Source organism: Pagrus pagrus (genome assembly GCF_965226575.1).
Source record: "Pagrus pagrus genome assembly, chromosome: 1".
NCBI classification, from domain to species: Eukaryota; Metazoa; Chordata; class Actinopteri; order Spariformes; family Sparidae; genus Pagrus; species Pagrus pagrus.
In genome coordinates, this window is record NC_140185.1 from 29921546 (window position 1) to 30165338 (window position 243793).

At 41.1% G+C, this 243793-nt stretch overlaps 8 protein-coding genes across 11 annotated transcripts; 5 read left to right on the top strand and 3 right to left on the bottom strand.

Moving 5' to 3' along the window:
- The first annotated feature begins 117239 nt into the window (after positions 1–117239).
- styx (serine/threonine/tyrosine interacting protein) lies at positions 117240–123024 on the top strand. The gene is made up of 11 exons (XM_084358868.1): positions 117240–117336; positions 117744–117776; positions 119455–119508; positions 119591–119688; positions 119791–119851; positions 119965–120001; positions 120083–120122; positions 120277–120327; positions 120920–120992; positions 121808–121901; positions 122453–123024. Exons 1-11 carry the CDS (start codon positions 117277–117279, stop codon positions 122524–122526), a joined length of 675 nt encoding a protein of 224 aa, XP_084214994.1. The 5' UTR covers positions 117240–117276; the 3' UTR covers positions 122527–123024.
- A 590-nt stretch (positions 123025–123614) lies between these two features.
- Positions 123615–127370, bottom strand: gnpnat1 (glucosamine-phosphate N-acetyltransferase 1). Its single transcript, XM_084358857.1, has 6 exons — positions 127191–127370; positions 126072–126235; positions 125881–125943; positions 125578–125705; positions 124937–124998; positions 123615–124777 (listed from the first exon to the last, which is right to left on the bottom strand). Exons 2-6 carry the CDS (start codon positions 126223–126225, stop codon positions 124630–124632), a joined length of 555 nt encoding a protein of 184 aa, XP_084214983.1. The 5' UTR covers positions 126226–126235; positions 127191–127370; the 3' UTR covers positions 123615–124629.
- Positions 127371–127792: 422 nt separating this feature from the next.
- LOC311262713 (E3 ubiquitin-protein ligase AMFR-like) lies at positions 127793–138186 on the bottom strand. Its single transcript, XM_084362341.1, has 14 exons — positions 138026–138186; positions 137146–137455; positions 136963–137055; positions 136645–136809; positions 134312–134464; positions 133274–133314; positions 132002–132134; positions 131765–131898; positions 131573–131683; positions 131007–131203; positions 130795–130898; positions 130480–130614; positions 130065–130255; positions 127793–129849 (listed from the first exon to the last, which is right to left on the bottom strand). The coding sequence occupies exons 2-14, from the start codon at positions 137398–137400 to the stop codon at positions 129693–129695; spliced, it is 1869 nt and encodes a 622-aa protein (XP_084218467.1). The 5' UTR covers positions 137401–137455; positions 138026–138186; the 3' UTR covers positions 127793–129692.
- Positions 138187–140664: 2478 nt separating this feature from the next.
- LOC311269658 (leukotriene B4 receptor 1-like) lies at positions 140665–141647 on the top strand (the record flags this gene model as incomplete). The annotated part of the gene is made up of 1 exon (XM_084373974.1): positions 140665–141647. The coding sequence occupies exon 1, from the start codon at positions 140673–140675 to the stop codon at positions 141645–141647; it is 975 nt and encodes a 324-aa protein (XP_084230100.1). The 5' UTR covers positions 140665–140672.
- A 673-nt stretch (positions 141648–142320) lies between these two features.
- On the top strand, positions 142321–144673 carry LOC311255997 (leukotriene B4 receptor 1). Its single transcript, XM_084350723.1, has one exon. It carries the CDS (start codon positions 142336–142338, stop codon positions 143407–143409), a length of 1074 nt encoding a protein of 357 aa, XP_084206849.1. The 5' UTR covers positions 142321–142335; the 3' UTR covers positions 143410–144673.
- A 3332-nt stretch (positions 144674–148005) lies between these two features.
- On the top strand, positions 148006–169430 carry esrp2 (epithelial splicing regulatory protein 2). Of its 2 annotated transcripts, XM_084355999.1 has the most exons (17): positions 148033–148116; positions 148300–148452; positions 148958–149086; positions 155786–155899; positions 156358–156472; positions 156714–156809; positions 157472–157526; positions 158032–158142; positions 158658–158790; positions 158982–159024; positions 160718–161019; positions 161860–162093; positions 162302–162500; positions 164097–164301; positions 164410–164608; positions 166400–166500; positions 167961–168096. In XM_084355999.1, exons 2-16 carry the CDS (start codon positions 148321–148323, stop codon positions 166484–166486), a joined length of 2154 nt encoding a protein of 717 aa, XP_084212125.1. In that variant the 5' UTR covers positions 148033–148116; positions 148300–148320; the 3' UTR covers positions 166487–166500; positions 167961–168096. The 2 variants fall into 2 exon arrangements, with proteins under 2 accessions (XP_084212126.1, XP_084212125.1); XM_084356000.1 differs by lacking the exon at positions 166400–166500 and having other exon boundaries at positions 148006–148116; positions 167961–169430.
- A 936-nt stretch (positions 169431–170366) lies between these two features.
- nfatc3a (nuclear factor of activated T cells 3a) lies at positions 170367–235406 on the bottom strand. Of its 3 annotated transcripts, none has more exons than XM_084359608.1 (10): positions 234833–235406; positions 214049–215231; positions 208011–208173; positions 194210–194409; positions 193519–193691; positions 192959–193099; positions 188814–188869; positions 188519–188645; positions 185415–186506; positions 170367–173409 (listed from the first exon to the last, which is right to left on the bottom strand). In XM_084359608.1, exons 1-10 carry the CDS (start codon positions 234921–234923, stop codon positions 173333–173335), a joined length of 3303 nt encoding a protein of 1100 aa, XP_084215734.1. In that variant the 5' UTR covers positions 234924–235406; the 3' UTR covers positions 170367–173332. The 3 variants fall into 3 exon arrangements, with proteins under 3 accessions (XP_084215734.1, XP_084215733.1, XP_084215732.1); XM_084359607.1 differs by having other exon boundaries at positions 193519–193694; XM_084359606.1 differs by lacking the exon at positions 234833–235406 and adding an exon at positions 227303–227533 and having other exon boundaries at positions 193519–193694.
- A 5652-nt stretch (positions 235407–241058) lies between these two features.
- ddx28 (DEAD (Asp-Glu-Ala-Asp) box polypeptide 28) lies at positions 241059–243436 on the top strand. Its single transcript, XM_084347876.1, has one exon. The coding sequence runs from the start codon at positions 241243–241245 to the stop codon at positions 242932–242934; it is 1692 nt and encodes a 563-aa protein (XP_084204002.1). The 5' UTR covers positions 241059–241242; the 3' UTR covers positions 242935–243436.
- Positions 243437–243793: the final 357 nt, after the last annotated feature.

A 243793-nucleotide genomic window follows, 5' to 3' on the forward strand; every position in this document is an offset into this window, starting at 1 on the left:
GCTGAACGAGACACAGCAGTCGCCATTCGATTTGGGTGGAATTTGTATTTTTGGTGAATATTTTAGTGAAATGGAGCCATTTTTCACGAAAACCTCGGCCGATTTTTTCAATAGCTTCCAGGTCTTTGGACCGATTGACTCGAAATTTCTCCCAAACGTGGTCTTGTACTGGCTGAACGAGACACAGCAGTCCCCATTCGATTCGGGTGGAATTTGTATTTTTGGTGAATATTTTAGTGAAATGGAGCCATTTTTCACGAAAACCTCGGCCAATTTTTTTAATAGCTTCCAGGTCTTTGGACCGATTTAAAACCTCGGCCGATTTTTTCAATAGCTTCCAGGTCTTTGGACCGATTGACTCGAAATTTCTCCCAAACGTGGTCCTGTACTGGCTGAACGAGACAAAGGAGTCCCCATTCGATTCGGGTGGAATTTGTATTTTTGGTGAATATTGTGAAGAAAAGCAGCAATTTTTCATGAAAACCTCTGCCGATTTTTTCAATAGCTTCCAGGTCTTTGGACCGATTGAAAACCTTGGCCGATTTTTTCAATAGCTTCCAGGTCTTTGGACCGATTGACCCGAAATTTCTCCCAAACGTGGTCCTGTACTGGCTGAACGAGACACAGCAGTGCCCATTCGATTCGGGTGGAATTTGTATTTTTGGTGAATATTTTAGTGAAATGGAGCCATTTTTCACGAAAACCTCGGCCGATTTTTTCAATCGCTTCCAGGTCTTTGGACCGATTTAAAACCTCGGCCGATTTTTTCAATAGCTTCCAGGTCTTTGGACCGATTGACTCGAAATTTCTCCCAAACGTGGTCCTGTACTGGCTGAACGAGACACAGCAGTCGCCATTCGATTTGGGTGGAATTTGTATTTTTGGTGAATATTTTAGTGAAATGGAGCCATTTTTCACGAAAACCTCGGCCGATTTTTTCAATAGCTTCCAGGTCTTTGGACCGATTGACTCGAAATTTCTCCCAAACGTGGTCCTGTACTGGCTGAACGAGACACAGCAGTCCCCATTCGATTCGGGTGGAATTTGTATTTTTGGTGAATATTTTAGTGAAATGGAGCCATTTTTCACGAAAACCTCGGCCGATTTTTTTAATAGCTTCCAGGTCTTTGGACCGATTTAAAACCTCGGCCGATTTTTTCAATAGCTTCCAGGTCTTTGGACCGATTGACTCGAAATTTCTCCCAAACGTGGTCCTGTACTGGCTGAACGAGACACAGCAGTCCCCATTCGATTCGGGTGGAATTTGTATTTTTGGTGAATATTGTAAAGAAAAGCAGCAATTTTTCATGAAAACCTCTGCCGATTTTTTCAATAGCTTCCAGGTCTTTGGACCGATTGACTCGAAATTTCTCCCAAACGTGGTCCTGTACTGGCTGAACGAGACACAGCAGTGCCCATTCGATTCGGGTGGAATTTGTATTTTTGGTGAATATTTTAGTGAAATGGAGCCATTTTTCACGAAAACCTCGGCCGATTTTTTGAATAGCTTCCAGGTCTTTGGACCGATTGACTCGAAATTTCTCCCAAACGTGGTCCTGTACTGGCTGAACGAGACACAGCAGTGCCCATTCGATTCGGGTGGAATTTGTATTTTTGGTGAATATTTTAGTGAAATGGAGCCATTTTTCACGAAAACCTCGGCCGATTTTTTCAATAGCTTCCAGGTCTTTGGACCGATTGACTCGAAATTTCTCCCAAACGTGGTCTTGTACTGGCTGAACGAGACACAGCAGTCCCCATTCGATTCGGGTGGAATTTGTATTTTTGGTGAATATTTTAGTGAAATGGAGCCATTTTTCACGAAAACCTCGGCTGATTTTTTCAATAGCTTCCAGGTCTTTGGACCGATTTAAAACCTCGGCCGATTTTTTCAATAGCTTCCAGGTCTTTGGACCGATTGACTCGAAATTTCTCCCAAACGTGGTCCTGTACTGGCTGAACGAGACACAGCAGTCGCCATTCGATTTGGGTGGAATTTGTATTTTTGGTGAATATTTTAGTGAAATGGAGCCATTTTTCACGAAAACCTCGGCCGATTTTTTCAATAGCTTCCAGGTCTTTGGACCGATTGACTCGAAATTTCTCCCAAACGTGGTCTTGTACTGGCTGAACGAGACACAGCAGTCCCCATTCGATTCGGGTGGAATTTGTATTTTTGGTGAATATTGTAAAGAAAAGCAGCAATTTTTCATTAAAACCTCTGCCGATTTTTTCAATAGCTTCCAGGTCTTTGGACCGATTGAAAACCTTGGCCGATTTTTTCAATAGCTTCCAGGTCTTTGGACCGATTGACCCGAAATTTCTCCCAAACGTGGTCCTGTACTGGCTGAACGAGACACAGCAGTCCCCATTCGATTCGGGTGGAATTTGTATTTTTGGTGAATATTTTAGTGAAATGGAGCCATTTTTCATGAAAACCTCTGCCGATTTTTTCAATAGCTTCCAGGTCTTTGGACCGATTGAAAACCTCGGCCGATTTTTTTAATAGCTTCCAGGTCTTTGGACCGATTTAAAACCTCGGCCGATTTTTTCAATAGCTTCCAGGTCTTTGGAGCGATTGACTCGAAATTTCTCCCAAACGTGGTCCTGTACTGGCTGAACGAGACACAGCAGTCCCCATTCGATTCGGGTGGAATTTGTATTTTTGGTGAATATTGTAAAGAAAAGCAGCAATTTTTCATTAAAACCTCTGCCGATTTTTTCAATAGCTTCCAGGTCTTTGGACCGATTGAAAACCTTGGCCGATTTTTTCAATAGCTTCCAGGTCTTTGGACCGATTGACCCGAAATTTCTCCCAAACGTGGTCCTGTACTGGCTGAACGAGACACAGCAGTCCCCATTCGATTCGGGTGGAATTTGTATTTTTGGTGAATATTTTAGTGAAATGGAGCCATTTTTCATGAAAACCTCTGCCGATTTTTTCAATAGCTTCCAGGTCTTTGGACCGATTGAAAACCTCGGCCGATTTTTTTAATAGCTTCCAGGTCTTTGGACCGATTTAAAACCTCGGCCGATTTTTTCAATAGCTTCCAGGTCTTTGGAGCGATTGACTCGAAATTTCTCCCAAACGTGGTCCTGTACTGGCTGAACGAGACACAGCAGTCCCCATTCGATTCGGGTGGAATTTGTATTTTTGGTGAATATTGTAAAGAAAAGCAGCAATTTTTCATGAAAACCTCTGCCGATTTTTTCAATAGCTTCCAGGTCTTTGGACCGATTGAAAACCTTGGCCGATTTTTTCAATAGCTTCCAGGTCTTTGGACCGATTGACCCGAAATTTCTCCCAAACGTGGTCCTGTACTGGCTGAACGAGACACAGCAGTCCCCATTCGATTCGGGTGGAATTTGTATTTTTGGTGAATATTTTAGTGAAATGGAGCCATTTTTCACGAAAACCTCGGCCGATTTTTTCAATAGCTTCCAGGTCTATGGACCGATTTAAGACCTCGGCCGATTTTTTCAATAGCTTCCAGGTCTTTGGACCGATTGACTCGAAATTTCTCCCAAACGTGGTCCTGTACTGGCTGAACGAGACACAGCAGTCGCCATTCGATTCGGGTGGAATTTGTATTTTTGGTGAATATTTTAGTGAAATGGAGCCATTTTTCACGAAAACCTCGGCCGATTTTTTCAATAGCTTCCAGGTCTTTGGACCCATTGACTCGAAATTTCTCCCAAACGTGGTCCTGTACTGGCTGAACGAGACACAGCAGTCCCCATTCGATTCGGGTGGAATTTGTATTTTTGGTGAATATTTTAGTGAAATGGAGCCATTTTTCACGAAAACCTCGGCCGATTTTTTTAATAGCTTCCAGGTCTTTGGACCGATTTAAAACCTCGGCCAATTTTTTCAATAGCTTCCAGGTCTTTGGACCGATTGACTCGAAATTTCTCCCAAACGTGGTCCTGTACTGGCTGAACGAGACACAGCAGTCCCCATTCGATTCGGGTGGAATTTGTATTTTTGGTGAATATTGGAAAGAAAAGCAGCAATTTTTCATGAAAACCTCTGCCGATTTTTTCAATAGCTTCCAGGTCTTTGGACCGATTGAAAACCTTGGCCGATTTTTTCAATAGCTTCCAGGTCTTTGGACCGATTGACCCGAAATTTCTCCCAAACGTGGTCCTGTACTGGCTGAACGAGACACAGCAGTGCCCATTCGATTCGGGTGGAATTTGTATTTTTGGTGAATATTTTAGTGAAATGGAGCCATTTTTCACGAAAACCTCGGCCGATTTTTTCAATAGCTTCCAGGTCTTTGGACCGATTGACTCGAAATTTCTCCCAAACGTGGTCCTGTACTGGCTGAACGAGACACAGCAGTCCCCATTCGATTCGGGTGGAATTTGTATTTTTGGTGAATATTGTAAAGAAAAGCAGCAATTTTTCATGAAAACCTCTGCCGATTTTTTCAATAGCTTCCAGGTCTTTGGACCGATTGAAAACCTTGGCCGATTTTTTCAATAGCTTCCAGGTCTTTGGACCGATTGACCCGAAATTTCTCCCAAACGTGGTCCTGTACTGGCTGAACGAGACACAGCAGTGCCCATTCGATTCGGGTGGAATTTGTATTTTTGGTGAATATTTTAGTGAAATGGAGCCATTTTTCACGAAAACCTCGGCCGATTTTTTCAATAGCTTCCAGGTCTTTGGACCGATTTAAAACCTCTGCCGATTTTTTCAATAGCTTCCAGGTCTTTGGACCGATTGACCCGAAATTTCTCCCAAACGTGGTCCTGTACTGGCTGAACGAGACACAGCAGTGCCCATTCGATTCGGGTGGAATTTGTATTTTTGGTGAATATTTTAGTGAAATGGAGCCATTTTTCACGAAAATCTTGGCCGGTTTTTTCAATAGCTTCCAGGTCTTTGGACCGATTGACTCGAAATTTCTCCCAAACGTGGTCCTGTACTGGCTGAACGAGACACAGCAGTGCCCATTCGATTCGGGTGGAATTTGTATTTTTGGTGAATATTTTAGTGAAATGGAGCCATTTTTCACGAAAACCTCGGCCGATTTTTTCAATAGCTTCCAGGTCTTTGGACCGATTGACTCGAAATTTCTCCCAAACGTGGTCTTGTACTGGCTGAACGAGACACAGCAGTCCCCATTCGATTCGGGTGGAATTTGTATTTTTGGTGAATATTTTAGTGAAATGGAGCCATTTTTCACGAAAACCTCGGCCGATTTTTTCAATAGCTTCCAGGTCTTTGGACCGATTTAAAACCTCGGCCGATTTTTTCAATAGCTTCCAGGTCTTTGGACCAATTGACTCGAAATTTCTCCCAAACGTGGTCCTGTACTGGCTGAACGAGACACAGCAGTCCCCATTCAATTCGGGTGGAATTTGTATTTTTGGTGAATATTTTAGTGAAATGGAGCCATTTTTCACGAAAACCTCGGCCGATTTTTTCAATAGCGTCCAGGTCTTTGGACCCATTGACTCGGAATTTCTACCAAACGTGGTCCTGTACTGGCTGAACGAGACACAGCAGTCCCCATTCGATTCGGGTGGAATTTGTATTTTTGGTGAATATTTTAGTGAAATGGAGCCATTTTTCACGAAAACCTCGGCCGATTTTTTCAATAGCTTCCAGGTCTTTGGACCGATTGACTCGAAATTTCTCCCAAACGTGGTCTTGTACTGGCTGAACGAGACACAGCAGTCCCCATTCGATTCGGGTGGAATTTGTATTTTTGGTGAATATTTTAGTGAAATGGAGCCATTTTTCACGAAAACCTCGGCCGATTTTTTCAATAGCTTCCAGGTCTTTGGACCGATTTAAAACCTCGGCCGATTTTTTCAATAGCTTCCAGGTCTTTGGACCGATTGACTCGAAATTTCTCCCAAACGTGGTCCTGTACTGGCTGAACGAGACACAGCAGTCGCCATTCGATTTGGGTGGAATTTGTATTTTTGGTGAATATTTTAGTGAAATGGAGCCATTTTTCACGAAAACCTCGGCCGATTTTTTCAATAGCTTCCAGGTCTTTGGACCCATTGACTCGAAATTTCTCCCAAACGTGGTCCTGTACTGGCTGAACGAGACACAGCAGTCCCCATTCGATTCGGGTGGAATTTGTATTTTTGGTGAAAATTTAAAGAAAAGAACCATTTTTCACGAAAACCTCGGCCAATTTTTTCAATAGCTTCCTGGTCTTTGGACCGATTGACTCGAAATTTCTCCCAAACGTGGTCCTGTAGTGGCTGAACGAGACACAGCAGTCCCCATTCGATTTGGGTGGAATTTGTATTTTTGGTGAATATTTTAGTGAAATGGAGCCATTTTTCACGAAAACCTCGGCCGATTTTTTTAATAGCTTCCAGGTCTTTGGACCGATTTAAAACCTCGGCCGATTTTTTCAATAGCTTCCAGGTCTTTGGACCGATTGACTCGAAATTTCTCCCAAACGTGGTCCTGTACTGGCTGAACGAGACACAGCAGTCCCCATTCGATTCGGGTGGAATTTGTATTTTTGGTGAATATTGTAAAGAAAAGCAGCAATTTTTCATGAAAACCTCTGCCGATTTTTTCAATAGCTTCCAGGTCTTTGGACCGATTGAAAACCTTGGCCGATTTTTTCAATAGCTTCCAGGTCTTTGGACCGATTGACCCGAAATTTCTCCCAAACGTGGTCCTGTACTGGCTGAACGAGACACAGCAGTGCCCATTCGATTCGGGTGGAATTTGTATTTTTGGTGAATATTTTAGTGAAATGGAGCCATTTTTCACGAAAACCTCGGCCGATTTTTTCAATAGCTTCCAGGTCTTTGGACCGATTGACTCGAAATTTCTCCCAAACGTGGTCCTGTACTGGCTGAACGAGACACAGCAGTCCCCATTCGATTCGGGTGGAATTTGTATTTTTGGTGAATATTTTAGTGAAATGGAGCCATTTTTCACGAAAACCTCGGCCGATTTTTTCAATAGCTTCCAGGTCTTTGGACCGATTGACTCGAAATTTCTCCCAAACGTGGTCCTGTACTGGCTGAACGAGACACAGCAGTCGCCATTCGATTTGGGTGGAATTTGTATTTTTGGTGAATATTTTAGTGAAATGGAGCCATTTTTCACGAAAACCTCGGCCGATTTTTTCAATAGCTTCCAGGTCTTTCGACCGATTGACTCGAAATTTCTCCCAAACGTGGTCTTGTACTGGCTGAACGAGACACAGCAGTCCCCATTCGATTCGGGTGGAATTTGTATTTTTGGTGAATATTTTAGTGAAATGGAGCCATTTTTCACGAAAACCTCGGCCGATTTTTTTAATAGCTTCCAGGTCTTTGGACCGATTTAAAACCTCGGCCGATTTTTTCAATAGCTTCCAGGTCTTTGGACCGATTGACTCGAAATTTCTCCCAAACGTGGTCCTGTACTGGCTGAACGAGACACAGCAGTCGCCATTCGATTTGGGTGGAATTTGTATTTTTGGTGAATATTTTAGTGAAATGGAGCCATTTTTCACGAAAACCTCGGCCGATTTTTTTAATAGCTTCCAGGTCTTTGGACCGATTTAAAACCTCGGCCGATTTTTTCAATAGCTTCCAGGTCTTTGGACCGATTGACTCGAAATTTCTCCCAAACGTGGTCCTGTACTGGCTGAACGAGACACAGCAGTCCCCATTCGATTCGGGTGGAATTTGTATTTTGGGTGAATATTGTAAAGAAAAGCAGCAATTTTTCATGAAAACCTCTGCCGATTTTTTCAATAGCTTCCAGGTCTTTGGACCGATTGAAAACCTTGGCCGATTTTTTCAATAGCTTCCAGGTCTTTGGACCGATTGACCCGAAATTTCTCCCAAACGTGGTCCTGTACTGGCTGAACGAGACACAGCAGTGCCCATTCGATTCGGGTGGAATTTGTATTTTTGGTGAATATTTTAGTGAAATGGAGCCATTTTTCACGAAAACCTCGGCCGATTTTTTCAATAGCTTCCAGGTCTTTGGACCGATTGACTCGAAATTTCTCCCAAACGTGGTCCTGTACTGGCTGAACGAGACACAGCAGTCCCCATTCGATTCGGGTGGAATTTGTATTTTTGGTGAATATTTTAGTGAAATGGAGCCATTTTTCACGAAAACCTCGGCCGATTTTTTCAATAGCTTCCAGGTCTTTGGACCGATTGACTCGAAATTTCTCCCAAACGTGGTCCTGTACTGGCTGAACGAGACACAGCAGTCGCCATTCGATTTGGGTGGAATTTGTATTTTTGGTGAATATTTTAGTGAAATGGAGCCATTTTTCACGAAAACCTCGGCCGATTTTTTCAATAGCTTCCAGGTCTTTGGACCGATTGACTCGAAATTTCTCCCAAACGTGGTCTTGTACTGGCTGAACGAGACACAGCAGTCCCCATTCGATTCGGGTGGAATTTGTATTTTTGGTGAATATTTTAGTGAAATGGAGCCATTTTTCACGAAAACCTCGGCCGATTTTTTTAATAGCTTCAAGGTCTTTGGACCGATTTAAAACCTCGGCCGATTTTTTCAATAGCTTCCAGGTCTTTGGACCGATTGACTCGAAATTTCTCCCAAACGTGGTCCTGTACTGGCTGAACGAGACACAGCAGTCGCCATTCGATTTGGGTGGAATTTGTATTTTTGGTGAATATTTTAGTGAAATGGAGCCATTTTTCACGAAAACCTCGGCCGATTTTTTTAATAGCTTCCAGGTCTTTGGACCGATTTAAAACCTCGGCCGATTTTTTCAATAGCTTCCAGGTCTTTGGACCGATTGACTCGAAATTTCTCCCAAACGTGGTCCTGTACTGGCTGAACGAGACACAGCAGTCCCCATTCGATTCGGGTGGAATTTGTATTTTTGGTGAATATTGTAAAGAAAAGCAGCAATTTTTCATGAAAACCTCTGCCGATTTTTTCAATAGCTTCCAGGTCTTTGGACCGATTGAAAACCTTGGCCGATTTTTTCAATAGCTTCCAGGTCTTTGGACCGATCGACCCGAAATTTCTCCCAAACGTGGTCCTGTACTGGCTGAACGAGACACAGCAGTGCCCATTCAATTCGGGTGGAATTTGTATTTTTGGTGAATATTTTAGTGAAATGGAGCCATTTTTCACGAAAACCTCGGCCGATTTTTTCAATAGCTTCCAGGTCTTTGGACCGATTGACTCGAAATTTCTCCCAAACGTGGTCCTGTACTGGCTGAACGAGACACAGCAGTGCCCATTCGATTCGGGTGGAATTTGTATTTTTGCTGAATATTTTAGTGAAATGGAGCCATTTTTCACGAAAACCTCGGCCGATTTTTTCAATAGCTTCCAGGTCTTTGGACCGATTGACTCGAAATTTCTCCCAAACGTGGTCCTGTACTGGCTGAACGAGACACAGCAGTCCCCATTCGATTCGGGTGGAATTTGTATTTTTGGTGAATATTTTAGTGAAATGGAGCCATTTTTCACGAAAACCTCGGCTGATTTTTTCAATAGCTTCCAGGTCTTTGGACCGATTGACTCGAAATTTCTCCCAAACGTGGTCCTGTACTGGCTGAACGAGACACAGCAGTCCCCATTCGATTCGGGTGGAATTTGTATTTTTGGTGAATATTGTAAAGAAAAGCAGCAATTTTTCATGAAAACCTCTGCCGATTTTTTCAATAGCTTCCAGGTCTTTGGACCGATTGAAAACCTTGGCCGATTTTTTCAATAGCTTCCAGGTCTTTGGACCGATTGACCCGAAATTTCTCCCACACGTGGTCCTATACTGGCTGTACGAGACACAGCAGTGCCCATTCGATTCGGGTGGAATTTGTATTTCTGGTGAATATTTTAGTGAAATGGAGCCATTTTTCACGAAAACCTCGGCCGATTTTTTCAATAGCTTCCAGGTCTTTGGACCGATTGACTCGAAATTTCTCCCAAACGTGGTCCTGTACTGGCTGAACGAGACACAGCAGTGCCCATTCGATTCGGGTGGAATTTGTATTTTTGCTGAATATTTTAGTGAAATGGAGCCATTTTTCACGAAAACCTCGGCCGATTTTTTCAATAGCTTCCAGGTCTTTGGACCGATTGACTCGAAATTTCTCCCAAACGTGGTCCTGTACTGGCTGAACGAGACACAGCAGTCCCCATTCGATTCGGGTGGAATTTGTATTTTTGGTGAATATTTTAGTGAAATGGAGCCATTTTTCACGAAAACCTCGGCCGATTTTTTCAATAGCTTCCAGGTCTTTGGACCGATTGACTCGAAATTTCTCCCAAACGTGGTCCTGTACTGGCTGAACGAGACACAGCAGTCCCCATTCGATTCGGGTGGAATTTGTATTTTTGGTGAATATTGTAAAGAAAAGCAGCAATTTTTCATGAAAACCTCTGCCGATTTTTTCAATAGCTTCCAGGTCTTTGGACCGATTGAAAACCTTGGCCGATTTTTTCAATAGCTTCCAGGTCTTTGGACCGATTGACCCGAAATTTCTCCCACACGTGGTCCTATACTGGCTGTACGAGACACAGCAGTGCCCATTCGATTCGGGTGGAATTTGTATTTTTGGTGAATATTTTAGTGAAATGGAGCCATTTTTCACGAAAACCTCGGCCGATTTTTTCAATAGCTTCCAGGTCTTTGGACCGATTTAAGACCTCGGCCGATTTTTTCAATAGCTTCCAGGTCTTTGGACCGATTGACTCGAAATTTCTCCCAAACGTGGTCCTGTACTGGCTGAACGAGACACAGCAGTCCCCATTCGATTCGGGTGGAATTTGTATTTTTGGTGAATATTTTAGTGAAATGGAGCCATTTTTCACGAAAACCTCGGCCGATTTTTTCAATAGCTTCCAGGTCTTTGGACCGATTGACTCGAAATTTCTCCCAAACGTGGTCCTGTACTGGCTGAACGAGACACAGCAGTCCCCATTCGATTCGGGTGGAATTTGTATTTTTGGTGAATATTGTAAAGAAAAGCAGCAATTTTTCATGAAAACCTCTGCCGATTTTTTCAATAGCTTCCAGGTCTTTGGACCGATTGAAAACCTTGGCCGATTTTTTCAATAGCTTCCAGGTCTTTGGACCGATTGACCCGAAATTTCTCCCACACGTGGTCCTATACTGGCTGTACGAGACACAGCAGTGCCCATTCGATTCGGGTGGAATTTGTATTTTTGGTGAATATTTTAGTGAAATGGAGCCATTTTTCACGAAAACCTCGGCCGATTTTTTCAATAGCTTCCAGGTCTTTGGACCGATTTAAGACCTCGGCCGATTTTTTCAATAGCTTCCAGGTCTTTGGACCGATTGACTCGAAATTTCTCCCAAACGTGGTCCTGTACTGGCTGAACGAGACACAGCAGTCGCCATTCGATTTGGGTGGAATTTGTATTTTTGGTGAATATTTTAGTGAAATGGAGCCATTTTTCACGAAAACCTCGGCCGATTTTTTCAATAGCTTCCAGGTCTTTGGACCGATTTAAAACCTCGGCCGATTTTTTCAATAGCTTCCAGGTCTTTGGACCGATTGACTCGAAATTTCTCCCAAACGTGGTCCTGTACTGGCTGAACGAGACACAGCAGTCCCCATTCGATTCGGGTGGAATTTGTATTTTTGGTGAATATTGTAAAGAAAAGCAGCAATTTTTCATGAAAACCTCTGCCGATTTTTTCAATAGCTTCCAGGTCTTTGGACCGATTGAAAACCTTGGCCGATTTTTTCAATAGCTTCCAGGTCTTTGGACCGATTGACCCGAAATTTCTCCCAAACGTGGTCCTGTACTGGCTGAACGAGACACAGCAGTGCCCATTCGATTCGGGTGGAATTTGTATTTTTGGTGAATATTTTAGTGAAATGGAGCCATTTTTCACGAAAACCTCGGCCGATTTTTTCAATAGCTTCCAGGTCTATGGACCGATTTAAGACCTCGGCCGATTTTTTCAATAGCTTCCAGGTCTTTGGACCGATTGACTCGAAATTTCTCCCAAACGTGGTCCTGTACTGGCTGAACGAGACACAGCAGTCGCCATTCGATTTGGGTGGAATTTGTATTTTTGGTGAATATTTTAGTGAAATGGAGCCATTTTTCACGAAAACCTCGGCCGATTTTTTCAATAGCTTCCAGGTCTTTGGACCCATTGACTCGAAATTTCTCCCAAACGTGGTCCTGTACTGGCTGAACGAGACACAGCAGTCCCCATTCGATTCGGGTGGAATTTGTATTTTTGGTGAATATTTTAGTGAAATGGAGCCATTTTTCACGAAAACCTCGGCCGATTTTTTTAATAGCTTCCAGGTCTTTGGACCGATTTAAAACCTCGGCCGATTTTTTCAATAGCTTCCAGGTCTTTGGACCGATTGACTCGAAATTTCTCCCAAACGTGGTCCTGTACTGGCTGAACGAGACACAGCAGTCCCCATTCGATTCGGGTGGAATTTGTATTTTTGGTGAATATTGTAAAGAAAAGCAGCAATTTTTCATGAAAACCTCTGCCGATTTTTTCAATAGCTTCCAGGTCTTTGGACCGATTGAAAACCTTGGCCGATTTTTTCAATAGCTTCCAGGTCTTTGGACCGATTGACCCGAAATTTCTCCCAAACGTGGTCCTGTACTGGCTGAACGAGACACAGCAGTGCCCATTCGATTCGGGTGGAATTTGTATTTTTGGTGAATATTTTAGTGAAATGGAGCCATTTTTCACGAAAACCTCGGCCGATTTTTTCAATAGCTTCCAGGTCTTTGGACCGATTGACTCGAAATTTCTCCCAAACGTGGTCCTGTACTGGCTGAACGAGACACAGCAGTGCCCATTCGATTCGGGTGGAATTTGTATTTTTGGTGAATATTTTAGTGAAATGGAGCCATTTTTCACGAAAACCTCGGCCGATTTTTTCAATAGCTTCCAGGTCTTTGGACCGATTGACTCGAAATTTCTCCCAAACGTGGTCTTGTACTGGCTGAACGAGACACAGCAGTCCCCATTCGATTCGGGTGGAATTTGTATTTTTGGTGAATATTTTAGTGAAATGGAGCCATTTTTCACGAAAACCTCGGCCGATTTTTTCAATAGCTTCCAGGTCTTTGGACCGATTGACTCGAAATTCCTCCCAAACGTGGTCCTGTACTGGCTGAACGAGACACAGCAGTCCCCATTCGATTCGGGTGGAATTTGTATTTTTGGTGAATATTGTAAAGAAAAGCAGCAATTTTTCATGAAAACCTCTGCCGATTTTTTCAATAGCTTCCAGGTCTTTGGACCGATTTAAAACCTCGGCCGATTTTTTCAATAGCTTCCAGGTCTTTGGACCGATTGACCCGAAATTTCTCCCAAACGTGGTCCTGTACTGGCTGAACGAGACACAGCAGTGCCCATTCGATTCGGGTGGAATTTGTATTTTTGGTGAATATTTTAGTGAAATGGAGCCATTTTTCACGAAAACCTCGGCCGATTTTTTCAATCGCTTCCAGGTCTTTGGACCGATTTAAAACCTCGGCCGATTTTTTCAATAGCTTCCAGGTCTTTGGACCGATTGACTCGAAATTTCTCCCAAACGTGGTCCTGTACTGGCTGAACGAGACACAGCAGTCGCCATTCGATTTGGGTGGAATTTGTATTTTTGGTGAATATTTTAGTGAAATGGAGCCATTTTTCACGAAAACCTCGGCCGATTTTTTCAATAGCTTCCAGGTCTTTGGACCGATTGACTCGAAATTTCTCCCAAACGTGGTCCTGTACTGGCTGAACGAGACACAGCAGTCCCCATTCGATTCGGGTGGAATTTGTATTTTTGGTGAATATTTTAGTGAAATGGAGCCATTTTTCACGAAAACCTCGGCCGATTTTTTTAATAGCTTCCAGGTCTTTGGACCGATTTAAAACCTCGGCCGATTTTTTCAATAGCTTCCAGGTCTTTGGACCGATTGACTCGAAATTTCTCCCAAACGTGGTCCTGTACTGGCTGAACGAGACACAGCAGTCCCCATTCGATTCGGGTGGAATTTGTATTTTTGGTGAATATTGTAAAGAAAAGCAGCAATTTTTCATGAAAACCTCTGCCGATTTTTTCAATAGCTTCCAGGTCTTTGGACCGATTGAAAACCTTGGCCGATTTTTTCAATAGCTTCCAGGTCTTTGGACCGATTGACCCGAAATTTCTCCCAAACGTGGTCCTGTACTGGCTGAACGAGACACAGCAGTGCCCATTCGATTCGGGTGGAATTTGTATTTTTGGTGAATATTTTAGTGAAATGGAGCCATTTTTCACGAAAACCTCGGCCGATTTTTTCAATAGCTTCCAGGTCTTTGGACCGATTGACTCGAAATTTCTCCCAAACGTGGTCCTGTACTGGCTGAACGAGACACAGCAGTGCCCATTCGATTCGGGTGGAATTTGTATTTTTGGTGAATATTTTAGTGAAATGGAGCCATTTTTCACGAAAACCTCGGCCGATTTTTTCAATAGCTTCCAGGTCTTTGGACCGATTGACTCGAAATTTCTCCCAAACGTGGTCTTGTACTGGCTGAACGAGACACAGCAGTCCCCATTCGATTCGGGTGGAATTTGTATTTTTGGTGAATATTTTAGTGAAATGGAGCCATTTTTCACGAAAACCTCGGCTGATTTTTTCAATAGCTTCCAGGTCTTTGGACCGATTTAAAACCTCGGCCGATTTTTTCAATAGCTTCCAGGTCTTTGGACCGATTGACTCGAAATTTCTCCCAAACGTGGTCCTGTACTGGCTGAACGAGACACAGCAGTCGCCATTCGATTTGGGTGGAATTTGTATTTTTGGTGAATATTTTAGTGAAATGGAGCCATTTTTCACGAAAACCTCGGCCGATTTTTTCAATAGCTTCCAGGTCTTTGGACCCATTGACTCGAAATTTCTCCCAAACGTGGTCCTGTACTGGCTGAACGAGACACAGCAGTCCCCATTCGATTCGGGTGGAATTTGTATTTTTGGTGAATATTTTAGTGAAATGGAGCCATTTTTCACGAAAACCTCGGCCGATTTTTTTAATAGCTTCCAGGTCTTTGGACCGATTTAAAACCTCGGCCGATTTTTTCAATAGCTTCCAGGTCTTTGGACCGATTGACTCGAAATTTCTCCCAAACGTGGTCCTGTACTGGCTGAACGAGACACAGCAGTCCCCATTCGATTCGGGTGGAATTTGTATTTTTGGTGAATATTGTAAAGAAAAGCAGCAATTTTTCATGAAAACCTCTGCCGATTTTTTCAATAGCTTCCAGGTCTTTGGACCGATTGAAAACCTTGGCCGATTTTTTCAATAGCTTCCAGGTCTTTGGACCGATTGACCCGAAATTTCTCCCAAACGTGGTCCTGTACTGGCTGAACGAGACACAGCAGTGCCCATTCGATTCGGGTGGAATTTGTATTTTTGGTGAATATTTTAGTGAAATGGAGCCATTTTTCACGAAAACCTCGGCCGATTTTTTCAATAGCTTCCAGGTCTTTGGACCGATTGACTCGAAATTTCTCCCAAACGTGGTCTTGTACTGGCTGAACGAGACACAGCAGTCCCCATTCGATTCGGGTGGAATTTGTATTTTTGGTGAATATTTTAGTGAAATGGAGCCATTTTTCACGAAAACCTCGGCCGATTTTTTCAATAGCTTCCAGGTCTTTGGACCGATTTAAAACCTCGGCCGATTTTTTCAATAGCTTCCAGGTCTTTGGACCGATTGACTCGAAATTTCTCCCAAACGTGGTCCTGTACTGGCTGAACGAGACACAGCAGTCCCCATTCGATTCGGGTGGAATTTGTATTTTTGGTGAATATTTTAGTGAAATGGAGCCATTTTTCACGAAAACCTCGGCCGATTTTTTCAATAGCTTCCAGGTCTTTGGACCGATTGACTCGAAATTTCTCCCAAACGTGGTCTTGTACTGGCTGAACGAGACACAGCAGTCCCCATTCGATTCGGGTGGAATTTGTATTTTTGGTGAATATTTTAGTGAAATGGAGCCATTTTTCACGAAAACCTCGGCCGATTTTTTCAATAGCTTCCAGGTCTTTGGACCGATTTAAAACCTCGGCCGATTTTTTCAATAGCTTCCAGGTCTTTGGACCGATTGACTCGAAATTTCTCCCAAACGTGGTCCTGTACTGGCTGAACGAGACACAGCAGTCGCCATTCGATTTGGGTGGAATTTGTATTTTTGGTGAATATTTTAGTGAAATGGAGCCATTTTTCACGAAAACCTCGGCCGATTTTTTCAATAGCTTCCAGGTCTTTGGACCGATTGACTCGAAATTTCTCCCAAACGTGGTCTTGTACTGGCTGAACGAGACACAGCAGTCCCCATTCGATTCGGGTGGAATTTGTATTTTTGGTGAATATTTTAGTGAAATGGAGCCATTTTTCACGAAAACCTCGGCCGATTTTTTCAATAGCTTCCATGTCTTTGGACCGATTTAAAACCTCGGCCGATTTTTTCAATAGCTTCCAGGTCTTTGGACCGATTGACTCGAAATTTCTCCCAAACGTGGTCCTGTACTGGCTGAACGAGACACAGCAGTCGCCATTCGATTTGGGTGGAATTTGTATTTTTGGTGAATATTTTAGTGAAATGGAGCCATTTTTCACGAAAACCTCGGCCGATTTTTTCAATAGCTTCCAGGTCTTTGGACCGATTGACTCGAAATTTCTCCCAAACGTGGTCTTGTACTGGCTGAACGAGACACAGCAGTCCCCATTCGATTCGGGTGGAATTTGTATTTTTGGTGAATATTTTAGTGAAATGGAGCCATTTTTCACGAAAACCTCGGCCGATTTTTTTAATAGCTTCCAGGTCTTTGGACCGATTTAAAACCTCGGCCGATTTTTTCAATAGCTTCCAGGTCTTTGGACCGATTGACTCGAAATTTCTCCCAAACGTGGTCCTGTACTGGCTGAACGAGACAAAGGAGTCCCCATTCGATTCGGGTGGAATTTGTATTTTTGGTGAATATTGTGAAGAAAAGCAGCAATTTTTCATGAAAACCTCTGCCGATTTTTTCAATAGCTTCCAGGTCTTTGGACCGATTGACCCGAAATTTCTCCCAAACGTGGTCCTGTACTCGCTGAACGAGACACAGCAGTGCCCATTCGATTCGGGTGGAATTTGTATTTTTGGTGAATATTTTAGTGAAATGGAGCCATTTTTCACGAAAACCTCGGCCGATTTTTTCAATCGCTTCCAGGTCTTTGGACCGATTTAAAACCTCGGCCGATTTTTTCAATAGCTTCCAGGTCTTTGGACCGATTGACTCGAAATTTCTCCCAAACGTGGTCCTGTACTGGCTGAACGAGACACAGCAGTCGCCATTCGATTTGGGTGGAATTTGTATTTTTGGTGAATATTTTAGTGAAATGGAGCCATTTTTCACGAAAACCTCGGCCGATTTTTTCAATAGCTTCCAGGTCTTTGGACCGATTGACTCGAAATTTCTCCCAAACGTGGTCCTGTACTGGCTGAACGAGACACAGCAGTCCCCATTCGATTCGGGTGGAATTTGTATTTTTGGTGAATATTTTAGTGAAATGGAGCCATTTTTCACGAAAACCTCGGCCGATTTTTTTAATAGCTTCCAGGTCTTTGGACCGATTTAAAACCTCGGCCGATTTTTTCAATAGCTTCCAGGTCTTTGGACCGATTGACTCGAAATTTCTCCCAAACGTGGTCCTGTACTGGCTGAACGAGACACAGCAGTCCCCATTCGATTCGGGTGGAATTTGTATTTTTGGTGAATATTGTAAAGAAAAGCAGCAATTTTTCATGAAAACCTCTGCCGATTTTTTCAATAGCTTCCAGGTCTTTGGACCGATTGAAAACCTTGGCCGATTTTTTCAATAGCTTCCAGGTCTTTGGACCGATTGACCCGAAATTTCTCCCAAACGTGGTCCTGTACTGGCTGAACGAGACACAGCAGTGCCCATTCGATTCGGGTGGAATTTGTATTTTTGGTGAATATTTTAGTGAAATGGAGCCATTTTTCACGAAAACCTCGGCCGATTTTTTCAATAGCTTCCAGGTCTTTGGACCGATTGACTCGAAATTTCTCCCAAACGTGGTCCTGTACTGGCTGAACGAGACACAGCAGTGCCCATTCGATTCGGGTGGAATTTGTATTTTTGGTGAATATTTTAGTGAAATGGAGCCATTTTTCACGAAAACCTCGGCCGATTTTTTCAATAGCTTCCAGGTCTTTGGACCGATTGACTCGAAATTTCTCCCAAACGTGGTCTTGTACTGGCTGAACGAGACACAGCAGTCCCCATTCGATTCGGGTGGAATTTGTATTTTTGGTGAATATTTTAGTGAAATGGAGCCATTTTTCACGAAAACCTCGGCTGATTTTTTCAATAGCTTCCAGGTCTTTGGACCGATTTAAAACCTCGGCCGATTTTTTCAATAGCTTCCAGGTCTTTGGACCGATTGACTCGAAATTTCTCCCAAACGTGGTCCTGTACTGGCTGAACGAGACACAGCAGTCGCCATTCGATTTGGGTGGAATTTGTATTTTTGGTGAATATTTTAGTGAAATGGAGCCATTTTTCACGAAAACCTCGGCCGATTTTTTCAATAGCTTCCAGGTCTTTGGACCGATTGACTCGAAATTTCTCCCAAACGTGGTCTTGTACTGGCTGAACGAGACACAGCAGTCCCCTTTCGATTCGGGTGGAATTTGTATTTTTGGTGAATATTTTAGTGAAATGGAGCCATTTTTCACGAAAACCTCGGCCGATTTTTTTAATAGCTTCCAGGTCTTTGGACCGATTTAAAACCTCGGCCGATTTTTTCAATAGCTTCCAGGTCTTTGGACCGATTGACTCGAAATTTCTCCCAAACGTGGTCCTGTACTGGCTGAACGAGACAAAGCAGTCCCCATTCGATTCGGGTGGAATTTGTATTTTTGGTGAATATTGTAAAGAAAAGCAGCAATTTTTCATGAAAACCTCTGCCGATTTTTTCAATAGCTTCCAGGTCTTTGGACCGATTTAAAACCTCGGCCGATTTTTTCAATAGCTTCCAGGTCTTTGGACCGATTGACTCGAAATTTCTCCCAAACGTGGTCCTGTACTGGCTGAACGAGACACAGCAGTCGCCATTCGATTTGGGTGGAATTTGTATTTTTGGTGAATATTTTAGTGAAATGGAGCCATTTTTCACGAAAACCTCGGCCGATTTTTTCAATAGCTTCCAGGTCTTTGGACCGATTGACTCGAAATTTCTCCCAAACGTGGTCTTGTACTGGCTGAACGAGACACAGCAGTCCCCATTCGATTCGGGTGGAATTTGTATTTTTGGTGAATATTTTAGTGAAATGGAGCCATTTTTCACGAAAACCTCGGCCGATTTTTTCAATAGCTTCCAGGTCTTTGGACCGATTGACTCGAAATTTCTCCCAAACGTGGTCCTGTACTGGCTGAACGAGACAAAGCAGTCCCCATTCGATTCGGGTGGAATTTGTATTTTTGGTGAATATTGTAAAGAAAAGCAGCAATTTTTCAGGAAAACCTCTGCCGATTTTTTCAATAGCTTCCAGGTCTTTGGACCGATTTAAAACCTCGGCCGATTTTTTCAATAGCTTCCAGGTCTTTGGACCGATTGACTCGAAATTTCTCCCAAACGTGGTCCTGTACTGGCTGAACGAGACACAGCAGTCGCCATTCGATTTGGGTGGAATTTGTATTTTTGGTGAATATTTTAGTGAAATGGAGCCATTTTTCACGAAAACCTCGGCCGATTTTTTCAATAGCTTCCAGGTCTTTGGACCGATTGACTCGAAATTTCTCCCAAACGTGGTGTTGTACTGGCTGAACGAGACACAGCAGTCCCCATTCGATTCGGGTGGAATTTGTATTTTTGGTGAATATTTTAGTGAAATGGAGCCATTTTTCACGAAAACCTCGGCCGATTTTTTCAATAGCTTCCAGGTCTTTAGACCGATTGACTCGAAATTTCTCCCAAACGTGGTCTTGTACTGGCTGAACGAGACACAGCAGTCCCCATTCGATTCGGGTGGAATTTGTATTTTTGGTGAATATTTTAGTGAAATGGAGCCATTTTTCACGAAAACCTCGGCCGATTTTTTCAATAGCTTCCAGGTCTTTGGACCATTTTAAAACCTCGGCCGATTTTTTCAATAGCTTCCAGGTCTTTGGACCGATTGACTCGAAATTTCTCCCAAACGTGGTCCTGTACTGGCTGAACGAGACACAGCAGTCGCCATTCGATTTGGGTGGAATTTGTATTTTTGGTGAATATTTTAGTGAAATGGAGCCATTTTTCACGAAAACCTCGGCCGATTTTTTCAATAGCTTCCAGGTCTTTGGACCGATTGACTCGAAATTTCTCCCAAACGTGGTCTTGTACTGGCTGAACGAGACACAGCAGTCCCCATTCGATTCGGGTGGAATTTGTATTTTTGGTGAATATTTTAGTGAAATGGAGCCATTTTTCACGAAAACCTCGGCCGATTTTTTCAATAGCTTCCATGTCTTTGGACCGATTTAAAACCTCGGCCGATTTTTTCAATAGCTTCCAGGTCTTTGGACCGATTGACTCGAAATTTCTCCCAAACGTGGTCCTTTACTGGCTGAACGAGACACAGCAGTCGCCATTCGATTTGGGTGGAATTTGTATTTTTGGTGAATATTTTAGTGAAATGGAGCCATTTTTCACGAAAACCTCGGCCGATTTTTTCAATAGCTTCCAGGTCTTTGGACCGATTGACTCGAAATTTCTCCCAAACGTGGTCTTGTACTGGCTGAACGAGACACAGCAGTCCCCATTCGATTCGGGTGGAATTTGTATTTTTGGTGAATATTGTAAAGAAAAGCAGCAATTTTTCATTAAAACCTCTGCCGATTTTTTCAATAGCTTCCAGGTCTTTGGACCGATTGAAAACCTTGGCCGATTTTTTCAATAGCTTCCAGGTCTTTGGACCGATTGACCCGAAATTTCTCCCAAACGTGGTCCTGTACTGGCTGAACGAGACACAGCAGTCCCCATTCGATTCGGGTGGAATTTGTATTTTTGGTGAATATTTTAGTGAAATGGAGCCATTTTTCATGAAAACCTCTGCCGATTTTTTCAATAGCTTCCAGGTCTTTGGACCGATTGAAAACCTCGGCCGATTTTTTAAATAGCTTCCAGGTCTTTGGACCGATTTAAAACCTCGGCCGATTTTTTCAATAGCTTCCAGGTCTTTGGAGCGATTGACTCGAAATTTCTCCCAAACGTGGTCCTGTACTGGCTGAACGAGACACAGCAGTCCCCATTCGATTCGGGTGGAATTTGTATTTTTGGTGAATATTGTAAAGAAAAGCAGCAATTTTTCATGAAAACCTCTGCCGATTTTTTCAATAGCTTCCAGGTCTTTGGACCGATTGAAAACCTTGGCCGATTTTTTCAATAGCTTCCAGGTCTTTGGACCGATTGACCCGAAATTTCTCCCAAACGTGGTCCTGTACTGGCTGAACGAGACACAGCAGTCCCCATTCGATTCGGGTGGAATTTGTATTTTTGGTGAATATTTTAGTGAAATGGAGCCATTTTTCACGAAAACCTCGGCCGATTTTTTCAATAGCTTCCAGGTCTATGGACCGATTTAAGACCTCGGCCGATTTTTTCAATAGCTTCCAGGTCTTTGGACCGATTGACTCGAAATTTCTCCCAAACGTGGTCCTGTACTGGCTGAACGAGACACAGCAGTCGCCATTCGATTTGGGTGGAATTTGTATTTTTGGTGAATATTTTAGTGAAATGGAGCCATTTTTCACGAAAACCTCGGCCGATTTTTTCAATAGCTTCCAGGTCTTTGGACCCATTGACTCGAAATTTCTCCCAAACGTGGTCCTGTACTGGCTGAACGAGACACAGCAGTCCCCATTCGATTCGGGTGGAATTTGTATTTTTGGTGAATATTTTAGTGAAATGGAGCCATTTTTCACGAAAACCTCGGCCGATTTTTTTAATAGCTTCCAGGTCTTTGGACCGATTTAAAACCTCGGCCGATTTTTTCAATAGCTTCCAGGTCTTTGGACCGATTGACTCGAAATTTCTCCCAAACGTGGTCCTGTACTGGCTGAACGAGACACAGCAGTCCCCATTCGATTCGGGTGGAATTTGTATTTTTGGTGAATATTGTAAAGAAAAGCAGCAATTTTTCATGAAAACCTCTGCCGATTTTTTCAATAGCTTCCAGGTCTTTGGACCGATTGAAAACCTTGGCCGATTTTTTCAATAGCTTCCAGGTCTTTGGACCGATTGACCCGAAATTTCTCCCAAACGTGGTCCTGTACTGGCTGAACGAGACACAGCAGTGCCCATTCGATTCGGGTGGAATTTGTATTTTTGGTGAATATTTTAGTGAAATGGAGCCATTTTTCACGAAAACCTCGGCCGATTTTTTCAATAGCTTCCAGGTCTTTGGACCGATTGACTCGAAATTTCTCCCAAACGTGGTCCTGTACTGGCTGAACGAGACACAGCAGTCCCCATTCGATTCGGGTGGAATTTGTATTTTTGGTGAATATTGTAAAGAAAAGCAGCAATTTTTCATGAAAACCTCTGCCGATTTTTTCAATAGCTTCCAGGTCTTTGGACCGATTTAAAACCTCGGCCGATTTTTTCAATAGCTTCCAGGTCTTTGGACCAATTGACTCGAAATTTCTCCCAAACGTGGTCCTGTACTGGCTGAACGAGACACAGCAGTCGCCATTCGATTTGGGTGGAATTTGTATTTTTGGTGAATATTTTAGTGAAATGGAGCCATTTTTCACGAAAACCTCGGCCGATTTTTTCAATAGCTTCCAGGTCTTTGGACCGATTTAAAACCTCGGCCGATTTTTTCAATAGCTTCCAGGTCTTTGGACCAATTGACTCGAAATTTCTCCCAAACGTGGTCCTGTACTGGCTGAACGAGACACAGCAGTCCCCATTCAATTCGGGTGGAATTTGTATTTTTGGTGAATATTTTAGTGAAATGGAGCCATTTTTCACGAAAACCTCGGCCGATTTTTTCAATAGCGTCCAGGTCTCTGGACCCATTGACTCGAAATTTCTACCAAACGTGGTCCTGTACTGGCTGAACGAGACACAGCAGTCCCCATTCGATTCGGGTGGAATTTGTATTTTTGGTGAATATTTTAGTGAAATGGAGCCATTTTTCACGAAAACCTCGGCCGATTTTTTCAATAGCTTCCAGGTCTTTGGACCGATTGACTCGAAATTTCTCCCAAACGTGGTCTTGTACTGGCTGAACGAGACACAGCAGTCCCCATTCGATTCGGGTGGAATTTGTATTTTTGGTGAATATTTTAGTGAAATGGAGACATTTTTCACGAAAACCTCGGCCGATTTTTTCAATAGCTTCCAGGTCTTTGGACCGATTTAAAACCTCGGCCGATTTTTTCAATAGCTTCCAGGTCTTTGGACCGATTGACTCGAAATTTCTCCCAAACGTGGTCCTGTACTGGCTGAACGAGACACAGCAGTCGCCATTCGATTTGGGTGGAATTTGTATTTTTGGTGAATATTTTAGTGAAATGGGGCCATTTTTCACGAAAACCTCGGCCGATTTTTTCAATAGCTTCCAGGTCTTTGGACCGATTGACTCGAAATTTCTCCCAAACGTGGTCTTGTACTGGCTGAACGAGACACAGCAGTCCCCATTCGATTCGGGTGGAATTTGTATTTTTGGTGAATATTTTAGTGAAATGGAGCCATTTTTCACGAAAACCTCGGCCGATTTTTTCAATAGCTTCCAGGTCTTTGGACCGATTTAAAACCTCGGCCGATTTTTTCAATAGCTTCCAGGTCTTTGGACCGATTGACTCGAAATTTCTCCCAAACGTGGTCCTGTACTGGCTGAACGAGACACAGCAGTCGCCATTCGATTTGGGTGGAATTTGTATTTTTGGTGAATATTTTAGTGAAATGGAGCCATTTTTCACGAAAACCTCGGCCGATTTTTTCAATAGCTTCCAGGTCTTTGGACCCATTGACTCGAAATTTCTCCCAAACGTGGTCCTGTACTGGCTGAACGAGACACAGCAGTCCCCATTCGATTCGGGTGGAATTTGTATTTTTGGTGAATATTTTAGTGAAATGGAGCCATTTTTCACGAAAACCTCGGCCGATTTTTTTAATAGCTTCCAGGTCTTTGGACCGATTTAAAACCTCGGCCGATTTTTTCAATAGCTTCCAGGTCTTTGGACCGATTGACTCGAAATTTCTCCCAAACGTGGTCCTGTACTGGCTGAACGGGACACAGCAGTCCCCATTCGATTCGGGTGGAATTTGTATTTTTGGTGAATATTTTAAAGAAAAGCAACCATTTTTCACGAAAACCTCAGCCAATTTTTTCAATAGCTTCCTGGTCTTTGGACCGATTTAAAACCTCGGCCGATTTTTTCAATGGCTTCCAGGTCTTTGGACCGATTGACTCGGAATTTCTCCCAAACGTGGTCCTGTACTGGCTGAACGAGACACAGCAGTGCCCATTCGATTCGGGTGGAATTTGTATTTTTGGTGAATATTTTAGTGAAATGGAGCCATTTTTCACGAAAATCTTGGCCGGTTTTTTCAATAGCTTCCAGGTCTTTGGACCGATTGACTCGAAATTTCTCCCAAACGTGGTCCTGTACTGGCTGAACGAGACACAGCAGTGCCCATTCGATTCGGGTGGAATTTGTATTTTTGGTGAATATTTTAGTGAAATGGAGCCATTTTTCACGAAAACCTCGGCCGATTTTTTCAATAGCTTCCAGGTCTTTGGACCGATTGACTCGAAATTTCTCCCAAACGTGGTCTTGTACTGGCTGAACGAGACACAGCAGTCCCCATTCGATTCGGGTGGAATTTGTATTTTTGGTGAATATTTTAGTGAAATGGAGCCATTTTTCACGAAAACCTCGGCCGATTTTTTCAATAGCTTCCAGGTCTTTGGACCGATTTAAAACCTCGGCCGATTTTTTCAATAGCTTCCAGGTCTTTGGACCAATTGACTCGAAATTTCTCCCAAACGTGGTCCTGTACTGGCTGAACGAGACACAGCAGTCCCCATTCAATTCGGGTGGAATTTGTATTTTTGGTGAATATTTTAAAGAAAAGCAACCATTTTTCACGAAAACCTCAGCCAATTTTTTCAATAGCTTCCTGGTCTTTGGACCGATTTAAAACCTCGGCCGATTTTTTCAATAGCTTCCAGGTCTTTGGACCAATTGACTCGAAATTTCTCCCAAACGTGGTCCTGTACTGGCTGAACGAGACACAGCAGTCCCCATTCAATTCGGGTGGAATTTGTATTTTTGGTGAATATTTTAGTGAAATGGAGCCATTTTTCACGAAAACCTCGGCCGATTTTTTCAATAGCGTCCAGGTCTCTGGACCCATTGACTCGAAATTTCTACCAAACGTGGTCCTGTACTGGCTGAACGAGACACAGCAGTCCCCATTCGATTCGGGTGGAATTTGTATTTTTGGTGAATATTTTAGTGAAATGGAGCCATTTTTCACGAAAACCTCGGCCGATTTTTTCAATAGCTTCCAGGTCTTTGGACCGATTGACTCGAAATTTCTCCCAAACGTGGTCTTGTACTGGCTGAACGAGACACAGCAGTCCCCATTCGATTCGGGTGGAATTTGTATTTTTGGTGAATATTTTAGTGAAATGGAGACATTTTTCACGAAAACCTCGGCCGATTTTTTCAATAGCTTCCAGGTCTTTGGACCGATTTAAAACCTCGGCCGATTTTTTCAATAGCTTCCAGGTCTTTGGACCGATTGACTCGAAATTTCTCCCAAACGTGGTCCTGTACTGGCTGAACGAGACACAGCAGTCGCCATTCGATTTGGGTGGAATTTGTATTTTTGGTGAATATTTTAGTGAAATGGGGCCATTTTTCACGAAAACCTCGGCCGATTTTTTCAATAGCTTCCAGGTCTTTGGACCGATTGACTCGAAATTTCTCCCAAACGTGGTCTTGTACTGGCTGAACGAGACACAGCAGTCCCCATTCGATTCGGGTGGAATTTGTATTTTTGGTGAATATTTTAGTGAAATGGAGCCATTTTTCACGAAAACCTCGGCCGATTTTTTCAATAGCTTCCAGGTCTTTGGACCGATTTAAAACCTCGGCCGATTTTTTCAATAGCTTCCAGGTCTTTGGACCGATTGACTCGAAATTTCTCCCAAACGTGGTCCTGTACTGGCTGAACGAGACACAGCAGTCGCCATTCGATTTGGGTGGAATTTGTATTTTTGGTGAATATTTTAGTGAAATGGAGCCATTTTTCACGAAAACCTCGGCCGATTTTTTCAATAGCTTCCAGGTCTTTGGACCCATTGACTCGAAATTTCTCCCAAACGTGGTCCTGTACTGGCTGAACGAGACACAGCAGTCCCCATTCGATTCGGGTGGAATTTGTATTTTTGGTGAATATTTTAGTGAAATGGAGCCATTTTTCACGAAAACCTCGGCCGATTTTTTTAATAGCTTCCAGGTCTTTGGACCGATTTAAAACCTCGGCCGATTTTTTCAATAGCTTCCAGGTCTTTGGACCGATTGACTCGAAATTTCTCCCAAACGTGGTCCTGTACTGGCTGAACGGGACACAGCAGTCCCCATTCGATTCGGGTGGAATTTGTATTTTTGGTGAATATTTTAAAGAAAAGCAACCATTTTTCACGAAAACCTCAGCCAATTTTTTCAATAGCTTCCTGGTCTTTGGACCGATTTAAAACCTCGGCCGATTTTTTCAATGGCTTCCAGGTCTTTGGACCGATTGACTCGAAATTTCTCCCAAACGTGGTCCTGTACTGGCTGAACGAGACACAGCAGTGCCCATTCGATTCGGGTGGAATTTGTATTTTTGGTGAATATTTTAGTGAAATGGAGCCATTTTTCACGAAAATCTTGGCCGGTTTTTTCAATAGCTTCCAGGTCTTTGGACCGATTGACTCGAAATTTCTCCCAAACGTGGTCCTGTACTGGCTGAACGAGACACAGCAGTGCCCATTCGATTCGGGTGGAATTTGTATTTTTGGTGAATATTTTAGTGAAATGGAGCCATTTTTCACGAAAACCTCGGCCGATTTTTTCAATAGCTTCCAGGTCTTTGGACCGATTGACTCGAAATTTCTCCCAAACGTGGTCTTGTACTGGCTGAACGAGACACAGCAGTCCCCATTCGATTCGGGTGGAATTTGTATTTTTGGTGAATATTTTAGTGAAATGGAGCCATTTTTCACGAAAACCTCGGCCGATTTTTTCAATAGCTTCCAGGTCTTTGGACCGATTTAAAACCTCGGCCGATTTTTTCAATAGCTTCCAGGTCTTTGGACCAATTGACTCGAAATTTCTCCCAAACGTGGTCCTGTACTGGCTGAACGAGACACAGCAGTCCCCATTCAATTCGGGTGGAATTTGTATTTTTGGTGAATATTTTAAAGAAAAGCAACCATTTTTCACGAAAACCTCAGCCAATTTTTTCAATAGCTTCCTGGTCTTTGGACCGATTTAAAACCTCGGCCGATTTTTTCAATGGCTTCCAGGTCTTTGGACCGATTGACTCGAAATTTCTCCCAAACGTGGTCCTGTACTGGCTGAACGAGACACAGCAGTGCCCATTCGATTCGGGTGGAATTTGTATTTTTGGTGAATATTTTAGTGAAATGGAGCCATTTTTCACGAAAATCTTGGCCGGTTTTTTCAATAGCTTCCAGGTCTTTGGACCGATTGACTCGAAATTTCTCCCAAACGTGGTCCTGTACTGGCTGAACGAGACACAGCAGTGCCCATTCGATTCGGGTGGAATTTGTATTTTTGGTGAATATTTTAGTGAAATGGAGCCATTTTTCACGAAAACCTCGGCCGATTTTTTCAATAGCTTCCAGGTCTTTGGACCGATTGACTCGAAATTTCTCCCAAACGTGGTCTTGTACTGGCTGAACGAGACACAGCAGTCCCCATTCGATTCGGGTGGAATTTGTATTTTTGGTGAATATTTTAGTGAAATGGAGCCATTTTTCACGAAAACCTCGGCCGATTTTTTCAATAGCTTCCAGGTCTTTGGACCGATTTAAAACCTCGGCCGATTTTTTCAATAGCTTCCAGGTCTTTGGACCAATTGACTCGAAATTTCTCCCAAACGTGGTCCTGTACTGGCTGAACGAGACACAGCAGTCCCCATTCAATTCGGGTGGAATTTGTATTTTTGGTGAATATTTTAGTGAAATGGAGCCATTTTTCACGAAAACCTCGGCCGATTTTTTCGATAGCGTCCAGGTCTTTGGACCCATTGACTCGAAATTTCTACCAAACGTAGTCCTGTACTGGCTGAACGAGACACAGCAGTCCCCATTCGATTCGGGTGGAATTTGTATTTTTGGTGAATATTTTAGTGAAATGGAGCCATTTTTCACGAAAACCTCGGCCGATTTTTTCAATAGCTTCCAGGTCTTTGGACCGATTGACTCGAAATTTCTCCCAAACGTGGTCTTGTACTGGCTGAACGAGACACAGCAGTCCCCATTCGATTCGGGTGGAATTTGTATTTTTGGTGAATATTTTAGTGAAATGGAGACATTTTTCACGAAAACCTCGGCCGATTTTTTCAATAGCTTCCAGGTCTTTGGACCGATTTAAAACCTCGGCCGATTTTTTCAATAGCTTCCAGGTCTTTGGACCGATTGACTCGAAATTTCTCCCAAACGTGGTCCTGTACTGGCTGAACGAGACACAGCAGTCGCCATTCGATTTGGGTGGAATTTGTATTTTTGGTGAATATTTTAGTGAAATGGGGCCATTTTTCACGAAAACCTCGGCCGATTTTTTCAATAGCTTCCAGGTCTTTGGACCGATTGACTCGAAATTTCTCCCAAACGTGGTCTTGTACTGGCTGAACGAGACACAGCAGTCCCCATTCGATTCGGGTGGAATTTGTATTTTTGGTGAATATTTTAGTGAAATGGAGCCATTTTTCACGAAAACCTCGGCCGATTTTTTCAATAGCTTCCAGGTCTTTGGACCGATTTAAAACCTCGGCCGATTTTTTCAATAGCTTCCAGGTCTTTGGACCGATTGACTCGAAATTTCTCCCAAACGTGGTCCTGTACTGGCTGAACGAGACACAGCAGTCGCCATTCGATTTGGGTGGAATTTGTATTTTTGGTGAATATTTTAGTGAAATGGAGCCATTTTTCACGAAAACCTCGGCCGATTTTTTCAATAGCTTCCAGGTCTTTGGACCCATTGACTCGAAATTTCTCCCAAACGTGGTCCTGTACTGGCTGAACGAGACACAGCAGTCCCCATTCGATTCGGGTGGAATTTGTATTTTTGGTGAATATTTTAGTGAAATGGAGCCATTTTTCACGAAAACCTCGGCCGATTTTTTTAATAGCTTCCAGGTCTTTGGACCGATTTAAAACCTCGGCCGATTTTTTCAATAGCTTCCAGGTCTTTGGACCGATTGACTCGAAATTTCTCCCAAACGTGGTCCTGTACTGGCTGAACGGGACACAGCAGTCCCCATTCGATTCGGGTGGAATTTGTATTTTTGGTGAATATTTTAAAGAAAAGCAACCATTTTTCACGAAAACCTCAGCCAATTTTTTCAATAGCTTCCTGGTCTTTGGACCGATTTAAAACCTCGGCCGATTTTTTCAATGGCTTCCAGGTCTTTGGACCGATTGACTCGAAATTTCTCCCAAACGTGGTCCTGTACTGGCTGAACGAGACACAGCAGTCCCCATTCGATTCGGGTGGAATTTGTATTTTTGGTGAATATTTTAGTGAAATGGAGCCATTTTTCACGAAAACCTCGGCCGATTTTTTCAATAGCCTCCAGGTCTTTGGACCCATTGACTCGAAATTTCTCCCAAACGTGGTCCTGTACTGGCTGAACGAGACACAGCAGTCCCCATTCGATTCGGGTGGAATTTGTATTTTTGGTGAATATTTTAAAGAAAAGCAACCATTTTTCACGAAAACCTCAGCCAATTTTTTCAATAGCTTCCTGGTCTTTGGACCGATTTAAAACCTCGGCCGATTTTTTCAATAGCTTCCAGGTCTTTGGACCGATTGACTCGAAATTTCTCCCAAACGTGGTCCTGTACTGGCTGAACGAGACACAGCAGTCCCCATTCGATTCGGGTGGAATTTGTATTTTTGGTGAATATTTTAAAGAAAAGCAACCATTTTTCACGAAAACCTCTGCCAATTTTTTCAATACCTTCCAGGTCTTTGGACCGATTGAAAACCTCGGCCGATTTTTTCAATAGCTTCCAGGTCTTTGGACCCATTGACTCGAAATTTCTCCCAAACGTGGTCCTGTACTGGCTGAACGAGACACAGCAGTCGCCATTCGATTTGGGTGGAATTTGTATTTTTGGTGAATATTTTAGTGAAATGGGGCCATTTTTCACGAAAACCTCGGCCGATTTTTTCAATAGCTTCCAGGTCTTTGGACCGATTGACTCGAAATTTCTCCCAAACGTGGTCTTGTACTGGCTGAACGAGACACAGCAGTCCCCATTCGATTCGGGTGGAATTTGTATTTTTGGTGAATATTTTAGTGAAATGGAGCCATTTTTCACGAAAACCTCGGCCGATTTTTTCAATAGCTTCCAGGTCTTTGGACCGATTTAAAACCTCGGCCGATTTTTTCAATAGCTTCCAGGTCTTTGGACCGATTGACTCGAAATTTCTCCCAAACGTGGTCCTGTACTGGCTGAACGAGACACAGCAGTCGCCATTCGATTTGGGTGGAATTTGTATTTTTGGTGAATATTTTAGTGAAATGGAGCCATTTTTCACGAAAACCTCGGCCGATTTTTTCAATAGCTTCCAGGTCTTTGGACCCATTGACTCGAAATTTCTCCCAAACGTGGTCCTGTACTGGCTGAACGAGACACAGCAGTCCCCATTCGATTCGGGTGGAATTTGTATTTTTGGTGAATATTTTAGTGAAATGGAGCCATTTTTCACGAAAACCTCGGCCGATTTTTTTAATAGCTTCCAGGTCTTTGGACCGATTTAAAACCTCGGCCGATTTTTTCAATAGCTTCCAGGTCTTTGGACCGATTGACTCGAAATTTCTCCCAAACGTGGTCCTGTACTGGCTGAACGGGACACAGCAGTCCCCATTCGATTCGGGTGGAATTTGTATTTTTGGTGAATATTTTAAAGAAAAGCAACCATTTTTCACGAAAACCTCAGCCAATTTTTTCAATAGCTTCCTGGTCTTTGGACCGATTTAAAACCTCGGCCGATTTTTTCAATGGCTTCCAGGTCTTTGGACCGATTGACTCGAAATTTCTCCCAAACGTGGTCCTGTACTGGCTGAACGAGACACAGCAGTCCCCATTCGATTCGGGTGGAATTTGTATTTTTGGTGAATATTTTAGTGAAATGGAGCCATTTTTCACGAAAACCTCGGCCGATTTTTTCAATAGCCTCCAGGTCTTTGGACCCATTGACTCGAAATTTCTCCCAAACGTGGTCCTGTACTGGCTGAACGAGACACAGCAGTCCCCATTCGATTCGGGTGGAATTTGTATTTTTGGTGAATATTTTAAAGAAAAGCAACCATTTTTCACGAAAACCTCAGCCAATTTTTTCAATAGCTTCCTGGTCTTTGGACCGATTTAAAACCTCGGCCGATTTTTTCAATAGCTTCCAGGTCTTTGGACCGATTGACTCGAAATTTCTCCCAAACGTGGTCCTGTACTGGCTGAACGAGACACAGCAGTCCCCATTCGATTCGGGTGGAATTTGTATTTTTGGTGAATATTTTAAAGAAAAGCAACCATTTTTCACGAAAACCTCTGCCAATTTTTTCAATACCTTCCAGGTCTTTGGACCGATTGAAAACCTCGGCCGATTTTTTCAATAGCTTCCAGGTCTTTGGACCCATTGACTCGAAATTTCTCCCAAACGTGGTCCTGTACTGGCTGAACGAGACACAGCAGTCCCCATTCGATTCGGGTGGAATTTGTATTTTTGGTGAATATTTTAGTGAAATGGAGCCATTTTTCACGAAAACCTCAGCCGATTTTTTCAATAGCTTCCAGGTCTTTGGACCGATTGACTCGAAATTTCTCCCAAAGGTGGTCCTGTACTGGCTGAACGAGACACAGCCGTCCCCATTCGATTCGGGTGGAATTTGTATTTTTGGTCAATATTTTAGTGAAATGGAGCCATTTTTCACGAAAACCTCGGCCGATTTTTTCAATAGCTTCCAGGTCTTTGGACCGATTGACTCGAAATTTCTCCCAAACGTGGTCCTGTACTGGCTGAACGAGACACAGTAGTCCCCATTCGATTCGGGTGGAATTTGTATTTTTGGTGAATATTTTAAAGAACAGCAACCATTTTTCACGAAAACCTCAGCCAATTTTTTCAATAGCTTCCTGGTCTTTGGACCGATTTAAAACCTCGGCCGATTTTTTCAATAGCTTCCAGGTCTTTGGACCCATTGACTCGAAATTTCTCCCAAACGTGGTCCTGTACTGGCTGAACGAGACACAGCAGTCCCCATTCGATTCGGGTGGAATTTGTATTTTTGGTGAAAATTTAAAGAAAAGAACCATTTTTCACGAAAACCTCGGCCAATTTTTTCAATAGCTTCCTGGTCTTTGGACCGATTGACTCGAAATTTCTCCCAAACGTGGTCCTGTAGTGGCTGAACGAGACACAGCAGTCCCCATTCGATTCGGGTGGAATTTGTATTTTTGGTGAATATTTTAGTGAAATGGAGCCATTTTTCACGAAAACCTTGGCCGATTTTTTCAATAACTTCCAGGTCTTTGGACCGATTGACTCGACATTTCTCCCAAACGTGGTCCTGTACTGGCTGAACGAGACACAGCAGTCCCCATTCGATTCGGGTGGAATTTGTATTTTTGGTGAATATTTTAGTGAAATGGAGCCATTTTTCACGAAAACCTCGGCCAATTTTTTCAATAGCTTCCTGGTCTTTGGACCGATTTAAAACCTCGGCCGATTTTTTCAATAGCTTCCAGGTCTTTTGACCGATTGACTCGAAATTTCTCCCAAACGTGGTCCTGTACTGGCTGAACGAGACACAGCAGTCCCCATTCGATTCGGGTGGAATTTGTATTTTTGGTGAATATTTTAGTGAAATGGGGCCATTTTTCACGAAAACCTCGGCCGATTTGTTCAGTAGCTTCCAGGTCTTTGGACCGATTGACTCAAAATTTCTCCCAAACGTGGTCCTGTACTGGCTGAACGAGACACAGCAGTCCCCATTCGATTCGGGTGGAATTTGTATTTTTGGTGAATATTTTAGTGAAATGGAGCCATTTTTCACGAAAACCTTGGCCGATTTTTTCAATAACTTCCAGGTCTTTGGACCGATTGACTCGACATTTCTCCCAAACGTGGTCCTGTACTGGCTGAACGAGACACAGCAGTCCCCATTCGATTCGGGTGGAATTTGTATTTTTGGTGAATATTTTAGTGAAATGGAGCCATTTTTCACGAAAACCTCGGCCAATTTTTTCAATAGCTTCCTGGTCTTTGGACCGATTTAAAACCTCGGCCGATTTTTTCAATAGCTTCCAGGTCTTTTGACCGATTGACTCGAAATTTCTCCCAAACGTGGTCCTGTACTGGCTGAACGAGACACAGCAGTCCCCATTCGATTCGGGTGGAATTTGTATTTTTGGTGAATATTTTAGTGAAATGGGGCCATTTTTCACGAAAACCTCGGCCGATTTGTTCAGTAGCTTCCAGGTCTTTGGACCGATTGACTCAAAATTTCTCCCAAACGTGGTCCTGTACTGGCTGAACGAGACACAGCAGTCCCCATTCGATTCGGGTGGAATTTGTATTTTTGGTGAATATTTTAAAGAAAAGCAACCATTTTTCATGAAAACCTCGGCCAATTTTTTCAATAGCTCCCTGGTCTTTGGACCGATTTAAAACCTCGGCCGATTTTTTCAATAGCTTCCAGGTCTTTGGACCGATTGACTCGAAATTTCTCCCAAACGTGGTCCTGTACTGGCTGAACGAGACACAGCAGTCCCCATTCGATTCGGGTGGAATTTGTATTTTTGGTGAATATTTTAGTGAAATGGAGCCATTTTTCAGGAAAACCTCGGCCGATTTTTTCAATAGCTTCCAGGTCTTTGGACCGATTGACTCGAAATTTCTCCCAAACGTGGTCCTGTACTGGCTGAACGAGACACAGCAGTCCCCATTCGATTCGGGTGGAATTTGTATTTTTGGTGAATATTTTAGTGAAATGGGGCCATTTTTCAGGAAAAGCTCGGCCGATTTTTTCAATAGCTTCCAGGTCTTTGGACCGATTGAAAACCTTGGCCGATTTTTTCAATAGCTTCCAGGTCTTTGGACCGATTGACTCGAAATTTCTCCCAAACGTGGTCCTGTACTGGCTGAACGAGACACAGCAGTCCCCATTCGATTCGGGTGGAATTTGTATTTTTGGTGAATATTTTAGTGAAATGGGGCCATTTTTCAGGAAAACCTTGGCAGATTTTTTCAATAGCTTCCAGGTCTTTGGACCGATTGACTGGAAATTTCTCCCAAACGTGGTCCTGTACTGGCTGAACGAGACACGGCAGTCCCCATTCGATTTGGGTGGAATTTGTATTTTTGGTGAATATTTTAGTGAAATGGGGCCATTTTTCAGGAAAACCTCGGCCGATTTTTTTCAATAGCTTCCAGGTCTTTGGACCGATTGACTCGAAATTTCTCCCAAACGTGGTCCTGTACTGGCTGAACGAGACACAGCAGTCCCCATTCGATTCGGGTGGAATTTGTATTTTTGGTGAATATTTTAGTAAAATGGGGCCATTTTTCAGGAAAACCTTGGCTGATTTTTTCAATAGCTTCCAGGTCTTTGGACCGATTGACTCGAAATTTCTCCCAAACGTGGTCCTGTACTGGCTGAACGAGACACAGCAGTCCCCATTCGATTCGGGTGGAATTTGTATTTTTGGTGAACATTTTAGTGAAATGGGGCCATTTTTCACGAAAACCGCGGCCGATTTTTTTCAATAGCTTCCAGGTCTTTGGACCGATTGACTCGAAATTTCTCCCAATCATGGTCCTCTACTGGCTGAATGAGACACAGCAGTCCCCCTTTGATTCGGGTGGAATTTGTATTTTTGGTGAATATTTTAGTGAAATGAGGCCATTTTTCACAAAAACCTCAGCCAATTTTTTCAATAGCTTCCTGGTCTTTGGACCGATTGAAAACCTCGGCCGATTTTTTCAATAGCTTCCAGGTCTTTGGACCGATTGACTCGAAATTTCTCCCAAACGTGGTCCAGTACTGGCTGAACGAGACACAGCAGTCCCCATTCGATTCGGGTGGAATTTGTATTTTTGGTGAATATTTTAGTGAAATGGGGCCATTTTTCAGGAAAAGCTCGGCCGATTTTTTCAATAGCTTCCAGGTCTTTGGACCGATTGAAAACCTTGGCCGATTTTTTCAATAGCTTCCAGGTCTTTGGACCGATTGACTCGAAATTTCTCCCAAACGTGGTCCTGTACTGGCTGAACGAGACACAGCAGTCCCCATTCGATTCGGGTGGAATTTGTATTTTTGGTGAATATTTTAGTGAAATGGGGCCTTTTTTCAGGAAAACCTTGGCCGATTTTTTCAATAGCTTCCAGGTCTTTGGACCGATTGACTGGAAATTTCTCCCAAACGTGGTCCTGTACTGGCTGAACGAGACACGGCAGTCCCCATTCGATTTGGGTGGAATTTGTATTTTTGGTGAATATTTTAGTGAAATGGGGCCATTTTTCAGGAAAACCTCGGCCGATTTTTTTCAATAGCTTCCAGGTCTTTGGACCGATTGACTCGAAATTTCTCCCAAACGTGGTCCTGTACTGGCTGAACGAGACACAGCAGTCCCCATTCGATTTGGATGGAATTTGTATTTTTAGTGAATATTTTAGTAAAATGGGGCCATTTTTCAGGAAAACCTTGGCCGATTTTTTCAATAGCTTCCAGGTCTTTGGACCGATTGACTCGAAATTTCTCCCAATCGTGGTCCTGTACTGGCTGAACGAGACACAGCAGTCCCCATTCGATTCGGGTGGAATTTGTATTTTTGGTGAATATTTTAGTGAAATGGGGCCATTTTTCACGAAAACCGCGGCCGATTTTTTTCAATAGCTTCCAGGTCTTTGGACCGATTGACTCAAAATTTCTCCCAATCATGGTCCTCTACTGGCTGAACGAGACACAGCAGTCCCCCTTTGATTCGGGTGGAATTTGTATTTTTGGTGAATATTTTAGTGAAATGGGGTCATTTTTCATGAAAACCTCGGCCGATTTTTTCAATAGCTTCCAGGTCTTTGGACCGATTGACTCGAAATCGCTCCCAAATGCATTTACTGGTAGAATGAGACACCAGTTTTTATTGGATTTTAGTGGAATTTTTATTTTCATGAATATTTTCAGGAAAAAGAAATCACCATTTTTTTGTGAATATACCAGACAGTTTCTTCAATAGTGTCCTGGTCATTTGAGCCATTAACTTAAAATCAAAATCGAAATGTCTTGTTATACTGGTAGAATGAGACACTGCAGTTTTTTTTAAATTGGATTTTAGTCGAATTTCTTTTTTTCATGAATATTTTTACGAAAAATTACCACTTTTAGCAAATATACCACCCGATTTTTTCAATAGCTCCCATTTAATTTGAGCCATCGACTTGAAATCAACATCTAAACGTCTTGTTATACTGGTAGAATGAGACACAGCAGTTTTTATTGGATTTCAGATTTTTCATGAATATTTTGATGAAATAAAAAAAAAACTTTTTTCAATGAATACACCTGCCGTTTTTTTATTTTTTCTTTCAATAGTTTTCAGGTCATTTGAGCCATCGACTCAAAATCAGTGGCAAAATCTTTTGCCATGCTTGTCACAGTAATAAGTTGGTGAGAAAGTGTCCTTTGTCAAATTCAGTGTATTTCTATCTGCTTTAGGAGTGCAGTGACAGCATGCTGTGTCAGACGTCTAAAATGTCCACAGCAGGAGACAATTTCTCTGCACTTCAGTCAGATGATTGATGATGTATTGACACCATATCTAACAAAACTTCTACAGTTCTGTCATAGTCAGCTGCATCATGCTGTCATACTCAGCTCACTATGCATTTTAAACAGCTTTGGCTGCATGGTTTCTTTTTTTTAACTTTGGGTTAAAAAACTGCATAACAACAATCAAGCAGCTTATAGTCAATTACCATAAATTTTCATTTGATATTTATTTGGATCATATCCCATTACTGTCTTCACAATCTCTTTGTCAAAAACCTCTGAAATTTGTAATTATTGTAGCCATGGTCTGGGCACCCATGGTGAATAGCTTTGAGCCCCAGTTTAGTATGGTATTATTGCGTAATTTACTTGTCAGTGGCGTCTCACATGGTGCGCAGTGAGTCAGAGTGGCAATTACAGTGCTAGCGGGAGTCTGGAGTGGCATTTATATGACATTAGTGAAGCACATTTAGCTTTCATTGTCAAACTGAAGACACTCAGGCCAGAGAGACACACTCTGCCCCTGAGGTTAACAAGTCATTATTCAAAAGCAGACCTGGAAATTCAAAGATGCAGTATAAAACAGATATTGTTTCCATGATTAAAAAAATAGAATTACTTTGATTTATTTTCAAAGAGGCTACCCTTACAGCGACAATCTACTGGGTTCTCTCTCTCTCTCTGGATATTCTGCAGTCCCAACTGTTTTGTTTTTTCAATTCTTTGTTCTGGGCTAAGGGCCAGACTGGTTTAACCTTATTTTTTTTGTGTAGAATATATGACCAGTTAGAGAAGACTGATACCAAGCTCATGTATCTGTGTTAAGCAATTAGCGTAGGAAATGCTATCCTGGCCCTGTTTAATGTTTTAAGATTTAATGTTAACAGCGCAGTGACAACTTCCCATAAAACCACAACTTGCCGTTTTTACATCCACATAATAGCACCGTAACCAGCTAGCCCTGGTCCTTAATGACTCAAAATTGTTACCTCATGGAGGTGATAGTCCTTTAGTATAGCCCCCGTAGTTTCAACTAGGTTAATTGCCTTGTTAGCTCAGTGTAAAACACTTAATTCAAATTTGACAAAATAATACAACTGACCTATATCTTGGTTTGTCTTCAATGATCAGCCTGATATGGTTGAGAAAATCTTCAAGTAACCAAGGGAGAGTTTTTTCACACCTGGAGTTTGATTCTTTTGGTCCGAGCCAAAGAAACAACACACATTATTGAATTTTAGTTCATGTCCAGTTCCTGATCACACATTATTATTTGTATAATTAGACTGTAAATCAGCCACATGTTATGAACAACAACTAGCGGGTAGAGACAGGATGAAAAGGAGGCGTCTTGTACAGTAATGATTTGGGGCTTATTAGTGCGGGATTGCTGTTACACACTTGTTAGTGGACTTAATGAACTGACAAAATAAATGAAGTAGGATACAGCATAGCCGTCTTAACAGCTTTTGACCTATTAATCTCTAATATTCCCACGCTGGCCTGCATACATGTTACCATTAAATGATTTTTCATAAATAGACAGCTTACAGGCTCGAGATCAATTATAAAGATCACTTCCTAATAGTTAACAATTAGCAGATGGATTTATTAGTGATTAAGCTTCTGAAAACACGCTATCACATGTCTAGTATCAGAAATCCCTTGGTTGGTTGGTTCGCTTGCTGTTATACCACAAATTAATGGCACCACAGACCGCAGCCCATCTTTACAAGTCATCACGGTCAGATTGTTTGGTCCACACCAGGGTTCTGCTTTTGGCAAAAACACACCAAGGTCTGTTGTAACCGAACCAAACAGGTTAGGTGTGAAAGCAACCTAAGATGTGAATATATTTCTGGCTCTAATTTTCACCAGCAGCTGATGCCCAACTCATTCTTTGCGCTGAAGCTGCTTTCAATCGCCTCAGTACCACATCCCCTGTCTTCAAACTGCCATCCATTCATCTCAGAGCTACAGCGAAGAATATCAGAGCAGTAGTAAGCGGTTATGCTGCCCCCTGTATTTCTGAAACTATCTTCGAATTCTGGCCTTACGTTACAATTTATTTAACACACTGACATGTGAATGAGATGAGAACTAATCTTCTCATATAACTGACAGCAGTAAAGCAAAAAAGCCTTTTACTCAAAGAAGGTGAACACATCTTTTTCTCCAAGGATCAACCCAGAGAATCACAGTGAAGGGTGAACATTTTTTCTGATCTTCAAGCCACATTATTTTTTTAACATCTGACATATTCTTGATCTGATAGCTATAGCTATAGTTATATGCAGGCATAGAGAAAGGATGGAGCAGGCATTTTAAAACTGATTTTATTAGAAAATCATCCACTGAAGCACACCAGACCAACTCTGGTTACAAGAACCTGCACTCTGCTATCATTCATCTAAGTTTATCTATCCAGGGAGGGTTTGCTGACCACACTCGCCCTTTTCCTTCAACCACCTGCTTCACATTCATTGGATCACTTACACATATTCACGCCTGGGAGATAACCACTGCAACCACATAATATCTCGCTGTCTCTCTTACACTTGACAGCTCGGCTGGAGCAGCTGGGGGTTAAACACATTGCTCAACAGCACCTTGACATAAATCACTACAGAAGGATCCGTGGATATTTAGTCTACCCACCCGGACCCTCTGAGCCCCTGTGGAGCTTCTGGTCTATTACATGTAAAGCGTTGTAGTACGTAATATATAACAAGTTTAAAAAAAAAAAAAAAAAAAAAAAAACCTCAGGTAAGAGATGTATCTCTTTATATATTCTGCAACCTATTCACCTGAGGATAAACTACTTACAAACTAGGCAAAGCATTGGCAGGATATATTGTTAACTTGAGCAACTTTTTGACATTCATTCGTATCAAATATGAAAAAACGGAAGACCCTGAAGACTCTGGTTCAAGGGTATTGCTAATGACCACAACATTTAAATGAGAGAAATTCAAATCGTCTTATGTTGGCCATGATGTTGACCTCTCCCTCAACCTCTATTCACTTAATTCCGATGAAGGTCATTAAAGCCACACAGTCTGATTTAAATGTGAGCTCTATTCAATACTGAGCCCCACACTTGGGAGCTATCTACCCCCTGACATTTAAGCCGGGTTTATGAAAGCCTAGACATATATACCTAGTGACTGGTGTTAAGTGGAGTGAAGCCCACAGGATCTATGCAGGTTTTGGCCCTTTGAAGCTGACAGGCCTGCTCCCTCCTGGCACGCCGTGACTCCACTTTCTGCTTTATAGGTAATTTATTCAGCTGAATAATTAAGGGGCCAGTCGGCAGCAGGAAGCATGAATAGCAATAAGCACGAAGAAAGAGTTAGCTTCCTTCAGCTGTCAAAGCCCGGCTGCCCAGAGCATACCTGTATCCGAAATATTATTTGAAATGGATTGTGCTGCTTTCTTAGGATGATTGATCCTGCATGGTGCAATAGAGCAACCAACATTGCTGCCGAATGTGAAAACTGTACACTGCCTTTATTAGACGCACTGTGAATATGCACAAAGTAATCAATACATTTTCAGTCAAATGAAACAAGAAAACATGATATGAGGAGTTGATGTATTCTGCCAACACTGAGATTTTTAGACCCTGGTCTTTTAAGGAATTTGACATCTTCCCCATTGAATAGAGGTACAAGTTTCCAAAAATTTGGTGCAGAAGCTTTAAGTTCTCATTTATCTTGTGTGCAACAAACTCTAAACAGTTAATTAAAGAGGAGACATATTATGCTAATGTTCAGGTTCATAATTTTATTTTGGGCTACTACTAGAATAAGGTTAGGGTGAAACACTTTTGTCCCTGTCTCTTTAAGGCCCCCCTCCTGAACACCTAGTCTCCTCTGATTGGTCAGCTCACACATACCTGACCCAGCACCACTCACAACAACAGAGCAGCTGTGCTAAATCAGTTCTTACATGCAAAACCAGCTACTAGGCATAGATTTTGCAAATGTATTACACTGTGATGTCACAATGTCACATAATTGAAGGCGAGACTACTGACGAGGCCTTTCAGGGGCAGTGTTTTCTGTGGGAAGAGCTGCTGACTTTGACCTTTTGAACTTTTAAGATCTTCTAGATTCACATGAACATAAAAACACTGAAGAAAAAAGAAAAGAAAAAGCATGATGGGTCTCCATTAAATAATGTACCATATACTCCTTGGTTTCCCACACAGCTTGAAACTTTCTTATTGTTGCAGTTTTCATTTTACTTCCATCACGTTAACCTTTTATTATATTATATTAAGTATAGTACCAACATGTTTAATGACTTCAATTGCCTTATCTTTATTATGGTTTTTGTAATGGGTTTTTGCATTTGCAGCTCAGCACAGCAAACTGCTAATAACCGTGGCTGAATTTCACTGAACTTTTAAAACCTCCATGTTTTCTTTCAGCGTGGCCAGAGAGGTGAAGAACAGCAACACAATTTAAAGTGGCTGACCTTCACAAGCCATGTTTTCTTTTTTTTCAATGACATTTGACACTTGGGTTTCCAATGTTTCAGCCAAATATGTTGGGACATTGGGTCAGTCTCTTGCTATATTGTTGGTCAGCCGGACTTATGTGATAAATGGGTAGAGTTTTGCATGCAGTGTGTGTAGTCTGTCATTTCATACCATAGTTCATTACCTAAGGAGTTGATGTCAATGTCAGTGAGCCAATAAGCATGCAGCACGCCATAATCTAATATTAGTGGTGATTGTCTGTCGTGAGGTATGCAGGAAAAACACTAGGTTACAGACAGATATGGGTATAAAAATGGTATCGAAAAAAGTATCGTTCTGGAAACGTTAAAGTCAAGGTATTGTATGAGTGAAGGCGATACTCAGCCCTAACTATGACCAATGTAAGAAAATATTAACAAAATGCATCAAACAGAGGAAAGTAATATCTATCTAACCTTGATTGTAGTGCTGTTTGATATTGGACAAATTGAAATTTTGACCCTCTGTTGGCGCTAGAAGAAAAGTCAGAGGATCATGAAAGTCAGAAAGGATTTATCCTGGCGACCATGAATGTGTGTGTATCCATCAGGTGTGTGGTGGTACTGGCAGTAAAATGCTTACAAACCAGCCCCAACGTACATAGAAATATAAACAAAAAAGATGTATATTAACAAGGAATGCCCATCAACAGGGAATGCCCAGTGTCAACTACTTGGATAATCAAAAAATACCTCTTCAGGGGATAATCAAACTGAAATGTGCTTTTACAAGCTCTCAAGTCCCCAATGAAATAAAATTGTAAAAACTGAAGGCGTATAGGGGTTTCAGGAGGTTCAGTTAAGATAAACCAAATATAAACAAACAAAAGAAAACCTGCAGGCGTCCGGCTATTTGCAAGGCAAGTAACACTTTTGTGGTCACTCAATTTGGCAGAAGAATAAACACAATTTCCCTCAACTAGAATGAAATGGGGCAGCAAAGAAATCTCAATAGGGGCCTAAACAGACCAGAGTTTCTGCTTGGCAATCTATCAAGATGAGGTCTGCAGTGTGTCAGGGACAGATTCAGAATGAGAGTGAGTCCAACCTGGGTGCCATTCCCCACCTCTCTCAAGCCTTCATCAAAGGGTGTCGTCACACCCTGATTGGCTGGGAGGGGAATGCCCCAAACTGCTTCCACTCATTAATTAGGAGTCAGTATCCCCACCCTGCCTGAAATTCAGCCCAAAAGAAAAAAAGATAGCAGGCCTTACACAATGGGGACTGCTACAGGTGGTTGTGAAGACATTTTAGTCTAGACTACAGCAGTGAACTAACAGAGCAACACTGCCATCCCTCGCGCCACAGCTGGCTAAAAACCATGCAAAGCAGGTATTGTCCAAATAGAATTATGTATTAATTTTGTGCACTTCACGTCTACTTGACAACCTGACGCAAAATTAACAGTAACCCCCTCCTATTTGTAATCCAGATGATTTCAAATAAATGCTATTGCTGTGTGGCAGTACTATTTCACCATCGTCTGACAAACGCAGACAGACACACACACATGCTCTCATGCCCCCTGGCTCTGTTTTTTGTAATTGAGGCCTCTGTGATAATCCAGGGTCAGCAAAATAATGGAGCACAGAGTCCATTAAAACATGAGCACAATTAGGTGGGAGGCAAACACTGCCGATGGCTTCTGACCCCACTTCATTATTGTGCAAATGGAATGATTGTACTCTGTCTCAAACACACAGCCACTTGTTCCGTCTGTGCTGCACACACTTGCTACCAATTGGATATGCCAGATAACCCACTTGCAGTAGCTGCTGAGTCAATATAATGATTTCAATGGCTCTCACACAAATAAACACATACTCAGACTTACAGTCGCACACACCGAGCCGAATACCAGGTAACTGCTTTTACAGAACGAGGATAAACTGTCTCAGGAATCCTCTCATTAGCTGCTTTCACAGAGCAACTGAGACTTGCACTGATCATCAAAAGGCAGTTTAACTCCACTAAATTGCCAAATTGAAAGGATCACAGCGGTCCAGGATACGCAATTACGGCACAATGGCTTTGTTCCTTAATGTCTTAATGCACAGACGCAAGAGCGCTGTCTCGTTTTCTCCTCTCTTCCTCCGGATTTCTTTATTCTTTGTCTCTCCCTACTTAAAACAGCTGTGGAACCTGTAATTCTGAAGATCTCCTGCATGAGTAACGAGGCAGCTCTCTCCTCTGACTGACCGCTGATTGACTTGTCAGCTCAAGTGGGCCTTTTTTGCGTGTTTGTTTATATGTGGACATGTTGATCCAATGATGAGTCTAATCTACTGTCAGTACAGATCAGCAACAGAGACAGCATTAGACATAAACAGCTATGCATGTGTAGAAAGCATTGAATATTGATTTTCGATGTATAGTTTGGAGTGTGTAACTGGAAACCCACAGTATAATTCAGAAGCAGAAGAATCGTGCCAATTCATCAGGTTGTACATGTGAACGAGAGCCACACGTACAGCCATTCATCTTTATCATTCAGCTTTATCTTCAGCTTCTTACACGTTGGTTTGCTTCTTGAAGACTGCTCATTGTCCCCCAGACATGTCGTTACTGACAAACCAACGAAACCTCAGAATTTCACCGCACCGCTGCAAGATTCAAAGACAGCCGTGACAGTAAAGTTATTTGGCTCTCAGGTCTCAAACAGTGTGACACTTTGGCATTTTGAGACTAATGAGTTTCAGTGTCATTTATAGATATTAAATATATATTGCATTTTTCAGAGAATAGTAATATTCTCACGTGATTTACATTTGGCATTTTTCTCTTTCTGTTTCTGTAATAACATTGTCTTGGTGTGAAGGGTTTGTTATATCCTGTTTGTCCTACTCGCTGACAACCTGGCTAACCATATTTTTTTTCTTCTGTTTGTCTGTTTTTCTCTCTTCCTGTGTTACTGTCTCATTGGCTGCCTGTCTTGCCCTCTTTCTCTCCCTGTTTATTCTAGTTGCCTGCCTGTGTATATATTTGCATGTTTCCTTATTTTCCTATGTTTTCAAATGCATGTCCCCCCCTGTGCCTCTAATACTGAGTATCTCTACATAAATTACATATAGCTGCTATACTTTTTCCCATCCACTTAAGAAACTGTTAATAATCACTGTACGTACATGGAAAAACTGAATGATTTCTAAAAAATGATATCATTCTATCTCAGATTTGGTATTCTGTGGCATTGACATGATGATTCCTAATTGTCTTTGTGGAAACATGAACCACAAATTGCTAAAAAAATAGATATAATATGTTTTCTGTGACTCATCTTACTGTCTTTCTGTACCAGTTAGTCATATTTCCAGTGTGCATTCTTGTGAGTATCTGCACCAGTGTGTGTATGAGACCGTTCAGAATACCAACCCAAATCCGTGTTTCGGTAGGTCCAGATCATATCCAGATTCATTTTAAGGAAGTCTGGACAGCAACCACATGGAATCCGATTTTTGCCAATTGGCTCTAATCTACATTTGGAGCTGGTTTGAAATGCGATTCAAATCAAATTCCTACAAATGCATATCAGTCGGGACGTTTGGCCACTCATATCAAGCCCAGAGAGACGGAGGTGCATCAGAACGGTATGGAAGACAACACAGAGAAGTCTGTGGGCTGTCGAGCTGAAATTAACTGTCTGCTCCACGACTTGACAGCATGATTGTTTTGAGGGCGGGGTGATGGATCTATATTTGCTTTTGTGTTTGGAAAGCTGCGTCGCCAACATGCGTAGGGACTGACGCCTATGTCGTTACCACAGCCGCATTCAGATAGGTTGGTGATGTCTGGACACAAAGTTCCGATCCGATAACTTACATATAACAGTGCAGACTTTCTGTGACCTAGATCAAGCCCCAGATGACTAAACAGGTGCAACTGTAGAGTAACCCATACAGCACTTAGGGTGACCCAGTATGCATCCCTCATTCTGCACTGCACTAAGTCCAACATGGACTTAAACCTTTGCACTTTTGGACATTAAGTCCCTGTAAACTGTGAAATAGACTGTAACCCTTCACATCCACATCTTAATTGCACCGAGCTGCATTTAAAGTGATCATTACGTTTCTGTTAGAGGAAATACATCAATCATTTCTTTGAAAAAAGCCATTTAGTTACCTTTTTTTTTATTAGCACAATAGATAAATTGCATAATTTTTATAATATTTCATTTTGTGTAAGCATATGTGTTAATTGGAAACGTATCTGTGGCATATAAAGCTCAAACTGCTAAGTTCGACAGATAGGAAGAAGTGAATCTGAACATTCAAGGGCATCCGGCATGGCTTTGATGCTCGTTGTAGGGGTGGAACATTATTCTAGTCAAATATGGTAGAGACTTGCAGTGTCCCTGCAATCTTTATCTCACATAATTTGCTATATAATATACAGCATTGATTTGATATGGGATAGCAACACATCCAATAATAGAGTTAGGGCTCTCTCAGTGTCAAAACAATAGTCCCGTTGGAGCAAACAATTAGACTGTGTAGCGATAGCAGAGCCCTGTTTTATAGTGAATATAATGTGTTTTGCCAGACTGGGAATCATTCACGAAATATGTCGGACTTCCTGCAGTCAAATGGTAATATGGTTAGACTAATGGCTGCACTCTTAAAGGCTTCATACTGCTGTGGATGATAAGTATAATAGGTTTACATAAATAAACAAGCAGGGAGCAGTATAACACCCCTCTTGTGTACACTGTACATGAGTGGAATTGATGTTGCTGGAGGCTGCGGTGGTCTGGTGGAGACGCTGCGGCACCATATGCCACATGCGACGATAGTAGTCGTGGCATTTTAAGAAAGGCTCTGTGATCGTGGCATAAAGGTCAGACAAGCTAATGAAGTCCAGGGTGCTGGTGAAAACGCCAAACCAGCTGGGATAACTTAAGGAAGGAAAGCGGGAGAATCGGCTATGATCCGGAGCCATCTCACATGGGAAAATTCAAAACTCCAGTGCTCACGGAGAAACGATTCAAAGACATGAAGCATATCACTAGAGAAACGAAAAAAAACAGCAACAATCTTTTGGGAAAATTAGATCTTAAAAGTCTACTGACACTTTTTTCCAGGATTGCCTTGACAAGGTTATTAGCCAACCAGAGGGAGCGGCCGCAGCACTCCTCTGACACCTCCTTTTGCTTGATTTTCTATCCCTCTCTGTTGCTCCTAACCAAAGGCCCTTAACAATCACAAGAGCGATATTAGGAAATAAATGTGCTAATAGATAAAAATGTGTGACTCTTAAATCAATGGTAAAATGTGTGCTTGCAAACAAATAAGGAAGGCTGTGCTCCACTCTGGCTCAATACATCTCTAAATGAATGGGCGATTAAGTGTTTGTAAAAGTGTCTCTATCTGTAATCCAGCAAACAGATCAGGCTTATAAGAACGATGTGGCAGGTGTTCTTGTAGTTTGTAACTTATATCCCAAACAGAAGACATTAAGAGGAAGACTTAAGTGATACGTAGTGAAAAGTAACCTTGATTCTTCTCAGTATAACACACAGACATTTAAAGAGGAAGTGATGATTTACCTTATAATTCCTCTTTCTCCTCTGCCACCCTATGTGCCTCTTTGACATCTACAGTAATCTGACTCTGGTCAATCAGAATATCATGACCCAATGCTTTATTTCCCGAAAGTTAAACTAAGGTATTTGGAGAAGCCTTACAGTTATGTAAGTCAAAGCACTTGGTTAAGGCTACTATAATAAATATGTTTACATTAACATTGGATCAAATGGCAATGTGTAATGTGAAAAGGGTCATTTGTTGTGATACACCAATGAGGAGTTATCACCCGGCTCTATAGCTCCCTTCAGTTCCACAGAGTGTCTTTCAGCTCATTGTTCGAGTTTTAAGGCTTGCAATTTTAATGCTTTGGTTTGATCTCACTGTTCTCAACAGTGTTGTCTGGAGTAACAGAGGGATGCTTTTTAAGGTTAAAAAAAGCAAGAAAAACTCACTTTATGCTACCTGCCAAGCAGACAGGCAAAATGAGCTGGTAAACACAGCTGTGCATTTAGCATTTTAAGTGTCAAATATTTGCAGAGAAGATGGTTGAGACCAAAACAGAGCTTAAAGGAGATTAAATCTTGAATTTATGTTTATTAAGTGGTCAGAATCGCCAATATATAATTTCAAACAAATACAGATGTTGCTGTGTATCTTCTGGATGTGTCTGGATCACATTTGTTTTCTTCAAATTATAAAAAAGGTTGTTATGTATCTATATGTAAAACTAGTATCTAGTACCTTCATTTAGTGAGAAAATATTGCACTAAATCTCTATACGATTTTTTTTTTACAGCACGTTTTGTGATTACAGCTTCTTTCTGCTGCTGCCTCATAGCCACAGAAATCAGTTGAAGGCTATGAAAAGAGCTCCTTCTTGGTTAAAACATGAACACTAGCATACGACAGAACGAAAAATGATCTTAAACCTAACACTAACTCCAAAGTAAGTGTTTTTGTAGCCTGTGGAACACAGAATAGGAAGACCAGTCCTGGTGTTGAATGTATTTGGTATAAATGGAAATCACATCAATACAATCAGAAGACAAGAAGCCAATGGCCAATATTGTGGTCATAAGAACCAGTAAGAGATGATGAAAGATATGGGAAACACAAAACACATTCACATGTAATTGTAAATCAAATAAAGCAAATTTCAGCCTTTTAAAGTAAAAAATTCAGGCGCGCAGGCTCTAAGAGTGTAAGTATTTCCTTCTGTTCTACCCTCCCTTTGAAGATCCTGTGGAGCCGAGACATAATTCAAACATTCGACCGTGAGAAGAATCACAGATGATGACCTGTGAAAAATGATGAAACATGTAGGGCCATGTGTTGGTTTTGATCCTGCAGCAGCAGAGCTATTGAGCCACTGTCGCTGCTCACACAGAGATCAGTGACTAACATGGCGTTTTGTCGGTGAGTTGTAACTGATATTGAATCTGAGCGTGCCAGTGTGTGTTTAGGTGTGTGTGCTGAAGAGAGCGAGACACCAGTGAATGATATAAATTTTTTAGCTACATCCAAGACTGCATTGATTTTTAAATATGTCCTTGCGGGCACAGTTCACTTTGATGTGGGGCTGGTTATGCATACAATGCAACAGTGGGAAAATAATTGAAACAGACACATGGATAGACACACACACATATGCACATACTACTCTACTCTACTACGCATGAATAGGCACAGTAACACAACTTCATTTGTTCACTCACTGTTGCTTTCTGAAAACCTTTTTCCATGTTAATAGTCTTCTCTTCGTCCCTGGCACTATGTTGCTACAGTGTGAACAACAAACACAAGTCGTCGAGTTATGATCTGAAATTGGATGTACTCCTACACACACACAAACACAAACACACCAACACAGACATACATTTAAGTCATCTTATCACGACATGAGTTGCCGCTACCTTGTTCCTGCCCACGTATCTGCAAACACTCACACACACACACATCCTTGAAGCAGTTGGTGCTGATGTTCCTGTTTCAGCCCACTCACTTTTTTTAGTTATTATATCAGCCCTCAAAGCCTACGATGCCTCATGCCACATTTTCAAAAAGGTAACTTTGAATGAATTAACCCACTGAGGACTTCATGTGTTGCCAGGTGATCTCATAGATGAGGTGGAAAGATGAAAATGTGGGTTTGGGGCTTTGGAGAAGTACGAAAACACCTATCGGAAAAATAGGCTACGGGGAATGCAGCTCAACATTAGCAAGATATACCCAATGTTTCACTGTGAATATATTTCCGTGCAACTCAGACACTAACTAACTGAATATGTCTGGTATGTGTTGGGGGGAAAGGGCTCAGAAAGTAATGACACCACATCGTAATCAGCGATCATTATTTTCTGCTTGTTAACTGATTGCATCTGCACACATGAGGTGCCTAGTGCCTACATTACCCACAATGCAGCGACGTCACTGGAGGCAAATACATGTAGCTTCCTGTGGAGCCAGAAAAGTCTTTATAATACTTGTTTCGTATATGTAATAGCGCTCCCAAAGATCTGTAAACACACTTTAACGTGTAAAAATGGTGCAGTTACCATTTAACTATGACAATAAGCAAGCCCTGAGATGCACCATAGTTCACATTAGAAAACTCTGATGCAGTGTTACTATAGGAAACAAACTAAGACATTAACCATGGAAGAGCCATGCCGGGGGCACCAAATTGATTTCGCAGTCAATCCATACAGTGTCCTATGGTTTCAAAGCAGCACTGAGACCCAGCAATAGAAGCACTGAGGTGGAATCTGAATCCATAGTTGATCATTCACCACTCTAGTAAGTGCAGTTTCAGTAGAGTGACAGGAAAGCAGACAGTAAAATGTACTTGTCCAAATGTTTCTGAGACTCTTTCTAGAACTTTTGGAAAGAACTGGAGGTCATAGAGTGCTCGATATCCTGGAAAGGAAAGACCCTTGGATCAGGTTGTGGTGATTTAACCACAGTAGTCTTACAGCTAGTGGGGACTGTCACAAGTTGTAAGTGACATATTAACAATAATCTAAATTGTAGGTCTCAGACACAGGCCAATCTGTAAGACTATTGGTGAATGATGTATTAATAAGAACAACATACTGGACCTTATTCAGTATAATTAGGTGAAAATGTTGGTGACCTGCGCTTGCAACAGTGTGGGGATACAATTGTGATTACCCTAGATATTTTGTTTTGTGGGACTTAAGCTGCTTTGTAGGAGACTTCACAACCACCAGTGTTGGAGGGAGACAGTCTCAATGTTGTCTGATCAGTCTGCACTGTAAGCTAGAAGCCTCCAAATCAGTCATCAAACTGGACATCAACGCTTTTCTTTATTCCTGGATAAAATCAAGATGCCAGTTCCAGTAGGATAAAGCCTGACCATCTTCAGCAGGTCGAAGGCCATTTATAAAGATAAAAAATCCCTGCTCACTATAGTAATGAGCCAGTGGTTCGCCGTCCTTTCTTGCTCCCATTTTCCTTCTTCCCACTAACCCAAGGTGTGTCCTTTGACATCGTAACAGGCAGCTCACTCGATTCATTAATTAGTCTGTTCAGGTATAATAAATCCAGTGACGCTGGCAGGCGTGAACAGATACAATCTGTTCTTTAGCATGTAAAGAACCTCCTGTCCGGTCCAATAATATAGTCACCAAGTTCCAGAAAGTCATTGTCACACACACACACACACACACACACACACACACACACTTCTTTACACTCTCATTCACTCACAAACACACATGCAACCAGCATACATTGTGACTATGTACTGGTGTGTGTCTCTATTGGTGCTTTACAATTCTGCCCCCTGTTGGTAGCTGGCATTATTGTAGCCAAGGGCTGTGTGCACTTTACATGACAACCACAGCTGTCTCTAGCCTTTACCAGGGGACACTCCACGGTAGAGTCACAGGTGGACTGCACGTAGCTCAACACCATCTTTTCACTGTAATAATGTAGTGTAAATTAATAAAAACACTTAATTTAATTTAATCACTTCCTGTGAAATGCCAATTTACACTTCCAGAGGTGTGGAAAATGTGTCCAAACCATAATTTAAAGAAATGTAAGGCAGGGCCAGGAACATAAAGTTTCTCATATTAAACCTCTGGAAAATTGCTAATCAGTTATTACCAATTAAATGTTGATATCGTCGATATCTTAATCAGAACACTGGACACATTGATCAAGGAAGTTATTGACTGTGCTCAACTAAACTCAACTGACTCAATTAAATCACAGAAGGCTTAAGTTGTAGACACTAAAATGATCCAAGACACATTGATTTTGTCTAAAGCTGCCACAAGACACTGCAAAAACTACCAATGTCTAATTAGCTCTCCAGAATGCACCGTCCCCCACGGCATTGTGCCTGTTTTTGGGTTAATCCTTACTCAAACACGCTACAATATATCTCATATGATGCTACAGTATCAAAGAGATATTAAAGTTGCACATTTTAGACTTTAAGGGAAACCTGAGACTTAACTGAATCCAAGTTGGAAAGTGGAAAATTAGTGATAATGGAAGTAACAAAACAATTGTTTTTAGTTTGGAACAAAAAAAAGTGACAAATACCTGTAAATATAATCTCAATCAGGTTACAGGGTAAACCAAGTACACATAAAAGGTATTTGCCTTGGCATTTTGATGCATACCAATAAACGCAGACAGGAAAAAGAAAAGAAAAAAACATTAGAAAAGTGAGAAATATTAACTGCTAACAAGATTGAAAACATAAACAGGCCAAGAAACTTGTCAATTGTTGATTACTGTTATTATCTGGCACATATACACAGATATTTACATTCTAAATCTTATCTGGATCATGTTACTGGTGACAAAGTTAGAGCTGGGAGATCAGAAGTTGAAAAAGGAAGAAAGAAAAGAGAGAGAGAGAGGAAGTGAGAGAGCAGGATGTGCAGGAATCAATGTTGAGCAGCTATATTTACCATGGTCCAATTAGACAGGAGGAGACTGGAGCACACTAATGACCTGACATTTACACACACTGAACCCCTGATTTGTTTTGATTACACTGTGTGTCTGAGTACGTGTGTGTGTGTGTCTTACTCTCTGCACTCTTACTCAGGAGCATGCATGTCAGAATTAAAGACCGGAAGGAGGAACAGAGAGGAGAATATGAGAGAGAGAGGTTTTGTACCACATGTGCCCTCTCTGTGTGTGGACTCATCAAAGAAAGGTTGCATGTCAGCATTAAAGCGTGGAGCAGATAGGAAGACTTTTGAGCCAACATGGAGATAAATCCACAGAAATGCCATCCAATGGAGCCCTGCAGTTGGTCTAGGTACTTTACCGTGCGATGCCAAAATGCAGTCACTCACTTTGGTCAAACATCAAGATTGCCAGAACATTGCCAGACTCACACTTCCTGGCATCTGTTTATGAAAAAATAATAATTTCCTCCCAAACAACGTTCCATGTCCATGCACTCGACATCTAAATCTAGAGAGAAGAAGAAGAAGAAGAAGAAGAAGAAGAAGAAATCAAAAACTCTACTTAAAGGTGCTTATAGCCTTCAATATAACCATATTGAGCTTAACCATCAACATGGTGTTATCAAAGATTATCACTTCTCCTTCCTTTAAATTGGACTTTTATCCAGAACATATGGTCATCAAGAGGCCCAACCTGCCACCACCTCAATCCTCCACCTATAAAAAGCTCCCTCCTCTCATATCTCAGAATGCCTCGGCTGGCCATCTCCAAATCCGTGTCCTCAGGCCTACACCTCGAGTAATATCTCCCCTTCTTTCACCTCATGCCCCATCCTGATATTCCTCATATAGCCTCTGCCCATTTCCCCACCCCTGTCCTCATTTCTCGCCCGAGCTCTAGTGAACCATTGTCCTTGCCTAGCTCATTGACGGTGCTACTAAATCACATCGGATTCCTCCTTGCACAGAGCATTAGCTTCCCTAGCTCTGTTATTGCTAGCTTTTGCCCACCGGCGTCTGGGGTTCTGCATGGTTGTGTTTACGACTGTCCTCCTGCCACCACGCACACATACGCAGGCACACACCAATTCACATGCACACACACATCCCAGATTATTCTCAGCAAGGTGCAGAGGAGATAAATGGCTCCTCTGTTGCCTGGCCACAGGTTGGCAGGGCCTGGAGGGAAAAAGATCCATTTGAGAGCCCTGTGACGCGGGGCAGGGTTTGAGGGGATAACTGACAAAGGTAGAGGCGACCTACAGTAAAAATTGAATCGTGATGATTTCTAGCAGGCCCATACATGCTTCAGGATGATTAGGAGGTTGGGAGAGTTATAGGTTGCGAGAACAATATGATGTCGTCGCACCCAAAGAAGGGTTCTGTATTTTTGTTGTTAAAGTTGTGTCATTTTAAAGTTTAAATGTTCCAGATTGGATAACACTGATTATTATTTTATCCCTTAAAAAATGTCCAGCAAAACAGAACATATTTGCTCCATTCAACATTCGTGATATATATGAGTGTGGAGGCTTATTATCGTTCATAAATATCTGATTAGCAAGCTGACAAGAGAATGGAGACAGCGACAGTATGTCCTGGTTAGAGCCATCTGCTTCACAACAGGAGGAGGATCTATCTGTCTGGGAATTACCTGCTGATGGGCAACACCTGGAGGGAGACGTGTGAGTCCGTCTGAGAAGTTTGAGAAGACTTGTCATAAATTGTTCAGATATAAAGGATGCACCAACGCATTTAGTTGAATGATGTGAACCAACTAAACACAGTTGTTTGTACCACCAAAGCAAATAGCTTGGAAAGATCCAATTTTATTTCTCTTTGTAAATTCTTGACACTCTTGTTCAACATGGATTAGCCTCTTATCAACTCAATATATAAGACTTATTTTTTAATGTAATAGGTACTGATTTTATGTGTTTAGTTGTCAGTTGAAAAACAGGAGTCAATCTGTATGTTATAATTAGACAATATAAGACGATAAGAGAGTTTGTCTCTCCTGTCTGCCTGTCTCTCTTTAGCCCCTGTTTTCAGTCAACTGATGATGTCACTTGACTGATGACTCACAATCATACTGTATGTTAAATAGGGTGGGTGGGTGGGTGGATGTGGACAATACTGCTATTGTATCTTAAATAGCTGACAGTTATGGAAATTTTTAAATGTCAAGGTACAGCTTTTACAGAGGTTAAATCATGCTGTTGGGATATATTTAAAGAGTAATGAGTGGAGACATCAATGGACATTTCCAGCTCAGTAACTTATAGAAAAGTGGCTACTTAGGCAGTCACTTTTCAGCAGTTATGATTATTATCATTTTTATGAGATTGAAACTGTGCATAAAGGATGTTCATTGATAAAACTTTATAATTTTTTGCCCATTTTCTTTGCATTTAACAGTGTGGTTGATGCAGTTCTTCCATGTGTTTTTAGAGCAAACTGGAAATTAAGCAAAACTATCACATTTAAAGAAAACATAAGAATCCCGAGGTTTAAATGTAGATGCTCTTAAATAAGAAATATGAGAAGAACAGAGAGGAACATTTTTTATTATGTCAGAAGCACGGTTTGGCAGTTTTAAAGCTGTGTTTTTCAATAGACTACATTTGTTTTTGTTCAGTTTATTTTTGCAGGTTTATTATTCCAATGAGCCTCAGTATCTTCTGCTCACACATTTTGTAAAAGGCAGAATCAGGCAGGAAAACTGAAAAAGCAATAAAGGGAAATTATGAGAGAATTTATTAATACTACCATATCAAATGAATAGAAAAAAAAACAGAAAAAATACAGGCTGTTTCAAAAGCTTTCATTAACTCGTGCGGAACTTTTAATTCAGAGATATAAGAATTTACAGATATATACAGATATATACAGATTTTTTTTTCATTGTGCTCAATGCACTTAAAAAGGAATAGACAAAAACAGCAATCAGGATAACTAAGAACAAGGCTAAGAATGGTAAAGAATAAAGAATGGTCAGGATTGTATATTGTACAGGATTGTGTATATATATAGAATCACCAATGATAAATAGAGTCCATATACAACTGTATATCTACCATAACGGCTTTAAAACTTATGAAGCCCTTATCATCATTATAATGTTTGCTATAGAATGAAAGCAATAACAATAATACAGAAAAGTCACATTCAGGATCAGGACTCCTGGTTTTTAATGTGACCAATCAGGTCAAACTCAGAAGCAGTGATGGAGAGAAACACCACAATGTTCCAGACAGATGACACTCAACATGGAGACTTCTGCACAGCTGCACCTTCATTTTACACTGATCCTGTTGAACGTGTTGACAGTATATGTAGATGCCTTTATTCTTTACTTGCAACTGGATGTTAATGTCCTATTTCCATGTGATTTGGTGATTTGGCCACTGTGATTTGGTTTGATTTGGCCACTGTGATAGTCTAATTTTCAAACTATCAAGGATAGACTGGGAAAGCTTTTTGGCTTGAGATTTGCTCTCTAAAGACTTAAGACTTTCCCTCTAAAGATATAAGACTGGACTTCTACAGATTTGAGACTTGACTTGGACTTGGTTCAAAAGACTGAAAAACAGTTCTGGCTCAGAAATCCTTTGTCTTGTAAATAACAACTGACCTCATGCAGATAGTCATCTCTCTCATATTCAGTTCCAAATCAAAACCAAATCTCCAGGACCTGAGCAGTTATTTGAATTATCTACAGTAAGTGACTCGGCATCGTTTCTCTTTTCCAAAGGCATGGCCCCGAAGAGCAGATTTAAATGTATACCAGACAATATGTGTATGTTTCACCTAAAATACTCTTTTTTAACAATCAGCTAATAGTCAGTGTGAAATTTTCCAGAAACAGCCATTAAATGGTTACTCCAAATAAACCAAGTATATCTAATTTGTTCTTGTTTTGTAAATCTCCAGACATCAGTTAAACCCAAAGCAGCATCCCATTCGTAATTATGGTTACCAAGGCAATTTTTGTTTGAATACAGGGAGGAATTAAAATCCCCAGTCCAGCCTATTTGTTAGTCACGATACTGCAATGTTAGAAAATAAAGCAGAATCAACACTGGAGCGTGTATTTTTACCACAGATTTTATTTAACATGAACGCTCAAAACAATCTCAATCACTCAAATTCTGTACACTCAGAGCTTTTGCACATCTATTTTTATCTCTTTTTTTGACTTCTTTGTGCCTTTTGACATTTCAGAATGTATTTCCAAATTACATCGCCGGTCCATGGGGTCACGAAAGCGTTTGTTTTGGGGTTTTTTTACATCTGCAAGACAACGTCAGCAGTGAATTACCATAAACAAAGCTGCAATCGGAGATAGTGGTACATGGCCAAAATGTTAGTTGTTATTAATATTCTGCTCGAGTGTTTCTGCGTCTGCAAGGAGGCCATACTCCCTCTCTCCCTCTCACCAACTGTCTGTTCACTTAATTGGAGCTGGGAGTCTAGGACCACTTCTCTGACCGCCGCACACACCCCTGGGAGCCGCGTAGGTACAGCAGCCAACACAACTGTGTGTCAGTGAATGTGTGTGTGAGAGAAAGGGGGGAGACGTGAGCTGCAGAGAGGAAAAAGAGCTATAAAGAAAGTGAAAAGGACTCGTAAAACCCATATTCTGCAAGAGAGCTCTGCTGTGAGCGTTTGAACGAAGACCTGCTATCACAGAAATACAATGAAAGAAAGGGAATGATGGGTAATTTGTCTATCTTAAGCATTTATAAGCAATTTAAAAAACACTTCTGGATGTTCACATTGTGGATATTATTGACAGCATTTTCTTTAAATGCAGCAAGTCATCCATGTCAAAGTTAAGAGGGCATTTTGGTAAAATGCAAGAATTTATAGAGACTGTATCATTTTGCATCACGGTTATTATAATAACCATCCAGACACACATATGTATATATACATACAATTCAACATTAGACTAAATCATCAAACTGAAATTAAGTGCATGGCGTTCTCTATACCAGCAGCAGTACAGAGCGATCCAAGCAACGAAAGAAATGGCTTGTTAGTAATCAGGACTTCACAAATCATAAAGGCTTGTTGGATGTGGTTGTTGTTGGTTTATATCTGCTGGAGTCTGTCACGGTGTGGACAAATTTTGTGGAGAACAATTTTCTTGGCTTCTAATTTGTTTGTGGGACTGCAATGTGAATTGTTTTTCTATGCTTTTGGTAAAGTGTTTTCAACGCCTATCATGCCTAATGATGTGGTACAGTGTTTAGCAAAACAGCTGAATGATTCGGGAATGTGGTCCGGGTGACTAACGAGGTCTTAATGAAGGATTTTTATCTTCACTTTTGTTGCATGACGTTATTTGAAATGTTTTGTCTTAGAATTTTTTTTCCTTTTTGAAAATGTCCCAGGAACAGGAAGCGAGCTAGATATTATTTGGCAACGCACTCAAAGGATCGAAACTGACTGCAGGTATTCACATCTGCTGAATAAAGCAATTCTGAGTAGTAGCCAAAACAAAGGGAGTTATATACTACAGTACTTGGCATAGGAAGTGTGCTTAAAAGATAAGTTCACCCAACAATGAAAATTCAGTCATTGACTACTCACCCTCACGCCGATGGAACGTCGTGTGACGTTTCATAGTGCGCAAATGATTTCCGGAGTTTCAAAGCAAAACAGAGCATTCTCCCAAACAACTGAAGCAGATGGGGAGTTGTTTTAAAACGTAAAAATACAGCTCGACAAGTTTAATCCAAGTCTCCGACGCGCAGTGGAGCTCTTGCCCCACAGAAGATGGGGGTGTGCGAACACTTTAAACAGTGAAGATTTCAGCTTTAAAAAAGGGCATGTATAACGTCTTTTCAATTCATTTTGGGATCTCAGGGCTTCTGGGGACCTGGATTACACATGATGAGCTGTTTAGGAGAATGCTGCAACGCTGTTTTGCTGTGAAGCTCCAGAAATGTTTTGTTGGCTATAAAACTTCCCCCGACTTTCCATCGGCATGGCGGTGAGCAAATAATGACTGAATTTTATATTTTGGGGGGGAGGACTTATCCTTTAATCGTTTTATTGTTCAGTTGTTTTACATCATTGTCTGTAATGTATATCTGTGTCTGCCAAGAATGTATTATAATCAATCACTTAATAAATAATAAGTTAAAAGCTTGGTGCAGTCTAGCTGGTATGAGCAGAAAAGTCCTTGAACGTGTTTTTTCTGTAATTAATGTGACTGGCGTCCAGTGTGCACCCTGCTTTTCTCCGTACATACTGCGATTGAATTGACCATGCCGGTATAAAAAATGGGTGGTTGGACAGATGTTATACAATGAATGAGTTAAAATAGAAAGAAAATCAATTTAACTCAGACGACAACAATTGATTGGAAGCTCGTAGAGTTTTTAAACCTCTTTGTCTGGTATTTGATGACAGTCGTCTTATTTTGTCTATTTCTTTATTCAGTTATGCTTTATTGATTATTCGGAGTGCAGATGTGTAATGTGACTCCCTGAGGACTATAAAACAAAGCAAGATTTGACTTCCTCTCTGAGAAATATTAATTTGCTGATGTATGTTGGAGCGAAAAAAGACTTATCTACTCAGGAGAAATCAACTTGTCTTTTCTACATTGATTAACTGCAACTTGTGAGTGCATTAGCTCTGCTGAACAATAGCTGGATTAAATCATGCTAAGCGTTCAGGCTGATGCTCTGTACAATTGGAACAAATGAGTTTTCTGAATTTTGTGTTAAATGAGCTCAGTGTGCTGTGCAGCTGTGGTTGTGTGTGAACCACCAGTCAGTTCCTATGAGGATTTTTACTGACTCTCTGTCAGTCAACCTTTTCCTCGATGACTGAGCTGTTTTGTGTCTGTCCTCCATCCCATCATCCCCTGTCTGTCTGTCTCTCTCTCCTCATACGACACGCCAGCTCAGCTCCAATTAAATCGGGACCAAATCTCGAGCATAAAGCAAATGTTCTCTGTTCATGTAGTGAATGTGAGCGTGTGTGACAGTGAGACAGACACACTGAAAGTAGATTTAAGTTGGAAATGTCACCATTTTGTCAGCGCACTGTACCAGTGCCATCAGATGACAGTGACGATGGTGTGAAAGCGCAAAGCGTGTAGAAGAGAGCCAAGAGAGTCTTGAATTTGTTTTTCAATGTGCACCAAATGTAAAATTCTTTATTAAAAGTAAGAGTAATTTAACTGCCAGGGACGCCCATTAAAACTGAGGTCTTCATAAGTCAGAAATGTTGTAAGAAAACCCAAAGGAGTCATGACTATCTAATATTAACTGTGGATGGATAATTCAACCCAATCCTGCAGAGACGCTGAGAAAATTGGTCCAGATGAGACTGATTCTGGGAGAAGCTGTGGTTGATTAGACCACAGGTAGTTAGAAAAACATCTGCTTGTTTTAAAACACACCATGTGTTGTTGCTTCAGACTGTTTTGAGTTCCTCTCGGGACCTGTTGGATCCAATCATTACTTTTTCAAATGCTCAAGAAATTAAATCAAGTTTATTGTGGTGTATCAGATGATTTAGATGATTTTTAAAGATTATATTCAAAACTAAGAGGAAGTATTTTTGTTTCTCTGAAGATACAAACTCTTTGCAAAGGTGCAGGGTGAAGATGTGGTCAGTGCTTATTCTTTGAGCATTTAAAGTTGTGACTTACTGGACACACATCAGCTTGAACAAACACTTAACTTTCACAACAGCTTGACAGATTTATCAGTTTGCTGATACACTAAGGTGCTAAAGCCTAAATGTAGAAGTCCTGAGCTCTGGTACTGTAGGTTTTAGGATTACACAACACCGAATATTGACAAGTTTGTGTGTACATGCAGTGGACAAACATGTGAGGGAGCATATCGCACAAGTGCTCATATACTTGAGTGAGTCTGACTCTTCTTTATCAAAAACATGCGAGCTACTGTTATGTGTCGCCTAATCCAAAGCAAGAAAACCGGCAAAGAGGTCGGAGAGTTATAAAGTGGAAAATTCAGCAGGATGAACAAAATAAACAAGCAAACTGAGTAACTGTTTTGGTTTTGATTTTGTTTGTCTGCATGCTGGTGTTTGGTCCTGTGGTGATAGATTTGGCTGTGCGCTGTAACCAATAATGAGACACACACTCAAAACTTGAGTGGATTTTGAAGATTGCTTGTTCAATAAGACAGGCAGAGTCAGACAGAAGACGCATGTGAACAATTATTGCATGACTGGTTGAGAACTTTTTGCAGACTACAAAAAAAAAACTTGCTGCAAAGGTGGAATAAGTATTCAGACCTCTTACTTACTTATTGAAGACCACGGGGTCTCAAATTAATTCAGAGAGATGTAAAAAGAATGAAGTTAATCTTTTTTTCATGTTTGGGGTTTTGTTCTAATCATCTGGTTCTGCTGAAATATTGGATAGTTTTACCTCTCTAGTCTCAAAAAGCCATTATAACAACTTATAGACATCTGAAATGTGGCGAGAGGCTACAACAAGGCTTTTTTTTTGTAAGTGACCCCTCACAAAAAGGTTTTTTATGCAATAAGTTGAACCTACTGTTTTCAAATAGTGGAATAACAAGTGCAATATTTTCCTCTGAAATGCAGTGGATCAGAAGCACTGTATGCATATATTCAAGTACATATAAGAACAAGACACAACTGAAATGTGTGCTTACATACAGTACTTGAGTAAATGTAATCACTAACTAAATATACTAAACTAAATACACTACAGATGAACTACATCTGAACTTGAGAGGGTAGCGGTAACACTAACAGTCTGTGATACGACCCAACAATGCTCCTGTCTCAAGATAATCGAGAGCTACAAACTGCTGACTGGGTCTTTTATGTCCCAGCTAAAGCATTCACAGGAAATAGCGCAGATGTTATATAGAGTGGCACACAGGTCTTTCTATAGGGTAGTACACAGTTGCATTAGATAAGACTAATAGCTGAGACATTGGTTGAAATGATCAGCAGGATTTCCAATGAAGGATAGCGGACAGCTCCTGTGACGACGCTCCAGAAGTGTGTCGGACTTTGGTACACTGTGAAATATGTCTCATTATTGTGATGCATTTGTAATCTTCATATCATCGAGGCATTTTAATATTGAGGTTAGCAAAAAAGGCACGTTTTACTCGGATGGATATATCATGGAGTGTCCAAGTCTCTCTGCTGTAAAGCACACTGACTCTGACGGTAAATACAGCTATCATTATAAACTGTTTGAACAGAACCATTCTCTCTATGCTCCTGCTTAGCATTACCACAGCTACCTGTGCGTCATACTGTAGAGAAGCTAATCATTCAAAAGCTAATCATTAAACTACTGTTCACTGTCTTGGTTTAGCTTGAGAAGAGAAGCTAAAAGGTCTGATAACAGGGTGGAATTTCCTCAGCAAACATCCAGAGGAAGATTAAGATGTTTGACCACCCCATCATTAATCCTGGGACTCCAAAGAAAGACGACTGAAAGAAACATTAACATATATATGTATATTAACGGGTACAGTAGTTCAACAAGAAAAACACGTAGAAAAATGTAAAACAACATTTTCCATCCTAGTTTCTTCAACAAAATGAACACAGTCATCAGCGTCTACTCTCTGGTTGAGGTTTTTGCTGTGTTATCAGACTTCTTAGCCTCTCAGCCCAAGGCTCCTTCAGTGTTTGACATCCACCAATACCACTCACACAACAAACTCTCGCTCCTTCAGCCAAGGAGCATGTGCCTTCTGTCTTTATATCCATCCCTCTTGCTCACTCACCGACACACACACACACACACATCAGGGTTATTCAAAGTTTCTTTTTGTGTTCATTTTCTTTTTGTCATGAGCTCAGATAGAGGAGGTCGTTGAGTGTCTTTTTCTTGTGCAGTGGCCTTTTCTGTTTAATTCCACATCCTCCTGTGAGAAACAGACAAATGGCTCACACAGGGCTGACACCTGGAGCAGAGGAACAAGGAGGCCTACTTTTTGTGGATCGGTACTGTAGCATTTGGTTTCATGGACTGACTGACTTTTCGTGACAGAGACAAATATTATACTTGGAGGGTGAACTGTTGTTTGTTGTGGGAATCCTCACTATTCATTTCCCTCCATCAGGACAATTTCTAGTGCATTATCACCTCCAAACCACCTTTTTCACAATAAAATTCTCATTATTACCAAGACTGATGCTCTAAATAATATCCTTAATACAAGAGAAGCGTGAAAAATACAGTAAAGCGCACTGTAGTGTCAAATTAAAATGATTTTAGACCGTCTATACTTATACGGTTAGGGGAGAAATCAAATGCTCCCCGCTAAAAAGAGACACATAAAACAGCTGGCAAGAAAGCAATGTGAGATCAGATTATGGATTGGTAGCAAAGTGGCTGGTCAGATTGATCAGCCGTGGATCGGTGGGCATTTTACTGAATGTGTGCAGCTTTGTAAAGCCTAACGGCTAAAAACTGTGTGAGTGAGCAGGTCACATTTCTTCCACTGGACCTGCATTAGTTGTATTTTTATTCTACTTTTTTATTTTACTTGTTTAAGGTTTACATCCTTATTGTTTGCTGTTATTTTACATCTTCCATTCCATTTTATATTTTATAGAGTTTATTTTGATGAAGTTCCTGCCAAAGACCACATTCTGACTTTGACATCTGCATGATTTTGCCTTCGGGGAGATATTGTGTACAATCCTGTCAGGCTGTTGACTGAATAATGTTAGACACGTACTGTATATATGATGCCCCCCAGTATCCTCAGACCTTTGGCATACAGGGCTGTTAGCGTAGATTTAGCAAGCACACGCATGAGTACACACACACACACACACACATTCTCCTTCTCATTCCCTCACCTCACGTCTTCATTTAGTGCAGGAGGCTGGATGCAGCACAGTCTGCTGTAATCTGCCTCCTCCTGACAACGTTCAATTCAGATGTATCTGAGAGGCAACACCAATCTGTTCTGTCATACATCAATTTCACAACCAGCCCTCTGCAGCAACCTCTCTCTCTCTCTCTCTCTCTCTCTCTCTCTATGTGTGTCTCTCTCCCTCTCACCATTGAATTTTATTCTCCCAATATCTCGCTCTCTTTCCCCTTGTCTCTATCATTATTTTACTTCTCTCTGCCTGTGTCTTTGTCAATCTTGAGGTCAGAATTTCATGCACAGATATCTTCCCAAGGGTAGGTAAAAACATGCTAGAAAGACAGAAACAACAATATCACAGTGCCTCTGTCCTGTGGGAGCCGGTTTGAGTATTTGATTGTGTGTGTGTGTGTGTGTATGTGTGCTTGCTAATATACCGATCAGACGCAACATTTGAACCACTGACAGGTGGAGTGAATAACACTGATCATCTCTTTACTATGCAATGCTGTGAAACCTTGTCTCCTGTCATTCTTCCGGATGTTACTTTGACACGTATCAACCATATAAACACTACTATGGACCAAGTTAGCAGTAAAACAGTGCTCCCTGATGGCATTGGCCCCTGCATTAGGACAAAGCGCCCAGCCACACTGAAAAAAAACGGGAAAGTCCCAATGAAACGGCAAGTGGAGCGCTATTTGCCTCAGGACCGGCAGGAAGGACAGGCACCTAGGGAGGGACATTTGTTGCAGACACTGATTGGCTTTTCCAGCAGCTGAAAGCTGGCGCTATGATATGTATCTCTGATGCGGGTATGGAACTAACGGTCCGCAGACTCTACTTGGGCTGGCAGCTCCCATACAGCTGGACCGGGACGGAAACAACTTCCCTTCGACCATTGCGAACCAAGTATTGGTTCTGGTCACATCATTCAGTCACTGTATAGATCTCCAATTTCCCAGCAGGAACAACTATGGTGGACTACATCGACTCCTTACACCTGTTGCTCCTGGCTTTGCATGTCCACATAACTAGACGCCTGTTGCTTCGGGTCTGGCTTCCATTGTGAAAATCTTTTGTTAATTCTCCCATGTATAAATCAGAACACTAAACTAGCTCTGTTTTTTTAAAAATGGGGGTCATAAGCAGTTTTAATTCGTCCTTGGTTACAGTAATCTTGCACTCTGCCCCTGATGTAAGTGGTTGTACACAGGTGTTGGTGCCGCTGTGGAACCAGTTTTCCAGAGCCAGTTCTTGGGCCTTCAAAATGCAAAGAAATGGTTTCCAGAGTAGGCACTGGCTCCGAACCAGCCTCCCTGAAGATGGAGGCCTGTTTGACGACAGGGAATACAGTATGGAGGGAGATTTATTGCCGGGTTTGGCCCCTGGCACACTTGCCCGAGTTGACAAATAGGACCGCTAGCTGCCTGGCTACGAGCTAACTACCTAACAGCAGCTACATTAGCAGCAGTGACCAGTTACTTTAGCAACATAGCTACTAGAATCTGTCCATCAGGAAGCTCCATAAATCACCTCAGTAGTATGACTAGCCTCTATTGTTCTTGGAGCCTGTGTTGGAGCTGGAGGTGTTCATTGGGGAGCTGCGGGTCAATGTAGTCAGCAGTTACTTAGGCAACAAGTAAAACCATCTGTCCAGAGTTAAGGCAGAGCAGCTGGAGGACATCAACAAATACTTCCTCCATCTTCCGTCTGGAAGATAAGAAGAACATCACTGACTTTGGAAAGTGTTTGGCAGTAATAAAGTGAAAATTATAGCTACATAAGTCTTTAAACAAAAACAAGACAATAAACTATTGCTACGTTTTCATGTCTAAATATAAATAATACTGTTATCATTTCCAAAGAACAAATGTATGAACATCTAGAACACACAAACTTAGCAGAAATGAGTCCCACTGCAGTCCTTGGTTGTTGGTATTGGTTTATTGATAGCAGCAGTGCTCTGGCTACAGCTGTTAATGGAGTTTCTGTACCTGAGGAATAACACCTATGAGAGAGTACATGGGTGAGCAAATGAGACAAAAAACAGTTTGCAAAACAGAGTATGGCAGGGTGAGGAGAGGAGAGGAGAGGAGAGGAGAGGAGAGGGTTAGAGATTCATTAGTGTTTTCTACTCGTTCCATTAGCATCAAGCTACTGATGCTTTTACTTTGTCCCAGATTTGGTGTCAGCTTCCACACACCAAAGCTTCAGGACTGCTTTTCTATCTTTAGTTAACCACTTGTGAGAGCCTAATGAGGAGAGGAGGTGAGCGAGGTATCAGAAAAACAAAAAGACACAAAGGAAGGAATGAGCAAGCAAGGCAGTACCTTGTTCTATGTGAGTGGCCCTAATGGGTTTATCGACTGTGACCGATAATGTCCCTGCTTCACCCGGCTTACACTCTGGTTTAGCTGCTGAGCTGAAACACAGGATGAGGAGAGTGGTTTTTAGGACTTCTCTTAATGCTTTTCTCTGGAAATCACCACTCAGTTTTAAACCTGGTGGGTTGGTTTTAGCAGTATTGTAGTATTAAACTGCTCAAAGAGTTTTGTCGCCGTTATTTTTCATTGATCTCCAGTGTGTTTAATACCTTTTACAAACTGAAACCAGTAAAAAAAATAGGATCAAATCTGTATATCATATTATAGTCAAAAAGACTGAAATATGGCCATTTGATTTGTATTGCTGTGTTTGGTCTGGCCATTTCTCCATCCTTACCTCACTCAGCTGAGAGCTAAAAAGGAAGATTGGCTTAATTTCCTGGTCTATAATTCAGTTAGTCTGTCAAAAAATGAATAAAATAATAACAACAATTGCCTCATATTGTATCAATATTTTCTATAAAAGCTGCTTGGATGCAAAAAATCACAAAAGAAGTGAATGAGAACCTGTAGGAAAATATATTGTAGCTTCAAAGTACCGTGGTGAATTTACTTTACAAGAAAAGTCACAAAACTTTTCCAATAAATCCACCCTGTCAAATGTTTTACTGGCAGCTTAAGGCCATAACAGAGAAATCAGGTGTCAAAATATTCACTTAAACAGATCAGACACCAGTACTCCAGTGCTACCTGCTCCTATTTCTCCTCCTTCTTCAGTTCTCACTGTTTCCTTCAGGTCCTTATTATCTCATGCCCTGCCTGTCCACTCTCAGGCCTTTGCCTCCACGCAGCAGTATGTCTGCTCTGTGTGGCTCAGAGTATTTGTAGTCCACCGCGCTGCCTCCTCATCCAAAGGAAATCCATCCCCTCTATGGTTCACTCATTTCCTTTAATGGCGAGTGAGATGCTGGCCAGTTCTCTTTCCACGGTCATCACATCACGCTGTGGCATTTTTTCCCTGGAGGTATGTGACCTTTATCAGGGAGCAGAGCCCAGTGTTGCTTTGGCTAACTACTGACCCTCTCCCAGGGAGCTCATTAGCCAGCCACACTCTCAACGGCCACTTTCTAGACACTTGGGCAATTAGGCTCTTTACAAATACCACCGATACCTGAGGACAGCCAGCAGCCGGGAACAGGCCAGGATGGCAGAACTGATGAAGGTGGCGTGTGTGTGTGTGTGTGTGTGTGTGTGTGTGTGTGTGTGTGTGTGTGTGTGTGTGTGTGTGTGTGCTCTTTGGTTACTACGTGTTATTTGTGCTGCACCTGTCTGACATCACAGAGGTTAGAAACATGACTTTTTTAATCGTTTATTTAAAAAAAAATAAGATTATGTGGAGACAACAGAGAATGTTTTGACAGAAAACTAATAGTACCAATAAACAAAAACAAAAAGATGGGCATGTTTTTCTGGAAAGAGTTAATGGTCATTAGGTGGAGTGAAAAGCCTGCCCCCACAGGGCAGGAAGTGATAATCCCTAAAATGAGGATAACAGCGCACGCTCTCATAGATTTGCATTGATAGCGTTGCACTCATTTGTACATACATGAGCAATTAATGAACAAACAGAGCTGGAGAGAGAAGTGTAAACCAGGCGTGGCGGCAGTTTCCAGTCTCACTAATCATGCTGTGGAGGCAGGGTTGATTGTGACTCTTTTTCTAAAACATGTTCAATGCTGCGACAGTTTAAATATAACCGGGACATATTTATAACGAGCGGCACATGAGGGTTTATTGCCGGAATCGTGTGAAAATGAAAAAGTACCATATCTATCATGTTTAATTTTTCGCTGTGAATTGTGTAGACGATACATTCATTCACTGATTAAGAACACTGAACAGAACAATAGAACAGCACAATTCTAGTTCAGGAAATACCCCTTTGTTTGAATGATCTGACTGGATAATCATTTGTTTAAGTTGATTGCAGGGAGAAAGAGAGATTGACTGCTGGAGAGAGCTTTCAATTGCAATTTCAGTGCATTAGCTTGTCTCAACAGAAACGCCTAAATTCTTTCAATACAATAAAGAGACAATCAGGTCTGCAGGGATCTTCAACTCTACCTCCCGTCTTTCCAACGTTGTAGCTTCTTGTAGTCTCGATAGGAAATGCATTCGCAACATAAACATAAAATGGCCTGTTGTGACTTCAGCATGATACTGAATGTTGTCTTTATTCTTATTTTTATCTTTTTTTAAGAAATTATTTATTATTTATTATTTATAGTATTTTAATGTTTTATTATTTAAAAATAAACATATTTATATACTGTATGTTCTACTGGTCATTTGGGATGGGCCACTTGTCAAGTGGATGGACCCAGGCCCGTTAGGGTTTAACAGAAAGAAATAACCTGAAAAAAGATTTTTTAAAAAAAGCTATTTCGTAATTATGCAGGTTCCTCTTCATGTTGTCGAACTGTGTTATTACTTTTGATAACCAAACGATGAAATCTTGAGCTCTTCCGTGATATCATACAAACTCTTATTTTAGGGTACAACTCTAACTATAATAAGTATGAATTTTAAATGTGAGCAACAACTAAAACTAGACAATAGACAAGTACAATCTGCAACCATGTCCTGATGGAAAGTCAAATCAAACATTATTACAGTGTTGTTGTCTAATATCCTCCACTGTTATTATGTGTCTTCCCTGATAAACAGAAATGCTTTTCATTCCTTCGCTGAAAGCACTAAAAATAATCGATGTTTGAAAAAGATTAAATTGAGTACTTACCCTGTGCTTGGTTGGTATTTGATTGCATCACTGAAGTACAGAAAAGCTCAAGTCACTTGACCTTTGAATTGCTTTCTCAACATCTTATCATCTCCCGGCTGTGTTGACCTTGCTGCTGGTTACATAATCTTCAGTAACAGCTCCAATCTGAGCGTGAACGAAAGTAATTACCTCTCATTAACCGGCAACTTCAGAGGATAATGTCAACTGTTGTTGTTATGTTATGTGTTACTGCCCACTGTTCTGATCTGTAGGATTCACAATGAAAAATATGTACATCAGCTGCATACATTTAAATCATATTTACCGAAAAACTACTTATTTGTGTTCAATATACTGAATTAGTATTATTATTTGTTAAACAAACATGACTTTTTAATGTCAACAACTTGTATTATGTTCAGTATAAACTAACATGACTCCTTTTAGTATTCTATATGCATGTTTTAAAGCTATGTTAACATCATCTGCTGACGTAGGTCTCACAGTAATGAGTTATAAAGCTCTGACGTGTTTTGTTTATCAATTCCATGATCATTTCTTGAATGTGATTCCTGATTAAGGTATTTTGTACATCATTACAGCTGGAGCCTGCATTGCAAACCTCCTCCCTGGAGGGTTTGAAAGGTGTACTTGAGTTCATGAGGGTAGTTTAGGCTCAAACAAAGAGGCGGTCGCTAATGCTGTTGTCTGCAATCTTACAACACCATCTCGCCCTTGAGGAAACCAGAGTAGAACCAGCAGACATGGAGTTTCCATGTCTGTTGTTGTATTAAATGTGAAACACCAGTAAAGCTGCTGTTAAAGTAAGTAAGCTGAAGATAAGTTGATGGTATTGTTTGGCTCAGCAGCCAAATACTTTCGGAACTGATTGTCTCTTGTCTTAACTAGTTTATGAGTAGTTTTTTCTTTTCTTAGCTGAATACTTCATTTTTTATATACATTTGCGTTTGTTTTAAGTGCTATTACTCCCACTCTTAACTTCATCCTGTTTATTATTCCAACTTCCATCACCTATGTAAATCTGATGCAGCCCACCCAAATGTTAATTCAACCATTGTTGCAGGAATGGTAAAAACATAACGGTCGTGGCTGAATGAACACCAATTACTGTATCGACTATATCAAAATTATCTGTTATTTTTGAATTAATTTTGTTTTCCCGACTGCTCGGTGAAGCTTTCAAGAAAAAAAGATTTCCCAGCAAGGGAAGGCCCATCTGAGCGGTTATTCAACCACCTTAAATTGCAGTTAAAAATAAAATTGAATATTTTCATATGAATAATACTCACAATTACCATGAAGACTCTGGAGCATCACTTGAAGCAGAGAAGTCAATCAATGTCCTTGGATGAGGAAGCACTAGATATTGATTTTAATTGATTGATATTCATTCAAATGTAAACATTGGAAAAAGTTAGTCTAATATGAAGTGCTGCTCTCCTCAGCTGTCACCTGAGATGAAACATTCGATTGTCCTCACACATCTCCAATTGATCGTGACTGACAGAGCAATTTACCTTTACCAGTGAAAAACTTGTCAGACGAGAGAAACAAAGCTGACCCCCGTCACCCTGAACAGAGACTGTTACGTAAACTCCAACATCACATCATTTGCACACATTTCATGAAACATTACTGTTAACAGGTAAGGGTTTAAAAGCTATTTTATATCTAATCTTAGCACAACGAGCGACTGGTAGAAAACATTTGTATTAACATTACGTAGCTCAAGTTGCTTACTTGCAGATAACAACACAGTACGTGTGATCCATCTGAAGAGACCATCTCCAACCTAAAAGCAACATTATGTAGAAATTGGCATTTTGTGCAATCCCAGGTCTGGAACAATTGTCAGACGTAATGTAGGTGCTAACTACAAACAAAACTCACTACGTCATAACGATGTTGTGTGTTGAAAACTTGTATCTTGAAGTACAGTATGTGACGCTGTGATCGAACCCTCTCACTAAAGTTACATAGTGCAGGGGGGCGGAGTGGCTGAGACACCATTCATCCTATTACAAGACACTGTACCATCATCAGGACTTTGACGCTGTTATTTTACGGGAAAAAGGTTACATAATGTTTCTTTAACTGATTAACTATGGCAGTTTATTATCTAACTTGATTAGCATGTTCCCTGAAGGTGAGGCTTTCATTTACGAAAAAAAACGTAGGCTAACTGTATTCATTCATCTCAACATGATTGAGGCTATTGAGACTTCTCTCAAGATTAAAAGAAGTCTACAAGATTGAAATATGTCTGAAAAAGAAATACAGCCTTTCCTTTTTTACAGTAAATGGTCAAAAAAAAAAAAAAAAAAAAGACATGAATCTTCACATCCTGCTCATGTGAAACCAGATCTGATGGTGACTTTAGCAACAGTAAGCAATTCAGAAGCTCCATTTGAAGGCCCCTAAAATGATACGAGCAGAGGTTTGGAGGAGTGACCACAGAACAGCAAATTGTCCTGTCCGCCTCCGAGCCATTTGGAGAAATTGATGTCTCAGTGGGCTGTGGCACTTGATATGTACTTTCAATGTCTTTGAACTCAACTGACAGTCATTGTGGGATGCCTTTCACCGTCTGTCTAACTCCAATCTCCACTGTCACTCACACTGACCATTTCTAGACTGCCAATTAATACCAAAGAAAATATAAAAAATTTGGAAAATTTTCTGACAGTGTGTTCTTTTGATCATCAGACTGGCTGCGCTGTCAGATTTGTGGACTTGGACATGCTTTTCTTAAAGCTAAAACCTCAGTAACAGGGCTGTTAATGAAAGCACAAAAAGGCAAATAAGCCAAGATGCCAAACTGTATGAAATTTAAAAATTACTCCACAAAAAATAAACAGCATTATATCTCCTCGGTTGCCTGTTGCTCCGTCAGAGACCGACTCTGTGGGCACTGATGAGATGGTGTGAAGGCTGAGATGGAAAGGGAAGGATGGATGGTGAGAGAGGAGCTCCTTCGAGCAACGCCACACTCCAAGGTGAACCCGATCTGCGACTGTGGCATCCTTCATTAGACAAGCATCTCAGCCTGTAAATATTTGCAATTCAAAAGCATTCATTTGTGTACTGTAGTGACGCTGATAAGCCGGCTGACCCTCGCAGACGTGGAGATATGCGACTGTGCATTCTTGCAGTCACCCTCTCCATCTCTCTCTCTCTTTCTCTCTCTCTCTCTCGATCACTGAAGCCCCTCTCGAAACACTGTGTGGCCATCTCCTCAGCAAACAATCCTTAATCCTTTCACCTCATCTCCAGCCTGCTAATCCCCGACAAACAGAAAGGTTAGAGAACAAGGGGAACATGGAGATGATGACAAATCCTTGTTTGCTCACACTGAAAGCAGCTCGGCTGATGGCTTGTTCCACGCTGATACGATTTGCGTTAGAGACTTTGTTAAAAACTGAATGCAATGGTCTAATTAAGTTACAAAGATTTAAAAGATTCTTAAATCTGCTTTGCTTTGGAGTTTAAGTTTTTTTTAATAATAAGAGAGGAATTGTGATCAAAGTAGAAGAGGGAGGTCAGAGCATTTATTAATCAAAACACTATCATAGCCTTTCATTGCTGCTAATGATCAAAAGACGACGTACCTGAGACAAAAACTAAACCAGCATTTTATGTCAGAAACGTCTCCAGAACTGCAATATTTAACACTGCGGGGAGGCTAATCAAGATAGCCATCTTTTAATCTGAAGGGTTCAGTATCTCTCGTCCACAGACCCCCACATGTGAGTGTTAGGAGAAGAAGAGAAAGAAGTGAAGAATGTCAATTTCCAAACTTCTCTGAAGCAAAAGGATGGGTGCTGCTAGTCATCTGTTGAGGGTCTCTCCTGCCCCCTGCTGGGTGAAAGGTAATTTTTAACTTGAATTCAGTGGCACCCCGGGGTTGAGAGCACCCAGGCCTGACAGCCAGAAACTCTACATGTGTTTTTCATGGTTTGACTTTAAAGGCTTCCCCTGTAACCATACATCCACAATCCCTTCTTTTAGAAAGGTTGTCTGAAATTATAGAGAGAGTTGATGCCCAGCGAAAGAGGAAACACTTGAACTGAGAGAGCTCTAATGCTGAATATCATACCGAATGCACTCGTCTGTCCACCTGTTTGATCTGCTTAAAGTGTTTTCTCAAAGTCCAACTCCCCTCCTCGCAGTCCAGCTCTTTTGATTAAAAGAATGAATTTGATAAGGAATATAAACAGCCTCTCTCTTTCTCCGTGTGTTTCTGCTATCCTCTCTCTTTCGCGCTCTCTCTCCTCCTGCCTCTTGCTTTGTCTTCATAGCCACGGGCGATGACTGAATAATTCTGTTTGAGATTTGTAAAAGTGAGGGAGAGAAAGACATCTTGACGTGCTGAATGTGAAAACAGTGATCGTTGAGAGGTGAGAAATATATCTTGTCTGCCAGAGGTTGTGCCACAGATTCACAGCTGCTGTGTTGAGACGTTATTTTGGCAGAATTTAAATGACAGATAGGGGAGCGCGCTGTGACATCTGTATTATGAGATTTGTGCTGTTAACAAAGCTTGAGTTGGGCATGTAGTAATCGGCATATTAGCCCAACTAAAGCCTTAAACATCTACATATTGAATATTATTACAATATTTTAAATAATAATCCAGCCACAGTTATCTGACAACGGAAAACTTCAGCAAAAAAAGAACTAGTGTTGAGTGGAACATTTTCAATCCAGCTAAAACTGCAAGAGCGCAAGACATAAAATGACCTTAAGTTTGTAAGTGCTTGAAGACCGCATCACCTAATATATTCAAAGACACGTAAGAGTCAGGAAGCAGTCAAGAGGTGGGATGATGCAGTGAAGAGAAGAGAAAAGTACAAGAGATAGTGGAGACACATCCTCATACCTAAATGACGAATAGGTTAATTGCCAGCAACTCCCAAAACGACATAGGTATATCATGGTTCACAATACTGCATGACTGTTGCAGCATACCAGTGACAGGCATATCAGACATGCATCATACAATCGCAGTTTGGTTGGGTTTAGGTAAGAAAACTTAATGGTTTCTGCCTTTATGCTCTTTAAACTACTTCACCTGGCTTCTTCCTTTGCTGCCGTAATAATTACAGCTGCCACTAGAGGTCGCCCCCTAACAAGAAACGTTGCTCCATTGTATTTACACCAAGCATCCTAATACCTAACATAACAACTGACTATGGCCTTTGCCAATAACTCCTATAACAACATATATTAGTATTCACAAAATGACTTGGCCTACGGTATATGACCATTAGCGTGTGCCATCGACAGGCATACTTGACCTCTGACTCACACTGTCATTGTCATAAATTGTGAAACTGTACTAGTTTGGTCAGGATTAGGCACCAAAACTACTTTGATACATTTAGGAAAAGATCATGCATACAATAAGTATGTAAGTAACCTACATGACATACATTAGATATGTTATTTAAATAATGACTTTTGGTTTCACACAGGACACAATAAGCTATGTCTGGGGTGACTGACCAAACCATGAGTGTGATTGACCAAACCATCGTCCCCATTGCCCTCCAAATGTGGACTTTGTTGCTCTTTACACCCTCCCTCATGATTTCAATAACCATGTTTCCATAAAGCATTTTTTAGGAAACGGCAAATTTGAAAAAGCTTCCTCTAATTCACAAAAGTTTGTACGCTTGCTTGTGATTTGCTGTTACTAACCAGAGCCACAACTTTAAAAAGCATCTTAACATCATAAAATTTTTATTTTGCCGACCTTCCAGTGATTTCACTTCTCAAATTGCTGCAGTAATGTACAGATGTTTCCAGGCATCACTGTTGGGCATGGTTAACGGTGCAACAGAGCCCACAGGACAGCAAAACACTGCTTTTCAGCCTGCTGTCAAGTTGTCCTTTCAATCTGGACTCTTTCCAGAGTACCTTTCACTGTACTAGATAGAATTACTGGCAATAGGCTACTCTGGTACGATGTGGTCATATTTATTGTGCAATAATGAGCTACTTTATTGCCTGGACCATTTGAGAAGGAATTGAGCCCGCGAGAGTCCCTGCATTGACTTATTAATGTGAAATGGCCTAACTGTAATTGACTTTACAGACGAACATGTGTGGGTGCTATTGCTAGTGGGGAATATGCAAGTGCATGCTAATATCTTTCCCTGCGGTTTTCCCGCTCACAGATGATTTCACAGCAACACCAGTTTGTCTGCACGGAAGTGAAAAGTGCAACTTTAACCACATCATTCCACTGTTATTAAGAGTTTCGGCATTTTTGAGATTCTGAGACTTTCTCAACCCTTCGACAAAGTAGCAAGTACTCCTATAAGATATCAGTGTCAGCAGAGTGGAAAGTAAAAATGGAGACAGGAACGGAAATGAGCAGGTGGAGGGGATTTTGGCCAGAGCTGAGAGAGAATTCAAGTTTGTGGATGGACGGGGGAAAATCAAGAATGAGCCTCAAGACCCGTGTTAGCTTACATTCGCATTGCTGAGGTGTTCAACAACAAGACTTGTTCCCTTTAAGCAGCGGGGTGCTGTTCTGTTGCTGATTGCACTGTGGCCTCCTGGCAAGGGTCAAGAGAAAAACAAGAATTTCCTGAGGGGAACGCTGAAGAAGCGAGACATTTTTATTCATAGCCGTAGTCGTATGGGAAGTTGAAGCAACATTAGCAGTTCTACTGGCTGTATAAACGGATGGAGGGGTGAGGTGGAGAATCAGGGCAGATCCTCATTATTCCTCCAATCGCCTCTGATCCCTTGTTATCCCGAACACTCATCGCTCATATGTAACCCTGGGGAAAGAAAGGAATATCTTTCACATTTGCCTAATTCCCTCAAGGTGCTTCCCAGTGCACCTCAAGGCAATTCCATTTTTTGTTGTTACTTTAACACGTGGTCATGTGGTCCCGTATAGCTCAGGGGAAAGACTACGGTATAAATATTGTCAGGGTAAGGGGGCTTGATTCCCACTAGGGCCAACCATGCTAAAAATGTCAAGTCTCGTGTCACTTGAAAGGCACTATACAGCATGTGTGAATTACAAGTTTGGTGGCCGGGCCAGTGCATCGTTTACACATTCAATCAGAGTTTCTGTCCACTTCCATTTCAACAAGAAAATAAAACACAAGAGTAAACAGGGTGACGTGTTCAGACACCTCAGTTCAGAGATAAGCATTGTTTTCTTGTCTCTGGCTGTTGGCAATACCTGCCAGATGTAGTGTTTCACAGCAGGACATACGACTGTAACCAACCGATGAACAAAATGCTAAAACCGTATCCACAGCCGAGATGCAAGGTTTTCCTCCGTCAGCAACTGAATCATAATCACCAGTGTTGCATCTCAAAACGGGAGCACTAAATGCTGCAATTATGGGGAACATCTGTTGGCTAAACCATCTTTGGTGTAATAGTAGAGGTTTGAGATGCTGCCAGATCTAGCTATAAAAATGTTGTCAAACACCTGCTGAAGGATTTGTTTATGTAATATCGTGTTTTTTTTCTTCACTGCTGATATCATTTGTGTGCACACCAGGATAAAAAAACACATGAGCAGTTTTATTAGTCACCTAACACAGCTTAGCGACAAGGTATAGTCCTGCTGAGCTTTTCCCAAAATGTAAAAGCGGTGCGCATGTTGCTGTTGTGAGAACAATACTCTGTGTATGAAACAAAATAGATTAAAAATGGATTAAACAGCGTGTTCATCATTCTTCATTCTTGTGGTCTGCACGTAAGCTGCAAATGTTAGCATCCCCGGCTAACTAGCGTACATCCGGAGGTAACCTTACCCAGCTTGGTTCCATGATTACATTAGCTACCTGTAATTTGTAGGGTTGCATGTTATGTTTGCCCTGTTCATGACAGCACAACCTGGATGCTAACATTATTATATTACAGTGTGGGTTTGGCTCCTGCTCTTTTAGCAGATTTTATTAGATTTTCGGGAAGTTACAATTACCTGCTCATCACGTTTGTGAAAATGTAAGCTTGCATTCATTGTAGGGTAGCAGGACTAAAAAATGTTTGTTTTGTTCAGCTTCAGTCTTTAAGTGTTACGCTAAAGTGCATAATATGACACTTTTTAAATGAGTCAGCTGAGAACTGCTTTTGAGGCTATTGTTAGCTTAGTTTATATTAACCAGCTAGCTAGATATTGCTAGCTCATTAAAATCTGCACACTACATTTGTCATATTAACCAGCAAAATTTAAAGTTGCAGCTACAAATGAGAAGCCTGCTTTTGTTTACTTCTGTCAGAAATTAAAGAGCCATGGTTTAAAAAAATTACTCGGAATACGGAGTGGTTAATTTGCCAACATTTTCACTGTAAACTCCAATATGTGTCATGAGAGTTTGCCAACTGTATAAACAGGAGCAGGGCTTAGCAAATGGTTAATTGCACATTGGTGTACAATGACATATCAGGTTAAAGAAACTGCAATTCAATGTATTTTTCTTTCTCTCTCACAAAATGATCAGATAAATGCAACAAAACAACAACAAACGTACGACTAAAGTTGCAATAAATCTCCTTTCAGTTTTGTTCAATTTCATCCCAATTGTATAATGTCCACCTCTCCTCAGGCCTGAGGAGGAAGAAGACAGACACGTGCAACCTCTGTGACACACAGTAACATCTTTCATATTTTTCACACTACTGTGAAAACCTTGAACAGGAGGTTGTGGAGGATTCCCACTCTCCCCACTGTTCAACCACCCACTGTGTAGTCACCCTGACCAAGTAGTAGGAGTTGCTGGTCATCAGAATATAAATGTGTGAAACAAACAACGGCCTGTGGACAACAGAAATGTGTCCAGAAAGTACTTTCCATAGCTCATTCTAGCATTTGAGAAGTGCACTAAACAAAGTCTGAAAGTGTTCAAGGCCTGTTGGTAATTACAAGCAGGACCGTCTGTAAAGGTGAAAGCACAAGGACTTCATTCATACAGTAGAGCTGGATGGTCAGAGTCACTAGTCGTGTTTCTATTTTTTTTTTAAAACATTTTTTCATGCACATTTGGAAGTATCGCATTAGAAAAGGTTGATGGAAACCGCACGAAGAAGAAAAAACTTCTAACTTACGAATAAGTTCTGAGGTAGCAAACACATGACTCATCAGCTGTTTCAACTCCGACTGAGTCTTGTGGTTCTGCTGAAAAGATGAAAAACTGCAGCAGATTAAGGCCCCGATCACACAGAGACTTGTTGCTACAGGTGCAGTTTGTTTGGACAAAACAGTGTGACGCGCCTGTGGAGCACAACTGGCCATCCTACGTAACTAAGAGGAAAAGCGGTGTGACTCCAAGACGCAGCGCACAGGCCCTCTCATAATGATTTTTCTTTTGCAGATTTTCGAATAGCGGTTAAACTTTTGTGATGTGTTTGGCTGGAAACAAACTATTTCAAAGGTTACTTAAGAGAACCAGCACGCCGACAGATGGGCAGGTGCAGGGACGGACATTCAGGCAGAACGACAGACAAAGTGAGCTTGGCTGTGAAATGAGCATGATGTCCTTAAATGCAAATATGTGGTGTCTGCAAGAAATGGAAGATAAATACATTTTAAAAGCATGTCATTATGCATTTATTTTCACATTATTATGCAATAATGTCACTGCATGATTTCAGTGTTATATCATAAAAATACATTAAAAAAAAAAACATTTTAAAAAAGTCTGACGAAGAACTACTGAAGCAAAACTTATTTTACCTCCGCCACCTTAGCGTTTAATCTGACGGCAAATATTTAATAATACATTAGAAAACTGCGGGGTTCAATGGTTGTTTTTGCTGTCAGTCGCTGTCATCTGATTGACGGATTTAATCTTCACCTTATTCTCGTCTACAGCCTGGAAGCTGCTTTCTGCTCGCTTCAACAAAAAATTTCCAGGAGTGTTGGAGCAGCAGACTGGAGACTGGTCGTGTTTTTGAAGCAGAGCCTTTTTCCTCTGAGGTTCTGGCGCTGGATGCAGCTTTGTGTCACAGTCACAGTCAATACGCACTGCTCTCCATCTCCATCATCACAGCTCCACGGAGACTCGGAGGGGAGACAAGAGAGAGTTATACACTGCTTGCGCCTGCATGTGTATGTGTTTGCAGTGTCGCTTCCTTTGTGGCAAAGAAAGCGAAAAAAGAAAATGTGGCTGCGTGCACGTTGTTTGTGTGTGACAGAATACATGTTTGTGTGTGTGTGTGTGTGTGTGTGTGTGTGTGTGTGTGTGTGTGTGTGTGTGCTCAAGCATCTTTTGCATGTGGAGGAATGTGTGTGTGTGTGCGTGCATGTGCGTGTTGGTCTGAGCCTCCCAACCCTCTGCGGTATTCTCCTCCTCTCTAACCGTCATCCCTCTGTCTGCTATCTGTCCAAGCTTAAAGCGCCAGTTGTTTTCTGAGGGGCCTCTGGGAGAAAAAAGAAACAACTGGGCGATTACACTTCTTCTTTTATCCTCACAAAGATGTTCCGCTCCTCCCTGTCTTGCCTTTCTTCCAGGAGGTCTTTGCTGTGAGGCTTTTCCCTTTCTGCCTCTCTGAGATTTTATTTATCCGTGTGCCGTCGTCTCTCTCTCGCACTTCCCCTCTCTCTCTCTCTCTGTCAACTGATGATGTTGACTTTGCTTCGCTTTGCCTCTCAGTAAAGACACTCTTTTTTTTTTTTCCTTTTGTCTTCCCCCTCCGCTTCTCATCTCTGATTCTCCCTTTTTAATTTCTTTCAAGCCAGCTGAAAAGGTTCAAATTTGTTTCTGGGAGATTCTGTCTGCGAGGCTGCCTCGCCTTATTTGCTATATCTGGAGATTGAGGCAGGCTTTAAGGGGCCTTCAGAGCTGCTTGCTGCAGGAATCCCCAACGTGCTCAGAAAAAGATATCTAACTGTTTGTCTTACTGGAAAGCAGGGTAGACGTACAGAAAAACCCAAGCGGGATATTTTAGTTTACTGGAATCAGCAGATTTGTTTCATCCACGTGTTTTTGAGTGTAGCGTCGTCTCGTGTATGTAGCTATCCGGATCAACTCGTGATCCCGTCACTACATAATTTAGCACGAGTTTCCAATCACACATGCATATGTATGTGCAATCACATGTATTAATTCAATTGAGAGAGCGTGTGTGTACAAGTGAGTACCGGCATAGAATATGCATGTGTTGATCTCTCTCCTGCTCCTTCCTGCTCACCCCTGCTCATCAGTCAAGTTTACATTTCAACCCCTCGCTCTCTCTTTCTCTCTCTCTCTCTCTCTCTCTTTCTCTCTCTCACACACACACACACGCACACACACACGCTACCTTCAGAGTTTTGCATTCTTCCTCCCTCTCCTGATTTACTCTGCTCATTATTATTCCCCTCAGATTCTCCAACTGATGGCCTGCTGCGTTTTACATTTGGCTCAGATCATTCTGATTGTGAGTAAACAACACGACCAATCACAGCACATGCATTTACATCAGAGTTTAATCACACACACACACACACACACACACACACACACACACACACACACACACACATAAAGCCAGCCTCCATCCCTCTTCTGCATCATGTTTAGGCCACACATGAATTCAAGAATGTTTATGTACTGATCTTATTGCACTGATTATCTTTTGAGCGGAGTATACTGAATCGCTTTATGCCTGCAACAAATACAAGTATTGAGATTCTACTTGTATCTGAGTTCTCTAAACTATACACTTTGTCACGCACTGAATAAACAGATCAATGAAAGGAAACAGGCCTAGAGCAACATCACAATCAAAGTTTGATGATCCGATATGGCCCAATAAACAACGTTTTTGGATATTAAAGTGTTATTTTACACATTTAAGTGTGTTTACAGATCTTGGGAAGTACTACTGCGTATGTGAAAAAAGTAGTATAAAGCCTTTTGTGGCTCCAGAGGAAGCTGCAGTCTGGTAAATCGCCTCCAGTGGTGTCACTGAGCAGCTGAATTGCTTTGTGGGTAATGTAGGCACCAGGTTTTGAAAAGCAGCATTGTACTCCTAAAACACTTACGGACAAATTATCAAAACGATACAGCAGAACCAGAGATGTCAACTTTTATCCCCCATCTCATTCCTTTTCAATCCTAGTGCCTACATTACCCACAATGCAATTTAGCCACTGAGTGACATAACTCGAGGCACTTTAGAGGCAACATTAGATTATATGCAGCTCCCTCTGGAGTTGAAAAACATGCACTCTCCAAGACATGTCGACATACTTTAATATGTAAAATTTGTGGATTTACCCTTTAAGCAACAATCCTTGCCAGTTCCTTCACTTGGCCATGTGATCAGATTACAGTGGGCGGACAGCAGCAGCCTGTGTTATATGGTTCAGACGCCCTGCTGTTGCTTATTCATAAAACAGAACATAAACACTTCATCACAGAGAAATAAGGAGAACGAATGACATCAGGAACTGTCTCAGGGTGCAGAGCAAAAACAAAGTCCAGCTTGTCCAGGTTTCAATGCAGAGCCACAACTCAGCTGAAGTGCAGCTCGCTCTTCTAAAGTTCACTCACCTCCACCTCCTCTCTACAGACAGCGAGAGACAAGAGTTCTTCTCCTCCCACTGCTTCTCCTAAATGTTACTTTTTAATGTGTTTCTTTGCCTTTATGCCTTTTTTCGCCTTAAACTGCAGGGTAAATTAGTTTTCACACTCACGTCCACAGATGGAGGTCTTTTTTATGATTTGGTACAGTCACACATGCAATTTCACAAATTCAATTGTAGTCTAGCTGTTTTCTGAAATATCTTTTAAAGGATAACTTTACCCAAAAAGTCTACAAATCATTTCTGAAGCTGTTCTTAAAACCCCTTCGACATAATCCAAGTCTCCAGACGTTATTTACACGCTCTACGTGCAGTCATACCTGTGCACCCACTTCATGCTCAGTGCATGCTAGCGCTTTTAGCTTAGCCACTACAGTGAAGATTTTGGCTTACAAAAGGGTGTTCATGTCTTTTCAAGCCATTTTATGTTCTTGTTTGGTTCTACTTCAGTTGTTTAGGAGGACGCTCTGAAGCTCCAGAAATGTTTTGTGGACTCTTTTGGACTCAACTTTCCGTCTGCATGGGTGCCGGCATCAGCAGTTCTGTTGGGGTCTGCAGTCTTAATCGGTTTCATTCTTCATTTCTCTTGTCTCTCACTTGTTGTTTTATCTTCTTGAGCTGCTGGTGTCTTGAAGGTCAGCGATGAGTGGACCAATGCTGAGGATCAAGAGGTGCAGTTTCATAGCACATCTTGTACCCTCTTCTTCAAATGAATAGCTTAAAAAACAGTTGAGTGGAGTGCTTTGGCACAAACAAAAAGCAGAGCAGTGTGACCGAGGCTCTGCACCACGTACAGCAAACGTCACAGTACCTGAAGCAGATCAGAGAAACTACTCTGACCTTTAAAGCCAGCAGTGTCACCAGGAAGAGTAACAACCAACAGACCATCTAATGGTGTGTGACTTGATTTATTTGTTTTTGTGCTTGCAGGGGTACAGTTAAAGATGTCCAGCCAAGTGCCGTATTGTATGCAAGTGACCTGGACCGAACCACTATAAGCTCATCACGCTAATTAAAATGAATAGCTTGAGGAATAAAAGTGAAATTACAGGAAACAGTCGCAGCTGCTGCAGGTGTAAGGTGACACGGCGTCCGGGAGAAAACAAATCCTGGATCGGTTCCACGAACAGTTAGTGGGAGGCTGATTTTGTGGCTCCCTTGGCAGCGATAATGTACCCGTGAATTCACACCACAAAATAAGACGACCCACAAAACAAATGACTTATGATTAGTGACAGGTGTTTTTTCGCTTGCTGTCCAGGGATCCGCTGCTGGCGACAGACTGTTTGGGCAACATTATTGAGGTCGTTTCACACTCAAGGAAAAACAGCGAGCGTGCGTCTGGGGAAATGAGTCGGAATGGAGGAAATCTTGTAAATGAGAAAATAGCTGAATACACGGATGCAGAGATGGATGGAGAGACTGTGTAACATTGAAAACAAGACAGTTTAAGAGCTTTTCAAAAGGCTTCAGTTTCTCGCTGTGTCAGTCAGCAGGTTTGGCCTTTTCCTCTCTTCACTCATTCCCTTTCTCAAAATCCATTTCTCTGTCTCAGCCTCTCATGTTTACTCCTCTTTCTTTTCCAGTCAGACACACTCTCAGCCTCCTACCTCGTCCTCTTTCACAGATATGATGTCTGTCTTTCTCCTCTCTCTTTCCCTCCACGTCTTTCTCACCCCTCTTTTTGTAAATTCAGTATTCTCACCCTGTGTCAAGTGGAAGGTAGGGGACACCCGGGTGTAAATTGCTCAGCTTGCAATGGCTGGAGAAAAGCAGAAAGCAATTTCCACACCGTTTCTTAGCAGGGACCATCGCCACTGTTGCCAAGCCCTGTAGGGACCTCAAAAGAAAAGAGAAACCGCCACTTAACCGCCAGCCAGTCAGCAAGGAGGAGATTAGGGGAGAGAAGAGCAGCGAGAGGGAAGGAGAGAGACGTTATCGCGGCTCACACTCGACTAGCAGTCAGAGCCACCCAGATTACTGCTATTACCACCGATTTTAAACAGCTGCATCCACACTGTGGACGACAATAAAGAGTGTAAACCCCGCTGTTTGAGGGTGGTTCCACATCCCGGAGCAAATAATATGATTCCAGACACAGATGTGATTGTATCCACCCATCCTAAACAAGGTGTCTGAGGCTGCCTTTATGTGTTATATACTCTCATGGTGTTATCAATGAGGTTTCATAGCTACAGGCCAATGTGGTACACAGCACCAAGAACATGAGAAGGACAAAACAGTAAAAATCTTGAGTGTCATGAGTGCCTGAGCATGATACTAAAGATGAATACATACCTTTTGAATTGAATTTCACAGATGTCCTTCATGTTTAACTCCGCAAGAATCAAGATTATACTCACCAGTCAAAGCAAAACTTCATTCAACTGTTCATTCAACCACAGATATGTTGAAACTTTACATTTCTTTATGTTTCTTTAGGTTCAATTTTATATTTTATTAATTGTGATGACGCTGTTCTTATGATCTGGTAGATTTGACATTAATTTACCTGTTTTTGTCACCACAAACATGGCCTGAAATTGTCCCAAGGTTTTACACATGTTGAGACCCCATGGCCCCTTGTCAAAATTTTCCTGAGGTTTCACACACGATGAAACGCAGTCTCGAACTGGGGTCACTGGCTTGAGTAAGAAACATGTAATGTGGGCGTGATATGACACTTTTTGTACAAACATTATCTGCCAACGTCTTTTGGCAACTGGGCTGAGAGAGCCTACCGCTTGTTTGCAGTCAAGTGATCCCGATGACGCACAAAAGTCAGATCAGGGGCAGGAAGTGAAGAACACCAGTTGGGAATTGTTGGGAATGGAGGGAAGTGAATACGCTAAAGCCTTAAATGGACCCGCAGCAGGTATGATCAGAACATTTCTAGATACATTGGATCTGATTCCTACACTTCCACAGGGGTTGATCAATTTGCTTGCGGTCGGTCCTCTGTTCACAAGAAATTACTGCAACACCTGGCATGGAGGTGATCGATATCACAAATTACCAAGTCCTGCAGACCTCCTACTACACGGCTACTACACAGGAGTCTTGAGGTACATAACTATTTTGTGTGTGGCTGGGTGAACGACATCGGATCAAAAGCAGCATTGAATGACTGCAGTCTTGTTTTTGCCCAGGCCAGTATGTTTGCTTGAGAATTACTGTTTTTTATATTGCTATTTCATCTCTAAAGTAAGTTTACATGGATGGATGCAGTGTAAGCGGTCACTGCATACACAAGCGTTGTCTGACTCGGCTCCTCCAGCCGTAAACAGCACAAACGTTGTTATTTTCATAGCACTTCTCCATGCAGAAATCACTTCCTGCCCCCCTATTTACATGACGTCATGTGCAAACAACCTATAGTTAGGGAAGGTCATGGTTATGGATAGTAACACAAATGTCCTGGTTGATTTTTCAAACCTGTTCAAATGACATCTTAATTTGGATGATGTTTAATTCATAAGGAAACATTTATTTTGAAAATCTGCATACTGTTAACTAACATGGCACAATATTCAGTGTAGACCTTTTTCATTAGTGTTTTTTACAATATCTACTCCTGGCAACTAAAGTAAAACGGAGTATTCATGAATACATGGCAAGAAGTAATAGTACATATATAAGTTATAGTACATATATACTAGATATGAGTCGTGCTCCTGGCTGTCACTAAAGATGCACCTTTTGGCTTTATGTGTAGGCATTTCCTTCATGTTCTGTCTATGAAGCTTTTTCATCAGGTAGTAGTTAACTTGTTATTCTGTGTAAAATAGGTTGTTGTCGTAAAGCAACTTCTGCATCTGCTTGCCTTCTGTCTGCACTGAGGTCCAATCTAACAGTCCTGTGAGAACACTGATTATTACTGTAATTGCTAGTACTTGTGAGTCCATAAAAGGGGCTGCAATAGACATGTGATATTTAAAAAACACTTTCAAATGCCACACAGCCGCACATAGTCTTGGGTATTCATTCATTTACAGCCTGTGCCACAAATGACGAATTCGGCCCCCACCGAGCCCCCGCAAGAAGAAATCAGAAATCAAAACAGCAATTACGTTTTGTCCCAAAACATATTTTTGAAAGCAAAATAAACATATTTTGTTGGAAACAGGGTTGCCCAGTTTTTTATTCTGTTTAGGCTTAGAGGGATTTAATCAGCTTTCTTCTATAGATGCTTTGTAGTTGCCTCACAAATCTCTCAGTAACCAGAACTGTCAGCATCACAGAGCTCTACTGGAGGATAACAGGACACACACAAAGGCCATTACACTGGATAGCAGTTCCTGAAGAGTAATATGGGGTCCTGGTTTAACCTTCCAGCGGTCCACCTTTTCTTTTGATATAATCTTTAAGAAATACCGTTTTGACAGCGAAGAAACATTTACACTATATCACTCTGAAGGCTTTTAAATAAGGACAACGGGTCTGAAAAAGAGACAATATTGTTTATTTATGGGAGGAACCTTCCAGCAGCGCTGCAGCGTGGTTCAACAGACTAATAACTTCCCGTGGAGGCTCAGTTAGTCCATTAGGCTACCGCACCTATTTAAAAACATCCAGGCAGGCAGTATTTGGCTATAATTCAGTAGCAGCCGAGCTGATGTATTAAGATGTATTACACACACCAGAGACCTACGGAGGGATGGCGGGGTCAGGGAAAAGTGAAGGCCTCACCTCAAGCTGCTGCCCGACATCCAAATCAGCATTTCAAAATCACTCAGTGAGATTAAAAAGGCAGGGGATGGAAGGGATGAGCGGGAGTAGGGAGGAAGGTAGCCACGCTCCTCTCAGGAGAAGCAATCTAGGTGCTCCTGCTCGACTGTTGGCGTGATTAGAGACATCTTGTTCCATTATGCATTTTCCTTTTTCTATTGCATTTTCTCCAAGGAGATTTGAAACGTTTCTAATAGCTTTTTAAATGACTTGCTGTCTGGATCAGTTACTGTAAGGCCACTCATAGTCACTGAGACCGCAGCGCACGAAGACGAATGCGTTCTCCGTCTCCTTCTCTTTGTCTTTTGATTTATTTTTTTTCCCTCACCATTCTTTTATTTTACGTATCTCACTCTTTATACCTCTTCTCTCTCTTTTATAACATTCTCTCTTTGTGGCTGCCTGTGTTTTTTTGTATGTGACTGAGTTATGCAGGTGTTTGACATTTAGAAAGAACACGGCACTGGGTAATTGAGGAAGGAATAAACGTTTATATTTATAAATGTGTGACCGCACTGGCTCAGGGAAGTGCAGCTCTCTGTGCTGCTCTACCTGACACATTATCACATTATCCGGCACACTGAAGGTATGGCGAGGTGTTACAGGAGAGGCGGTGTAGAGAATGATGGATGGTGAGATGAAGTATAAAGTACATGAGCTACGTGAAGAGAACTGGACGACTGTTATGCGTCTATTGTCCGTCTCTACAGCTTATTTTAATGATATTAACATTTATTTAACTGGTGGTTAAAAAAAAAATTAATTAAAGTGGAAAATATTTCACATTATATCATATTTCCAAGTAAAAATGCAATGTTTGTGCTCATGTTGAGGACTGTCTCCTGGAGGCACTTAGTGGTAGATTCGGCGCTCACTTCTGTTGCTTGTTTACAGTGTTATTTTCGAGGTTATCAAGGTGAGAGCCACAATCCCAGATGGGTCAGATAACAACACTGATTGATTTCTTTATCAAAACGCTGGAAACTAGAGACCGATTTATGGTATCCTGTCAGAGCGTAAAATATCTGGGCAAAACAGCGATAACTGTTCTGGCAGGAACGGAGGCAGGTGGGAAAGGTATCATGTTTTTGAACGGTAATACGTCCCAGGTAACAGAGAGCGCATCTTTTAACCCCGAGAAGGGCACAGGATGGATGAACTGAAACTAGCGTCTCTGTTAAACAAACCTGAGATTTCAGATTCCAGATGAAGCCTGACGAGGTGAGATGTGGCGGTGTGAATGCATAAATCCCTTAATGATTTGAAATGTAAACCGGAGTAATGGTGCATTTTGGAATGAGTGTGCAGTTGACCATGCAAAGGGTGTTGGCTTTATTTATAGCGTGAATACACAGTCACTGGCAAAATTGCTCATGTGGTTATCTAAATACCTTATCATGGTCCTGTTCTTTAGCATTGTAGTTTAATCGGTGAAAGATTACTGTGATGAAGGAACTTGCCACACCAGCGGTGGTCCAACACAGATACAGACTTTTATTTAATCTAGCACTTTGGTTTAAGACCAAATACCTGCAGAATTGATAACAGTACCAACAGACTCTGATTCTGTGTTTACTGATTTAGCAAACGTAGGCATGCATACATTAACAGTTTTACAGTGTACCCAGTAGCACCCGCTGTACCATGTTGAGCAGAAGAAAAGATGTTTTCCATCAAGAGAAGCCCTCAGTGGTCCAAACCACTGTGGTTCAGACACAAGTGTATAGCCTGATGTCTGGCAAGATGCATTCACAAGATCATCTGATCACATGATCTCGCGAATGGTGGCCAGAAACAACTGTATATTGGCAACATGTTCAACAACTTGTGATATCAAGTAATATGTGCTATGTCAGTGTTGCTTTCAAACAAACATACATAACATATATGGACTATACATTTACACACATGCGACTGAACACAAACACACACCATGAAATGGTCAAATGCAAACACTCCTGCACTTATACAAATACACAAATGCAGCAATATGCTTGAGCGAAGGTGACATAACGCATCCAAGTCTGGGCCCACAGTGATGGATGAGTCCAGGCATCCCAAAGCGAGTCGAGGCGTTCCACAACATTGACAGAGAGAGACAGAGATGGACATTCTGTGTGTGAGAGGGAGGGAGAATGACTGCAAGAGAAAGAGAAGAATGATTTTTGGGCGTGCGCGTGAATACTAGAAAGGCGTGTGCGTGCATATGTGTGTGTGCGCACGCGCATGTGTGTGTGCGCGGTGTTGATGGCTGTTGTCCAGCGAAGTAGAGCGCCGGGTGACAGTGATGGAGAGGTTCAGGGGAGGAGGGGAGATGGAGATGAGTGGGGAGAGAAGAGTGGTGAGGAGGACAACTTAGTGCAGACGGTGGTTGATGACTTGAGGAAAAAAACGGGAGAAGAGAGAGACATCATCAGACAACAGAGGGGGAGAGAGCGAGAGAGGGGTCGTGACTGGCGAGAGAGGGAGAACGATTCCATTACTAGACAGAAGGAGTCGGTTGTCTTCTGCGTCCTCGAGGAACGTTTCACAGCAGACGCGGAGTCACAAGCTCACGGGCTGGAAAATTTGAGTCCTGCGAGAAATAAATTAGATTTCAAAAAGAGAGCGCGGTCCGGTGTGTCAACACACACGTGGAGACAGGGCAGAAAGGCTATTTCGATCAACAAATGTCACTTTTGTCATTATGTCCGTCTACGTCATTGACGCCCTGCTACTCAGCTGGCCTGTCTTTGAAATCAAATAGAGGATTCACACTTTATACGTACACTTTCTAGCCTTGCTGAGAAAAAACGTGAGTTTTTTCAATGCAGTTAGAGAGAAGAAAAGATCAGTGAGGAGTCCTTGTGTTCACAAAAAATAAATCAGATTTAGATGTAGATTTTCTAACCTTATTTCCAGATGGAGCATTGGGTGTGGTTTTGCACATCCTGTTTTGAACATTCAGTGCCAATGGGTGTTTTAATACCTTTATAGGCTACCTTAATACAAGGCTGGATTCCCAAGATCACAGGTGAGCTCACAAATCCATCTTGCCAGACTTTAAGCTGTGCGCTTGTGGCTGAACACACAGTTTTTGACCAATCAGTGTCATTGAAGATCCACTGCCAGCTAGAGCTGGACTACGGCTGTGGTTTAGGTGTGACAAACAACAAGAGAAGCGCCTGTGCATTTGAAAACAACAATGGCAGCTCCTCAAGGGGTTAGCATAGCTGCTATAGCATCAGTTATCTGATGGCTGAGGTTACTGTTGGTCTGATTGGCTGAAGTTAGCCTATTTACAGACAGTGATAGACAGATGATTCATCCAATCACCTGCCAAGTATTTTTTGAAAGTGCCTGCCCTCTTCCAAACAGTTTGTAGCAGCTCCTTTAGCAGTGGTTTTGTGAAACAAACCATCTGGCACGTCGTTTTTTTCTTTAATATTTAGTTCTACGGTAAAGATGAAAGTGCAGTACAGTATAAAGGGCAAAGTCTGAGGCATTTTTTAGATCGTCAACCTGTGCCAGGCAGCAGGAAAAGGCCAGAGAATTTGAAAGGCAAAACAACAAGCCTAGCAAAGACTGTTTGAGAATTATTGTGTTGTATTTTGCAATGAAGCAAGGCATTCGTTATCTTCCAAAGAACAGGACAGGTAAGAACCTGAGGCTCAAAAAGGCTTTGAGTGCATGAAACGTTTTGTCCTTTCTGTAAATAATTGGTCAGGTTACATCACAGCGCCTCATGTCGTTGTTTGTGGATGTCACTTCTCACTTTTTTCAGCGAGCTTTATGGAACGGACCTCTGGTCATTTGCAATTTACTCCAAATGCCCTTACTCACAATTGTCTGTCCCTGTCTCTTCCTGTCTTTTAGCAAACAGCCAGTTAAAGCAGTCAACCCTCACTGACAGTTGTGGCCTTTTATTGAAGCCCGTGTCTATGCTGACTTGTTACTTCCTGGTATTTAGAAGTTGCACAAGGATTTGAAATCCTGTATAAACAAAAAACTGCATTCATAACTTGACTTGTAGGTCGTTAGCTAATCATTGAAATATATCATTATTACCACATCACATTACATTTGCTTGAGTCCAGATGGAGCAGTTTTGTTAATGTAATTTTACTCAGTATGTGTCACAGCTAAACAAATGACCAACCGCATGACACTTTAATGTAAACTCTGTCCGCATCTGTAATCGCTTCTATGTTTCCTGCAGAATATAACAATTAATCATTGTTGCTGCGTTGTGAATTATTTTCAGTTTGCCCGCAGCAGGCTTACATTAGAGACCCCAACATTAGTGAGCGCTTTATGTTGCAGAGATGAGTGCGTCCTGGAGATTTTTTTTTTCTCTATAGTGTGTCCCAGTTTTGCAGGAACCCAGAGACACTGAACCTGGACACATTTAGTGTTGCCATGGCAGGATGATTTGAATGTTTAACACGGACAGCTGTTGAAATGAAGAAAATTGCTGACAATACCCATATTGTGGCCAATTGTCTGTCCAGACATTTTAGAGATTGGATCACATTGCAGCCAAGTTCACACCTCTGAAATTCCACAATGGCAGGTCAACATCACACTAACTATAGTCTCAACTGATAGGAATCAACTCTTTGACACAGTAAAAGTAAATATAATAAACTTTATACACAGAGGGTTTAGTGTAATCTATTTAATTGGATTGCAATAGACTGTAGAGGGCACCTAATAACTGGTAACTCGGTATATGTTGAATCAACTCCTGTCCCTGACACACTCCAATTAAGCCCTTTGTTGTGAGCACAAGTATCCCCTCCCCTGATGTTCGAAACATGACTGTGATACAGGATGATGAACAGCCAGCATCCCTCGACTTCTCTCGCTCTCTCATAAGTTGAGCAATTAACAATGCATTACATGTGTTAGGGTTTTATTTATGACTAACGAGCAGTTAACAAATCATGATTTCCTCCATGACTGAGTGTAATGTCGGGCCTCGGTGGAAATTCAGCTGAGTTACAGCAACTTGACAGCTGTATTTCATAACGACCCGGCCACGCAAGGCACAATAACATTGATTTAAGTCCCCGTCTGAACCAGCCAACGCACACACTGCAGCACTGTATCACTTTATCACACCCTGTATCCATCACCCACAACAAAACAAGCTGCAGAATAAGCACAATACGAGTTAAGTGGTGCTAAAGTTAAAGAGATGTTGATTTGTTGTGTGGCTGGCAGTTTGTGTCGAGGGAAGTAATAATGAATGAAAACAATAGGAATGAGAAGGTTAAGGGAGAGAGATAGGGAGAGGAACAGAGAGGGACGGGGAATAAATAAAGTTTTTACAAAAGTACAGTGGCACACAAAAACGAAATAGCAAAGGAAAAAGGAAAAGAGCAGAAAGACAGACAGCGGTGAAGGGAAGAGGCAAGCAGAGAATGCAAATGAGAGGGGAGAGTGTCACGGAAATGATTGCCGCTATTACAATTATCATTAGCATGTGTTGTTGGCAATAAGTCGACTCATTATGGTGGATCCTATCATCATGCTAATTGTGGAGGATGCCGTGTTTTAGCATGCAGGGGGCTCTTTGTTCAGATGGGGAGGCTTCGCTACAAGAACACTCATGTTGCGCTCGACTAAATGGCTGACAGACACGAGCAGGTAACACACTCTCTCATTGTTACAAATCATGTATTTTCAGGCTTCTCGACACTCCTGCAGATGAGTCGTTATACTCCATCAGAACTGCTTCTCTAACGGTGAGACCCCCTCCCTGTAAACCTTTCCAACGTCAGACTGTTATTCATAGATATGATTATATGTCATACAAACTAGTCCTGTTCGAGCTTGACCAGACCTTAACTCCTGCACACGAAGAACGATCATGCAGCACCTTTTTAGCCATGCTAGCCACGCTGAGAGATCAGAGAACCCATTTTATCTTGTAAATAAAGTAGATTTTGTTACTTTGACTATGCAGGATGGGCTGTATGCAGCCATGGAATGTTGTTAACAAGTCCCCATCTACTGCATCTGTTGTTAAAGCTGCTGTAATTGTCCGCTATAATTAGTTACAATTGTTAAGTATTAAATAGCTCTATGTTCTAACAATTATCACTGTTATTGAGTGTTTGGTCAGTAAACCATGTCTTTCCTCCCACTGCTCATGCAGTAAAAGAGAAAATAATTTGTTCTGGTATCTCTGCCCACTTCATCCAATCAGGACAGAGAACTTCAGAAGTAGGCGGTCCTGTCTGCTCATGGACACGAAGACAGCAGTATCCATCTGTTTACTGGCAGCGAACAGGGAAAGCTATCAATTCCAGCGCTCCCGGCTTATACCAAGCACACCAAGCACGCCAAAATGCTTTCAAGAGAAAAAGAAAAGAAAGAGGCAAAGAAAGCTGCCAGGGAAAAAAGGAAGGAGTCATGAAAGTGTGGAGAGGAGGGAAGGGACTGCTACCTGCAACACGGACAGGAAGTTAGCTAAAATGATGACATCACTTTCAGCAGCTTTAATGAGAGTGCTGCAGCGCTGTTATACTGTGAAGCTCCAGAAATGTTTTGTGGACAGTGAAACTTCAACTGACTTTCCACTGGCATGGCTGTGTGAAGATAATGGAAATAGTTTCATTTTTGGGTGAACTTATCCTTTAAAAACCTTCTTGCGTTCGTACGCAACCACTGAGCTGTGATGCATCCATATGGGGGGAAAAGGGCAGGGCTGAGTACAATGGAGCAGGGCAGCACTGGTGTTACTGTGAGCATCATGTTCACATTTAGCTCAAAGCACCACTCTGCTTGAGTACAGCCACAGTATGTAACACAAATGGCAATGTACTGTCTTTGTCTGGTCTGGTCTGGTCTAGGAGAAAGCAACTCCCTCAGTTGATTCAGCTAACATGTCTGTTTCCCTCAGTCAAACTATGAGATCATAACATCTATTGTCTATCTTTATTAGACCAGCTAAAGTAAGTGAAAAGGCTGAATGTCTGCAGGCGAAAAGTTACAGAGAAAAGTTTCCTCTGTTATAACGGAATTAAAGATCTACACTTTTTTTTTTTTTTTTTTTTAAAAACACCCTTTGCCTGCGTCTCATTCATTTGCTTCCTTTCACACCTGAAAAACTGTCAAAGGCAGCAGGGTTCAGTGAGAGGAAAGCACCTGGCCTAAAGCTGATAGCTCACACACACATTGAGGCACATTTGCAGGATGCAGGATTTACTTGGTGTCCTCTAAGGCAGTATGTGAAAGTTGTTTGGAAACTTACTAATTCCAGCATTCTTGTTTAAGGCATGAAAGTTCAGAAAGTAATTTGCCCAGCACAATCTCCCTAAGGGAGTAACAGAGCATACCTTCAATGCTGAATTTTCCAGTAGAAGATACAGTAAATGCTGAGCCAACTCTCGCCAAGGGAGCTCTAGATTTTTTCATCTTGGTGAGTCTTTAGCCTCTGGCTTTGGCTGAAAGTCGTTCATTTTCATTAATATTAATAAGACAAATGTAGACCAAAGGAATAACACATACAATTTCTTCAACGTGGTGGTATTGACCTAAAATCTTTGCAGCTAAGTAGTAGAATTTTTATACTTTATTTTCTTACTCTTTGCCCATACAGCAAGAGCAAGACATGCAGGAGGTGTAAAGCTGGAAACATCTTACTATGGGGAGGAGAGGCTCGTCTGAACAGACCACCTGACTGTGAGAGAGGCTCATTCAACCCAGTGCATTCAGATCTCATCCAGAGTAACTCACTCTTCAAACAGTATGTATTTTCTCTGATAGTTTTATCGCTTTCTTTGCCAAGTTAGATGATAAAATTGATACCACTCTCATGCAGCTTGAAGCCAGCAGCTTAGCTGAGCACAAAGACTGGAAACAGGGATAGATAGCTAGCCTGCCTTTGTCCAAAGGTTACCTTATTATGGATCCCACTGCTTTTCTCGCACTTGTTGCATTTGTTGGTTGCATCAGTTTTTCTTGCAGTTGGTTTGTGCAACTAAGAGCCATCAGTGCTGATGATAGAGCAGACTGTGAGCTGTAGTTTTCATGGTAAACACACTGATCTCTATTTAGCTGTTGCATCCCTCCCACAGGCATGCTGCTACTTTGAAGGTCTCCACTCCTCCCTCGCTCATAGCCACAGCTGCAACTGCAGCTGTAAAGGTCGGTCTGTTTTCTGGGGAAACTACAGTTCACAATCCGTTGTATCAGTCCAGCCGTTGGCTGTTTCTCATACGAGCCAACCAGAAGAAGAAAACAGACACAACCAGAGATTACAGCCTCTATGGTTGACTCAAACTGTTAACTCATAGTCCTACAGAATTAATGTTGATCAGTAACATTAAATTCATAGCCGTTTCCTCTAAACTAGGTTAGCATAAGAATAAGCGAATCAGAGGCAGACAACCATTTTTTCAAGACAAGCAGTTGGATCCATGATAACACCACACAGAGTGATATCAATGTTCTCATCTAAATCAAATGTTAAACTCGGCTATGCCTTTAATATATTTTTGAGTGATTTCAATTTTGGGGGTTTTCAACTTTGCTTTCGATGACTTCTTTTTCTTTATCCCTTTATCTGACCTTTTTCAAAATTGTGGTTGATGTAAATGTAGCCCGTCCTGTGCTGTAACTGATAAGCACTTTGACGTGATTTATGCAAGAAGACAATTTGTGTAATTTGTCTTTTGTTCAAGATCTCGTCATCTCCGTTTACTGATCCTAATCATACGTATATTGTGTTGTACAATTCTGGTATGCAAATTAATGCTTGCCACGATTTAATCAAACATTCAGATAAATTGGAAAACGGGTGCTTGAAATAAATCAATGATTTGACTTGCACAGCTGAACATATTCAGTGTAGCAAGTTTCCATAAAAACTTTGTTCAAATCTCAGCGACTACATCGGTCTGGAGAGTTCAAGAAATGACTGCTTGAGCTTTGTGGAAAGCTCTTCATCGAATGTCAAGAGTGACAGTGCTGGGGACAGCAACAGAGCTGCAGAGTTTCTTTGCCTCTGTGGCATTTTTTTTCCCCTCATGTACCAGGCCTATCAATCTTCTCTGCCCAAAGTTTTGACTCTCAAACAGCCTGTCTGGTGCAAGTGATCAATCAAGCTAACGATGCCCTGAATTGTGGCTCAAAAAGAGATGTCAAAGTCCCAAAACCAGACAGGAGGAGTTGAGATTTACAGTGAGATTTCCACTGAAATTTGCAGCAGTACTATTTTGAGATCTGACTTTTATGCCATGCTAACTGACATCCTTTTCGCTGTCCTGTCGGGAAACATAGTTTTATGTTTGCACAAACATGAGCTAAATGATTATTGAGATAAGTCAAGTGATACAACAGATGTTCAAGTATACTGGCAGCGCACGATTAATCACAATTTTAAAATGTCTTTGAATAAACGATTTTCAGTATCACGTATTCCAGTGATATAAATTAGTTAGATAATAGCTTATAATGGTTGTAGACACCAAAGAATTTCCAAAGAGATCACTTTTGTACGAAGATATTAGAAGTGGATTAAATGATGATTGTTATCTCTCAGCTATCTATCAACAACCACCGCCTCAGGTTTGTTTGCTGTGAGTCCAGAAGCTGATTAATTTTTTTCATCTTAGATTGTCAGACGCCTGAAAAGGAAAAGGTATCAATTAGAGATAAGCACATAATAGTCAATGTGAATAATTTTGTGTAGCAGAACCAAGTCTTCTAGGCTTTTCTCACCCATCAGTCATTGACAACCCTTCATATAGGCTAGTTTCCACGCCCTGATTTTGAACCCATGTTACAGTACACTGTTGTTTTTTTCTTCCTTATTTTTCATAGTTGTGCTTTGGCAGCACATATAAACATGTAATGAAATGTATGTAATTCAAATGAAGTGAACTAAAGTGGTCTTGAATCAAGCTACCGCAAAACACTACACCAGTTGACCTCACTGATTATCAGTTTCAAGCAGAGAGAAGAAAATACAACGTGGCAGACATCTCGATATCTGGAATCTTTACACTCTTCACCTATTGACCCTGAACGTGGAGACATTTGTTTAGCTCTATTTTTACAGATAAAGTGCCCTTTTAGAGGAAAATATCTCTGGCAGAGAATGTTAAACGCTTATATTATTATGTTACCGAACAGCTTCACAGTGTGGGTTCAGATGTTAACAGTAGGGGAGAGAAGTTAGCATGACTCAGTGTTAAAAATGCACAGAAATGTGGGCAGGTGCTTCAGAACAGAGAGAGAAGTGTGTGTGTGTGTGTGTGTGTGTGTGTGTGTGTGTGTGTGTGTGTGTGTGTGTGTGTGTGTACCTGTTTGTGTGTGTATGGCAACATTTAAATGTATGATTAGTGTGTGAGTGGGCGGCTGGCATGTATCCCCTCTAAGGAAGAGAAACCCAGCAACAAGTCTCCAATCCACATTAGACGAGAGTCCTGTAGTGCAATTATACCTCTGATTACAAGCAGCAAGGTCATGTTGATGAGAGAACCGCAGAACAACGATCTCTGTAATCTCCGACGCACTGTGGCGCATTCATAAATGCGGACACATACAGACAACTAGGTACAACACAGAGAGACTTACCTGCAGGCATGTGCACTTGCTTTGTGTGCTCTGAATGTGCATCAGGGAACGTGCGTAATTGGGGCGAATTGGCATAGATTTCAGGGGATTTCAATATTTTGAACATGTGTGTTTTTCCCCAAAAAATATCATGGTGACAAGGACATTCAGAGTCTCATTGCATTTTATTACGTCATATTTTGAATCATTGCTAGGCACCTGAATTTTTTGATTTCCTTTACAAAGACATATCCACTGTAAACTGATGCAGAAAAGGCACAAAAAGGTCGAATAAATAAATAAATAAAAACACAACAGAATGCTAGAAATTAAGTTCTTGATGCCCAAAATTTCAAGAGGGAGGAATCCCGCTTAAAGCGTGTCCCCCTTAAAGGCCAACTCCACCAATTTGTAATCCATAATGAGCCTGACAGTGCTTTTCAAAACCTGGCGCCTACGTTACCCACAATTCAACTTGAGTGACATCCCTGGAGGCAATTCATCAGATTACATGCAACTTTCTCTCAAGCCAGAAAAAGTCTTTATACTGGTTTTTTTTTTTTTTTTGCATATGCAGTAGTACTCCCCAAGACCTGTGAACACACTTTAATGTGTACAGTTGGTAGAGTTGCCTTTTAATGTACAGTAATTAGCAGTTATATGCTTGACACACACACACACATATTTACCTGAGCCAAAAAAAGAGTTTGTTAATGTATACATTTTTTCCAGTGTGTGTGTGTGTGTGTGAATGTATTTCTTCTGTGTAAGTGCCATGACTACGCCTGTATGTTTATGTCCCTTCATCACTCAAAATTACATCCTCGAGGTGTGTAGTCCCTCGACTTATTGTGTGCACGCAAACATGTTGGTGTGCAGCTGCTTGGGAATTTTTGTACTCCTCTGTGTTGTGTGTGACCATACATTTAGAGGGCCCAGAGGTGATGCGAGGCATTAGAGAGATATGCCCTCATATCACAACACTGGTCTTAATGAAAGCCAGGAAGTAATTGCGGAACCAAAGCCCCCCTTCCATTTCTCATTTTCCTCTCCAATCTAACTGCAATCAAGCAAATCTCAGGTGGCAGTGGACGTGTGGGCGCCTGTAAATATGGCACCAGTTCTAATTAAGTCTTCGGGTTCCCTGACTTTATTGTGCTGCTCGGACTGTGCAGTGCCAGCACTAATAATAAAAGCCAAGCCCTCTTCTAAAGATGTGTTTTATTCCCTGATTTAATTACCTTTATTAATCAGAGAAAAGATGCAGAAAGAAAATCTTAAAGAGAGTGCACTGGTGGTGCAGCTTACTTACTTGTTTTTAGCTCGCAGCTCCAGTGATATTGCATTGTGCTTTCTGTAGCATATAAGTAGATGTGATAATGATGAATTATGAGATATTTCCAAAAGATAAAAACACTGCGTGTTATTCAGAGTAGGGGAAAATACAATTTGTTCAAGCTGCCAGTGTTGGGAGGATGCTGTTGGTGCTGCTGGTAAGGGACTTCTCAGTGGCCTCTCACCATCAATTACTTTTATTCCCTTTGAGAAAAGAGCACGACAATGACAACAAACAAATCAACAGTACCTGCAGAAGAACAGATAAGCCATAACAGTGGAGTATGTGTGAACTGTGGTGCATAAAAGGAGCAGAGAGGCTTGCAGGGACACACAGAGCGTGGGGGTTTGTGTTTGAAGGGGCCTCACGGCTTTGAATTTTGTTCTTTGACTCTCTCCTCGTGAAACAAACAGGACCACACAGCTCACTTCCAAGCAAGTATCAAACTCTTTAGACCTTTGTGGGTTATCGTTCTTGTGCCGCTACAGCTCCAGACAATTTCAAGGAATAAGAGCAGCGAGGCAAGAGAGACAAGAAAGAGAGAAAAAGGCAGAGGCAACACAAGTGTGACCCTCACACTCCTCTTGTCAGTCAAACATCGGGAGCAAACGCTTGGAGGAAGCAGCCTGTCATATCCTGTTAATTATTCCCAACAACTCTTCTTCTCCTTTCATTCTGGCAGGCTGACAGTATAGACTAGACCAGGAGAAGGAATATGCACTGAAATACAATAAAGGAGCTTGCAGTCTATTGAAATTAAAGTCACACAGCCTGTTAGACAATTTTCCACACCACAATAAACACAAATTTAAAGCTCCATTAAGCTATATTTTTATGTTAACACATAACTGAGTGATTCCCTGTAATTTTAATGGGATTTATACTGCTGACACCACTAAGAGTCAACACCACAGCCCTTAAAGATTCTTTCTGTTAATTGTTTTGGTTCATTGCTGTGTATGGTCATGTCCCAAAAGCTCTCTCCAAACCTCATATAAAACAATGGACTGTGACTGCATACTTCCAACCAAATGCCTGCAAGCCGGAATAAACAAGTGACTGAAGTAATGAAAACTTTCATGACAGGCTGAATGTCGTTTTCTTTGGAGTTGGAGAACCGAGCTCAGGCTAACATGCTAAGCACTGGACTTTGTGCTGCCAACAGGTCCATCGACAGATGTTACTAATGACATTAACAATAATAGGACCAAGATTAAATGACAAGTCAGACATTTTTGGACGCACTGTACCCATTTCTGAGTAACATGAGAAAATCGTACCGCTTTCGCTGTCTGTTCATTAAAAATTAAACTTGGGCCACGAGATAGTTAGCTTAGCTTTACATAAAGACGGGCGACAGAGGAGAAACACGTAGCCCAGCTCTGTTCAAAGGTAACAATATAATGGTGCAATATGATTGAATTGGCCGCATTCATACTCAAAGCAAATGGGGGGCTGCATATCACCACGGTAACCACTAACTGCAGCTGCCCTTGGCTGGTTAGCTCAGTTAGCCGTGCAGCTTCCAGTTTGGACTGGGAACGCGGTACCTGAGGAGTGAGTGTTTACACCACTCGCACAGGACGGGCTGTGGCTAGCTGGTTAGCATGCTAACTTAAGTAGATATCTTTGCAACACAATACAAAGATGTCATAATGTGAAAACTGCTATTTATTCACATTCTATTGTTAACACTTACTGGCCCACCCATACGGATTCATTGTCAGTGTTGTGCTTCACATACTAATTTCTTGCAAAATGTTTTCCATGACAGAATACTGCTCGCTAATAATTAGGAAATTAGCAGCGACTAGTAATTAGCTATTAGCATTTGCGGCCATGTAACAGGTACACCTAAATGGCTCTTCGTGCTACAATTACCAGGCAACATAAACAGTCTGACTCAATCATGTGTAAAACTGCCCTCTATGCTGAAAAGCTAATTAGTAAATGATGGGCAGCTGTGCAGGCAAGTGTCTGATAATGAGAGCATCAACAGAGGATCAACAAGGCTGATGGGACTGACAGCATGTAGTGCGCACACACACACACACATGCACTACCCACATGTGTCTTGGTCTCACCACGGACAGTTTGATAGGTTTACAAACTGAGATTAAGATTTAATAAAGGACATTTAATTAGCGATATGTAGATACTAATGATACTACTAGGGCCAGATGTAGACACCTCATAGTATACAAAATATAATACAGCACAGTACAATGATGTTCAATAGAGTACAGGGTAAGTATAATGTAATCACCGTTCTTGTTGCACTGTTCTGCATTAAAGGAAAGATAATGGGACCAGGACACCTAAATAATGACCTTCTCTTAAGTGAACAATAATTGTAATTGTTGAATGCATGTATGGTGCACAAATGTTTGAGATCAAAATGTATGGGTATGAGGAAGCAGGCCGAATATATTTTCTTAAGCCAGCGGTCTCTTGTCATTATGTCGCCCAGAGGGACTGGAGGGACGTGTGACAGAGACTGGAAGAGTGTAGCCGTGTCCCCCAGAGAGGTGAAATACGCATTCAGCATGAAATTCATCATTTGTGCAAACATGTAAGACACCCCAACCTGGAAAATTCTGCTTGTGTGCACACACCCAGGGCACATGTTTGTGCATTTGCATACGTGTAAATGTGCACGTGTAAGTATGCGCTTGTACACACGTGTCAGCGTGTTTATACGCGTGTATACACAGTAGTTACATGTGTGAACATGACTACATTGCGTGCTTTACCAGCAGAAACCACAATATTCCCTCAGAGAGACCAAGAATCAGGCTGATCCCAGGATGAGCTGATGGCTTATTAATGCACAGGGACCCCGGTATGTACACGACACATTCAGATTGTGCATTTAGCTTTTTGCCCCATTACGGGCAATATTAAGCCGAAGGGTGCAGGGCCCATTTCCAAAGAGCCGGCCTATAATGAGAGATCAGAGGCAAGGTTTTATCATAGGCAATAAAACATGAGAACTGTGTGTCTGTTAATAAGACCCCGAGAGGATTGGAGAGGGGGGGTGAAAAGCGTGGGATCCTAGGATCAAAGAAACGTCTGCCTGGAGAGGAGAGGAGAGGAGAGCAGAGGAGAGGAGAGGAGAGGAGAGGAGAGGAGAGGAGAGGAGAGGAGAGGAGAGGAAAGTGAAGGAGAGGAGAGGAGAGGAGGGAATAACAGAAAGAATGGACAAAAGGAAAAAGAATGAATTGAAGTTGCATTCAAAGAGAAAAAAAATCACAAAAATTGATAGATTGTGAAAAAGAACAGCCTTTTTCCACTCGCTCCTCTGTTAATGTGTTTTATTCTGTCTACCAGCTTCTCTTTTAATTCATGGCAGCATAGCGGTCTTTGTTCAGCTTGATAAGCCTCTGTTTCCATTGTTGTCTATTCTTTGTTATTCTTGTAAAGTTCATTGGTGCGCCCTTCTCATACTCAAGAAGCCAAGAATTTGACCTCAACTGCAGTTAAGATTATTTAAAAGTATGATTTCACTTGTTATTCTAGTGCTTTTACACCTTGCATTCGAGTGTGTCTTGAATCTCTGGACTGTGTCTCATTACGGCAAATTGGATTACATCCATTACATTCACATTCACATGGTTGTTACTACAGTATATTATGAAAACCTAGGTACAGTATGGTACAATAAGGTATACAATAGAAAACATGGTGACACTTCCCGGTTCAAGGTGATTTATTGTCATTATCCAACACAGGGTTAAATAATGAAATGAAAGTTTGTAAACTTCTTCATGCTACACAATCATAGAACATATATACAGTTATTTATGAACACACATGAGACATGTAGTGTGTGTTTTTTATTTGCTGTGAACAAGCAAGATGTTGATGACAGTATGGTCGACATCTTCATATTAAAAGTTTGACATTTAGGAAACACTGTCCATCCACTTTGATCGTGTGTGTGAGCACCAAGCCACATTGTGGTAAACACAGATTCCTGCAACAGCTTGATCCGGGCTGCTGTGGTTTCAGAGTCCAATGCTCTTAATCCAAAACCTGCGCTTTCTTCTCCAGTGCTGATGAATGTGTTTTTGTCATTGGTTATACTTGTTTCAGCAATAACACCAACAAAATATGTTATATTGTTATATTGTTTTATTTAGTAAAATTTGAAGGAGCTCCATTGCGTTGTGCAAAGTTCGTCTATAAACATTATTTGGATGGCCAGTATAAAGTTGAAACTGAGGTTTATTAACATTTACAATTGCTTAATAAATGGTTTATAAACGATTTGGTGTTTGATAACTGTGAAATAACTATTAACTATTATACATTTACCCTTAATCAGTGATGGTTATTATAAAGTGTTGCCTGACATTTTAACACTTTGATATAAGAAATAAAAGTAGCAATAATACCACAGTGTAAAGATACTCCATTAAAAGTTAAAACCATGCATTCAAATAGCTAATTAAGTAGAAGTGTTTACAGTATAATGTACTCAAAGTATCAAAAGTAAAAAGTACTTGGTCTACAGAAAACTGGCTTTTGTACTAAATATATTATTAGTTATGTATTAAATGTAAACTGCCGGGTAGATTAGATTAATAGCAATGCATTGTATTAAATAAGCAAATTATATGGGCTAAGTGTGTTTTAAAAGGCCATTGGGTTTTCTGTAAGGAATTAATATGCAAAGTGACAAGGTGCTGCAGCTGTTAAATAAATGGAGTAAAGAGTACTACCTCCCCTCCTCCTAGAACACACACACACACACACACACACATACACACAAACACACACACACCACCCCCGAAATGTAGTGTTAAGTGTAAATATAAAGTTGCATCAAATCAGAAGTGACTGATATATTTTGTAGTATTTCTTTAGATTCATGTCAACATGTAGACTGTGATTTCTCTATCATTTCAAACATATTTGTGGCTGTATTTTTTCCATGTCAAATATTACATGGACGAATAAGTCCTAGAGAAAGATGCAGGGTCACTTTAGCAAGCGGAAGCCCTGCATAAAGTCCTTTTTCATCTCTCTACAGGGAGGTCAGAAATGAAAACATGACTGTGGAGCAGCTGCACTTGATGTGACAGGAGCCTTCCCAATTTATTTTGATTGGCCTTGCTTTATGCAAGCACCAGGGTAGATTTCCCATGTGGGCAACTCTGTATTCTGGTTAAGACTGGGAAATTCAAAATGTGTGATGCCTACAAGCAAAAACTAGAAATGAAAGCAGAAGTATCATCAGAGCGGACATGTCTGTTTCCACTTTGTTTTTGAGGGCAAACACATTTTTGTTTAAAATTGCTGATGTGAGTTTAATCACTTTAACATAAATAAGACCTCTAAGGATAACATGAAGTTAGAAATTCACTAATATTGTGAGGGGGCATGTAAACTCTAACAACTAATGATGTTTACTCCATGAAAACATCCTATATGCATTAGGACTGGGTATTAAAACGACAGCAGTTTGTATTGGCGATTGGCGCCACGTCATCAATAGCAAAAAGAAAATGGTTCGATATAATGTTTGATACTTTCACGCCCTACAAGTGACATGTGAAAGGCCAATCATTTAACAGGTGTGTAGTTCGGTTGCACCATCACCATGTGAATGACAACAACAGAAGAGTGTGGAGTGAGGCATTATTATGGATCCCACCGCAGTGCAGACCAGCTCTGCTCCACCTGTAAAGCTGTTATTTCACACAGCGGCTGCGGTAATGTCTGCTTTTCCTGATACGGCCTGATATGCCGCAGTCCCACCAGCAAACACAACGACCTCCTTGGCCTCTGGGAGTGTCTCCGGGATCGCTAGGTAGAGTGGACCGGCCGGCTCTGGCTGCTGCAGCTCACCCAGTCTGTTTGCACTACCTAAGAGCCCAGAGACACTACAGCTGCGACAGACAAAGTGGACGGCGCGACCACCAGGGCAATTACGCATCACCAGCTCCAGCACTGGCTGTGTGTTTTACAAAACATCTACGAGAAAAACACAAGCACAACCCATTAACACCAGAGTGAGAAAACGAGTGCTGATGGAGAGCAAATTGTAAATAAAAAAGGACAGGTCAGCTCACCGTTATGACAGTAACATAAATTATGAGTTTTGTGCCTTGATAGTGGTTAAATTCAAAATAAGGAGGTCAAATTCAACCTATTTTCATCTGGTCTTTAAAAATGATTAAAAAAAAAATAGGACAGGTAATTAAAAATGATCAATAATTATCAATATCGACTGATATGAAACTTCATTATTGTGATAGGCCTTTCAGCCGTATCGCCCGGGCCTAGTATGGATACATACATACTGTCATTGAGGAATTCCCACAGTAATCAGATAAATGAGTTGAATCAGAGCGTCAATTAATGTTTTTCTCAACAGCTGATTGACTTTTAGTGCTTGTTTTAAAATTGAGGCCAATTAGCCCGGTGAGAACTTAATTGAAGATCATCAAAAATGCTTCAGCAGAAGCTAATTCAGACACGGGATTAGGAATCTGACTGTATTTATAATTAGCTTAAACCCTGACGGAATAGATTGTGTGGAGGTGTGGACCTCATCTGCAGCCTCGCCGCCACCCCGCTGTCTTTGTCAGCCATAACAGCTGGTCATGTCGGATGGCATCCACGTAAAAAAAGACACAAATCGTCTGATCTGTATGAAATGTGCATACATGTTGATGTATAATTAATTGAAAGTAAAAACTGTTTTCCCTGACAACCCAAATCACATTAAAAATGAATACATTTCCGTGGTTAATGATGGCCATGTGTGTCTCTGATCAAATACCAGACTGGACATATATATTAGACATCATATGTGCAGTTGCTGTCATATATATATCGTTCATCGCCCAAAGGGAGCTTACAAAATGGAGAAAAAAAACCCTGTTTTGGGAGGAAACTTACCATGGACATCCAGCGTGGCTGTATGATTAAAGAAACCAGAAGACGACACGAGTATTCATTATAATGCCATGGCTTTTTCAAAAGGTTGCATACATATTTCCAGAAAAAAACAAGGGAATAAAGTCATGCAAACATACATGAAACATGCAAATTTGCATATAAAGTACAACCCTGCATGTCCACATACAGTATGTCCAAACATTCTTGCATCTTATGATCTTATGACAAGCAGAGTCTCATTGCTGTTGTTGCAAAGTTAACGTGCTGCTAAATTGGATTCTTATGGCTTATTTGATAGTAATTTGTGGTAGTGGTATGATTTTCTATTGTTGTGTCTTTACAACTCTGCATTGCACTGTTATGTTTAAGTGTTATGTGTATGATATTATCATTTAACCAACGTATAACTGCCTCTTTTAACAATTTATCAACAACGACATTATGATTGTCACATTTTATTTTATATCATATTGCTGCTCTACATGTCAAACATGTCACAATATGGTTATAATCAGTATTGCGTGGCTGTGTTTTGTTGCTTCATGTTGTTTGCATGGCCACATGTACTTAATAGTGGATATTGTTGCTGTTTATTCTGCTAATGTTTTGCTGCTTCCGGTTTCTCTAACTATTATCTCAAATATTACAAAACATTTCACCAAGGACTGTAGTTGAAACCTGACCAGGTGGCTAACACTGGCACATTTACAGAAATGCTGATAACATGAGTGATCCAAAAAAATGGATTAAATGCACAATAACAAAAAAAAGTAAATTTTAAGGAGGAGGACGGGAGGAACAGGGGGGTATAGCTGCTCCTAAGGTGATGAGAGCCAGCCAGCTCTAGAGGAAAAAGTTGCAGAGCCAGACCTTCTGGAGGAATAAACACCGAGTCACCTCGGATTCTGCTCTCATCCAGAGCAGAGTTCTGATGGGATAGATCAGAGACTACGGTTCAACTTTTGGGATTAAAACAGGGATTTATCTTCACTCTCATTTATCAACCTGACTGCAGCAGTGATCTGCGGAAGTGACCTCCATTGTCGGGTGTTTATTTACTGTAATGCTGACTGCAGAGAGGGGAAAAGAAGAGAGAGAACCAGAGTCTCTGGTGAGTGCTGAGTTCAGTGAGAGGCTGGCCTGAATGCAAACACACAGAAAGGGAATGTTTGAGTTTTCTTCATTATGTTTAGTCGTATTTGGGGACTTCCCTCCTCACTCTATCCCTGAAATTATAGCGACAGGCTATCAAATGCGAACTTGAGGATTTCTCAGGGTTTGAATATTGTTGTAAACATTTGGGATAATGTAAGTACACAACTCAAAAGAAAGTATAACAAAGGTTCAGTCATTTTCTGAAATTTCTATTTCTAGTTTCTAATTTTCTACCAATTTCTAGAGGAAACTTAAAATTACAGGACCTCTTAGATTCAAATGTATCCTGTCACAATGTAAATAAACCGTGCCAGTCATCCCTTATTCACATTATACAGTAAAAAGGTGAACTGTTACCATTTTCTACTGCTGACATTTACACCATCATCCACACGTGGTCGCACAATAAAATATTATCTGCATGAATCAGGTTTTCAGAACCAGAAAAGGTAGCGATATACTTCAAAATCACCATCCTTATTTCCTCGATAAACACCTTCATTTGATATTAACCACCACAAAATGAATCAGCCAAGAAGTTCTGATCTCTTCATTTCTTCATGATTGCTTTCCTATATGCATCTCCTGTCAGTGGGAATTTGAAATTCATTAACAGTGCTGACTCCTCTGCCCACGTCGAGCTGGAAGGCAAACTCTTGTGTTCCTCTCACTTCCTCTTCTGTGTGTCCTTAATGAAGCAGGATTGATGGCACGCCAGCGGAAACACGGCTCACCTCATCAGCGACCAACCAGGGGAGGGACGCGCTTGCTCTCCAATAAATAGTGCAGTAAACACACAATTAGGGGCCCACATATCACCGCTCCGTTATTGCATCCTACCAATTAAGCATCAAGGGGCAACCTCCTCATTTATATCGCTTTACGCCTGTAATCAGTAATTTAGTAATGATGTGCTGAGTCTCTGTCGCAGACTCAATAACCAGTGAGAGGGTGAAAGTGGGTGGGGCTAATGTTGGAGCATCTAGCTGTAAAAACTGTAAGGTGAAGAGTTTAGGCCGTTGCTGAGCCAAGTGTTTCGATATGGAAAAAGTATATTTGACCATGAAGATGTGTTTCTGTTCTGCTTAAATACAGCCTCTCGTTTAATTCTAAACAGCCATGAGCCAACAATACATTAAACTGATGTGCTGCTATGTAGGCCAACAAAAGCCAGCAGAGCCAGCGTGCTCATCTGCTCTGACATTCACTTTAATATTGATAATGTTTCCAGCTCCAGGCCTTTTGTTCATCAAGCCAAACTCAAGAGCCCTTGGGCTGGAGGCAGTGTCAAAACGAAAGGTGCGCTGGAGCGAGTGAGCGTGCATTTATGATCTGTTTTTAGAAACCATGTCTTCAACAAAAGAGATGTGCATATTCACTAAAAACAAGCTTCCGCCACCACCTAAAGTTCCCTGTCGATGGATGTGGACATTTCCCCCCAGCCCAACACCAGCAGCTGTCAGTGCTCCATATGGCTTCTTATCGTTTATGTGTGACTGCCATCTAGTGTGGGAGATTTTGAAGTGGTTGATTGTTGATGGCTCAGATTTCTTGTGTTTGTGTTTTTAGAAGGGAATTAATCTACTTCATCTGAGCACTGCAAATATAAGAAAATGTCTCAAACGAGGAAGTCAATTAAAAAGCCTTTATAATAGTGGCTACATCATTAAAAAGGCAAATATATTTAAAAGCCAACATGTTTCGACCACCAGGTCTTTGTCAGGGCTCCAACAACAAACAACACAGGTCACCTATATAGTAGCAGCTGTTAATGGGAAGCACATCACATGACCCAGAGAATAATATGATATGAAAATAATAAAACAATGAGATGAGATGACCCTGAAATGTTTAAGTGCTCAAGGGAAAATACACACTCACATACAATCACGCCAAGGAGCTCAGATGTGGTCAGAGTAGATAATTACAGCCTGGATATGTAAGTATGCTGATCACATATATTGTCTCATGAACAATAACAGTTAAGTTTTCAATTCTTAGGTAGCATTTCTTGGTGCAAAACATTTGTAACAAATTATGCTTTAAAAAAGTGATGGGAACAAAACTGACCAGTTAAAAGAGAGCATGTCCCCAGCATCCCCAGTATAAGTGACACCTATGCCAATACATATAATATTATACTACAATGCTACACTTTATAATAACCTTCATTAATAAGTTGTAAATTCATAGTGCCATAGTGAATAGCTGTCCCGCTGTTAACAAGCAATGACTTTGTTTATAAACCATTAATTAAGCTTTTATCTTAAATGCATCTATATGTAAATGGTTAATAAATACTGTGTAGTTCATCTATAAATATTATTTGAATGGCCATGTAACTTGAAACCTTTACAATTGCTTAATAAATGGTTTATAAAGCATTTCATTGTCTGTTAACTGTGAAATGGCTTAACTCACTATAAATGTAATATTTATTAATGATGGTTCTTATAAAATGTTACATATTACAACATAACAATAGCTTTGGGAAAAAGAGGTGAAAAAAACATAACAGAAAACACTCCATATATATTTATTTTACTTATTTTAGAAGCAAAGAGTTCAAGGTTCATGTTTCTACAACACAGGGTTACACAATAAAAAGTCGTATTCCTTTAAAGCTACACAAGACAGAATATTTTCATGGTGGTGTGCAGAGGACGAGCTGAGAAGTCACACAGTACAAAGCACCTGAGAGTCGTCCTTATAAAGGAGTGTTCTTTCATTGTTTCTTTAGTCTGTGCAAGAAACACACATGTAGAGGAACCTCTCAGAACAGGTCACTTTTATAAACTGATCCTACATTTAGTGTACTCCTGCTGCTGGGTCTACTAAATAATGCATATCTGTCTTTATCGATTTTTTTTTTTTTTGTATTCCCAGTGGCATGATGGGAGACTTCAAAAAGCCGGTGCACCTTGTCCTCTTGCTGCAATCATCCAGGGAGCACTTGAAGAACATTCAGATAAAACTATGTTAATTATCTGGCTGCTGCAGTCCCCTGATATCAATCCTGTTGAGTACCTTTGGGATGAACTCCACTGCAGCATCTTAAGGCACACCCAACCCATACACCTTAAGCATTGCACTAATAAATGCATGGTCAGCTTTAACACCAGGACCTTTTCTTTTCCATCCTAATTTTCCAAGTAAGTAAAGTTTCTCTTCACCGCCGCTGACGGCATTTAATAGTTGAAGATGTGGAAGTTTTTGTGAGGAGGCAGGAGGCTTTTATTACTCTCCGGGGATTGAATTTTTCTCGCAGAGTGATATCATGGGCAATGAATATGAGTTATGAAAAATAATGCCACTCTGTACAGGCCCCTTTGGGCACAGTGTGCAAAGTTAGAGACAGATATTTAGGTTGTCCTCTACCTCACTCTCACTAAACGACTGTAATGCTTCCTCTGCCTCCGTTGGCTCTATTCATCATGTACAGTATCTTCTGTAGCGCTGTCACAGTTTTATTGACTGTAAAAGCATGATTCAGTAGATCTTCACAGGGCAAATAAGAAAGGCACTATCGTTTTCCTGTTTGTATCAAAGGGAACATTCTTATCTGTTTTTTTATCAGAAAGCTACTTCAAAACAATCAATTACTGATTGAATTCTTTGTAATGTTGATGTTGTTTTAGTTTAGTTCATCAACGGTTATTCTTCATGATCCTTCATGTAAACCCCATGAAAACTACTGACAAACCATGGTGTCTTAGACACTGAAATGAACACAACAAGGTTCATTGTTTTCTATGGTTGTTCAAAGGTCCTGAAAGATAGAAAGATTAAAATGTCAACTGAAAAAAGTTCTGCAAATGGGCTAAATATACTTTGGATTCTTTCCCGTATTTGTCTTTAAAAGACCCCCTCCACACAGGGATTAAAGGTGCAATGTGTAAGAATTTTGTTTTAAGACATCAACAGAATGTGAGGAAATAACAGCTCTGATGTTTTGTAAGCGGCATCTTTGTGTTCTGTTTCAAAGATATCTACTAGCAAGCTCCCAGTCTGGACCACTAACTGCATGGCTAACCGAGCTAATTAGCTAACGGCAGCAACAGTTAGCAGCAGTTAGTCTGGTGACCTTGCACCTGACAGGTCGAAGCCAATTCTTATATATTGCACCTTTAAATCTGCAGAAAAATTCTCTAATGTGTGTCTGACATGATTGTTGTGGAAATAAAGAATAGTTACTAAATTAAATCCTTAAAGCTGCAATAAGGATGAATTTTAGTAAATAACATTAATAAAAATGAACCAAAGTTATCAACAGAAAGTGAAGAGATAACAGTTTGGCGTTGTGTGGAAGACGTCTTTGTATCTTGTCGCGGAGATTTTGAAGTTTGCATGCTAACCAGCTAGCATCTGGCCAGTTTGTACCTTAAGAGGTGATAGTCCAACAGTGAGTGACACTAAGCTCTGGACAGAATCAGCTAACTCAACCACTAGCTGCATAATCAACTGAGCTTACTAGCTACTAGCAGCTACAGTTAGCAGCAGTTAGCGGTTGCTGTGGTGATATGCTGCCACCTATTTGTTTGGAGTATGAATTTGATAGGTGTCCAATTCTTACATATTATGCTTTTAAAATAGCTCCTATTCCTTCTTCATGAAACATTCCTGAATGTCAATACACAAATATTTTTTAAAGAGTTTTTTAAAGTTTGACTGCTGGACAAAAGATGTCTCTTACGTCCCTGTAAAGTCCATTCTCAGTATGTGCACATCACACTTGTATATGCTGAATATTGGACCAGGATTGGCTTTCAAACTGCTTGTGATGTCACAAATCATGCTCAAAGGCCCGCTCTTTCAATGAGCACAGAGGAAATGTACACATTCAGTAATGATTGTGAAAACCTCCTAGTGTCAAAACTGTAGCAACAAGAAGAAACAAAACACATTTCTGACGTACCTCCTCCCACTAATGGTAACATCTGCTAATTAGTTGTTAAATTCTTTCTTTTTCAAGCACTTCTTAGTTTCATAACACGAGACATACCTTTTAATTTTGGCATAATTATATATTTCTAAAATCACTGACATCTACTTTAGCGGGCATTTACTCCTCTCTGCTAGAGTATGTGAGTTGAGGAAGACCCTGGGGACTGTTTGAAGTGTTTTACCAAAATAAAGCGTAATTTAATTGGCTAATCTTGTCATCAACCATCCATTTCGGAGCAGACAAGGCTTGTGGGAATACAGCCAAACATAGCAACTGACTGTCATCGGGCGCATGGATGAATAATCTGACATGAATAGAAAAATATATGTACATCATTTAAATAACAGAATGAGAGCCCCGTGCAGTTAACAATTAACTAAGAAGATGAAACCCACTGTGATGTATATGAATTCATGAATAATACATTCTTGAATCTTGTTAATTATGAGTCTATAGCTCTGATACTGTATCCTGTACCCTGTAATACAGTAAGAGCTTATTACAGGGTACATATTTAATCTAACTCATGCCAACATGACACAGTGTCTTTATTTATAATGGCTGTCTTTACTCTTGTCCATTATGTCCCTTAACTGAGTCTAGAGAGATTTTTAGAGACAAAACATGCTGGTGTACTTAAAGAAGATTGGTAGAAGAGGACTGAGTATCAATGGTCAATGGTACGTTTTTCAAAAAATGGTGTATGATTTACGTCTTTGAAGTACTCAACTGTGAATAATGTTACTGTGCTAATGCACTGAGCAAACAACATTTAATGTACATAAGATGCCCTTCTAACCCCTGTGGGTTTTCTCTGGCTGTTTGCATCACTCATGCCCTTCAACTGAAGACTCATTTCTAATCTTTAGACAAATTGATTTGACACCCTCCTAAGCTTTTCTTTGCCAGTGTTGTTTGGGATTTAACCTTCAAGTAACCAGCTGGGTTCAGACATGAGGGCTGTAACTGTATTTAATTTTATTTCTATAATATATTATGATCTGAAAGACAGTTCATGGTCCCTCTTAATTGACTCGTTCTCTGTAAATGCCAGTTTTTGACGATGACCATGATGGCAGGTTTGTATATGGCTGCAATCAAAAGCAACAAATTCGGCATTACAGTCTCATTTTATGTGGAGACACGACGTAGACACACATATATTTTAGTTCAAAATGACTCACCAGCACATTTACCGTCTAATTTCGACTGATCCTGCTAATGCTAATTAAAGAAGTCATTTTCACCCATCCTATAAAATGTTCTGGTTATGAAAATGCAGTCAGAGCTACTCAGCGTTTCAGCCATTAGAAGGGAGACTGAGTTTTGTCCCACAGCTACTTTGAAAAGGAGCAGCATGCTGTGAGAGCTGCATGCCGGCTTTAAGACCGATCGTTCTCAGCTGACCCAGGGTTAAGTATATCTTTCAATTTGTGAAACATGTCGACGCTTTTAACCAGGCACCGTTGGAAACAACATGGACCAATGTTTGTTCACGATTCCCACTGACATGTCTTGCAGCGTCTAACAGTCAAATAGACATTTTATTCCAGAGGACCACGAGCTGGAGAGAGTTTTAAAGTCCAAACTCTCAACCTCACTGCACATATTTTATCGTCCTTCTATGGGACACTACATTTCTTATTTAGTGCCTTATTACATATTGATTCACATTATACTATACTACTTGTGCTTATTGTGGATGTAAATATAAATAATAAGTATGTTTTATAGTATTTTGATTGTTGCCTGTAAAATTACACACACAGTCAACATCATTTTGTCACCAGATTTTGTTTTCAGTCCAACCCAGCTGGTAAATAATACATATCAACACAAAAATATTGTGTTTTCATACAGCAACAATTGTTCACTTATGCACTTTTATTAAGCGTAATGGTGTCATTTTAGCAATATACATCAGAAATTCATTAATCTAACATTCAGTTTATATCATAAAAGTCATTCTTGGACAGCGTCATGACTTTACTTCAGCGTATGTCTGCCCTTTCCCTTTCTAATAGTGTGAGTGGGAGTAACAGCACAATCTCCGCCACTTAAGGTTTTATATTGACTTTGACTTTTGTCTGATACCGACGGACCAAACTATTATATAAACCTATCTCCTCTCCATAAAGGACTAAGGGATTAGTATGATGGGTTTTTAAGTTTCTTTTGGTGGGTTGATTCATTGTGGCACTGAGGGATTTTTAATGCCTTTTGTGCATGGTTTGCACTGTTACTAATGGATTATTAATGTGAAAAGACCCAGTAAATCTATCCAAAGTCTATTAAATGACCCCTGACTGATTGCCTTAAATTGCTCCCTTTAAAAATGAAATGCGTTTCCTTTGTTTTTGTAAATTAAATGATTTTAATTAAATGTAATCAATTCTCTCTTTTTTTGTTTTCTTAAGTGGCAAAGACCATGGGGCATTAGAGGGATAAGGTTGGTGTCATCCTATATTTGTCCTTTTGTCAATAAATCTAATGAAAAGACCAAATCCAGCAATACATTATCCTATAGGTGCTGTCTGTGTTAGCAAAGCCTGGTGTAGTTCACTCCTCTTCAATGTCCAGAACAGAAAGAAACCATTGAGCCACAACGCAGCACTGGCACTGCAGTTTATCTTCATTCAGTTTCACATAGGCTACACCATCCTGGTACTTCATCTACAGCTGAAAAAAGTCTCAACAAATGTCACGTTGATGTGAAAAACTGATACTTGTTGTCAATCTTCACCTAGTGAACAAAAGAATCAACTTGAAGAGCCTCACTTGAATCTATGAGTTTAATACAAACACATATATGTCAACAGAGAAGATCTTGGTACAGCATGTGTAGGTGGAAACCAAAAGCTTAAAGGATAAGAAAACATTAAAAAATAAATTCAGTCATCATCTGGCAGTGTTCTCCTAAACAACTGAAGAAGATAGGGACTTGTTTTAAAACATAAAACAACAAAGAGGGGATAAAATGGCTCCATACAGCTTGTCCAGCAAGTCTCACGTCATTTACACCCTCGATGCACAGTCAGGCTCATGCACACACTTCAATATGGGTGCCCGCTAACGCTCTTAGCTTAGCAGCTGCAGTAGAGATTTTGTCTAAATTTCCATTTTTGGGTGAACTTATCATTTAATGTGACTTTACATTGGCCAGCTTTCAGATTCGTCATGCCACTGGTGGTCGGTGACTCAAAAAATTGGGGAGGACAGGAGAAACACCAACCCACTGTGTCATGCTAACTGACACTAGTTGCTGTACAAAAAAATATGAATGATACTGAGATTTGTAAATGTTTTACAAATTACTATATTATCCCCCTTGCTTCTCAAAAATGTAGGTCCCCTCCTGCATCATACAGATTCCCGTATCATCAAGTCATCTGACAGGAGGGCACAGGAGATGTGTGTTGAACTCTTAATGTCATCTTGTAACTCATTATTATTTAGAGAGTCTGACATCTCTGCAAGGATAATCTTAATCTGTACCTCCAGACGCTCACAGTCTGCTAACATGAGTATACCAAGTGTGAGCTTGTCATGCCAACACACAAATTAAACATTACACGACGCAGAATCAAACATTCGTCCATGATCATAAAAACACAGTAACATATTGTTAAAAGCTACAGGACCCAGTTGTTTAAGATGATGACCGAGTAAATGCAATGTTCCATGCATGTTGTTGTGTTTCCTTTCAACTGATATTGCACTCTGTAGACAGGAGGTAGAACATGGCCTCAGATACTTTTTACTTTAAATCATTTTTCATAACTAAAAGTCATTATAACCGACCATAGCCATAGGACTGATAAGCTACAGACAAACTGGGGAGGTCAGACAGTATCTGCTTTGGTCTTTTCCTGATTTATCGATAATAATTTTAACGCCAGCCTTTTCCTTTCAGAGTCAGGTAGATTAAATATAAAAGGAAATCATGTCCCGTCCCTCCTAAATTTACAGCAAAGCTCAAAGCTTCAAACCAGCAACATTTTAGTGATTAACTCAGCTCTTAAACCAAGATTGCAGCCATTGTTATGAAATACAGCTCAGCCTTCCTGTTCATCCTGTATTTCATGCCTTCCTGCCTGAAAATGACACAAAAAAAAGTACAAACAAAGGAGGGTTACAATAAAAAAGATGTTAGAAAGCTCAAGTGTTGTGTTATATGACCGCAGAAAATCACGAAACCCCTCTGCTGTAATAACAATCTATAGGTTGGGTAAGGTTGACTTGCATACAGGTCTTCGTTTATGCCCCTTTATTTCTATTCTCTCCTCAAACTCTTCCTCTCATCCGACAACTTAATCCGCCGCCATATCCTTCTTGCATCTAACCGCCCTGCTGTTGTCCATTTTTTGCTTATCTTTCCCCTCCATGAATTTTGTTTTCCCGCTCTGTTTCCCCCCTCATCTCTTGCCACAGCATTTCTGCCAAAGGAATCTGGCATGGCTGCTAATTTCTGATTTGGCGTGGAACAACAGAATATCAAAGAGCCGCTGTCGCCAGGATGTCAGCGCTGCAGGGGAACCATCTCACAGGGAGATACCATTTTCAAGCACGGAGAGATTCGTAAAGGAGGAAATGAAGTTGAGAGAGGACAGATGTCCGTGCATGTAAAAGGGTATTTAATTGAAGTGCATGTTATTGACATTCCTCAAAGCTTCTTTTTTTCCAGTGTTGTGATTGTGGAAGAGCAGCAGTAGGGGATGTGTCTGCTCCTGCCACTGATAAGGAAGGACTGTTAGTTACACCTTGCAGAAGTCCTGCAAAGCTATATGATGTTACTCAGACACACAAACATATGTACTAAGTAAAACACACATACTGGAGCAGTTGTGTTGTGAGATCACATCTCCCTCAGATCTGTGAAAAAAAGGGACCGTCCCCTCCCGCGGGCCAGACGGTAAACAACAATCACAAATGCTGCACTGTCACACAACAACAAACAGACGACACGTCTCAGAGACCAAACAGGCATCTACAAATTATTCATGCTCTCTGTTTTAGATCAGTGATTCTTTTCTTCTCTTATTATCAGTCATTGTTGAAGTGATCATAAAGCAGGGACGGATGGTAGAGAGGGACGAGGGCAGAGGAAATAAAAGATTGGAGTGATGAACAGAGACTCGAGGAAGGAGAGAGAGATGACGATAAGAGACAGAAAAAGAGAAAACGATGTCAGAGTTCAGTGAACGTTCGTGGGTTGATAATGAATGTAATCTGCATTTAGATGATATCAGACAATGTGGTCATCTCTGATGTGATTTTTCTGATTACTGTGTTTGTGTTTGTTCTTTGAGCAGAGCTGAGAAGTGACCTGAACATACCTGCACAGCAGGACCTGCACGCACACAGAGCTGTCTTAAAACGTTGCATGCTTTGAGAACGTCATGACCCTGAACTGAGTGAATGCATTTCTTTTGTACACTTTAAAATCTATTGTTCAAACTGTGCATATTTAAGATTTTTATTTAGTAAGAACCACTTTGCGTACGGCTGTACAGTTTACAAAAATAAACGTAATCTCAGGAAAGTGATCATAACAATTATTTAAGTTTCAGCAAAAAGCATGATGATTACTCCAGCCTGGCAGTGATCCATCCCCTCTCTGGTGTCAAAATGTCCTACATGGATCTGAAAAACTGACAAGATACGCAAATGTATCTAAGATTAGAGATTTCTGGTTGTTAGGAACACAAAACTGACATGTCAGGTTCTGCAAATCACAAAAAAATCACAAATGGTAGACATGAGAATTCAACAACCACAGCAACATTTTTGAAGGAAAAAGGACAAATGGAAAGGATTTAGTTTTCTTTTTTGTCTGCCAATCTGCTGCTCCACACTCCAGTCCGGTAGGTGGCGGTAATGCACCTTAAGCTGGTTTGCCTGCCGCCATTCAAATCACAAGAAGAAGAAGTAAAAGCAGAAGAAGAAGAAGAAGAAGAAGAAGAAGATGACTATCTTACTAAAAATCTATCCTGTAAAAGACAATATTTGTTGTTTTTCCCCTGATGTAAACAACAGATGCTTTCTTTGTGATTGTGAGGGAGAAACTATTCAACGGGTTTTTACAGATTGTTTCCATACTACTTTCCTTTTGGCTTGATTTACAGAAATACCTTTCAGAAATGCTTGAAAAAGATGTCACTCTAACAAAGATTGATTTTTACTTTAAAAAGTCCAACTTCTCCCCCGAATTAAATGTATTTAATTATTTATTTGATTATTATTATAGCAGAATATTACATTCAAAAAACTGAAATGGCCTAAAAGTATTGCCCTCCTGTCACACTTTTTAAAGTTACAGATTTAAAATCATATTTGACTTCCATTGGAAAATTTTTATCTTAAAAAACAGAAATTGGCAAAAACAATTAGACTATTTAGACATTTCAAATTTACTCATTTCAATTAGCAGACCTCTACATTGTGTTTTGTTTTGTTTGTTGATATTTGGTTGTGCTGAGGGTGGACTGGAATTATGAACTTGTATGGATTGTTTGGATGTATTTTAAATTCTTAGATGAGATTAGATTAGATTAGATTAGATAGACTTTATTTATCCCACAATGGGGAGATTCACTTGTTACAACAGCTCAAGATGCAACAAGTACAGGAAAAAGAGTCAGACAAATACACATAAAGTTAAATAGAAAATAAATAAATAAAATAAAATAAAATAAATAAAAAGAACAAAATATAAATAAACAAATAAATACATACAAACATAAATACATACATACATAAATAAATAAATAAATAAAAGGTCCAATCTCATATCCTGCACTGAGTGCTGTGCGCTTCGTGAACCCACCACCAGAGGTCGCCCTCGCTCTCATTTTCGCTCTCTCTCTCTCTCTCTCTCTCTCTCTCTCTCTCTCTCCACGAGTCTGTTTGCCATCTGCCGTGCGGTCACGTGACACATCTGTCAGGGGACAGCATGGCGGACATGCATGTGGAGCCTCACAACAAACTGCACCGATTGTCCAGCTAACCCCGCCGCGAGGAAACATCGACACCGCGCGCACAGCCGGGCCGCCGGCGCCCGAACTCACAGCAGAATGGACGAGGACAACAAACTCCAGTTCCCGTCTCTGCCCGACACCAAGGAGGACCTTCTGGTGAGTTTGCACAGCAGCCTGCGCTAGCCGACATATCTATCTTGCTGCTGCTGCTGGTGGTGGTGGTGTATGTCCGGCTAATCTGAGCTAACCTCTCCTCGCCTTCATTGTCTGGCAGCTACAGTAAAACGCTCAGCGGAGAAGTACGTGTGTTTCTGGTCGTACGACGTTAAATGCAGATGTGTTTGAAAAAAAAAAAAACAACAGTCTTTGGATGAGTCTGTGTCCGTATTTCTTTCATGGCTACGTAGCGTTTACTTGTTCACACGAGTAGCCAAGTCTCCAAACATTAGCCACGTATGTGCTCTAAAGTAACTGGGAATACCTTCAAGTTAGCTTCAGCTGTCACACGAACACACACCAGCGTCCCTCTGCTGCTAACCTCGCCTTTAAACCCTCTTTTACAGGACTGGGCTTATCCAATGAGACGAGAAATGCAGGTATGTAAAAAAAAAAAAAAAAAAAGAGTCTGCAGCTGGGAGTGTAGTGCGGACAGCAGACTGTCTCTTATTCCTGTTTCTGTAGTTGGGAGTGGCTCAGGACACAGTAAACCTCAGGGTTTGTGTTCTGGTATATTGAATGTCACAATATGAGTCAGTCTGTCAGTGGGAGGCCATATTTCAATGCCTGCCTACGACCTATTGTCATGTCATGCTGCTTTATTTTTCTGCTCCTCACATTAAGGATTAAGGCATAATAATGTGTTACTGAAGGTGGAGTTTTGCTTCATATGAATGTAGCAGAGGAGCACAGATGATTGCATCAAACACATGATATTACACATGAGTTAAATTATTCTATTAGTGTAATGTATTGAAAATATCCCCGCTTACGTATTAAGTTCCTGTTGGTACCAGGGGCGGACCGATTATATGTCCTGGGTGATTATCAGGGCCGATATTCAGCATTTTCTGAGATTTCCGATAAAACAACTACCTTAATTATTATGTCTTACTTTTCTCTGATGCAACATCCTCTCACACAATGTCCCATCCACAACAATGAGCATGTTTACATGACCACAAAAATCCCACAACTGGGAATAATCAGGTTATGATAATAATCTGATGTTTTCATGCACTTTAGTGATGCGATGATGGAAAAAAACAGGTTTACGTGATTCAGTCAATTATTCGGATTCCTTTCCACGTACATGACGTAAAACTGCTTTTGTTTTTGTTTTGTTTCTCAAAACATCCTGTCAGCTTGACGTCGCTTATCATGGCATCTCTCCGCCGGTCAGGGCTGTCCTCATGTGGGAGTTGTTAGGTTTGCAAAAATAACTTGTTCGAGTTATGCATATGAGCAGAGAACGCATCTGCCCGTGCTTTAACAACATACGGTTCCAGATTAACAGTATACATGCATGCACATATTTAGTTTATTTCATCACTGGTTGTTGGTAGTTTTGACATGAAGAGTTTCATTTTTACTGAAAATTAACATCAGTCCCAAATATTGGTGTTTAGTTTCCTTGATGTCTAATAATCGGTATCTGTATCGGCCATGAAAAAGGCATATTGGTCAACCCCTAGTTGAGACAGCCCTAATTCTGAGTAGAGCTGGTGGTGATAAGGCCTGAAAATTACATAGTGACGTAAATACACATTTGCAGCTCATTAAGCTCAAGTAAAGATGCTTTTGCTTGGCTGTACTTGAATATGACAACCTTTCATTGCTCCTTACCTTCTCTGGCGTCACTTTTAATTGTCAGTATAGCCAATCTCTCTCTACAGCCACGAACACATTTCTTACTTGTTCAGTTGTCTTACAACAGAAAACAGACGTTCTAAAAGAAATGCAACCCCAAATCACCACAGGAGTAATATTATCACCAGGTGTCACAATATCATAAAGATCTCCAAAATCTAAGACGGAGAATAGTCTCATATCATGATAATGACATCATTTCGTGGACATTGATCATCATAATATTCTGCTAAATCATCATCATACTATCGGCTGCTAATTGTAATGTTATAATGCACATTTACTAGTAAAGATATCAAGCTCGTGAAGAGGCTCCCTGACTGAATGAACCTGTATTTGTCCCTTTGAACATCAAGTAATGTTACTGCCTGTGTTGTTACTGACGCCCGGCTCTATCTTTATTTCCAGGAGATATTACCGGGACTGTTTTTAGGTCCCTTCTCTGCTGCAATGAAAAGCAAGGTACATTTCACAGAATTTAACCATTGGAGACATTGTCAGCTCATATTTTTATAGCTCATATTTCTTCTGTTTCTCTGTCCAGCTGCCAATTCTTGAGAGACAGGGCATAACGCATATTGTGTGTGTCCGCCAAGACATTGAAGCCAATTTTATCAAACCTAATTTCCCTCATTCATTTAGGTAAGTAAGAGCTCAATGTAAGTGTGCACTAAAGACTTGAATGTTTGAAGTCAACTGAGTGCCTTCTTGCTAACCCATGAACTAAATGTTGTATCTTTGCAGATACCTTGTATTAGATATTGCTGACAATCCAGTGGAAAATATAATAAGATTTTTCCCTACAGTAAGTCCCAAAGTTTGCTTTTCACCTCCTTCTTAACAAGCCTCTCATTGCCTGTAGTAGTATGTGACATTTACATTACGTCTGATATACTGCAAATAATTTCCTCCTAACAGACTAAAGAATTTATTGATGGCTGCTTAGCAACAGGAGGTAAGGACGCACACAGTTGAAACTTTTTCAGACTCAAGTAGAAAAAAGTCTTTTATCAACAATCTTTGGTCTTTCTTTTAGGAAAGGTACTGGTTCATGGTAATGCAGGGATATCAAGAAGGTGAGGTTTGAATTCTCCATTACATTTAACAGCTAGAGTTTTCTAAATAGCCTAAGATATTATATGTTATTATCTCTTCAAGTAAATTCTGAGACCAGAGCAGCAGAGCTTCAAATTACAGCTGTAAATATGTCTCCTTCACTTCTTCTTTCAGTGCTGCCTTAGTGATTGCATACCTTATGGAAACATTTGGGATGAAGTACAGGTGAGTGTTTTTTTTATCCTTCACATCAAATAATAACTTTGTATTTTACCCTATTAGAATAAAACTCCTAGCTTTTTGTAATAAATGTATGTTTTTGCAAAGAATGAATGGTTTTAGATGCACAGTCCATTTTTCTTTTACCACTGTGTGATAACCGTGTACACCAGGCTTCACCTTAGAGCTGCAACGATTAGTCCCTTAATCAAGTATTCCATCAAAATACAAGTAATTGCCAACTATTTTGATAATCAGTTAATCATTTCAGTAATTCTTCAAGGAAATATGTCGGCCTTTGTTTGGTTCTAGCTTCCTAAATGTAATGATTCAATGTTTTTAAACAACAAAAACAATTTGAAGACGTAACTGGAAAATTGTGACTCACATTTTTCACGAAGATTAATCGGGAATGAAAATAATCAGTAGTTGCAGCCCTAACTCACAAACATCCTGAGTTTTATTTGTGTCTACTTCAAGTATAAAACAAACATAAAATAAATTGTATGATACTGTGCAAGTATTATAAAGAAACATACAAACTTTAAACAAATAGAGCCACACTTTTTTTTATTCATACATACTGTTCATTTTGCAGGGATGCATTCAGCCACGTTCAGGAGAGGAGGTTCTGCATCAACCCCAATGTGGGTTTTGTGCATCAGCTACAGGTAAGTCCTCACTTCAAGACCAATTCTGATTAATCAACATGACAGTTCAATCAAAGAGCGAACATGTACAACTCATTCCTTATTACTATAAATACATGCACTACTGACTTCTTTATCAACAGGAGATAAAACTGCCTCTAGCTCCTTGGCTCCTTTTATAGGCTAGGGCGGCTGTATTAATGACTGCAGTGAAATGATTCAGCATCTAGAGCTCTAATCCTTTCATTCCCCTTCACAAGGGAAGCAATATGAAATATGGACTTGAGCAGTATCGTAGCACATAATAAGCACGGTTGTCCTGCAACAAGCTCGTCCACACGACATGTTATCTTGCAGTATGTGTCGTCATTGTGAGTGATCCACTTCTGGTGTGACTCTGCAAAAATTATTTTCATATCTCAATATGCATATGCGTGTCTGCAGTCTTTTAACCAGCCTTTGTTAGCCTCATTTAGCAAGCTACTTATTATTCTGACATCCTGCTGATGAGCAACATTAAGATGAGTCATTTATTTTTGAGTAGTATAAATCATGACGGTGTGCGACATGTGAAGGCACATCGTTTATATTTGATGTTATATAAATGTGTCATTTTAAAGCTGGTGGTACATGAATGCATCAGTGGTATACTTACATCCTAATGAAATATAACAGATGTTCTGCTATTAGCTATGACATTTGGCATATTTGTTTTGTTTCTGCTGTTGTAGTAACAACAACACAGTTCAGGGATGAGCACACCATGACTGTACATTACTCACACAGACGTTAGCTACTAAAGTCGTCTATTATAATAATGAGTGTTTGTTTCCTAGGAATATGAAGCGATCTACCTAGCCAAATTGACCATCAAAATGATGTCACCGATGCAGTTGGGCAGGTCCTTCTCCATACAAGCTGGGATGCCAGGTTTGTACTTAATTCACCCACACCAGTCTCCTCAGTGTCTCTGTCACTGGAGCAGCATTAGAGGAAAAAAAGGTTGACGTTGTGGCTCAGTGGGAATAAAGGTAGACTGCATTGTCGGCCACAACTTATTCCAGAAAAGCATTAAGAACTGTGCCATGTTGTTTAGGCAGGGAGCACGGTGGGGTTGCACATATTCATAATGCTGATAGTTTGCCTTCGAGTCTCAGTGTCTCCAGCAAATGAGAGCCAGCTCCATCGTGGTTGATTTCATAACATCCTTTCTCAATGTCATGAATGTTTCTAATTAAAAGACACAACAGAAACTTACAAACACTTCTTGCCCTCGAGAACTGGCTTCCTTTAAGCTATATGTCTCTTTCCCTTGTGACTTCACCCAGCACAGATTATGAAATATTCAGGGTTTCTTTTATCCACGGGGTTTACGGTTATCTAACTTCTGTACTCAACACACTGGGTCATGAAGCAGGAACTTGTTTGTGTTGATGTATGCCGTATGATCAGTTATTCTTGTTTCCACATTTCTTTAACAGGAAGCCGTAAACGCAGCCTGGAGGAGGATGAGGATTTTGGAGCAATGCAGGTCACAGCAGCACAGAACGGATGAGCTTTGCTGATATTTAGCCATGTGGCACAGTGCACTCAATTATATTTTTTTTTACATTTTTAATGGGATTAAAAATGTAAATATTTGAACTTTTTCTAAGGGGAAGGGACGAGGGCGGGAACGGGACCACTCGTGTCTGAGACACGGAGTACTGACGGGGATCGGGCAAATTTGATAACTCCTTTTTTTTCTTGAGCTGTATGCACTGATGGGAGATTTTTTGCAGTTTTATAGTATTTAAAGCATTTTGCATTTGCAGCGGGACAGTATTGCAATAATGCACTTTCGATACTTGAATTTGTGTAGACGACCAGAACGGGGCAGTCGGCAAAAGGGAAAGTAGCCAGGACGTCGCCCAGTGGAGGACATGTGAAGAGGAATAGCTAATGCCTTTATTTTGGGAGTAATAGGATCATGGACTAATATCAGGCTTAATGTGGGATAGTAAGGAATGGAATAATAACAACTCACTGCTTAATAAAAACAAGTCTGACTGAGTATATTTGAGCTGTGTCTTCATGTCATGATGTAATACTGTGTATCAAAGCTTTGTATTCTTGTTTCTAGTATATGGTATATAAATACAATATAGTCTGATTATTTAAATGCATAGTTTACAGTCACACATTGAAAAAGTAAGGCTAAATTTGTTTTTGTTATTTTAAACAAACCATTGTGGACACCATGCTGTGTATGTCACAAACAATAAAAACAGCCATTAGTTCACTGTCCCGACACATTATATGGTGAGCTTTGGGGACAGAGAGTCCGGCCAGAAGGCTGAAATATATAAGGATTAATTTTTAAGCAAATCTGCAGTGACAGCTGACAACATGGCTATGGAAATATTGTTGCGGTTAGGAAGCGCTGTGTCGCTCTTGATGAGCAGGAAGGCACCTTGCATTGCAGCCTCTACCCATCAGTGTATCGAAAGAAAATGCTATAACAGACCAGTAGACGTGTCCATCCCATAGCTTCCAATTTGTACAACAAAGCTTCAACAAATACAAGAGATTTTGAGCTTTGCAGTACAAATTTCCCTGATTTCTTTCTTTAAAAGTAGAAATATAAGCAAGAAAACACAGTAGGTCATAGAATAGTTTATGTGACTATTACATATTTGGAAAATAAATTACATTAAATATGTTCCCCTGTTCTCCCGACTAACAGCATAATTATAAATCTTAAATAAGAGGTCATTTACAAAAGTCATTCTTATCCATTTCCCATCACAAAATCTTTCAATCATTCTCACAGCCGTGATCAGATTTCAAATATCGACCAAATACAAAACTTTTTGTTCACTAGAAATATTCTGCAATTTAACAGTCTTGACTTGATAAGCAATGCAGATCTTTGAACCTTCATTATCCTGTAGTTTCCAGCAACACTACTGTCAAAGGAAAGCATGCTGGGATAGAGAGCACTTTGTACCATAAAGGACATGAGAAAAATTCAACCCAAGTAAAACCTAAAGAGACGTTAAGTTTCTGATCACATTTAAAGAAACAAAGTTGATTTTCTTTGGTGACTTGATGATCAATGCGACACAGATCTGTGAGACTAACGTAGAATCATGATATAATGTAATTCCTTCAACCATACCTGGTTTTGTAGTGAATATAGGAAGTTGTCACCTGTCAAACATAATTTAATTATTATCTGATATATAACTTAATTTTGTACCATCTTGATTTCCCAAGCAACTACCTGTGCTAACTGCTGATGATACAATTTGTGTTTTCTCTGCGGATACACAGCAGATTACTTCAGGATGTATAATTAAGGATGTAACACATTAAGACATTACATTTACAGTAACTGACATTCTTCAGATGGTGGGGGAAGACGATGACAGGGCTCCGCCCTGGTGAGGTAGCCATGGTTACCAAAGGGACGGAGGATGATGTTGGACTACAGCGGAGGGCTTCAACATATGTTTATGTTTACCCCTGTGTTAGCATGAGGCGTTCAAGAATGACTCCACTGTGCCACAACCACGGACACAGTTGTTAAGACACGTTGTCAGTGATAAGTTTTGATGTCAGTGGGTGAATAAAGGTGTGGTCCATGCCGCCAGAGGGAGGTTTAAAGCTGCTGTCCTCAGTCGGAAAACCGACACTGCATGTAAGTCTCATCTGAGGCGGCGTAGCCAAACTTTTGGTAGAAAGCCACATTTTTAGGTGCACATTCCAGTGTGATTTTATAGCAATTCAGTTTTTTGCTGAGAAGAGTGAGCGCTGAAACTAACCTGTAAGGGAGAGCAAAAAAAGAGGGGGGGGGGGGGGGGTAAGACTTATTTTTTATGAATAATTTCCATTTCTGTGGGTATTTGTGTCATAAATACATGAATATATAAAACCAGCCTAAACAACATGTCTTTGTGCAAGGTTCACACAGGTCTACTTACAGTTTGCCCAGCTGCTTCCCTCTGCACACGTCGCTTACTACTACCTCCTCCACCCGGCCTCTCTGCAAACAGAATAAAGACTCTTCATTTCAGTCATATTCTTTCAGTCACGTTCGAGATCAATAAATATGTTTGTTTAATATGCTAAGTTAATATGGATCTGTATTTATGATATACATGTCACTTGTTTTTGGTTTATGATGGTGAACTATGTTAATAATTATCAACCTTCTAATAATCACTACATTAATAAGTAACCTTTTTATGGGATTGGTCTTTAGGGGACATATAGAGGAAATACACCCATATACCCATTCTTAAATATGTATAATGTGTATTACTGCCTCACCAGACAAAGAAAAATGGATATTATAGTGTTATCGCATGAAACTTTTGACATTATAACACAATAACTTATGCTATAACAAGATATTTTCACATTATTATTATTATCAAGCTATGACATGAAAAGTTTCAGGTTATACCAAGATAATTAGTGTATTGTTATAAGAAGAATAGTTTGTAGTTATGATGTGATACATTTGTAGATCATAATAAGGTGAAAACATCTTGTTTTGAATTTGTTTATCTGGTGTGGCAGCAATACATTGCTATAAATTCCTAGTCGGGATGTAATTTACCTTTGCACATGAGTGGATGAATTTGTGTTCTGTAATCAATGTGGCCGTGGCAACAATCTGTCCCAGATTTGTGTCCTCCACCACGACGACATAGTAGTCTCCGGTCTTCTTCATATGCTCAAACTTTTCTGGAAGCCAACAGGCAACATATGTTTTTGTTTTTTTTCATTGATATATTATTACATTGGTTTGTATTTAAAGTATGCTTTCAGAGACGAGAGTACTTTCTCAGATGTGTGTTCTGATGTATAGAGTCTCGAGTTTGTCTTATATAAAAGTAGTATTATGCTGAGCATCACTTACTCGTGAACTGCTCTGGTGTGACATCGCCTGTCTGAGTAAGTTGAGATAAAACCTTGAAGAATCCTGAAACACAAAACAACACAACAACAGTCGGTGAACATGTTCTTATGAAAACTGGTCACCGAATTCATAATCTCTTGAGAATACATTAACTGGCATGGAAAATGTTGTCCGATCACTCTCCGACTGACCCCTGTTAAAGTCTGCCATACAGAGCGGCCTGAGCACCAGGCCTTCTCCAGGGTTGGACACGGAGATGGGGGGTGAAAAGGAGACGGTGTTGCCGCTCCAGTCTAGCTCCTGAAGCAGGGAGGGCTCAAACAGCGGAGTCTCGTCCAGCAGCATTCCACAGTCTCTGAAAAACACACACACATACACTCTCTCTGGTAAGTCCACAGACACATACACACCCATAATTGTGTGCGCAAAGATATTGAAATTACAACACACTTTTTCTAATCCATTTTAGACACTGTATCAGCACAATAAGTTGGCGTGGACGTGTGTTCGATCGAAGTCAAACAGAACTTTGACCTGACAAATACAGTTTCACTTGGTGAAGAGCTGTCATTACTTTACTGCCATGCTTCAGTGGTTGACAAGCCAGCTGGCATATACACGAGCACACCTTTCTATAAAGTACAATGCCCATCCCCTTACAAAGACACACTATGAGGTGACACCAATCATTCATTTTTCCAGGATATAGTCCAGGATATGTAAAGTGAGGCAGGCCCCATTCAGGTAGCAAGGCCAACAGGTAACACTAGCAGTGCTGCTGGGGGGGAGGATTACTGATTCTCGATCATTTTAATCAAATTAATGATGCTTGAACTAGACTAGTCGTAATTATGGTTACCATGGCAGCAAAACACAATTACACATGTCATCATTTCCCAATCAGCATACCACATAAGTAACACTGTAATAATGGGCTTATTAAGTATCAAGACTTAGCCTGTGTTATATTTGACCAAACTCCTCATGTACAGAAAGAAAGAAAGAAAGAAAGAAAGAAAGAAAGAAAGAAAAACATTCTTGAATTAAGTTTGTTTTCCAGTGTTTTTGGCGAGCTAACGTAACGTTAGCAACAAATAACTAGTTTAATTACTGTCATATAGCTATATAATAAAGTAACAAGGTATAATGTCACGTATAAAGCGTTTTACTTTTCTGGTGTGTCCTGTCAAATAGCTAGCTCTGACGCTGGCAGAGCTGTAACTTCACACACTTCACATTAAACGCTAGCGTCAACATTACCTCTTCGGGGATCGCATGTTAGCAGTTAGCCACCTAGCTTATGTACTTACCAGTATGAAAAAAAACACACACAAGAAGAGAAGGTCCGGTTAAATTCCCACAGTAGGTTGATGTAAAACGACGACTGGGAAGTTCTGCTAGTCCTGTATGAGGTTGGGCTACATCATTAAGTTGAATAGCGTGGGTGTTTTCAGCCGCTGTTTCCGCTTGGCAGGAGCTCTTCTGTATGACGTGGCAGGGACGCTAGGAGGTAAAGAGGCGCACCCCAATGACGTCAATCGATCAAACACACATCCAGGTCTGATTAAACTACAAGCTATTTCATATTACATCCACAGTGATGTTTGACTCCAGAGCGTGAAATGTTTGTTTGACCTGTCAAATGCTAAATACACAGTTTTTCTTTCTGGATCAGTCCACTACACACACACACACACACACACACACACACACACACTAATTGGACTAATAAACTCAAAGGTCCATTGTACTGGATACAGTCCACTAAAGATTGGGCAGGGTTCACTATCGCTGTTGCATTTTCGATGGTGAATCTTAATAAAGTAATAAAGCATGTCTGCAGCAGTGTTTTGACAATAGAGACAAAGGGGCGTTACATCAACAAAGCCAAGTCACGACTCAAGGAGACAGATTAAATAACTGTATTTTGTTAAAAAGCTGTAGAAGCTCTGTTTATTGAGTCTTTTGTATTAACATATTTTACAAAAACTAGATTTACAGAAATTATCCATAACTGAACCATTCTTGATTTAGGCACAAAAATACAGGAAAGCTCAGTTCAAAAAGTATTTCAGTTCTGATTAAATAAGTAATGGTTATGAAAGATAACCCATGAATAGGAAAATAGACCATGGATATTAAGAATTGTTAAATAACCTCATGGAAAATGAAAACAAAAATGTCCAATTTCTTTTTTTTTGTCATATTTGACTAATTGAAATCTAAATCCTATATCGTATCCTTTTACAATACTCCCCAAACAGAGTTTGAGCAATAAAATAAACACACAATAAAGATTACAACACTTCAGCTTGACATGGAAGTTTGTGGGCTGCTCTTTGGGATAAAGTGGAAGGAAACAAAAGCACTTGTCTATATTCATGCATATCTCACCTCAAACTGTCCTTGCAGTGTAATCACAAGAAATCCAACACTTCAGTCTCCATGCTCAGTCTCTACAGTCTCCATGTTTGTGTCCATCGATATGTTTTCAATTAGCTTCAGATTTACTGAAATTTGACCAAAAATGTTGTACACTGTTGCACATTATTGGAAAAAAGATCTTTGAGCAGAGGATGATTATGTTCCTCGCTGGTATGATTCTTAATTAGCGCTCCTCAATGTGAGTGGACAAAGGGCGCACAAATAAAGCACCCTTAAGACTTTTTCATAACGAGTCTTTGTCATTTCAATCATAGAATATCTAGAAGTGTCAAGTCAAAGGCAAGTGGATTTATTGTTAGGTCTTAAAAATGTTGTCACAAAGCATCTTCAAAAGACTGTTTAGCAAGTCCAGCTGTCGAAGACTTAACATCTACATATCGTAAAAATCCAACATGATGGACACAGATGGCCATGGACTCCATTATTAAACTGCAAAATAACATTTTCTTACTCAGGGAGAACTGCTCGTGAACAGAGGTTAATTTAAGAAAGACTAAGAGGATGACACTCATTGTACTTGTACAAAATGTAATACACCCTTTGTCGTCTTTTGTATTCCAAGGGAACAGTAATAGAAAACAAAGATTTACAGGCCCACCCCCCTTGTTAAATAACAAAATGCAAATAGTTGCAATGGGTGATATTTCACACTAGATACAGAACCCATGTGGGTCAAAAACACTTTGTTTGCAGCATTATTTTTGATAGAAACATTCATATTTGACAGAAAGGCTGACCAATACTAAAGTGACATTCTCTTACTCAAAGGTAAGAAATAAAATTGTGTTGTTAATTTGCCTACACTAAATTCACAGTTGAAACTCATAAAAGAATAACACACAAATACATCAGATGAGTTTCTTCATCCAGAATATATAGCTCTCTGCCATGAGCAACACAAATGAAAAAAAAAAAAAGTCAGATAAAACGAAGACAAACAAGGACCCAAACAGCTTTATCTAGTAATAACACCTTCAAACCCCTCTCATAAAAGACTCTTCTGAATGCAAAGCATGCTCATTTTTTTGACAACCAGTCCCAATCACAGCAGATACTGACTCCCCACTTGAGCTGGTGGTTGCGATGTGTGGCACATGAATAAAGGGCGATGCAACCTTGCATTTCTTGCACCCGTCAATTTATAATATGCTCAGAATATTCTGCGATCAGTGACAATTCACAATAGTCCCACCTTACTTAGGCGGCCCAAAACAGTCCAAAGGCCATGTTTGCTTTGCTTTTTAAATATTTAATTGGTGATGACCATTGACTGTACACTAAATGGTGGGTGGGAGGTCGAAATAGCTCTGTCTGTGCCTGTTGGGATGATGATGTCGTAGACTGTTCTGCTGAAGCCAATCTTTGATTCAGGGTGCAGGGTCTTGCTGATTTTGCATGCGTCTCTCTGCAGCTGCCGCCATGGTTCTACGTCTCAGCACAGTCAAATTCAAATCTGGAGCAATGTCCTCCTCCAGTCCAGGCAAATCCTCATCCTGGTCCTCTGGACTCTTGTTCAGGTACCTCCTACAGGGAATTATTGAACCATGTTACTACTTTGCAGTACTATACAACTGGGCCTCTGTTCACAGACTGACACAGGTCAAACACAATTTGTAAAAATTGTTTTCAAAAACAGAAATAAAAAGATTTTGTTTTTGAATTGAACGTCTTCTGAATATAAAACAAAGCTGAGCACTACTTCCTATTCAGTAGAAAACTTAAACCAGCTGAGTACAAACCTGCGTGCCTGCTGGAGCAGCTCTTCTTTCCTCTGCTTCAACATCTTCTGCCTCTCCTCCGCTGACTTGGAAAAACGTCCTCCTCTCACCTCCATGTTGTCTGACTCACTGAGGCCCTGATCAGCTGATCCACTGGCTCCTTCATCCTCTTCTGATCCAGGGCTCCCCTGTGTAGGGCCACGCTCTATGGCCTGAGGAAAGAGCACAGAAAAAAATACTGAGACTGATTGTTGCATTCTGGCAAACGAGAAAACTACATGAATATGATCAACATGAGAAAGGGAGCCAGGAGGGACTGAGAGTTGTTGTAGAAATCAGGAGAGTGTTGTGTTATCAAAATAAGGTTGTGTGGCATCAATGAAATAATGAAAAGTGACACTGCTATTATCATTTAAACCCCAAATGACTGACTGACCTGCGTTGGGAAAGGTACCTGGATGCGTCCCTCCAGGATGTTGTCAGTAGTGACCTCCACAGAGCGAGTCAACTGCAGGTCCTGCATAACCAGGTAAGAGGGCACCTGAGGGAACATCTCCTGGATCTGATGGGCCTGATTACCAGCAGGTACGTCAAGAAGAGGTGAAGTGAGTGACAAAATGATGGCAGTACTGACTTTATGCAAAGCAAGTATCAAAAAACTGTCCGCAAAAACACCTGGCATCAAATTTCTATCCATGTATCATCTTTCATAAAATCAACAGGAAATATCAGACTGTGAACCTGAACGCACCATGGCCATGAGCTGAGAGTTGTTGGCCTGAGCGATGCCCAAGATATTGGTGGTGTGCATTACTTCCACAGAGAAACTGGGCAGCCAGCTGGCAATGCGAGATCCTGTAAAACAATATACAGATTCTATAATTCATTGTCACACACAGCCTATCTGATATTCAGTAACTCCACAACCCAATTCATCCTTGGATTTGTGTCTGACAGACGTACCATCAAAGTGGAAGAAGTGATTGTGTTGGTTGATATGTGGTCTGGCTTCTGCAGCGGCCCCTACTGGCCCAATGTTGTCTTCTATACCGCCACCCTGCTGCTGGCTTCTGGCCTGGCCCCCGTCCCCATTAATGTTCAGGGATGTCCGACAAGTAGGACACGAGGTATCCTGCTCGAGCCACGAGCGCAAGCAAGAGCTAGAAACACACATAAGATTATTATGGACTTTCTCTCTTGTCTTGTGTAAGTGAACATCAGTTGGAGTCTTCACCAAAATGCTATAACTCAGCTGAAGGACAGCAGATACATATCAAAACAAAGAAAATCATAATTCATCTTTACAACAAAAGTATATGGAACTTGTAAGATTGCAAGATTTTGGATACTAGACAAAGTAAAGATACTGCATTCAAGGCAAGTATAACTTGTTGCCTGCTTTTCCTGCTGTCTCTGCTTCAGCTATCTTTAAGTAAAGGGAAACACAGGTCAATGGCACTAGAAACCACTCCCTGCACAGACTCCATTATGTATACAAGCAACTGCTGCTGATTGAAAAAGCACTTTACTTGTGGAAGAGATGTCCACAGGGTAGTTTGCGTGCTGTCAACATGGCATCCCAGCAGATGGCACAATCGTCATCATTAGCTGCCAGCTCCTCTGCAGTGGCAACAGCAAATCTGCAAAAATAATATCAGATTAAAAATAATTCCATTAAAAAACCCAAGAACCACAAAATCATGAGGTAAATATATAATCACCTGGCCTCCATGTTGTTGATGACACGGAGGTAGTTCTTGTGACGGCGCACGCGGCGCTGGACCTCATGGAAGAGGTACCGCAGCTGCATGAAGATAACCAAACTTGCCATAGACAGCCAGATGTTACCAAAGAGCTAATGAGAGACATATGGAAAGAAAGGATTGAAGATTAGCGGAGCTGATTGACTAAATCCTCAGAAAATCACACTGTGAACACTTGTTCTCTCTGTCTCTTACCAGCATGTGTATATGGTGCATGAGGTCCAGAAAGAGCATAGCCAGCTCCATGATGAAGTCTGTGTAGTAGACATACGTTCCCTTACCCTCCCAGGTCCCTGGATGCTTCAGATCCCACAGATGAATGGAGTATCTGAGTGGACATGCACAGCTCTTTCAGGCCATGAAGCACAGGGGCAGGACTCATAAAGCTTCCTAGTACTAAGAGTTGCTCCTAATGATGAGATTCTGAGAAAATTCTTAGAATAATGCTGCTTACAGACATGTTTTCGCAGATAGCGGAAACAGCTGATCAGTCGTGTGAGTTGAATGTTCAAGTTTATTCAATCAAACATTTTGTGCATTAACTCTGATTCGCAAAAGACAAAAACCACCTCAAGCAAGCATACAAATTTTTTTGCGAATAGGAGGATTTTTTTTTTTATTTGCCATTTCCATAAAGTTTCTAAAGCGATATTCTTCCAAATGCACATCAATATGCTTTATGGAAACACAGCCAGTGAGATAATGAAACACTACAGTATAGACCATGCAGGGATAATGTTTGCAGTCCTGCCTGTCATCACTAACGGTGCATTTTATTTATTTTTCTAATCAAGCAATCACAACTTTTAAGTGTCACACCTAGCAATGGAGTCAACCACGCTTCCTTAATAACATAAAAGTTTCATCTCAGAGTTGCTCTAAGATGTTTCCTAACCACTCATATGCTATGACTCCTTGCTAGGTGGATGATGCGGCCTTTATCTTGGATTGTGGATTGGCCATTTAGACAAATATCATGCATGAAACAAAGATGGTGTAGCATTATGGGAAACTAACAGGTAATATTGGCATATGAACGAACAATAGTCTCCAACGCTGCTGAACTCCTAATCCATTATGTGTAGTAACACATGTTAAACACAAACCAAGACAACATAAAATCAATAATTCTTTTTTGTTTAAGTAGAGGTTAATTAATCATCATTGTGCTACCTACCAAGCCACTGCACTGTACCTGCTATCAGTTTACAAGTTTTAATGTAAGACTAAAGATACTGTATCTACAAGCACTGCGGCTGATTAGAGTCGTTTCTGCTGCTTGTATAATCCTAACCACCCTCTCTGGGACAATGCAGCCTTTCACACGGCTGTAATGGAACCGGAGGCAAACAAATGGTGTCGCTAACATTAGCTCCTGATTCTAAATCTGATCAAGCTATGTCATCCCTTCTGCTGCGGAGTGTGCGCGTGCATGCATGTGTGAGGAGGCTTTAAGAAGGGACTTACCGCATGATGACATGTCCGGTGCGTACAGTCACCAGCAGACACTGAGGATGGTGAAGACAACAATGAAATGTATTAATCCCAATGGAAACGTTTGTGTTTGCAATTTCTCAAATATTACAGTAACAAAACAATAGAAACAATAGAATAAAAATGTAAAATGTAAAATAAGGAGTAAATGATAACATCAGAGCCTAATGGAACAGCAAACAGCAAAAACAAACAAATTAGAAAAAGAAGACAAAAGTTTGACAAAATCCAAAATATGACTTGACACATTTGTTGACTTTAACTATCGGAAGGAAATGAGAAAAGTCAACGCTTTCAATTGCACAGTCATAATTTGTATGTTTAGGAGACTAAACCTAGCTATAAAAACATATCACCTTATGGAAACAGCTTAAATAATAATGAGCGTTTTCCCAAAAGCACAGTTGTAACTGAAAACACTGGGGCTAATTTCACTGCCAGTAAGCCATGTTTGACAGCCTGCATGCACAATACTGAGGCCCTGAAACTGGCAGTCCTAAACGAAATGCAAATTATTGACTTAAATAATTACAGCTAGCTTTTCCTGCTACATATATCCAGATTGTCTTAAAATTGTTTTTCCTGTTTCCATAACCACAGTGTGGCTAAGCCTAAGAAAAGACAGTAGTGATTTAGCAAAGTATGATCACTGTTCGAAAACAATTTAATGCGCTGGAGGACATTTCCTGCTGCAGGCTTTAATAAATTCCACATGTCCCCATCTTTATTTTGCCATCTTACCATTTAACCAGCTGAAATTGAAGACTATTTAATTTGCTTTAAAAATATTTTGGTTTCCTGCTCAAATAATATGCCAAGAATGTTTTTTCATTGAGAAAAACAGACAAACAGAATCTCAGAAACATTACTGATTCAGTGAGCCATATTGAAGAATAAGCATGTTGAATAAAGCCCTCGATCCTTAAAAAAATATATGGGCTTAACCAGAAATTTGAAAAACATAAACAGTCCATAATAGTCTGTGCTAATCTTGGTCAAAATGGTACTCACCTCTGCTGCCATAAAGGAGAGGGTGTGCATGCCATGGGAAGCTCCCAGCAGACCGCAGACCACAGCCAGGCCACAGCAGTCCAGCAGCAGCGACACCAGCAGACAAAGCACTCGCACATGGCTGTTCATGGGAGTCGAAGGCGAGAAAGACAGCTGTAGGGAAGAAAATGTAGATTATAAGTGGATTGTGCCTCTCTCGAAGTTTTTTCCCTTTCGCTATGTCCTAAAGGTTTTGGGGATGTTTTGCTTGCACTGGTTTGGGAAGTGTTCATGCGGGCCTGTACAGCATAACAAGACATTTTCAGGCTAGATTTTCTGCAACAGTCCAAATGATGTGACTTTATGCACATTCTTGAATGCCCCACCTCAGTGCCTCTCTGCACTCTGCTAACAGAGAGCAACAGTAGCCAACGTTAGTTTAGAGTCTAACATAAATTAACGACAGGCTTCCACTACAACACATGCTGTTTGTTCCACAAAGCCTCTTTAATATGCACCATCACATAGTACAGATTACTGTGGCATTTAAAGAATAAAACAAATCAAGCAATAAGAAATCTGCATGTAGGTGTTCATGAAACATGCAGCTGTTGATAGCAGACAGCTAATGAAATATAAAAACGATACAGTTAAAAAGGGGGATATATTCCTAATAGAAAAGAGAGAAATTCAAAAATAAGGCTTTTTGTATACCAGCTTACAGACACAAATGCACGACATGTGTTAGTATCTGGCTCCATATCATTCTCAAAAGGCATTTCCACTGTTGTAACCAAGTGGAAAAAGTTAACTCTTCCGTTCCAAATCTTACACAACCCATTTCAAATTAATTAACTCCTCACATACCGCCAAAACATGCTGTACTGGCAAAACAGGACTGTCAGACTGTAAACTGACACCTGACCACAACGTCATCTAACACAGCTGAGCTGAATGAATATATTTAATTAACTCTGTAAAACTTTAGTGCCCCAACAACAAGCGCACTTACATCATAGACCTTTCACTTTAAGCAGTTTAACCTACATGTGTGATCTTAACCTCAAAGCTACATTCCACAGAAATGGGGAGACAGGAAGGAAGGCAGCTGGGCGAACACAACTGACAGACTTCAACCTACAAAGAACATGCATAAATGCAGATCTATAGACAAAGCTGAGAGACCACGACTAGCAGACAGTTACACAAACAAACACACAAGCATATATGGTACAGAACATTCACAATCACTCTCAGACACACACACACACACACACACACACACACGTAGATGTGCACATACACACGGGTACATTTTAAAAGCGTTGCGGGTAGTGATCGTCTGGTACAATACGCCAATCAGCATTGCATCCCTAGCAAAATACCAGCTTAATTTCCATTTTAAATTTCATTGCTTGCAGGGAGTTGATTAAATTTGATATTGTGTTTACCCCCAACAAGCAGAACAGAATCTGCTACAGGGACATGTCAATGTAGTGGCTGAAACTGTATCAGTTGCCTTATGAGCCAGCTCAAGGAACTATTAATAGATCCAAAGCTGAAAGAAGTACAGTCACTCTCAGACTCAAGGAAAACACTCACACCACCTTTTAAAAAAACACTGTTTAAAAAGGTTAAAAGTGTATTAATCAGGTGTTATCAAATGCCAGGCTTTTGGCTAGTACTTACTCAAAGTCCTTGTGAAAAAAACAAGGCAACCACAAAAATGTCGGTCTAGTATATCCCTATAGGTCCTATTATACCATATAATATCTCACAGCTAAGAAAAACATGTTGGAAATCTACACTTTAGTTTTTAATTTGTGTTATTTGCATAAAATACTATAAAGTACTTACTAAAGCCATAATGACAATTTCCAAGTCCTGCATCTACGCAAGAATAATATTAAAAGAGCATTTAAATACTGTTTCTAACTTACATTTTTGAAGTTATACTTTGTCTTCTGTCCTAACAAATTAGAGCTCAAAGAGCTTATCATTTACAGGTACCCATGTCAATAATGTCCTTTAGACATTGTCCTTTGAGAAATCTACTTCAGAGACGTTTTTCTGTTTTTGAGGCAGAAAGGGCAGGCTTAAAGGGTTTTAAAAAAATTATCTAACTATGAAAAAAAAGAGACTATTTTTAGTGGCTCACCTAAAAATATCAGGTGTCGGCTTATTGGATATATGTTACTACTGACTAGTCACAAATGACCCTTCTGGAACAATAACGGAATTACAATAACACAATAAATGTGGTTTACTGTCCTGCCCTAAAACCATACAAGGTAAAACAATGCTTTGGGGAACTACGAAGAAGAAAATATATTGTTTTATTTTATGATACTTACATATTCAAATCGGTCTTTGCAGAGCTGCACCATGAGATGGAGAAAGACCAGGGCAGAGAACCACAAACACCACATCACCACCTCCTCCACTGTCTGCACGTTCAATACGCCAAAGATGAATATGAACTTGTAGAAGATGAAGTTCCAGAACTTGTCTTTCAGGTGCTGAAGAATGAACACAGACCGAATTAAATGCTTTCATTATGACAAGTCTGCACACATGTAAAGCTGCATAGACTATTGGGACCTGTTTGCAATGAGATAAATATGAAAGTAGCTGTATTCATCAATTTAACACTGTTAAAGACAGAGACTCACCTGCTTCTCACTGACTCTGAGTGGGCCAAACACCACATACTGAATCATTTTAGCAATTAACATCAAAGAGCAGCAGAATGTGTTAACTAAGACCTGAGGAGGCACAGAGAAAACAGGGACAATTAGTCTTTGTAACAACAGCATCATCTTATCAACCAATGCAAAGTCCTACACTTCACTCACCCAAACAAAGAGACTGTCTGTGACAAGGTACCACAGGACAGTGGTTGCCAATTCTGTGTTACTAATGTCATTGTCTAGGTGTTCAAGATCCACTTCAGAGGGAGCTGGTGTTTCATCAGCTTCCAGGGCCCCAAACCCCGGGTCAGTCACAGTGGTGTAGGCACTGAAGATGCTGCCAGCAAGCAAAGCCACACTCAGTGCTGTGTAGGTCTGCAGGCTGGGCCATGGAAACCTCTCCAAAAACATCAGAGGCATTGCGGCGTTTGGTGTCCTCGCCTCAACTTGTTAAAATGGTGTTTGACTTGACAACCTGAGAGGGCAGAAGTACAGCAGCTGACGTTAGCATTGGCCAGATTTTTTTTTTTGCTAAACTGAGGTTAGGTGTAAACATAAGCTGTGTACACCCTTAGTTAGCTACAAAAGCGATTGCATAGAAGCGTCTTAATGATACGTGTGATTTTGCAATGATTTTTACATTAGTAGCTGAAACACGAAGGCAAGATTTTTCTATCAGTTTCCAAGAAGTTGGGAGACTTACTAACCGGATGTTAGCAAAACCATTTTCGGTTCTCAAGCAAAGCTAACTTCTGGTTCGCTGATAAAGCTTCAAAATAACTCACTCGCGAATTGAACTGCCTTTGGTGAAGAGCACCTTATAGATAAAATCAGCCAAAAAAGTGAAAACCGTGGACCTGCGACCAACATTGGCTATCATTCATACCCATTCAATGTAATGAGTTCACGCCCCTGATATGAACAGTTAGCTATTTACCTGGCTAACGTTACCTAATACTAGCTTACTTGTTAGCTAATATTAGCTACGCAGCTAGCCACTATAAGCAAGCACCAGACATGAAGCTCGTTTTAATTTGTCACTTACAGTTTGCCAAAAATGTTGTCAAACACAATATCCAACGTCCCTCGTTGTATTCAGTGTTGTACGTTTAGTGCAGCTGTACTGAGAACATCGTAGTTGACAACAGCGTCATGTTTATTTCACGGAGCAGGCAGCTGGCTGACGGGAGGCTTCTTCTTCTTCGCTTGTGAGGTTTTACGTCAGCTTGCATCCTTAGTGTTGCATCACTGCCACCACCTGGAGGTAGTTAACGCTGCAGCAGGCCAACTTCTTTATTTAAAGAGCCACATTCATCATGTCATATGTCTGACCTGTAAAGCTGGGGATTTGAAAGTATTTAAAAAAAGGCATTTTTATCTCTTGTCTCCTCTTTGTTTATTCGTTTTCACAATTGAAAAAGAAACATTTCACCTATATATATATGCTCCAAAAACAATGCACGTTTTTTGTTGTTTGTCAGTTTGATTCTTGTAAATTCCCGTACACAGTTTCTGGCACCAGACATTGTTCACAAAGAATTGTAGGCGCTTCACTATAATATAAGTCTGCTGTTAAGATTACAGTGTCCATTTCTCGGTGTAGTCATTATCACCTCCCTTATTTCTCAAAATAAACACTGTAATTTGAATTGAATGCTGTGCTGTTGCCACACTGTATATATATATTTTTCCATACCACCCTTTCCCCCTAATGTTGAGAGTTTATTACAGATGTCTGTTTTCATATTTGACTCCTCTCAATTATCAGAATCCTCATATGAACAGGGAAGGAAATACATGTGACCTCAGTACCTTGTTCAGTTACTCTTTAATGTATTGCCACCAATCAGATAGTAAAACCTTGTAATAAAAGACACAGACTTTGTTCTGTCTCTACTTTAGGACCACCTTGCTCAACAGTGTGTGCTTTCCCCTTTCACCCTTTCACACTTGTGTTTTAATTTACCTTTAAAGCTACTGTTACCTTTTCAGAATGACTTTAACCGGATCATTCAACTCTTAAATACGCTTTGTATGGCATTGCATTTAAATCATATAACTCATTTGTCAAATACAGACAGGTGGGACAAAAAGAAGGTGTCACAGCAGGCGTGTTTTCAATCAGCCATCACATATTCTGAACATTTTTGAAAGTTTTGAATCTCTTAGAGCAGGAGAAATCTGCGTTGATTTATCTGTAAATCCTGAAACGGACAGTTTTTAGTCCACACACCCAGATGCAAGAAGATTCATAAATAACTTGTAAGAAAAGCTTTAAACTTCTGTGTTACAAAGGGAGGTCGTAATCTGAAGTAAAGCACAGGATGTGGAGGGCGATGGAGCAATGGCATAATAAAAGTTAGCCGTTGTATCAGGACTCCACCCACTTCTAGTTGGGACATATGTTATCTTTCTGTGGAAATAAATGCCAAAACTGAAACTGATTTATAACAAGAAGATTGGGACATCATTGGTAAACACAGCACTGATCTTCAAATCAGAAGCACATCAATGGAAGGAGCCTATTAGCAAATTGAGAATACTTTTTAAAAAAAACTCAGTGACATAAAAAAGCAATACAGGACCGTTGTGAAAGTTTAAGACAGTGGAGGACAAGGGGTTGTTTAATAGCCTAAATATTACATACAGTGTTCTGGGCTGAATTATTCCAACAGTATCATCAACAAGGTAAGTGAAGGGTAATAATTAACTATTCCAATGGTTACCATCCATGTAATCGATGAAGTTCACAGAGAGTCCAAAGTTAAGGTGTGTGTTGTTACAAATGCAAAGGTTGTTGAGGGAGAATAAGGATAATGTTGGTAAATGAGGGCACTAGCTTTTCATCTGCCATCTCAGAATGAATGAATCATGTAAAAGCTAGATATCTCGGGGGGTTTTGTGGCACAGTGAGAAATTCATTTAATTTTTAAATACATTTTTTAATGGCTATACTTATTGTACAATTAGTTAAATGCTTTATTACTATTTCCATGACACTTGTGGTTCTCTATAGGTCAGAGTCTGCCAATGTGGATAAGAAGTGACGTGTTGTTCCGTGTTACGTTATTTGGCATTTCCCAAATAACGTTTGCGGAGCAGGTACAGTCACTTCCTGGGACAGAGTTCACAAGTTACTCAGGCAGCAAATGTGGGACTAAACCATGCTGACAAAAACAGAAACAGAAAGTTCTTATTTCCTCAGAAGATGGGGCTGCGCCAAGTCACGTCAAATAACAAAAAAATTGGCATTATTCATTATTGCAGAGAGGCATTGTTGCTGACCAGGTACAGCAGCTCCCTGGGATACAGTTCAAGTGTTTTTCAGGCAGCAAATGTGGGAAGCATGTTAAAACTAGACTGGAGGACATCCCATATTGTACATGTTATATATAAGCGATACAGTAAAGTTTCTATCTAAGCTTTGGTGCAGAACAGAAACAGAAAGTTCTTTAAACAACAGTAGATCAGCTGTCGCGTTGATCCGTTTCCGGTGTCTGGTCCTGACCTATGATACTGACAGAAATCACATCTGCTACTCCTGACGGGTCCCATGAGTGACCTGGTTCCTGTTCAATTTATCCATAAAGGGAAGTGAAGACTTGCTTAGACAGCACTTTGTTTTTACTTCTCATGCAGACACCGCTGTCAGCACATACACTTGCAGTATGAACCACTCGACTACGCCGAATATGGCTCCTGAGGAGTTCGATGATGGGACAGCGATAGCTTGTGTGATCCTGGGCCTGTCCTTTCTGGTGGGGGTTCCGGGGAACCTGCTGGTGATCTGGACTATCCTGAGACACGTCAAGCAGCGCTCCAACACTGTGGTGCTCATCCTGCACCTGGCTGCTGCTGACCTCCTGGTGCTCATCACCCTGCCTCTATGGATCTACTCTCTTGTGCACACCTGGGTGTTTGGAGATGTCCTCTGCAAGGCCTTGACCTACATTATCAATGTGTGCATGTACAGCAGCATCTTCTTCATCACCCTCATGGGTGTGGAGCGCTTTTTAGCCATCTGTCATCCATTTTTGATGATGCGCTGCAAGACCAAGAGCACCATGAACATGTGTCTTGTATTTTTGTGGCTCCTTGCTTTGCTTCTCGGATTGCCTGCATCGCTGACCAAGTCATTGGATGAAAGCGAAGAGCTTTGTTTTACCAGGGAATACAACTCTGTGACTGAACAGATCATCTTGAAGTGTCTTGAGATCCTGGGGGGATTTGTAGTTCCTTTTATTATCATTACAATCTGTTACTGTCTAGTAGCTGCCCAGCTCAGGAGGATGAGCTACAACTCCAAACAGAAATCAATGATTCTAGTCCACACGGTTGTGATAGCCTTCACACTGTTATGGTTGCCTCACCACATCATCAACATCATCGATCTGGTTTGTGGGGCAGAAGAATGTGTGCCCAAGAGTATTGTCTTCAGCGCTGGTGCCCTCGTGTTCATTAGCAGCTCAGTGAATCCTCTGTTGTACGCCTTCTTCGCAAGGAACTTGCAAGGGAGTCTGGAGGAGTCCCGCCTGGTCAGGCTGTTCCAGGAAATAGCCACTCAGACCAACAGACTCAGGGAGCTGGTAATACAACAGCAGACCGGCCAGAGGGCAGTAGATACACAGGTCAAGCTGATGTCTGACTCTGTGAGACTGACTCTCTGAAACTGTGATGATGGGAAAATGTGACACTTGTCTTCTTCTGTCAATTAAGGGCTTTTTAATAATAATTATTATTATAATAATAAAATGTCTATATATTATCTAAGGCTTTGAAAGCCTGCATGTGACATGTAAAATAGTGTTGACAGAGGTAATGTGTTGTGATTGTGATAGTTTGAAATGTTGAAACATGCTTTTCAAAAGTAGGACATCATATAAATGACTTCCTTTACCTCATTATCCCATTTAAACATGTGAGAGTGCCTCTATGACAACATGATTTTGTTTCATTAAAAAAAGAAAATTACACATTTTGTGTTGTTTTCCATCTAGCTGAAATTTTCTTTAAAGCGTGGAAGTTTTACAAAGTTTGTCCTTATGCAGACATCTGTTAAATTGTTGAGTTTCCTCACACTTTTACTCTCTGCTGAAGCATCAGAGATCATTTCTAATTTGAAACTCTTTTCTAAATAACTTCGACCACTCGTCTTTTAATACCCTCATACGTGCCCTGAGGTGAAAAATGACTGATGACGCATGCATGAATCACCTCAGTGCGTCTCAAATATCCCTGTGAGGAAACCCCTTTCCTGTGCAGTCTATTCTAAAAGGGAAGTGAAGACTTGCTTGGACAGCACTTTGTTTTTTTCTTTTTCATGCAGACACCGCTGTCAGCACATACACTTGCAGTATGAACCACTCGACTACGCCGAATATGGCTCCTGAGGAGTTCGATGGTGGGACAGCGATAGCTTGTGTGATCCTGGGCCTGTCCTTCCTGGTGGGGGCTCCGGGGAACCTGCTGGTGATCTGGACTATCCTGAGACACGTCAAGCAGCGCTCCCACACTGTGGTGCTCATCCTGCACTTGGCTGCTGCTGACCTCCTGGTGCTCATCACCCTGCCTGTGTGGATCTACTCCCTGGCCCAGTCCTGGGTGTTTGGAGAGGCCACCTGCAAAGCCATGGTGTACGTGATCAACGCCTGTATGTACAGCAGTGTTTTCCTCATTACTCTCATGAGCGTGGAGCGTTTTGTGGCTGTGCGTTATCCCTTTGCCTCAGCTGGCTGGAAGAGGAAAAAAGCTTTGGATAAAGTCCTGATGGCTCTGTGGACAGTGGCATTCTTGTTCAGCATCCCTGTCATCCCAACTCAGATTGTAGGGGAGGAGGCTGGTGAGGAGCACTGTCTGTTCCGGCACTACTCCTCTGATACCCAGGAGCTGGTGTGTTTGCTGTTGGAGACTCTTGTGGGCTACATACTACCCTTCTCCGTCCTCGTGGTCTGCTATGGCTGCCTGTGCAGTCGCATCACTCAGATGACCTTCAAGTCCAAGCGCAAGTCCACAGTCCTGATCGCCAGTGTGGTGGTTGTGTTTGCCATTTGCTGGACGCCTCATCACATAGGAAACGTCCTCTCACTTGTCGTCCTGGCCACTCAAGACCCCTTCAGCGACACAGCAGAGAATCTTGAGAGTGTCAGGAGCACCATGGCCTTCATCGCCGGAGCTATGGTCTTCATCAGCAGCACCATCAACCCCATCCTCTACATGTTCGCAGCTCGCTCCTTCAGGAGCTCCCTGCGTGACACTGGCATCCAGAAGCTCTTCCGCCACATCTCCAGCACCTCTCCAGGTGAGGGCAACAGAGAGGTGTCCTTTGTGTCCAAACGACACAGCAATCAGACCCACAGCTCTCAGTGTGTGTCTGAGTCAAAAGAGCAGATGGACATATTGATAAAAATGTGTGAAAATAATCCATCCTGATATTGGAAGTCTATGGTGTGTGTGCTGTGTGTCTCTCTGTAGATATTCGTGTGTATATTGTATGTATGTTTTTGGATTATATGAAGCTCAGTTTGTCTTAAATTTGAACCGTGATGAACAGGAAGTCAGTCTTCTGTGCCATAGTTCACTCCAGAAATGATGTCTAAAACATTGACTTTAAATATTTAAATTACAGAATTCATTCATATATATTCACACGTAACACATTTCATTTTATTACACAAGTTCAATGTAAAGGGTCACATTTAATGCAACGTGTTTCTATCATGTCCAGTAACTATGAATGAATGAGTCTATTAAATTAAATAAATGCAGACTTATACAGAAACCTAATGTGTTCATTCAATTGTTATATATAAAGTTAACAGGAACGTCTACATTCTGTGTTTAAGACTCAAGTTTTATATATAAAAGCAATGCATTTCAAATGGGTCATTCTATCTCCTGTAATAAGTCACACATTGTGATTAAACATGATTTGACCCATTACATTGAACTTGTGTAATTAAATTAGATGGAACATTTACATGTAATTAAAATACCTAAAGTCACTGCTTTAGACAAATTGTCCTGAGTGTTTTATCCGACTCTGTAAATGACCTGTTTCATGTTGTTAAAAAGCGTATTTTTTAAAATGTTGAGTGTATATTTATAAATATGTTATATATTTTTAACTTTGATTTATGCCATATGCTATTCATAAATAGTACGAAATAAACAATAATGTCTCAAAGAACAGTTATGTAAATAATACTTTCAGTATTATGTTGATGCCAACAAAGGGAAAGTGTATTGATGTTACTGAGTCTGTTTCAGATGCAGTTTTCTTTATTGTAAGTGTGGTAACAAGATTAGACAGAGCACAGTAGGTCTTTATTTAGTAATCCTGTGGTTGCCAGTTACCTTTAAAGTTTGTCTTACAGCTTGATGCAGAAAGCTTTAGACAAGACTTATAAAACACTGTTGACACAGTTTTCAATCCTGCTGTCTTAGGAAGAAACTGTGATATCACTGACTCTGTCTGATTGTGTGATTGTGAACTCTTGTCACAAATCTGTTCACAACTCACCTCTTGCATTTTTTTGTTGTTGTTTTTTTTAAGCCCCGAACCTACACCGATTGTAAAAGTGTTTTTAACAAACAATTGTCTTGGTATTCCACTATAGGCGACAGTCATGCCTTCAACTTCCTCTCGATGAAAAGATTGCAAAATAAAAAACTGCATGTTCCCTTTGTTGAGCAGCAAAAAGCGGAATCATGTCTTTATGTTTGTCACAGTCTCAGAAAGCTCTCACCCGCACTTTTAAGAGAGAGAGTCCAGCGTCAGCTTATTTACTGATATTTCTAAATGCATGTGTCGGTAAGACATGTATAGCAAGGTATGTTTCCATGACTACAACAAATTTGTTCTCACCAACTGACTCAACCAGTAGATGGCAGTGGAGCTATATCATGGAGTTTTGACACCATTTCAGCATGGTGTCACAATAATAGTAATATGTTTTTAGCTCACTGTCTGTCTTTTTTTTAAGGTATCTATCCAGGGATTAGTCAGTGACATTAATTCCACTTTAATATCCCTCAAAACTATTTTAGTCAAAGAACTTCAAGCTTTTGAAAGAACTACCAGACTGCTGATTTTCAGAGATGGCTCACTGCGATAATAATCTGAACTGAGGGGTTGAATGAAGCCGTCTTTGACGTCGCTCATCACCTCTTGAACATTATTGAGTCAGGATTATTTTGTCCGTGACAGTGGAAAATTACAAAGAAAAGGGTGTGACAGAAAAGATACAGATGAGATCACACAAGAAGCTGAGCTGACCGTGAGACATGCTGGACCCTTTCTCACAGAATGAGGAAGCGGCGTGTCCACGAGACAACAAACAGCCTTGTGGTATATGCTTAGCGTACAAACTCCCTTTCATTAGGAGTATCCACCCACAGTGTGTCTATTCACTTTGTGGATAGACTTAAAATATTGATGCCTAATTAGCTACGAAGGTGAAAACAATGTAAGCACTCACTCTTAGTATTGAGCCTCTTAACATACTGTGACAGTAAATTGATCACTTCTTGCCTTCAAAACCTGCCTCATAGTTATCCAACTGCATAAGCAATCACATTTTTGTAATCAGATTACTGTTATCCCTTTAAATGTAACCAAACTTCCTCCAGCTAAAAGCAGACCACAGGTAGGAGATAATGGAGACATGGTTCTTGGCTATCCCTAAAGTTCACTGAGAGGCGTTGGTTGGCATTACACACCGTTTCTGCCACTGGTTCGGTACAAGACCCGAAAACACCTCACACCAAATGTAGCTACAACTAACGCCGAAGCTGAAGTTTTCTTTCTGGGTGCGGTAATAGCTCCAAAAATTGTATTTTATACCGATTACACCTGCTGAGAGAAAGACTTAGCTTGTCAGTCTGCTGCATGTATAAGCATGCCTGTGTGATGTCACGAAGATACAGGTTCTTTGCTGTTGTTGTGGGGGAGTATCATTTTGTGTCTAGGATTTCAGCTGAAGTGTTCCCAGTCTGTCCCTCAACTAATCAGACTGGTTCAACTGGGGAGAACGATTCCACATAAGGAAGGAGACACTGGGATTTCAGATCGAGGGATTTAAATGAGTGAAAAGAGGTGAAGAGACAAAAAGCCTCACATTCACTGCAGGCTGCTGGCCCATAGCAGGCAGAGATGGGAGTGTCAGTGAGCAACAATACATGGCATTCTGGGAACCAGGCCAAACACTAGTGAAAACTCCAGCGAGCCAGTAAGGACCTGTGAAGTTATTGAAAACCCTGGCTCTTTTGAAGTGGCATTTTATTTTAAACAAGAAAGCTGCTTTAGATGAATATATAGCCATACAAAAGAGGAAAAAAGGGGGAAAAAACAATGGATACCCTCACAGTGATAGTTACATTATAGAAAAGAGTTTAAGAGTTTTACAAGAATGAATAAAGATCAACACATAAAACATATAAGCACAATAAATTAGATGCTACTGTGTGATCATTCAACTGTTCTTTATTCGGTCTCTCTACCTGCATGTGTTTTTCTTTCTTTCCTTCTTGCTTTTAACTAAAACTTCCTTACTGTAAGCAAACCTACGGAAATGTCACCAAGTAAATGTAAATGGGTCAAGTCTTCCCAATGATGGCACTGTAGCAATTATCTACAGCTCAGAACTTCAAACATTTACTGAATAATGGCCTTATAAGGTTTGTGCATACAATTTTTATTTTTATTTTTATTTTTTACCACAGAGTAATTCAGACTATGACTACGACTGCACTGAGCAAGTCATAAAGTAAAATCATTGTGTGGGCTCCAACATATAATTCTCATTTACATTGTATCCTTAAGTAGACCTCAGATTAGGGATGGGAGGATCAAAGATTTCTGTCTATTTATTTAAACACTCACAATAAGTTGATCATGGTGAATTTGTGAATATCCTCACATGAACTACTTGAGAACGCTGTCCATCTTGTTGATGTACAGTCCTTTGATGGTTTCCTGATTTATTTTGAATTGCCTAAGCCCGTCAACATGTCTGACGGCACAGCTTGCACATTGTATCCCCCGACAAAAACAATTAAATCGGATGTATGTGAATACTATGGATTTCAAACTAAAAAAAAACATTGGGATGGGGTTACAACTATGTATTTCTCTTTTATTTTTTGCTACATGACCTTATGATTTATGATTATATTTAAGATTTATTGATTTATTTTCATTGAAAAAGATGTGTCTCCTATCTGTGATGCAATAAAAAAGTGATTCCACAATGTTTTAGTGCATTTTCCATCTTTATTTTAGATAGATATATATTTATATATTTATGATATGATATTATGATATATATTTAACAAGATTTTGATGATAATTGGAATAATATCACGAATCGCAATTATGTTGGACAGGACAATTATCATTGTACCATACCTACCTCAGATGTTTCCATGAAATGCAATGCATCTTTAGTAAATTAATTTGTGTGTACAGTATTTTGTGGATAAAATACTACCTTCACAAGGACGACAAAGAAACACAGACGATGGACACACAAAGCATATTTTCTCTGATGAAATAAAATTTTAAAAAAGTCAGATAGGCCTACCCTGATCCTGTATAGGACAGACAACAAACTGACAGGACAGGCTCCACAATTCGGTTTCCAACAGCTCCATATTGTGTAAACTATTTGGAAAAAAGCCAGTCAAATTCAGCCATCACTTGAAGTAGCAGGCCTACAAAACTCATTTGAAAGGAAACATAAAAACCTTTCACATGCGCCAACACTGTGCAGGTGTATCTCTGTGGGCACTTTGCATGTGGCCGGTCTGTTCATTTACCCTCCACTATCACTGTGAAACAGCAGTATAACCTCATGGAGGTACTCCCTACTTTTGCCGGACCACTTCCTGATTCAACAGCTCCGACCAATGACAGCACAGCACTGACCCCAGCGTCCCGCCCTCACCTTTCCAAACCAGCCAATAGACGACGCCCGTGGGGCTTCTCCTCGCGCAGAGGCCGAGCCACACAGGTAACTCAGGAAAAAAAAAAACTGCGGGGCTTGTTATGGAGTTCGTGTGAAGGAAACACGGATTTCCACCCTTCTTTACCAGTTAAACCAGTATCTCTGGATAGAGCACACTCAAGTACTTCAACAGGTAGAGTCTCTGACCGCAAACCTCTTTCGTGGCTCCTCTGAAAATAATCTCCCCCCCTTTTTTTTCTCCCCTCTCTCCGTTTACCTTCAATTGAGTTTCCAGTCCTTTTGTTCGCTCTTCTTATCACTTGGAAAAAGGTGAACCCTCGTGTTATTTTTATTTTAATCTTTGCTTTAATTGTAGTTTTTACCCTTGTGGTCCCTGATGGCTTCGCACAGTGATACTCTGGTGGTGTTCTTTGGGGCAACAGCTGGTGCAAATGGGGGTAAACTGGGTTCGGATGAGAGGGAAATAATTCTCTTGGTGTGGCAAATTGTGGACCTACATGAGAAAAAGGTACGGACCTTTCTGACCTGTTCGTTCGTTGTACGGTTTCTTATGTACCCAGAGTGTTTGTGGCATAGTGTCTACCTGTAGTGGAACAATATGTTTGACATTTAAATCAACATGGTGTGCTCTCTGTAGCCTGCTTTTTCCTCTCATGCTAGCTAACGCTACATCAATTGGCCGCCGTCTTGTTAGCTCACCTTTTTTTTTTTTTTTTTAATAAGACAGGTGTGCGACTAAAAAATGTAACAAGCAGGTGAGGAGGAGGGGAAAAAAACACACCTTTTTGGTTTGGCATGTCAGCTTCACGTTAAAACAACGCTTTATTGACAATTAAGTGCTTTTTGCAACTACATTGTCAATTTGTTTGTTTGACTTTTTTTGTTGTTAAAAGTTCACTTCCTGAATGTGGGGGGCTGTAATTTGACATCAATTAGCATGTTTGTTTGTTTGGTTGGTTGTTTGTTTTTTCCAAGCTGTATTCTGTGCCATGAAACGTTAAATCCCTCCGCAGGTTGGGAAGCTTCAGAGATGTCTTGTCAAGCCAGACACTTTGGAGCTGACAGACCAGTGTAAAGAGGAGACGGGACTGACTCTGGACGACATTGTCAAAGCTGAGCCTCTGGATAAAGTTCTGCAACAGGTGAGTGCTAAATGTGATGGGCATTTTCCATCAAAAAAAGAAAAAAGGCCTTAAAAGTCCTTAAAACCACAGCAGAAGCTCGTAAAAATCTCTCTCTGCTTTGGTGACACTATGAGCAATTCAGGAGTTAATTAAATCAACTTTCCTCTGACAGTTTTCGCCAGCAGCGAGATGAGACGTGACAAGCCTGACTTGGCATTAATGTGAGGAGTGTCAAATTTCCCTGGTGACCTTTTTAAGAAAAGTGGTCTTCCACCTGGTGGAGATGTGTCATTGGTTTCGGCCCTGACAGTTCAACTCCGCTGACAGTTTGTAGGAGCTCAGGGGCTGGGATAGGCAGAGCCCCGAGGCATCTGGAGATAAGGAGTCGCAGGTCTAGTCTTGTCTCGGCCTGATGCGTGCTGCAGACATCTGGAAAGCGGAATGTTTACCTGGGACCGCACCTCTGTTTTAGGCTGCAGGACAGACGGGAGGGGAGGCGTTTAGGTCCTCGGCTTCGTCCTCAGTGGTTGGTTACGGCACTACTTTACAGCCAAGATCGTTCTTGCTGGTTCCTCCCTGTCAAGAGATGTGTTTTGACAAAAGTGCTAATGTTGCCTAACATGTTTTGCACCTTTCCCACCCCTCCTGTATTTTGTTGTTTGAAAACCATTTATTATCTTGCTGGAACAGTGTGTTTGGTTTGACACAGTGCCGCCATGCTCTGAATGCTTTGCATGCACAAGCAGGTTAGTTTGGGTGATCAGTTGAAAAATGTGGCCGCTTTAAAAAAAATACTTTTTAGAGCTTCATAGAAATGAGGACGTATCGCTTAAAACAGTTAAAATTTCGTGGGAGTTTGGTCTAAAAGCTCAAGTCATTCAGTCTCATGTAGACCTGCTAAGACTTCAGCTCAACTGTGGCTCAGTTTGTGTGCTGAACCTTCAAATATTAACCCAGCAATCAGTTTGCTCTTTTCATACCTTTGTCTCACCAGTTACTTTCTCTCCCTATTGGTCGTTTTAAGATTACTTTTATCCTTGTTGATACATGGAAGAAAAAGAAAATAGTTCTGTAGAACTGAAGCTTAGATGCATGTCGTCCTTTCTTTACTTGATGAAGCCCTTTCCAGCTTTCATACAGATTGAGAGGAAACAAGCAGCTGCCTCTTATTGGTGGGCTAGTTGTATTGACCTGTGGTCAGTCCCTGAGGACATCTGTCGGATGTCTTTGGTGAAAGATTTATTAAGGTAGAGAAGGCCGGAGAGGTTGGCGGGGCTGTTTAACACTCGGCTGCTGAACAGTTTGCCTGCTAAACTTCAGAGCGTTGTGATGTGTGAATATTTAGTTTTATGAGCTTCTGTTACGCATGCATTTGGATCCGAGAATGCATTTGTAATTTTGCATGTTGGTGCAATTTTACTGTGCCACATCAGTCAGTCACTTGTCCTACTGTTTTGCATAAAGCCCTCATGCACAAACTGATCCTCAATAAAATTTGACACACAAGTATACACCCTGCCTGTTTATTTTCAAGTTGGAGAATAGACATGAGGATATCTTCAGTCCCATGTCCTTATTTGTCCTCTGGTTAATGTGCTATAAAGATCTTGTTTTTCTTTTTTTATAAAGAGCTTCACACCATTTTAAATGCACAGTTTGTAATCTCTGCCACTACGGGTCTCAATCAAAACAATGGCAAAGGACGTAGGGTGATGTTAACGAGTCGCGTGGGGTCAGGTCGTGGGTAGTTGTTGTCTTTATTGTTAAACACCGAACACTGCTGATGAAAAACTATCTACGACTGAGCAAAAAAACTACAGTAAACAGTAGAGTTTCTAGCTAGCCAGTTGGCCATCTTCCTTCCTCACTCTGTAACGTATCGCCGGGTGTTTCCCGCGTTACCCCGTGTGTTACAGGAACTTGACCTAATAAAAATTCACCTTTACTTACTCACATATTTCTCTGGGTTTGATTGATTGTTGGAAGCATGGGATATAACATGGGTTTAGTCAACATTTTTTGTGGAAATCCTACATATTAATTTTGACCGTAATCAATTTAAGAACAGACATTATAAAGAACACAGGAAGTGTGAATGCTCGGTAACATGAATCAGGGCTCTGTCAGAATAGACTGACGTGTAAGATGATGACTGTAGCTGTGACCATTATCACGTAGTGTGTGCGTGTCACAGCTGCTGTTCAGTGTGGCTGTTGATGACTGTACAGGCTTGTGCTTTAGTTTGAGACGCTGACAGCATGTCCCAGGCTGATGGTTGCGATGTGAGAGGTCACTGACCCTGTTGTTGTTGTTGATGTTGTGAAACTGAAACATTGCAACCTCTTACTCACCACGTAACTGTTTTTCAACAGTTTTAGGCCGCACTTGAAATGCTGACTACTGGGTTGTGACATGGTTAACACGATGAATCACATTTAAGAGTGATTCACAAAGCCTGGATTTTAAAGATGTTGTATGTAAGATTTTTTAACTAAAATGTCTAAAAACAGCTAGACCTTTGTTTTATATTTTGTTCAATGGGGTGCGTACATTATCCCAAATATTTCCAACGATGTTCAAACCCAGTGACATCCGTAATTCTATTCAAGGTGACGGTGCGGTTCATTCGGTCGCCTGTCACTGAAACTTCCTGGAGAGAGTCGGAGAATGAGGAAGAAAGTCGTTGATGGAGACTAAATGTAACATGAATAAAACTTTAAAGGACAGTGAATATTTCTGCCTGCGTCACATGTAGATCTTCATCAGCAATGGTGGTTGTTCAACAATGAAGACGAGATTCATCACGTTTACTGTCGCCCCTAGTGGAAAACAAACCCTGCTAGGCCTTTAATGCTTTTGCGAAAGACTACATAAAGATGACACGTGTTTATCTGATTCTTATGAACCCGCACATCTCTGCTGGTAGTGTCTAAAGATTTCTGTCAGGTTAAGGTCCCTACAAAAGGAAGATCTTGAAAGAATTTTGACAGTGACTTTTGTGCCTGTTGCGACAATGACTATGTTTACATTCACACAGGAAAGCAAGTTAGTGGGAGAAACCGGACTAAGAGAGGAAGCTGACAGAAATGTACTGCACTGGAATAACCTGATTACTTTAAAGTCATGTTTGCACTCATGTGTAACCAAACAGTGATCTGAAATACAATGCCAGAGTTAAGCACAAAAACTTAGTATACTATATATGACAGTGCAGCTTAAAGCTGACTAGACATGCCGTGAATAGGCTCCTCAGAGTCTGCGTGTTTGTGAAGTGTACCCACACTGGTAACTTATTGTTAGCATAACAAACATTTTTTTTGTTTCACTTATAGACATATGGGTTCCAGTTGGCACGTACAGCTATTCCTTGTTTTTTCTGTCATCCACTGTTGGTGATTTTCTTGTGCTGTAAGAAGGTTAAAAAAAAACAAAAAAAAAACTTTTTTTTAGAAACTGGGTTAAGAGATACTTAAGAAAGTATGCAAAGAGCAAACCAGCCACAGTTACTAATGGTAACGCTCATGGAAACTCAGTGAGATTTCTCAAATCACCACACACTCTTTTTATCCATCATCCTGACTGTAAGAATCGCACAACTCTTACATGTCATGAGACGTTCCTTTGTGCTGTAGTGTGTGTTTTAAGATTTAGGTGCCTCAAACGGTTACCTCTGGGACTGCCCTGACACTCCCTGCTGCTCTTATCGGAGTTTGTTTCAGTCACTACCAGCCTACCTCACCTCTGCATACAAACAGTCCAGCTACACTGGAGAACAAACGCTGATAGGGCCATGTTCAAAGGCCACTTCCTCCCCCACATCTGTGAAAATGCTTTTCAGAGGGTAGTGTGAGATGGAAAGTTGATTTGAGAGAAATTGGTGTACGTTTGGGAGTCCTGAAAAAAGTCCTGAAAAAATTCTGAAGAAATGAATGTTGTGTTTTGATTGGAACTGAAATGAAAGACTTCATTTCTTCAGATAGTAAGATGGCGTTTATCATACAGATAGTGTGACATGGGTTATCACATCATAACTGGGAATGAGCAGCTTGTTTTTGACAGGAGAGTCAAGTGTGCCGGTAAGGCACGATAATGATCGAATCATTGGAATAAAAACATGTTTTAGTAGTACAGCTGGATTTTTCTTTGCATGGTTTCTGGTAGCAAAATTACAGATACTACCACATCTGTCACGTTCACTGAAAAAGAAATGTAGGTAGAAGCACTGTCACCTTTTTCTGTGGTCTGTTTTGCATGAGTTTGCGTCAATGCTCTGGGGTGAAGTTGTCAGCATATTTGCTGTCGTTTTTGACATGGAGGAGAAAGGGAGAGGGTGCGCCGGCACTTCTTTTAAAACATTTGCTTTACTCTCAGTAATCCGGCTTTAGTAATTGCTCAAGGTGGAGCTGCATGCACAACTATGAGCAAACATTAGTCCTGTTATCACTGTAAACATGAAATTGTGCAGTATGGCCGTGCTTTTTAAATGTGCTGCTAAATTAATCTGCAGAACTTTGGAGTATCATAGCAATGAAAGCTTTCGGTATTATGTTGGATTAAAGAGGATAACTGATTTTAAAATTGGTATTATGAGCTTTCAGACACATGCAACCTCATTCAATAAATGAGGTCTTGACTCAATCAGGAATGAGGTCATTCAAATCTGTCTGTGTGTACAATGTTTCACAAATTGTCTCTCCGCACCACCTTTTTAATTAGGAAAAATAATTATTAAGTTAAGAATCGCGGTTACATACACACTTTAGCTTGTGGTACATCCTTTTATCAAAATGTACATGTGGACCCACCGTTCTCATGGACAGTTTATCTCTGGCGGCCCTGTCAATAAGTAACCCCTGTATCGGATCCGAGTCACCACGAGAACATTGCTGTTCACTTGTTCAGTAGCTTCTAGCGAATGTGAAAAGGAGCCAGTATTGTCTTAGTTTGTTTTCCCCAACAACAGAGCTGATTGGCAGCTAACTCTCACATGTTGGAGCTTCCCACCTTGACACACTGAACCTTCTGCCTCCCCTGTGATACAGTCACTCACTAGTAAAACCACCATACGCAAGGCCTCTGAGGTGCTTCATGATATGTTGCCGTTATTCTTCTTACCAAAACAAATGGTTACATTTTTAGAAATTGTGCGTGTAAATTACTTCCGTGTATTTGACATTTGAAGGGAAGCTGATGACATTAGCGCGGAAAATTGTGAAAGTCATTACCATTCTTTCAATTGTTTCTATCAGTCACTCACTGTTACACGACAGCAAAGGGAATTTTAAGCAAATGATTTTACAAAATTCTTAGTTTTGAAGAGAACAATGCCAAAACTCAGTGGACAGAGATCTTTTGTAGGTGCTGGTGTTCAAGGACCCACTGAAAATACATGAGCAGTTTTTTTTTCTCATTATTGATTCTTTCAGGTTTCAGTCGAGCCTCCTTAAAACCCCCCCTAATCTAACCCCAAAGCATTTGTTCCCTTGTCAGCAACTGGTTGGCGTTGCCAAATAGCCCTGCATTTCTCACTGACTGTTAAGGAGCATGCCTCAACACGCACCTCTAATACTCTCTCACTGTCTGAAGGACTGTCATATATAGCCAGTAGCCATGTGAAACTCTTCAGCTCTGGGTTTTAGGTGGTCCCACAGCCAGACGGTCTAATTGTGCAGTTAGGGGGGGACTTTGAGGGCTCAGGGAAGAAGAAGAGAAAAACGTACATTTCTAAAGTGGCCAACGACACGAGCAAAAGTTATGTCTCAGTAGGCTTCATTTAAGCCACAGAAGGGTTTCGAGATGTCGATATTGTGAAATATTATGATGCACACATCTCCAACTTGAAAAGATGTCCAATGTCAACCAAATTAATTGAGAGGTTGTACCAGCAACTGGCTCATGAAATAGATGTGTGAAGTCTGTTTTGAGCCTCGAGTGGTCAAAAGTGACTTGACACAGCTTTCAATCTACAAAACTGAATGTTTAAACTTTAGGACTGTCTTGGAGATGAATCCTCTAAAACCTTGTGATGTAATACATTCTCAGAAATGTAGTCGTCTGACCTCGTATGTCATTTACCTCAGTGTACGTGAAGTGGTGACTGTGAAACGGTGCCAACAACAGGTTGACACAACAAAAGCAATGAGGTTCATTGAATGTGGTAGTTACAAATAAACATGCATATGTGGGAGTTGCTGGTATTTAGGACTGGGTGTTGTAGCCATTGTACTTTACAACAGGTCGGACCTGTATGAGTTGTTTTTCTTTTGTCCCGTCTGGCTGTGACTCTTGATCACGCTAAGACACAACTGTGATCCTGGTGATTAGCTGTGTGATGATTCGTCTCCTGTGTCGGCTCCCTCTCTCACTGGGCAAACACTAAAACCTGTTGGACAAGCCTTGTGTCTAATGAGAAACAAACACACAGTCAAATGTCAAACACGGCACCACCTTCACTTGTCTGCCTTTTAGATTTGAGTCCACTGTGTCATTATCACTTTCACATAGTGGATGATGTTTGCACAACAGATACCTGACCCATGTTGATATATTATAAAGTCACTAAATGTAAATTAAAAGGGGAAGTAAATCCAATCCAAAATGAAGTGCCTCTTTTCTCTAAAGATATACCCTTCAGGGATAGTCAGATGTTGACAGTCCAGTTTTCTTGTGATGTATTTTTCATTTTCTTTTCTTCTTCTTCTCTGCTTCATTATGCAGTTCCAGCAGTCGGTGTCATCAGAACTGAAATGTCTCGGCAGAAGCTCTTACACGCTTTGTGTCAACAGTCCCCTCATCATCCGACAGGCCCTCCACCCCGAAGCTTCCAAAAAGGTAATAGTTCCCACAACAAGACTGCCGTCACATGTTATTCCAGTATTTGAAAAATTAAAATGTTGGAATACCAGTAACCACACCAAACAAACCGGTTATTGCTTTCTCTGTTTATGGCTCCACTTATATGATAGTGTGTCATAAACCTTATATGAACCCTGATCATGTATAACTAGTTAATTTCTAGAATTGTGCTCGAGATGAATACGATGCGAAGGATATGTTTTCTTTGTCTTATTAATGTGGACGTTGAGGCCTATTAAGATGTAATGAATTTCTTTTTAATTATGTTTTCCTCCCCTTTGTGTTCCTCTTTATAACACTGACTTGGATAATGTCAGCATGAATGTTTGCTTTGGAAATCCCTCTTAGCTTCCTGGTGTATCAAATGTCTACCAGATTACCATACCTAGCACACTGAATCATTTGGGGATTTTTTGCCTCTTCTTCTTCTTCAGAATCTTGTCCTTCCTGAATGTTTCTTTACGTTTGTGGACGTGAGGAAGGAGTTTCACAAATGCTGCCCCAACGCTGGCCCTGTGCAGAAGCTCGAACTCTCCTCCATGTTGGAGTGTATCCTTGACAAGCCTGTGCACTAAAACTATGTTTGTGGTTGTATCTTATTGGATCTTTTAACTTTATATTTCAAGGAAGATACAATGTACATTCCTTTGACAAGCAGGACTGTATTTACAGAGTATATATACTAAAAGGATGCAGGCACAAAACCCTGGCAGCATGACATTGACAAGTCATACATAGTCATACATGACAAGCAGCTGAAACTGGTCAGTATCCTTAACTGTGCGTGCAGATGTGGGTCTTCCTGCTGTGTCAGAGCAGTCGATGGGGGTGAGGGAGGTGAGGAGCATGGTGCAGCTGACGCTCTGCATCCTGGCTGAGCCCTACAGTAAGTGAATTTGCACCTAACACCATCTGACATTGAAGCAGATGTTGAATGGATCTCCCATGGCACTGTTTTTATAGCTGACTCAGAGCAGAAAATATCAGGCCCATAGTAAGACCAGTGAAGTGGCATGCACTGTTCACAAGCACTCAGTGTGTGTGTTAACCAGCTTTGGCTAGCTGAGTGTTTGGGTTCTTATAATGAGCACTGTGACTGCAGAACTGTAGTCTTTGCATTGTATCACAAGCCTTGTTATATGTTTTTTTAATTAGATGGGAACTGGGGCAAAGCCCAAATGTTGAAAGAAAGATCATGTTTAACTAAAAGGTGTGGCAGTTTGTTGATCAGTGAACATTGTTCTAGTTAATCAGCCAGAAGTACTTAATCACTGAAGCCAGACTCTTAAAGTGGGTGGTGTTGTTGCATTGATGTAAGATGACTCCAGGTATGTGACAGGGCAATCAATCAAACTTTGATCTGAAATCTCCAATCTTGACTGTGGCTGTTGCCTCTGGCTTTACCCCCTTAATAACAAGTGTGTCCTTGGGTGTGATCGGTAGCAGGAATGCAGAAGGCTTAAATCACACGCTGCTTGGCAGGGTGAACCTGTTCACTACAGAAAAGATAGAGCATTGTTGACTCAGTCTTGCAACTTTCTTTTTTAGATCACAACTTCGCCTGTGTTGAAACAGTGAAGTACAAGTTTGATTCCGGCACATGGTACGTATGAACTTTTCAACAGATGTATATTTATTTCACTCCGTCTTTGTGTGTGTTCCTAAACACCTGTTAGCCAGCAGTGTTACAGCTTACACACTGACAACCCCCCTCCAGTCACACCTCAGGCCCTCAGCATTGATTACAGCAACACAGAAACCACAAGTGTGTTATTAAAGCTGTCCAACTTCGCCATCAAGTGCTTACCTGGCTATCTAGTAGCAGCACACCAAATCCTGCTGCTCTCAGACAGTCAAAAGCCTATCACCTTGACAACCTGCTGACATTTAATCATGGGAGTGCGTTACTGTGTTAAGCACTTACTGTGAGTGGTCTCTGTGTCTGCAGTCTGTGGACGATTTGTTCGAATTTAACAAGAGTGTTTGTGTTGGCTACAGTCATCTGGATGGATGTTTTGGGGGTTTTTTGTGTTTAATAATATGTTCTAGTTATTCTTCTTTTCTGAATAAGGTCAGAATGTCATTACTATTTTTTCCTCTATCTTCAGCAGTAAGACGGAGCCGGTTGACAGTGAGACGGTGATCAGAGCACGGGGGCTTCCATGGCAGTCATCAGACCAGGACATCGCTCGCTTCTTTAAAGGCCTCAGTATCGCCAAGTATGTTGGACTTGATGGTATCTTCCAACAGCCGCATTACTTCAGAGCAGTTTATTTAAAATTATGCTGCAGTAAAATAATTCAAACTGATTTTTGCGCTCATTTTTGCATCCGTGACTGGAAAATTAGCCTTGACATTTCTGATGTTTGTCAAAATGTCAAGGGGAATCTTCCAAGATTACTGTTAAATGCTAATGCCATGGCCACAAAGGTACTTTACATTTTTAATGCAAAAAATCCAACTACCAGTATTGCTGGCTACAGCTACATATTTACCATACAGACATGAGATTTGTAACAAACCCCTAATCTGAATACGGGAAAGGAAATGCAAAAAGGAAAATCCCTAAATGACAAACTATTTCTTGAGCTAACTTGACAAGATCCTTGGTATTCCTGCTGAGCCCAGTCCTGATAACCATACCATCAACTACCTGTCGCTTTATTCCTGACCATGGCTGCATATCATTAACTGCGTTCGTACTGATGCATGTGTTTGTGCACCTGTGTTTCAGGGGTGGTGTGGCCCTGTGTCTTAATGCTCAAGGCAGGAGGAATGGCGAGGCTTTAGTTCGTTTCATCAACTCAGAACACAGAGATCTCGCACTGGAGCGTCACAAGCACCACATGGGCAGCCGCTACATCGAGGTCAGATTCAGAAATTACTTCTTGTTCAGTCATGCTGTAATTTTGTTTTCTGTGTTCTAAAATAAATATATAAATGAGAGAAGACGATCAATGACTTGTCACGGTTTGTCTGAAGACCAGAAGTTTATGTTGCATCTGTATGAGCTGAAATGTTCTTTAATGCTCAATCCAGTTTCCCCCTGTCTTATCAGGTCTACAAAGCCACAGGAGAGGAATTCCTCAAGATCGCTGGAGGTCAGATTTCAATTTTTTTTTTTCCTCTTTTATCTTCTCTCCATGTTTGTGTGAAGACTTGTGGTGAAAGGTTTTCTGTTAGTGTGAGGCAGACTTCTATTTCATGGCTTTCCCGCATCTTTGAGGAAAAACAAGACCCTTCCACATCTGTAAAAGAGCAGCTCTTTACTGACCATAAAAGAAGGGCTCTCATTTGCGCTCTGGCTCTCTCTCTCCTATTACCTGTGTCTTTGCCTCATCCCAGTGATTCTCTAGCAGCTTATCTTGGACTAATGAAAGACGCTTTGTGAGGAGCTTCCCCCACTTCCCTTCCTCACCACCTCACCCCCAGCACAACCCTACAGAGGCCAGTTGGAGAGAAATTTCACTCTCGGCTAACAGCAGCTCACCTGTTCAGTCCGGCCTCAAGCTCCACTCCCCTGAGGGAGAGGAGGCTGATGGTCGGTGAAAGGACTGGCTCAGTGCTGGTACAAAGGGGGTGTGAAGAGACAAAGGCAGGGCCCGGGGCCCCTGGACCATAGAGCAGCAGCCAGCAGCAACACAGGACACAGATAGCAGACAAAGAAACACAGTCGCTCAGAGCAGATAACTTACAGTGGCCGCCAGTCTGACTGTGGACTTTACTCAGATGAGTTAAGATCAGTACAGATTGACAGCACATTGGACTTTAAGCAAATACAGGCCGACAAGATACAGCTGCATTTATCAGTGAAAATGAAAGTAGTTCACAGTAAACTTGTGAATGGACAATCCAAACATTTGTGTGTCAGGCAGCGTCATTGCTGTTTTGTATTGTATCTGTTTAATTTGAGGATTTGTTTGACCTTTTTAACACACAGTAGATGGTAACTAAACATGGCACTGATACCAAATGTATGTATACATTTGTGTGACTTGAGGTCAGTTGGTTTAATGGCACTACACCAGATAAAGTTACTTGCAAATTGAAGGGTTGACTCCAATATAGGACAAGAAAATGTGTTTTTACAGCCCTTGTTTGCGCGGCCTTTTTACATTAACATATTCTCTTAGTTTTCACAAGTCTTTCCCCAGTCTGGGGGAGAGGAACATGATATAAACATAGGAAAATTACTGGAAACCAAATGCAGTCTTGAGGTTGGGGAATAAAGCTGTGTGAAAATCTGACACAGCTCAGCTGGCTGTGCCTGTGCACACATCAGTGGGCAAAGACAGTGTGACGCTTTTGGTAGCAAACTAGCCAGTATGCCAACACAAACCCCACTTTTGATTTTTTTTCTCCTGCTGCTTTGTTGCCCTAAATTGGATGTTACATCACAGTTTTCATAAGATGTCAATATATCACATCTTGAAATGGTTCATAACATTAAAGATACAACAAACAGGATGCAGAATATATATTTGAAAATAGTTTTGGTGCAAACTCAGAGTTCGTAGCTCGGACGATCCTGGCCTCGACCTGAGCCTGCCAGGCTGGTTGGCAGTTACACCTGCCAAACATTTGCATGTATGCATTGTCATTGTGAGAATGTCGACATCCAGAGTGCAGCCCCACAGAGCTGCTAGCATGACTGCATTCTCTTTGTCTTGCTGAAAAGCTTAGCTGAACTGACCGAAGCAAGTTACCCAACAACCACATGAAAAATGTCAACCTTGCTTGACAACAAAATGGTGAGTGTCACTGTGTTTAATCATTGCTGTCTTCTGACACCAGGTACATCAAACGAAGTGGCCCAGTTCCTGTCCAAAGAGAACCAGGTGATAATCCGTATGCGGGGGTTGCCGTTCACTGCCACACCACAGGAAGTGCTTTCCTTCCTCGGTCCAGAGAGCCCAGTGACAGATGATGCTGAGGGTCTTCTCTTTGTCAAGTACCCTGATGGACGACCCACTGGAGATGCCTTTGTGCTTTTCTCTTGTGAAGAGTACGCCCAGAACGCCCTGAAGAAGCACAAGCAGATCCTGGGGAAACGGTATATCGAGCTGTTTCGGAGTACTGCAGCTGAGGTGCAACAGGTGATTTTTTTTTTTTAATTAATATCTTTATGAGCTTGAGACATCTTGGAGCTGCAAGTTTTGTCAGATACACAAAACTGCTGCTGGGGAAATGTGCTGACAAACTGGTCATTTTTTTAAATTGAAGAAGTGATTTTAAGCTTCCCTTACTTATTTTATACAGGCTTTGTGTAATTCCAGAAATGTCTGTTTCATAATAACATTAAAACTGGGAATACAAATAGGGGAACTTGTGGTTTTCTATTTTAGACACGACCGTGCTTTTGTTTGTTTATCTTGACAGCCATTCACTACTTTATTGATATCTAACAAACTAATCATGAAAAATATGTAGATAAACCCATTCATTGTATTTTCTTGCTGTTAAGGCTCTTGATAGTGCCTTATTGACATTAATGAATCATTCAAGTAAAAGTTCCCTTTCTACTCTGGGCTGAGGTTTATGAAAGCTGCTTCCTCCGTCTGAAAGTTTTCACAAGAACTGATGTCATGACAACAAGGAAAGTGAGCAAACAGTCAAGGCATACAATAAATCAGATGATTGTAGACTTTCTAAAGTCTAAAGTAACATTGTCATAGCACAATGTATATGTGTACATGTGTATTGTTTTCACCCGGAGATACTGAGGTCGACTTTTTGTCCTTCAGCTTATTTCTGTTTAAGCTTCATTTCAATTGTGCAACACATCATCATCACGTCAACCTTTTTCATTTTTAAAGGTATAATATGCAGGATTTGTTAGTTGCTGTTTGTAAACGGTGTTAAAAGTTCTGTAGGAAGAAAATGGTACTAATGTCTTTTTGATTTGTCATCATCCTTCGTTTTTTTGTGTTTGCCAGGTCCTGAATCGTTATATGTCCACGCCTCTGATCTCCACACTGCCTCCTTCACCTATTGTGCCTGTCCCAGTCCTCGCCTCGCCTTCCTTCCTTCCAGCGGCCAGCAGCACTCGCGACTGTGTCCGCCTCCGTGGCCTGCCCTACACTGCCGGCATCGAAGATATCCTGGAGTTCATGGGAGAGCACACTGTTGACATCAAACCCCATGGAGTTCACATGGTTCTCAACCAACAGGTCAGACTGGTGGGGGCTGGTGTGCTCAGGCACTTATATGACTTTAATACCAGACGTCAATGTAGTGGACAGTCTGAAGAAATTCAAAGTTTTGAAGTAGATACAAGAAAACTGTAAAACCTGGATCTCACCAAACTTCAGCTCATTTTTCTGCTGTATTCTGATCACCATCCTTTGTTTATTCTGTTTTTCTCTGACCTCTCTGCAGGGTCGACCCTCTGGTGACGCTTTCATCCAAATGAAGTCCTCTGACAAGGCCTTTATCGTGTCCCAGAAGTGCCATAAAAAGACCATGAAGGACCGTTATGTCGAGGTGTTCCAGTGCTCCACAGAGGAGATGAGCATTGTGCTGATGGGAGGAACCCTGAACCGCAGCGGCCTCTCCCCTCCACCCTGCAAACTTCCCTGTAAGTGAACTGCACTCGCTGCTTTCCCTTTGTCAATAGTAGTGTTTTTTGATTGGAAAATGTTTGTTATATAAAACAGTTTATGCAACTGAGAGATGCTGTCTGAACGAGTAGGCAGACATATCTTATGCCTTCATTGTGCCACTGAACTCCAGTTAATTTGGTTTCATGCAAACGTATTTGGCCTAGAAACTGAAAGTTACATATGAAATTATTTGAATATTTTCAACACACCGCAGTTCGCTGGTTTCTCATTTGTAATATCTATACTACAGAGGCACATTTCTGCCTTCCTCAGATTTGCATACACTCTGGTTAAAACTCGCATTTCAAACTGTGTACTTTGCTCCGTTATGCCTCATATCTGTTTTTGGCGCTGGAGATTAGATTAGGATTCGCAGCCACAAGAAAGGACCTTCTGTGCTTGTTTCTTTTTAATGATCATTAAAATAATCACCTTTTTTTCTTAGATTTGTGTGGTTTTACTTTTTCACCTGTAATCTTGACTAGAATTAAGCTTAATGTTATTTCTTTAGGCACGTAGTTTCACCCTGACAAACCTGGATACACTCCAGAGGCTGCCCACAGCCTCCCACAGATGGTGGCTGTTTGTATGTAAATAAAACCATACCATCATTTGTGTGTGTTTGCATTGTCAGTATAGCAGCATGAAGGACACAGTTAGCTTTGTAAATAAATACGTGTTTGTGTGTTTAACAACACATCGGACTGGAAACACCTGGGTTGTTTTAACCAACCTGGGTCTTACTTTTACAAGTTTGGACGTCTGTAATAACTTTTCCGATAATCAGCTTCATTGCTGTATATATCATCTAAATGACCTATTTGAAAGTAAAATAGAAGATGAAACAGGCCGACAGTGAAATGTTAGATCTTGCAGTGCTTCTTTAACAGAATTTAAGTTTGCGATATATGTTTATAACTTAAAATGAGTGTTGTCTGCTCTTACGTACAGCAGCTGTGGCTACCAGTGTCACTGTGTCCCCAAATCTGGGCAGTGAGAGGAATTAATTATTATAATTAATTATGGCCAAGTCAAACACTAGGGCTGCAGTTCATGAAAAGATTGATTGATCAGTATGTTGTCTGTATATCATCATAAAATGAGAATTGCTCCAGGTGACATGTGTTGTTTAGTCCACGTAAAGTTGTTCCATTTATAATTAAACAAATCAGAGAAAAACAGTAAAATGCTCACATTGGAGATACTGTAACTAGGTAATGTTTGACTTTTCCCAAGAAAAGGTGACTTTTAATGACAATTAATTACTTCATTGGTATTGTCAGTATTTATCAGAAGCTTGAACTTCCCTTTTAGAAAGAATTGGTTTATTTCTCATGCTGTCATGACTTCTTTAACTGACTAAAATCTAAACCCTGACCCTCATACTGACTCATTGTGGTGTCACAGTCGGAGGTATATTGTAACACATTGAAATCCCCACTCATGTCGTAACTATACGTATATTTCTCCATACTACACTTTACTACTGGCAGGTCTGTGCGTGCACTGAACACATCATGTAATGGAGCAGACATTGTGTATATATTCAGCATCTGTGTCTCTTTCTGCAGGTCTTTCTCCCCCCACTGCCTACGCTGCCTTCCCCACCCCACCTGCCATGCTCTCTGAGGCTGCTCTCTACCAGCCCCCCCTGCTGGCAGCTCCCAGACCTCCTCAGACCACCACACACAACCCTGCTCACGCTCTGGCCTACTACCCCCCTCACCCACACTTGTACATGAATATGAACATGAACTACACAGCTTACTACCCCAGGTTAGTTCACCATTAGTTACAACTAGCTGCTTGATCAGAAAACAGTATCTCCCTTTTATTTGTACCTTCTGTGTTTCTCTAACTTCTTGCTTCCTTTTTTCTCTCCAGCCCTCCAGTTTCCCCCTCACCAGTGAGCTACTTTGCAGCTCCACCGGGAGCAGTGGCAGCGGCAGTGGCAGCCCAGCCGCACCACGCTGCAGCCGCCGCCTCTTCTGTGATGCCTCAGCCTGGCGCCCTGATTAGGATGCAGGGTCTGCCCTACAACACTGGAGTCAAAGACATTCTCAGCTTCTTCCAGGGATACCAGGTCAGTACATGTAGCGCTGAAATGAAGGCACAGATATAAAGAAGTTTGTTGTCATATACTGCAAAAACTTGCCAGAAAATTATATATTCTGTGTTTTTTTTTTTGTTTTTTTTTTCTACAGTCATGCAGGTTGGTTTGCATGTAAAATAACTACTTTTCAACAATATGAGTGATTGTCGCACTGTTGCAAAATGGTTACAGGCTTGGATTTAAGCTGCACCTTCGCTCCAGACGGCCCAGTGCAGTGTAATATTAAAAGGATAGTTTGTGTCTTTTGGTTTTTATTACGTAATTATTGCTTTCTCAGTATATTACCGGCAGTACATGGCCGTCAGCTTCACCCCCTAGAGAAGCTTCTACTGAGAAGTGGCATGTAGCACTGAGCAAGATGTATTTTAGTCACCTAAAAGACCGCCCACCCAAAATAAAAACAAAAAATATCCGTTTAAGTGTACACTATCTTTTAAACATTTTTGGTGCTTTATATTGCCGCCGGAGAGCCTTTTCCATTGACAATACATTCCCTCAACCGTACAACGGTTGATTCCTATACGCAGCAGATCTGACTGCAACATAAAGCATAAAACATTTTCTATATATATATATATATATATATATATATATATATATATATATATATATATATATATATATATATCCTTTAAACGGATGTATATTATTTTAGGTGGGCCTTCTTTTAGTTGCCTAAAATAAGCCTTGTTGTCGGTACTGTTTAGAAGTACAATGCTCTGCTTCTCCGCACAGGGGGAAGCTGTGGTCATCTACTGCAGGTACACTGATAAAGGATAAGTACCTCATATAACCCCACATCCCGAACTATCACTTCACTATCACAAGTTGTGCTACCTTGTCACGGCAGCTACTTGATAATGATGGTAAATTTAAACGCTGTCAAAGGTTTGAATCTTCCCATGTGACAAAGCCTGGAGCTGTTGGACCACTGAGCTCACAACCTGGCAGCTAGAAAGAGTCGTCGTTCATGCTTTGTATTGCAGAGTCACACCACAGTAGTATTTCACTAAGGGACATGTGTGCACTTGTGCTCCCCTCCTTCTCTTTGCTTCCCGTATTTTACGCTGCCAGTCCAAATTAGGTGGAGTCCTCTGAAGCAGGTATGAACCCTAACAGGTGTGGCTCCAGACAGTTTCTCAAGTTGGGGAGGGAGGAGGAGGAGGTGGAGGTGTTGCGCTGTTGTTGTGGCACAGAGCTTGGGTCTGCTTGTGGTCTTTATGGCTTACGTCATGTAGTGCTGGTACAACCCCTTTACTGTATAATGTGTGTGAGAGAGAATCCTACTGTAGGGGGCAGCCAGCATGACATTCACACCAAATAACAACTTTCTTTTCAGTCGCACATTGGAGGACTTTACCTGCTGAACGATAATTTCAAGTGTGTGCGTGCGTAAGTGCATGTGTGTGTGTGGGTGTGTGACTGACTCCAGGCCTGACTGTTGGCTGAACTACAGTAATTGTATCCTTGATGGAGTGAGTGTGTGTTTTTCTGGCTGCAGTAGTGTCTCTCACACTGGCTCAGGGTGAGAAAACAGTTCTCACACTAGTGCTGGTGTCCTTTACCACAGTCTCATGCTTAATCACTGTGGTTCACAACAAGCCTGTCCAATCAGTACTTGGTGTGTGTGTGCGTGTGTTTCTGGTTTGATGTGTGTACATCGTCCTCCTTGAGTGTTATTGTTGGTAAACAGAATAACTGTGTGAAACAATGTGGAGTGCTCCCACCCTGACTGTGCGTTCATTATTATGCTGTCTGTAGTACGCCCCTGACGAGTACAGCAACATGGTTCAGATGAGCGAACAGGCCAGGAGTCTGATTCAGCCCAAAGAATGGCTCTGTCTTTAGGGACTCACCCCAAGGTAAGAAGAGCCCCCAGACCCGAGAACCGGAGTGGATGGAGAGGGCATTTCCTAGAATTAAAAATCATCTTATGTTCAGGCTGATGCACAACATGCAGGAGGGGACTAGCATCAAACTGCCCAGTGAGCACTGAGTTGGTGATTTGCTGGTCAGGATCTAGAATAATGTCTGTCATAAGTTTTTGTTTGGAAATTAAGTGACATTTTTTTCTAATAATGCTACACTGAAGGCTACATGCCGCATATTTAAACATGTAGCAGGTGTCAGCCTCACTCTGAATTATAAATGTCTTTAAACCTGCAAATCACCAACCTATGCTTATACTAAGTTTGACCACAGTTCCCAAATGTCCAACCAATTTCACAAATGCCCAATCTAGCCATCAAGGTTCTGAGCTCCCGACCCGGCATGTCCGCCTGCTGCTTCCCAAGATAATCTACCTTGCAACTACACTCACTCCTGCAGGCCTGTTAGGAGTGCTGACTCTGGATAATGCAACACATATTAACACAGAATATATGTAAAAACTACAGATCGGGGTGCATGATACAGATTTTTTAAGTGATTTTTAATAACCTGTAGTTTATTCAGCTCTGAAGGTAGGAAAGGCTCCCGAGCAGAGATGGGTTATTTAATGTTTGATAGCTCTACTGCTCCTTCTCCTTTATATAACTTTCCTTTTAGCAGGCCGGTACATATTGTGCATACCTAATTAAGGACATTGAACTGCTGCTGGCTTTATTATTCAGTCCTCTGAACTGACTCCAGGCCAAAGCTGTCCTTCCATAGTCATAAATTTCACCAGCGAGATGAATTACTGTAGATGATTTATGGCCGTTTCTGTTCCTGACTTGCAGAAACTTTTCAGAAGATGACACCCGCTCTGTGCAGGGAGATTAATATTGAAAGTTTTGGTGTTGCTCTCAGTGACAATTATCATTATTATCAGTTCGTCTTGATTCAGCACTCCTTCACAGAACCACCAGAACAAGGTTTCCTCAGTGCCTTGACTCTTTGTAGTGATTGCTATCCTGAGTGCTCTCCCCACTAACACCGTCTCCCTCTCTCGTGCTCTGACATGTCATTCTCTGGCAATGACAGCAGTGAAACCCATTAAGTCTACCTGTAAGTGTACCTTTGCATGTCTTATAGAAACTGATTTCTTTCTTCGCATCAAACTTGATTCTTGATGCAGGATGTGGACGCATGCAAACTAATGTATAATTAATGTGCTTAGTTCAGGGAACGGCATGTACTCTGCTTTTGCTCTTTAAGCTCTGCCCATTAATCCCCTTTTTTTTCTTTCCTACCTAACTGGACCGGTTTGATGAGACTATCTTTCCCTGTGTATTGTTTGTCCTCCGCTCTGTGGGCTCCCCCTGGTGTTTTCACAGCGCAGCTGCATTAAAATAAGTGCCGCTTATTGTCTCGTGTGTTTTCTGTTTCTCTTCCTCCGCAGCTCCAGCCAGACGCCGTTCTCATCTTGTACAACTTTAGTGGCCAGTGCAGCGGCGAGGCCTTGATCACCTTCCCCAGTGAGGAGATCGCCAGACGGGCCGTAACCGAGCGCTCCAACCAACCCTTCTACGGCCAGCAGGTCCACTTGGTCTTCTGCAACTGACCACTAGCCCCTCATCTCCCTCCATTTAACCTCCCATTGAAGAGCACTCGACTTCCACACACAGCTCTTCAGCTTTGCCATAAAACTGAATAAGTTCCAGTTGATTTCAGTGCCACTTAAAACAACTACTGAATCTCTCCATGCTCCATGATCGGCCGTTAATGAATACACATCTGACTCTGCTGGCCCCGACACTCCTGAAGCCACTGCTGGAGTTTGGACATCCACTGGTGAAGCAGCTGAAGTCATTAAAGCTTCATGTGTTTGTACCTACTGTAATAGCTGGTTGTGGAGACGAGATGGTGTGGAGCCTGGACACACCCTTATCATTTGCTCTGCAAAGCCAAATATACATGTATATTTAAATACTCTCTATATGTGTCCCCCTAAAACTGTACAGATGTTCGTCCTGAAATGCTTGAGGCTTTACAAACCACTTCTGCACACAATCTTTTCTGTATATTTCTAAATTTTCCCTCTTAAACACTACAAGATTTAGATTTTTTCAGGAGTTTCGGATGCTTTGCGTTCTGCAGCTTTGTGCAAACACAGATGTGTGTATGAGCATGCATAATGTTTATTGAGTTAATGGCCTCCAGCAGTGAAGTGGTGCCGTTAAAAAGAGAAAAAAGCCATAGAGACTGACTTGTACTACTGAAACAACCGAGGGGAATATCAACTGTACTTAACTGTCATGGATTAATTTGAATGTTGAGCTGCAACAACTATCAGATAAAACTAGAGCAACACCTCAGATGTGCCAGAGTACCAAGTGATTTGTAACTTATTTTCTGTAAGAGCATTTATGTGTGACACATAGCATGTCATCCATTTAGACCTTTTTCAAGCACTACACAATGATTTGCTACAATCAGAGAGTTAAGTGACCAAGTAGAATGACAAATTGATTCTGTTTTTATGAACCCGCTTCCACAAAAGTGGACATTTTGTTATGAAACGTAAAAGGGCCGAGGCGTATCCTGCAGCCTTTTATAGTGATCAACCTCAGCTACCAGATCTCTTCTGTTTTGGTTTTTCGAGACGATTAATACCGATCAGTCTGTAGCATGCTTTATTGACCGGAGTACTGTGTAAAAGCTGCATGATTTTTTTTCCTGTGACATGCCTCCTGAGTTTTTTGCCTCTTTACGGTGCCTACATTTACCCAGAGTGCAATACTGGCCCATACAAGGCTTGGTCAACCTCTGGTGGCAGAGGAGATGTTTCTTTTGTTGCAAGTTTGAGACTTGTATGAATTTAGATCTGTGTATAAGTATGTAAAACAATAAAAAAAAATGTTAACAATGATGTTTTTTGTCTCATTTAAAGCCAATAACAAATATTTCCCACACATAAATAAATTTTTCTTTCTTTATTTAAAGGGAATAAATGCACTTAAAAAGATGTGAAGTGGACAGTCATCTGCCCTACATGCAGTAGAGGTGACCCCTGAAAGATTTAAAAAAGAAAAAAGTTGTGAAGTGCAGCCCGTCTACCACAATATTGTTCTTCGATAACACCACTAGAGGGAGCCAGACTCCTCAATTCACCCTCTGCACCCCACCTGAAATCATTTTTTTGGTTTACATTTGATCATCCAAGTTTGTTTTAATAAGTAGCACAGAGGGACTACACTATTTTGCTGAACATTCCCAGTTATATAATAATTAAATTGATCCTGAATCTTGAATGTTTTAATGTTGACTTTAAATTAGTTTAAAGTTAATGCCTCAAGTTTGCATCAAACCAGTTCCCTCTACACACAGGAAGTGAAAGATTTTTTTTGAACTACCATGTGCAGCTGTGTTTACAGTATATTATCTTTGTTATGCTCATTTAGTATAACATTTAGAGGTGCAATATGTTAGATTTTTGTTGAAAACATTCAAAAATTAATTACAATTATCAACAGAATGTGAAGAAATTGCGAGGTCATGACGTTCATGATCCCATGTTGTGTTGAAGAGACAACTGTTGAAGTTTGCATGCTAACAACAACACTCCCCCAGTGCTCCAAACTCCCTCGGGCCCGCTAGCTGCATGGCTAACTAGCAACGGCTACAGTGAGCAGCAGTTAGCGGTTATTCTGTTGATATGCTGCCCCCTGTTTGTCTGGCAGGTAGCCAATTCTTACATATTGCACCTTTTTATAGAAATACTTATAGTGAGTTGTGAACATGGGTTGGATGAGTGGGACCAACACAGACATGATACAAAGGGGAAAAAAGTGACACAAAGCCATAGCTGAGTTTTCTGTTTTATTGATATACACTACTTTAGAGCCTACAGTATGATGCAAGGTATTCCCTTTGAATAATTTCAAAAAGCACTGCAGTCTTAAAAATTACAAAAACATTTTAACATACAAAATATACAAGAAATGACAATACAAGGCTCGGTAAACATCAGCTAAACCTGTATTTCCCTTTTATTTTACAAAACATTGTTGTGTGTGTGTATATATATATACATATATATATATATGTATATATATATATATGTATATATATATAGTCAACACTCATACATGTCCCCAACCTTTTAGGAATGACATCCATTTCAAAGTATCAAAAATAGAGTTGTACAGTCTCTGTTGCTTTACCATAATGTAAAATGGGAACATATTGTTCGGTCTTTGGTTGTGACAGAAGAGGACGGCAGCCAGAGTTTACTGTCGATGCTGGTTTTTGTTTTGTTTCATTTTCTTTGTTGACTCAAGTCTTCCAAGCTGCAGAACCAGCTTTATATGCAAAAAAGCCATCTCACTTCTCCCACCCAACCCCGCAATGTCCACCCTGTGCCCCCCGAAAAACAAACAAATAATAATAATAATTATAATAATAGTTACTGACTTATGTCTTAGTCATGGAAAAAAAAATCAACCCAGAACAGCATACAGACACACTGACAAACTGGTTTTTCAAACAAGATTTAAGGCATCCTAATAGTTTACATAGTGACATGATACTCTCACTATCTGAATGTTTTTTTTTTTCTTTCCGCTCTGTGAAGTTCATTAGCAACATTATTACAAATAGTTTATAATCTCATGTTTCCTATTTAACGTCGTATCTCACATTTGCTGCTCTTATAGTTTGCATAGCCTAAATACAAGTGTGTGCTTCTGTTGTTGAAAATAGGACTCTTAAAATTCCTGTCTTCTGTACAGCATATTTGGTACAAACACCATCCGTTCATCCAGACACACACTCTCACTCACACACACACTTGAACTGAACCTATTAAGATGCTTGTACTGCGTCCTCGACAAGGCAGATTGGCTTATGGACAACTCCAGGATGCTAACACAACCAATCAAGCATCTACAACAAGTCTACAGTCTACTCCTATAGGCATCAAGGTCTTTTTTGTCTTTTTTTTCTCTCTTTTTTTTTTAAAGGCATTAGGCAGAATTTTAATGCATAGCAGAATCATTTTCACCTGGAAACTGACTTCAAACCGTCGTAAGCGACGCTCCTCAGCTCTCGCATGCAGGAGCATTATTGTCAAGCTTAAGGCAAAACAAGCCAAAGGGAATCTGTCTGTCTACATCCACGTCATACCCGACTAGAAACATGCCAGAAAACACGCTCCTCTCCGGACTGTGTTAGCGCTGCCGTACAGGCACTGTGCATGTCTGTCGGGATCAGAAATATTAATGAAAAGACGATAAGGGAGTCTTTGATTGTTAACAGCAAACATTGATTGTGTTGAACAGGGGATGTGGAAAATGTTGTTCTGTTGTTGGTGTTTTACCTTGTTCATTACAGAAAGGGGAACAATACATAAATTCAAAATACATCGACATCTTTTTGTATAAAATACTTTCAAAACTTTAGTCAGATTGTTTCCCACTACATGTCATACCATCGCAGGTATGAAGGCACACAAGGGCCCCTGGGAGATTTGGGGAGTTATTGCATGAGAAGAAATTTCTCTGTGCACTCATGACAACACTTCTCTGTAACGTGGAAATAACGGGCGTCTTCAAATATCTTTGAATGAAAGTGATCAAAGGGGCTAACTGACACCATCCTTTCGTCAGGTTTCATCGGATCATATCCACACGGCCAAAATCTGTTTCAAAATATTACAGTCAAACTCAAAGCCAGCTGTGCAAAACGACAAAAAAAAAAAAGAAGCTTTCGCTACCATTCAAAGCTGCTAAGTGTTAGTAAGGCATTTGTTCAACTTGAAGAAGAAAAGGAAACACAGGAGAGGGAGGATCTGGAGAGAAAAAGAGGGAGGGGTTCATGTACAGATATCTACACGGCTGCAAGGTTACTAAAAGTTGTGGAATGTTGCAGGTTGCAGATCCCAGACCAGCGCCGGAGGAGCTCGTCCTCGCTGCCGGGCCCCTGCACTCCAGACCTGAATGGTTTCATCATTCAAAAGGGAGACAAATAGGAGTGGACAGTGTTGTCATCACTGGGAGCGGACAGGACAGTTCGGCCAGATGTTCTGAATTTTTCGGAAAGATTTTTCACTGACAATTGAAATTCTGATCGTAATCCAATTTTACAGCTTAAAGTTTTGCCACATTTTGTCAGATTCTTATCAGGTAAACCCAGATGGTTTTAAAGCATCCTCAAGTTTTAATATCCTGATGTTTGCCCGAGAAACTTTTAGCTTCAGGGAACTAAAACCACCCTTCAGACCAAGTTTGAATCCAAGTTCTGGCTTCCCGTGAGAGCACCGTGCACTCCTGAGTCTCTCTTATTCGTATACGTCTCAAGACGTCTTCATTCATGAAGGTCAATGCTGGTGAGAAGGGAGGACGACAACACACGCCTCTGTATTGTCTCCGCTATAGAAAGTAGTTTGAAAGGTCAGACCTAATGACGAGGGACGGCTCACATCTCGACAATCTCGTTAATCCTCATTATTCTCAGACCGTTTTGAGCTCGGTGTGAATCGTCATGGCTGCATTCTCCCGCTCACCTTAATCTGTGTGACGGTGTGAGTTCTGTTTCTGTGTCTCTAATTGAGAGAAATAGTTTTAAATGAAATCGGAGAAGGATGAGAGGGTCTTCCGGTCAGGCTGGTGGTCTAGCAGGTCCATGAGGCTTAAACAAATCTCCAACCGTACTCTGTCACTGACCGCAGTCTTTCTTGTCTCTTCCTGCCCTCCTGTCCCAAGGGTCCAGGGTCAGCGTTGGAGCTGTGGGGTCTGCAGGGTTAAGAGCTGGAGGGGGTGACCGTGGGCTGAGCTATGACTGGTTGTGTGCCGACGGAGGACCATGAGCGCCGGGGGACTGGGACATGTCTCTGCCGATGATTTCATTTACTGTGAAGGACAAAACAAACAGAAAAACACTTATTATTCATTCAACACATAATTTACTTAAATTCGCCTCGTGGAAGAACAGCTTTTTATCATTTTTAACTGGAGTTTAAAGATGGACGTACGATGCTGAAGCTCCGAACGTTGTCTCATTCCCCGTTTAAAACCACATGACTGATTAAAACATCACTGGTGCATCAGAAGGCTCTTTGTTTAGTTTGATTGTTGTGACAGTGTTGCAGATTAATATGCTGATTATTTTCACTATTATCTGGTTATTGGTTTAGCCGATAACATGTAAAAATAAAAAATGCTAATCACTATGACCTAGATCCCAAAATTACATCTTCAAGTTGCATTCAAGATGCAAATCTTTGATATTTTTGCTTGAAAAACGACCGAAACAGTTCTGTACCGAACTCAACAAGTTTTGACCAGAAGATTTTCATTGCTACTTAGAGGTTTACAGACATGATTTCCCTCCAAATCCAGAAACTTCTCCAGTATTTTATTTATGGAGGACATTGAGATATTTGGGAAAGACAGTAAGTTTAAACAGACATGGCAAACGAGCATTATTCTCGATTGCGTCCACTTCAATGTTCTGTTTCTTTTTTCCCTAAAAAGTCAGAAAAAAAGAAAAATGACCAAAATGTATCAATGAATTGAAAGTAGTTCTCTGTCAGTTGACGATTAAACAACTAATCATTGCTGATCGTGTTCATACAGAAAATCTACTGAATACTAAGGTATTCAGTAGATAATAATATGTAATATCTTTCTCCACTATGACTTCATTCAGATTCAACACACTCCAAGATTGAAAATATGAAATCAAGAGTATACTTTTAGAAACAACCAGATTTCACAGGGCTTGTTGAGTTTGAGGCCCTGACATTTGACAAACAGAAAGAAAGCCACGAAGCGTCGTAAGGCTTCATCACTGCTGTAAACGAGGTGCAGTAGTACGCATTTCTGTCCAGCAGAGGGCAGTGTCGCTCCACACCGAGTTCCTCACAAGACTGAAAGCTGGACCTCAACCAGCTGACAGCCCAAAGTGGAAAACTCAAACTGCATGGTGAACCCAAAGTTGACTTAGTCACAGCTCTGATGTGAGACATAATCACTCCTGAGACAACAAATGAGGGGAACTCACTAAACTCACTAAACGTGCCAGTTCTGACCTTCGAGTCCAACTCCTGTTACCACAGCACTCTGACTCGCATAAACACACTCCTGTACGGCTGCCCGTTACTTCATTAGAGCTTTAGTGATGGTTCACTACATTTCCTCAGGCCTGTTCATGAGGTTTGTGAGCAACGGTAAAAAGGGATGTGTAAAACCAAAGCACCGTTAAAAACATGTTGTGGAGCCCGGAGTGGTACTCAGGCACAGCAAGGTTAATTACTCCACCGACTCATTTAGAGGCTCATTTTAAATAAATAACAGATAACTCTTTTCACTGCCTGTTTTTCAGCCAGCGCGTGTGATTGTTTTACATCTGCTGCCTCCATTCAGTATTCACACTGGGACCACAAGAGACGCAGCGGGGAGCTTGTAAAAAAAAGTGCAGCCGTGAAGTAAATCAACTTCAAATACTTTGAGGAGGACATGAGGACAGACGGGCAGACGTTCAGTTGTTTGGAATTCATGGAAAATGTGATGTGAATGGGGTTTTTTTGCCACGGTAACAACACACGTGTGTTTTCAGTTTTTGTCTTCGTTCATGAGATTTCTTTAAGTGGTTTGAAGGTGATGTTGACAGGTCATTAAGTCGAAGAGTGAAATCAGGCTGGGCAAACTGGTTTGGGAGTGTGCAGCGGGGACCTCTGGCCCAGTTTGACACCGGGCTGGTTTACGAGCAGAGTTGTCTGAACACGCCATGTGAAAGAACGCCACCTATTTCTGTCTGCTTGTACACGTACTGTAAAATCTCACACCGTAGGCCATAATGAACACATGTATTACAGTAACTCCATTTTAAAAAAAATAGAGTGGGGGGTGGGGGGTGGGTGACTCAGTCGGTGATGAGCAAATTAACCCGGCCAAGTGTTTGGTTCATGAGAGAAAAGAAACTCTATTTAAATTTGATGACACACAGAGTGAAACGAACTCTGTACAATTAAACAAATGTATTCGTTAACCTTCTTCAACTCGGTAAAATATCAAACTACAGTCGTCTCATTGCACATGTTTCTCTTTGAAACACTTCACTCCTTTGCCACTTTTCATTTAGTGCACATTCTGTTGTTTTATTTGTGTTTTCTGCTGCTCGCTTTGTGTCTGGCCACCATCACTCACATCATCCTGTTAGCGTGGGAGGCTCTTCCTTTCCCATGTCAACCATGTTCACACACACAAAATCACACACTCGCAGCACCACCACGCACTCAGAGACGACACTGTGACTATCAAAGCAAACATTACCCCCCCTGTTAATATAACAGCAGGGTATAATAGTCAGCAACTTAGCTGGCCAGTTTATACATTTGTCACTCAGGTCCATGCGGTGAAATCATAAAGTTTGATGGAGAGCTACAGATCTCTTTTGAAGGCCGTGACCTTTCAAAAGACTAGCGGTGCGACTGTCCTTGAAATAGACATCTTACAGCTGGTAGAGGACCATCAGAGCAGCTGTACAATGAATGAAGAAGCTAGTAACTGTGCTTGTTTTGTCAAAGCTCCACACTGAGTTTTAATGAAAGGTAGCTAAGAAATGTTTTACACTTCACTTTTAACACTTTTAATGTAGACTACATACATACTACAGACTATTAAACTATTTAAAATACCATATATTACTTAAAATAAGACTACATATTACATATATTACATAGATTTCAACTTTAATGAAGTCAATTTATGGGTTAATCACAGAGCAATGTTTACGGGCCTCCTGCACAGCTGAAATGTCATGTGGTAAACTCTGCAGCTCTGTCGATTGACGGGAGTGAATCTGCTCTAACACCACAGGAATATGAGCAACCAAGTGCGAAAGACCGACATCAAGTGGGCGTCTGCAAAAACATATCACTTTCCGCTGAACTGATCAGCAAAAGCAAACGTTAAGCGTTCGACTGATAGATAATTCGAGAGAGACGCAGAGGGCAATTAGCATGAAACGTTCTGAAAACCGATGACTCCATCAAGTGCAGCGTTTACCGATCCGTCTCAATCTGATTCATTCGATTTTGTCATTAAAAAAACACAGGAAGAGGGTTCTCCCCGCAATCTGTCAGAGACATTTTCGTCAGGGCTTCACTCTCGATATTACAGCTGCGCTCGATGTAAATTTGGACGACTCGATTTGAAAAAAAGACTGAACTTATTTTGGAAGTGAATTTCCATCTCAGTCTCAAAACAGACAACGGAAAGGAGGAAACTGCTCCTTTTTTCTTTGCTATTTTCCTTCTGATTGGATGTCAACAACTTACTGAAAGAGGAAACAATATCGTCATAAAAACAGAAAGACAAAAATTAACTTATTTGTAATATACAAATGATTTCTCTCGGGGGAAGAGAAGTTTAAAGCCATAATAAAAGTATTTTACATAAAACACAAGCTTAATTTTCCCATAACAATGAGCAATAATCTACAGGTCAGATACAGTCATTCATTTAAAGCTTCACACATCAATAATTCACAAGTGAAAGAGAGGTTTGAGTCGGCCCGGGCCTCAGAGGAGTTTCATATTCTGATAGTGTTTTCTCAGATTTACTGGTATTGCTCATGACAGAGCGACAGAAAGACGGTGATTCAGCGCTGCCAGCCATAGTAAATGTGTCTCTGAATGGCTCAGCAGGAGGGAGATCCTCTGCAGATGACTGGGAGGGGGGCTCCCTAGTCAAAATATACATCTGCAGTCAGCCGACTGCTACTACTACTACTACAACAAACATTACTACTAATACTGCTGGTGCTGCTCTCAGGAATGCATCCATCAGAGGGATCCTTTCATCTGTGTGCTAATGGCTTTCAGTTCTCATTTACTGTTCATTAAAAGAGCACACAGCAAGTGAGGCCTGTGTCCTCTCCTGTACATCATCTATACAGTGAAAGCATGTGTTCATATTGAACTTTAGGACCGAGCCTCTTTGGGTTTCTGAGGAACTGCAAGGGAAAGATGGGGGAAGACTTAAATCTCTGAACTAGGCTAGTTACAGTCATTTGTTGAACTAAGCATCACTGTTCACTGGCAGTGTGTAAGAGTCAGGGACAAGCCCGTGAAGGATACAACCAAAAAAGAAAAAAAACCTCCTTTGAGAAAATAAATTGTTATTCTAGAAATAAATGCATTGTCAAAGCTACAAATGCTGAATGAAATGTTTTCAGGAGATTCTTTCATTTCCCCAAAAAGAAAGTTTCACATCTTGCTGGAGACCACTAAAGTCGGGTAATCTCACGTCTCCATTTCTAAAGTGCCTGTCAGAGGAGGTTTAATGAAACGATTTCCATAATGCAAAACAGAAGTGAAACAGGCAGATGGACATTCAGTATGATAAACATATCTACAGTCGAAATGGAAAATGGGTAATTATCATAACCCTGTATGACACATTGAAAAAAGTTCCCTGACCCAGGCTTAAAAAACATTAGTCTGGCAGAGCGGCTTAAGCAAATAACTCGAAGACTGAGTGATTCTTGAGTCCAGCAAATGAAGACAACATGCCACAATGGAAAACATTTGTGCAGAGGGAACAGAAAGAGGCAAGACTTGGTTCTGCCTCTAAAAGTGGAATATCAAAGCACACAGTTTCCACTCGCAGGGCCCTGTAATGACATGCACACGTCTTCACGAAGCCTTAGGTATGATGAGAGAAAACGTGAAGTAAAAATCCATTGAGTGAACACACGCATATTGGAAATAGATGGTCAGTTGATGGAACTTGTGCTGAAATCTTTCACATCTGCCGCAATAAAGCCGCCTCTGCTGCTCGGTGATCCTTCTCTGTTTTATTTAAGTTTTTCTGTTGGAGTAAGTGACTGAGTGGGTGATGGCACAGATCACACAGGAGAAGCTCATTTAAAAGTCAGTTTCTCAAAGTCACTCATTTGTGTGAATCATCGGTGGATTTCCCGTTTGATCTGACGGTAAGTGATTCACAGAACTCCCGCCATTGATCCGGGACCAGGCTACAGGAAGGAAAGCACTGAAGCCCAAATGGTCACCTGGGGAGATCAGCCAAGCCCGCTACGATGGTTAATGGTAAGCATTAGAAAAAAAAAAATCTTTTCTCAGATGCATCACGGTTCACTCTGGAAAGATCATGAGGTCTTCTCAGAAATTTGAAACCCAACTCCCGACATAATGCATAACTATGTAACAATTCTGACTGAAACAGAGACCGGGCTGCACAATCCCTACAGCTGAACCAATTGGACGGTGAAATGTAACGCGAGTAAACATGAACGTCGTGTTTACATTCCAAGCTCGGCTACTTCTTCAGTTCTGGTGAGGATAGCTGAGTGTGAGCAAAGGCAATGGAGGTAATGTCATCTGTTAATCTTCATTATGGATCAATGCAAAAACGCTACGTTTTAAAAGTACACTGTACATTTTAAAAGTGACTTAACTTTAAAAAAGTCAGGAAACCGATTACTTCAGAATGACCAAGTAAAGTAGACCATTGAATGTAAGTTGGTCATTTTGAGGCGATAGGTTTCCTCAGTTTTTTAAAGTAAATTCACTTTGTTAGATTTTACAGTTTAGCAACTAGTAAAACAGCGACAAAAAATTTTTTTTGATTCATTAAGATGAATCTGAATCAAATCTGATGGCAAGGTGCCGAAAGATTACAACAAAGATTAACGGTAAATAGTATAAACTACAGGACATAACAGCGGAGAGCGTGTAGCTGATAAGCCTCTGGTGTCAAAACCACAATTTTACTAAAGCTTTTCCTGTCTATTACTGGGTGGCAGTCAGGAGCTGCTAATCCTAATAATACATAAGAGGTTTTTTTCTTTACTTGAGCAGAGTTTTGGTTAATGCTTCCTGTTCAGTGACGACAAGACACAGCAGTAAAGCTGCAACTAACAACGATTTTCATCACTGACTGATTGTTTCGCCAGTGCCTTTTTTTTCCCCCCTTACGTCCAAGGTGATTTCTTTAAATAGCTTGTTTTGTCAGTCCATAATCCAGAGAAAAAAAGGCGGCAAATCCTCACATTTGCGAAGCTGAAATAAGAGAGTGGTTTAGATTTGAGCTAGAAACAGCTGAAGGTGAATTTGGTCATCAGCTTTACAAAAGCGTGTTAGAGTAGCGTTTGTATTTTCCGCACCGTGGCGGTATTAAACAAGACATGGTGGTAGCTTTACAGCAAATCACGAAGGTGACTCACCAAAACTCAGAAAAAACTTTACACACACTTGCATACACACATCTCCTCAGCTCAACATTTACTAGTGGGAGTGAAATGTACCTCACAATTTGTCAAGTCCGCACTTGTGCACTATGAGAAATGCGTTGACTTGTACTCATTTTCCTCAACGCTTGGCTGACAAGCACAAATGAACACTGACACTCACTGACACAAGAGAAACAAGAACAGCCAAAGATATAAAAAATATCTTGGCAAGATCCCCATTAAAACTACAGCGCTGTTAATTTTCATGATAATATGATAAGTGTGTATTCAGGCAGCATGAACCAAGAGTTCATATGTTGCTCTCATCCCCACTGAGGGATTTCCAGGCTTCCCCTCCTCCTGTCTCCACACCAGGCTCAAGCCTCTGCCAAGACCTCTGCATTACACTCTCTAAGACCTTAATTGTATGGAAAGATGACACAGAAAGTCCATTTCCACTTGTTTCAGGGGAAAAGACCGGTGAATGTTTGCCATTGTTTTTAACGAGCAGCAGCAGCAGCGGCAGCAGCAGCAGCATTTAATGGAAACGTATTTTCCTTCCACTGTTGTTTTTTCATGCCATCGAATCAAGAGTTCTGTGTTATTACTCTGTTATGGTTGGTTAATGGCAGCATGAAGCCTTTGACTAAGACGGCCCCATACACACACATGCAAGCGCAGACACACACATACACGAAATGGATGATTTATTTCTGGTTGCTTCATACAAATAATCACAGATAAATATGGTTACATTTCTTCCTGGTTGTGTACACGAACATGAAAAATTAATAATTATGGAAAATCTAGTTTGTCTGATGCAAAAGCTCAAGTTATGAATCCTAATGTTTCATTAAAAGACTGCTCAGCCAGAGGTTGGGCCATCTGATGGCTTCACACTAACTGACTTCACTTTAAACTGTTGCTGAATGACTCTTGTTGATGTTTTTAATGGTGGCCATTAAATCACAATAAATGAGTCGGGTGTGCCTCTTTTCAGGCCTTTCTTTACAGAAAATGTGAATCAAGATAATTTACAATGGTGGCCAAAAACCAAAGGTCATTTCCGAGCGTAATTTCATGTTTAATTTCATTTGGGATAAAATTGGACTCATATTTCTCACCACCTGTCAAAGGTAAATCCAGCGTTCACTGGCATATTTTCCGTGGTCTGGTCGTCCAACTCCTGAGAAAAATATCCAAGTATTTTTTGGAGCGCTGGACGTTGGCCTCTTCACCATTCACTTGTTTAACTAATTAGCGGCTCTCTGCCATTTTTCAGCATCCAGGGAGCATTCAGAGAACAGCTGCACTATGAAGTGAAGGAGACTTATAACTGAGAAGGCAGGATGTTGCTGGTGATTCTCAGTGGTATTGGCACTTCTGACAAGCCTCACTCATTACAAAGAGCTACTTGTTTGAATGTCAAAGCAATAGTCTGACATATTCACTCTCTAGTTGAGAATTGCATGAGGAAAGCAATATCACTCTCATATCTCTCTGTTAAAGTTAAGGCTGCTTAGCTTAGCTTAGCTTAGCATAAAGACTGGAAAGACCTCTGTCCAAAGGTCATAAAAACCCATCAGAACCTAAAAAACTCAAATTAACATGTTATATCTCACCTGTTCCCAGTCCTTTTGCTAAGCTACCTGGCTAAAACAAGTTGTGAATTTACAGATGGGGTCTCATGCTGGACTGTTTTTCGGCCGAGAGAAGGCAGGAGGCTTTATTAAATGACTGCTTCTTCCCGCCAAAAAGTAGACCAGGACATAACTCCCTTAAAACCTCTACCAGTGTGTATGGATTAAACAAACAAGACGTAGCATGTTAATAAGTGAGTTTCACAGGTGCTGACAGGTTTGTTTTGTTCGCATTGGACAGAGCCAAACTAGCTGTTTCCTTGTTTTCTGTCTCTGTGCTAACTGGCTGCTGGTTGTAACCTCATATTGAACATACAGACAAGAGTAGTATTAATCATCTTAATCTTCTTCTGACTCTGAGCAACAAAGTGAACAAGTAACATTTTCCAAAATGTCAAATTTATTGCTTTACTGTAAAAATAGTGCATGTGTGTAAGTCTCTGAGTAACAATGATGTAGACTGAAAAGTCTGACTGAGAAAACTGTCACAATGTCAACAACATGTGAGGAACACGATGTGTTTCCATACTCTATGCCCTTGTAAAGAAAGACAAACCTAACAATAAAAACATATATTTATAAGATGTGTTCCCTGCACGGACACGTACTATACATCCTGTATAGTACATAGTACATATAGTACATACATCCTGTAGATGTTTCAGCATCTACAGGATAACTTGTGTCACTCCCTGTGTGTGTATGTGTGTGTGTGTGTGTGCATTTGTGCAGGCAGCAGGGCTCGGCCTATTATTAACCCTCAAAGCTGTGCTCGCAGTTTGAGGCAGCTGTGCGTTTGGGCATGGCAGCACCAACAAAAGACCGGCTTTTGTTGTGAACACACCGTGCACACTACCAACACCACAGTAACAGCCTAAACGTGCTATCCCTTCCCCTTTGTGCTCTGTAAACATAGAGATCGTCACATGCTGATTAATTAGTTAAATGCACAGTTCGGCAGCCCAAGGGCTTCAGATTCTGTCACCATGACGGCTGTAATCATCGTCACAGGAGGGCCTATTCTTCAAGCCACTACTGTGTTTATGGAGTAACCAAACACACAAGTTCAGAGGGCTTTGCCAAGCCTGGCTGACAGTCGCACTGGGGATAGACAGTAATTTATTATTAAAAGTCCATCAATCATCTGTACCTGCTTATCCTTAAGTCCTGTAACAGTAATAAAGTGAATGGAACCTGTATTTGTTAGTTTTTGTTAAGGTACTGACACGCCACGGTCTCTACACCAAATGTGCCAACAGTGACCATGAGGAGCCTCTTTGATATAATTTCATGATGGCAGCACCCAACCATACTCTGTTGTGTTTTAATCAGACATCAAAGCAGTAGGAGTACACACAATTTTAGGGAACATTCAGTTATGTCACGCTGCTTTGTGGAAAGGTTCATTCTTTGCTTTTCCATGTCATTACCTTCGTTAAAAATCACTCCAAAACCTAAAAAAATAAAGCCTTTCTGCCCTTTCATTTTTATATTGGAATATACTGTAAATAATTATCCAGTATACACTTTTCTTTAATCTCAGATGCCAAGCACATTTCAGATTGAATGTCTCGGCTGAGTGACCCTGCAGTGGGGTTGGATCCTGACCTTGTCTGTCCATCTGTCTGTCAGTCTGTCCTCTTACCTCCTGTGTCTCCTGCATTGCACACACACACATACAGTACACTCACACCTCCACAACATCAGATACACACAAACACAATACCCCCCCTCCACACACACACACACACACACACACACACACACACACACACACACACACACACACACACACACACACATCTCAAGCATGGTCTGGTGTGCGTCACAAGGGCCATCTGCTTGCTAACCAGAGCAGTTTTCTACACACTCACACTCATATTCCCTCTCATGCCACTTATACAAGTCTGTGATACTACTTTTGCAGGAGTTTATCTCATGTATAAAAATTGTATGATGCGAAAAGTGTTAAAAGCAAAATTCTCAAAATACCAAACAATGTATTTTATCCGGAAGCATAAAGAAGCAGTGAGCAGCAGGAATACAAGGTGGAGATGGAGAGAAAATCCAGAGCTGAAAGAAGTAAAGATGATAAAACCTCATTCTCAAATTACTAAAACCTCTGTTAAGGGGTGAAGTTTTACTGAACAGTGATCATACCTATACACTAAAAATGATAATTATGCATAATAGCTCTGAGGCATCATTTTAGATTAAATTTGAGTGTATACAAAGATTTAACCACTTCAAACAGCCATCATTTACATGTGAATGTACATACATGTGAGTCTTTTATGCTGTATGAATCTGTGTCTTTTCCCTACACTGTTTCTTTGTTTTTGCATCCCAATCTGCCTGTCTGTCAAACTGGGGTGAATACGGTCTACTTAACAGAGTGTGCTGCGACCTCCTAAAACTCAGAGCTGGGTGTAAGCTTCACGTTGCTACTTCACAACATGGCCTACAGAGCTGGGCTGGCACAGAAAGCTATTTTTAGCCACAGGCTCAAAGGGAGAGCTCACATTCCCGGCTGAACCGTGTCACTCACAAACTTTTCTCATACATTTTTTTTTTTTTGTCAGTGCAGCCAGCTACTTTCAGAGCAGCCCTGTGTCTGTCTTTTCATATGTGATGGGGAGAGGCTGAATATATCTTAGTTATAGTTTAATGAGAGCATTCATGCGTCCACATGTGAGCCTGTCAAAGGGAAAGAGAGAAAAGCTTTATCATCTGGCTTTCCTTCACACAGGTTACACGTTTTAATGTGTGTTAGTTTGTGTGTGTGCATAAGTATTATGCACTGATGAACCTTAGTGGTTGTTGGACTTTCACACATGACTTATTGACAATGGCCCTGTGTTAATTAGGCTGACCCTTGGTAGCACACAATATCACACCTCCCTGACATAGCCTCACCAGGCTATTTATTAACCCCAGACCTATAGGACCCTCGTTTAAATATGGCACGGGGGTTAACAAAACTAGGCGAGCTCTGAACGGCAGATAAGGAAGTAGACAATCTGGAATAGTTTAGACACACTCATTTTAGGTAAAGAGTTCACGGATGAGGGGAAAAAGCTGCTAAATGCACGGGCTGACTTCACAGTCAATTGTTAAGTTGACGAGTTCTCCTGAGCATGCTAATTAGTTGCTAACGCACCTACACACATGCCTACATACACACAAACACACACGGGATGTAATTACTGCAGCGGCACACAACTGTCTTTGCACAAAATGATGCAATCATCTCCCTCTCCCCAGTTCCAAAAAGCCAAAAAATACAAAGTGTAATTAATCTCCAAACTGCTGCCAGAGATACAGAAGCTTAGCGGTTTACAATTAGGCCCTTTAATATGATACTATAGTTATCAGTCCTATTGTGTCCATGTTACCCAATACTAAGTCACAGGACCCTTCAGTAATGAACCTGTGTACACAACTGTGCACCGCAGTGACAGATGGAACGCTATCACCATAATCAGGCATCAAGTTTTCAGCCACTTGAAAATACAACAACTGGTGCTCCATATTGTTTTACATCATCAGATACAAATTTATCTTGCGCCTGACATATTGTAGGGTAAATTTAATCCCTCAGCGGCCCCTTGATTTAGACTTTAAATTAGATTAATCAAAGATGGGTGTGCTATGTAAATATCTCGTGTGAAAGGATAGGGTGGGGAAGGAAAATGTGATAATGAGAGCAGAAAAGACGGGACTGAGAGAAAACTAGAGAAGTACAGTCTGAGCAAAAACAAAAGAGGAAGAGGGAGTGAAAGATAGATGGGGTGAGGGACGTTGTCCACTGGGTGTCTGAGGGTCACCTTCTCTTTGTTTTTGTTTTAAAGCGTTTGAGTGATTGCAACCAAAATCTGAATACATATTAATTTCTGATCCCCCTGCCTGTTCTGTGTGACTGCCTAACAGCAGAGAAGATAGGTTGACCTCATTGTTCTCATGGCCTCAGTGCAACAACAAGATGGTACAGAGATAAATGTGATAAATAAATATCCTACCATCGTCCAGCGTGATGTCCTGCAGGCCGATGGAGCGGAACGTTGGTTCCCTGTCCTCTGGCTCTTGTTTGATGTTCACACTCTCCCCGTCTGAGGGGAAGGGCCCCTGTGGGCTAAGAGGGTGAACCAGTGGCCCTGCTGCTGCTGGGGACAAGCTAGCCATGACTGGGCTTGTAGCCTGGGGAGAAGGCTGTCCTGAGTGCTGCTGTTGCAGGGGCCCCAGAGGACTGCCACCAGAGGTGGGGGAGGATGAGGTGGGAGACTGGTAGGGCAACGAGTGCAGCTGAGGGGAGGAAGGCCCAGAGTGCGGAGAGGGGATCATCCGTGGAGGAGGGGCGCTGGATGGTGTGGGGCAGGAGGCTGACCTTTGACTTACTGGGTGATAGCCCATAGCCCTCTGCAGTTGGGAGGAGTGCTGCCCCACAAGGGGGTGGCCACTGGGAGAGGGTACCTGGGTGGGATTTGGGGAGCAGTGATAGCCTCCGAGTGTGTGGAGGTGTGGGGATGACGGGGTGAGCAGCGGTTGTTGGTTCTGGGGAGACCCAGCAATGGGGATGGAGGCTGAAGAGGAGGGGGCTGATGGCGAGGAGCAAGGAGAGGAAGGGTACACCATTCCCATGCCCATTGGGTGTGATACTGTGGGGCTGTGCTGGAAGGGCATCCGCTCGTAGCCCTGAGGAGGAAGGCTGGACTGGCCGTTGAAGGGCAGGCTATGACCGTGGCTGTGGCTGTGCTGCATAGGCTGGTAGGAGGGACGGGGAGGAGCAGGAAGGGGAGCAGGAGCAGAGCTCGGGTGGAACGTCATGTGGCAGTCAGCAGGGGGGTGGTGCAAACCGCGGCCCTGGAGGTGAGGCAGGTGCTGGAAGGACGGGGAGCCCAGGGAGGGGCAGGGGGCCTGCAGGGGTAGCAGGCCAGGTCCGGAGCCCGTGGCCAGGCCGTGAGGGGAGCTGGACAGAAGGTTGTCCGATGGGTGGCCCTGCTCAGGAGAAGGCAGCTGGGTGCACACCAGACTGGCAGCATGTGCCAGGGGCATGGACATAGGGGGTACTGCAGGAAGGTCCAGCTCATCTCTGTGCTCCTGTTTCACCATGACTGAATGGAGAGAGGTGCACACAGAAAGAGGGAGGAAGAGAAATGTGATGAAAGACGGAAACCACATTGTCAAGCTATCAATTAAATTCTGCAAGAAGAGAAAAGACACGTCATGTCTAAATATGTCAAGTCACTGCATTGCAACATTGACAGTAGCACTGCTATTTTTGCTTCAGGAACAGTAGTCCGCTGACTTCAACCAGCCACAAAAAAGCAGTTTTTCCTCATACTCAACCCACACTAGTTCACTCATGTGTGTCTCTGTAACACCTTAAAAACTATGTCATAACAATCACAAGGCACAGTAGATAGTCTCTGAGATGTACGGATTGTGAAACGGGCTCCTTCCAGATGAAAAAACAGCCTACCTAAAAACCGAGTGACATTTAGATAGTAAATGGGGCCATTCCCTTTTACTGTGACAGCTCACAGCACTGCTATGTCGATCGGTAACCTATTTCCCAATCTGGTGCCTTGTGACAGTGAGATTTATTTTTATCCAGCTCTGAATCAGAGGGAGAGCATATGTTGTCAGTCCGGGTGCCATCATGTGAAATGCTGTGTGGGAGAAGAGCTGAATGCCCCGCAGCCCAGATCAGACCAACAGAACAAACGAGTTCACTGATCGTGCCCTCTGCTCACCCCCACCATGCCTCTGGGATTGAGAGGGAAGGGGCACGAAAAGGCCAAACGTGGTTTATTCTGGCTAAAAATGAAGCCAGGGGGATATTCAGGGTGGCAGAAGGGTAACACACTGTATATTTAAACTTAGAAAATATAAGCAATTATACAGCTTCAAAACTGAGCATACCTATGCCAGGTTTACAAATAGTGTGCTCCTGTTTTAAAAGTACTAATATACGCCTGACAAGGAACCAAAGGCTTTGTGTAACATCATTTTCTGTACAAACTTGTACGTTTTTTCCACGCAATTTTCTCAGAATCCGTCCTTAAATTGGGCCAGGGCTTCTTCAGCCCAGCCCACGATAAAACTTGCCACAATAAAGCAGGCGGTGTCCGTGGTAACGCTAGTGGTGTCAGCGACCCAGCTTGACTGACAGAGCAGGGTTACTTGTCTCTGCTCTGATTGGCCGCCCTGGTCTGTCAACTGTGAAAACAGGAACTGTCTGTGCTGAGTGGGCGTGCTTGCAAACAGAAAGGCTGGGTGGGTGGAGGGGCAAGGTCGCTTGTATGCGGCACACACACACAAACATACACACTGTTGTGGTAAAACTCAGGGTTTAAATATGTTGCACAAAATGCTCACGTCATTATATTCCGCCAACGGTGTTTTCAGTTTGACTGGCTTCAAGAGGAAAACAAACGATAACAGTATCGAATGGCAAGGCTGGAATTTGACTTTAATGAAAAACATAAAGGAAACTTTCAGATCAAAATATCATGACTGCCGAGTTTCCTTACTGCTAAAATAATCATATCAAACCACATGTATAGTAAAATTTTCCTGGATAGCAAAAGATTTGCATCATAAAATCCCATGCAAATACAGTACATTTGAGGGAAAAAAAAAGGTTTGCCCTGGAGTTTGAGTAGGCTCTACAAAATACACAGTTGGCAGGTGTTAGTGTTATTGTTAGTGGAAGAGCCCCCCTAAACCACAGCAATGCTTTCTTTGGAGAGAGAAAGAGAGAAATGGGGTTAGTGAAGCCCCTGTGGAGAAGTGTGCAACACCAAGAGCACGTTACAACTGTCTCTGCTGTCAGTCAAACTTCTTGCCATTACCTTGGGAGATTAACTACAGCAGGAAGCAATACACCCAAAGGAACGCAAAGTAAAGCTTGAGAGAATCTCTTTGTGTAAATGTCTGTAAAATGAGCTGCAGGAAAGCTACTTGTACCTAACAGCTTAAGATTAGCAAAATGGTGCCTCTTTGTCTGACTGGTTTTGTTCCCCAAGGAGTCTAAACATGGCCGTTCTAAGTTAAAAAACCAACAACAACAACATACATTTATGAACTAAAATTCCTTTAAAATGAGAACCTCTCATCTCACCTGAAAGGTAAGTGAAGCGTTGCGATTGGCTCCTTTTCCGCTTGCCATTGCACACATAAAACTGCACCTGCACAGCTGAGCCCACAGTCTTACTGTGGTAGGGAGGGACGTCCACCACGATGCACGACTACAAACACAAACAGTTCACATTATTTACATACACTCATTGCCGACAAAACATTATATACCATTTATATACGATTAAAAAAATTACAACAGACAAGTTTATTAGAGTGCAAATATTTCACACAAAATGCTGTAAAATAACTGCACAGGTAAATATATGACAACTTACTCCTTGAGATTTCTCACGGATTATTTTTGCCTCAACCTCCCATTGAGGTCGTCCATCTAGAGGGAATGAGTAAGAGCAAAATATAACACGTTAAAATGTTTCTGGAAAATGTAACTGTACAAACTACATTAAATATTTTCCTCAATCCAAGCCCTCAGTTTCCTTACATTTAACATTTGTCTACGAAGTTCTAAGGAGACCACCACACTTGACAGAACAGTATAAAATTACTTGAACAGCTCTGAAAAGATAAACTGACTGACTTTTCAGTGAAGAAGGACCAAGAGCTCCATGAAGCAGAATACAGCATCAGTGTATCAGTTTTTGGATAAACATTCATACAGTAAAAGCAACTTTAAGCACACAGTTACATGTATAATGGGCAGAGAAGCAACATATGGATTAAAAATTACAATGACTATATAATATATTTCGGATTGATAACTAAAACAGAAGCAGTAATAAACCCAGGCCACATACTTTGGACTCCTTTTAGAATGATGGTCTGATATTTGTCAAAGTGACTTTTCTCATCTGGAGCTGTTCCCTTTCTCTATTTTCCAACAATGATGTCAGTGTTCGGTACTTTCTCAAACAGACAGGGCTTAAGAACCACACAAGGCTTCAAAAAAGCACACAATTTCGATTTGTTCTGGAGAATCAAGACACATCACAATGATGTCATTTTTTAAAGGCCCAGAAGCTTCATGGAGAAAATCTTTGCAGCTATTAAATAGTAATCAAATGTCCAAATATCCTGCTGTTTGTCTTGCCTGGTTAAAATTATGGACTGAGCAGTGGAATAATTGCATTTACTTTAAAATGCTTTAACACACTGCCAGGTTTCTGGCTAGAAAACATCCTTTCCAGTTTTCCTACGAGGGAACTAATTATTTGGCCAGACATCTTAAGGGCAGCTGCTTGAAGGGAAGGAGTCGGGGTGAAAACACTGACAGGCTCACGGTGTGGTTGGAAGGATTCACAGAAGAATACAAACTCTTGACAACTAACTTGCACTGTATAGCCTCTCAGTGGAGGCAGTCGCCTGTTCCACGGTGGAAGCAAACTCTGCACCTGCATGGCCTCTTCCTCAAAACCCGAAGGATTCCCCCAAATACCGCTGTCAGACATCTGCTACATGTCTACAGAGAGGACTAGCCTATATGTAAATACTAAGCACTCAACTGTAAGCCTTGTAACATTCAGCTTTCTACCAAAATCCACACTCTGCTGTAGCTTTAAGCGGGCGATATACCTGCTCTGATCTCACCTGAGCATTAGCCTTAATTATAGTAATCCACTGGCCCTAAAGAGGTTCTCTCTATTGTGAAGAAAGCTTAACTTATAGATGACAGAGAAGGTTTTTTTCCCCCAATGAGCAAATGACCTTGAACGCCTTTGCAGCTGACAGCGCTGCGTTATTACGGCGCTGCTTGTTGACATTCAACAGGCAGGAGCATGGGCCCCACATGCTCTGTCAGACAACAAGCACCGACAGGAACCTCATACCACGCTGAGACAATGACTCGGATCATCCAGACAGCCTGCACACCCTCCAGTCAGAGGGGGGAGAGAACGTGCGCCAGTTGTGCTGGTAGATCGAGTAAAAATAAGGAGGGTGATTACTGTTTATGTTGTAACTTCTGGGTAAAAGCTCACAGTTGTTTGGCTTCTGCGACAGAAACAACACGGTGACTGCAGAGTACACACGCTTGTGTTAGCCACTATTCAAGGCAGCCAGTGTTATAGCCTTTAAAGTCCACTCCTTTATGTAAACATTCATCCTTGTAAAGTTGAAATACTCATACCAATTATGGACTTATTTCTAACTTTAATGTTTGATGAACTACGTGTCTTCCCTTCCTTTTTCCTTTTACATTTTCTCATTGCCGTAATACTACTTCAAATAAGTTTAAACAAAAAATGATTAGGTAAGCTAACAGATATGTTTTGTTTTTCCTCTCTTTCCTCAAAGATGGTTAAATTACGGTAGCATAACACAGGAATCACAATAGTATGCATATCAACATATAGCAAACCCAAACTATTTTGTTACAGTTTGATGTTTATTTGCTTAAAAAAGACCAACAAGAACAAATGCTAGGATGTGTGTCTCTCACATAATCTCTGTGTACTAGCAACAATATGCTAGTCTCTGTAGTTCTTCAGGAATCTGTAGTCGTCTTACACTTGGTAAGACAACTACAGATGGTGGAAAGAAAGTTTTCTTTCTTTCTTTCTTTCTTTTTTTCTTTCTTTTTCTCTTTCTTTCTTTCCTTCCCTTCTTCTATTCCTTTACTTACTCCAATCAGTGCCTTTCTGCACTTAAGCAGGCGGATTACTCATGATGAGGAGGATCATTTACACAAACCTAATCAACATCATCTTCCCCTACCCTTTCATATTCCTTCTGTCTCGCTCCACAGTCCAGTGCCTTCATGCACGATGGGGCCCCAGCTTTCCTTCCTAAACAAGATTCACCTCTCTAAGGTTTCCACTTGCTGCTGCGTTAAAAAGACCCGACCATCAGAAAGTTGTTTCAACCACGCTACTTTTCTCTGCCATGCTTCACCTGGTACACCTCAAAGTGCTAAAGACATTCCTCAGGGCTGCTTTTTTTTCTTTCTTGAAAATCTCAGAGAACGGCTCCCACTCACAAACACATCACCGCTCAGCTTTCTGCCATGTGTGAACTTGATTCTGTTGCTCTACATCACAAAGGTTCCTCGGGCAGGCAGAGACGGGCTCAACGAATGTTATCCATTTAAAATTTCCATCCCAGGGAACAGCTATTACATGTGTTTTGATTACAAGGGGTGTACAAAAGAGAAACAGAGATAAGGCAGAGAAAGACGGGTGACTTAAAAGGAACAGGGTGAATAGCACAGGGAGATTAAGTAAGTAATCTCTTTAGTCTAGGTATTTGTTAAACGGATATAAGCAACTTTTAAAGTCACAAAGAAAAAAGTCATTTTAAGGAAACAGAGACACGTTCAACATTCATCCTGACTCCAGAACTTCCAAGTGCTTTACATATGTGGTGCAAGGAACCACTAGGTTTCCATACATGTGCCCCCTTACACTTGTCTTCTTCTTTTAGCAGTTCACACGTGCTAGTTACTGAGACCAAAAAAAATGGGCGTATGGATTTTCATGATATAACATGATGGCGAGACAATCGCTGTCTGTATGAATACTGTATTTTGTCTATATATTATCACTTTTGTTGTCACATAAACTAGTACAAACATTATTGTCTTAATGATTATTGGAGTAATTAAACTAAGCAAGGTTGAATTCCTACTTTTTTATTTGTGTTTAATATACTGCAATGGTTTGATCCTGATATAAAAAAAAATCTACACAATCAAAATTTTGATTGTAGTGTTTGCCACAAGAGAGTGAGCTGAATTTGGGTCATTATTTTCATGAAAGTACTGTGAAAATGTTCCATTCCGATATTATAAATTAGAACTGTATCAGGCATGCGTATTGCCCCATAATCATCTCATGCTTAGTTGATAGACAACATAATAAGCAGACATAAATCTGTTTTGTGTTGGCAAAATGCCTGGGGGAATAGAGGACTTGCTGAGAATGAGATGATGACAGATGTGATCTGAGAACTGATACATCCATACAAGAATTCAGTGGTGCGTTTAATAGATTTGTGATAGAAAAATATGTAGTAGAAAGCTAAGAAACTAGATTTGGTCTGCTACTCTGAAAATAGAGATTCAAAACCTCCTTTATCATATTTGTCTGTCACAGAGCTGCAAAGTATCATTTTCCTCTCAACTGCACTGTTGTTCCTGACTGAGATGTTTCAGAGCACCAGTCCAAATTATTGTATTGGGTATGACTCTAATAAAATCTTCAGAATTTTCTACTGACCTTTCCAACATGTAGCTTCATGTTTAAGAGTATAAATGCAAATCACAGAAGCTCAAAGTTTGTTGTTTTTTGCCACTGAAGAATATATTTGTCCAACAGACCACACATTAATTTTTTTTTAACTAACGGTGGCCTCTCTGATACAATCTGTCAGACAACCATGAAACAAGATTTTTTACATGCGTAATTGGCACAAGCTGTTTCTGCAGTGGTGTTTCAAGGCCAAGCTGCTGTGTGGACATAACACTTACCAGGGCCTTTCTCCAGGAAGATGACCTTGGACTCTGGGAAGAAGTTGGAGCCTGTGATGACCAATTCCTCTCCCCCGCTGACCAGGCAGCTGGTCAGGCTGGATTTCTCAACCTGGGGCAGCTCTTGAGCTGAACGCTGGGCTGGGAGAGACGCAGCAGGGGTTGAGGAGAAAAGAGGACGATCATTTGCTGAGCTGTGCTTATTCACACTGCAGTCTTGATTTTTTTTTAATGTAGATGCATGTACTACTTCATAAGCAACACTTTATATCATGCAGTATTTATTGCAGAGCTATGGTAACGGTACAGACAGAAGTGCGCCGTTTACATTTTTAACATTTATCAAATGTTCTTATCTAAAGTGACTTTCAATGGGTGCAAACATTAGACTAAATCAACATCCTAAATTACCAGACTGCAAGCTTGATAACTTGAGTGGAAAGGTTTGTGTGTGTGCTCTTCTGTGCGTGGTGGTTTTCTGAATGAATATGTTTGGGTGTGTGCGTGCCTGTGTGTGTGTGTGTGTGTATGCGACTCAATGGTTGGAGGTTGACACTCACAGCACTCCACAGGAATAGAGGCAGCCTGCAGAGACAGCACCTTTCCGTTGGGTTGAGGGATGTGCACTCGGAACACCACGCGGACCCGTGTGTTCTTTCTTCCGATATCCGTCTCCCCCTTCCGCAGCTCAATGTCTGAGTTCCGCAGCTTAAGGATGCCAGCACAGTCGATACTGCTAGGTAGAGGGAAAATAGTTGGCCCCATACGACACTACCGGGATGGCAATCATCTAAGACATATTTAAGTAGTGAAGGCCTGGGAGTGATAAAACCAAACCACAAACCTAGCAGGAGACTGGCAATGAGAAGCAAATTAAGTGTTGAATCACATAATAAAAATGCCTGTGTGAATATGATTTATTACAGCTGTAAATGAGAAAATCCCTACCAAATCCTTTCCTATGAATTCCAATATAAATGAAACCAGACCTTATATAAACATAATCATTTAGTTAATGCAGAATCATAAATATTTGAATAAAGTTTGTTTCTCTGCTCCATGGGAAACCCTCAAATTTTCCTTCTGCGCCCACCTCTCATGTTGGTTTAAATGAAGAAAGTCTATTAAAATCCCCTTTGGAAGAACCCTGTATGTTCATAAATGTGGTTATGCCTTCATTAGACGGGGCTTCCTTCATGGTGGTAAGCTCATAACTGAGTAATATAAACGTGTAGTGCTTCTGACACCTACCTGGCTGACATGTTGTTTTCGGGCAGCAGAGGAATTTCAAGAACTTTGGTGCTGGAGACAATAATTTCTTGGCTGGCTGTGGCTACGGTTTTCCCGGTGATCCGGTGCACCTGGTAGAAGGCGTGCGGCCTCAAGTAACGGTCGTCTGCCGTTCCAATGAACATCTGCAGGTTGACGGGCTTCTCGCTGTAGCCAATGAGCTGAGACACGACAGAGAGGGAGATAGAAAAACAGAACGAAAACAGATGTGAGTTCTTCGGCTCCAGAGTAGAAGTTTGAACAAAGGAATACTCTCCTTATTTCCAAGGCCACCTTTTTTGGAGGGAATCTAAATGTCAGGTTGAGGGTGTTGCGATATTTCTGGCAGGGCAGCTGGAGATTAATCTGGCGCTTTGGCCTCTAACCAGTCTGACACTGATGTTAACAACTAATAGTCTTCTAATTTTTTCCCCTTGAACGCCTGGCCCTCAACAGGATTCTGTGCAGGATACTGTTACCTCAAAAACCTCACCATAACCTTGAAACCTTGTCTGGTCAATCGTTCAGAGACCAAATAAAAGTAATATTCCGTCTACACCTGCTACCACACAAAAAAGAAAAGTAAGAGAAAGCAACAACACTGAATTGGTGTTAAACGCACAGTGTGTATTTTCTGTCACTAGGGGTCTCTCAATCAAAACAATGCAAACAGAAATAGTAGTTTGTTGTGTTGGAAAGTAGCTTGGGATCATGTGAGTTGTTGTCTTTATTGTTAAACAACAACTATTGCAGCTGAAAATCTCTCTGATGTGATTTAGAAAGAAATATTACAACAAAGCTTACAACAAAGTTATGTTTTGTCCCAGTCACCAAATTCCTTCCTCATTCTCTGACGTATCATCTAGCATTTACACAGAAGTTATAGCTGTTTTTATACATTTTAATGCAGAAATGTTACAAATTATGTCTTTAAGGGATTATGTAAAGAACAAACAGTTGGTGTACTAAATCATCATATCAATTCCAAAAAACCTGATGAATGAATGCATCCACGTCAATTCTACATAGATGTTGACGATGATGATGATTATTATATGGCTTTAAGTTATGGCAATAAAACATAACCACAAAAATTAAAAACTAAGATATGAATCTGTGGAAGTGTGAAGCGTCTACTTTGCTTATCTCAGTAGATATATTCATTTAACAGTTAATTATACAAAAGGATCATTCACTTGATCTTCTGTTAGGTCTTGTGCGTATAAATGGCCTTTTAATGGTGACACTGTGGCAAAATGGGGAAAAAAGTGCCAATAAAAATGCCAACAGCCTTTCCAAATGCAGTGGTTCATGCGTGCCAACCTGGTTGGCATTGGCCACCTAGACTAGCAGCTGCCCTCTTCATTAGTCCCTGAATGTTGGCACCAAGGCTTCCACTCAGACAGGTGAGAAGTCGGATTAAGGAAAAGTGTTGCATGTCAGGTAGAGACAAGGGGAAGATGGAAAGGAGAGCAGGACCTTTCCTCCTCAGGGGGACAGAGCAAACACGCAGGCCACACAATCCCACTACTGTTGTAATGTTGTAATTGGCAGACTGCGTGACGGCAAGATGGCACCCCCCTGCACATACACACTCCCAATGTACTGCCCTCTCGTAGCCCACACCTTCAGCTCACACGGAGGGCAGCCCATTGAGGGTAAAGGAAAAGAACAAGGCCATTCATTGCTGTTTCACCTCAGGAACTGCCAAGCCTCAACTCCACCACAGCTGGCTACTGACCCTTTCCTGCTTTGCAGGTTTGCGTCACACACCGCTGTGTCAATGTTTGGGGCAAAAGTGTGGTGGATGGAAGGAGAGAAAGTGGGTGTAGCTTGGGATTTGTCATGTGCTGTTCCAAAACTAGCTAAAATAAAAAGGATTAAACTGGTCACAATCCGGCCCTGGAAACATATGTTCCTGAGAAAAAATAAATGTGTGCTTGGTTTCAAAATATTGACTTTCAATGAAGCCATTTGTTAAACTATGATGGTCTGAAACAGGATTATCAAACACAACTTATTTCCAGCACTGGTAAAAGGTTTACTGGATTCAGCAGTGGAATCGGTGTTCATGGGAACTGCTGTCATTGGATTTACTGGTACCTTGTGCTCATTTCTCTCACTTGCTACTTCCGAGACGGTCCCCTGTGGTGAAAGGAGTTAAGGTATGGGGGGCACCTATGTTGAACCAAGCTGTGGAAAAACTGAAATATGCTGTGTTTACAGCGGGTTATGTCAGAGGACGAGCCTCCAGAGGCAGATACTAGGCAGGCAGGGCGGCGGAGCTTAAATCTTAATAATGCTTCACTGTTCTTAGCTGAATAAAAACCTTGTAAGGTTGTGCTACTGAGCTCCATAAAGATCCATTGGTTCCCAAGAGAGAGCTGAGTTAAATACTACAAGGAAAATTCTATTTCTGGCAAAAAGGCAAAATTAGACTTTTTGTTACTACTTAACACCAATTTAGTTGGGAGATGTACTATGGTAACCCTGACTCCTTCATGTAGAATTTTTGTAAATAGAAGAAGACTGATTAGCATTCATTAACAAGTAGCGGTGCCTTGTTTAAATTACATATTAAACACTGCTCTTCACTTTCACTGTGGGCATCCCAGTGTCTCATGAGTGGAAAAGCCAAGGGCTATACACAAGTCTGGGCTGAGAGGTTCAGGCCCAGGCTGGCGGCTTCAAAGGGAGCTGAGGGAGAAGCCACACAGCTGCCTGATTCAGAGAGGTCGCTGTAACACTTGATGTCCATTTATCTACCTACTGAGCTCCAACGAGAATTGTCAGCTGGCAATTCAGTCAGGAAATTTGAAAAATTAAAATTAAAATTACACAATTATTGACCTCACGCTGGATGAAACAAGGCCGTTATTTTAAACTAGACAGGGTACGACTCTTGACTGACAGGGGATTTGATCTTGAGGTGTCTCAAAATATCTTTCCAACTTCTACTTCAACATAAAACTGGGAAAGCATTATTATATTTTCATTTCAAGGAAGTGGCAATTGTTATAGTAATGCATAAATATGTAATTTAGGAAAGACTTGCCAATAAATCAATGATTACTTGGCCAACTGTTGAGTTTTTTATTAGCTTTTTAAAATCAAATTTCCAATCGCCAGGCTGTGTGGAAGCAAAAACTCCCCGCCCGAAGGTACGTTGACACTCTTCTACCACATCCTCCATGTGTTGTAACTGCTCGGTGATAGAGTTATGTCTGAATGACTAACCAGATCAGTAATGCCCGCTGTTTTTGGGGTGTGTGTGTCTCTGTGCTTTGTGAGTAAGCTTTGCGCTTGCTGTTAGTTCTTGTAGTGCAGAGGGTTCTGCAGGAGACAGAATAACACCACAGGGATGATGGAAAGAGATAACAAACATTTCTGAAATCAAACTTCTAAACTTCAACTGACAGCTGTGGCATATAGGGAGATAATTCCTCACTTTGCTTTTTCACCATCACCCACGTCAAAGTAGAATAAACCCACTGAATGTGGCACATGAATTGTATTCGGAAGGAAGTTGAATGGAAGACCAGCATGAGGCCGCCATAATAACCAGTAATGGGTTCATCTTTGAAAACCACATTAGATCTTAAGAGCCACATGAAAGTATAAATCGTGCCAGTAACAAACTAACAGGTAATTATGCACCCCGGTCTGAATGGATCCCTGGCTGTAAATGACACTATTATTCTGGATTCAAAGAAACATAAAGTCACAGGCATCAACAGTCTTGTGGCTTGTGCTGCTTGTTTTATGATCATGTCTGCACACTGTGGAAGTAAGCGCAGACAGACAGCGCTTACACATGTGTGTGTGTGTGTGTGTGTGTTTCCATAAATCACGGCATGTTTATTCGCAGCACCATGTGTGTTCCAGACAGCATAAAATGAGTTAAGAGTGTCTGGAGGAATGTATCTGTGAGAGAGGATAGATGGAGGGTAAAAAACAATGAAAAGACGTTTTCTATTTGAACACCTGAAATTGTTGAGGTTAAGTAAAGTGGAGGTTGAGTTTGTCAGCTCCACCCAACACTACCAACTGTCACCACGAAACAAAAAAAGTCCCTCATTTTTTCCCTTTGCTTCCATTTCCCCTCTTCATCTCTGCCTCTCTCAGCGTCCACTTCTATTTTTTCCATTTCTCCGTCTCTGCACATGAGGGATTTGGTGTGGAGCCAGAGTGTTGACAAACATACACTTAGCAGGCCAGGAGTTCTTTCCAAATCAAATAATCAACCAGGAAAACCTGATTAGAGGGCCAGAAAGAAAGGGCTCACTTCAGCAGTCCCAGTGAATCAACACTCCCGGCCAAACAGAAACATACCACACAGCCAGGCTAATTCAGTCCCTCTGTTACGGTCACAACTGTTACTAAAAACATAATTATCTTCTGTTTGGTGTTTCCTCCCTTCAGTTCAATTTGATTCATTTAGAAAACTGGGGAGAAAAAAATTAAGCGGCTTTGGAAACATAAACTGTTAAAAGACACAAAACTGATACCGTCAACAATAACTGGACACAAGCCTTTCAACACAGGGCTGGTTCAAAGAATAACATTTACTTTAGCAACAAGGGCTCAGTGTATAGTAGTGGGACATAAAGGATGGAAGCTGTACAGGAAAAGAAACAGGCAGGTGGGAAGCTGTTGGCACTAGTTTTTTAAAAACACCTTCCTACAACTGTACCCACATTTTCCTTAAAAAATGCAGTTGGCTTTCTAACACTATGTTTCACAGCTGAAAGACAGTGGAGCTGCATCGACGCGACGATTCATCGGTCAGTCGACTGAAAGAAAAAAATATTTTACAGTCATTTTTTTTTGTCATTTATGATAGTAAAAGAAGAGTCTTTGGTTTTTGGACAGAAGCAATTTGAAGAACTCACTTTGGACACTAGGGAATTGTAATGAACATTTTTCACAATTTCACATAACAATTAATAACTTAATTGTGAAAGCAATAAGCAGATTAATCTGCAATGAAATAATTGTTAGCTGATGCCTTATAAGACAGCATTAAAATGTTGAGTACAATGATACCATGCTTCTCAAATTGTAGTCCAAGCACGCTTCAGGGGCCTATTTGCACCTTCAGTTCAGAAAATGGGTAAAGCGCCACCTGCAAACAGCAGGACATGTAAACAAGCACACATGGATAAATCCAGGCGGAGGAGGCTTCTCGGCAGTGAAACACACACGACACACACCCTCAACTTGTTTCACATTCCTGACTCACCCCTTCACCACCCCCCTAAATCTATGCTCGAGTGTGAAATACCACAGTAGGGTGGTCTCTGCCCTTTTAACTCCTCACCTTTCTGCCTGTCCAGAGTGCACTGAGCCCAGCTGGTCGGTCAGCAAGTAACTGAGGCCTGACCGAGATCAGTTCTTATATTAAACCACACTGACATTAAAACCGGTCACATGTCCTTGTGCCTGTGCTTGCTGAAGCCTGTAACTAACTCACGGCTGCTGCCGCTGCTGCTGCTGCTTCTGACTGGGGCTCGAGTTTAGGATGAACTCTCTCCCCTAAAATAAAACCACTGGATATGGTTACATACTCAGCTCCCACTAAATAAAGTCCTCATTTATTTTTGGCTTTCATCTGTTCCACTGATCCAGTAATAAGGCTAGCAAGCTGAAGGGAAAAACACCCATCACTGTATACACAAATAAACAGTCACCCAGTCATACATACACCAAAATATTTTAACTTTTGTTTCAAATAGAAAAATGATAGATGTATTGAGAGCTGATCTGGGCTCTAAGAGTTTTGATCATGGGATATTTACATGTGAAAAGCTAAGAGGGAGGACATCACCTGCTCCCTGCAGCTAAACTGCCTGCAAGTATTCATTCATTTTCTGTGTTTATCTCTCCCTCATTCTATCATCTCTCTACCTTTTATTTCTTCCCTGTTTCTTCCTCTTTCCTCTTCGCGACTTCATCCAACTTCTCCTTCCCTGACTTCCCTCCTTTCTTCCATCCCTCCCCTCTTCTTTTCCCATTGTCACTGTCTCCTCTCCGTCCCTATCCTCGCCTCTCACCTACCTCAGCTCCAGCCCTCTGCCGTAACTCGACACTTTCTCACAGCGAGCGCCTGACTCTGCCAAGTTGTTTCCCTGTGTTGCTCCACTGTTGCCATGGTGAGACTCTCTGTGTGTGTGTGTGTGTGTGTGTGTGTGTGTGTGTGTGTGTGTGTGTGTGTGTGTGTGTGTGTGTGTGTGTGCGTGCGTGTGTGTGTGAGCAAGCAGCGACCTACACTCATGTTGGTGTAAACTACAGCCTAGAAGCTTGTGCTGGAGAGAGTGTGTGTTAAAAACTGCAGTCCTAGGAAAGGTTTGTGATGTGTCTGTGTGTGTGTGAAAGAGAGAGAGAGAGAGAGAGAGAGAGAGAGAGTGTATGCATGTGTGTGTGTGTGTGTTGGGCAGTCTGACCAGTATGTGTGTGCAACAGATGTAAAAACAGGAGCACTGGTGGTCAAGGTCAGAAGCGGGCCCATTTTATCTGGCAGTGGTTTCCCCACTGTGACACTGTGGCACCACGACCTGCGATCTATGGACACACACACACACACACACACACAGCGCAGCTCACACAGGCTTGCTGTTTGCCCAGCACACTAGGGAGGGCAGAGAGAGCCAGGGGGCTGGTTGACTGTTTGTTTAAACAAGGTCAATACATGCGCACGCACATGCGCACACACACACATACACAGAAGCGTTTACTGTATACTGCATGAGGTCTGTATATGGCCTTGCTAGACTGGTCCAAGCTCAATTCCTCTTATTCCTCATTCTATCCTCCCCCACTCTTGCTCTTTCTCACTCACTCACACACACACACACACACACACACACACACACACACACACACACACACACACACACACACAAACACACACAAACACACACACACACCTCACTCTCCCCCTCTCAGTGACTGTTTTCTCGCTGTGTGCTAAGCCTGATTACAACAAATGAGAGCCAAGCTTCCAACATGTTTACATCAAATACAGCCCTGGGGCAAAGCAACACCAGCTCCAGCCAGTTCACACAGTGCAAACCGCATGGCTCTGCATTGTTGTCTGTGTGTCTCCCCCATTATGGCGGCCAGTCTATTAAGAGAGTCAGCAGAGTGAGAGAGAAGGGCCAAAGTTTCACTGTGGCACAAAGCTAGAGGGCAAGTAAGAAGATGAAAAGAAAGCAGGTAAGATAGAGAGGGACAGAATAAGAGGAAGGGTCAAAGACACTAATAATGTTGGAGTGAATGACAGAGAGACAGCAATAGAGAGACAGCAATGGGGTCACGTCCATGCATCCAAACATCGGGATCAAAATCATTTATTGCATCCAAGCCAGTGGAAATATAACGCTGCCTTGGACAGAGTCTGTCATATTCCCTTTCAAATCCATGTTACCAGACACCACGGCTTCATTTAGATTTAGTAACTGTCAAAACAAGTTCAAAGATGGACATGATATTTTTTCCAACTGTCTGTTTTTTTCAGACATGAGTTGTAATAAAGCACAGCCCTGTCTCGTGCAGTGTGACTGTGGTTGTGTGCCGCTGTGTACTGTGAGTGTTTCCTCACTGTATCTGACAGCCTTTTCTGTTGTGTCTGCCTGCCTTTACCTCAATACCAGAGGGGCTCCTTATATTTGTGTGGGTGCAGCAGCACTCAATTAAGCTGGATAAATAGGCACAGGGATACCTTAGCCAGCCAGAGAGGCTTTGGACTTATATGTCTCCTAGCAACAGGTGCACCGATTATGGTCTGCAGCTAGCCCCAGAGGAATGGCTAAAACAGCCAGTCAGCCAGGCACAGTCAGGCAGGCACATCATGCAGTAGTACAATCATTTTAGAAAAGGTCAGATGGTCAACAATATTTCATCATATTCAGAACTCTCATTATCAATGCCACACTGCTTGTTTTCATGTTTGCAGAATGTTTATTGTATAAACAGTACGCTTGTCTATTTTATTTGGGGAAAATAGTTCATTCTTCAAATGGATTCTTATTTTAAAAATAATTTCTTTCAACCATCAGACATTTTAAGTACTTTTCTGGCAACAAGTAGATTACAAGGGGAAGATTTATGGTGTTTTGCTGTGCTTTACATGTAAAATCAGGTAACTGTTCTAATGTCAAAATGTCAAAACATTTCAGTGTAAAAACTGTCACGCTTTGTGGTCTTGGTTTGTCTGGCCACCTTACATATAGACAGGGGCCATTGCTAGCCAATCCTTTTTTACATCAGTGCCATTAGGTTGCTGATCAAAACGATCGTGTCTTTCTTATTTGTATTAACAGACCAAGAAGTTGGTGTCAAACTTCCTGCACACTGCAGTCTCATGTTTTATTCCTTGAGCGAGTGAGATGTATTTCTGTTACCAAAGTACAAGTGACACTGTGACACTGAATTCAAAGGCATGTATACTGCTTAATATAATGCATCCCACACTATTCTCTTTTGCAAAGGCACAAAATGAAACAAGTGGCAGAGTACACATTCACAACATCAACTAAATTGAGTTGCACAGCAGGATCTCCTCAGTGCTTCATTTGCCTCTTATTTTCTACGGAGCCTGCACGTCTTAACAGCTCCTACATCCTGTGTCTGGGGCCCAAAACCGCAGCTTAGAAATCACTGACCTAAAACTGTTCGTCAACTGAGCCATTAAATTCTACACAGACTCTCTGAGAAATCTGGATGAGAGCCACTGAGGGAGAGGTATGAGTCACTTAAAGTCTCAATACTCAATCTAATAGATGCCCAAACAGAAACTAATAGCGCTGGAAGATATAATGTCCATTTTTAATAGTTTTAATAGTATCAAAAACTTGTGTACCAATCCACAATCCTTTCAAAAGCACTTGAGTGAAATGCATTTTCTGTTGAATCCCTCACAATTGTGTGCTGTGGAGAACGGTCTGGTTATGCAAGATGACCAATAACCCAATTATTTAATTTATCTATTTTACAATTAAAAGTAGAAAAAAAATGTATTTACTTTTTAAAATAAACTTTTTAATGTAAGCGATCATTTTCATCAATTTTATGACAGAAATTAGATTTCAAAATGTAGTAGTAGTTTTATAGTTTGCTGATCTGTGATCTGATCAGTGAAACACCTGTTGGGACCGCCAGCTAGAGGTGATCTAGAAGTCAATAGCTGGTCAAACACAAGAAACCAGGCATTGCTGCCCACACTGCACACAGAGACATCCCTGAGTTTGTAAACAAAGCCCCGGCTCGTCTGCAAGAGTTTGCCAGTGTCTGGTCTGGTGCAGATTATGTTACTGTGGGACTTGAATCCACCTGCTGAAAGAGAGTGGTTTGAGTATTCACACCTCTCAAAATCGCAACCAAAGGTTACCTGACAGAGAAATATTTAGATCCAGATGTGACCTTCTTGACAGTTCAAGACCAGGAACATCCCCACAGTCAGAAGCAAGAGGGATGGATCCACAACTACAATCAGCTGGAGCAGTCCATGAAGTGAACTTTTCAAAACTGAGTGAAAAGAATTTTAGCATCGCTGCCAACAGAGCACTTTCTGAGAGGGAATTAAGCATAGGAGAAAACCTGGTTACACATAACAAACCTGCCCTCAAGCTACACGGCTACGCTTTTTTACCACCTCTGAATTAAGGATGCAGAGACCAGATTTGTTCTTTAGTTTCTAAATTTTTGTATTTTGCCCCATCTCTTTTTAGCAATAGCTAGTCTGTCAGAAGCCTTGCACTCTACTTTCTATTTATTCAAGAAGTCACATCTGGATACAAAGTCTGATATTTTTTAATAATATATTTTTTAAGTTGTAGTGACAGAAACTATTTGCATGAATTTCATTGCAAATCGGGATTTTAGGACATTTAGGATAAACAAACCAAGAAGAAGACAACAAGTAACTCTCTCCTCTTCCTCATACACACTCACAATATAGATCTTTAACACATGTAAACTAGAGTAGCCCCACAGCTCCCTCCTCAGACATTCTCTTGTCTTTCTGTTGACACAGCATCTCAGCGGTGCATTGATCTGGGCACCAGTGTGGCCACAAAAGGAAGTCATCACCATGTCCAGATGGCAGCTGTAACGTCATCTGGTGACATCACACCACAAGAGTCGAGACCCGGAGAGAATAAGAGATCCCACAGGGCTGCAGACTATGTAGAAGTACAATCTGTAGAAAGGACAGCTGCTGGAGTAGCATAGTGTTTCTGATAAAAAAAAAAATAGTGGAAGACTGAAGGAAAGTTTGCTTTGAATGTGGAGTGGAGAATGGCATAGAGATTATTAGAAAAGTGCTCACTGAAGTGGCCATGAAGTTATTCAATTAAATTATACTTTTGTAAGCATAACAAATCTGTTGTCTCGACCTCTTACAAGCAATGTTTGCCAGCACACCAAAGAAAAGCTCCCTCTTATTGCTGTCTGCTGTTATAAGTATCAGAGTTAGAGTGAATGTCCGATCTACATATTCAAATTCTGTGGCAGAGGTGCTGCAAACGCACATGTTGGCACCGGTGTCATTCTGCCTCCAGGGAATAGCTTGTGTCACACCTACAGTGCACCTGGGAAACATGATATGTGCATGCTTGTTAACACAGCCAAGACAGTGGCTAAATGACTTTGTGTTTCCTTTCAATAATGTCTTGTGTTTTTGCTGGTTATAGCGTTTTAGTGTTAATTTTAACAAAGCTCTGATCTTATATCCAGCATCTCATCTCACACATGTTCTACTGATAACCTAAAACAGTGACACAAAGCACAATGTGCAATGCGTGTGTGTGTGTGTGTGTGTGTGTGTGTGTGTGTGTGTGTGTGTGTGTGTGTGTGTGTGTGTGTGTGTGTGGGTGTGTGTGTGTGTTCCTGTAAAAACAATAATGGCATCACAGGGTAAAGAAATGACCTTTCAAATTGGTACTTTTTTTTGCATAGTGCATTAAAAAGAGGTTAGGAGGACCAACAATACAGGACTGGGTGTTTAGTAAACAAAGACCGACTGTTAGACCTGCTGGACAAGTGCTGATTATATCTATCTTCACATAGCACAAGACAGCTGTTGATTTTATGTTGAGTGTCAGTGTTTTTTAGTGTCTACACTAAATAAATGAGTTGTGTAAGTGTATCCTAAAATTATTGTGGAGCATCAACTTTTCTATTAAAGATTAGAGAGGTGAGTTATTGTGGGTCCAATACACAGTTAAATTCTGGATTAGCAATTTACAGCTATACATTACCATATCACTGTTGAGGAATTAAAGTGATTAACTATGAAAACTGCCACTACACTGAAATAAATGGAGCGGTATATTTTATAGCTTAATGCAGAATAATGTCAAGATTTATTAAGAGTAATATCACATACACTTTCACCAATACACTCAGCCCACCCTTCTCCCTCCCTCCCACCCTCCCTCATAAAGTGCATTCACCCACACATTCTTCTGTCTGTGCACAGGCCTCTGCAAACCGCTGCACATGACAAGCAAATGTTTTCTGTGTGCATGTCTCGCTTTGTCTGCTCCCTCTGACCGTGACAATGCATTGTCGTTTGTCAATGCGATCATGAAAGTGCGTTCCAGCCAAATACATTTGATTTTGTTGTTAGCATTCTGCTACTGAATGTCAACAGAAGAAACACGGACTTCTTTCACTTTTTGTAATTATACAACTATCTGTGCAGGTCTAGGCACCTGTCCAAATAATTTTATAGGTGATTTATTGCATGGAAATTTATCAAGAACAGAACAATGTGAATTGTAAAGCTCGCTCATCTAAAAAAAAAAAAAAAAAAACAACTTAAAAAAGTACATGAGTGGGAGTGAAACTAGTTTCTCTTGTGGCTTATGTCTTATTTGTCTCCTCGATCTAAACTGCTACTTTTAGAGTTGCTTTAGATTTTGGTCAGCATTTAGCCCCACAAAAACTAAAACTAAAATAAAATACAACAAATTACATCCAAAAATATACGACTGTGGAAAAAAAAAAATGTTTGAAGCAAACAAACAGCAAGTGAACAAGAGTCTTCAAGTGACTGTCAGGGCTAAGCACGTAGGCACTGAAGACCAGATTCCAGCTGGGATAGGAATCAACTATGAATGACTATAGCCTTGTCTGACCTAAGATATAAACTCCCTTCTTACTAGCTTCTGTAAGGGAACTGCTATTACCAAACAACTCCCTCTGGGGATGAGGAATGAGGGCAAGCGTGGCAAACGCTTGGTTGAAAACATTTGACAGCTAAATTATGCATCGTCACATATGGCAGGATAGAATCTTGGTCTAACTGAGGTTGAAATGGTTAATGATTGGCCTGGAGGGAGCCTGCATGACTGAATGTATGAGGACATGGGCTGTTTCTAAAGCAACAAATGGCAGTAATTTGGGCTTCTTTGTTGTTTCAGGATATTTTGTGTCCACATCTGTTTGATTGTTGTTGTTTTTATTGTTATATCTTCTGTATATTGTTCATGATGAGTGGTGCCTGAGTTAGCCTGAGCACTGACATACTGTAGTACCGAGCGATGACAACACATTACAAACTAATAATTACAAATGTGACTGAGCTTCCAATGCACTTTTACATGTCTTACCATAAATAGAATACACTGCTTTTAGATAGTAAAAACTTTTTCAAGAAGCTAGTGCACTTGGGTTTAATTATACTGCATTTAAAGCCTTAATTTACCCTTTTTGATTTTTAGACAAGGAAACTGATAAAACCACCACTGCAATGCTAACACAGTAGTAGATTTAGGTGTGCAAGATTTGGCAGGACAGTGGACCGTATGTAGCACTATTGGGCTGATTGGACAGCTGACCGAACTAGTAGTCTGAACTCCGCTATTGTTAGGTTCCACAACAACGCTCATGGTCCAGCTCGAAGGCCCTATCCTAATCATACACACAAAGGAAGCTTGTCACTGCCTTCATGAAATATTAATGGGACTGAAATCTTCCGCTCTTGCTCTCTCTAGATCCTTCTCTCTCACACTACTCTCTGAGAGAAAAGCAGCTATAGCTCTTCTATGATAGCACCTAGTCTCTAGCAGGTGCTATCAAATGACAGACCAGCTGATTGGGCTACAGTGACAGCTCTCTTGCCTGCATGCCTGATTGTCTTCCTGCCTCAACAGGTTGACAGACAGGGAGAGGAGCCACGCATGCAAATATGTAAAATGAGATGCATGCATAAAGAGATTACAACTACATTTGATTGCATTATCATGAATCCTGAATCCTTAATTTGAAACCAATAATGGGTTTATTTTGCAATTGAAACATTGTTATCTGAATTTAAAGTATCACAGCCTATATCTGAGGAAGCTATTGCTAAATTCAGCACATACCGTAAGTCCAGTTCAGCTTATTTCTCTGACTTTCATATGTTATTTCATCACTAAAGGGTACAAAGGCTGATGTCTTGGCTATGCGGTTAACTTAACTAATGCATGGCCAGCATCATGTTAACACAGACAATAAATCAGTCCTGACCTCAGAGGGAAATTTAATCCTCAGTATGGTAGAGACATCAGTGCTGGTATTTTGTTTAATGGAGTAGAAAAAAGGTTTGTGCTCTGTAAAATAGATTTGGGTCATTTTCATGCGTAAGCATTTTTCACCACTAAGATTGCTAATATTTGGAAATGGTTTTAACAGTTTCAGGTTTAAGCTACAAAACAGTCAAGTTTTATTACACTGCTTTTGGCTTAGCAGCAGTAAGTGCTCAGAACATGTTAAAAAAAAAAATAAGATATGTCACCTTGACAATAGGGTGGCCACCAGATGATGCTTTGACGGCTCCTCGGCTGCCCTCGGTCTCATAGTGTGCTCGGTGGTGGGCTTTGGGTTGCACCTCTATCTTCAGTTCATACTGGCCAAACTGGCTTGGCAATGGCCAATCTAATGGGGGCAGTGAGGAGGTCCTGAGGAGAGAATACCACAAGCATGAACACACCTACACAAACAGGAAGAGTGTGATAGAGTTTTGGTATGAAACCATTCTAACACACAGTGTTAGAGATATGTAAAAGATTAATTCAAAGCATACAATGGAGAGATCTGTGGTTGGAGTAATTGGTGCATATAAATTTGAACAAACTACCCTGAAGCCTAAAACTAAGAGAGCAAAGAAACTTATCAGTGATAAGGAAAGAACATTTTAACGGCTTTAACAGTAAGAATTTCCCTAAGAAAATCTATCTGGGTACCCACACCTTCACATTTTCCATATTTAAAATTATTCTGCAGAGATATGTTAATCCATTTGACATCACACAGTTGGGTCAAGCAAGCCAACCTCTCGCTCTACTAAATGGCTCGTGACAACAACCTGTCTTAAGGCTGTCTGAAAACATTCAAAAGCTGAAAATGTGGTATTCCCCTTCATGGTCTGAGACAGAATGGGTGTAAAAAGGGGGCGCAACATGCAGTGTACTTAGCCCCAGCAGACAGTGAATCACTGGAATGCCCACATGCATTAATCCTGTTCTTAAACATAAAACTTGTAATAGGTCATGTTCAGACTTAAAGGGTGAATCATTTTCTATGGGGGGCTTTTCTTTGTGAGTCGTCTGTGTGGGTCAGTGAATGGATGGTAAGATGAGTGTGTGTGTGTGTGTGTCAGACGGTAAGTTAAGTACTGTGTGTGTGTGTGTGTGTGTGTGTGTGTGTGTGTGTGTGTGTGTGTGTGTGAGTCTGTGTGCATACTTTACAGGTATATATTGTACATGTAGGACAACACAGGGGCTGGCATTGTGTGTTTTTCCTCCCTGCCTCTTTTTTTTTTTTTTTATCTGTGTAGGCCACAATCATATTTGAACAGCTGCACTCGAAAATAAAACACTCAATGGCCTTCTCCACAGATAAACTGGGTCTCTCCATCTGACTGCATTAGTTCACTTTATCCCCAAAACATTTTGTAAACACTCACATCACCCATTAGCATCGACCAAGCCGTAACCTTTTCCAAATGTTGTTGCTGATTATAATTTATTTAATTATATTTAAGTACAACCCCTCATTCCATTGAAAATAATGATTTTGGAGTATACAGACACACATCCAAAAATGGAGGTAAACTGGACGAAAATGTATTTCATTGTAGACGTACTGACAAATAAACAGTCCAAATGAAATATCAATCAAATCTACCTCATTTTGATAGCTTTAAAATTATCAATATCTTTAACTTTGCCATTTTTAATCATTAATACTTTATATCTATCACTGCCATAACCATTATGTGTATGGTAGCTTCAAATGTTACCAAAAGAAGAAATTCCAAACATAAAAGTTTGGTTAATGTCTGTTAAGCTTTCTTGAGAGTAATGGTTTACTCGGCTTATATCACTGATTTACTTTTTTTTTTTTTACATACTTTGCAAACTTAGGTCTACCTCTTTATTGTACCCTGTAACTTGACAAGGTACTTAGATTGTAGTAAAAGCCACAACGTAACCCTCTGTCACATCATGACAGTGTACAAAAGTAATTATTCATGAGCCAAGATGCCTATTGTAGGGCAATGCAGGCTATATGTGTGTCACCCAGGTGTTTTGTCTCATTACCAAGTGCCATTGTTTTTATACCACGGCAGTATTCAAAATCACACATTTAAACATGCATGTCTATGTACAGTATGAACTCCCACTGTGTGCATGCATGTGTATGGTAGGCCTGAGTCAGCGAATTGAACTGAAGGCAGCTGTGAGTCTGTGCTGTTTGAAGAGCCAAGAGGCAGACGCCCTATGCTACACACTGATCTCTGCCTCAAAGTTGGCCACTGTAGGCTCTTTGTGTCCCCTGTCAGAGAGTGGCATAAGCTTTCATTTGGCTCTATCCAAGGCGGGACAGGCTCCTAGCATGCAAATGTACCCTGTCTAAACTGCATGACAGATTTTTGACAGTACAAATAATTTTTAAGGGAAAGTTTGCAATGTTTTAGCCAGCACGGCTGACTCTCTTAATTCTTCCCTTTCCAAATGCCTGTCAAGTGCTGGCTACATGTAGACCAATCTGATCAGAATGAATTAAAGACATGTGAGTCAGGCTTTCAGTAGAGCCATTTCACTTCACACATTTTCTTATTCTGCTTCACAGAAAAGTTTAAAATGTATGGTTATCTGCGCTAATTAACTGTGATGATTAATGTATAATCTGTTGTAATGTCGGAATAGCCAAATAGGACCTTTTATGCTTGATTTTCAAACAGGGTTTTCACCTGATTGCAGCTCTATCTAAGATCTAACACTGTATAAAAGAGGCATCCTAACCCTTATGTTTTCCTCGCGGCAACCATGACATAACCACCCAGGAAGTGTGGGTTTGCATGGCTGCTACGGTAACAGGAGTAGAGGAGGACAGAGGAAATATGAGCTTTGTGACGGAGTAGAAGCTGCGGCCTATGTCCTCACATAGCTTTACCTTTCTCAAATGTCTAAGCCATGGTGTAGGTAGGGGCTCCCAGTCCAATCACAATCCCACAACCCATGAAGTCTTCTCTACATCTTCCCACTAGTATCCTTTCCATACAATGAATCGGGTAATCTCATATCTACATATTTTTACACACACATTGTAAGTCAGAAAGAAAGAATATAGACTTGACCATAAATTGATACATATGAAGCAATATAAGTTTATATTGTTTTCCTGCAGTTTTATATGATAAAGCCCATAACAATTATTGACTGGAAACTTTATGGTCAACAATTCTTTGCATGTAAATTCTATAATTGATAGGGCTGACCAATAATCGTATCGCAATTATTTTGACAGATATTGTGATTATGATGATTTGGAATTACAACTTTTGCTTTTCATTTTTGCTGAAAAAAATATAAAAATGGTGATGGTATGATTTTTGTAGAGACCTGTACTATACAAGAATGTTCCTTTATGTCTGGGAATTTCTAATGGTATGTTGCCACTGTACACATTTTACCCACACTTTATCAAAAAGTTGAAGCTCCTTGAATTTGGATATCTCCCTCTGCCATACTGAGATATCGCTAATATTTTGATTGATAATTCAGCCATAATCCTGCCCTCTGTTCGCTGACTATATGCAGAGTGATACTGGCCTTTTCTTTAAAAAAAAAAAAAAAAGCTTTCAGCAACAACTCATAACTAGAGGTATGAATCTTCACTGGCCTCAGGATTCAATTCGATTATGATACAGCTGTCAACGATTCAAATGCAAAACAATTCTCGATATGTGTGGCATCCTCCATCCTACTGCACATGCCTACTTTTTCATCATTTAACTTCCCCCTTTATGCAGAAAGTCCTTCCAATAATCAGACTACAGCAGTCTACAAAATAAAAGCTGCATCTTTCAAATACATTAACATTACAAAAACAAAACATTTATCCATCTGCAGTGCCTTACACGTTTGTTATAATCTGCAATAAAAATGTTTTCAGATGTCCGTTTTAAAAAAATATGCAGTGAGTTTTTATTATCACTCGCAGATGATCTCTGCTTCCCTCGGACATATGTCCTGCATAGAAAGTAACATTAGCCTAATGTCCACCCACAATTAGAAGCATGGGAGCAACGTCGCAACGTAACTTTATTGTCCAGCTGAGGCCGGACAATCAACAATCAATTTAAGCAGGAGACTCTCGATTATCCCTTGTTCTGCATCGATGCAGAATCTTCCATGTCCGCATCACAATGCATCTTATTATTGAGAAGTTTCCACACCTCTACTCATATTTAATTATAAGTCATTGGTAGACAGCTCACTGAGTGGGGCGTGAAAAGATTCTTTGTCAAAGCAAATGTCTAAACACCCATCCAGTTTTTAATCCCACCCACTCTAACCCAATCCCAACCTTTCCATCTGGGCCATCTGTTCAAGACACCACTGACACACATGTGCACGCACACAGGTAACTCAACGACCTTCTATCTCATGGCAGGCATGTGCTTACACCACCTGACTCTCAGAAGTCACAACTGAACATTTTTTATTATGTTTTTTTTATCAAGTTTTGAGCTGTTCTGAGGGCAGGTTGGCCAATGGTACAGCAGGAATGAGTGTAAGGAACTATGTGTAGGTCAAAAAGAGATTAAACAGCATAGTTTTAAAATCTAGTAGTAGCTGTATTCTTCATGATAAAGCATCCAAATCTACAGAAATGTCATGTCTTAGCTGTCGACTGAGGATATTTTACTTACAGGGGCAAGGATGCAAAGGTCAAATGTTGACTCATCATAGACCGTACAATGTATACAACTGTTATTGTCTGGAGAGTGTTTGGTCTATGTGAACAAGCATTTGTGTTATGTCTACGCATGTGTCTGAGTAGTGTGTGTGTGTTTGTGTGTGTGTGTGTGTGTGTGTGTGTGTGTGTGTGTATGTGTGTGGTGGCCCCCTTGCCATATGTGCCCTGTGCTGATTTACAGTGCTAGGGGCCAGTGCACACAAACAAGGCCATGTCTTCATCTGCTGCACACATTGGAGAACAGACAGCAGTCTCCTCTCCCAAAAAAACTCCATTATGAGTTTCTGATTGCACCCATCCCCCTTTAATGTGGAGATTGTGCCTGTGTTTGCATGTGTATGTGTGTGTGTGTGTGTGTGTGTGTGTGTGTGTGTGTGTGTGTTGAGGAGTTAGTGATGTGTGTGTCCCTGTGTTTCCCTCCACATCATTATTAACTTGTATTACTCTATGGTGTAACTAAGTGAGATTTATGCTGCTGATATGAAGCTCAAAGTTCCCCCGTTACTGAACATTGATCTGCAGAGGTCCATCAACAGGCCTATCATTCATCTAACTTGCCATTTGAAACTAATTTACTGCACTGCAATGTCTACACTTCTCTACTAGATCAAAACGGTTTCTAAGTCTTTATGACAGCTCACGGCACTCACAATAAAAACATTCACCACTGAGGTCTATTGTTCTGGCTTGACCTACTAATTGCTTTTAAGATTGATGACATGTGCTGTCTTGCCAAGTGGTGATTGCATTAATAATTCACAACAATACTGACCACCTTCTGTTTTTTTTTACTCCAAATTAAAAAAAAAAAGTTTTAGGATGTAACGCATTACGAATCTTTGCCAAGCTAATAATGCAATCATGACGGTAACCAAGTGTTTCTCAAATGCAAACAGGAAGCACAACAGAACAAATGGATTGCAACACAAAGGTCTTTCAACAAGTTGAGAAAGTCTTCACTGACATTTAAAAAGATTATAACATTTGAATTTTACTGACACTTCCTCTCCCACTGGGTCTTGCACATTTGCATGAATCATTTGCTGTAGCTTGATTAGATGACAGCATCTGTGAGATGGAGCGGTATTTAGAAAAGTCTTTAATTAAAGGAGACCTATTATGCTTTTTTGTTTGTGGTTTTTTTTTGTGCTTGTAAAAGATCTTAAAAGATAAAAAGGTCAAAATCCACACCAACAGAAGCTCCTCTCTCCCACAGAAAACTTCTTCTCTTTCATCAGCAGTCTCGTCTTTAATTCTGTGACTGTGTGACATCACACTACATCACAGAGTCACATAATTGTGTTATTTCTGCCTAGCGGCTAGTTTGATTCAAGAATTGATCTGGCACAGCTGTTCTGTTGTTGTTGTCAGGCATGTGTGAGCTGACCAATCAGAGGCGACTGGGTGTTTTGGGGGGGGCTTAAAGAGGCAGGAGCTAAAACAGAGCATTTCAAACAGAAGGGGGAATATCGTGCTGCTGAGCGCTAAAGTATGTAAAACTATTCTAGTAGCAACCCAAAATTAATATGAACCTGAAAATGAGTATGTCTCCATCAGTAGATTTACCTGAATATCGGTGTGTGCCCGGGCTTGGGTTTATTCCATGAGAAGTGAGAGGGCACTGAGAGGAACTGTTCCCCAGGCCCATCTTTCTTCAGGCTGTGCAGGGCCTCGTCTGAAGGAGAGTCTAGATTAGGTGACATATTTCCTTGGTCATCTAGCCCCAGATCCCCTTTCCCAGTCTGCATAGCTGTTCTGTCCTGTGAGGTCTTCCTTGTCTTGGATGGGATGTCTGCCTCAGATGGGCAGCACTGGAAGGGTGACATGCCTACAGACGGACTGCCAACCCAGGTGTCCTCTGTCACACTGCCTCTAGGTGACGGTCCTGGCGTGGGTGTGGGTGAGTGATGAGGAGACAATGAGCCGGGGTAGCAGATGTCGGCGCTAGAGTGGCGCCTCTTCCCACATGGTGAGGTGGGACGTGAGGAGGGCCTGGAAGGTGGTCGCGGGCTAAGCCAGTTTTCATCTGTGACACTGGTGCGTGGCGAGTGGCAGGGGGATTGTCGGGGTGACAGGCTGACGGAGTGGGAGTGGTGCACAAAGGCAGGGTGGTGGTGCTGCCAGTGGGGCTGCTCCTCCAAAACACCACCACTGGTTTGAGGGGAGGCACAGCCTGGGGAAGTAAGTGGGGAGCCCAGTGTGAACCGGGCGGCCGCTTCATTTAGCTCTGAGTCAACATCGTCATAGACGTGTGAGAATGATTCACAGGAGGAGGCATCAGAGAACCAGCTCCTAGAGGAGAGGCTGCTGCATGGGCTAGGGCTAAGAGAAGAGTCACGGTATGAGTGGTCCAGGGGCAAATACAAGTGGTCTCTGGACAGGGGCCTATCCCCATGGTAGTCCCCATCAGGGCCATTGGCCCTGAGATCATCCTCATTGGCATCCATCTCCTGCTGACAGCTGGGGGAGATGGAGGTGATCTGGATACTTGGGCACTCAAAAGCCTTCGGTGCCTCCACAGGAGCAGAAGGCAGCAGGGGGGAGGTGCCATACTTTGAGTCTTGTGCCTCATAGCTCGGATGCTCAGGCCCTGGTTTGTGTGACTGAAAGCGTGGGGAAGTGCTGATGACCTGGGAGTGGGACTGCATGCCATGACGAGGCAGGCCAATAGACTGGTGGTTTGTGACCACAGACTGGGGCTGGCCCACATTTAGGATGTAGAACGATGTGTTGTCATCGGGCTCCAGATCTAGGAGAGAAAATGGAAAAAAAAGATTCAGATACAGCAATTTTGAAGAACCTTATCAATTATTACTCTAGATTTATGTTTCTTAGTTTGACTTCATTGAGTTAGACCTGAGTTGTGTCACAGCTCTTCAAGCCACAATCTTGATATAACTCATGATACCTTATGCAGATCACATAAATACACTAATAGGTACATTTGCACCGAATCATTCCTTTAATCATCCATAATGATATAATTTTCATCTTAGATTAGAATTTGTGTTCTCTTCAACCCAGCACACCAGATCAATAATGACACTATAATTTTCAGGCCAAACTGTCATCCTAGAGTCGCCCAAGGTACTGAAAGCACACTGAAAAATGTTGTACATAACTGGTCAGTCACTGTATATTTCTGCCTTGGGACTTAGAGAACAGAGGAGTGGTCTGGACTCTCCTCCTGACTTATTACACTGTCTGCTGCTTTTAAAATGAAAAAGAGGAGAAGATGTTATTGGTCATTGCTTCAAGTCCATCTGCTGCAGCCTTGGATTTCACACAACACTGTGCTACACCAGGACATGGCTTGAGCCTCTGGTTGCCAAAACTGCATAAATTTATTTGGTCACAGATCCATGTGCAGTTGCGCTCTGAGTTTGCGCTTGCGATTGAGGCCACTTTCAGGAAATTAGAGGCCGGACTGTTGCTGGGTAGCAGGCACTCATACAGGCATTGTTCCAGGAGGGATAACCGATGAACAGCACTACTCAGGAAACAAATTCACACAACGGTGCGTGCTGTCGGCTGTCATCACAGCTAGTGCCGGCAGGCTATTTATACCAAAGGTCATCCGGCACAGGCAGTAAGTACACACACAAACACCAACACACCCACACACAAACAAATAGACAAGAGCCCATTGTCCACATTGGCACTACTTCGTTAGAGGTTATTGATAAATGTCCACTGGATATTCTCTGCTGCTCTCATTGGGATTCACCCCCCTTCCCAATGTTTCACATGAGAAAAGTTAATTTCACAGACTTTTTCACAATTAATTTTCTTCTCACGCAGAGTTTCACTTGTGACAGTTAAGTTTTATGTGTCATGCATTAAGTATGGCAAAGACCATAACTTTTAAGCTCACTGTTTAATTTTGTACATTACCACTCAACTAACCAAAACTGAGTTCTGTAACAAAAGACACAAGATACCAGATAACTCACTGTATAAAGCAGCATGAAACTAGTATAATAAGTTAACAAAGTATCATGCAACATCAAGTCTTCTTGCAGTTTCCCATCTTTGACTCTTTTTTTTTTTAACTATGATGAATATAACTTCTGCTTTACAGTGAGAGGAAAGGACAAAAAATGAAATGATTAATATCATTGCAAAATGACCCTGGTGATACTATAGGCCAATGAGCATTTACCAACTTCTAGCTTAGCTAAAACTACAGTGCAGCCTGTACAGCATAAGGTTGTGAAATTATCATACAACACGTCTCCATGTTCCTTTAATGTCCCTACCTGCCTAAAATTAGGAGACCATTTTGTTACTTTTAAAACTGAATAAATATCTAACTTCAATATTGCAAAACTAAAATCTATGTCAAACAATGACAAATAGACCATAACTTGGTATGATGGTAAATTTAAGTGCCCATATTGTTTCCTGTAACTTTAAATGATAACCACAGACGAGTTATATGACAGCAAGGGTAGTCTCAAAGATGTTTGTAAAAGAAAAAAAAAAAAGAGTTTGGTTTCTGCCCTCCTATCCTCTCTATCCAACAGCAACAACACAGGCAGCAAGCTCTTTATTTATAGCTGCTCGGCTTCGCACTGGCCCTGCCTGCCTGTCACAAGACCCAGCAGTGGATCCTCTGACGACAGCATCTGACTGACTGACAGGGAGCAAGAGAAGGATACCAGAGTCGAGAGGAAGAGAAAGAAGCTGTGAGGAAAAGTAAAAAAAAAACTCTGTATCCTCTCACTTAATGATAGCGTGAATTGGGAAATAGCATGACAAGAAGAGAGGAAGAAGAAAAGGAAAGAACAAGAGAGAAAGGAACAGAGGGCAGCTGTAAAGACAGACACAGACACCTTGTGTGAGGGGAGTATATCAAAGCATTACCCTTTTCATATCAACTACATATATAATATGATATATAATATCATGGTCACAGTGCAACATTTTCCCTTCCTGCCATAATGATAGAGCAAATCCACCTCATGGGTGTCCTTTGTTCTTCATTTATAAACTAAAATAATAAAAACGACATTGCAATATAGTTTAAAATATTTTTAAAACAATTTCCACATTCAATAAATATCCAAAAGAGCATGATTTACAAATACACACTGCATGAAATCCTCCATCCAAAATCTGTTATCCTAATTTTGACATACATTACAAATGGATTAACATGAGAACATATCCATAAATATCCTTTCATTATAGAGACCCTCCCTATACAGTAGGTGGCATCTATAGGTGGCTGAAAACGCTTCACCTATTGCTCACATGTTGCCCTCCTTTTCTAAATGGGTGAGACGGGCGAACAATCAATTCGCCCCAGGATTTTACTTAATTATCACAGTACACTAAATGAAAAAAATGATGGCGCTGTAGAGAATACAGTAAGGGGGAATAGGGAAGAGGAGAACAGTCAAGCCAGTCCTGTCCCCTCCCTTGTCTGAGGAGCTGTTGTTGCAACACCACATAACCCAGGGTAGGACTGATATGAAGAGAAAATATTAAGACTGAGGCACAAGCACTCTGTCAGCAGAAATTAGGTTTAATAGTAAAAAGGTCTGTCATTATTATACAGTTTTTCAATACCATATATGTCACATATATTGAAGAGATGACTGCAGTCACAACATTGGTGTAGTTTATTTTGTTATATTATTGATGTCGAATGTACATGGTGAACATGGCCCAAATGTACCGTAGATATTGATCTCAAATTGTGATTTTATACTGAAGATGCATGTGTTTATTTTAGCTCTGATGAATCACACCCGAAAAGTATTACAGCCAGATCCTTCAGGGCAGTGCCGGGTAATCTCAGGTGCTGATTCTGTAATGAGCTGCTGTCTAAGTAAATGACGTGCTAATTACACGCTAATTGCAAGTGCAGATTGAATGAAGTTGCAGAGAAATTTGCCCTGTGCTTCTATCTTTTATTTTCCTTTTTCTGTGGCTTGATCTGTGCATTGGTTTGGCTGTGAAACGTACTTGGAAGGGAATTTTATTACAATTGTATACGATGTTTAACAAACATTGCCTTTAAAAGATGAGACTAAACAGAAGTCATAGTTAGTGCTGTGTACAATTTCCTCCATACCAGATTAGGCATACTGAATTAAATGGCATATATCTAAACTTCAAGCAAAGTCTCAAGTCTAGCCAAGCACCTGATGCCAACCAAGGCTTACGAGTACTGAATGAATTGACGCAAGCTTCATTAAGGATGCACTTATCAACTGGCTACTAATAAGCCACTAGTCTATTTAAAACTTCTTAATGTATGAAGAAAAAAGGAAAAGCTTCAATTGCTGATCAGGTAAGCTGTCTTACCAGACCTCTGCTCTTTAAAAGCAGCAGTCACTAATGTAAGCAGGTTCACCTCTGAGTACTGGGTACCATGTATCAATCAATGTGTATACTACCAAGGGCATTTGGATAAAATGTATGACACATAAAAATACACATCTTAAAAATGTATTATGCTGTGGGAGTCTTGGACTTTGCATTCAATTCTATGTTGACCTCTCATAGAAATGTCTCTATCTCAGTCTCCTCAGATAACAGATGAGAAATCCGTCTGCTGGGTTGTCCTCCAGTGTCAGTCAGCATTCACTTGACATACGGAGTTCAAATTAATCACCTTTTTATTTGCCAGGTTATTTATGTCTCTCTCTTTGGTGAAGGTGAGATGCCACAAAGACTCCAGCTACCTTTCTGCTTTGGCATAGCTTAACCCATCTTAATACATGGTGAAGAGAGGTGCCAGTGTCGCATATGAGGGTCAGACAGGGGACGACTATGTTACCTGGCCCACAGCCCTCTCCTTGCCCTGAGATAAGATTAGACTGCTACCTAAAACCCTCCAGTGTGAGGAAAGGGGTGGGTGGTGGGAAACCCCCCAGTCAGAGCCAAACACCGGTCACCCTAGGAGAGGAGAGGAGAGGAGAGGAGTGGAGAGGAGAGGAGAGGAGAGGAGAGGAGAGGAGAAGAGAAGAGAAGAGAAGAGAGGAGAGGAGAGGAGAGGAGAGGAGAGGAGAGGAGAAGAGAAGAGAGGAGAGGAGAGGAGAGGAGAGGAGAGGTAGTGTTTTTATATCGATGGCCTTGGTAGCAAAGCCTCTGCACTGTTCCTGAAAGCCTGGTGCACTACACACTCCTCAAGTGTCCATACATCAGACAGCCAATCCGGTTAAATAAAGATCTGTAAGAGGCTTTGCTGTACCTAAGCTAATAATAGCTCCACCTCACTGGGCGTTTCAGTGAAGCACTGATTGTTGGATGTTTGTGACACACCACAAAGTGCGTAGTGTTCTCACGGTAACCACAGGGAATGACCTGACCCACTGGTGATGGTGGCATCCACTTTGGCTCCTTGACACAAAGCTCAGCAGGCCTCTGGCTGCCCGTCACACTGCCTGGGGATTCTCGCTTGGGGGATAATCCGTAGGGACTTTGTTTCTCCCTCCTCCTACTCTCACTGCACACAAAGTGTGTCAGAGTCCTGTGACACACAGGCCCACATTCTGAGAAAGCTGAGTTTACTACTCAAGGAGGGAAGGATTTGTCTCTCCCAGAGAAGATGACAAGCTCATTGCTACGGCAGGTTCCTGCTGGCGCGCCCACGGTCTTTCTGTCTACCTCTGTGTGTGTGTGTGTGTGTGTGTGTGTGTGTGTGTGTGTGTGTGTACTAGTATAAAAGTAGTGGGTGGTGTAAAAATGTGTGTATGTTCCTGTGTGCCTGTGGTTGTGCCTCTGTGCCTTCCTGTATGTTTCTGCACATACTGTATGATTATGTGTGTACCTTAGTGTGTGTGATTGTTTTTGTGCATGTGTGTATGTGCGCACACACCAACAAATATTACTGTCTTAGGTTACCCACTAGTCCCAACACCATGTGGTGTTGGAGCTAGAAGGTAACCTTAGCCAGGGTTCCCTTTGTGGTGGGCAAGCAGATTGATTAGAGCAGGCTCTGCTTACATCCCCTGTACAGAAGGCTTTGTGTTCAGGTCAGTCTCCTCTTTCAGTTCTCCTCAAGAGCTGCTGACCAACAGACCAAAAAGTGTGCCAACACACCATGTACTATGGAACTCATGGGATAAATGGCATATACCATGTAGATAAATAAATCATCAGAACACATTTTTGCAAGGTTTGTTGAGCATTTTATACATCTTTCACCAGTCCTTCTCAACAAATGTGTCAGTCCACATTAACTCTGACAGAAACTCAACAACCATTCTGTTTTATGCTCTGAGATAGGGATACTGATAAAAAAGAGCATATCAGGCTCTTTTTTCCTAATTTTAAATCTGTGTACCTCTGTGTTGAACTCATTAGGGCTCATTTTTATATAAGATAACAACAGGACAGGTATTGCTGTGACCTTAGTTAATGCATTCAATCATTTACATTAATTCAACAACACATTTTAATTTTGAAAAAAGAAACATTCCTCTTTTCAAACAGAAGAGTTTTTAGAAACCATTTTAGAATTAAACATTTTATTTAACATGTTTAACATCTTGATGTACTGTAGATATCTCTTCAGATTCCGAGCAGAGCTCACAAAAGCAAATTTAATTCCTTCCCCTTGGGTTTTCCAAGAACTGCATCTGGCTGGTTGCCTACATTTCTAAACACAGAGCCGGTGACGCACATTCACACACATATTGTAAGGGCTGGCCTACACCTGTGGCTCTAAACCTTGCTGACTGGGTTTGTGCCAAGCCTACTGGTGATTCCTGTATGTGTCGGTGGTTGGGTTTGTGTATATATAAAATTCAGTGAGAGTGAGTGAGAGAGAAATACAAATGTAGGCGCTAATAAGGCAGGCTGGATCTATCAAGAGTCGTGAGGCACAGGAAAATCCTGAGGTATGGGTCTCAATTTAATCTGGCACCTGCAGAGTCTTGTTATTGTCTTTCCTGTAAAGTTATGTTAGGGTTACATCAAAAAACTCTCCTCTGCCGTCACAGCAGACTCACCAGCCAGCAGAGGCTTAACAATGGCAGCCTAAGCCAATGTTAACATATGCCGGCAGCTAAATTAAGCTCCTAATTAACAATCTCATGCCGAGATAACATTATGGGATAAACATAGAGTGCCAAGGAGCCACCTGAACTAAATACCCACCAACGCACAAAGATCCCTTTCAAACACATCACTAATTGCTTTTAGGGTATATTTATTCGGTACTCATGACAGGTTAGTACTTGTATTCTAATAATAATAATAAGCTTTTTATCAAATGGCATTTATAAAGGTGTTTTTAAACTAAACAGAAAAAAAATTAATATCAACAGGTAAAAAATATGTTAAAGAGATTGGCATTACAGTACGGATTTAAAAGAGGGCCCTGCCTGTGAATGCCTGAGACCTTCAGACCTAAGAGGTCTTGACACCAGAGCCCGACTCAGCCTTACACTTTGTCTACACAGACTGTGTGGTGAAAGCAGTGTATTAGCAAAGCTGCAATAGCAGCTTCAATACTCTCTGTCAATGTCTACACAAGATGCGTTCAGGCACAGTGTTGCTGTGTAGATCACCTGTGTTTTGGCACCTCTCAGAGCCCAATATACAATCCCTCCAATTATGTGAAAAATAGGTGAAAATGTTGACTGAAAAATTAGGCTAAAACATTTCCTGGGAGGGCAAGCCGTTAGTAACATAGCTAGATTAGCTAAAATAGGACTAGAGATTCAAACAGTTGCGTTGAACTGGAATTTTGAATGGGTACAATTCTCAGACATCTTTCACTTAATATCAAACAGGTTTTCTCTGAGTGAGCAGCTGGATGTTGATAGAAATGAAACTCATTGATGTGGCTTTAGATTACATACCCCACAACAAGCACATCAATAGAAAACAGAAACAGACCCAAGATAGAGCCCTGTAGCACCTCACAAAAGACTGGTAAGCTAGGGGAGGAGGCGGCTCCTCCTACTACTACTCCTACTGCTACAGTACTACAACTTCAAATGGCACAGATGATTGACAGGTATGACCAAAATCAAACTAGAGCCACATTTTTGCACAGAACAAAACAACAATCATTTTCGGCAGCTGCATGGAGTAGTTTTATACAGTCTCTAAGAGAAATGGAAAAGAAAAGAGCAGCCACACTGAGGTGTTAGCTGAAGAGCTACAGGCAACAGGCTGTACATCCACAACCTCTCAATAAGGTACCCAACTCCTTTACCCTCATTGACATTATCGGGTTCCCTATTAGCATTGGGTAAGAATCCCAAATTTTACCTTCAACTTTCACAAAAAATCCTTGGCCATCATCTGTACTCTTGTATTGTGAGAAGTGAAATGTCACTTCTACTTCTCTGTGCTACAACACTGATGCTGCTGCACGGAGAAGAGTTTGTAACTTTACTAAATACTAAAGTATTGATTAAAACACAGCGAAATGACGGTGGAGGCAGTGAGCAAATAGAGTAATTGGTGTATGATTGAACACCATGTAACACCGTGTAACACCTGTAGCACTGACTACTGCAGCAAGCCTATCACAAATGGCAAAAAAAGTATTCCATAACATTGATTCAAATGTTGCATCGAGCTTACTTAAATTCAAACCAGCTGACCCAAATATTTACCTGACACTTTTAATTACATAGTTTCCACTGTATTTGCATATTGTATCCACTCATGTGCATTTATTGACCCGGTAAATAGCCTGATCTTTGCTTATCTACCTTTTAAACTGTTTCTTAATGGTGAAGTAAATCTAACCTGGTTTTGTTAATCTGGATAAAACAATATGAGAAACCAGCTAGACTATTCCTGAGTTTTCGACCATTTATATATTTTATTTTGGGTTTTTTCACAACTACACAAATTGAAGACTTTTTTTTATTACATTTTAAGTATGCCAGCATTAGTGCAAGTGCAGTTACATGTATTTTTGAGTACTTATGTAGCAATTTCACCCACTTAACTTGGCTTCTCCTGCTAACCTGGCTTCTTGTGTACATGTAAACAGAAAACTTGTCATTGATGATTCATGTATTGGTTTTCAGTGGAGCAGGAGAGCTGCAGTGCATTAGATGATTGGCCTCCAAGGCGAACACAAGCCGCCTGATGGCCTGCAATAACCCACAGCAGATAACATCAGAGGCTACTGCTAGCAGGGGTGACATTTAAACAATCTGTCAGGGCTGACTGTGCATGTGCCTGAAAAAATCACCCAGAGAGAGAGAGAGACTGAGAGAGAGAGGGGGGGGGGACAGACAGGGAAACAGAGCTTTGTGCACCTTTATGTGTGAGAGAAAGCGATAGAGGCAGAGTGTGTGAGAGAAAAAAAGAAGGCCGAGAAACAGAGAGAAGAGATGACATTTACACAATATGGGTCCTGACGAGCATAGTGAGGCTGCAGTATATACACACCACTGATAAATGCACAAGTGTGTCAACCAATCCTTATCCTCCAACCAAGTTTTGAACAAATCATGCAGATCATTAACCTGTATAATTAATGCTCCTGGAATTTCCAATCATCAACAAAGTAATGCTAATAAGTAAAAAAAATAAGCTTATGTACGCCTAATCTCCAGATGTAAACAACTGCCACCCCAACCTCCAGGCCTTGACCCATCTTCACACACTTAACAACTGCAGCAGCAGAACCCCTTCCCATCCGTTGTGTTGCTTGAACATTAGCGGAACTCATAATAAGACTATGGTGAGATGGCAAAAGAAATGCAGTGTCCTCTGCTCAGGGAAGAGCCCCAACAGTCCCATTACTTTTATCACGCTTGTACCAGGCCAACACAGAACATCCGAAAACTCTAACAGGAAATAATCAAGGAAAAAACAGGAAGGCAACAATTTCCCCTCCAAACACATCAATCAAAGTGGTAAATGTCCTGAAAAAAAAAAAACGACGCCTCAAGTACCAAAACCCTACCATTACGACTTTCTTGAACAGTTCTGCAAGTCCATACCTGTTTAACAGGATGACTAGAATAATTTTACCACAGAGATCCATTACATGTTTACTCTTCTGAGCAGTGAGTAGCAGAGCCAATACTGATCCTGATTATTAGTAATCAGGGACATTGATAACCAGTTGGAACCAATATACATTTGCAGTAAAAATGTAAATCTAAGTATCAAAACTAGGAAACCAATGATGGAATGTAACTAGGTACAATTTACTCAAGCACTGTATGCAAGCTGGCAATAGACAGGTTTTTTTGCTTTAAAGTATCATTAACAAGTAGATGCTGATGATACAATGTAATGGCTATAGAATAATGACACCATCAGCGTTTAGACTAGTTCCCTATAAACCTTGCTTTGTCTGCCACTAAGTACAAAAAATGGGAAAATAAAGGCATTCCAGTCAGACTCGGCAGCCTGGTACTATTTTTCTCTGCTTTCATGTCTCCATTAAAGATTGAATGACTGAATAAACTCACATTTTGTCCTCTGTTTTTGGTTGTTGCTCCTCTGAGGACAGGTGCCAACATTAATACACTGGGGGAAACGCTGGGGGGAGAATGGGTTGTCTGTTTCTACCTTAAATACAATTTAATAATCAACTATCAGAAAATACTTGAGTGTTTAAATTTTCTGCTACTTTAAACCTTCAATACACTATAATTTAGGGCCCAGACACACCAAACTGACGTCCAAGAACTAGTGGCGACAATGGCTGTCTGTTCCATCATACAACATTTCAGAAAGCTGCACTTGAAGACATTGCAAAGATTTAAGCTGGTGGCAGTATGGTATGACAGGAAATACCTCTCCATACCGCCAGTTGGACTGCAAAAAAAACTGTTGCTATGATAAAGCAGCCTTTCATGAAACACCACTGCCGCTAATATAGCCACTTTTGATCAAGAATATGTCAAATGGCGCTGGCAAAAGAGTGGAGCCAAAAAATATGGAGAAACTGCACCAGATGGGTAAAACCATGGCTCAAGGGGCTTTCGCTTTTCTTTTCTTGTCTCATGCACTTATGTGCTGTACAGCCGCCACTAGTTCTACATGTTCAATTGTCCTAAAAGCAAACTGGATGGCAACTGTGAAGGACATACCTTAACATATAGGGCCACAGACACGTACCAACTGCCCGCGACACTGGCCTGGTGTGTCAAGACCCTTAGAGACGAATGTTGTACTTTATATTCTCCTAAATTTATTTGATAATTTAAGTCACTAGTTACTTTGGAGATTCATATTTATTTATGTTTTGTCGGCAATCAGACAGAAAAACACAAATTCCAATAATTGTAAAAATGCTGAATACCAGATCCTATAATCGGCGGGGCTGATAATCGGTCAATCCTTTCTGTTGAGCATAACATGTATAAAGTGATCAGTGGCTCAGTCTGTTAAAACCTCTATCCACAATTGCTGTTAAATGTCCTATTTCACATAGTCCACATTCCATCTTTGACCCATGACGTAGGGCCACTCAAACACATGGGCCCCAACTGGAATGTGTACCATCAACTCCTTAAAAATCAAATGTAAAATCTCATTTATCAAAGATGTCTTATCATTGTTTACTGTCAATACATGACAATGCAAGAACCACCATTTCTTGAAAACCCAATTTAGAATATGTCACACACGATCGTCAGACACATAATAGAAGCGGGACAGAAAAAAACTGCATGGGGTAAAGGTGCCAATACCAAGCATTAGCCTGACTGAAATATGGCTTTGAGGGGTAGCCTAAAATAAAATGGGATTCAAACCACCTTAATCCCTATGGAGCAAACCGCGCCTCATAGTAAAAGGGGACCAAAGAGAGAAAGAAAAAAATGAAACCAGATGCAGAAGTTCAACAGCTTTCTCTCCGGTGTAATGCAGCCTCTGACATGTTGATACAGCGCAGCCAGCGGTAGCTTCAGTTACACTAAATTTAAACTAGACAGATGCCACACATAGTTACTCATGCCTCGCCCCGGGAAACAAACGTCTCATTCATCACACTGGGTGCTGGGACCCCTTTGGTTCAGCAGGGTTAGGGGGCACCCACATGGTGATCTAGCCCCACATGTGGACCTCATGCATGACTGTCTGACCTTTGACCTCTACGTCTTTTACGTTTTCATAGAAATATTGGAACCTGAAGATCCATAAGCTCTCCTGTTTCTGACACACAAGGCCTTCCATCTGAAATATTAAGATTTACAAAGTCTAGAGACGATTGCAAATCAAACTGGAAGACACTCCATTGTCCTTGTTCCTCCTTAAAAAAATATCCAAGCTTTGTTTGTATTTTTTCTCTTTTCTCATATTTTCTTTTTGCCCTTTTTTGTAAAAAAATGTATGGTGATATTTGTTATTACTATAACTATGGCCATGCCTTTATCAAGAAGTCCCAATGCCGTAAATGTCTAACAAGTCAACATATTATCAGTATATGATACTTATCATATATATATATATATATATATATATATATATATATATATATGTACACACACACATATATAAACCTATCAGATGGATATGTTATGATACCTATCAACAAGCCTCACAGTAAATTATAAAAATATTTAAACAAACAAAAAAGACCCAAGCTAACTGCACATTAGTGTAGTGTAGTATGAAACAATATCAGGAAAAATGTAATATTGGACATATATTAACCTCAGACTAAATTGGCCATATGAGCTCTTTCAATGAAAAACTACTTCCTTGTCTCTCGTCAGTTTAGGAAAGGATTAATACGATTTCTGACAGACCTCAGGACAGTTTGTACTCTAATGACAGCTGCTTGTATAAGTGGTAGCTCCCTCTCGTCAATATAAAAGTCTAGACTACACACAAGACACACCTGGCTAGAGTTGGGAGTGCCGACACACTCACCTGGCGATGTAGTGCACAACATTCTTCCACTCCTCTCCCCGTTAAGATCGCAAAGCGCTCGAGCAGTAAAAAAGTTGAAGGCTGCAGACGTGCTGGGACGAGAGGGGTTCTCCTGCACCGAGTACAAACGAGTCACTAGAACCTGCCGCCTGCCCTCTGCCACTCTCTCTGGGAGCTCAAAATAGTCCACCATGAGAGCGATGTAATTTCAGTCTTTCAGTCTTTCCCACGACAAGGACTGAGAGGACCGTGCTCTTGGTTCACAGAAGCAGAGCAATGACAACAACACAGACAAGGGCAATATTGCTTTCTCCGCTGGCTGCTTTCAGTTTGATCATCTCATTATGATAACGTGCCTCGACATTTCCTCATATCTAGGCATGACAATGACAATCCTACAGGTTCAAGAAATGTCACAGCACATTAACAGAACAAAATCAAACCTGACTAGCCACTAAGTGGTTGTGGTGACTGCTGGCATCTGGAGATTTCATTAGCTCAGAGATCAGGCTCTCTGATGTCACTGGTGGTCTCTTTCACATCCTGAGAAAGCAATGAGAAAGGAAAGAAGACTCAGCTGTCCTGGTAGCAGGTCTACAAAGCTCTGTGCTGGTATGGTGGCAACCGACAAACCACAAAAAACGTCTTTCAGTTTGTAAGATAAGAAAAAAAGCAAGAAAATACTATAGAATATGCACAAAGAAAAAGAAAGATCTAGAGAAGGAGAGCGGGTGAGCAAAAATGCTGTTCATGTTCCCCTTACCAGCAGCTAGAGAGCGGTGTGCCCCCCTCTCCTTTCATTCCACCCTGCCATCTGAACCCCACATGGCATGTCTGGGCAGAGAGCCAGACACCTCCGCTATGGATCTACAACTCTCCTGCCACCCACCCATAAAGGGCACTTCTGCCCTCATGCCTCATACCACCTCTCACACCCAATGAGGCCACTGCTCGTGACCTGCATAACCCAAACTCACCAATACCTATTTCTACCGCCCAACCACAACCACTTCACAATAGACACTCTATCACAAATGGGCTAAGTGGTACTTTAAAGAACACACCCAAATGTTGTAACATACATGCTGTAAGATGGATTGTGCTATTTTCATATGTGAAAGTAGATTCAAAAACTATGAAGAGGAAATATGTTCTATAATTAGTATGTACAACCAAGCTTGACCTGTTTGATACTATAGATGAAAGCACGTATGAAGCCACTGTCTGTAACAAAGAAAACCATCACGCATAAGTCTCTGATACAGCCACTTCCAGGGCTGTTTGTGTCACAGTGACACACACAGTTTCACAGTTAGCTGTAAGCTACAAAGCATAAAGTTACTGAAAACATGACTTAGACACCTCTTTACATATGGTTTTCCCTGCCTATGTAAATCTGGAACAGGCTGCCTAAGGGTTTTTTATCTTTAAAAGAGGAAAAACAATTAACTCAACCATCACGGAAAAAGGTGTTACCAAAAACAAGTGAAACAAGATCGATGCTGACATGCTATTAGTAAAAACATAACACCACACGCTGCTGCTTTACATTGTGAAAATCTAACAGCAAAGACAATTTTGTCCAGATTTAATTGTGAAGTAGCCTAAGGAGGTCTAAGAGGTATAACTTTATAGTCAGTTCATGAATATGTTATATTCATGATGTAGGGCTGACTGACAACTTCACATTGCTTGTTCTATCATTTGAACAGACAAAAAATATATATATATTCCACATTTACTTTAGAACCAGCAAATGTTTTGTATTTTCTTCTTAATAAATAACATTAATAATCAATTATAAGATCATGTTATCATTACAGCAATGGATATGGGTCAATAGAATTTTGTTTCTGGTGCACAAAGCGATGAACAATGACATTTAAAGTCAAAATAAACTACAGACAATGTCAGTGATTGTTGTAAACAATTCCAAAATTAAATTCCCTGTATCTCTCTTATATAGATGATGACAGAAGTTTCAAAGATCCTGTCAGGGGTCAGTCAGAGAATGTTTGTTGTAAATTGAGTAAATGACCCTGCAACTAAGTAAATTAACCCAAAAAACACATGACTTCCATAAGGTTGTGGCTTTGGAATGACATTAAAATGTCCTTCACAGAAAAATGTGTTATCTTACATTTTTCATATACCTTAGTCAACAAGTAATGAATACTGCCATTCAGTTACATTTTACCAACACGATACAATATCTAGAAGTGGCATGAATGGAAACAAAGTCAATGGAAAGACATCAATGGAGATTTGCTCTAAGAACCTCAAACTGAAGGGGCACACTCACAAAATTAAAGCAAATCAGTTTTTGAGAGTCACTACTTGCAATCGAAGTAAACACAAGTCAGGGAACTTGTCCATTTGTTGTTTGTGGCTAAAAGACAAAGGTTGTATGGCGTTTCTTTTCTGATCGGCACAGCTCACGCAGGCAACTAATGAGAATCAGTTGACTGTACTTGCCATCTACAGGACTTTTCCAATCCCTGATTTGTATCATCATTTTCTTGTGTCACAAAATACTAAATCATTCCATGATGTTTTCTTAACCCCCCTAGTACTGAGTCATAGTTACTGAACAGAGCTTAGCATGGGTGAGTAAGCGTATGACTAGGGATAAAGTCTTCATCTATTTCTGAACAAAGTATTGTTGCATTTGTTTTAGAAGCTTATAGCAGAACATATCGCACCACCCGAATCTAACAATGCCTTTTTCCATCCCACTACGAGGATTAGGAAAAACAGATGGGTCAAAAGTACTGAGAAGCTGCTCAAAAGAAGAAGCTTATAGGCAGACAACAATTTTTACATTTATGTCTTTGACGTATCTCTACTGAGTGTTATTGTTACTTATTGGCCAATATATATGCAGTTACTCAAACTGGTCAATTTGTTGGCTTACCAATTTATCGGTTTGGCTCTGCTGCAAACCCAAAACTGTCTGATGAATGAAGTAAACAGTATGTTTCAACAATACTTCAGTAACTACAACATCCACGATTTGTATTAAATTTTAGTTGACCTGAACAAAAGCAGTTTTGTTGACCAACCTCTTTGATCTACAACACTTCATAAATGTCTCTGAAGATGTTGCAAAAGGAATAATTGATTACGTTATATCCCTTACTAAGTAAAACATTTCTAGAAGAGGCTTGGAGAAATCATTTTAACTCTATTTAAAGATGCCTGTTTTGTCAATGAATAACCTTGTTTCATGGCCATGCTCATGATTTATTTCGATGAATTTCTAATAATCCAATCTCACTTTCTAGTGAGATTCACAGAGGGGTTTGTTCTTCTATTCAGCAGGTTATGTACATGATCGGGGAAAACCCTTACAGTAATCATGCCCGATGCCTCTGAGTACAACGGTGGAATATTTCACCTCAAAGAGGTGACTGTTTCCTGAGCAACAAGAAAAAACACAGCAAAAGAATGAATAGATAGACACCCGACAAACAGGTGAAGATCGGCAGAACAGAAAAAGACAGATGGAGGTGCAGGGCGTTTTTTACTGTACCATACCATTACTAAGATTTTTAATCGCGTTCACATATGCAAGTACAAAGACAGCAAGAACACCAACAGGCTGGTGTACAGGAAGCCAACATTCACTTGCCAAATTCATTAAAACAAAGATGTAGAGGAGATTTGTCATAAACATGAGCAAACTGCTCCCATTGCAGCAACCTTTTAGACAGTTATGGACATTATTACATTTTCTACTATTGTAACATTTTGTAACTTTTTGTGCAGCTGCTAGAAGAGATATACGTAGAAGTTGTGCCAGTGTTGTTTTATTTTTGAAGACGTAACCTCTCCTTCTCACACCACTTCAATCAAAAGTCTGCAGAATCAGCTTTATAGATATTGACATGATAACAATGATAGCCCAGTGAAAGCAACATTAAACAATAAGCTCAGTGGATAAAAACCTGTTAGATATTCACAGTCGAGGTTCTCCAGGTTGTTACAAAAACAAGCCCTGACTTGATCCTTGCCTTCAGAAAAGGAGAGTGTGCAACTCCCTGTTACTGTGGTTGTGTGATCCTGCATTACACTCCAGTTATTAATTTGGACAGGCGCCCCCCTTATGGGCCAAGTCATACAGTCCGTACCAGATTAAAACCACTTGCACAGTGGTGCTTTTATTCCTACGCTTATTCCAACAGCAGTTTTTCCCCTCGTCCCATCTCCAAATCAAACTTTTTTAATCGAAGGAAAAATTGATCTAAGATTGCACAAGCCAAACCTTCATGGAGTCATTACTTTGCCAGAGTTTCATGAAAAGGACACAGCTGGTGAATTCACAAGTTCCAATGGTTTAAGCCCAAAGACAGAAACAAATGCTGGACTGAGCATGGATACAAAGACCAACGGAAATCCCATTAATTAAAAAATGTGAGGGTTGAAATCCAGCTCAGGACCTTTATTGTATCTAAAATCAGTCAGCCTGTGAACACTGTATAATACCTAAAAGACCATTACAACATAAAGAACGTATACCTGATTACGCAGCAGCCTCTGCTGCTCCACATTCACAGCAGTAACTAAGGATGTTATAGGCATTTTCTTATGATTTCAGATTACTGACCCATTGCCAGAAAATGAATCAACAACTATTTGATAATTGTTAAATCTGTGACAGTTGCTGGTTCCAGCTTTTTTAATGTAAGGATTTGCTGCTCTTGGTCATTTCTGAAAGAGTCTTTGGGTTTTGAACTTTTCCTGAGTCTAGTTGCAGGCATCTTTGAGTATGAGTACCTGTCTTCATTATTTAGTTAAGATCCTACCTTTTTCAACTGTCTGCAATCATTAAAGGAACGAGCACAAATTATCTCGACTCAACGCGAACAAACATATAACTCATAGTCATTCTGCTTCTTCAAGCGCCAACAAGAAAAAGGGTGAAAACTCTTCTGTCAATCATAATTGATATCAACTTTACCCATTTGCATGTGGCTCCAAATTATGCTTCAACAAAAACTGCCTGGCGCGGCTAAAATGAAAGCAACTTCTAACGCATCTGGAAGTAAGTCAATTTATCCCAAATATCAAATATGATCAATATAAGTAATATTTATAAGTAATAATTACTTGTTTATTTTTGTCCCAACACATTAACATACTTTTCAGCAATTTTCAGAAGGTACCAGTTAGTTGACCAAAATAAAAATCCATCCCTACAAATAGAAACTAAAATTACTTCAACGGGATGGTGCAACCATTTGTATGCCCAACATTACTGGTAATGTCCTTGACTGGACACTAAAAGCAGCTTGGTAGTTGTTTTTTTTCCTCCAAACAGAAAATATGAGTTTATTTTATCTTTGTAAAATGGAAATGTTTCTTTTAGACATTACATGAATAAAAAAAATGGTACCATAATGTTCTTATTCTTATATATTATTATTCTCAACATGACATCACTTCACTTAGATGGAGTGAAATACTCAACTCCATCCCAACCATTTTTATGTCTGCAACATTACATCGACTGGAACAATTTTCAAAGTCTTGTGCATCATTATAGACACATTCCTTGTATTTCAGTGTGAAATACCTGCCATCTTTGGAAGCCTTGGGGATCTTTATCAACATTTCAAACTGATTGTGTGTGATGACAGATCTGCCACATGGTCTGTGATGCTTGCATGCACAAAGTTTTACACTTAAGTTTCCATTTCGAATGTTTTCCAAAACATAATCCAAAATATTGGTCCTAGCAAATAAAGACATTAATTTACACCATAGCCAACTCTTCACAGTTAAGCTTCTGCTGATGGCTAACTTTGTTTCCATTCTTATACTAATATAATAATGAACATTTGTAATTAATGCTTAATTAATAAACCCAAGCATTGCATAATCAATTTTATTCTCTTCATCTCTACGGTGAGTTTCCAAGACAGCCATGTAAAAGAAAAACACTTTCCTCTTTTTGTTAGGCATTCTCACCTATGTACAATAGTTTAGCCTGGGGGAGAGATGGGCAGTGTCATGCCGCAAAGATCTCAACTAGATTCAAACCCAAGGCATCTCATTTAACCATGGTGTCTTTGACAAGAATCTATTGTTTGAGCTTTTTTTAAGTACATCACCGAAGACATTTTCTGAGGGAGAGAGAAGATGGGATTGAAGAGGTTCAGCATGTCAGTAATTTTTTAAATAACCTTTATTTTAGATGTATGTCCCTCACATACGTATTCCCATTTTGTTTTCACCCCTTTGTGACATCAAGCATATGAAACAAGTGCTTCATTAAGCAGCCACAGCGGATAACCCATTATTTGAATGGCAAACTGATTTTAACTTTGAGGCGTCAATGTAGTTTTTAGAGATACATGACTTTACAACAGGTCTTGCTAGCCGGTAAGTTGTCAAACTTTAACAGACTTGAGTTTGCTTAAAGTAGCTGGGGCTTATTTCCACTCTTTTTATTCCCAGATATCAGGCCTAATATGGAATCAGATTTGTAATTTCAGTAAAGGCAACCTCACCTCCATTTATTCCCTCTCCACTAAAAAATATATCTTCAAGGTCTTAGGTTAGTGTTTGGATTCACTATGGTGACACCCATAATGAAAATTTTAAAAAAATCTTTATTTTGTTTTTATTTATTTTTGTACTTTTATTGGTACAAATTTTTCCAATTTTACTTTTTTAAATTTCAGAATCTGGTAGAATTAAGATAAATGAGCTCTCATTCTGTATTTAACTGTACGTAAACACAGTGAAGCACAATTTGTTTGCCTTGCAGCATGGGCATAACTCTGAGACACCATCTAAGAATATCAACAATGATATAAACTCACACTTTATGCTTAATTAAATTAAACTTTTTTTTTTTTTACTCCAAGTATGCTTGGCTATAATCAAATATCTTACTTCAGCAAAGACTCTGTTTACAGTTTACAGAACAGGTGTGACACATCACAACAACTATCTGTCCTATTTTAAACTTCTTTTGTAAACATTAAGTTAAATAAAGGTTTTGACAACATTAGCATGTGCCACTCTGCAGAAATGTGACATTCACACTGCTCTCCCCCTCCAGCTATACTTGACTTACACCACACCGCTGCAGTCCCGCCAAAGTGACACGGCGTCCACGTTTACAAACTATCTGTTGCGAAAAACTGTCGGAGGCATTTCCAAGTTCTCCTCTCTATTTTCCTCAGCATATGGCAATGACAGCACTTGTGCTAACCTGCTAGCATGTCAAGCTAATGACAGCTGGTGTTGTGTGGACATTAGCCGAACGACCACGACAGAGAGGACGCCGTGATGTTTTAATAACTCCCATGTCTCAAAAAACACACTGAATGGGGTCGGTTCCTCTTTTGCAGAGCTAACGGTATCGAGAATGGGGGTCTGCCGGGCTACATTAACGGTAGCCAGGAGATAAACTCTCATGTGAATGTTACAGCATACTGTGCTGTAAGTTTACAACCGGTAGCCTGTGACACGAGTTACAATATGAAACATGCCGCCAAAGCGAGGGGGAAACACACTGACCTCCGGGGCCTAACGGCTGCTGCTGCCCGTCCTCTCCGAAGATCAGCCTGAAGTCCAGCTCCTCATTCCCGGGGCAGTTTGCAGTAGTCATCGGGTTTGACAGCTCGGGTTTTTACCCCGCCACTCGACCGTCGACCGTTGGAGCAGTTTATGCTCTCCTTAAAATGTCACAACATTTACCGACTGCCACGACGCCGGACCTCAACTTTTTTTGTTCATTTAACTCAAGAAGAGCATCTGTCCGTGAGTGTCTCTCCCCCCCACCCCCCTCCCAGTTTGACAAATCCACAACACGGGCCGGTGGCTCCTCTCTTCCTCCGGCAGTTCACGGGCGAAATTCTGGGCTTCAACTTCAGAGAAAGTCGCCCCTCTGTCGCTCCGTCTCTCACTATTTCTCTCCGTCTCCCCGAACCTAGTCAATGACAAAGAAGTGCTTTCTCCCGCCGGTGTTTAATGTTCGCTATAAAGCCGATGAAATGTCCGTTTAATTTCCCTCTTCCCTCTTCTCTCTCTCTCCTCCTGTCTGTATCTCTCTCTCTCTCTCTCTCTCTCTCTCTGGAGCTCCTATCCCAACTTTTACTAACCCCGCGTGACAAGGCAGTTCCAGCGGTGACGTCAGCAGACACAACACAACACGGGGCACGCGCACACATACACACATATATATACACGCATACACACACAGCCATGGAGTTAATAAACAGTTTATTAAAGGCTTAGCAAAGTTATGAGCCTAAAGTATATTGTTTTTAAAGCTGTATTATGTTTTCAAACCCAAATCACATTCAAGTGCCTGGAAAGTAAAATAATACACACACACACAATAGGAAATACTGTTCCTAATTCATACACGTTGAACATATTTGGTTATGTCTCATTGCTTCGCTATTGAGCTGTTTTTTGGGGAAATTTACAAAAACACGACTAACCTTTCGACCTTTCCAGCAACTGGGTCTGACAGCCACTTTGCTCTATTTAATTAGCCCTCCGTTCTCTTCCAACAACCCACCATTAGATTAGATCCGATTGCGCCTCTTAGCTCTCTGTGTGGTTCCAATCCAAGCCACGATTGGCAAGTGTAATGACATTAATGACATGATGCACTTTCTACCTTTAGATCCGTTCAGCCTGTCAGCATGGAGGCCCATTAATTTCCAATCGGCCGAGTTAGGCTTGTGAATGGGGCAAAAATGTAGGTATGGATAATAGACATCATGTTAGCGGTTTGAAATAGCACCTCAAGCCAAGCTGTTTGTGTTGTGCACATAGGGTTTAAGTACCTGTAGCTATCTTCCAGTTTTATCCCTAATTCTAAAGGCTTCAGTTTGAAATGTATTTCCTGCTCAAATAGCGTGTATTTCATACTAGGACTCTCCACTTAAATGTTAACCAAAGGTGCAATAATGGTTGAGAAGATCGACACATTGTATATCTGTGCTCTGAGGGAATCCTTTCTCTCATTGTTTATCTAAATCACAAGGCAATTCTCAGTAGGGATAGGGTGGTGAGAGTCAATCTGTGGTGAGAATAAAGCAATAGCAAATCCGTCTGAACATGGGCTGTTCCGCTCCCTTTAACCTCTATCCAACCCATCAATCTCCTCAGGTTAATCTTTATTGGGTAAGCAACACAAGAGGTTGATGCACTTTAAAGCTGCGTTGCTGCTTTGATTGTCATGCTTGACAACATTTGTATTAGCATTCAATTATTTCCTGCTTGCTCTCTGTTGGAGACATGACTCCAACTAGACGATTTTCTTATCTATTGATACTAGTACTGTAAATGTACTTGCTTCATTGGCAGCGTGTATGGGGTATTCAAATTCTTGTTGTGATGACCCATACCTGTACTCTTTACACACACACACACACACACACACACACACACTCGCGGCTGATCAAGAATATCTGCCTCTATCAATCAAGTTTTTAATGTTTCACTAGGGGTTTTTGCAACTACGATAAACAGAGTCATAAAACATCCGAAGAATTTATTATATGTATGCTGCTACAATTCATTCTACTCATTATCATCATAGATTAACATCAATGAAATAAGAAAATATACTATATTTTGCGATTTTCTGATAAACTCACCAAACAGGAAACACATTTGCACATGCATGATATTTGTATAGAAACGAACTTTGAATCTTTTTCTACTTTCAAGCTAAACACCAAGAAAAAAAGCCCCAAAGATCACTCATTACAATGTTGAGAATAACTCCTGCAAGAGCACATTTTGATGTAAATCAGTCCATCCTCAACACAAACTGCATGCGCAGCAGACGACAGCTTGCTATTTCTTCTGACACAGCCACAGTGCATACACCTATGCTAGATGCATGTGGGCGTACAGACAGACGCTCAGCTAGCTCACAAATGCATCTGAAAGCATCAATATCACATTTCCTGTGGTCTTTATTTCCAAGCAAAAGCACAAGGTTTAACCCTTTTTGACTTATATACCATATTCTGATGCAATCCCAACAGACGTTTCATTGTCTCAGTCCTGCGAGGGTTGGTGTGATTAGAGTTCCAAATATACACCAACGCTGTTACATTTTCAGTTTCCTTTCCAAACTTAACACAATTTGATAGTATCTTGTCATTTTAGGGCTGCTCCTAGTCATGCAATGGTCTGATTAATGAGAAATATTAAGAATAGTGATTCTGTGAATGTTTTGTCAAAAGAATACATAAAAAAAAATACTATGTTACTTGAATGACATGAATAGGTAATAATAAGTAATAAAAGTAGCTAATTTAAGAACTTCTATGAGCATCAATAACTGTCAGTTAGTAACACGTGGTTATTGTGTGAAGTGTGTCCCAACCTACACATTCCAACTAATCCGAGTTTGCATTCAACGATCCTCTCAAAGGAGTTGAGTTTATTAATATTTATAACAAAGTCTATGAGATTAATGAAAAGGAAAAGCAAAAAAAATTCCATTAAACTATCCTCCAGAGCTGTAATTATTACCTTGTTGAAGGCATACATAAAAGTAGGGAATGAAGGTTAAATACCTGGCTTAATAATGTCCTTTATAATGGTACAAGCACATTAAAGTTCTGGCTTTTTAAATTAGAATAACTACCGTATTGTGTCATAGAATTACATTTTTTTTCCATATGGGCTCACAAAAGAAAGGAGGAAAAGAAGACATAATCTCTTCGTTGAAATTAATGCAAAAACCGTTCTAAACTTTCTGACTCGATATCATCTTTGTCATAAATATATTCTTACTAAACTGAATCATAAAGTGATTATCATATTATTTTGTTGCAGTCACCTGACTTGACTGAACTTTCTCCTGTGCAGCAGTCTCCAGACCCACCCAGAGTCTAATTCAGGTTACCTGCGTCTCTTATCTTCGCAGATGACCTTTGAAGGGAGAAGATAAAGAAAACAAATCGTGTGGGAGGCTGTAGATGTGGTTTGTGATATTATGTTCTTGTAAAGAAACTTATGAAGGAAAAAAAAAACATCATCTGCCCCCACACTGGTCCTGCTTGAGAGGTGTCACTCTTTCAAGGGATTGGGGTTTGCACACACTGCAGAAATGCAACGCAGCACGTTGGCAACACACGCAGTGTTCGCTAAATGTCAACACATATCAAATTGCGCACAGTCCTGCATCAGAATGTCAGCTGATAAGGAATAAGAGGCTCATTTTGGCGATAACATTGTCTGTTGAAAACATATTTTTATTTATATACATTCTGCGACATTTGAACTGTAAAAAAATTGTAATATCTGACATTTATCTGTTATTTTATGTCTGAATTGATCTGTGGTTAACTTACAGAGGGCAGTAATATGACAGAGAGGAACAGTGAATGCATGTTTAACTTACTTTGCAGAATAATTCATCCTGGACAAACAATATGCTGCATTTATTTGGAAAAACATGTGAAAGCAACATTGTAGTTCTGGAAGAGAGTGCAAAAACTTGCTGTCACAGCTCTGAGTAGGATTTCAGGTGACTTGAAATCTTCCTTGTTGATTTATGCTGCCCTCTCTTGTTCAGTCTGTGAAACTGACTATTGACTCAGTTTGGCGAGAGAGTCTGAAAATTGCCTCCCTTTGGCAATCACAAACCTGGGATCTGGACATTAAAAACTGTGTAAAGTGGGAATTTAACTTGTTTTTAATGTTAACTTCTTCCCCTTTTAGGAGTCTGGCTGCCACAGCATTGGTTTGTCCAACCATGTGACAGAGATTCTGTCACTGAAAGTGTTTGTGATGTTCTGAAGCTACAGTAAATCAATCAGCAAGCCGATTCATTCAGCACATGGGAAGGGTAGCTGATGTAAGATCAATGCTAGATGTGACAGCAGCACTGATGCAGACAGCAGATTTTTTTTTTATTTTTTTTTTTAATATATCTCTGATGGGTGTAAGGGCAATTGTCCTTTGCAGAGAAGAATATGATGAGATAATGAAGTGCAAACCAAAATAAAGGAATTAAAAGAGTCAACTGGAGAGAGCCAGGGTCCAAAAGCAGAAAGCCTGTGCCCCCCTTTGGACCCTCTCTGGATGCATACCTCGTTAGATTAGTCTCCTTTTAATTAGTTTACACTTTCAGTGGCAAAGCAGCAACACTGGATTATCCCACTAAGAACCCTTGGACAGGCAAGAATTATGCATGTTAAGACCTTTACATAGCAATTCATTTACAGACTACATACTACGTTGACATGATTGAAAAGAAGAATATGTCCTGTAAGAATAATCAGACAAAATGTGGATTTCCAGATGCATATAAGTGTATTTACAGCTCAATGGGCTTGGTCTATACTGAAGAGTATTGACCAGAACTCAGAGTCATGTGGGCAGTTATCGACAGTCACTGTCGTGTCAATGACAGTGCTCTTTTTCACCCTTCTCAAACCTATTACAAACTCTGACATTACTGTACCGCAGGCAGTGCTGATTCACTGGGGCAGTGATCAGCTGATTGATTTAGGCTACTGTTACATCAGGAATACAATGTACAAAACTTCAAAAGAAACACAGTGATCAGGTTGGACACTTTTCTGGGGATGGTCAGTTGACCTGACATTGGGCCAGGAAGGTAAAAATAATCTGGTTAAATATTTGGACCCTTGTCTTAAGATGTCATATTCAGGAAAAATCAGACCAGAAATGAAAAAAAACTGGTGCCACAGTGTGCAGAGTATATACTGGTTTTCTTTCTGACCAAAAGACTTGGCTTGGTGATAATCTGAATTCTCTCTCAATCTGTTGCATGTTTACCTGCAATGCCAGCCGTCCCATCTATGTGTATGGGTACCAGTCAAACTCAGGGAATATGTAGACAACAGCGTTAGAGCAGATATTTTGCATGGATTTCTTACTGATCTGAGGAAAGAACAATATTCTTATTATTCACCTCACATCTGATTTATGGGTCGACCGATTATCGGTTCTGATATTCTGCATTTTTCTAATTATCGGAATCAGTGTTTTTTTAAACCAATTGCCAATAAAACAAATTCATGTTAAAATGTGCTATTTTGGATCTGATGTAGTATGCAATCTGGAAAGTAACTAAAGCTATCAAATAAATGTAGGGAAGTAAAAGTGCACTGTTTGCTTCCAAAATGCAGGAGTGGAAATATGACTCAATTACAAGTAAAACCACTGGTATTAAAATAATACGTCAGTAAAAGTACTAAGATTTCTTCTTGAATGCTGCCCAATAATCAATAGAAAGTATTCAATCAATGGGGTTTCTGTTTCTCCAAATCCTCAGTCTAAATTACTCCCAACACCTGCTCTGTTCTGGTCATGGTCACCTCCGTAAACCTGTGCATGGCTGCAGCTGGTTGTTTTTTTTGTCTGTATGTCAGAGTTTTCATTGGTCCTTTTGTGATCGGATAGCCTTATTGGCTGCAAAAATACAGATGATCAAATTATACTCAGTACTTAATTGTGATTTTAAATGTAATTAAATAGATTTCATAGTGTAATGCATATTTGAGTAGGATTAACATTACAGACTTGAAAAAATACTAGTGTTTAAAAAGTACATGTATTTAGAGTAGCTGTAATTGGTTACTTCCACCCCTGCCAAAAAGTATTTTCAGAATAACAAAAATAGTACCTCAAAATAATATATTTGTACAGTGCTTGTGAGGATGAGGAATCGCCCGTCTCTGTAAACGTCATCACTCCGCGCACATGACATCATCAACATTCGCCAATAAAGCATGGCGACGCCGCTATCAGGTGAAGCAGGATGCTAACCGATTAAGTGTGGGTGTTTTTTTGACCATTTAGAGAGACTTTGAAAGAGTCCCAGTGCTCTAAACTGGTTTCTTCTTCATGGTTTAATTGTTCATTCGCGTTTTTTATTCTTGTCAGCGGGCTGTTAGCCACTCGCAAGCTAGCGAAACGTCAAAATGCAGTCTGTGAAGGTCGGCTGTTTGGCTGCGTCCAGAGCTCTCAGCTCAAGTAGGTCTCTCTGTCCCGAGCTTGTTAAAGTGTCGGCTTGCTGTCGTGTTCACTCTTCTGTCCGCCAGACTCGTTTTTGTCAAACTGCTGCCACGCCGAAAGACACCGCCGTTATCCGTGTTCCTCGCTACATGCTGAAGCGTGTCGACGACGTGAAACAGACTCGAGGCAAGAACAAGATCAACACCATCAAAGCTGGTAAGCTCCTGATCCAGAGCAAGAACCCCTGTCGGAACCAGTCTGCAGGATACATACTTGGAAAGTTCGAGCAGCCTGTTCTCTGCTCCAAAGGATGGAAACACAACAAATCATTTGGTGACCATTTCACCATCAACAACATCAGGGAGGTTGCGCCTTTTGTTGCAGAAGATCAGAAGGAGGACGTCGGACAGAAGACCTCGTTTAATAACCTCCGTATCTGCGAGAAGCTGGTGGAAGCTTTGGAGCATATCAACATAACCTATCCCACCACTGTACAGCTGCAGACCATCCCAAAGGTCATGAAGGGTCACAACATCCTGTGTGCTGCAGAGACTGGCAGCGGGAAGACACTGAGCTACCTCCTGCCTGTTGTTCACAGACTGCAGGCCGAGAAGGACTCGAAGATGCACGTCGAGGGTGCACGCAAGATTAGCGCTCTGGTTGTTGTGCCTTCAAGAGAGCTGGCTGAGCAAGTGGCGGCTGTGTCAAGGACTCTTTGTGCGCCGCTTGGCTTTCTGACGAGGACTGTGGGTGGCGGGCGAGGTGTGGGACACATCAAGTTGATCTTCAGGAGGGATCAGCCGGATATTTTAGTGGCTACGCCAGGTGCTCTGGTCAAGGCCCTGCGGAGACGTTGCTTGGACTTGAGTGAGCTCAAATTCTTCGTGGTAGACGAGGCCGACACCATGTTTGACCCCAGCTTTTCTGACATGCTGGGGGACATCCTTCTCCACACAAACATCGCCAGAAATCCCAAGGAAACACAGTGCCTGGGGCACAAAGCCCAGCTGATAGTGGTGGGGGCCACATTCCCTGGTGGTGTCGGGGAAGTGCTCAGCCAGGTCACCGACCTCGCCAGCATGGTGGTCATCAAGAGCAAGATGCTGCACTTCCTCATGCCGCATGTCAAGCAGACATTCCTGAAGCTGAAGGGCGCTGACAAGATCCTGGAGCTCCACCAAGCCCTGAAGCTGCTCCAACAGGAGAAAGAAGGGGGGGCTGCTGTGGTGTTCTGCAACAAGTCTGCTACTGTCAACTGGCTGGGGTTCTCGCTGGAGGAGATGGGGGTGCAGCACCTACGTCTGCAAGGGGAGATGCCTGCTGCCGTGCGTGCAGGAATCTTTCGCTCTTTCCAAAAAGGGATGGTAGATGTGCTGCTGTGCACTGACATTGCCTCACGAGGCCTGGACACATCCCGGGTGCGCCTGGTTGTCAACTACGACTGCCCAGAATCCCACACAGACTACATCCACAGAGCAGGGAGAGTGGGGAGGGCAGGAGGGATGGAGGATGGGGAGGTGCTCAGCTTTGTCACTCATCCATGGGATGTGGAGCTGGTGCAGAAGATTGAGACCGCTGCACGCAGGAGAACTAGTCTACCGGGGATGGAATCTGAAATACATGAGCCAAAACCCAAAGTAGCAGAGGCGGAGGAGTAGAAGTGGCTTTTTGTATGTTTGCAAGTGGAAAAGCCGCCTGTGAGACATGTCACTGAATGTGTCGTGTTTGGATGATGAGCTCTAAATCTAGAAAAAATGTTGTCAATAAAAACAGTAAGTTCAGTTCAAGTCAGTTACAGTATGCTGTTTTCTGTGTCTACTATGACCTACTTATGGTTTATTTTTACTCGGGATGGAAATTCTAGCAAAACATTTAACCCTTTGACCCTACAGTCATTCAAACATTCACAGGGATCATCTAATATTCACACAGAAGACTGTGCTTTTTCCATTTATAAAAATATGGAAAGGTTTGTGCTTTGATATAATGATAAAATGTTGTTATATCCTGTATTTCCTTATGTAAATAATGTTTGTACATGTGAATCTGCTTAGCAATGACTTCTTAAGACTTAATGTACTAAATATTATTACAGCACTGTTGATCAGCTGATGCAGTATTTATGTTTGAAAATGTTTCAAAGTAAAATCTAAATCCATATTCTTGTCTTGTTTAATGTATTTAATTCAGCAATTAACCACTATTTTCTTTTTTTGGCAACCGCATGACATCCTTTAGTCCATTTTGCCCTCGTTGTGGGTTTTTTTTGGAAACAAAAATCTTTTCCTGCTCACCAACAATGACATCCTAAAGAACACGTCAGCTTCTTCTTCCAAATACAGGAAACAGAATTTGACTTGGTTCATGAGTGTCCAGTAAATTTCGGTGAAACTGCAACAAAGAGCGATTCTGTGGACTTTTGTTCAAATACAACCTGTTGCCTTTTTGACCACACATAGCCAAACACCGTGGATATGGTAATAAAATAAGCAGCAGTCATTGTCTCCAATGTCTGCA

Bases quoted from the DNA above. Each gene is read 5' to 3' on its own strand.
- LOC311255997 (XM_084350723.1), top strand. From the start codon at position 142,336: ATGAACCACTCGACTACGCCGAATATGGCTCCTGAGGAGTTCGATGGT.
- esrp2 (XM_084356000.1), top strand. From the start codon at position 148,321: ATGGCTTCGCACAGTGATACTCTGGTGGTGTTCTTTGGGGCAACAGCT. The intron at 156,473-156,713 runs GTATCCTTGACA...CTGTGCGTGCAG, and splicing joins ACTCTCCTCCATGTTGGAGT to ATGTGGGTCTTCCTGCTGTG. The intron at 164,302-164,409 runs GTTAGTTCACCA...TTTTCTCTCCAG, and splicing joins TACACAGCTTACTACCCCAG to CCCTCCAGTTTCCCCCTCAC.
- LOC311262713 (XM_084362341.1), bottom strand. From the start codon at position 137,400: ATGCCTCTGATGTTTTTGGAGAGGTTTCCATGGCCCAGCCTGCAGACC. The intron at 132,135-133,273 runs GTAAGTCCCTTC...ATGTCCACTCAG, and splicing joins ACCGGACATGTCATCATGCG to ATACTCCATTCATCTGTGGG. The intron at 131,684-131,764 runs GTGATTATATAT...TTATTTTTGCAG, and splicing joins ATCAACAACATGGAGGCCAG to ATTTGCTGTTGCCACTGCAG.
- ddx28 (XM_084347876.1), top strand. From the start codon at position 241,243: ATGCAGTCTGTGAAGGTCGGCTGTTTGGCTGCGTCCAGAGCTCTCAGC.
- nfatc3a (XM_084359606.1), bottom strand. From the start codon at position 227,495: ATGGTGGACTATTTTGAGCTCCCAGAGAGAGTGGCAGAGGGCAGGCGG. The intron at 215,232-227,302 runs GTGAGTGTGTCG...TTTCTCTCCTAG, and splicing joins GTTGTGCACTACATCGCCAG to ATCTGGAGCCCGATGACAAC. The intron at 194,410-208,010 runs GTGACATATCTT...GTCGTGTCTCAG, and splicing joins GTGGCCACCCTATTGTCAAG to CTCATTGGCTACAGCGAGAA.
- styx (XM_084358868.1), top strand. From the start codon at position 117,277: ATGGACGAGGACAACAAACTCCAGTTCCCGTCTCTGCCCGACACCAAG. The intron at 119,689-119,790 runs GTAAGTAAGAGC...GTATCTTTGCAG, and splicing joins AATTTCCCTCATTCATTTAG to ATACCTTGTATTAGATATTG. The intron at 120,002-120,082 runs GTAAGGACGCAC...TCTTTCTTTTAG, and splicing joins TGGCTGCTTAGCAACAGGAG to GAAAGGTACTGGTTCATGGT.
- gnpnat1 (XM_084358857.1), bottom strand. From the start codon at position 126,225: ATGCTGCTGGACGAGACTCCGCTGTTTGAGCCCTCCCTGCTTCAGGAG. The intron at 125,944-126,071 runs GTCAGTCGGAGA...TTTGTGTTTCAG, and splicing joins TATGGCAGACTTTAACAGGG to GATTCTTCAAGGTTTTATCT. The intron at 124,999-125,577 runs GTAAATTACATC...TTCTGTTTGCAG, and splicing joins TCATCCACTCATGTGCAAAG to AGAGGCCGGGTGGAGGAGGT.